At 38.9% G+C, this 288,358-nt stretch overlaps 4 protein-coding genes and 1 long non-coding RNA gene across 7 annotated transcripts; 4 read left to right on the forward strand and 1 right to left on the reverse strand.

Moving 5' to 3' along the window:
• Positions 1–653: 653 nt before the first annotated feature.
• Positions 654–167,782, forward strand: gak (cyclin G associated kinase). Its single transcript, XM_061931789.1, has 29 exons — positions 654–1,024; positions 4,208–4,269; positions 9,556–9,615; positions 9,692–9,806; positions 29,293–29,435; positions 34,475–34,600; positions 48,776–48,865; positions 48,955–49,090; positions 60,124–60,236; positions 74,998–75,076; positions 80,729–80,846; positions 98,022–98,071; positions 98,143–98,291; positions 103,102–103,224; positions 103,299–103,432; positions 103,491–103,685; positions 103,775–103,892; positions 114,716–114,795; positions 114,858–115,051; positions 117,892–118,056; positions 118,123–118,289; positions 118,356–118,551; positions 124,201–124,395; positions 124,468–124,611; positions 130,765–130,851; positions 130,911–131,180; positions 136,128–136,276; positions 137,139–137,315; positions 167,309–167,782. The coding sequence occupies exons 1-29, from the start codon at positions 883–885 to the stop codon at positions 167,408–167,410; spliced, it is 3,879 nt and encodes a 1,292-aa protein (XP_061787773.1). The 5' UTR covers positions 654–882; the 3' UTR covers positions 167,411–167,782.
• Positions 160,397–165,057, forward strand: LOC133577744 (uncharacterized). Its single transcript, XR_009811758.1, has 2 exons — positions 160,397–163,573; positions 164,111–165,057. It is a non-coding gene; the product is annotated as an uncharacterized lncRNA (long non-coding RNA).
• Positions 167,783–182,817: 15,035 nt separating the features above from the next.
• Positions 182,818–245,802, reverse strand: LOC133577749 (uncharacterized). Of its 3 annotated transcripts, XM_061931749.1 has the most exons (6): positions 245,693–245,802; positions 216,800–217,009; positions 187,369–188,307; positions 187,223–187,291; positions 187,025–187,109; positions 182,818–183,360 (listed from the first exon to the last, which is right to left on the reverse strand). In XM_061931749.1, exons 1-5 carry the CDS (start codon positions 245,735–245,737, stop codon positions 187,047–187,049), a joined length of 1,326 nt encoding a protein of 441 aa, XP_061787733.1. In that variant the 5' UTR covers positions 245,738–245,802; the 3' UTR covers positions 182,818–183,360; positions 187,025–187,046. The 3 variants fall into 3 exon arrangements, with proteins under 3 accessions (XP_061787733.1, XP_061787750.1, XP_061787741.1); XM_061931766.1 differs by lacking the exon at positions 216,800–217,009; XM_061931757.1 differs by lacking the exons at positions 216,800–217,009; positions 245,693–245,802 and adding an exon at positions 196,503–196,643.
• On the forward strand, positions 216,930–269,329 carry selenoe (selenoprotein e). The gene is made up of 5 exons (XM_061931777.1): positions 216,930–217,058; positions 251,648–251,902; positions 252,004–252,080; positions 254,724–254,802; positions 269,037–269,329. The coding sequence occupies exons 2-5, from the start codon at positions 251,810–251,812 to the stop codon at positions 269,178–269,180; spliced, it is 393 nt and encodes a 130-aa protein (XP_061787761.1). The 5' UTR covers positions 216,930–217,058; positions 251,648–251,809; the 3' UTR covers positions 269,181–269,329.
• Positions 269,330–275,593: 6,264 nt separating this feature from the next.
• LOC133575133 (transmembrane protein 17A) lies at positions 275,594–287,162 on the forward strand. Its single transcript, XM_061927643.1, has 4 exons — positions 275,594–275,752; positions 285,989–286,095; positions 286,165–286,278; positions 286,342–287,162. Exons 1-4 carry the CDS (start codon positions 275,629–275,631, stop codon positions 286,657–286,659), a joined length of 663 nt encoding a protein of 220 aa, XP_061783627.1. The 5' UTR covers positions 275,594–275,628; the 3' UTR covers positions 286,660–287,162.
• The last annotated feature ends 1,196 nt before the right edge of the window (positions 287,163–288,358 follow it).

The raw sequence follows: 288,358 nt of genomic DNA on the forward strand, positions 1-288,358 counted from the left end.
AGCCCCCTCCACAATATTAACCCGACGTTAAAACAGAATTAGCAATTGCCGAATCATGTAACATTAGCTTAATGCTAAAAAGCCAGGTTACTATCACATTCTGTAACAGACAAATAATTTCATGGAGGCTAACGTTACCTACCTGCTACCTCTTGTCTTTTTCTCGTTTCTCCTCCTCTTCTTTTCTCTTTTTTCTTCCCTGGGCACCTGACAGTTTTGGCCGTTTTGCCATCTTGTGTTGATTTTTTGATGTGGTGACGTCCAAAAAGAGTCATGATACGGGAAGGGAGGGGGCGCACCGTGCGAAGGGGGGGGGGCGCCCTTAGCATTTGCCTATACGGTCTATGCCACGGGCCGGCCCTGCACTCATCACATGACTGGCACTCCCGTCAAATGTGGGATTTTCAAAATAAAACACTGTCAAAAACAACGCAGGTAACAGGACTGTGCGGGGATTCAAACCCTCAGTCATCATTGCAATATGGCACATATGCAAAAAAATAACTTTTATTCTTGTAAATGATGCAGCTTCCTGTGGACCATGTGACATATTTCACAGGGGGGGGGGAGGGGCTGAGTGGATGTTTTTTTTTTCTAGACCCTCACGTGATTTAGCCGTGCGGTGACGTCAGCATCCATCCCGGAAGTGTCGGCCGGTGATGGCGGCCTCGTCAGCTTGTGTTTGAGAAGACAGCCCAAAGTTGTGTGAGCGACGCCCGCACACACCCTCACACACCCTCGCACACCCTCCACTTCACTCTGCCGGAGACGCTGCGGACTCACACCGGCTCTCCTCCCGCCTGCCGGCGCCTGCTTCCCCCCCCCCGGTGGTCTTTGTGAGCCCCCCCCCCCCGCAGTAAGTTAGCTTAGCAGGCTAGCAGGATGTCGCTCTTCCAGTCTGCGCTCGATTTCCTCGCCGGGCCCGGCTCTGTCGGAGCGGCCAGCCGGGACCAGAACGACTTTGTGGGGCAGCTGGTGGAGCTGGGCGACATGAAGCTCCGGATCAAGCGGGTGATCGCCGAAGGTAAGACGAGCAAGTTTTGTTGCTGTGCTAACTATGCTAGCCCGCTAGTTAGCATTGTGGAAGCTAGTCTGCGAAACATCCATCCATTTTTCTACCGCTTGTCTCTTTCGGGGTCGCGGGGGGGTGCTGGAGCCTATCCCAGCTGCATTCGAGCGGAAGGCGGCGTACACCCTGGACAAGTCGCCATCTCATCGCAGGGCCAACACAGATAGACAACATTCACACACTATCCATCCATTCATTTTCTACCGCTTGTCCAGTTTGGGGTCGCGGGGAGGGTCGCTGGAGCCTATCCCAGCTGCATTCGAGCGGAAGGCGGGGTACACCCTGGACAAGTCGCCACCTCATCACAGGGCCAACACAGATAGACAACATTCACACTCAATTTCACACACTATCCATGCATCCATTTCCTACCGCATGTCCCTTTCGGGGTCGCTGGGGCCTATCCCAGCTGCATTCGGGCGAAAGGCGGGGTACACCCTGGACAAGTCGCCACCTCATCGCAGGGCCAACACAGATAGACGACATTCCCACACTATCCATCCATTCATTTCCTACCGCTTGTCCCTTTCGGGGTCGCTGGGGCCTATCCTAGCTGCATTCGGGCGGGAGGAGGGGTACACCCTGGACAAGTCGCCATCTCATCACAGGGCCAACACAGATAGACAACATTCACACTCAATTTCACACACTATCCATCCATCCATTTTCTACCGCTTGTCCCTTTTGAGATCGCGGCGGGGGTTGTCGCTGGAGCCTATCCCAGCTGCATGCGAGCAGAAGGCGGGGTACTCCCCGGACAAGTCGCCACCTCATCACAGGGCCAACACAGACAACATTCACACACTATCCATCCATCCATTTTCTACCGCATGTCCCTTTTGAGGTCGCGGGGGGGGGGTCGTTGGAGCCTATCCCAGCTGCATTCGAGCGGAAGGCGGTGTACACCCTGGACAAGTCGCCACCTCATCGCAGGGCCAACACAGACAACATTCACACTCACATTCACACACTATCCATCCATCCATTTTCTACCGCTTGTCCCTTTTGAGGTCGCGGGGGGGTCGCTGAAGCCTATCCCAGCTGCATTTGAGCGGAAGGCGGGGTACACCCCAGACAAGTCGCCACCTCATCACAGGGCCAACACAGACAACACTCATATTTACACACTATCCATCCATCCATTTTCTACCGCTTGTCTCTCCTGGGGTAGCAGGGGTGCTGGAGCTTATGACAGCTGCACTCGGGCGGAAGGCGGTGTACACCCTGGACAAGTCGCCACCTCATCACAGGGCCAACACAGACAACATTCACACTCGCATTCACACACTATCCATCCATTTTCTACCGCTTGTCCCTTTTGAGGTTGCGCGGGGGGGGGGTCGTTGGAGCCTATCCCAGCTGCATTCGAGCGGAAGGCGGTGTACACCCTGGACAAGTCGCCACCTCATCGCAGGGCCAACACAGATAGACGACATTCACACACTATCCATCCATTCATTTTCTACCGCTTGTCCAGTTTGGGGTCGCGGGGAGGGTCGCTGGAGCCTATCCTAGCTGCATTCGGGCGGGAGGCGGGGTACACCCTGGACAAGTCGCCACCTCATCACAGGTCCAACACAGATAGACAACATTCCATCCATCCATATTCTACCGCTTATTCCCTTTGGGGTCACGGGGGGTGCTGGAGCCTATCCCAGCTGCATTCGAGCGAAAGGCGAAGTACACCCTGGACAAGTCGCCACCTCATCGCAGGGCCAACACAGATAGACAACATTCACACTCAATTTCACACACTATCCATCCATCCATTTCCTACCGCTTGTCCCTTTCGGGGTCGCTGGGGCCTATCCCAGCTGCATTCGGGCGGAAGGCGAAGTACACCCTGGACAAGTCGCCATCTCATCGCAGGGCCAACACAGATAGACAACATTCACACAGTATCCATCCATTCATTTTTCTACCGCTTGTCCAGTTTGGGGTCGCTGGAGCCTATCCCAGCTGCATTCGGCCGGGAGGAGGGGTACACCCTGGACAAGTCGCCACCTCATCGCAGGGCCAACACAGATAGACGACATTCACACACTATCCATCCATTCATTTTCTACCGCTTGTCCAGTTTGGGGTCGCCGGAGCCTATCCCTGCTGCATTCGAGCGGAAGGCGGGGTACACCCTGGACAAGTCGCCACCTCATCGCAGGTCCAACACAGATAGACAACATTCACACACTATCCATCCATCCATTTTCTACCGCTTGTCCCTCTTGCGGCCACGGGGGGGTCGCTGGAGCCTATCCCAGCCAACACAGATAGACAACATTCACACTCAATTTCACACACTATCCATCCATCCATTTTCTACCGCATGTCCCTTTTGAGGTCGCGGGGGGGGGGGGTCGTTGGAGCCTATCCCAGCTTCATTCGGGCGGAAGGTGAAGTACACCCTGGACAAGTCGCCATCTCATCGCAGGGCCAACACAGATAGACGACATTCACACACTATCCATCCATCCATTTTCTACCGCTTGTCCCTCTTGCGGTCACGGGGGGGTCGCTGGAGCCTATCCCAGCCAACACAGATAGACAACATTCACACTAAATTTCACACACTATCCATCCATTTTCTACCGCTTGTCCCTTTTGAGGTCGCGGCGGGGGTTGTCGCTGGAGCCTATCCCAGCTGCATTCGAGCGGAAGGCGATGTACACCCTGGACAAGTCGCTACCTCATCACAGGGCCAATACAGACAACATTCACATTCACACACTATCCATCCATCCATTTTCTACCGCTTGTCCCTTTTGCGGTCGTGGGGGGGGGTCGCAGGAGCCTATCCTAGCTGCATTTGAGCGGAAGGTGGTGTACACCCTGGACAAGTCGATACCTCATCACAGGGCCAACACAGACAACATTCACACTCACATTCACACACTATCCATCCATCCATTTTCTACCGCTTGTCCCTTTTGAGGTCGCGGGGGTCGGGGGGTCGCTGGAGCCTATCCCAGCTGCATTAAGAAACCATATCGGTCCGTCTGTCAACAATATGTCAATTATTTGCAAATAAAGGTGCGTGACATTATAATGTCACAACATCCCTTGAAGGGATTTTAGTGATATTTGACACTTTATTTGAAGAACATGTGACTAAACCACTTCACTCTGTTTCATTTTGCCCAGGCGGCTTTGCGTTTGTGTACGAAGCCCAGGACACAGGAAGTGGCAAAGACTACGCTCTGAAGGTGAGAAGAAAACCGTATGTGCCAAATTGATGTATTGTTCATCCTTGTATGATTACAAACCCCGTTTCCATATGAGTTGGGAAATTGTGTAAGATGTAAATATAAACGGAATACAATGATCATTTTCAACCCATATTCAATTGAATATGCTACAAAGACAACATATTTGATGTTGTTTTTTTGCAAATAATCATTAACTTTAGAATTTGATGCCAGCAACACGTGACAAAGGTGGCAATAAATACTGATAAAGTTGAGGAATGCTCATCAAACACTTATTTGGAACATCCCACAGGTGAACAGGCTAATTGGGAACAGGTGGGTGCCATGATTGGGTATAAAAGTAGATTCCATGAAATGCTCAGTCATTCACAAACAAGGATGGGGCGAGGGTCACCACTTTGTCAACAAATGCCTGAGAAAATTGTTGAACAGTTTAAGAAAAACATTTATTGCAAGGAATTTAGGGATTTCACCATCTACGCTCCGTAATATCATCAAAAGGTTCAGAGAATCTGGAGAAATCACTGCACGTAAGCAGCTAAGCCCGTGACCTTCCATCCCTCAGGCTGTACTGCATCAACAAGCCACATCAGTGTGTAAAGGATATCACCACATGGGCTCAGGAACACTTCAGAAACCCAATGTCAATAACTACAGTTATCGCTACATCTGTAAGTGCAAGTTAAAACTCTCCTATGCAAGGCGAAAACCGTTTATCAACAACACCCAGAAACGCCGTCGGCTTCGCTGGGCCTGAGCTCATCTAAGATGGACTGATACAAAGTGGAAAAAGTGTTCTGTGGTCTGACGAGTCCACATTTCAAATTGTTTTTGGAAACTGTGGACGTCGTGTCCTCCGGACCAAAGAGGAAAAGAACCATCCGGATTGTTATAGGCGCAAAGTGGAAAAGGCAGCATGGGGGTGCCTGACATGTCCACAACACACCCAGCAAAGTCGCACTGTGAGTGGGGGAAAAAGTTGGAAAAGTGAAGAAAATCCCCGAAAAAGTTCAAAAATCACACCCAGGTTCGAGTCCCACAAGTCCCGCCGCGTCCCGGCAGTGTCCGGGGGTGCCTGACATGTCCACAACACACCCAGCAAAGTCGCACTGTGAGTGGGGGCAAAAGTTGGAAAAGTGAAGAAAAGTCCGGAAAATGATCAAAAATCACACCCAGGTTCGAGCTCCACAAGTCCCGCCGCGTCCCGGCAGTGTCCGGGGGTGCCTGACATGTCCACAACACACCCAGCAAAGTCGCACTGTGAGTGGGGGAAAAAGTTGGAAAAGTGAAGAAAATCCCCGAAAAAGTTCAAAAATCACACCCAGGTTCGAGTCCCACAAGTCCCGCCGCGTCCCGGCAGTGTCCGGGGGTGCCTGACATGTCCACAACGCACCCAGCAAAGGCGCACTGTGAGTGGGGAAGAAAAGTTGGAAAAGTGAAGAAAAGTTCAAAAATCACACCCAGGTTCGAGCCCCACAAGTCCTGCCGCGTCCCGGCAGTGTCCGGGGGTGCCTGACATGTCCACAACGCACCCAGCAAAGGCGCACTGTGAGTGGGGGAAAAAGATGGAAAAGTGAAGAAAATCCCCGAAAAAGTTCAAAAATCACACCCAGGTTCGAGTCCCACAAGTCCCGCCGCGTCCCGGCAGTGTCCGGGGGTGCCTATAATGTCCACAATGCACCCAGCAAAGTCGCACTGTGAGTGGGGGAAAAAGTTGGAAAAGTGAAGAAAATTCCCGAAAAAGTTCAAAAATCACACCCAGGTTCGAGCTCCACAAGTCCCGCCGCGTCCCGGCAGTGTCCGGGGGTGCCTGACATGTCCACAACGCACCCAGCAAAGTCGCACTGTGAGTGGGGGAAAAAGTTGGAAAAGTGAAGAAAAGTCCGGAAAATGATCAAAAATCATACCCAGGTTAGAGTACCACAAGTCCCGCCGCGTTCCACCAGCGTCCGGGGGTGCCTGACATGTCCACAACGCACCCAGCAAAGGCGCACTGTGAGTGGGGAAGAAAAGTTGGAAAAGTGAAGAAAAGTCCCGAAAAAGTTCAAAAATCACACCCAGGTTCGAGCTCCACAAGTCCCGCCGCGTCCCGGCAGTGTCCGGGGGTGCCTGACATGTCCACAACACACCCAGCAAAGTCGCACTGTGAGTGGGGAAGAAAAGTTGGAAAAGTGAAGAAAAGTCCCGAAAAAGTTCAAAAATCACACCCAGGTTCGAGCTCCACAAGTCCCGCCGCGTCCCGGCAGTGTCCGGGGGTGCCTATAATGTCCACAACGCACCCAGCAAAGTCGCACTGTGAGTGGGGGAAAAAGTTGGAAAAGTGAAGAAAATCCCCGAAAAAGTTCAAAAATCACACCCAGGTTCGAGCCCAACAAGTCCCGCCGCGTCCTGGTATGGCGGTGTATTAGTGCCCAAGACATGGGTAACTTACACATCTGTGAAGGCACCATTAATGCTGAAAGGTACATACAGCTTTTGGAGCAACATATGTTGCCATCCAAGCAACGTTACCATGGACGCCCCTGCTTATTTCAGCAAGACAATGCCAAGCCACGTGTTACATCAACGTGGCTTCATAGTAAAAGAGTGCGGGTACTAGACTGGCCCGCCTGCAGTCCAGACCTGTCTCCCATTGAAAATGTGAAGCCTAAAATAGCACAACGGAGACCCCCGGACTGTTGAACAACTTAAGCTGTACATCAAGCAAGAATGGCAAAGAATTCCTCCTGAGAAGCTTCAAAAATGTGTCTCCTCAGTTCCCAAACCTTTACTGAGTGTTGTTAAAAGGAAAGGCCATGTAACTAGGGCTGAAACGACGCGTCGACATAGTCGACGTCATCGGTTACGTAAATACGTCGACGTCGTTTTTATGCGTCGACGCGTCGCATATTTACGTCACACTGCCGTCATGGCGGAGCGCAAAGCCAAAAGTCGTCAAAAGTGTGGGAGTATTTCAATAAACAAATGTATATAATTCGGCATTATTTCGGCCAGTCGGCTTATAAAATCAGAGCCGATCAGTTTACGTTCGCGCGCAGGTATAACGCGGCGCGCTCCCGTCTCATCTGCTGGTGCGCGAGCCCGGTAATTAGACCGCTGTGTCAAATCAAGGAGTACAAAAGACGCCGAGCGCAGAGTGGAAAAAGGTTTAGTTCGTTACAGATAACCAAGAGTTGTGACAAAAGTATGTAAGATTTAATATTTCTCTTCGTGGGTGTGGCGCACCTGTTGCGCTGGTGAGATGGGGGGGGGGGGGGTTGTGTGCATGTAGCGTGCTTAGTCTGGAGGCTAAATACACACAGTGTGTTATGTAACTGTTGTTTAGTGTTGATATTCTTTGCTTAGTTTGATAAATGTTGGAGCAGTTTGCTTCATCAGGAGGGTGAAGTCGCTCAATTTAAAGTGTTGGATTTAACTGTGTTGGTGAGGGCGTAGAAAAAGGGGCATTTTTCTACCAGTAGACAGCGTTTAAGATTGAGTGTTTCACTGCTAAATTAATAATATATTTATATTGAATATGGATTTTAAATATGTATCTAAATAGGTGGTTAATTGGTTAGGTATTTATGTATTTGCATATTGGGTTTTCTGCTGCATTTATCTATTGTGTTTCTGGTGTTAAATGTATTTTATATGTATCTTGGTGCATTTATGTTGAGACAATTTATTTAAAATCTGTTTTAACTTAAAGGGAAAAGATGTGTCCATTTTCTTGCACTTGTTTAATGGTTAAAAGTTTGATAGCTAATTAATAGTTGTAAATTATGGGATTGATAATTGATTAATTTTTTACAGCATGTTAATCTTGTGGTGTTTTGTCCTTAAAGGTTTTTCACCTACTAAAGAAGCTAAAGGCTACTAAAGGCTACTAAAGACAGCTAATGACAGCTAAAGAAACTAAAGTCTATTAACACTGCTAAAGACTGCTAAAAAGACTAAAGAAGAAAAAAGAAGCTGTTTCTTGGTTGGAAAAACTGTTGCAAACTAAAGGAAAACAAAAGGAAAAAGTAACTACGGTCTGGTCTTTTGAGTGAAATCCAGAAGCCACATTCAGCATTGGTACATCCCTTCAAGTGTGGGATAAGCACAGCGAAAAAAGCAAAACACTTGACAGTTGTTGTATGCACACTGTGTCAAGCGGAAATGGCCTATCATAGCAGCACAACGGCTATGAAGGAACATTTGAAAAGAAAACACCCGACAGCGTTCTTGCCATCACCATCAACTAGTCAATCGTCCGCGTGAGTATACGTTGTCATCATTACACAAAATCATGAATGTGTCATTTGTATCTGCGTTGTAAATTCATAAACTAAAACACCGTTTCGCTCTGAGAGGCGTGTTTGGCGTGCCTGTTCAGTGTTTACAAAGACGCTAACGTTAATTAGTTGTGCAAATACCTTTTACAACATTAACAGTTACATATACTATGTACAAACCAACAATTAACTTTCACTTTAATCATACTATCATTGTTGTGTTATTAAGCAAAATAAGCAATACTTTTACTTTTGTTGAAATGTTTACACTTGTTACAGAATATTTCGTTTTGCACTTTTTTGTATTGGATGTTTATCTTTATTTTTGCACATTTTAAAGCAAAATAAGCAATACTTTTACTTTAGAAATGCTTATACTATTGCAGAATATTAAGATTTGCACTGGATGTTTACTTTTATATTTGCACATTAAAAAGCAAATAAGCTACTTTTAATTTTGTTAAATGTTAAAAGTTTTAAATGTTTACATTGTTACAGAATATTTTGTCATGTTGTTGTCAATGTTGACTGAGTGGCCATACTTTTTTTTTTGTAAATAAAAGCCATGCCTTTTGAAAAAACTGGCCTACATTTATTTTTTCATCTTCATTTTAAATAAATAAAAAAAATCGGTAAAAGGAAAAATAATCTATAGATTAATCGAAAAAAAAATATCTATAGATTAACCGATTAATCGAAAAAATAATCTATAGATTAATCGATAGAAAAATAATCGTTAGCTGCAGCCTTACATGTAACACAGTGGTGAACATGCCCTTTCCCAACTACTTTGTCACGTGTTGCAGCCATGAAATTCTAAGTTTATGAGTTTGAACATCAAATATGTTGTCTTTGTAGCATATTCAACTGAATATGGCTTGAAATGGATTTGCAAATCATTGTATTCCGTTTATATTTACATCTAGCACAATTTCCCAACTCATATGGAAACGGGGTTTGTAGAATGTGTTTAGCAAGAAGTCACCTGATTGGAGCAAAATCAAATGTTTACGTCTTGTTTCAGCGACTCTTGTCCAACGAAGATGAGAAGAGCAAGGAAATCATCCAAGAAGTTTGCTTTATGGTATGGCAGCTGAACAGGCTCCATGACTTATAAATAAATGAGCGTGGTTTCATGTTCTGGACCTTGTTCCTCCTAGAAAAAGCTATCGGGACACCCCAACGTGGTCCAGTTCTGCTCGGCCGCCTCCATCAGCAAGGAGGAGTCCGACACCGGACAGGCCGAGTTCCTGATCCTCACTGAGCTGTGCAAAGGTGAACGCTTACTTTTTTCTTGTTCGGACATACCGTCCTGGTCAAAAGTGTACATACACGTGTAAAGAACATCATGTCATGGCTGTTTTGACTTAACAATCATTTCTACAACTCTTATTTTGTTGTGATGTAGTGATTGGAGCACATACTTGTTGCTCACAAAAAACATTCATCAAGTTTGCTTCTTTTATGAATTTATTATGGCTCTACTGAAAATGTGAGGGTCAAAAGTAGGGATGTCCCGATCCGATATTTGGATCGGATCGGCTGCCGATATTTGCCAAAAATTGCGTATCGGAGTTACCTCGGAGTTACTATTACAAAGAATTTTAAAGACCTCTTCAGGCAAAACTTTGGGAAGTTGTTTACACAAACCAAGCAAGATCTGGCTAATTGGACTCCCCTTTTCATTTCACTTATAGGCAGAGTCAATGCAATTAAGATGACTGTGCTTCCAAAATATTTGTATCTTTTTCAATGTTTACCTGTATTTATCCCTGGTACATTTTTCAAAAAATTAGACTCAATAATCTCATTTTATATTTGGAATGGCAAACAGCCACGTCTGCGCAAGGAGTTTTTACAAAGAGCAAAACATGATGGAGGTATGGCCCTTCCAAATTTCTGCATGTATTACTGGGCCACCAACTTGCATTGCATGTCATACTGGACATATTACCATCTACATAAGGAAAGTAGGGCTGCAGCTAACGATTATTTTTCTATCGATTAATCTATAGATTATTTTTTTTCGATTAATCGGTTAATCTATAGATTATTTTTTTCGATTAATCTATAGATTATTTTTCTTTTTACCGATTTTTTTTTTTATTTAAAATGAAGAGGAAAAAATAAATGTAGGCCAGTTTTTTCAAAAGGCATGGCTTTTATTTACAAAAAAAAAAGTATGGCCACTCAGTCAACATTGACAACAACATGACAAAATATTCTGTAACAATGTAAACATTTAAAACTTTTAACATTTAACAAAATTAAAAGTAGCTTATTTGCTTTTTAATGTGCAAATATAAAAGTAAACATCCAGTGCAAATCTTAATATTCTGTAATAGTATAAGCATTTCAAAAGTAAAAGTATTGCTTATTTTGCTTTAAAATGTGCTAAAATAAAGATAAACATCCAATACAAAAAAGTGCAAAACGGAAATATTCTGTAACAAGTGTAAACATTTCAACAAAAGTAAAAGTATTGCTTATTTTGCTTAATAACACAACAATGATAGTATGATTAAAGTGAAAGTTAATTGTTGGTTTGTACATAGTATATGTAACTGTTAATGTTGTAAAAGGTATTTGCACAACTAATTAACGTTAGCGTTTGTGACACGTCTTGTGCCGTGGGGTTCTTTCAGGACCGACAGACTGAACGCCAGACGGCTTTGCCAGGTTTACAATCTTTTAATTTTACACAAAGTCTTTTCTCTTCCAACTCTTTTCTCTTTCTTTCCTCGCTTTTCAGCTCCTCTTCCTCGCTCGCTCGTCGTCCCCTGTCTCTTGCGGCGTCGCTCCCGGCGCGCCCCGCCTCGCCGCTCGCTGGCCGCCGCCGCCTCTCCACAGCGTTAAAGAGGAGCGCGTCTTTGTAAACACTGAACAGGCACGCCAAACGCGCCTCTCAGAGCAAACGGTGCTTTAGTTTATGAATTTACAACGCAGATACAAATGACACATTCATGTTTTTGTGTAATAATGACAACGTATACGCACGATTGACTTGTTGATGGTGATGGCAAGAACGCTGTCGGGGGTTTTCTTTTCAAATGTCCGTTCATAGCCGTTGTGCTGCTATGATAGGCCATTTCCGCTCGACACAGTGTGCATTCAACAACATTATTAGGCCGTTTATTGAAATACTCCCACACTTTTGACGACTTTTGGCGTGCTTTTTTCCCCTCGCTCGCATCGTCTGCTTTGCGCTCCGCCATGACAGTAGTGTGACGTAAATATGCAACGCGCCGACGCACAAAAACGGCGTCGACGTATTTACGTAACCGATGACGTCGACTACGTCGACGCGTCGTTTCAGCCTTAAAGGAAAGTCCTACATGGGTGAAGCTGGAGACAATCTTGTGGTTCTGCTTCTTTAGCAGCCCTAATGGGTGCAGCTTTGCCTCTATCAGTGAAGACAATTAATATTAATCCTGTAGTAAGTCACTCGCTCAAAATATACTGTCAATTTCGAAAACATTTTAACCTGCAAGGAATGAGCCTTTTCAGTCCAGTAGCATCAAATCACTGCTTTCCGCCTTCAACACTTGACACAGCTTTTAATATGTAGCATCAAAGGGGTTTGAAATGCTTCAATGATCTTTTTATAGACAATATATTCGCCTCTTTTACGGAGTTGTCCAAGAAATTTAATCTACCCAGTTCCCATATATTTAGATATTTCCAGATAAGGGATTATGTTAAAACAGTTCTTCCGCAGTTCCCTAACAAACCCTCTAAATCAACTACAGATGAAATGATGTCTTTAAATCCAATAAAGAAGATGGCAATCTCACATATACTTAATTTACTCTCAGGATTAGAATGCACTTCCATGCTAAGAATCAGAACAGCATGGGAACAAGACCTCCAAACATCAATAGATGACGTAACCTGGGCAAAAATTGAGAAAAGGGTTCACTCATCTTCAATGTGCGCATGACACTCACTGGTCCAATTTAAAGTGATACACCGGGTGCACTTCTCAAAAGCAAAATTAGCAAAAATATTTCCCCATATTAACCCATTATGTGATAGATGTAAACTAGATAACGCAACATTAATACACATGTTTTGGCTTTGTCCGAAGCTAAAGGGGTACTGGAAGTCCATCTTCGAAGCACTCTCCACGGTTTTAACAATTCAAATCGATCCAAACCCTTTAATTTCTGTATTTGGAATCATTCCTGAAGGGATGGAGCTACCTGTCGGGGGTCACAAAATAGTTGCCTTCACCACCCTCCTCGCACGCCGCCTGATATTGTTGAAGTGGAAGGAGGCTGTCCCGCCCTTAGTCTCCCACTGGATAAGGGACGTACTAGCAAACCTGAAGCTGGAGAAAATAAGATACACATTACGGGGCTCTGAAAACAAGTTTTTTAAAGTGTGGAGACCTTTTTTGACTTTTTTTTTACCAATCTTCTACACAAGTGCAGGAAGAGCCTTAGATATGTACCTAAATATGGCCTTGTCATGCTGCGTCTACATTATGTTTCAGTTTTCAATTACTGTGTTTTAAGTGCCTTGTACTGAACTTTATCTATTTATTTTTTTTATTCCGGGTACTTTTGTACTCTTACTTTTGTTTTTTGTTTTTGTTTTGAGTGACAGCAGGGGTAGGGGATGAAGAGGGTTTGAATATGTTGTTAATGTGAATGTGAAATCAATAAAAAGAACTATGAAAGAAAAATTGCGTATCGGCAAGGCATGGGAAAATGCCGATCCAGATCCAGTTTAAAAAAAAACTCCGGTCCGTGTTTTCCAACGCACCGATTTAAATAATACATTCCACTTTTCTGCTGCTCCGTAATTTCCGTTCCGCATTTTCCAGCACACCTTCAACACATCCACAATTCTCACACAGTTGCTTTTAGCTGCTGGCATTAAACGACAGGCTCTTCTCACTCTTTCCTGTGTCTCCCTCTCACAGACAGCAAGTGCACCTTCTTACACACGTCACATACTCTCACGTCATACGTCACATACTGTCACGTCACACAGGCCCGGCCCTAACCAATCTGGCGCCCTAGGCAAGATTTTAGGTGGCGCCCCCCCCACATCGGCAGTGAAGTGTATATACTCACAAGAAACCGAATAGCTTTGTCTTTGACCTTTTTTTTACTTAAAGAAAGCAAATTAACAATCAGAATAGTTAACAAGATAAAAAAAATATGAATAAATAAATGAATGCAAAAAATAAAAAATTAATATATGAAATACAATATTTTTTACATACATATTGCTTAATTTACATTAATGATGTGCACTTTAACAACTAGGCTTACAACTATACCTAATATATAAAGGGGTGGAAAAGTGACTATTACCTGCAGGGCAAACATTAGCTAACCAGAAGGCAATAACAATGTAAACAAAAAACACCTGCTTAAAAGATCTAATACAAATGTCCCTGAGGAATGTAAGGTGGGAGTACTGTAATTACCTAACGTTACATTATTATTTTCCATAACAATTTAGCCCCCTCCACAATATTAACCCGACGTTAAAACAGAACTAGCTATTTATTGATTAGCAATTGCCGAATCATGTAACATTAGCTTAATGCTAAAAAGCCAGGTTACTATCACATTCTGTAACAGACAAATAATTTCATGTAGGCTAACGTTACCTACCTGCTACCTCTTGTCTTTTTCTCGTTTCTCCTCCTCTTCTTTTCTCTTTTTTCTTCCCTGGGCACCTGACAGTTTTGGCCGTTTTGACATCTTGTGTTGATTTTTTGATGTGGTGACGTCCAAAAAGAGTCATGATACGGGAAGGGAGGGGGCGCACCGTGCGGGGGGGGGGGGGGGGGGGCGTAATGTTGTAACAAATAATATTTCCATTATATAGGCTTTACTTTGCATTTTAATTAACGTTGGATTATTTTTTGTATTTAGAAATAATAGTACCAACTTTTTTTTTTTTTTTTCTCCAACATTTGTGGCACTGGCGTGGCGCCCCCTGATGGACGGCGCCCTTAGCATTTGCCTATACGGCCTATGCCACGGGCCGGCCCTGACGTCACACGTCACATACGTATACGTCCTCCCCCGAGCAGAGAGGTAGCAGCATGGCTAACGTTAGCTGTGATGCTAGCGCAGCCGTGCGAGCAACGCTCCCTCTAAGGTGCTCGCCTGTGCAATTGCGCACTGTTTAAGCGTCCTCTGCGCATAGCAAATCTACGCCACGCACAAAATCTAATAAAATTAAAGCTGCAAGCAGCGTTGGTCGGGCCCGCGTATTTGGCAGGTGCTAGTCCTAAGTGTCCCAATACTTTTGTCCAGTTTTAGTCCCAAGTGTCCCAATACTTTTGGCAAGTTGTAGTCCTAAGTGTCCCAATACTTTTGTCAAGTTGTAGTCCCAAGTGTCCCAATACTTTTGTCCAGTTTTCGGCCTAAGTGTCCCAATACTTTTGTCCAGTGCTAGTCCTAAGTGTCCCAATACTTTTGTCTACTTTTAGTCTGAAGTGTCCCAAGACTTTTGTCTAGTGTACCTACCTTGTCTGCATTGTGTGGGCATGCTGGTGCTTCCTGCTTTTAAGCAGCCATCTTGAGAAAACAGCAGCGCAGCAGCATCAGCACAGCGGTTCTTTGAAGGCTCATAAAATCAAAACCGGAGCAGTTAGAAAAATTATTTCGATAACTTTTATTTGGAAGGGTTCAATTTCTCTCCTGTGTTAGTTTGAAGCTGAAACGACAAACGCGCTCAGAGGAGATAATGTTTGAAGAAAGGTGACCGGTTTTTACAACAATTTTGTTTTGAAGGGGAAATTGCAAACTTCCTGTTAATTTTTGCTGAGGGTTGTCAATCTATGAAATGTAGGTCTAAGTGAGACCTACATAGAGGTTTTTGTTTCATGTCTCTCCGACTTTCCCAGTGGGAGTTACAGGCAGTTTTGTCATTATTTTCTTCCAAGGAGCAGTTTTTTGTGCGTTTTATTCAAAAATTGCGCTAGAGCGCAATTTTGAGATTTGGGGTTAGGTTTTTTTATTAGATTTTGCCAGTCCTGATGTGTGTGTTCAGTTTGGTGAGTTTTGAAGCGTGTTAAGGGGGTCAAATTACAGCTCAAAGAGGCAAAAGTTACTGTTTTTAGTACTTTTTTGTCTTGAAGGGAGAATAGCCAACTTCCTGTTGATTTTTGCCCGAGAATATACTATTATGAAATCTAGGTCTAAGTCAGACCTACATAAAGGTTTTTGTTTCATGTCTCTCCGGCCTTCCTAGTGGGAGTTACAGGCAGTCTAGTTTTGTTTTTTTCCTAGGGGGCGCTAGAGCGCAATTTTGAGTTTTGGGGTTTGGTTTTTTGATAAAAAGTTTTGCCGTTTATTACTGATGTGTGTGTAAAATTTGGTGAGTTTTGAAGCATGCTAAGGGGGTCAAATTACAGCGCAAAGTTGCGGAATAATAATAATTAAAGCTGCAAGCAGCGTTGGTCGGGCCCGCGTATTTGGCAGGTGCTAGTCCTAAGTGTCCCAATACTTTTGTCCAGTTTTAGTCCCAAGTGTCCCAATACTTTTGGCAAGTTGTAGTCCTAAGTGTCCCAATACTTTTGGCAAGTTGTAGTCCCAAGTGTCCCAATAATTTTGTCCAGTTTTCGGCCTAAGTGTCCCAATACTTTTGTCCAGTTTTCGGCCTAAGTGTCCCAATACTTTTGTCCAGTGGTAGTCATAAGTGTCCCAAGACTTTTGTCAAGTGTACCTACCTTGTCTGCATTGTGTGGGCACGTTGGTGCTTCCTGCTTTTAAGCAGCCATCTTAAAAAAACAGCAGCGCAGCGGGTCTTTGAAGGGTCATAACATCAAAACCGGAGCAGGTATTAAAACGCTGTTCTGTTATTTTATACACAAGGGTTTAATCTCTCTCCTGTGTTAGTTTGAAGCCTAAACGACAAACGCGCTCAGAGGAGATAGATTTTGAAGGAAGGTGACCGGTTTTTACAAAAATGTTGTTTTGAAGGGGGAATAGCAAACTTCCTGTTGATTTTTGCTGGGGGTTGTCAATTTATGAAATGTAGGTCTAAGTGAGACCTACATAGAGGTTTTTGTTTCATGTCTCTCCGACTTTCCCAGTGGGAGTTACAGGCAGTTTTGTCATTATTTTCTTCCAAGGAGCAGTTTTTTGTGCGTTTTATTCAAAAATTGCGCTAGAGCGCAATTTTTGCCAGTCCTGATGTGTGCGTTCAGTTTGGTGAGTTTTGAAGCATGTTAAGGGGGTCAAATTACAGCTCAAAGAGGCAAAAGTTACTGTTTTTAGTACTTTTTTGTCTTGAAGGGAGAATAGCCAACTTCCTGTTGATTTTTGCCCGAGAATATACAATTATGAAATCTAGGTCTAAGTCAGACCTACATAAAGGTTTTTGTTTCATGTCTCTCCGACCTTCCTAGTGGGAGTTACAGGCAGTCTAGTTTTTTTTTTTCCTAGGGGGCGCTAGAACGCAATTTTGAGTTTTGGGGTTTGGTTTTTTGATAAAAAGTTTTGCCGTTTATTACTGATGTGTGTGTAAAATTTGGTGAGTTTTGAAGCATGCTAAGGGGGTCAAATTACAGCGCAAAGTTGCGGAATAATAATAATTAAAGCTGCAAGCAGCGTTGGTCGGGCCCGCGTATTTGGCAGGTGCTAGTCCTAAGTGTCCCAATACTTTTGTCCAGTTTTAGTCCCAAGTGTCCCAATACTTTTGGCAAGTTTTAGTCCCAAGTGTCCCAATACTTTTGGCAAGTTGTAGTCCCAAGTGTCCCAATACTTTTGTCAAGTTTTCGGCCTAAGTGTCCCAATACTTTTGTCTACTTTTAGTCATAAGTGTCCCAATACTTTTGTCTAGTGTACCTACCTTGTCTGCATTGTGTGGGCACATTGGTGCTTCCTGCTTTTAAGCAGCCATCTTAAAAAAACAGCAGCGCAGCGGGTCTTTGAAGGGTCATAACATCAAAACCGGAGCAGGTATTAAAACGCTGTTCTGTTATTTTATACACAAGGGTTTAATCTCTCTCCTGTGTTAGTTTGAAGCCTAAACGACAAACGCGCTCAGAGGAGATAGATTTTGAAGGAAGGTGACCGGTTTTTACAAAAATGTTGTTTTGAAGGGGGAATAGCAAACTTCCTGTTGATTTTTGCTGGGGGTTGTCAATTTATGAAATGTAGGTCTAAGTGAGACCTACATAGAGGTTTTTGTTTCATGTCTCTCCGACTTTCCCAGTGGGAGTTACAGGCAGTTTTGTCATTATTTTCTTCCAAGGAGCAGTTTTTTGTGCGTTTTATTCAAAAATTGCGCTAGAGCGCAATTTTTGCCAGTCCTGATGTGTGCGTTCAGTTTGGTGAGTTTTGAAGCATGTTAAGGGGGTCAAATTACAGCTCAAAGAGGCAAAAGTTACTGTTTTTAGTACTTTTTTGTCTTGAAGGGAGAATAGCCAACTTCCTGTTGATTTTTGCCCGAGAATATACAATTATGAAATCTAGGTCTAAGTCAGACCTACATAAAGGTTTTTGTTTCATGTCTCTCCGACCTTCCTAGTGGGAGTTACAGGCAGTCTAGTTTTTTTTTTTCCTAGGGGGCGCTAGAACGCAATTTTGAGTTTTGGGGTTTGGTCTTTTGATAAAAAGTTTTGCCGTTTATTACTGATGTGTGTGTAAAATTTGGTGAGTTTTGAAGCATGCTAAGGGGGTCAAATTACAGCGCAAAGTTGCGGAATAATAATAATTAAAGCTGCAAGCAGCGTTGGTCGGGCCCGCGTATTTGGCAGGTGCTAGTCCTAAGTGTCCCAATACTTTTGTCCAGTTTTAGTCCCAAGTGTCCCAATACTTTTGGCAAGTTTTAGTCCCAAGTGTCCCAATACTTTTGGCAAGTTGTAGTCCCAAGTGTCCCAATACTTTTGTCAAGTTTTCGGCCTAAGTGTCCCAATACTTTTGTCTACTTTTAGTCATAAGTGTCCCAATACTTTTGTCTAGTGTACCTACCTTGTCTGCATTGTGTGGGCACATTGGTGCTTCCTGCTTTTAAGCAGCCATCTTAAAAAAACAGCAGCGCAGCGGGTCTTTGAAGGGTCATAACATCAAAACCGGAGCAGGTATTAAAACGCTGTTCTGTTATTTTATACACAAGGGTTTAATCTCTCTCCTGTGTTAGTTTGAAGCCTAAACGACAAACGCGCTCAGAGGAGATAGATTTTGAAGGAAGGTGACCGGTTTTTACAAAAATGTTGTTTTGAAGGGGGAATAGCAAACTTCCTGTTGATTTTTGCTGGGGGTTGTCAATTTATGAAATGTAGGTCTAAGTGAGACCTACATAGAGGTTTTTGTTTCATGTCTCTCCGACTTTCCCAGTGGGAGTTACAGGCAGTTTTGTCATTATTTTCTTCCAAGGAGCAGTTTTTTGTGCGTTTTATTCAAAAATTGCGCTAGAGCGCAATTTTTGCCAGTCCTGATGTGTGCGTTCAGTTTGGTGAGTTTTGAAGCATGTTAAGGGGGTCAAATTACAGCTCAAAGAGGCAAAAGTTACTGTTTTTAGTACTTTTTTGTCTTGAAGGGAGAATAGCCAACTTCCTGTTGATTTTTGCCCGAGAATATACAATTATGAAATCTAGGTCTAAGTCAGACCTACATAAAGGTTTTTGTTTCATGTCTCTCCGACCTTCCTAGTGGGAGTTACAGGCAGTCTAGTTTTTTTTTTTCCTAGGGGGCGCTAGAACGCAATTTTGAGTTTTGGGGTTTGGTCTTTTGATAAAAAGTTTTGCCGTTTATTACTGATGTGTGTGTAAAATTTGGTGAGTTTTGAAGCATGCTAAGGGGGTCAAATTACAGCGCAAAGTTGCGGAATAATAATAATTAAAGCTGCAAGCAGCGTTGGTCGGGCCCGCGTATTTGGCAGGTGCTAGTCCTAAGTGTCCCAATACTTTTGTCCAGTTTTAGTCCCAAGTGTCCCAATACTTTTGGCAAGTTTTAGTCCCAAGTGTCCCAATACTTTTGGCAAGTTGTAGTCCCAAGTGTCCCAATACTTTTGTCAAGTTTTCGGCCTAAGTGTCCCAATACTTTTGTCTACTTTTAGTCATAAGTGTCCCAATACTTTTGTCTAGTGTACCTACCTTGTCTGCATTGTGTGGGCACATTGGTGCTTCCTGCTTTTAAGCAGCCATCTTAAAAAAACAGCAGCGCAGCGGGTCTTTGAAGGGTCATAACATCAAAACCGGAGCAGGTATTAAAACGCTGTTCTGTTATTTTATACACAAGGGTTTAATCTCTCTCCTGTGTTAGTTTGAAGCCTAAACGACAAACGCGCTCAGAGGAGATAGATTTTGAAGGAAGGTGACCGGTTTTTACAAAAATGTTGTTTTGAAGGGGGAATAGCAAACTTCCTGTTGATTTTTGCTGGGGGTTGTCAATTTATGAAATGTAGGTCTAAGTGAGACCTACATAGAGGTTTCATGTCTCTCCGACCTTCCCAGTGGGAGTTACAGGCAGTTTTGTCATTATTTTCTTCCAAGGAGCAGTTTTTTGTGCGTTTTATTCAAAAATTGCGCTAGAGTGCAATTTTGAGATTTGGGGTTAGGTTTTTTTATTAGATCGCAATTTTTGCCAGTCCTGATGTGTGTGTTAAGTTTGGTGAGTTTTGAAGCATGTTAAGGGGGTCAAATTACAGCTCAAAGAGGCAAAAGTGACTGTTTTTAGTACTTTTTTGTCTTGAAGGGAGAATAGCCAACTTCCTGTTGATTTTTGCCTGAGAATATACTATTTTGAAATGTAGGTCTAAGTCAGACCTACATAAAGGTTTTTGTTTCATGTCTCTCCGACCTTCCTAGTGGGAGTTACAGGCAGTCTAGTTTTTTTTTTTCCTAGGGGGCGCTAGAGCGCAATTTTGAGTTTTGGGGTTTGGTTTTTTGATAAAAAGTTTTTCCGTTTATTACTGATGTGTGTGTAAAATTTGGTGAGTTTTGAAGCATGCTAAGGGGGTCAAATTACAGCGCAAAGTTGCGGAAGAATAATAATAATAAAACCTTACAAATTCAATAGGTCCTTATGTCCCATTGCATAAGGACTCCCTGTGGGAGTCCTTATGCAATGGGCCATGCGGGCCCTAAAAATAAGCGCATAACAATTTTCGACACACGGACACGACAGAGAAAACTGTTTTCGTCATCATTGTTCAAATATTGTAACGTCTGTCGAGACGCTTATCTCCATTCGGTGCCACACGTCCACACCATCAAAATGCTGAGGCAAAAATTTCCACATCAACACCGTATGAAAAAATTAGTGATTTTTTTTTTAGTTGTGATTTCCTTCTCTGCATGAAAGTTTAAAAGTAGCATATATTAATGCAGTATGAAGAAGAATGTTTTAATGTAGACATGCAAGCCTTGAAAGAAAATGTTTCAAATCAAGACTACATTTCCTGCAAATGGGTGCATTTCTACCCTATATTTTAACTTTAGATTTATTCTCATATCAAACTCTTTTGGCTGTCTTTTTGACACTTACATCCACACCCTGGATTATAAATAATGTAAATAATTCAATGTGATTATCTTGTGTGATGACTGTATTATGATGATAGTATATATCTGATAGTATATATCTGTATCATGAATCAATTTAACTTAAACAAGTTGAAAAACCTATTGGGGTGTTACCATTTAGTGGTCAATTGTACGGAATATGTACTTCACTGTGCAACCTACTAATAAAAGTCTCAATCAATCAATCAAAACACATAGAATCATCATACTGCTGTGATTATATGCATCAAGTGTTCATTCAAGGATATATATTGTGTATCGCATTTTCCAATGCCTTGCCGATACGCATTTTTTGGCAAATATCGGCGGCCGATCCGATCCAAAATTTCCCTTTTTCCCTCATTCATTATTAAAAAATTCTGGGCTAACCAAGCCTTGACGGGGCATAGACAGTTGGGGGGCCAACTGCGCCCAAGACCCAACCTCCAGGTTGATGATTTGAGCTTGTCCTGAAGAATTTGGAGCTAATCCTCTTTTTACTCTCTGTAAAGCACCAGTTCCATTGGCAGCAAAACAGGCCCAGAGCATAATACGACCACCACCATGCTTGATGGTATGCATGGTGTTCCTGGGATTAAAGGCCTCACCTTTCCCCCTCCAAACATATTGCTGGGTATTGTGGCCAAACAGCTCCATTTGTGTTTCATCTGACATCACATGGACAAAGATAAGACCTTCTGGAGGAAAGTTCCGTGGTCTTTTGACCACAACTGTATTTACTGCCGAGTCAGCGCCGCACGCGTTCTACTTCGGTGGAAGTCGGCGGTGATGAAACGCTTTCCCGTTTGCGGCCTCTGTGACCCGTGATCCACTTCCTGTCTGCTCACTCAGGCTGTTCACTGAGGAAGAGTTCATTAGACTTTCAAGCAATTCAAGCTCCGTCTTAAGTAACTCTGAATTAGTGTTGTCCCGATACCAATATTTTGGTACCTTCCATCCATCCATCCATCCATCTTCTTCCGCTTATCCGAGGTCGGGTCGCGGGGGCAGCAGCTTAAGCAGGGAAGCTCAGACTTCCCTCTCCCCAGCCACTTCGTCCAGCTCCTCCCGGGGGACGAGGCGTTCCCAGGCCAGAGAGATAGTCTTCCCAGCGTGTCCTGGGTCTTCCCCGTGGCCTCCTACCGGTCGGACGTGCCCGAAACACCTTCCTAGGGAGGCGTTCGGGTGGCATCCTGACCAGATGCCCGAACCACCTCATCTGGCTCCTCTCCATGTGGAGGAGCAGCGGCTTTACTTTGAGCTCCCCCCGGATGACAGAGCTTCTCACCCTATCTCTAAGGGAGAGACCCGCCACTCAGCGGAGGAAACTCATTTCGGCCGCTTGTACCCGTGATCTTGTCCTTTCGGTCATGACCCAAAGCTCATGACCATAGGTGAGGATGGGAACGTAGATCGACCGGTAAATCGAGAGCTTTGCCTTCCGGCTCAGCTCCTTCTTCACCACAACGGATCGATACAGCGTCCGCATTACTGAAGACGCCGCACCGATCCGCCTGTCGATCTCACCATCCACTCTCCCCCCACTCGTGAACAAGACTCCCAGGTACTTGAACTCCTCCACTTGGGGCAAGATCTCCTCCCCAACCCGGAGATGGCACTCCACCCTTTTCCGGGAGAGAACCATGGACTCGGACTTGGAGGTGCTGATTCTCATCCCAGTCGCTTCACACTCGGCTGCGAACCGATCCAGTGAGAGCTGAAGATCTTGGCCGGAGGAAGCCATCAGGACCACATCATCTGCAAATAGCAGTGACCTAATCCTGCAGCCACCAAACCAGATCCCCTCAACGCCTTGACTGCGTCTAGAAATTCTGTCCATAAAGGTTATGAACAGAATGGGTGACAAAGGGCAGCCTTGGCGGAGTCCAACCCTCACTGGAAACGTGTCCGACTTACTGCCGGCAATGCGGACCAAGCTCTGACACTGATCATACAGGGAGCGAACTGCCACAATAAGACAGTCCGTTACCCCATACTCTCTGAGCACTCCCCACAGGACTTCCCGGGGTACACGGTCGAATGCCTTCTCCAAGTCCACAAAGCACATGTAGACTGGTTGGGCAAACTCCCATGCACCCTCAAGGACCCTGCCGAGAGTATAGAGGTGGTCCACAGTTCCACGACCAGGACGAAAACCACACTGTTCCTCCTGAATCCGAGGTTCGACTATCCGGCGTAGCCTCCTCTCCAGTACACCTGAATAGACCTTACCGGGAAGGCTGAGGAGTGTGATCCCACGATAGTTGGAACACACCCTCCGGTTCCCCTTCTTAAAGAGAGGAACCACCACCCCGGTCTGCCAATCCAGAGGTACCGCCCCCGATGTCCACGCGATGTTGCAGAGTCTTGTCAACCAAGACAGCCCCACAGCATCCAGAGCCTTAAGGAACTCCGGGCGGATCATCTCATCCACCCCCAGGGCCTTGCCCCGGGGGTGGATGAGATTATTTTGGTACCAAAATGTATTTCGATTCTTTTCGATACCTTTCGATACTTTTCTAAATAAAGGGGACCACAAAACATTTCATTATTGGCTTTATTTTAGCGAAAAATGTTAGGGTACGTGAAACATATGTTTATTATTGTAATTTAGTCCTTAAATAAAATAGTGAACATACTAGACAACTTGTCTTTTAGTAGTAAGTAAAGAAACAAAGACTCCTAATTAGTCTATGCAGTAACATATTGTGTCATTTATACACCTATTATTTTGTCAAATTTATGAGGGACAAACTGTAAAAATTGATTATTAATCTACTTGTTCATTTACTGTTAATATCTGCTTATTTTCTGTTTGAACATGTTCTATCTACACTTCTGTTCAAATGTAATAATCACTTATTCTTCTCTTCTTTCATACTTGACATTAGTTTTGGATGATACCACACATTTAGGTATCGATCCGATACCAAGTAGTTACAGGATCATACATTGGTCATATTCAAAGTCCTCATGTGTCCAGGGACGTATTTACTGACTTTATAAACATAATAGGAATTTTAAAAAAAGGAAAAAAGATTTTGTGATGATTAAAAAATATCGATGTAATCATAGTTATATCGACTAGATACGCTTTTGTACGGATGTCAAGTGTAGATCCACCCATGGCGTTTGTTTACATTGTGACGGCGGTGAGCTATTGTATCCTCCTACGGTGTGTAGCGAAGCATGTCTAGCTATTCCTCGTCCTGCAGTGATAATGATACTTGTAAGAAACATACTTTTTTCGTCACCATGGAGGCCAGGATTAGTGATTTAGAAGTAGCTCAAACACTGCGGATGGACGTTAGCCGCTAACTAGCGTTTTGGACCAGTTGTTCCTCCCAGGGAATTCAAGTCTCAATTCGCTCCCAAGTTCTTTCCGACACTTAAAGCTGAGTTGAAAAACCACCAGAGACAGAATAGGTATTTTGTTGTATATTCTCAAAGCTTTGCCAATATACATTGATTGAGACCAGTCTAACCCTAGAACATTCTATCGCGCCTCCCAAAATGGTCTGTCTTCCCGATCCCACCACCCTCTCTCGCGTCCCATCTCTGTAGACAAAACAAATGCTAGTCAAAACACATTCCAAAGAACTCAAGGTTAACACACACAGTATACTTGCTGACAGAGCATCAAGAGAAGAAATGGAAAACACGAGCTGTTTTCAAATATGACAAAGAAATGGAAGAAGTACAACTTAAATTCGGATATATGTAAATATCTGCCTCCGACACTAGCCATGTGTTAAAGCACCTCTTCCTGAGGGTGTTTCAGTGTTATAACTTTACCTTTATCTTTACTTTTTACACCAAAATGCGTCCATTCTCCCTTTTCTGTCTACACACTGTGTCTGCTTGTAAGTACTCCGTGTGTGTCCGCTGCCGAACATGCTCCTCTGCTAGTAAACCCAGCAATGTCACCATGTGACGACGCGCTGGTACTTTTCAAACAGAGTATACCGTATTTTCCGCACCATAAGCCGCCCTGGGTTATAAGCCGCGCCTTCAATGAACGGCATATTTCAAAACTTTGTCCACCTATAAGCCGCCCCGTGTTATAAGCCGCATCTAACTGCGCTAAAGGAATGTCAAAAAAACAGTCAGATAGGTCAGTCAAACTTTAATAATATATTAAAAACCAGCGTGATGTTGGCGCGCCTTGGAGTCGTATATCAACATGGACGGAGCTGCGTGAAAAAAGCCACCCGGCCTCTTCGCGTAAACTTCCCTTAACCACTCGCTCATCTTTTCTTCATCCATCCATCCCTTCGAGTTAGCTTTTATGATGACGCCGGCTGGAAAGGTCTCTTTTGGCAAGGTCTTCCTTTTGAATATCACCATGGGTGGAAGTTTCTGGCCATTAGCATGGCAAGCTAGAACCACAGTGAAGGATGACTTCTCATTCCCTGTGGTGCGAATATTCACCGTACGTGCTCCCGTTGTATCCACAGTGCGGTTCACAGGAATATCAAAAGTCAGTGGAACCTCGTCCATGTTGATAATGTTCTCTGGCCGGATCTTTTTTTCAGCTATCTTGTTTTTACAATATGCACGGAAAGTAGCCAGCTTTTCTTGAAAGTCTTTAGGCAGTTGCTGTGAAATAGTAGTCCGTGTGCGGATGGAGAGATTGCGTCTTTTCATGAACCGGAAACCTGTCGCTTAGTAGGAGCCATTTTGTGGTCTTTACAGATGTAAACACACAAAGGAAATGAAACGTAATATCCGCGCGCTTCTTCTTCTTCTACGCGGGCGGGTGGTTGCTTACAGTAGAAGAAGAAGCGCTTCCTGTTCTATGGGGGCGGGTGCTTACCTTGGCGGTTGCTTGCGTAGAAGAAGAAGCACTTCCTCTTCTACGGGGAAAAAAGATGGCGGCTGTTTACCGTAGTTGCGAGACCGAAACTTTATGAAAATGAATCTTAATATTAATCCATATATAAAGCGCACCGGGTTATAAGCCGCACTGTCAGCTTTTGAGTAAATTTGTGGTTTTTAGGTGCGGCTAATAGTGCGGAAAATACGGTAGTACCATTTTTGATTCATTAGTACAGTGGTTCTCAAATGGGGGTACTTGAAGGTATGGCAAGTTGTACGTGGGATTTTTTTTTTAATATTCTAAAAATAGCAACAATTCAAAAATCCTTTATAAATATATTTATTGAATAATACTTCAACAAAATATGAATGTAAGTTCATAAACTGAACATCGAATCAAGTAGGCTATTCCATTCATTACAATGCAACAATGCAATATTCAGTGTTGACAGCTAGATTTTTTTGTTCCATTTCTTTTTTTGTGCAGAAATGTTTAGAATTAAGTTGATGAATCCAGATGGATCTCTATTACAATCCCCAAAGAGGGCACTTTAAGTTGATGATTACTTCTATGTGGAGAAATCTTTATTTATAATTGAATCACTTGTTTATTTTTCAACAAGTTTTTAGTTATTTTTATATCTTCTATTCCAAATAGTTCAAGAAAGACCACTAAGGTTTGGAATTGGGGGTTAAATCACCAAAATGATTCCCGGGCGCAGCCACCGCTGCTGCTCACTGCTCCCCTCACCTCCCAGGGAGTGATCAAGGGTGATGGGTCAATTGCAGATAATAATTTCGCCACACCTAGTGTGTGTGTGACAATCATTGGCACTTTAACTTAACACATGATGACCAAGAAGAACGCGGAGTTGGAATATAATTACAACATTTTATGTACATATTTATATACAGATTTGAACAATTAGTGATTCACTGAAATATATTTATTAATTGTGGTTCTTACAAAAAATATATCTTATAAAATATAAAGGCTAAAATGTCTCTTAAAGCTCTGCCCCTTTAATTAGTGAATACTAAATAATTTAACTTTAGCCTACTACTACAACCATATTATTTACCAGCAACATGAAGTGAAACAGAGGCAGAGGTGTCCTGCCACAGTCAGTCAACCTCCTCCTCCTCCTCCTGCTGAACAGGTCGCACCTGTGGTCCGGACTGTAGGCCTACCTCCTCTCCAAGTCCAGCCCTTTTCGGCCGTTGAAAATATTTTTCTATACTCATCTGTGTGAAGGAGTGAACATCCAACATTAGAATTTATTACTAACGAGCAGAAGCGCTCTATGTACAGTGCCGTCTAACCAGCAGCTCAACACATGCAGGGTTCAACGTTAAGGTTTTTTTCTACTTGCCCGACTTCTCAAATCTACTTGCCCCAATATTTTTACTTGTCCTGCCTAGGTTTTTTTCTGGCTGTGTAGTGCTCATGGCTTATATCTTACTAGAATCCTTCCCGTTGACTATTTACAACACTACACAGTATTTATTATTATTATTATTATCTATAATTACATTTAAATGGCATTGCATACATGTAAAATTAAATGCTATTTCACATTATTTGACCAGTAGCAGTTACACCCATCTGAACAGGTCAGCCACCTGTTTAAAGCCCAATCACAGTTGAAATCTTGAAATGAAGGGCCTTTAATGGCCAAAACATTAACCTGGACAACATTTTAACAGCTGGTTGGCTCAGATTTTATTCTTTTCATTGCATTCACATGCTGCAGTGGACAGTGGACAATTTAGCTTCAGTCCATGTGTGTTTATTGACAACAGGGTTATAACCTGGACACGTTAGCTCGTCGGTATGAAAACAGGTGACCGAGTCAAACAGCGTCAGGCGAAACCGTCAGTGAAACGCTCGGTGAAATCGCGGATTAACATTAAATATATGACGAGCCGCGAGCGATGCAGCTATGACCTATCTACCTATAACACCTGTAAAAATGAAGCAATGCTACCACGCTAGCAAGCGTTAGCTAGCCGGCTATGAGCCACCAAGCTGCTAACTATCGCCAAAAGGCACCATTTAAGTTTTTTTCCCCCATGGCATCCTGGATCAAGGCTTTCAGCAGCTTTTGGACATTTGAGGTAGAAACGTAGGCAGCGCCATCATTATGAAAAGTAGTCGGCGAGTATTTTGGTCCCGTCCGTCCGTCCCTCTTCTTCTTCTTCTTCTTCTGGCCCACCAGGTGAATGAAGTGCTATTGGCGGAGTTACAATGCATACCGCCACCTACTGCACCGGAGGTGTAACTACAAGCAACATTCACAGACAGTCCCATTGCTTTTATGAGCGGTCGAGCGAGTTAAAAGCCGAAAAATCCATTTGTGGCGGACATAATTCTTTTGTGGCGGGCCGCCACAAATAAATGAATGTGTGGGAAACACTGCGGTCAGTATCGGTATCGGATCGGAAATGCAAAAACAATATCGGTATCGGATCGGAAGTGCAAAAACCTGGATCGGGACATCCCTAGCCAACACCCAAACAAAAGTCCCTTCGGTGCCCTCAAAAACGATCAGAAATCACAAAAGTCTTAATGGTTAACCATAATGCAACAATAATAAACATTTAAAAAAGTAAAATCCACTTACATTTATATCGGCGTGGAGGTGATGAAGAAAAAAAAAGTCTGCTTTGGATCATTTTTTCCAAATAAGTTGCTGGGTATTGTGGCCAAACAGCTACATTTTTGTTTGATCTGACCACAGAAATTTCTTCCAGAAGGTCTTATCTTTGTCCATGTGACGTCTATATATGTGTAAGTATAATAGTTTTAGCATGTTTACCAGATGTTCCACATTTTATACAACTCTGCATTAGATTTGGAAAAAGAAGTCACGTGTTGAGGCAGTTGTACTGCAGTCCTGTCAGTGGAAGTATTGCCTTCTTTTGATAGCAGCGTCTATATATGTGTAAGTATGATAGTTTTAGCATGTTTACCAGATGTTCCACATTTTATAAACCCTGTATTAGATTTGAAAAAAGAAGTGACGTGTTGAGGCAGTTCTACTGCAGTCCTGTCAGTGGAAGTATTGCCTTCTTTTGATAGCAGCGTCTATATATGTGTAAGTATAATAGTTTTAGCATGTTTACCAGATGTTCCACATTTTATACAACCCTGCATTAGATTTGGAAAAAGAAGTCACGTGTTGAGGCAGTTGTACTGCAGTCCTGTCAGTGTAAGTATTGCCTTCTTTTGATAGCAGCACCATCTACTGGAACTGGCGGGTCACTGCTCGACTTGGCCTTTAAAGGAGAGCGAGTGAATTAGATTCCTCAAGCCGCACCTTTATCTCTGCATGTATACTTTTGGCGTTAACCTGAGCCACCTTTGCTCCCATCAATGTACTGCAGGTGATAAAGAGAAGGCCAAGACGTTTCACACCTGACATTAATTGCTGTCCCTGTTCCGCTCATGTCCCGCCTCAGGTCAGCTGGTGGACTTCCTGCGGCGAGTGGAGCAGCGGGCGCACGTGTCATGTGACACCGTGCTGAAAGTCTTCTACCAGGCGTGCCGCGCCGTGCAGCACTTGCACAAGCAGAAGCCCGCCATCATACACCGAGACCTCAAGGTGCGTCTGCCCCCCCGTCGCTGAATGAGTCGACGCCGTTGACAGGGAAGAATGACGTGAATGGAAAAACACCTGTTGGTGTAAATAAATAACTAAAATAAATAATAAAATTAAATTAAATTAAATAAATAATAAATAAATAAATAAATAATAATAATAATAATAATAAATAAATAATAATATATAATATAATATATATAATATAATATAATATATAATATAATATATTATATATATTATATTATATATATTATATAATATATAATATAATATATATATAATATGTAATATAATATAATAATAAATAAATAAAATAAATAATAAATAAATAACCTCAAGGTGCGTCTGCCCTCCCGTCGCTGAATGAGTCAACGCCATCGACAGGGAAGAATGACGTGAATGGAAAAACACCTGTTGGTGTAAATAAATAACTAAAATAAATAATAAAATAAAATAAAATAAATAAATAATAAATAAATAAATAATAATAATAATAAATAAATAATAATATATAATATAATATATATAATATAATATATAATATAATATATTATATATATTATATTATATTATATTATATATATTATATATTATATAATATATAATGTAATATATATATAATATAATATAATAATAAATAAAATAAATAATAAATAAATAACCTCAAGGTGCGTCTGCCCTCACGTCGCTGAATGAGTCAATGCCATTGACAGGGAAGAATGACGTGAATGGAAAAACACCTGTTGGTGTAAATAAATAACTAAAATAAATAATAAAATAAATAAATAAATAATAAATAAATAAATAATAATAAATAAATAATAATATATAATATAATATATATAATATAATATAATATATTATATATATTATATTATATATATTATATATTATATAATATATAATATAATATATATATAATATATAATATAATATAATAATAAATAAATAATAAATAAATAAATAAATTATATTATATTATATTATATAATATATAATATATATAATATAATATAATATAATATATATAATATATATAATATATTATATGTATTATATTATATTATATTATATATATTATATATTATATAATATATAATATAATATAATAAATAAATAATAATAAATAATAATAATAATAATACATAAATAATAATATATAATATAATATATATAATATAATATATAATATAATATATTATATATATTATATTATATTATATTATATATATTATATATTATATAATATAATATAATATATAATATAATATAATAATAAATAAATACAATAAATAATAAATAAATAACCTCAAGGTGCGTCTGCCCTCACGTCGCTGAATGAGTCAATGCCATTGACAGGGAAGAATGACGTGAATGGAAAAACACCTGTTGGTGTAAATAAATAAATAAAATAAAATAAAATAAAATAAATAAAATAAAATAAATAAATAATAAATAAATAATAATATATAATATAATATATATAATATAATATATAATATAATATATATTATATATATTATATTATATTATATTATATATATTATATAATATATAATAATAAATAAATAATAAATATATAATAAATAAATAACCTCAAGGTGCGTCTGCCCTCACGTCGCTGAATGAGTCGACGCCATTGACAGGGAAGAATGACGTGAATGGAAAAACACCTGTTGGTGTAAATAAATATTTTTGACAAATGTTTGGAACAAGATTTGGGGGCTGGTTATAAATACTAAAATTTCATAATAGTTACACCAAAAATGTTTGTAGTACAAAAGAATATTTTAATATTTGCAATGTTAAGTGGGGCCAAACTCACGCAGGTAAAAAAAACAATATATTTTATGTTCTGTTTAACCGCTAATGCTAACAACATAAATGGCACATGTATGTTGTTAGCATATGTTGTTTATGTCAGGTTCAAACTAGGGATGTCCCGATCCAGGTTTTTGCACTTCCGATCCGATACCGATATTGTTTTTGCATTTCCGATCCGATACTGGCCTATCCGAGCATGTATTAAAGTTTAAAGTTATTTAGCCTACTTAGTTGTCAGAATCATGTTGAAAAGGGTTTTAGTACTCTTGATAACAACTAGCCAGCTGAATTAGGGGAGTTTGAATAATACACAATGGTTGGTAACAAGAAACTGACCTGTTTATTCAAGGATAAACACAAAATAGACAAAATTATACATGACAAACAGAAATGGCATCATTGAACTAGGGCTGGGCGATATGGCCTTTTTTTAATATTGCGATATTTTAAGGCCATATTGCGATACACGATATATATCTCGATATTTTGCCTTAGCCTTGAATGAACACTTGATGCATATAATCACAGCAGTATGATGATTCTATGTGTTTGGATTGATTGATTGAGACTTTTATTAGTAGGTTGCACAGTGAAGTACATATTCCGTACAATTGACCACTAAATGGTAACACCCCAATAAGCATTTACACTTGTTTAAGTTAAATTGATTCATGATACAGATATATACTATCAGATATATACTATCATCATAATACAGTCATCACACAAGATAATCACATTGAATTATTTACATTATTTATAATCCGGGGTGTGGATGTAAGTGTCAAAAAGACAGCCAAAAGAGTTTGATATGAGAATAAATCTAAAGTTAAAATATAGGGTAGAAATGCACCCATTTGCAGGAAATGTAGTCTTGATTTTCAAAATGTTCTTTCAAGGCTTGCATGTCTACATTAAAACATTCTTCTTCATACTGCATTAATATATGCTACTTTTAAACTTTCATGCAGAGAAGGAAATCACAACTAAAAAAAATCACAAATTTTTTCATACGGTGTTGATCTGGAAATTTTTGCCTCAGCATTTTGATGGTGTGGACGTGTGGCACCGAATGGAGATAAGCGTCTCGACAGACGTCACAATATTTGAACAATGATGACGAAAACTGTTGTCTCTGTCGTGTCCGTGCGTCGAAAATTGTTATGCGCTTATTTTTTTTATTTGAGTTTGTGCGTGGCATAGATTTGCCGTGCGCAGAGGACGCTTGAGCAGGCGCGCACCTTAGCGGCTGCGCGAGCATCACAGCTAACGTTAGCCATACCGCTACCTCGCTCTCTGCTGGGAGAGGACGTATACGTATGTGACGTATGACGTGACAGTATGTGACGTATGACGTGACAGTATGTGACGTGTGTAAGAAGGTGCGCTCGCTGTCTGTGAGAGGGAGACACAGGAAAGAGTGAGAAGAGCCTGTCGTGTAATGCCAGCAGCTAAAAGCAACTGCGTGAGAATTGTGGATGTGTTGAAGGTGTGCTGAAAATGCGGAACGGAAATTACGGAGCAGCAGAAAAGTGGAATGTATTATTTAAATCGGTGCGTTGGAAAACACGGACCGGAGTTTTTTTAAAAACTGGATCTGGATCGGCATTTTCCCATGCCTTGCCGATACGCAATTTTTGGCAAATATCAGCAGCCGATGCGATCCAAATATCGGATCGGGACATCCCTAGTTCAAACACTGATGACATCTATTAAACAAGACAAGAAGCAAAGAATTAAACAGAGACAGAATTAAATTTGGCTCAAATTGAGGAGAGACGCCTGGACACTGTACCCTTTGAACAGTGTCTCAGCACGCTCTGGCGAAAGATTGTACGCCTCCTCTTTTATTTGGACTTTCCCTGATTACATGGCAACCGCTGTTTCTAAGGGACAAGGGTCGTAAACAGCCATCGCCTTTGATTACAAAACAGTTCAAAAGAAAAGGTCGTAAAACAGTTCAAAGAAGCGGTGCCTGGAGGGGAGTCTGGTCCTGCTTCCTCTTCGCTTTTGTAGTTCTTGGGTCAGACAATCTCTTTCTGTTGATTACAATACATGAAAGAAACAGAACACCTTCGTGTTGCTTCCCATCCTACACAGTGGAGTTTTACAAGCCTTTTGAATTGGTAGGATTAAAGACAGCTTTTGTCCTCTCAAGTTTGATGATAAAGTGCAGTCTGATGGGTTTGATTTCCCCCCTTCAGCTATTTGCCTTGGCCAATAAATTGCAGGTAATTTATTATTATTTATGTAATTTATTTTTGTTTAAATAGAGATGACATACATATGTTATTGTATAATTTAAGTTTGTGCGCGTGATTGACAGCCTAAGGCTTATGAGGCACATTTTTTTAATTAATTTTTTTATTTCAACTTAAAAACGTATGAGCCTATGCCTATGCCTAGAACATAGGCTATGTGTTTATCTTTATTTTCCTGCCTGTCGTTGACAATGGAGATTGTCTGATATTTTGTCATGGCTGCAGATCAATCAATAAAAGGTTCATCTTTGTCGCGAAATTGTTCACTGTTTCACTGTGCACCCCGCCCTCGTCCCTATTTGAGCATTATAACGTTAACAAGTTAATATTCATTGAAATACATTCAGAACATTTTTTTTACCTAGCGAAAATATAGGCCTAGTCTTTCTAAAACATTTTTTTAACTTCTTAAAAGCCTCGTTCTGCTTGCTGCAACTGCGCACACAACGTGTGAGGAACGCACTCCTGATCTGAGGGCATTGGCAACAATAGTCAACACTTTCTTAATGGAAATGACAATAATATTATAATAATGATAAATAATATTATCACGCATTAATATCTCTTAGCCACGAATGCGTGGCAAAGAGATGCGTGGCACGCACTGAATGTCTCTGCTGCATTGGATCAGTCTCCTTTCTTTAACAGGCAAAAGCTTTCTAACCTCACTAATGCCTTGCATCGTCTAGATTAGATGTATAACAACGGGCGGGTGTGGTTTTGATAAAATGTTGGTTCGGGTGGATGGCGGATGGTTGACGACTTTTGTGATGCGGTTGCGGATGAAATAATTGCCTATCCGCGCATCTCTATCTTAGATACAATTATTCTAACAGTTTATGTCAATAAACATAAATAATAAGCGAGCTTGTTGGTTTCAAACATGTAACTTTGAGCACTAAATAGTGCTTGTGACTGACTGGCATTCATATCAACCCTTTTCCTTGTCTGCAGATTGAGAACCTGTTGATTAGCAACCAAGGCACCGTCAAGCTGTGCGACTTTGGCAGCGCCACCACGGTCTCGCATTACCCGGACTACAGCTGGTCGGCACAGAGGCGCTCCATGGTGGAGGACGAGGTGCGTGCACACTAAAAGACTGTAAATGTCTTATGTAAGCGATGTTAGCACATGCTCAACGAGATGAGCGGATCATGTAGCAGAAATGTCATGGCGCTGGCTGACAAACACCAGAAGCCATTGATTGAATCAGGAAGTCAGCCGGGAAGTCTGCACAGGTTTGTCACGGCTGACCTCCGGGAGATGGACTCGCAGATTGTGTTTTTAAACGTATTAGCGTGCCCCGCTCGTCATGGAAATGATGTGAAGAGAAGAACGAGGCTCTAGATCGCAGGTGTCGAGGCTTTTTCCGAGGAGGAACAATCGAAAACCAGTATTATATAGATTGTTTTTTCATCTTTAGTGTTTGGTCCTGGAAAGTCATAGTCATATTTTGTTATTATTTTTTATATACCGTATTTTCCGCACCATAAGGCGCCCTGGGTTATAAGCCGCGCCTTCAATGAACGGCATATTTCAAAACGTTGTCCACCTATAAGCCGCCCCGTGTTGTAAGCCGCATCTAACTGCGCTAAAGGAATGTCAAAAAAACAGTCAAATAGGTCAGTCAAACTTTAATAATATATTAAAAACCAGCGTGATGTGGGCGCGCATGGAGTCGTATATCAACATGGACGAAGCTCCGTGAAAAAAGCCACCCGGCCTCTTCGCGTAAACTTAAACTTACCTTAACCACTCGCTCATCTTTTCTTCATCCATCCCTTCGAGTTAGCTTTTATGATGACGCCGGCTGGAAAGGTCTCTTTTGGCAAGGTCTTCCTTTTGAATATCACCATGGGTGGAAGTTTCTGGCCATTAGCATGGCAAGCTAGAACCACAGTGAAGGATGACTTCTCATTCCCTGTGGTGCGAATATTCACCGTACGTGCTCCCGTTGTATCCACAGTGCGGTTCACAGGAATATCAGTTGCTGTGAAATAGTAGTCCGTGTGCGGATGGAGAGATTGCGTCTTTTCATGAACCGGATCCCTGTCGTTTAGTAGGAGCCATTTTGTGGTCTTTACAGATGTAAACACACAAAGGAAATGAAACGTACGGTATCCGCGCGCTTTTTCTTCTTCTACGCGGGCGGGTGGTTGCTTACAGTAGAAGAAGAAGCGCTTCCTGTTCTATGGGGGCGGGTGCTTACCTTGGCGGTTGCTTGCGTAGAAGAAGAAGCGCTTCCTGTTCTACGGGGAAAAAAGATGGCGGCTGTTTACCGTAGTTACGAGACCGAAACTTTATGAAAATGAATCTTAATATTTATCCATATATAAAGCGCACCGGGTTATAAGGCGCACTGTCAGCTTTTGAGAAAATGTGTGGTTTTTAGGTGCGCCTTATAGTGCGGAAAATACGGTACATATATATATCAACTTCTGTCGATATAACGTTTTTTTGTTGTTGTCTTTTTTAATGTTTTCGTCAAAACACTGTTTTATGGCAAAAACACAAAATATGCAATATCCCCCCCGAACCCCTAAAAACTCATAAATGACTTTAAAAAAAGGTCATAAATGTATTTATTTTTTTTAATTTTTGAGATCCACTTTAGATTTATGCGTTGATTATAAGTTTGTAATATTGTCTCATGCACAAAAACTTATTTTTTTTATGACAAGCACACAAAATATGCAATATTCCCCCCACCCACCCCCAAAAAAGTGGAATATTTGATAGAATAGAATAGAAAGTACTTTATTGATCCCTGGGGGAAATTCAGCACCAAAGTTCGCTCACAATAGACAATAAACATTAAGGTATTTTTACATGTGAATAACATAAATACAGTGTATTATACAGCATTATTCACATGTGAATAACATAAATACAGTCTATTATACAGCATTATTCACATGTGAATAACATAAATACAGTCTATTATACAGCATTATTCACATGTGAATAATATAAATACAGTCTATTATACAGCATTATTCACATGTGAATAATGTTGTATAATAGACTGTATTTATGTTATTATTTGTTATCCACATGTGAATAATGCTGTATATTAGACTGTATTTATATTATTCACATGTGAATAATATAAATACAGTCTATTACACAGCATTATTCACATGTGAATAAAATAAATAGTCTATTATACAGCATTATTCACATGTGAATAATATAAATACAGTCTATTATACAGCATTATTCACATGTGAATAATGTTGTATAATAGACTGTATTTATGTTATTTGTTATTCACATGTGAATAATGCTGTATATTAGACTGTATTTATATTATTCACATGTGAATAATATAAATACAGTCTATTATACAGCATTATTCACATGTGAATAACAAATAATAACATAAATACAGTCTATTATACAACATAATTCACATGTGAATAATGTAAATACAGTCTATTATACAGCATTATTCACATGTGAATAACATAGTCTATTTTACAGCATTATTCACATGTGAATAACATAAATACAGTCTATTATACAGCATTATTCCCATGTGAATAACATAAATACGGTCTATTATACAGCATTATTCACATGTGAATAACATAAATACAGTCTATTATACAGCATTATTCACATGTGAATAATATAAATACAGTCTATTATACAGCATTATTCACATGTGAATAAAATGAATACAGTCTATTATACAGCATTATTCACATGTGAATAAAATAAATACAGTCTATTATACAGCATTATTCACACTTGAATAATATAAATACAGTCTATTATACAGCATTATTCACATGTGAATAATGTTGTATAATAGACTGTATTTATGTTATTTGTTATTCACATGTGAATAATGCTGTATATTAGACTGTATTTATATTATTCACATGTGAATAATATAAATACAGTCTATTATACAGCATTATTCACATGTGAATAACATAAATACAGTCTATTATACAGCATTATTCACATGTGAATAATATAAATACAGTCTATTATACAGCATTATTCACATCTGAATAACATAAATACAGTCTATTATACAGCATTAGTCACATGTGAATAATATTAATAAAGTCTATTATACAGCATTATTCACATGTGAATAATATAAATACAGTCTATTATACAGCATTAGTCACATGTGAATAATATAAATACAGTCTATTATACAACATTATTCACATGTGAATAACATAAATACAGTCTATTATACAGCATTATTCACATGTGAATAATATAAATACAGTCTATTATACAGCATTATTCACATGTGAATAATGTTGTATAATAGACTGTATTTATGTTATTATTTGTTATTCACATGTGAATAATGCTGTATATTAGACTGTATTTATATTATTCACATGTGAATAATATAAATACAGTCTATTATACAGCATTATTCACATGTGAATAATATAAATACAGTCTATTATACAGCATTATTCACATGTGAATAATGTAAATACAGTCTATTATACAGCATTATTCACATGTGAATAACATAAATAGTCTATTTTACAGCATTATTCACATGTGAATAACATAAATACAGTCTATTATACAGCATTATTCACATGTGAATAATATAAATACAGTCTATTATACATTTAAGTACAGTCAAAAAGGAACATATGCATTATACAGTCTGCTGGCTGTCGGTATGAAGGACTTCATGTGTCGTTCCGTGAAGTAATTGGATCCTTAAATAAATCAATAATTCAACATTGATTTTACTTCATTATTATTTTTTAAGCAATGACAGTTAAAAAAGTGCCAGTAAAATTTTGGGGGATCCAAAAGGGCCACACTCATAAAATGTTTTTTAAAAAAGTCATAAATGTATTTATTTTTTTACTTTTAGCGCTTAAGTCTCTAGATCCACTTAAGATCTCTGCATTGATTTTAAGTTTTTATAATTGTTTTTTTGCACAAAAACTTAGTTTTTTTCTATGACAAGCCCACAAAATATGCAATATTTTCCCCACAAAATAATTCAAAGTGGGATATTTGATGTGAAGTAATTGGATCAATAATTCATAACATTTATTTTATTACTCTCTTCTTTTTTTTTTGTTTAACAATGACAGTTCATAAAAATTTCATAAATGTGTTAATTTTTTAAGTCTTGAGATCCACTTTAGATCCATGCGTTTATTATACTTTTATATTATTATTGTTTGATGCACAAAAACATAGTTTTTTACATTGTAAACACACAAAATATGCAATATTTCCCCCCCAAAAAATGTCAAAGTGGAATATTTGATGTGAAGTAATTGGATCCTTTAATCAATCAATCAATCAATGTTTATTTATATAGCCCTAAATCACAAGTGTCTCAAAGGGCTGCACAAGCCACAACAACATCCTCGGTACAGAGCCCACATAAGGGCAAGGAAAAACTCACCCCAGTGGGACGTCGATGTGAATGACTATGAGAAACCTTGGAGAGGACCTGCATATGTGGGTAACCCCCCCTCTAGGGGAGACCGAATGCAATGGATGTCGAGTGGGTCTGACATAATATTGTGAGAGTCCAGTCCATAGTGGATCTAACATACCGGTAATAGTGTGAGAGTCCAGTCCATAGTGGATCTAACATAATAGTGTGGGAGTCCAGTCCATAGTGGATCTAATATGATAGTGAGAGTCCAGTCCATAGTGGATCTAACATAATAGTGAGAGTCCAGTCCATAGTGGATCTAACATAATAGTGTGAGAGTCCAGTCCATAGTGGATCTAACATAATAGTGAGAGTCCAGTCCATAGTGGATCTAACATAATAGTGTGAGAGTCCAGTCCATAGTGGATCTAACATAATAGTGAGAGTCCAGTCCATAGTGGATCTAACATAATAGAGTGAGAGTCCAGTCCATAGTGGATCTAACATAATAGTGTGAGAGTCCAGTCCATAGTGGATCTAACATAATAGTGTGAGAGTCCAGTCCATAGTGGATCTAACATAATAGTGTGAGAGTCCAGTCCATAGTGGATCTAACATAATAGTGAGAGTCCAGTCCATAGTGGATCTAACATAATAGTGAGAGTCCAGTCCATAGTGAATCTAACATAATAGTGAGAGTCCAGTCCATAGTGGATCTAACATAATAGTAAGAGTCCAGTCCATAGTGGATCTAACATAATAGTGAGAGTCCAGTCCATAGTGGATCTAACATAATAGTAAGAGTCCAGTCCATAGTGGATCTAACATAATAGTGTGAGAGTCCAGTCCATAGTGGATCTAACATAATAGTGTGAGAGTCCAGTCCATAGTGGATCTAACATAATATTGTGAGAGTCCAGTCCATAGTGGATCTAACATAATAGTGTGAGAGTCCAGTCCATAGTGGATCTAACATAATAGTGTGAGAGTCCAGTCCATAGTGGATCTAACATAATATTGTGAGAGTCCAGTCCATAGTGGATCTAACATAATAGTGTGAGAGTCCAGTCCATAGTGGATCTAACATAATAGTGTGAGAGTCCAGTCCATAGTGGATCTAACATAATAGTGTGAGAGTCCAGTCCATAGTGAATCTAACATAATAGTGTGAGAGTCCAGTCCATATTGGATCCAACATAATAGTAAGAGTCCAGTCCATAGTGGATCTAACATAATAGTGTGAGAGTCCAGTCCATAGTGGATCTAACATAATAGTGAGAGTCCAGTCCATAGTGGATCTAACATAATAGTGTGAGAGTCCAGTCCATAGTGGATCTAACATAATAGTGTGAGAGTCCAGTCCATAGTGGATCTAACATAATAGTGAGAGTCCAGTCCATAGTGGATCTAACATAATAGTGTGAGAGTCCAGTCCATAGTGGATCCAACATACCGGTAATAGTGTGAGAGTCCAGTCCATAGTGGATCTAACATAATAGTGTGGGAGTCCAGTCCATAGTGGATCTAATATGATAGTGAGAGTCCAGTCCATAGTGGATCTAACATAATAGTGAGAGTCCAGTCCATAGTGGATCTAACATAATAGTGTGAGAGTCCAGTCCATAGTGGATCTAACATAATAGTGAGAGTCCAGTCCATAGTGGATCTAACATAATAGTGTGAGAGTCCAGTCCATAGTGGATCTAACAAAATATTGTGAGAGTCCAGTCCATAGTGGATCTAACATAATATTGTGAGAGTCCAGTCCATAGTGGATCTAACATAATAGTGAGAGTCCAGTCCATAGTGGATCTAACATAATAGTGTGAGAGTCCAGTCCATAGTGGATCTAACATAATAGTGTGAGAGTCCAGTCCATAGTGGATCTAACATAATAGTGTGAGAGTCCAGTCCATAGTGGATCTAACATAATAGTGTGAGAGTCCAGTCCATAGTGGATCTAACATAATAGTGTGAGAGTCCAGTCCATAGTGGATCTAACATAATAGTAAGAGTCCAGTCCATAGTGGATCTAACATAATAGTGTGAGAGTCCAGTCCATAGTGGATCTAACATAATAGTAAGAGTCCAGTCCATAGTGGATCTAACATAATAGTGTGAGAGTCCAGTCCATATTGGATCCAACATAATAGTAAGAGTCCAGTCCATAGTGGATCTAACATAATAGTGTGAGAGTCCAGTCCATAGTGGATCTAACAAAATATTGTGAGAGTCCAGTCCATAGTGGATCTAACATAATATTGTGAGAGTCCAGTCCATAGTGGATCTAACATAATAGTGAGAGTCCAGTCCATAGTGGATCTAACATAATAGTGTGAGAGTCCAGTCCATAGTGGATCTAACATAATAGTGTGAGAGTCCAGTCCATAGTGGATCTAACATAATAGTGTGAGAGTCCAGTCCATAGTGGATCTAACATAATAGTGTGAGAGTCCAGTCCATAGTGGATCTAACATAATAGTGAGAGTCCAGTCCATAGTGGATCTAACATAATAGTGTGGGAGTCCAGTCCATAGTGGATCTAACATAATATTGTGAGAGTCCAGTCCATAGTGGATCTAACATAATATTGTGAGAGTCCAGTCCATAGTGGATCTAACATAATAGTGAGAGTCCAGTCCATAGTGGATCTAACATAATAGTGTGAGAGTCCAGTCCATAGTGGATCTAACATAATAGTGTGAGAGTCCAGTCCATAGTGGATCTAACATAATAGTGTGAGAGTCCAGTCCATAGTGGATCTAACATAATAGTGTGAGAGTCCAGTCCATAGTGGATCTAACATAATAGTGTGAGAGTCCAGTCCATAGTGAATCTAACATAATAGTGTGAGAGTCCAGTCCATAGTGAATCTAACATAATAGTGTGAGAGTCCAGTCCATAGTGGATCTAACATAATAGTGTGAGAGTCCAGTCCATAGTGGATCTAACATAATAGTGAGAGTCCAGTCCATAGTGGATCTAACATAATAGTGTGAGAGTCCAGTCCATAGTGGATCTAACATAATAGTGTGGGAGTCCAGTCCATAGTGGATCTAATATGATAGTGAGAGTCCAGTCCATAGTGGATCTAACATAATAGTGAGAGTCCAGTCCATAGTGGATCTAACATAATAGTGTGAGAGTCCAGTCCATAGTGGATCTAACATAATAGTGTGAGAGTCCAGTCCATAGTGGATCTAACATAATAGTGAGAGTCCAGTCCATAGTGGATCTAACATAATAGTGTGAGAGTCCAGTCCATAGTGGATCTAACATAATAGTGTGAGAGTCCTGTCCATAGTGGATCTAACATAATAATGTGAGAGTCCAGTCCATAGTGGATCTAACATAATATTGTGAGAGTCCAGTCCATAGTGGATCTAACATAATAGTGTGAGAGTCCAGTCCATAGTGAATCTAACATAATAGTGTGAGAGTCCAGTCCATAGTGGATCTAACATAATAGTAAGAGTCCAGTCCATAGTGGATCTAACATAATAGTGAGAGTCCAGTCCATAGTGGATCTAACATAATAGTGTGAGAGTCCAGTCCATAGTGGATCTAACATAATAGTGTGAGAGTCCAGTCCATAGTGGATCTAACATAATAGTGTGAGAGTCCAGTCCATAGTGGATCTAACATAATAGTGAGAGTCCAGTCCATAGTGGATCTAACATAATAGTGTGAGAGTCCAGTCCATAGTGGATCTAACATAATAGTGAGAGTCCAGTCCATAGTGGATCTAACATAATAGTGTGAGAGTCCAGTCCATAGTGGATCTAACATAATATTGTGAGAGTCCAGTCCATAGTGGATCTAACATAATAGTGTGAGAGTCCAGTCCATAGTGGATATAACATAATAGTGTGAGAGTCCAGTCCATAGTGGATCTAACATAATATTGTGAGAGTCCAGTCCATAGTGGATCTAACATAATAGTGTGAGAGTCCAGTCCATAGTGGATCTAACATAATAGTGAGAGTCCAGTCCATAGTGGATCTAACATAATAGTGAGAGTCCAGTCCATAGTGGATCTAACATAATAGTGTGAGAGTCCAGTCCATAGTGGATCTAACATAATAGTGTGAGAGTCCAGTCCATATTGGATCCAACATAATAGTAAGAGTCCAGTCCATAGTGGATCAATAATTCATAGCAAAATTAATTTTACTTTTTTTTTTTTTTTTTGAACAATGTTTAAAAAAAAAAAAAAAAAAAAAGCCAATAAAATTATTGGGGATTCAAAATGTTAAAAAAAAAGGTCATACATATATATTTTATTTTTTTTTATTTTTTTTTTTTTAACGCTTAAGTCTTGAGATCAACTTTAGATCTATGCATGGATTTTAAGTTTGTATTATTGTTTTATGCACGAAAACTTTTATATGACAAGCACACACACAATGCAATATTTCCCCCCAAAAAATGTCAAAGTGGAATATTTGATGTGAAGTAATTGGATCCTTAAATAAATCAATAATTGATTTTACTTCATCATTATTTTTTGAGCAATGATCAGTAAAACCTTGGGGATCCAAAAGGGCCACACTCATAAAATGTTTCAAAAAAAGTCATAAATGTATTTATTTCATTACTTTTAGCGCTTAAATCTTGAGATCAACTTTAGATCTATGTATTGATTTTAAGTTTTTATTACTGTTTTTTTGCACAAAAACCTTGTTTTTCTATGACAAGCACACAAAATATGCAATATTTTCCCCACAAAATAATTCAAAGTGGGATATTTGATGTGAAGTAATTGGATCAATAATTCATAACATTTATTTTATTACTCTCTTCTTCTTTTTTTTAACAATGACAGTTCATAAATATTTCATAAATGTATTAATTTTTTAAGTCCTGAGATCCACTTTAGATCTATGCGTTGATTATACTTTTTTATTATTATTGTTTGATGCACAAAAACATAGTTTTTTATATTGTAAACACACAAAATATGCAATATTTCCCCCCCAAAAATGTCAAAGTGGAATATTTGATGTGAAGTAATTGGATCCTTTAATAAATCAATAATTCATAGCAACATTGATTTTACTTTTTTTTAATTTTTTTTTTAAATGTTTAAAAAAAAAAAGAGCCAATAAAATTATTGGGGATTCAAAATGTTAAAGAAAAAAAAGGTCATACTTTTTTCTTTTTTTTCTTCTTTTTTTTTTAACGCTTAAGTCTTGAGATCAACTTTAGATCTATGCATTGATTATAAGTTTGTATTATTGTTTTATGCACAAAAACTTTGTTTATTTTATATGACAAGCACACACATATTATCCAATATTTCCCCCCCAAAAATGTCAAAGTGGAATATTTGATGTGAAGTAATTGGATCCTTAAATAAATCAATAATTGATTTTACTTCATCATTATTTTTTGAGCAATGAGCAGTAAAACTTTGGGGATCCAAAAGGGCCACACTCATAAAATGTTTCAAAAAAAGTCATAAATGTATTTATTTCATTACTTTTAGCGCTTAAATCTTGAGATCAACTTTAGATCTATGTATTGATTTTAAGTTTTTATTGTTTTTTTGCACAAAAACCTGGTTTTTCATATGGCAAGCACACAAAATATGCAATATTTTCCCCACAAAATAATTCAAAGTGGGATATTTGATGTGAAGTAATTGGATCAATAATTCATAACATTTATTTTATTACTCTCTTCTTTTTTTTTTTGTTTAACAATGACAGTTCATAAAAATTTCATAAATGTGTTAATTTTTTAAGTCTTGAGATCCACTTTAGATCTATGCGTTTATTATACTTTTATATTATTATTGTTTGATGCACAAAAACATAGTTTTTTATATTGTAAACACACAAAATATGCAATATTTCCCCCCCAAAAATGTCAAAGTGGAATATTTGATGTGAAGTAATTGGATCCTTTAATAAATCAATAATTCATAGCAAAATTGATTTTACTTTCTTTTTTTTTTTGAACAATGTTTAAAAAAAAAAAAAAAGAGCCAATAAAATTATTGGGGATTCAAAATGTTAAAAAAAAAGAAGGTCATACATTTTTATTTTTTTTATTTTTTTTAACGCTTAAGTCTTGAGATCAACTTTAGATCCATGCATTGATTATAAGTTTGTATTATTGTTTTATGCTCAAAAACTTTGTTTTTTTTATATGACAAGCACACATTATCCAATATTTCCCCCCAAAAAATGTCAAAGTGGAATATTTGATGTGAAGTAATTGGATCCTTAAATAAATCAATAATTGATTTTACTTCATCATTATTTTTGAGCAATGAGCAGTAAAACTTTGGGGATCCAAAAGGGCCACACTCATAAAATGTTTCAAAAAAAGTCATAAATGTATTTATTTCATTAATTTTAGCGCTTAAATCTTGAGATCAACTTTATTTGATGTGAAGTAATTGGAGCCTAGATAGGGAGATAATTCATAACATTGATTTTACCGTATTTTCCGCACCATAAGGCGCCCTGGGTTATAAGCCGCGCCTTCAATGAACGGCATATTTCAAAACTTTGTCCACCTATAAGCCGCCCCGTGTTGTAAGCCGCATCTAACTGCGCTAAAGGAATGTCAAAAAAACAGTCAAATAGGTCAGTCAAACTTTAATAATATATTAAAACTAGCGTGATGTGGGCGCGCATGGAGTCGTATATCAACATGGACAGAGCTGCGTGAAAAAAGCCACCCGGCCTCTTCGCGTAAACTTAAACTTACCTTAACCACTCGCTCATCTTTTCTTCATCCATCCCTTCGAGTTAGCTTTTATGATGACGCCGGCTGGAAAGGTCTCTTTTGGCAAGGTCTTCCTTTTGAATATCACCATGGGTGGAAGTTTCTGGCCATTAGCATGGCAAGCTAGAACCACAGTGAAGGATGACTTCTCATTCCCTGTGGTGCGAATATTCACCGTACGTGCTCCCGTTGTATCCACAGTGCGGTTCACAGGAATATCAGTTGCTGTGAAATAGTAATCCGTGTGCGGATGGAAAGATTGCGTCTTTTCATGAACCGGATCCCTGTCGTTTAGTAGGAGCCATTTTGTGATCTTTACAGATGTAAACACACAAAGGAAATGAAACGTACGGTAATATCCGCGCGCTTTTTCTTCTTCTACGCGGGCGGGTGGTTGCTTACAGTAGAAGAAGAAGGGCTTCCTGTTCTATGGGGGCGGGTGCTTACCTTGGCGGTTGCTTGCGTAGAAGAAGAAGCGCTTCCTGTGTTCTACCGGGAAAAAAGATGGCGGCTGTTTACCGTAGTTACGAGACCGAAACTTTATGAAAATGAATGTTAATATTTATCCATATATAAAGCGCACCGGGTTAAAAGGCGCACTGTCAGCTTTTGAGAAAATTTGTGGTTTTTAGGTGCGCCTTATAGTGCGGAAAATACGGTACTTATTATTATATTTTGGTTCAAAGCTTTGCGTTATTAGTGTCATCTTGGCAAGTTTTTTGGTTATATTTCGCCTATTTGCTCTTTTATTCCATTTTGTATGTATATTTGTATGTATTTTTTGAAAAAAATGTTTGATAGTACTTGTATAGAATGTGCATACCTGCCAACTACTCCGGTTTTCCCGTAATTAGTACGGTTTTCATCGACCTATTCCGGGTTACGGTTGCAGTGATAAAAAATATGGTTTTTCATTAATTAAATAATTTTTTTAAGTTTTATTCACGAAATCGCGTAACAACAATGACAATCGACACTGCTTCCTGTAACTTCCTATCGAGCCATTCCGAATGCCATGCGCGAGGCTATTTATAGCACCGCTGCCAAGCACGAGGCACCTGTTGCCCATTGTTTCCAAACGAGCGAACGATCATGGAATCAGCCGGAGAAAAATCGCAAACGAGTCTTAAACCGAAAAGAAAACTGCAGTCATTCCGTGAAGAATATTCAAAAGCCTATCCGGGAATAATTTTCCGTTCCAAAAAGGGTGAAAACTACGCGAATTGCACCTTGTGCAGACAAGATTTTTCGTTCGGACACGGAGGAATTAGCGATGTAAAAGACCACGTTGGGACAAAAAAACACAAGTCTAATGCCGTTGCTAGCGATACAAGTGGAAAACTTTCAACGTTTTTCGTCGCCCTTATCATAAAGTTACCATATCATTTTTGCAGTATGATCAATCTGATAGAATACATTTGGATTTTAGCCAGAAAAAGGTAATGACACCAATGTTATCTATTGGAATTGTTTAGTACTGTTATACTGTTAAAAGTGTTTATACTATTTATGCTTTCAAGTCCAAGGTGAAGAAATCTTGTTAAATGTTGACAGCATAACTACCAAAATACAGAAGTATGTCCTTAATATTTTTGCAGTGCTATTTCTGTTGAAAAGTTCAAATGATTACATTAGAGATGTGATGTGCCACTTTTCAAGTGTCTGATGGCTTCAATTAATTTTCATTAATTTTTCATATTTTGAATTCTTTTGAAAGGCTTACAAAAAAACTACATTTGAATTGTAATTCCATGCTATTGACAGGACTATTAATTTTAATGAAGTTAGCTTACCATGTTTACAGTATGATCATTGTGATAGAAATGTGAATTTTAGGCACAGAATATTTTTTACAATTGAACAAGGCAAATCAAATCAAATCAAATCAACTTTATTTATAGAGCACATTTAAAATTTACCACAGGGGTAGCCAAAGTGCTGTACAATGAACAGGTTAAAAGATAAAACGAGTACCGAGCAAACACAACACAACACAAACAGAACACGATAAAAAATAAATAATTAAAATAGAATTAATAAAAACATAAAAACATAAAAACAGGATCACAGCAGGTGTATTATGGGGCGCCATTGCAGGATGGATATCACTCAGTGTTAAAAGCCATGGAATAAAAGTATGTTTTTAAGAGAGATTTAAAAACAGGAAGAGAGGAGGCTTGTCTAACACTCAGGGGTAGGTCGTTCCAGAGCTTGGGAGCAGCAACGGCGAAAGCTCTGTCACCTCTAAGCTTCAGCCTTGTGTCAGGGACCGTCAACAGCAGCTGATCGGCTGATCTTAAGGATCGGGTGGGGCAGTAAGGCTGAAGGAGGTCGGAGAGATAGGTTGGCGCGAGGTTATTTAGACATTTAAAAACAAATAAAAGGAGTTTAAAATGTATTCGGTAACGCACAGGGAGCCAGTGAAGGGACGCTAAAATAGGGGTGATGTGATCAAGGCAGTAGATTATACAAGCTTGGACAGAAAGTTAATAATGACACCAATTTTTTTTTTTAATGGAATTGTTTAGTACTGTTTTACCATTTGTTTACTGTAAAAAGTGTTTATACTTTCAATGAACAAATTGAAGTCTTGTGAAAGGTTGACAGGATAACTGGCATTAACTGTCAAAATAATTTCAAACTATTGAAGTTAGCTTACAGAATAAACATGTCAATCAACCCATATGATTTTTGCTGTAATATTTTTGTTTTGAAAAGTCACTGTGACTGATAGAAAAGTGATGGTTTTAGCAACATTTTAACCTGTCTGAATGCTAATAATCATTTTGCGTCGGGGGGTGAACCCCCCACCAGGACTTTGTCTTGGACCTATCGGGGCCTGCGGCCCCTGGACACTGGCTACTAGGTTTTTCTGATTTCAAAAGTTGGCAGGTATGAATGTGGCATAGGCAATTAAAAAAATGAGCTGCGGGCCACACTTTGGACACCCCTGGTTTAAATGCATCACAAGGATTAACGAGGTGAGGAAATGTTCTCTGGTGTCAGTCTTTTCTGTGTGAAAAGAGGAAGATTCCATCTGGAGACCTGCTGTGTGACCCCCGAGACACACTGTGTGACACAGTGTGTGTGTGTGTGTGTGTGTGTGTGTGTGTGTGTATATATAGATCACGCGGAACACCACTCCTGCGTACCGGACTCCGGAAATGATTGACCTGTATTCCAACTACCCCATCAACGAGAAACAAGACATCTGGGTCAGACTCTTTCTTTCACCTATTTGTACTGATTGGATTAGTGTGTTGTACCGGTAATGATTGTGTATTGTGACTTTGTGGCAAGGCAGGCCCTGGGCTGCATCCTCTACCTGCTGTGTTTCAAGCAGCACCCTTTTGAGGAGGGCGCCAAGCTGCAAATTGTCAACGGGAAGTACTCCATCCCGCAGAACCACGCCAAGTACGCCGTGTATCACGACCTCATACGTACGTACCACCTATGTTGGCGTGTGCGCCATTTAATAGGGCTGTCAAAAAAATGGATCGTCAAATTAATTGCGATTCCTGTTCGTAATGATTCTTAATTGATTTTAAAAATCAATGACAAAATATATATATATATATATATATATATATATATATTGTTGCGTTTTGGACCAGTTGTTCCTCCCAGGGAATTCAAGTCACAATTCGCTCCCAAGCTCTTTACGACACTTAAAGCTGAGTTGAAAAACCACCAGAGACAGAATAGGTATTTTGTTGTATATTTTCAAAGCTTTGCCAATATACATTTTGAGACCAGTCTTACCCTAGAACATTCTATTGCCCCTCCCAAAATGGTCTTGTCTTCCCAACGCCAAAAACCCCTCTTTCCTTCCCCCTCCCTAGCCATAATACAAGCACAACGTCTCCCTAGTCATAATACATTCCAAAGAACTCAAGGTTAACACACACAGTTTACTTGCTGACAGAGAAGAGAAGAAATGGAAAACACGAGCTGTTTTCAAATATGACTAAGAAATGAAAGAAGTACAACTTAAATTCGGATATATGTAAATATCTGCCTCCGACAATATATATTAGGGCTGAAACAACTAATCGATTAAAATCGATTATAAAAATAATTGGTGAATAATTTAGTCATCGATTCGTTGGATCTATGCTATGCTATGCGCAGAGGCAATTTTTTTTAATTTTTTTGTATTTTTTTATAAACCTTTATTTATAAACTGCAACATGTACAAACAGCTGAGAAACAATAATCAAAATAAGTAGGGTGCCAGTATGCTGTTTTTTTCTCCAATAAAATACTGTAAAGGATAGAAATGTAGTTTGTCTCTTTTATCCGATTATTAATCGATTAATCGAAGTAATAATCGACAGATTAATCGATTATTAAATTAATCGTTAGTTGCAGCCCTAATATATATATATATATATATATATATATATATATATATATATAATGTGTGTGTATATATATATATATATATTAGGGCTGAAACAACTAGTCGATAAAAATCGATTATAAAAATAATTGGCGATTAATTTAGTCATCGATTCGTTGGATCTATGTTATGCGCATGCGCAGAGGCAATTTTTAAAAAAATTTTAAATTTTTTTATAAACCTTTATTTATAAACTGCAATATGTACAAACAGCTGAGAAACAATAATCAAAATAAGTATGGTGCCAGTATGCTGTTTTTTTCTCCAATAAAATACTGGAAAGGATAGAAATGTGGTTTGTCTCTTTTATCCGATTATTAATTGATTAATCGAAGTAATAATCGACAGATTAATCGATTATTAAATTAATCGTTAGTTGCAGCCCTTATATACCGTGTATATATATATATATATATATATATTAGGGCTGAAACAACTAATCGATTAAAATCGATTATAAAAATAATTGGCGATTAATTTAGTCATCGATTCGTTGGATCTATGCTATGCGCATGCGCAGAGGCAATTTTTTGTATTTTTTATTTTTTTTTGTATTTATTTTTATAAACCTTTATTTATAAACTGCAACATGTACAAGCAGCTGAGAAACAATAATCAAAATAAGTATGGTGCCAGTATGCTGTTTTTTGCCAATAAAATACTGGAAAGGATAGAAATGTAGTTTGTCTCTTTTATCCGATTATTAATCGAAGTAATAATCGACAGATTAATCGATTATTAAATTAATCGTTAGTTGCAGCCCTAATATATATATATATATATATATATATATATATATATATATATATATATATATATATATATATATATATATATATATATATAATCTGTCCTGTCCAGACAAATCATATTGTTGATGAAGATGTACTTTAAAAAAGAGAAGTGTTGGACACTTCTCTTGTTGCCTTATTTGTATTTGACTTTATTAAATGTTTGGGTACGATTTTAATACACAAAACCAGTTTTTATTGTGTGACTGTCCAAGCATTCACACATATAAGATTCTACACCACAAAATGATCTATTTATTATTATTGTTATTATTTGTATTATTATTACTATTGTGTGAATGTCCAAACACTCACACATTTAAGATTCTACACCAAAAAACGATCTATTTATTTTTATTGTTATTATTTGTATTATTATTATTATTATTATATGTGTGAATGTCCAAGCACTCACACATGTAAGATTCTACACCAAAAAACGATCTATTTATTATTATTATTTTTGTGTGAATGTCCACATACAAAATTCTACACCAAAAAGCGATCTATTTATTGTTAGTAATATTATTGTTATTTGTATTATTATTATTATTATTACTATTGTGTGAATGTCCAAACATTCACACATAAAATTCGATACCAAAAAATCATTTATTCATTATTATTATTATTATTAATGTGTGAATGTCCAAGTATTCACACATAAGATTCTATACCAAAAAAGTATTTATTCATTATTAGGGCCCGCATGGCCCATTGTATAAGGACTCCCAAAGGGAGTCCTTATGCAATGGGACATAAGGACCTATTGAATTTGTAAGGTTTTATTATTATTATTCTTCCGCAACTTTGCGCTGTAATTTGACCCCCTTAGAATGCTTCAAAACTCACCAAATTTTACACACACATCAGTAATATACGGCAAAACTTTTTATCAAAAAACCAAACCCCAAAACTCAAAATTGCGCTCTAGCGCCCCCTAGAAAGAAAACTGCTTATAACTCCCAGTACGAATGTTGTAGAGACATGAAACAAAAACCTCTATGTAGGTCTTACTTAGACCTACTTTTCATTAATCAATTTCCTCGGGCAAAAATCCAACAGGAAGTTGGCAATTCCCCCTTCAAGACAAAAAAGTACTAAAAACAGTAACTTTTGCCTCTTTGAGCTGTATTTTCACCCTCTTAACATGCTTCAAAACTCACCAAACTGAACACACACATCAGGACTGGCAAAAATTGCGATCTAATAAAAAAACCTAACACCAAATCTCAAAATTGCGCTCTAGCGCAATTTTTGAATAAAACGCAGAAAAAACTGCTCCTCGGAAGAAGAAAAAATGACAAAACTGCCTGTAACTCCCACTGGAAAGGTCGGAGAGACATGAAACAAAAACCTCTATGTAGGTCTCACTTAGGCCTACATTTCATATATTGACAACCCCCAGCAAAAATCAACAGGAAGTTTGCAATTTCCCCTTCAAAACAATTTTTTTTATAAACCGGTCACTTCTCTTCAAACATTATCTCCTCTGAGCGCGTTTGTCGTATCAGCTTCAAAATAACACAGGAGAGAGATTGAACCCTTCCAAATAAAAGTTATCGAAAGAATTGTTCTAACTGCTCCGGTTTTCATTTTATGAGCCTTCAAAGAACCTCTGCGCTGCTGTTTTTTTAAGATGGCTGCTTAAAAGCAGGAAGCACCAACGTGCCCACACAATGCAGACAAGGTAGGTACACTAGACAAAAGTCTTGGGACACTTGGGACTAAAACTTGACAAAAGTATTGGGACACTTAGGACTAGCACCTGCCAAATACGCGGGCCCGACCAATGCTGCTTGCAGCTTTAATTATTATTAATGAATGTCCAAGTATGCCCACATAAGGTTCAACACCAAAAAAAAATCATTTATTCATTATCATTAATATTATTATTATGCTCCGGTTTTGATTTGATGAGCCTTCAAAGAACCGCTGCGCTGATGCTGCTGCGCTGCTGTTTTTTTAAGATGGCTGCTTAAAAGCAGGAAGCACCAACGTGCCCACACAATGCAGACAAGGTAGGTACACTAGACAAAAGTCTTGGGACACTTCAGACTAAAAGTAGACAAAAGTATTGGGACACTTAGGACTAGCACCTGCCAAATACGCGGGCCCGACCAACGCTGCTTGCAGCTTTAATTTATTCTTTATTATTCTTCCGCACCCACAATAAACTGTAATTTGACCCACTTAACATGCTTCAAAACTCACCATATTTTATCCACACATCAGGACCTGCGAAAATTGCAATTTAAAAAAAAAAACGAACCCCAAAACTCAAAATTGCGCTCTAGCGCCCCCTTGGAGAAAAAAAAAATTGACGGCCCGTAACTCCCACTAGGAAGGTCGGAGAGACATGAAACAAAAACCTCTATGTAGGTCTGACGTAGACCTACATTTCATTAATGGTATATTCTCGGGCCAAAATCAACAGGAAGTTGGCAATTCCCCCTTCAAGACAAAAAAGTACTAAAAACAGTCACTTTTGCCTCTTTCAGCTGTAATTTGACCCCCTTAACATGCTTCAAAACTCACCAAACTGAACACACACATCAGGACTGGCTAAAACTGTGATCTAATGAAAAAACCTTACCCCAAATCTAAAAATTGTGCTCTACAGCAATTTTTTAATAAAACGCACAAAAAACTGCTCCTCGGATGAAAAATCTGACAAAACTGCCTGTAACTCCCACTGGGAGAGACATGAAACAAAAACCTCTATGTAGGTCTTACTTAGACCTACATTTCATAAATTGACAACCCCCAGCAAAAATCAACAGGAAATTTGCTATTCCCCCTTCAAAACAATTTTTTTGTAAAAACCGGTCACCTTCCTTCAAAAACTATCTCCTCTGAGCGCGTTTGTCGTTTCGGCTTCAAACTAACACAGGAGAGAGATTAAACCCTTGTGTATAAAATAACAGAACAGTTTTTTAATACCTGCTCCGGTTTTGATTTTATGACCCTTCAAAGACCCGCCGCGCTGATGATGCTGCGCTGCTGTTTTTTTTAAGATGGCTGCTTAAAAGCAGGAAGCACCAACGTGCCCACACAATGCAGACAAGGTAGGTACACTAGACAAAAGTCTTGGGACACTTCAGACTAAAAGTAGACAAAAGTATTGGGACACTTAGGACTAGCACCTGCCAAATACGCGGGCCCGACCAACGCTGCTTGCAGCTTTAATTTATTCTTTATTATTCTTCCGCACCCACAATAAACTGTAATTTGACCCACTTAACATGCTTCAAAACTCACCATATTTTATCCACACATCAGGACCTGCGAAAATTGCAATTTAAAAAAAAACCCGAACCCCAAAACTCAAAATTGCGCTCTAGCGCCCCCTTGGAAAAAAAAAATTGACGGCCCGTAACTCCCACTAGGAAGGTCGGAGAGACATGAAACAAAAACCTCTATGTAGGTCTGACGTAGACCTACATTTCATTAATGGTATATTCTCGGGCCAAAATCAACAGGAAGTTGGCAATTCCCCCTTCAAGACAAAAAAGTACTAAAAACAGTCACTTTTGCCTCTTTCAGCTGTAATTTGACCCCCTTAACATGCTTCAAAACTCACCAAACTGAACACACACATCAGGACTGGCTAAAACTGTGATCTAATGAAAAAACCTTACCCCAAATCTAAAAATTGTGCTCTGCAGCAATTTTTTAATAAAACGCACAAAAAACTGCTCCTCGGATGAAAAAACTGACAAAACTGCCTGTAACTCCCACTGGGAGAGACATGAAACAAAAACCTCTATGTAGGTCTCACTTAGACCTACATTTCATAAATTGACAACCCCCAGCAAAAATCAACAGGAAGTTTGCTATTCCCCCTTCAAAACAAATTTTTTGTAAAAACCGGTCACCTTCCTTCAAAATCTATCTCCTCTGAGCGCGTTTGTCGTTTCGGCTTCAAACTAACACAGGAGAGAGATTAAACCCTTGTGTATAAAATAACAGAACAGTTTTTTAATACCTGCTCCGGTTTTGATTTTATGACCCTTCAAAGACCCGCCGCGCTGATGCTGCTGCGCTGCTGTTTTTTTAAGATGGCTGCTTAAAAGCAGGAAGCACCAACGTGCCCACACAATGCAGACAAGGTAGGTACACTAGACAAAAGTCTTGGGACACTTCAGACTAAAAGTAGACAAAAGTATTGGGACACTTGGGACTAAAACTTGACACAAGTATTGGGACACTTAGGACTAGCACCTGCCAAATACGCGGGCCCGACCAATGCTGCTTGCAGCTTTAATTAGGGCCCGCAATGGCCCATTGCAAAAGGGTCCTTATGCAATGGGACATAAGGACCTATTGTTATTCTAAGGTTTTATTATTATTATTATACCGGCCGCCTCTTTGAGCACTAATTTGACCCACTATGTGGGCTTTGTACCGAGGATGTCGTTGTGGCTTGTGCAGCCCTTTGAGACACTTGTGATTTAGGGCTATATAAATAAAGATTGATTGATTGATTGACTTAGCATGCTTCAAAACTCACCATATTTGACCCACATGTCAGGACCTGCGAAAATTGCCTTTTGATAAAAAAACCAAACCCCAAAAATAAAAATTGCGCTCTAGCGCCCCCTAGAAAAAAAAAAAAACTAGACTGCCTGTAACTCCCACTAGGAAGGTCGGAAAAACATGAAACAAAATCCTCTATGTAGGTCTGACTTAGACCTAGTTCTCATAATTGTACATGCTCGGGCAAAAATCAACAGGAAGTTGGCAATTCCCCCTTCAAGACAAAAAAGCACGAAAAACAGTCACTTTTGCCTCTTTGCGCTGTAATTTGACCCCCTTAACATGCTTCAAAACTCACCAAACTGAACACACACATCAGGACTGACAAAAAGTGTGATCTAATAAAAAAAACTAACCTCAAATTCAAAAATTGCGCTCTACAGCAATTTTTGAATAAAACGCACAAAAAACTGCTCCTCGGATGAAAAAACTGACAAAACTGCCTGTAACTCCCACTGGGAGAGACATGAAACAAAAACCTCTATGTAGGTCTTACTTAGACCTACATTTCATAAATTGACAACCCCCAGCAAAAATCAACAGGAAATTTGCTATTCCCCCTTCAAAACAATTTTTTTGTAAAAACCGGTCACCTTCCTTCAAAATCTATCTCCTCTGAGCGCGTTTGTCGTTTCGGCTTCAAACTAACACAGGAGAGAGATTACACCCTTGTGTATAAAATAACAGAACAGTTTTTTAATACCTGCTCCGGTTTTGATTTTATGACCCTTCAAAGACCCGCTGCGCTGATGCTGCTGCGCTACTGTTTTTTTAAGATGGCTGCTTAAAAGCAGGAAGCACCAACGTGCCCACACAATGCAGACAAGGTAGGTACACCAGACAAAAGTCTTGGGACACTTCAGACTAAAAGTAGACAAAAGTATTGGGACACTTGGGACTAAAACTTGACAAAAGTATTGGGACACTTAGGACTAGCACCTGCCAAATACGCGGGCCCGACCAATGCTGCTTGCAGCTTTAATTAGGGCCCGCAATGGCCCATTGCAAAAGGACTCCCTTCGGGAGTCCTTATGCAATGGGACATAAGGACCTATTGTTATTCTAAGGTTTTATTATTATTATTATACCGGCCGCCTCTTTGAGCACTAATTTGACCCACTTAGCCTGCTTCAAAACTCACCATATTTGACCCACATGTCAGGACCTACGAAAATTGCCTTTTGATAAAAAAACCAAACCCCAAAAATAAAAATTGCGCTCTAGCGCCCCCTAGAAAAAAAAAAAACTAGACTGCCTGTAACTCCCACTAGGAAGGTCGGAAAAACATGAAACAAAATCCTCTATGTAGGTCTGACTTAGACCTAGTTCTCATAATTGTACATGCTCGGGCAAAAATCAACAGGAAGTTGGCAATTCCCCCTTCAAGACAAAAAAGTACTAAAAACAGTCACTTTTGCCTCTTTGCGCTGTAATTTGACCCCCTTAACATGCTTCAAAACTCACCAAACTGAACACACACATCAGGACTGACAAAAAGTGTGATCTAATAAAAAAACCTAACCTCAAATTCAAAAATTGCGCTCTACAGCAATTTTTGAATAAAACGCACAAAAAACTGCTCCTCGGATGAAAAAACTGACAAAACTGCCTGTAACTCCCACTGGGAGAGACATGAAACAAAAACCTCTATGTAGGTCTTACTTAGACCTACATTTCATAAATTGACAACCCCCAGCAAAAATCAACAGGAAATTTGCTATTCCCCCTTCAAAACAATTTTTTTGTAAAAACCGGTCACCTTCCTTCAAAATCTATCTCCTCTGAGCGCGTTTGTCGTTTCGGCTTCAAACTAACACAGGAGAGAGATTAAACCCTTGTGTATAAAATAACAGAACAGTTTTTTAATACCTGCTCCGGTTTTGATTTTATGACCCTTCAAAGACCCGCTGCGCTGATGCTGCTGCGCTGCTGTTTTTTTAAGATGGCTGCTTAAAAGCAGGAAGCACCAACGTGCCCACACAATGCAGACAAGGTAGGTACACTAGACAAAAGTCTTGGGACACTTCAGACTAAAAGTAGACAAAAGTATTGGGACACTTGGGACTAAAACTTGACAAAAGTATTGGGACACTTAGGACTAGCACCGACCAATGCTGCTTGCAGCTTTAATTAGGGCCCGCATGGCCCATTGTATAAGGACTCCCAAAGGGAGTCCTTATACAATGGGCCATAAGGACCTATTGAATTTGTAAGGTTTTATTCTTTATTCTTTATTCTTCCGCCGCCACATTAAACTGTAATTTGACCCACTTAACATGCTTCAAAACTCACCATATTTGACCCACACATCAGGACCTGCGAAAATTATCTTTTTAAAAAAAAAACGAACCCCAAAACTCAAAATTGCGCTCTAGCGCCCCCTAGGAAAAAAAAAACTAGACTGCCTATATCTCCCACTAGGAAGATCGGAGAGACATGAAACAAAAACCTGTATGTAGGTCTGACTTAGACCTAGTTTTCATAACTGTATATCATCGGGCAGAAATCAACAGGAAGTTGGCAATTCCCCCTTCAAGACAAAAAAGTACTAAAAACAGTCACTTTTGCCTCTTTGAGCTTTAATTTGACCCCCTTAACATGCTTCAAAACTCACCGAACTCAACACACACATCAGGACTGGCAAAAATTGCGATCTAATAAAAAAACCTAACCCCAAATCTCAAAATTGTGCTCTAGCGCAATTTTTTAATGAAACGCACAAAAAACTGCTCCTCGGATGAAAAAACTGACAAAACTGCCTGTAACTCCCACTGGGAAGGTCGGAGAGACATGAAACAAAAACCTCTATGTAGGTCTCACTTAGACCTACATTTCATAAATTGACAACCCCCAGCAAAAATCAACAGGAAATTTGCTATTCCCCCTTCAAAACAATTTTTTTGTAAAAACCGGTCACCTTCCTTCAAAATCTATCTCCTCTGAGCGCGTTTGTCGTTTCGGCTTCAAACTAACACAGGAGAGAGATTGAACCCTTGTGAATACAACAACAGAAGCGCTTTTTTTTATAACTGCTCCGGTTTTGATTTTATGAGCCTTCAAAGACCCGCTGCGCTGATGATGCTGTGCTGCTGTTTTTTTTAAGATGGCTGCTTAAAAGCAGGAAGCACCAACGTGCCCACACAATGCAGACAAGGTAGGTACACTAGACAAAAGTCTTGGGACACTTCAGACTAAAAGTAGACAAAAGTATTGGGACACTTAGGACTAGCACCTGCCAAATACGCGGGCCCGACCAACGCTGCTTGCAGCTTTAATTTATTCTTTATTATTCTTCCGCACCCACAATAAACTGTAATTTGACCCACTTAACATGCTTCAAAACTCACCATATTTTATCCACACATCAGGACCTGCGAAAATTGCAATTAAAAAAAAAACCGAACCCCAAAACTCAAAATTGCGCTCTAGCACCCCCTTGGAAAAAAAAATTGACGGCCCGTAACTCCCACTAGGAAGGTCGGAGAGACATGAAACAAAAACCTCTATGTAGGTCTGACGTAGACCTACATTTCATTAATGGTATATTCTCGGGCCAAAATCAACAGGAAGTTGGCAATTCCCCCTTCAAGACAAAAAAGTACTAAAAACAGTCACTTTTGCCTCTTTCAGCTGTAATTTGACCCCCTTAACATGCTTCAAAACTCACCAAACTGAACACACACATCAGGACTGGCTAAAACTGTGATCTAATGAAAAAACCTTACCCCAAATCTAAAAATTGTGCTCTACAGCAATTTTTAAATAAAACGCACAAAAAACTGCTCCTCGGATGAAAAAACTGACAAAACTGCCTGTAACTCCCACTGGGAAGGTCGGAGAGACATGAAACAAAAACCTCTATGTAGGTCTCACTTAGACCTACATTTCATAAATTGACAACCCCCAGCAAAAATCAACAGGAAGTTTGCTATTCCCCCTTCAAAACACATTTTTTGTAAAAACCGGTCACCTTCCTTCAAAATCTATCTCCTCTGAGCGCGTTTGTCGTTTCGGCTTCAAACTAACACAGGAGAGAGATTGAACCCTTGTGAATACAACAACAGAAGCGCTTTTTTTATAACTGCTCCGGTTTTGATTTTATGAGCCTTCAAAGACCCGCTGCGCTGCTGTTTTTTTAAGATGGCTGCTTAAAAGCAGGAAGCACCAACGTGCCCACACAATGCAGACAAGGTAGGTACACTAGACAAAAGTCTTGGGACACTTCAGACTAAAAGTAGACAAAAGTATTGGGACACTTAGGACTAGCACCTGCCAAATACGCGGGCCCGACCAACGCTGCTTGCAGCTTTAATTATTATTATTATTAATGTGTGAATGTCCAAGTATGCCCACATAAGGTTCAACACCAAAAAAAAATCATTTATTCATTATCATTAATATTATTATTAATGTGTGAATGTCCAAACATTCACACATATAATATTTGACACCAACAAATGATCTGTTTATTATTATTCCGCCGCAAAACTTTGGTGCGCTCCACAGTCCAGTTTTCATCCGATCCGAACCGATAAGTGAGCTCCCCAACATCTTGGACTTGCAACTTGAATTGTAATCTGCAAAAAAAAAGATGCTAAAAGAAGATATGACGACTGTCGTAAAGGAAAAGTGTGCTAAGTGGAGTTGTCAAACAGAATACTTTTACAAAAAGGTCTGACTTTGTTCTGTGTTTGGAACCTTGTTGTAAGGATGTTCTACCGTTCCCTTCCTTGCTGCCTAGGCTCCATGTTGAAAGTGCACCCGGAGGAGCGTCTCTCAATTACGGAGTTAGTCAACCAGCTCCAGGAAATAGCAGCAGCACGCAACGTCAACCCCAAGTCCCCCATCACGGAGGTAGGCCACGCCAAATTGGCCTTTTCCTTATCAAGCACATTGTTTTCACTTCCTGTTTCAGCTCATTTAGGCAGCAAACTGATTTAATCCCTCATGACTTCCACTTACTGACATGAATTACAAATGTTTTATTATCCAAAATCCATCAGTCACTTTATTGTCCCTGCTAAAAAAGACTTGATGGGCTAAACAAAGCTTTGTCTCGCTGGGAGGATGTTTGTTGGCCTGCTAAGGCTTTTATTTTCTTATGAAACGCCAGGCTGCCCCCCGTAGTGCAAGCTGGGGTGTAAACGTTTATCACAACATGGAAGTTAAAGCGGTTAGAGAATGGATGTCAAACTCAAGGCCCGGGGGCCAGATCTGGCCCGCCACAATGGCCCGTGAAAGCCTGGAAATAATATGCATCAATAAAAGTAGTTTATCTTTCTCTTTTTTTATTTTGACAGGAAAAAAAGACATGTACTGCATGCAATTATATACATTTTAAACTATCTACATTTGTTATGTACACTTTGGACATGACTATGCATATGCTGACTCCAAGAGTGTGTACACTATAACCACATATAAATATATATAGACTATAACCACATATAAATATATATACACTATAACCACATATAAATATATATACACTATAACCACATATAAATATATATACACTATAATCACATATAAATATATATACACTATAGCCACATATAAATATATATACACTATAACCACATATAAATATACATACACTATAACCACATATAAATATATATACACTATAGCCACATATAAATATATATACACTATAACCACATGTAAATATATATAGACTATAACCACTTATAAATATATATAACCACATATAAATATATATACACTATAACCACTTATAAATGTATATACACTATAACCACATATAAATATATATAACCACATGTAAATTTATATACACTATAACCACATATAAATATATATAACCACATGTAAATTTATATACACTATAACCACATATAAATATATATAACCACATGTAAATATATATACACTACAACCACATATAAATATATATACATTACAACCACATATAAATATATATAACCACATATAAATATATATAAACCATATACAAATATATAACCACATATAAATATATATACACTATAACCACATATAAATATATATAAACCACATATAAATATATAACCACATATAAATATATACAACCACATGTAAATATATATATATACACTATAACCACATATAAATATATATAGACTATAACCACATATATAAATATAGACTATAACCACACATATAAATATATATAGACTTTAACCACACATATAAATATATATAAACCACATATAAATATATAACCACATATAAATATATATAGACTATAACCACATATAAATATATATACCGTATTTTCCGCATCATAAGGCGCCCTGGGTTAAAAGCCGCGCCTTCAATGAACGGCATATTTCAAAACTTTGTCCACCAATAAGCCGCCCCGTGTTGTAAGCCGCATCTAACTGCGCTAAAGGAATGTCAAAAAAACAGTCAGATAGGTCAGTCAAACTTTAATAATATATTAAAAACCAGCGTTCTAACAACTCTGTTCACTCCCAAAATGTACGCAAATGTGCAATCACAAACATACGTATATCAACATGGACAGTGCTGCGTGAAAAAAGCCACCCGGCCTCTTCGCGTAAACTTAAACTTCCCTTAACCACTCGCTCATCTTTTCTTCATCCATCCCTTCGAGTTAGCTTTTATGATGACGCCGGCTGGAAAGGTCTCTTTTGGCAAGGTCTTCCTTTTGAATATCACCATGGGTGGAAGTTTCTGGCCATTAGCATGGCAAGCTAGAACCACAGTGAAGGATGACTTCTCATTCCCTGTGGTGCGAATATTCACCGTACGTGCTCCCGTTGTATCCACAGTGCGGTTCACAGGAATATCAGTTGCTGTGAAATACGGTAATAATCCGTGTGCGGATGGAGAGATTGCGTCTTTTCATGAACCGGGTCCTTGTCGCTTAGTAGGAGCCATTTTGTGGTCTTTACAGATGTAAACAGGAAATGAAACGTACGGTGATATCCGCGCGTTTTTTCTTCTTCTTCCGGGGGCGGGTGGTTGCTTACAGTAGAAGAAGAAGCGCTTCCTGTTCTATGGGGGCGGGTGCTTACCTTGGCGGTTGCTTGCGTAGAAGAAGAAGCGCTTCCTGTTCTACCGGGACAAAAGATGGCGGCTGTTTACCTAAGTTGCGAGATCGAAACTTTATGAAAATGAATCTTAATATTTATCCATATATAAAGCGCACCGGGTTATAAGGCACTGTCAGCTTTTGAGTAAATTTGTGGTTTTTAGGTGCGCCTTATAGTGCGGAAAATACGGTAACCACATGTAAATATATATACACTACAACCACATATACTGTAAATATATATACACTATAACCACATATATAAATATATATAACCACATATAAATATATATAACCACATATAAATATATATAGACTATAACCACACATATAAATATATATAGACTATAACCACATATATAAATATATATAGACTATAACCATATATATAAATATATATAGACTATAACCACATATATAAATATATATAGACTATAACCACACACATAAATATATATAGACTATAACCACATATATAAATATATATTTAGACTATAACCACATATATAAATATATATTTAGACTATAACCACATATATAAATATATATAGACTATAACCACATATATAAATATATATAGACTAACCACACATATAAATATATATATATATAGACTTTACCACATATATAAATATATATAGACTATAACCACATATATAAATATATATAGACTATAACCATATATATAAATATATATAGACTATAACCACACACATAAATATATATAGACTATAACCACATATATAAATATATATTTAGACTATAACCACATATATAGATATATATAGACTATAACCACACATATAAATATATATAGACTTTACCACATATATAAATATATATAGATTATAACCACATATATAAATCTATATAGACTATAACCACATATATAAATATATGTAGACTATAACCACATATATAAATATATATAGACTATAACCACACATATAAATATATATATATATATATATATATATATATATATATATAGACTTTACCACATATATAAATATATATAGACTATAACCATATATATAAATATATATAGACTATAACCACATATATAAATATATATAGACTATAACCATACATATAAATATATATAGACTATAACCACACACATAAATATATATAGACTATAACCACATATATAAATATATATTTAGACTATAACCACATATATAAATATATATAGACTATAACCACACATATAAATATATATATAGACTTTACCACATATATAAATATATATAGACTATAACCACATATATAAATATATATAGACTATAACCACACATATAAATATATATAGACTTTACCACATATATAAATATATATAGACTATAACCACATATAAATATATATAGACTATAACCACATATATATATATATACATTATAACCACATATAAATATACAGTATATACATTATAACCACATATAAATATATATAAACCACATATAAATATATATAGACTATAACCATATATAAATATATATATAGACTATAACCACATATATAAATATATATATAGACTATAACCACATATATAAATATATATACACTATAACCACACATATAAATATATATAGACTATAACCACATATATAAATATACATAAACCACATATACATTTATATAGACTATAACCACATATAAATATATATAACCACATGTAAATATATATACACTATAACCACACATATAAATATATATAGACTATAACCACATACCGGTATATAAATATACATAAACCACATATACATTTATATAGACTATAACCACATATAAATATATATAACCACATGTAAATATATATACACTATAACCACATATATAAATATAACCACATATAAATATATATAGACTTTAACCACATATATAAATATATATAGACTATAACCATATATATAAATATATATAGACTATAACCACATAAATATATATAGACTATAACCACACATATAAATATATATAGACTATAACCACATATATAAATATATATAGACTATAACCACACATATAAATATATTTAGACTATAACCACATATATAAATATATATTTAGACTATAACCACATATATAAATATATATAGACTATAACCACATATATAAATATATATAGACTATAACTACACATATAAATATATATATATATATATAGACTTTACCACATATATAAATATATATAGACTATAACCACATATATAAATATATATAGACTTTACCACATATATAAATATATATAGATTATAACCACATATATAAATATATATAGATTATAACCACATATATAAATCTATATAGACTATAACCACATATATAAATATATGTAGACTATAACCACATATATAAATATATGTAGACTATAACCACATATATAAATATATATAGACTATAACCACACATATAAATATATTTAGACTATACCCACATATATAAATATATATTTAGACTATAACCACATATATAAATATATATAGACTATAACCACACATATAAATATATGTAGACTATAACCACATATATAAATATATATAGACTATAACCACACATATAAATATATTTAGACTATACCCACATATATAAATATATATTTAGACTATAACCACATATATAAATATATATAGACTATAACCACATATATAAATATATATAGACTATAACCACATATATAAATATATATAGACTATAACCACACATATAAATATATATAGACTTTACCACATATATAAATATATATAGATTATAACCACATATATAAATCTATATAGACTATAACCACATATATAAATATATATAGACTATAACCACATATATAAATATATATAGACTATAACCACACATATAAATATATATAGACTATAACCACACATATAAATATATATAGACTATAACCACATATATAAATATATATTTAGACTATAACCACATATATAAATATATATTTAGACTATAACCACATATATAAATATATATAGACTATAACCACATATATATATATATATAGACTAACCACACATATAAATATATATATATATATATATATATATATATATAAATATATATAGACTTTACCACATATATAAATATATATAGACTATAACCGCATATATAAATATATATAGACTATAACCACACATATAAATATATATAGACTTTACCACACATATAAATATATATAGACGTTACCACATATATAAATATATATAGACTATAACCACACATATAAATATATATATACTTTACCACATATATAAATATATATAGACTATAAATGTATGGAATGGCCTCAATCTCGTTACCTTGCGTAATGACAATAAAGCTGATTCTGATTCTGATTCTGATTCTAACCACATATATAAATATATATAGACTATAACCACATATATAAATATATATAGACTATAACCACATATAAAGCTGTTTGATGCTTTGGAAAGTTGCTGGGGATCAATTTAGGTTGAGATCAGGTAGAAGTTGAGCTGAGCCATGAATAAGCGGTAGAAAATGGATGGATGGAAGTTGAAATTTGAAGGTGTGTAGGTAGTGCATACCACTGTGTGCTGGCAAAATAGTAGAATGCATTTTTTCTCATGAGAGTCTTGAATTTGGGGGGGGGGGCCAGGTCTGGGGAACTCCCTCTGGTGTAGTACCTGTGTGACAAACAATAACACACCATGATAACTATTTGCATTGTGGCGGTTAGCCAAGTAAAATCCATACATTAGCGTGCACCGTTTGATAAGCCGCAGAGTTAAAGTGTTTGGAAAAAAGTAGCTGCTTATAGTCCGGCATTTATGGTATTTTCAGAAACATCTTCTCAGACAACCTGAACAGTCTTGTAGTAATGGATTCAGTGCCCTCCCTTCATCCCCGTCTCACGTTCACCAGCTCAGCCGCTCACCATTTTGCCCACAAATCCACAAATCCTGCCACTAATAACCAAAATCCTGCAGCAAAGTTGTGACTTATTTAAAGCTGGCTTATATAGTTTATCTGATGAGTCCATTTGTAAGCTGCCAACAAACTGCATATGCTTCTTTTTTCCCCCCTCAGCATTAACAGGTGAGCTGTGACTGTTCAAATCATGGTTGTTTTTCCAAATGAATGAGAGCATGTATTGTCTGTGTTATGATGTAAAGGAGGGGTGGTTGTAATGTACAGGTAAAAGCCAGTAAATTAGAATATTTTGAAAAACTTGATTTATTTCAGTAATTGCATTCAAAAGGTGTAACTTGTACATTATATTTATTCATTGCACACAGACTGATGCATTCAAATGTTTATTTCATTTAATTTTGATGATTTGAAGTGGCAACAAATGAAAATCCAAAATTCCGTGTGTCACAAAATTAGAATATTACTTAAGGCTAATACAAAAAGGGGATTTTTAGAAATGTTGGCCAACTGAAAAGTATGAAAATGAAAAATATGAGCATGTACAATACTCAATACTTGGTTGGAGCTCCCTTTGCCTCAATTACTGCGTTAATGCGGCGTGGCATGGAGTCGATGAGTTTCTGGCACTGCTCAGGTGTTATGAGAGCCCAGGTTGCTCTGATAGTGGCCTTCAACTCTTCTGCGTTTTTGGGTCTGGCATTCTGCATCTTCCTTTTCACAATACCCCACAGATTTTCTATGGGGCTAAGGTCAGGGGAGTTGGCGGGCCAATTTAGAACAGAAATACCATGGTCCGTAAACCAGGCACGGGTAGATTTTGCGCTGTGTGCAGGCGCCAAGTCCTGTTGGAACTTGAAATCTCCATCTCCATAGAGCAGGTCAGCAGCAGGAAGCATGAAGTGCTCTAAAACTTGCTGGTAGACGGCTGCGTTGACCCTGGATCTCAGGAAACAGAGTGGACCGACACCAGCAAAAGGCATGGCACCCCAAACCATCACCCAACCATGCAAATTTTGCATTTCCTTTGGAAATCGAGGTCCCAGAGTCTGGAGGAAGACAGGAGAGGCACAGGATCCACGTTGCCTGAAGTCTACTGTAAAGTTTCCACCATCAGTGATGGTTTGGGGTGCCATGTCATCTGCTGGTGTCGGTCCACTCTGTTTCCTGAGATCCAGGGTCAACGCAGCCGTCTACCAGCAAGTTTTAGAGCACTTCATGCTTCCTGCTGCTGACCTGCTCTATGGAGATGGAGATTTCAAGTTCCAACAGGACTTGGCGCCTGCACACAGCGCAAAATCTACCCGTGCCTGGTTTACGGACCATGGTATTTCTGTTCTAAATTGGCCCGCCAACTCCCCTGACCTTAGCCCCATAGAAAATCTGTGGGGTATTGTGAAAAGGAAGATGCAGAATGCCAGACCCAAAAACGCAGAAGAGTTGAAGGCCACTATCAGAGCAACCTGGGCTCTCATAACACCTGAGCAGTGCCAGAAACTCATCGACTCCATGCCACGCCGCATTAACGCAGTAATTGAGGCAAAAGGAGCTCCAACCAAGTATTGAGTATTGTACATGCTCATATTTTTCATTTTCATACTTTTCAGTTGGCCAACATTTCTAAAAATCCCTTTTTTGTATTAGCCTTAAGTAATATTCTAATTTTGTGACCCACGGAATTTTGGATTTTCATTTGTTGCCACTTCAAATCATCAAAATTAAATGAAATAAACATTTGAATGCATCAGTCTGTGTGCAATGAATAAATATAATGTACAAGTTACACCTTTTGAATGCAATTACTGAAATAAATCAAGTTTTTCAAAATATTCTAATTTACTGGCTTTTACCTGTATAAGTACGTGTCAATGAAAGGGCATTTTATGACTTTTCTTCATTTGATTACGTGCTATAGTATACATTTATTGCAAATAGCTATTTAGCTATAATCTGCTGCAGAACATATCTGTCTTTGAGCTTAATGTGTGTGCATTGTCCCTTCACATAAAGACAAGGTTCAAGGTTCAAGGTTCAACTTTATTGTCCCCGCGGGGAAATTTGTCTTGGGCACAGTGCATCATTGCTTTCTTAACAAACCCAAAAACAACAGAACAAAAAACACAAGCACAGACACAACCACAACCATACAACTACCGTATTTTCCGCACCATAAGCCGCCCCGTGTTATAAGCCGCGCCTTCAACGAACGGCATATTTCAAAACTTTGTCCACCTATAAGCCGCTCCGTGTTATAAGCCGCATCTAACTGCGCTACAGGGAATGTCAAAAAAACAGTCAGATAGGTCAGTTAAACTTTAATAATATATTAAAAACCAGCGTTCTAACAACTCTGTTCACTCCCAAAATGTACGGTAATGTGCAAATGTGCAATCACAAACATAATAAAATTCAAAATAGTGCAGAGCTTAATGTTGCTCGAACGTTAATGTCACAACACACAAAATAAACATAACACTCACTTTCTGAAGTTATTCTTCATTCATAAATCCCTCGAATTCTTCTCCTACGGTGTCCGAATTAAAAAGTTGGGCGAATACGGGATCCAAAATGGCCAGCTCCGTCTCGTCGAAGTTCTTCGGCGTGACTTATTGCCTTAAGTTTAAATTCTGCGTTATACGCGTGTCGCTTAGTAGGAGCCATTTTGTGGTCTTTACAGATGTAAACACACAAAGGAAATGAAACGTAATACCCGCGCGCTTCTTCTTCTACGGGGGCGGGTGGTTGCTTACCATAGAAGAAGAAGCGCTTCCTCTTCTACGGGGAAAAAAGATGGCGGCTGTTTACCGTAGTTGCGAGACCGAAACTTTATGAAAATGAATCTTAATATTAATCCTTATATAAGGCGCACCGGGTTATAAGGCGCACTGTCAGCTTTTGTGAAAATTTGTGGTTTTTAGGTGCGGCTTATAGTGCGGAAAATACGGTAACATTTAAACATCAGAACATGGAGCTTGATAGACATAGGTGGCACTTTGATGTAGGCATAAAATCTACAGTATGGAGATAAAGATAAAGTACCAATGTGCATTGCACTAGAGCTCATGGATAAAGTGCTGTGTGCTAAAGTGCTTAGTTCTAAAGTGCTATGTGCTAAAAAAAGTGCTAACCTACCGTATTTTCCGCACTATAAGCCGCCCCGGGTTATTAGCCGCACCTTCAATGAATGGCATATTTCAAAACTTTGTCCACCTATAAGCCGCCCCGGACTATAAGCCGCGCCTACGCTGCGCTAAAGGGAATGTCAAAAAAACAGTCAGATAGGTCAGTCAAACTTTAATAATATATTAAAAACCAGCGTTCTAGCAACTCTGTCCCAAAATGTGCGCAAATGTGCAATCACAAACATAGTAAAATTCAAAATATTGCAGAGCAATAGCAACATAATGTTGCTCGAACGTTAATGTCACAACACACAAAATAAACATAACGCTCACTTTCTGAAGTTATTCTTCATTCGTAAATCCTTCGAATTCTTCGTCTTCGGTGTCCGAATTGAAAAGTTGGGCAAATGTGGGATCCAAAATGGCCGGTTCCGTCTCGCCGAAGTCATCGGAGTCAGTGTCGCTGTTGTTGTCCAGCAGTTCTGTGAATCCTGCCTTCCGGAAAGCTCGGACCACAGTTGTGACCGAAATATCCGCCCAGGCATTTACGATCCACTGGCAGATGTTGGCATATGTCGTCCGGCGCTGTCTCCCTGTCTTAGTGAAGGTGTGTTGGCCTTCGGTCATCCATTGTTCCCACGCCGTTCGCAGTCGTGATTTGAATGCCCTGTTGACACCAATATCCAGCGGTTGGAGTTCTTTGGTTAATCCACCCGGAATGACGGCGAGTGTTGTATTTGTGTGCTTCACTTGTTTTTTGACACCATCTGTGATGTGGGCGCGCATGGAGTCGTATATCAACATGGACGGAGCTGCGTGAAAAAAGCCACCCGGCCTCTTCGCGTAAACTTACCTTAACCACTCGCTCATCTTTTCTTCATCCATCCATCCCTTCGAGTTAGCTTTTATGATGACGCCGGCTGGAAAGGTCTCTTTTGGCAAGGTCTTCCTTTTGAATATCACCATGGGTGGAAGTTTCTGGCCATTAGCATGGCAAGCTAGAACCACAGTGAAGGATGACTTCTCATTCCCTGTGGTGCGAATATTCACCGTACGTGCTCCCGTTGTATCCACAGTGCGGTTCACAGGAATATCAAAAGTCAGTGGAACCTCGTCCATGTTGATAATGTTCTCTGGCCGGATCTTTTTTTCAGCTATCTTGTTTTTACAATATGCACGGAAAGTAGCCAGCTTTTCTTGAAAGTCTTTAGGCAGTTGCTGTGAAATAGTAGTCCGTGTGCGGATGGAGAGATTGCGTCTTTTCATCAACCGGAAACCTGTCGCTTAGTAGGAGCCATTTTGTGGTCTTTACAGATGTAAACACACAAAGGAAATGAAACGTAATATCCGCGCCCTTCTTCTTCTTCTACGGGGGCGGGTGGTTGCTTACAGTAGAAGAAGAAGCGCTTCCTCTTCTATGGGGGCCGGTGCTTACCTTGGCGGTTGCTTGCGTAGAAGAAGAAGCACTTCCTCTTCTACGGGGAAAAAAGATGGCGGCTGTTTACCGTAGTTGCGAGACCGAAACTTTATGAAAATGAATCTTAATATTAATCCATATATAAAGCGCACCGGGTTATAAGCCGCACTGTCAGCTTTTGAGTAAATTTGTGGTTTTTAGGTGCGGCTAATAGTGCGGAAAATACGGTACGTGTCAATGAAAGGGCATTTTATGACTTTTCTTCATTTGATTACGTGCTATAGTATACATTTATTGCAAATAGCTATTTAGCTATAATCTGCTGCAGAACATATCTGTCTTTGAGCTAAATGTGTGTGCATTGTCCCTTCACATAAAGACAAGGTTCAAGGTTCAAGGTTCAACTTTATTGTCCCCGCGGGGAAATTTGTCTTGGGCACAGTGCATCATTGCTTTCTTAACATACCCAAAAACAACAGAACAAAAACACAAGCACAGACACAACCACAACCATACAACTACCGTATTTTCCGCACCATAAGCCGCCCCGTGTTATAAGCCGCGCCTTCAATGAACGGCATATTTCAAAACTTTGTCCACCTATAAGCCGCCCCGTGTTATAAGCCGCATCTAACTGCGCTAAAGGAATGTCAAAAAAACAGTCAGATAGGTCAGTCAAACTTTAATAATATATTAAAAACCAGCGTTCTAACAACTCTGTTCACTCCCAAAATGTACGGTAATGTGCAAATGTGCAATCACAAACATAATAAAATTCAAAATAGTGCAGATCTTAATGTTGCTCGAACGTTAATGTCACAACACACAAAATAAACATAACACTCACTTTCTGAAGTTATTCTTCATTCATAAATCCCTCGAATTCTTCTCCTACGGTGTCCGAATTAAAAAGTTGGGCGAATACGGGATCCAAAATGGCCGGCTCCGTCTCGTCGAAGTTCTTCGGCGTGACTTATTGCCTTAAGTTTAAATTCTGCGTTATACGCGTGTCGCTTAGTAGGAGCCATTTTGTGGTCTTTACAGATGTAAACACACAAAGGAAATGAAACGTAATACCCGCGCGATTCTTCTTCTACGGGGGCGGGTGGTTGCTTACCATAGAAGAAGAAGCACTTCCTCTTCTACGGGGAAAAAAGATGGCGGCTGTTTACCGTAGTTGCGAGACCGAAACTTTATGAAAATGAATCTTAATATTAATCCATATATAAAGCGCACCGGGTTATAAGCCGCACTGTCAGCTTTTGAGTAAATTTGTGGTTTTTAGGTGCGGCTTATAGTGCGGAAAATACGGTAACATTTAAACATCAGAACATGGAGCTTGATAGACATAGGTGGCACTTTGATGTAGGCATAAAATCTACAGTATGGAGATAAAGATAAAGTACCAATGTGCATTGCACTAGAGCTCATGGATAAAGTGCTGTGTGCTAAAGTGCTTAGTTCTAAAGTGCTATGTGCTAAAAAAGTGCTAACCTACCGTATTTTCCGCACTATAAGCCGCCCCGGGTTATTAGCCGCACCTTCAATGAATGGCATATTTCAAAACTTTGTCCACCTATAAGCCGCCCCGGACTATAAGCCGCGCCTACGCTGCGCTAAAGGGAATGTCAAAAAAACAGTCAGATAGGTCAGTCAAACTTTAATAATATATTAAAAACCAGCGTTCTAACAACTCTGTCCCAAAATGTACGCAAATGTGCAATCACAAACATAGTAAAATTCAAAATATTGCAGAGCAATAGCAACATAATGTTGCTCGAACGTTAATGTCACAACACACAAAATAAACATAACGCTCACTTTCTGAAGTTATTCTTCATTCGTAAATCCCTCAAATTCTTCGTCTTCGGTGTCCGAATTGAAAAGTTGGGCAAATGTGGGATCCAAAATGGCCGGTTCCGTCTCGTCGAAGTCATCGGAGTCAGTGTCGCTGTTGTCCAGCAGTTCTGTGAATCCTGCCTTCCGGAAAGCTCGGACCACAGTTGTGACCGAAATATCTGCCCAGGCATTTACGATCCACTGGCAGATGTTGGCGTATGTCGTCCGGCGCTGTCTGCCCGTCTTAGTGAAGGTGTGTTCGCCTTCGGTCATCCATTGTTCCCACGCCGTTCGCAGTCGTGATTTGAATGCCCTGTTGACACCAATATCCAGCGGTTGGAGTTCTTTGGTTAATCCACCCGGAATGACGGCGAGTGTTGTATTTGTGTGCCTCACTTGTTTTTTGACACCATCTGTGATGTGGGCGCGCATGGAGTCGTATATCAACATGGACGAAGCTGTGTGAAAAAAGCCACCCGGCCTCTTCGCGTAAACTTCCCTTAACCACTCGCTCATCTTTTCTTCATCCATCCATCCCTTCGAGTTAGCTTTTATGATGACGCCGGCTGGAAAGGTCTCTTTTGGCAAGGTCTTCCTTTTGAATATCACCATGGGTGGAAGTTTCTGGCCATTAGCATGGCAAGCTAGAACCACAGTGAAGGATGACTTCTCATTCCCTGTGGTGCGAATATTCACCGTACGTGCTCCCGTTGTATCCACAGTGCGGTTCACAGGAATATCAAAAGTCAGTGGAACCTCGTCCATGTTGATAATGTTCTCTGGCCGGATCTTTTTTTCAGCTATCTTGTTTTTACAATATGCACAGAAAGTAGCCAGCTTTTCTTGAAAGTCTTTAGGCAGTTGCTGTGAAATAGTGGTCCGTGTGCGGATGGAGAGATTGCGTCTTTTCATGAACCGGAAACACCAAGAAGCACCACCTTTAAAATCATCCAGGTGAAGTTCGCTTGCTAGCGCTGTTGCCTTCATTGGAATAGTGATGGTGCTGACACTTCTGCTTGCTGCTCTCTGCTCAACAACCCACTGTTCGAGTTTGTCCTCCAACAGTAGCCATCTTGCTTTGTTCCCTCGGAAACTCAGTTTTGTCTTCTTTACCTGGCGCAGGTCATCTTCTTGCTTCCTCCACCTACGCACCATTGATTCATTTATGTTATATTCTCTTGCTGCTGCTCTATTTCCGTGTTCTTCGGCATGACTTATTGCCTTAAGTTTAAATTCTGCGTTATACGCGTGTCGCTTAGTAGGAGCCATTTTGTGGTCTGGTCTTTACAGATGTAAACACACAAAGGAAATGAAACGAAAATCCGCGCGCTTCTTCTTCTTCCGGGGGCGGGTGGTTGCTTACAGTAGAAGAAGAAGCGCTTCCTGTTCTATGGGGGCGGGTGCTTACCTTGGCGGTTGCTTGCGTAGAAGAAGAAGCGCTTCCTGTTCTACCGGGAAAAAAGATGGCGGCTGTTTACCGTAGTTTGCGAGATCGAAACTTTATGAAAATGAAACGTAATATTAATCCATATATAAAGCGCACCGGGTTAAAAGCCGCACTGTCCGCTTTTGAGTAAATTTGTGGTTTTTGGGTGCGGCTAATAGTGCGGAAAATACGGTATGTATTAAAATTCTATTGCACATTGTTGGTCAGCTTAATGGAGGCTGGGACAAATGATAATTTAAGGCGGTTAGATTTGCATAGTGGGACCCGGAGTCTTCTCCCTGATGGCAGGGTTCCATATTCAGGAAAGAGTGGGTGTTGTGAGTTGGAAATAATTTTCTTAGCTTTTTTCCTAACTGCCTGCTCATAGATGCTCTGTATAGGCTCATATTCTTTCCTCCCTACGATTTTCATTGCCGTTTCATGCATGCCGGCCAGTTTGCTTTTTAGCTTAACGGTTAGGTTGCCAAAAAACTAAACTAACAGTCTGGTGATCATGATTCTCTCCGACGGAAGTGAATAGGGTGTAGAGTGTGTGTGTGTAGAGCGAAGCAGGCTAATCTGATTAGTTTTAAGAAGGGGTTTCCCATAAGGAGATTATTGCCCGCCTCCAGACGTGTTGAGAGCTCCACTCTTGTCTGACCAGCGAGGGATGGCAAGACCGGACAATATCCCAGTTTATCTTCCGAAAGGATTGTTTTTTTTGATATGTTGCACTGAGAAAGCAACGTGTTGTCATTGACAGCCATTATTAGGACTTAGTGAGATTAGTTGCCATGTTGACTGCCTACTACTGTTGGCGGCCCACCTATGACGGCTATGAATGTCTGCAGCTGCTGGAGCAAAACGGAGGATTCGGCAACAACGGATCTCCGGCGCCTCCGCAGATCCACGCTGTCCACGGCAACCCAGGTGAGTGCAGAGGTGGGTAGAGTAGCCAGAATTTGTACTCAAGTAAGAGTACTGTTACTTTAGAGATTTAATACTCAAGTAAAAGTAAGGAGTAGTCACCTAAATATTTACTTGAGTAAAAGTAAAAAGTATGTTGTGAAAAAACTACTCAAGTACTGAGTAACTAATGAGTAACATACACACACATATCATATATATATATATATATATATACATACATTGATATATACAGTATATAATTTATATTTATTTATTTTGCCGTTTTTGTTTACATGTTAAAGGTGTTTTAATGAATATACATGCATGTTTAACACATATAGATTCCTTTCTTTCATGAAGACAAGAATATAAGTTGCTGTATTACCTGATTCTGATGACTTGCATTGATTGGAATCAGACAGTAGTGATGATAACATCCACATTTTCGAATGGAAGAGAAAAAAAGTTCCTCCTTTCTGTCCAATACCACATGAAAGTGGTTGGTTTTTGGCATCTTATTTGTCCAGCTTCCATATTCGTTTTTACACACTTTACAAGAAATACATTGGCGGCAAACTCCGTGGCTTGCTAGCTTGTTTGCGCTGGCTTTCGGAGACTCTTTTTTTGAAAGCGCAAGCGCGATGGAGCGGCACTTTTATTGTGAAGACAGGAACTGTGCAGTCAGTCTTTAGGCTTTTGACGGGATGTACGGTTGAAATAAAAAATTGTCTTTTTTCCTTCACACTTTTGATTGATTGATTGAAACTTGTATTAGTAGATTGCACAGTACAGTAAATATTCCGTACAATTGACCACTAAATGGTAACACCCGAATACGTTTTTCAACTTGTTTAAGTCAGGTCATGTGACCGCCTGGCTCTGTTTGATTGGTCCAACGTCACCAGTGACTGCATCTGATTGGTGGAACGGAGTGAACGTCACCAGTGACTGTATTTGTTGAAACGCAGGCACTATGAAGGTCTGTCTGACAGACCAAAACAAACAAAGCGTGCATTAACAGATGGATAAAAATTAGTAGCGAGTAGCGAGCTGAATGTAGATAAAAGTAGCGGAGTAAAAGTAGCGTTTCTTCTCTATAAATATACTCAAGTAAAAGTAAAAGTATGTTGCATTAAAACTACTCTTAGAAGTACAATTTATCCCAAAAGTTACTCAAGTAGATGTAACGGAGTAAATGTAGCGCGTTACTACCCACCTCTGGGTGAGTGTCGTGTGGAGCGTGCTTAAAGGTCAAAGTTGATTGGGTGGCGTGAAGTTAGCACTGCAAATATTACATCAACACCACCATTATGTTGCGCTAAGTTTGTGCCCTTATTGTTTTGAAGTTATTCTGAAATACATGTTCTGGCGAGGCCCTCACCTCGTCAAAATCTCCACACACGTGTCCCATTTGTATTGTCTAAATCAGGGGTGCTCATTACGTCGATCGCGAGCTACCGGTTCGATCTCGGAGGGTGTGTCAGTCGATCACCAGCCAGGCATTAAAAAAATTAGTCCTAAAAATGAGCGATCATAAATCGAAAAAAACTTGATTGACATTCACGGCACCCGACGGTCTTCTGAGATGACGCCGGCTGCTGCCAGCTCATTAAAATTACCGACAGGAAGGCGAGAAACACTTTATTTCAACAGACTCTGGCGCCGTACCTGTCGTCAAAACTTCCAAAGACCGTCTGCACAGTTGCACAGTTGTGCTAGCAAAATAAGAGTCTCAGAAAGCTGGCGTGCACAAGCTAGCAAGCGACGGAGTTTGCCGACAATGTATTTCTTGTAAAGTGTATACAAAGGAGTACGGAAGCTGGACAAATAAGATGCCAAAAACCAACCACTTTCATGTGGTATTGGACAGAAAGGAGGACTTTTTTTCTCCTCCATTCGAAAATGCGGACGTTATCATCACCACTGTCTGATTACAATCAATGCAAGTCATCACAATCAGGTAATACACCAACTTATATTCTTGTCTTCATGAAAGAAAGGAATCTATATGTGTTAAACATGCTTGTATTATCTTTAAACACCTTTAACTTGTTAACAATATTAACTATATGTGTTAAACATGCTTGTATTATCATTAAACACCTTTAATTTTTTAACAATATTAACTATATGTGTTAAACATGCTTGCATTATCTTTAAACACCTTTAACTTGTTAACAATATTAACTATATGTGTTAAACATGCTTGCATTATCTTTAAACACCTTTAACTTGTTAACAATATTAACTATATGTATTAAACATACTTGTATTATCATTAAACACCTTTAATTTTTTAACAATATTAACTATATGTGTTAAACATGCTTGCATTATCTTTAAACACCTTTTACTTGTTAACAATATTAACTGTATGTATTAAACATACTTGTATTATCATTAAACACCTTTATTTTTTTAACAATATTAACTATATGTGTCAAACATGCTTGTATTATCTTTAAACACCTTTAACTTATTAACAATATTAACTGTGTCAAACATGCTTGTATTATCTTTAAACACCTTTAATTTTTTAACAATATTAACTATGTGTTAAACATGCTTGTATTATCATTAAACACTTTTAACTTGTTAACAATATTAACTATATGTATGCAACTACATGCTTGTATTATCATTAAACACATTTAATTTTTTAACAATATTAACTATATGTGTTAAACATGCTTGTATTATCTTTAAACACCTTTTACTTGTTAACAATATTAACTATATGTATTAAACATACTTGTATTATCATTAAACACCTTTAATTTTTTAACAATATTAACTATATGTGTTAAACATGCTTGCATTATCATTAAACACCTTTAACTTGTTAACAAAAACATATATTTCATAAATAAGTAAATATAAATGATATATATGAATGAGGTAGATCCCCACGACTTGATCAATTGAAAAGTAGCTCGCCTGCAGAAAAAGTGTGAGCACCCCTGGTCTAAATATTATAGTTTTTATGTTATTAAAATATTATTATTCATAATCATCCCCCACCTTGTCAAAATCTCCACAAACGTGTCCCATTTGTTTTATGTTGCAATTTGTATTGTCTAAATATTATAGTTTTTATGTAATTAACATATTATTATTCATAAATCTCCCCAAACTTTGTCCAATTTGTTTTATGTTGCAATTATATTTGTCTAAATATAATTTTTTTTTTTTTATGTTAACATATTATTATTCATAATCAGCCCCCACCTTATCAAATTTTCCCCAAACTTTGTCCCATTTGTTTGTGCTGCACTTTTTTGGTCTAAATCTTATATTTGTTTGTTATTAACATATTATTATTCATAATCACCTCCCACCTTCATCCACAAACGTGTCCCATTTGTTTTATGCTGCATTTTTTTTGTCTAAATATTGTAGTTTTTGTGTTATTAATATATTATTCATAATCAGCCCCCACCTTGTCAAAATCTCCACACATGTGTCCCATTTGTTTGTGCTACAATTTTTATTGTCTAAATATTACAGGTAAAAGCCAGTAAATTAGAATATTTTGGAAAAACTTGATTTATTTCAGTAATTGCATTCAAAAGGTGTAACTTGTACATTATATTTATTCATTGCACACAGACTGATGCATTCAAATGTTTATTTCATTTAATTTTGATGATTTGAAGTGGCAACAAATGAAAATCCAAAATTCCGTGTGTCACAAAATTAGAATATTACTTAAGGCTAATACAAAAAAGGGATTTTTAGAAATGTTGGCCAACTGAAAAGTATGAAAATGAAAAATATGAGCATGTACAATACTCAATACTTGGTTGGAACTCCTTTTGCCTCAATTACTGCGTTAATGCGGCGTGGCATGGAGTCGATGAGTTTCTGGCACTGCTCAGGTGTTATGAGAGCCCAGGTTGCTCTGATAGTGGCCTTCAACTCTTCTGCGTTTTTGGGTCTGGCATTCTGCATCTTCCTTTTCACAATACCCCACAGATTTTCTATGGGGCTAAGGTCAGGGGAGTTGGCGGGCCAATTTAGAACAGAAATACCATGGTCCGTAAACCAGGCACGGGTAGATTTTGCGCTGTGTGCAGGCGCCAAGTCCTGTTGGAACTTGAAATCTCCATCTCCATAGAGCAGGTCAGCAGCAGGAAGCATGAAGTGCTCTAAAACTTGCTGGTAGACGGCTGCGTTGACCCTGGATCTCAGGAAACAGAGTGGACCGACACCAGCAGATGACATGGCACCCCAAACCATCACTGATGGTGGAAACTTTACACTAGACTTCAGGCAACGTGGATCCTGTGCCTCTCCTGTCTTCCTCCAGACACTGGGACCTCGATTTCCAAAGGAAATGCAAAATTTGCATGGTTGGGTGATGGTTTGGGGTGCCATGTCATCTGCTGGTGTCGGTCCACTCTGTTTCCTGAGATCCAGGGTCAACGCAGCCATCTACCAGCAAGTTTTAGAGCACTTCATGCTTCCTGCTGCTGACCTGCTCTATGGAGATGGAGATTTCAAGTTCCAACAGGACTTGGCGCCTGCACACAGCGCAAAATCTACCCGTGCCTGGTTTACGGACCATGGTATTTCTGTTCTAAATTGGCCCGCCAACTCCCCTGACCTTAGCCCCATAGAAAATCTGTGGGGTATTGTGAAAAGGAAGATGCAGAATGCCAGACCCAAAAACGCAGAAGAGTTGAAGGCCACTATCAGAGCAACCTGGGCTCTCATAACACCTGAGCAGTGCCAGAAACTCATCGACTCCATGCCACGCCGCATTAACGCAGTAATTGAGGCAAAAGGAGCTCCAACCAAGTATTGAGTATTGTACATGCTCATATTTTTCATTTTCATACTTTTCAGTTGGCCAACATTTCTAAAAATCCCTTTTTTGTATTAGCCTTAAGTAATATTCTAATTTTGTGACCCACGGAATTTTGGATTTTCATTTGTTGCCACTTCAAATCATCAAAATTAAATGAAATAAACATTTGAATGCATCAGTCTGTGTGCAATGAATAAATATAATGTACAAGTTACACCTTTTGAATGCAATTACTGAAATAAATCAAGTTTTTCAAAATATTCTAATTTACTGGCTTTTACCTGTATATATGTAATAAAATGTATATATTGCTAGAATTCACTGAAAGTCAAGTATTTCTTATATATATATATATCTTAACCACGCCCCCCGCCCCCCACCCCCCACCTCCCGAAATCGGAGGTCTCAAGGTTGGCAAGTATGTCTTAGGGGCACTCACCTTTTGTTTATTTTTGGTTTAAGCATTAGACACTTTTTTTTACCTGCACGCTGCCTCCCGCTCTACAAAACAATTAGCTACCTGCTGCCCCCTACTGATATGGAAGAGTATTACACGGTTACTCTGCCGACACTCAACAACAACACATCATTTGCAGACTATAATTACTGCTTTGGAAAAAATATTTTTAACCCAAATAGGTGTAATTAGATACACCAGACTGTATCTCACGGCACACTAGTGGTTGGCTTAAGTAAGTAAAAAAAAAAATCAATGATTATCGATATTGATCAATATAAAAAACATGTATCGTGATACATGTTTTCAGCCATATCGCCCAGCCCTCGTGTGTGTATAGTGTTGTAACTCCGGATCCATTCTGTCGTATTTAACATGTTGAAGGTTTTTCTTCTCGGTCCTAAAGGCATCTATGATCCAGATCAGTCCGGCAGCGGCTTCCTGGACATCCTCAAGGGAGGAACGGAACGCTTCCTGACCAACATCAAGGACACCTCCTCCAAAGTTATCCAGTCAGTCGCCAGGTAAGACGCCGCGTCCTTCGCCGTCGTTGAGCTACATCTTCGACGTACAACGGCGATAACCTGTTCCCCCAAGTGCCAAGACTGGAGAGGGAGAGTGCCTGCTTGGTCTTAAAAGAACGGAAATCCAGTCATTTGAATTTGAGACCTTCAAATGCCCTCAAAATCTCGTCAAATGTTGTCGGCCTCGTTCTCACTGCAGGTCCATTCACATTTGTTTAGCCCATATGCCACCCATTTCTGATTTTTTTTTCATGTCCGTTCGAACAGTGCAAATCCGAATTTTTCATATCCGACCCAGGCCTTTTTCGCATGTGGATATGAATCGTATTTATATGCGATGCGTCCTCAACTCCCGCACTCAGGTCGCGTTTATCCTTCGCAAATGCATACCTGCCAACTACTCCGGTTTTCCCGTAATTAGTACGGTTCCTCTCTTTAAGAAGGGGAACCGGAGGGTGTGTTCTAACTATCGTGGGATCACACTCCTCAGCCTTCCCGGTAAGGTCTATTCAGGTGTACTGGAGAGGAGGCTACGCCGGATAGTCCAACCTCGGATCCAGGAGGAACAGTGTGGTTTTCGTCCTGGTCGTGGAACTGTGGACCAGCTCTATACTCTGGGCAGGGTCCTTGAGGGTGCATGGGAGTTTGCCCAACCAGTCTACATGTGTTTTGTGGACTTGGAGAAGGCATTCGACCGTGTCCCTCGGGAAGTCCTGTGGGGAGTGCTCAGGGAGTATGGGGTATCGGACTGTCTGATTGTGGCAGTCCGCTCCCTGTATGATCAGTGCCAGAGCTTGGTCCGCATTGCCGGTAGTAAGTCGGACACGTTTCCAGTGAGGGTTGGACTCCGCCAAGGCTGCCCTTTGTCACCGATTCTGTTCATAACCTTTATGGACAGAATTTCTAGGCGCAGTCAAGGCGTTGAGGGGATCTGGTTTGGTGGCTGCAGGATTAGGTCTCTGCTTTTTGCAGATGATGTGGTCCTGATGGCTTCATCTGGCCAGGATCTTCAGCTCTCGCTGGATCGGTTCGCAGCCGAGTGTGAAGCGACTGGGATGAGAATCAGCACCTCCAAGTCCGAGTCCATGGTTCTCGCCCGGAAAAGGGTGGAGTGCCATCTCCGGGTTGGGTGAGGAGATCTTGCCCCAAGTGGAGGAGTTCAAGTACCTCGGAGTCTTGTTCACGAGTGAGGGAAGAGTGGATCGTGAGATCGACAGGCGGATCGGCGCGGCGTCTTCAGTAATGCGGACGCTGTATCGATCCGTTGTGGTGAAGAAGGAGCTGAGCTGGAAGGCAAAGCTCTCAATTTACCGGTCGGTCTACGTTCCCATCCTCACCTATGGTCATGAGCTTTGGGTTATGACCGAAAGGACAAGATCACGGGTACAAGCGGCCGAAATGAGTTTCCTCCGCCGGGTGGCGGGGCTCTCCCTTAGAGATAGGGTGAGAAGCTCTGTCATCCGGGAGGAGCTCAAAGTAAAGCCGCTGCTCCTCCACATGGAGAGGAGCCAGATGAGGTGGTTCGGGCATCTGGTCAGGATGCCACCCGAACGCCTCCCTAGGGAGGTGTTTAGGGCACGTCCGACCGGTAGGAGGCCGCGGGGAAGACCCAGGACACGTTGGGAAGACTATGTCTCCCGGCTGGCCTGGGAACGCCTCGGGATCCCCCGGGAGGAGCTGGATGAAGTGGCTGGGGAGAGGGAAGTCTGGGCTTCCCTGCTTAGGCTGCTGCCCCTGCGACCCGACCTCGGATAAGCGGAAGAAGATGGATGGATGGATGGATGCATAGTACGGTTTTCATCAACCTATTCCGGGTTATGGTTGCAGTGATAAAAAATACGTTTTTTCATTAATTACAATTTTTTTTTAAGTTTTATTTACGAAATCGCGTAACAACAATGACAATCGACACTGCTTCCCGTAACTTCCTATCGAGCCATTCCGAATGCCATGCGCAAGGCTATTTATAGCACCGCTGCCAAGCACGAGGCACCAGTTGCCATTGTTTCCAAACGAGCGAACGATCATGGAATCAGCCGGAGAAAATTTGCAAACGAGTCTTAAACCGAAAAGAAGACTGCAGTCATTCCGTGAAGAATATTCAAAAGCCTATCCGGGAATAATTATCCGTTCCAAAAAGGGTGAAAACTACGCGAATTGCACCTTGTGCAAACAAGATTTTTCGATCGGACACGGAGGAATTAGCGATGTAAAAGACCACGTTGGGACAAAAAAACACAAGTCTAATGCCGTTGCTAGCGATACAAGTGGAAAACTTTCAACGTTTTTCGTCGCCCAAACAGTGATGGTTTTAGCAACATTTTAACCTGTCTGAATGCTAATAATCATTTTGCGTCGGGGGGCGAAGGAACCCCCCACCAGGACTTTATCCTGGACCTACCGGGGCCTGCGGCCCCTGGACCCTGGCTACTAGGTTTTTCTGATTTCAAAAGTTGGCAGGTATGATATATGATCAAACAGTCATTTTAAATAGAAATAAATACTAATAATGTTTTCAAAGCAAGTTGTCCATCAAATAGTGTAATAGATTTCATGGTCAAATTGTGAATTTTACTGTGATTTTGACAGCATTTTTCTGTAAATGGAAAAAAACAACACTATTTTTACTGTCATAAACTGTGGTGCCGTTTTGGCATTTACAGTAATACACCGAAAAATCTGCACTTGTTGATTTGGGGCAATAAAAACATAAAAATAAATGGCAGCTCAGATGCCAAAATGTTACTCTAAAATGTAAATTTTACAGTAAAATTCTGGCAACTGAGTGGCCTTTTTTTTTTTTTTCTACCATAAAAACAGCAGTACTGTTTTTCCATTTACATTACCGTATTTTCCGCACCATAAGGCGCCCTGGGTTATAAGCCGCGCCTTCAATGAACGGCATATTTCAAAACTTTGTCCACCTATAAGCCGCCCCGTGTTATAAGCCGCATCTAACTGCGCTAAAGGAATGTCAAAAAAACAGTCAGATAGGTCAGTCAAACTTTAATAATATATTAAAAACCAGCGTTCTAACAACTCTGTTCACTCCCAAAATGTACGCAAATGTGCAATCACAAACATACGTATATCAACATGGACAGAGCTGCGTGAAAAAAGCCACCCGGCCTCTTCGCGTAAACTTAAACTTCCCTTAACCACTCGCTCATCTTTTCTTCATCCATCCCTTCGAGTTAGCTTTTATGATGACGCCGGCTGGAAAGGTCTCTTTTGGCAAGGTCTTCCTTTTGAATATCACCATGGGTGGAAGTTTCTGGCCATTAGCATGGCAAGCTAGAACCACAGTGAAGGATGACTTCTCATTCCCTGTGGTGCGAATATTCACCGTACGTGCTCCCGTTGTATCCACAGTGCGGTTCACAGGAATATCAGTTGCTGTGAAATAGTAATCCGTGTGCGGATGGAGAGATTGCGTCTTTTCATGAACCGGATCCTTGTCGCTTAGTAGGAGCCATTTTGTGGTCTTTACAGATGTAAACACACAAAGGAAATGAAACGTACGGTGATATCCGCGCGCTTTTTCTTCTCCTACGCGGGCGGGTGGTTGCTTACAGTAGAAGGAGAAGCGCTTCCTGTTCTATGGGGGCGGGTGCTTACCTTGGCGGTTGCTTGCGTAGAAGAAGAAGCGCTTCCTGTTCTACCGGGAAAAAAGATGGCGGCTGTTTACCGAAGTTGCGGGACCGAAACTTTATGAAAATGAATCTTAATATTAATCCATATATAAAGCGCACCGGGTTATAAGGCGCACTGTCAGCTTTTGAGAAAATTTGTGGTTTTTAGGTGCGCCTTATAGTGCGGAAAATACGGTATACGTGTATGCAGTACTCACATTATTATGGGCACTTATCGCTAAAATAGATACTTAAAATGGGAGGCGGAAGGAAAAGTAGTCCCTCCCAACACAATGTCAATAAGCCTTTTTTTTTATATTAATGTAGAAGTATCCACACAATAAAGCTAACATTAGATCAGTCTCAGCAAAATGTCGATACTGGAACTTGAGAATCAACAGTTTACCGGCATCGACGTAAGCGTATCCACGCCCTCGTGTGCTCGGAATCGTGAGTAATTAGCCTGCTCGCTAACAAACAAGTGAACAAAACATCCACTGGTGACTTTTTCACAGTATTTATTTATTTTGTTGTCAATACTGCGGGAGTATTTTGCCAAAGAGTCGTTTTATTTTTGGATGTTTTTGTACGTGGGGTGTCACGCATTTAAGGGAACACTTTGCAGTACTTTTACGAAGAGAGCCTCTTTTTGTGTTTGGAAGCACTTTATTAGCAACCTCGTCGACTACCACACCCAAAAAAACGAAGGAAAAAAAAAGCCACAAATATGCCAAAGTTTGTATGTCGCAATAATGGAAAAAAAGTACTTTTTAAGTGCTTTTTCTTCTTCTACGCGGGCGGGTGGTTGCTTACAGTAGAAGAAGAAGCGCTTCCTGTTCTATGGGGGCGGGTGCTTACCTTGGCGGTTGCTTGCGTAGAAGAAGAAGCGCTTCCTGTTCTACCGGGAAAAAAGATGGCGGCCGTTTACCGAAGTTGCGAGACCGAAACTTTATGAAAATGAATCTTAATATTTATCCATATATAAAGCGCACCGGGTTATAAGGCGCACTGTCAGCTTTTGAGAAAATTTGTGGTTTTTAGGTGCGCCTTATAGTGCGGAAAATACGGTATACGTGTATGCAGTACTCACATTATTATGGGCACTTATCGCTAAAATAGATACTTAAAATGGGAGGCGGAAGGAAAAGTAGTCCCTCCCAACACAATGTCAATAAGCCTTTTTTTTAATATTAATGTAGAAGTATCCACACAATAAAGCTAACATTAGATCAGTCTCAGCAAAATGTCGATACTGGAACTCGAGAATCAACAGTTTACCGGCATCGACGTAAGCGTATCCACGCCCTCGTGTGCTCGGAATCGTGAGTAATTAGCCTGCTCGCTAACAAACAAGTGAACAAAACATCCACTGGTGACTTTTGCACAGTATTTATTTATTTTTTTGTCAATACTGCGGGAGTATTTTGCCAAAGAGTCGTTTTATTTTTGGATGTTTTTGTACGTGGGGTGTCACGCATTTAAGGGAACACTTTGCAGTACTTTTACGAAGAGAGCCTCTTTTTGTGTTTGGAAGCACTTTATTAGCAACCTCGTCGACTACCACACCCAAAAAAACGAAGAAAAAAAAAAGCCACAAATATGCCAAAGTTTGTATGTCGCAATAATGGAAAAAAAGTACTTTTTAAGTGCTTTTTCTTCTTCTACGCGGGCGGGTGGTTGCTTACAGTAGAAGAAGAAGAAGCGCTTCCTGTTCTATGGGGGCGGGTGCTTACCTTGGCGGTTGCTTGCGTAGAAGAAGAAGCGCTTCCTGTTCTACCGGGAAAAAAGATGGCGGCTGTTTACCGAAGTTGCGAGACCGAAACTTTATGAAAATGAATCTTAATATTAATCCATATATAAAGCGCACCGGGTTAAAAGCCGCACTGTCAGCTTTTGAGTAAATTTGTGGTTTTTAGGTGCGCCTTATAGTGCGGAAAATACGGTATACGTGTATGCAGTACTCACATTATTATGGGCACTTATCGCTAAAATAGATACTTAAAATGGGAGGCGGAAGGAAAAGTAGTCCCTCCCAACACAATGTCAATAAGCCTTTTTTTTAATATTAATGTAGAAGTATCCACACAATAAAGCTAACATTAGATCAGTCTCAGCAAAATGTCGATACTGGAACTCGAGAATCAACAGTTTACCGGCATCGACGTAAGCGTATCCACGCCCTCGTGTGCTCGGAATCGTGAGTAATTAGCCTGCTCGCTAACAAACAAGTGAACAAAACATCCACTGGTGACTTTTGCACAGTATTTATTTTTTTTTGTTGTCAATACTGCGGGAGTATTTTGCCAAAGAGTCGTTTTATTTTTGGATGTTTTTGTACGTGGGGTGTCACGCATTTAAGGGAACACTTTGCAGTACTTTTACGAAGAGAGCCTCTTTTTGTGTTTGGAAGCACTTTATTAGCAACCTCGTCGACTACCACACCCAAAAAAACGAAGAAAAAAAAAGCCACAAATATGCCAAAGTTTGTATGTCGCAATAATGGAAAAAAAAGTACTTTTTAAGTGCTTTTTCTTCTTCTACGCGGGCGGGTGGTTGCTTACAGTAGAAGAAGAAGAAGCGCTTCCTGTTCTATGGGGGCGGGTGCTTACCTTGGCGGTTGCTCGCGTAGAAGAAGAAGCGCTTCCTGTTCTACCGGGAAAAAAGATGGCGGCTGTTTACCGAAGTTGCGAGACCGAAACTTTATGAAAATGAATCTTAATATTAATCCATATATAAAGCGCACCGGGTTATAAGCCGCACTGTCAGCTTTTGAGTAAATTTGTGGTTTTTAGGTGCGGCTAATAGTGCGGAAAATATGGTAGATGTAACGGAGTAAATGTAGCGCGTTACTACCCACCTCTGCTGAAATGCGATTTTCTTATTTAAACGGGGATAGCAGGTCCATTCTATGTGTCGTACTTGATCATTTCGCGATATTGCCATATTTCTGCTGAAAGGATTTAGTAGAGAACGTCGACGATAAAGTTCGCAACTTTATGTCTCTGATAAAAAACGCCTTGCCTGTACCGGGAGTAGCGTGACGTCACAGGTACAATCATGGCCACCAGCAGCGAGAGCGATTCGGACCGAGAAAGCGACGATTTCCCCATTAATTTGAGCGAGGATGAAAGATTTGTGGATGAGGAAAGTGAGAGTGAAGGACTAGAGGGCAGTGGGAGCGATTCAGATAGGGAAGATGCTGTGAGAGGCGGGTGGGACCTGACTAAAACAGTAAATAAACACAAGACATATATATACTCTATTAGCCACAACACAACCAGGCTTATATTTAATATGCCACAAATTAATCCCGCATAACAAACACCTCCCCCCTCCCGTCCATATAACCCGCCAATACAACTGCACAACACACTCAATCCCACAGCCCAAAGTACCGTTCACATCCCCAAAGTTCATACAGCACATATATTTCCCCAAAGTCCCCAACGTTACGTACGTGACATGCACATAGCGGGCAAGCGATCAAATGTTTGGAAGCGTACTCACGGTACCGCGTCTGCGCATCCAACTCAAAGTCCTCCTGGTAAGAGTCTCTGTTGTCCCAGTTCTCCACAGGCCAATGGCAAAGCTTGACTGTCATCTTCCGGGAATGTAAACAATGAAACACCGGCCGTGTTTGTGTTGCTGCCTCTTCGCGTAAACTTAAACTTCCCTTAACCACTCGCTCATCTTTTCTTCATCCATCCATCCCTTCGAGTTAGCTTTTATGATGACGCCGACTGGAAAGGTCTCTTTTGGCAAGGTCTTCCTTTTGAATATCACCATGGGTGGAAGTTTCTGGCCATTAGCATGGCAAGCTAGAACCACAGTGAAGGATGACTTCTCATTCCCTGTGGTGCGAATATTCATCGTACGTGCTCCCGTTGTATCCACAGTGCGGTTCACAGGAATATCAGTTGCTGTGAAATAGTAATCCGTGTGCGGATGGAGAGATTGCGTCTTTTCATGAACCGGATCCCTGTCGCTTAGTAGGAGCCATTTTGTGGTCTTTACAGATGTAAACACACAAAGGAAATGAAACGTACGGTGATATCCGCGCGCTTTTTCTTCTTCTACGCGGGCGGGTGGTTGCTTACAGTAGAAGAAGAAGCGCTTCCTGTTCTATGGGGGCGGACGCTTACCTTGGCGGTTGCTCGCGTAGAAGAAGAAGCACTTCCTGTTCTACCGGGAAAAAAGATGGCGGCTGTTTACCGAAGTTGCGGGACCGAAACTTTATGAAAATGAATCTTAATATTTATCCATATATAAAGCGCACCGGGTTATAAGGCGCACTGTCAGCTTTTGAGAAAATTTGTGGTTTTTAGGTGCGCCTTATAGTGCGGAAAATACGGTATACGTGTATGCAGTACTCACATTATTATGGGCACTTATCGCTAAAATAGATACTTAAAATGGGAGGCGGAAGGAAAAGTAGTCCCTCCCAACACAATGTCAATAAGCCTTTTTTTTAATATTAATGTAGAAGTATCCACACAATAAAGCTAACATTAGATCAGTCTCAGCAAAATGTCGATACTGGAACTCGAGAATCAACAGTTTACCGGCATCGACGTAAGCGTATCCACGCCCTCGTGTGCTCGGAATCGTGAGTAATTAGCCTGCTCGCTAACAAACAAGTGAACAAAACATCCACTGGTGACTTTTGCACAGTATTTTTTTTTTTTTTTTTTTGTCAATACTGCGGGAGTATTTTGCCAAAGAGTCGTTTTATTTTTGGATGTTTTTGTACGTGGGGTGTCACGCATTTAAGGGAACACTTTGCAGTACTTTTACGAAGAGAGCCTCTTTTTGTGTTTGGAAGCACTTTATTAGCAACCTCGTCGACTACCACACCCAAAAAAACGAAGGAAAAAAAAAGCCACAAATATGCCAAAGTTTGTATGTCGCAATAATGGAAAAAAAAGTACTTTTTAAGTGCTTTTTCTTCTTCTACGCGGGCGGGTGGTTGCTTACAGTAGAAGAAGAAGCGCTTCCTGTTCTATGGGGGCGGGTGCTTACCTTGGCGGTTGCTCGCGTAGAAGAAGAAGCGCTTCCTGTTCTACCGGGAAAAAAGATGGCGGCTGTTTACCGAAGTTGCGAGACCGAAACTTTATGAAAATGAATCTTAATATTTATCCATATATAAAGCGCACCGGGTTATAAGGCGCACTGTCAGCTTTTGAGAAAATTTGTGGTTTTTAGGTGCGCCTTATAGTGCGGAAAATACGGTATACGTGTATGCAGTACTCACATTATTATGGGCACTTATCGCTAAAATAGATACTTAAAATGGGAGGCGGAAGGAAAAGTAGTCCCTCCCAACACAATGTCAATAAGCCTTTTTTTTAATATTAATGTAGAAGTATCCACACAATAAAGCTAACATTAGATCAGTCTCAGCAAAATGTCGATACTGGAACTTGAGAATCAACAGTTTACCGGCATCGACGTAAGCGTATCCACGCCCTCGTGTGCTCGGAATCGTGAGTAATTAGCCTGCTCGCTAACAAACAAGTGAACAAAACATCCACTGGTGACTTTTGCACAGTATTTATTTATTTTTTTGTCAATACTGCGGGAGTATTTTGCCAAAGAGTCGTTTTATTTTTGGATGTTTTTGTACGTGGGGTGTCACGCATTTAAGGGAACACTTTGCAGTACTTTTACGAAGAGAGCCTCTTTTTGTGTTTGGAAGCACTTTATTAGCAACCTCGTCGACTACCACACCCAAAAAAACGAAGAAAAAAAAAGCCACAAATATGCCAAAGTTTGTATGTCGCAATAATGGAAAAAAAGTACTTTTTACGTGCTTTTTCTTCTTCTACGCGGGCGGGTGGTTGCTTACAGTAGAAGAAGAAGAAGCGCTTCCTGTTCTATGGGGGCGGGTGCTTACCTTGGCGGTTGCTCGCGTAGAAGAAGAAGCGCTTCCTGTTCTACCGGGAAAAAAGATGGCGGCTGTTTACCGAAGTTGCGAGACCGAAACTTTATGAAAATGAATCTTAATATTAATCCATATATAAAGCGCACCGGGTTAAAAGCCGCACTGTCAGCTTTTGAGAAAATTTGTGGTTTTTAGGTGCGCCTTATAGTGCGGAAAATACGGTAATACACTACATTTTGAGGTAGAAATATAGCAACTTACCATATTTTTTTTACATTTAAAAAAAAATCTACTAATAAAATGCATTAAAAAAATGGTGTGATAATAATAGAATTCATTGTTAGAAGCGGCCCTCTGGGGCCAAACATAAGTGAAAACCACTTTGACACATCTGTTCTAGACATGTTTTTTTTATTTATTTCCTCCCTACTCTCATTTGGCTGTTCATTTTATTTCTTTTGTTTTTCCTCTGTGTCCAATCCCGCACGTGTCTCCATCGCCTAGCAACCCAAGGTAAATAAAGGGCTCAGCGAGGCGCGACGCTCTGTGTGTGTGTGTGTGTGTGTGTGTGTGTGTGTGTGTGTGTGTGTGTGCTCCCATAGTTTGTGTTTCATTTAGAAACTCCACTAAGCTGTCTGTTGTGTGTGCAATCACAGCTTCCTGGCGCTAACACTGCACCTTTTAAAGGGGAACTGCATTATATACCATCCTTGTGTGAGACCAGAACCCGACTTTGTCTTTTCTTTGCTGTTTAGATAGTGAAAAACTGCTAGCAAGAGACGACTAACAATGTATGACATGCATATTAACCACATTGTTATAGTACGAGCTAACACAGAGGAACTACTTTTCTGGCAATACAGGACAACCATATCAGTGTTTGCCATTCGGGGCATGGTCACCGTGACGTCATTGAGTATTTTGCAAAATTTGCTATATTTGTTTCTTTAAAAAAGTATACATCTGTTATTTTTAATTAGTATTAACGTATACATTTGATCGTTTTGACATATTTTCAATTGTTGCTGCTTATTGTACGATGTACTTTGTTGAGATTTTTTCAAGTGTCTAGAGACTTTTAAATATTTTATTTTTATTAAAAACAACTAGCAAAAAATGTAACATCTTTTTATGGTGTTATTATAAAATGTAGTGGTGTTTAAAGACTACTTCTGTCCCTGATGAAAGAGGCGAGCTGCAGCGACCATGACGTCACACTTGCTTGGTGCTGTTGCTCCACTGTCCTCTCAATATTTTCACATTTCGTAGATGGCCGTCCACGAGTATATCTGGGATATATTACAATGACGTTTATATCACAGACATGCTGACAGCGCTCTGGACAATGGCGTGCGTTTTGTTTGCATCCGGTTTCGGCGGCGCAGTCAGGTTACCGATTAGAGAAGCTCCTTTTAGTTGCATTGATATGGCCTAAAAATATATTTAAAAAAAGTGATTCTAATTTAAAAAAAGACACAAATATATATATATATATATATATATATATATATATATATATATATATATACTGTATGTATATATATATATATATATATATATATATACATATATATAAAATGTGATTTAAAAAAGTGATTCTAATAAAAGAGACACAAATATATATATATAAATATATATAAAATGTGTTTTAAAAAAGTGATTCTAATAAAAGAGACACAAATATACATATATATATATATATATATTATATATGTGTCTCTTTTATTAGAATCACTTTTTTAAAACACATTTTATTTATTAGAATCACTTTTTTAAAGCACATTATATATATATATATATATATATATATATATATATATATACATACATATATATCTATACATACACACATATATATATATATATACAAATACAAAAATTTATTTTAAAAACGTGATTATAATTAAAAAAAGACACAAATATGTTATATATATATATATATATATATATATATATATATATATATAAAATGTGTTTTAAAAAAGTGATTCTAATAAAAAAGACACAAATATGTTATATATATATATATATATATATATATATATATACCTATATATAAAATGTGTTTTAAAAACGTGATTCTAATAAAAGAGACACAAATATATATATATATATTTGTGTCTCTTTTATTAGAATCACTTTTTTAAAACACATTATATATACATATATATATATATATATATATCTATACATACACACATATATATATATATACAAATACAAAAATTTATTTTAAAAACGTGATTCTAATTAAAAAAAGACACAAAAATGTTATATATATATATATATATATATATATATATATATATATATATATAAAATGTGTTTTAAAAACGTGATTCTAATTAAAAAAAGACACAAATATGTTATATATATATATATATATATATATATACCTATATATAAAATGTGTTTTAAAAAAGTGATTCTAATAAAAGAGACACAAATATATATATATATATATATATATATATATATAAAATGTGTTTTAAAAAAGTGATTCTAATTAAAAAAAGACACAAATATGTTATATATATATATATATATATATATATAACATATTTGTGTCTTTTTTTAATTAGAATCACGTTTTTAAAATACATTTTTGTATATATATGTGTATGTATAGATATATATGTATGTACATATATATGTGTATGTATATATATATATATATATATATATATATATATATATATATATATATATATATATATATAAAAAAAAACATTTTTTAAATACATCTTTGAAAATTAGGAATCCGCCATTTAGAATTACTTAAAAAAAATTATGACACAAAAAGTACACGCTATGATGGTGAAATAAGTGTAAAGGGTAAAAAACTGGAAAAACTGAAATTGCTGTTATTTTCATTTATTATTGTTACTGTTATTTTACCTGTTTACTGTTACTAAGTTATATCCATTTCAAACCATATTTAAAGTCGAGTTTTTGTGGTACAATAAATACTTGTGTTTTCAAATGAATGAATAAGCGTGTTATTAATTGTGATAAATAACATTAATACATCGTGATTATCATGTTTGCCAACTGTTTAGGAAATATAGGTCAACCCCCATTACACGTGTTATAACATTAGCCGCCTCTTGCTGTTAGTTGTTCACTATTTAGAAGGCAGAGAACAGAGGATGGTCTCACACAGGGATGGTGACAAAGAAAAGTGCAGTTCCTATTTGTGTGGAGCATGGGGTGGGGAGGGGCAGAACAATCACAAGAATGATGATTTTGATAAATTGGTCAAACAGGAAATGTCATCTCACCATCACTTTTACTTAACAGCGTGTCATTGCATGAATGATTGCAAACTAAACCGCTATTTGTCCCTAATGTCACGTCCCTGTACGTCGCCCAAAATGTTCACGCAGGACCATCCTGTTCTGAATGTAGCATTTGTTTTTGTGTTAGCATCACAGACCACTTTTTGGAGCAGCTCTCCTCTCCCAGACTTATGTCAAGCATCTTAACTGCATCCTTTAATATTTCAGTCTTAGTGGAACAAGTTTGGATAAAACAGTTGGCGTTCACTGCCCAGCGACGAATTTGATTGACAGTACAATGAAACATTGCTCCCCATAAGTAACCCATGCCAAAGTACATAAGACTTCTAGCCACAGGCTAATTTGAAAGAGAAGTGAAAAACACATACAAAAAGATTAAGTACAAAATAAAAATACATCAAAAATTAAAGCTGCAAGCAGCGTTGGTCGGGCCCGCATATTTGGCAGGTGCTAGTCCTAAATGTCCCAATACTTTTGTCCAGTGGTAGTCATAAGTGTCCCAATACTTTTGTCTACTTTTAGTCTGAAGTGTCCCAAGACTTTTGTCTAGTGTACCTACCTTGTCTGCATTGTGTGGGCACGTTGGTGCTTCCTGCTTTTAAGCAGCCATCTTAAAAGAGCAGCAGCGCAGCGTGTCTTTGAAGGGTCATAAAATCAAAACCGGAGCAGTTAGAAAAAATCCCATCTATACTTTTAATCACAAGGGTTTAATCTCTCTCCTGTGTTAGTTTGAAGCCGAAACGACAAACGCGCTCAGAGGAGATAGATTTTGAAGGAAGGTGACCGGTTTTTACAAAAAATTTGTTTTGAAGGGGGAATAGCAAACTTCCTGTTGATTTTTGCTGAGGGTTGTCAATCTATGAAATGTAGGTCTAAGTGAGACCTATATAGAGGTTTTTGTTTCATGTCTCTCCGACCTTCCCAGTGGGAGTTACAGGCAGTTGTGTCATTTTTTTCATCCGAGGAGTAGTTTTTTGTGCGTTTTATTAAAAAATTGCTGTAGAGCACAATTTTTAGATTTGGGGTTAGGTTTTTTCATTAGATCACAGTTTTAGCCAGTCCTGATGTGTGTGTTCAGTTCGGTGAGTTTTGAAGCATGTTAAGGGGGTCAAATTAGAGCTCAAAGAGGCAAAAGTGACTGTTTTTAGTACTTTTTTTGTCTTGAAGGGGGAATTGCCAACTTCCTGTTGATTTTTGCCCGAGGATGTACCATTATGAAATGTAGGTCTAAGTCAGACCTACATAGAGGTTTTTTTTTCATGTCTCTCCGACCTTCCTAGTGGGAGTTACAGGCAGTCTAGTTTTTTTTTCCCTAGGGGGCGCTAGAGCGCAATGTTGAGTTTTGTGGTTCGGTTTTTTTTAAAAAAGGCAATTTTCGCAGGTCCTGATGTGTGGGTCAAATATGGTGAGTTTTGAAGCATGTTAAGGGGGTCAAATTACAGCTCAAAGAGGCAAAAGTGACTGTTTTTAGTACTTTTTTTGTCTTGAAGGGGGAATTGCCAACTTCCTGTTGATTTTTGCCCGAGGATGTACAATTATGAAAGGTAGGTCGGTAAGTCAGACCTACATAGAGGTTTTTGTTTCATGTCTCTCCGACCTTCCTAGTGGGAGTTACAGGCAGTCTAGTTTTTTTTTCCTAGGGGGCGCTAGAGCGCAATGTTGAGTTTAGTGGTTCGGTTTTGTTTTTTAAAAAGGCAATTTTCGCAGGTCCTGATGTGTGGGTAAAATATGGTGAGTTTTGAAGCATGTTAAGGGGGTCAAATTAGAGCTCAAAGAGGCAAAAGTGACTGTTTTTAGTACTTTTTTGTCTTGAAGGGGGAATTGCCAACTTCCTGTTGATTTTAGCCCGAGAATGTACTATTATGAAATGTAGGTCTAAGTCAGACCTACATAGAGGTTTTTGTTTCATGTCTCTCCGACCTTCCTAGTGGGAGTTACAGGCAGTCTAGTTTTTTTTTCCTAGGGGGCGCTAGAGCGCAATGTTGAGTTTTGTGGTTCGTTTTTTTTTTTAAAGGCAATTTTCGCAGGTCCTGATGTGTGGGTAAAATATGGTGAGTTTTGAAGCATGTTAAGGGGGTCAAATTAGAGCTCAAAGAGGCAAAAGTGACTGTTTTTAGTACTTTTTTTGTCTTGAAGGGGGAATTGCCAACTTCCTGTTGATTTTAGCCCGAGAATGTACTATTATGAAATGTAGGTCTAAGTCAGACCTACATAGAGGTTTTTGTTTCATGTCTCTCCGACCTTCCTAGTGGGAGTTACAGGCAGTCTAGTTTTTTTTTTTCTAGGGGGCGCTTGAGCGCAATGTTGAGTTTTGTGGTTCGTTTTTTTTTTTTTAAAGGCAATTTTCGCAGGTCCTGATGTGTGGGTCAAATATGGTGAGTTTTGAAGCATGTTAAGGGGGTCAAATTAGAGCTCAAAGAGGCAAAAGTGACTGTTTTTAGTACTTTTTTTGTCTTGAAGGGGGAATTGCCAACTTCCTGTTGATTTTTGCACGAGGATGTACAATTATGAAAGGTAGGTCGGTAAGTCAGACCTACATAGAGGTTTTTGTTTCATGTCTCTCCGACCTTCCTAGTGGGAGTTACAGGCAGTCTAGTTTTTTTTTTCCTAGGGGGCGCTTGAGCGCAATGTTGAGTTTTGTGGTTCGTTTTTTTTTTTTTTAAAGGCAATTTTCGCAGGTCCTGATGTGTGGGTCAAATATGGTGAGTTTTGAAGCATGTTAAGGGGGTCAAATTACAGTTTATTGTGGGTGCGGAAGAATAATAAAGAATAATTAAAGCTGCAAGCAGCGTTGGTCGGGCCCGCGTATTTGGCAGGTGCTAGTCCTAAGTGTCCCAATACTTTTGTCTACTTTTAGTCTGAAGTGTCCCAAGACTTTTGTCTAGTGTACCTACCTTGTCTGCATTGTGTGGGCACGTTGGTGCTTCCTGCTTTTAAGCAGCCATCTTAAAAGAGCAGCAGCGCAGCGTGTCTTTGAAGAGTCATAAAATCAAAACCGGAGCAGTTAGAAAAAATCCCATCTATACTTTTAATCACAAGGGTTTAATCTCTCTCCTGTGTTAGTTTGAAGCCGAAACGACAAATGCGCTCAGAGGAGATAGATTTTGAAGGAAGGTGACCGGTTTTTACAAAAATTTTGTTTTGAAGGGGGAATAGCAAACTTCCTGTTGATTTTTGCTGGGGGTTGTCAATTTATGAAATGTAGGTCTAAGTGAGACCTACGGAGAGGTTTTTGTTTCATGTCTCTCCGACCTTCCCAGTGGGAGTTACAGGCAGTTTTGTCATTTTTTTCTTCCGAGGAGCAGTTTTTTGTGTGTTTTATTAAAAAATTGCTGTAGAGCACAATTTTTAGATTTGGGGTTAAGTTTTTTCATTAGATCACAGTTTTAGCCAGTCCTGATGTTTGTGTTCAGTTTGGTGAGTTTTGAAGCATGTTAAGGGGGTCAAATTAGAGCTCAAAGAGGCAAAAGTGACTGTTTTTAGTACTTTTTTTGTCTTGAAGGGGGAATTGCCAACTTCCTGTTGATTTTAGCCCGAGAATGTACAATTATGAAATGTAGGTTTAAGTCAGACCTACATAGAGGGTTTTTTTTCACAGGCAGTCTAGTTTTTTTTTTCCTAGGGGGCGCTTGAGCGCAATGTTGAGTTTTGTGGTTCGGTTTTTTAAAAAAAAGGCAATTTCCGCAGGTCCTGATGTGTGGGTAAAATATGGTGAGTTTTGAAGCATGTTAAGTGGGTCAAATTACAGTTTAATGTGGCGGCGGAAGAATAAAGAATAAAACCTTACAAATTCAATAGGTCCTTATGTCCCATTGCATAAGGACTCCCTGTGGGAGTCCTTATGCAATGGGCCATGCGGGCCCTAATAATAATAAAAAACCTTAGAAATTCAATAGGTCCTTATGTCCCATTGCATAAGGACTCCCCCTTATACAATGGGCCATGCGGGCCCTAATAAAACCTTACAAATACAATAGGTCCTTATGACCCATTGCATAAGGATTCCCTTTGGGAGTCCTTTTGCAATGGGCCATGCGGGCCCTAATAATTGGCCACATTTGTGCATCTACGCCCTGTTCTAGTGCGCACACTTCTGATGTTCCTTAAGACACTTTTTCAGTTTTGTGGAGGAAAGTTTTGACTTTAACTCCAGTGCAAACATTTTTTGCTCTGAACAAAAATAGTGAGGAAAAAAGGTGTAATTAATGTAAGTGGAAAAAGTTGTTAGTGGATGCTAATACGGACACGGTGCAGTGTAGCTAGTTGTTTCTATAAATGTGTAGAACTTGAAGGTTTGGACCCCCCTGTCATGCAACATGTGTGTGGTGTTTGTTGCCCCCTGAGAGTGTCGCCTGTCTTGCAGCTACGCCAAAGGTGACCTGGACATCTCCTACATCACCTCCAGAATAGCAGGTGAGCATCAAATCCACAACACCAGCATGTTTTGGTTTTTTACCTGAGGGGGGGGGTGTGCGTGTGTGCAGTCATGTCGTTCCCGGCCGAGGGGGTGGAGTCTGCCATAAAGAACAACATCGAGGACGTGCGACTCTTCCTGGATTCACGCCACGCTGGCCACTACGCCGTCTACAACCTCTCCAAGCGCTCCTACAGGTCGTCTCGCTTCCACAACAGGGTACGAGAAAGAAAGATGTCTGTTCGTAGTCAAAAATACACTATATTGCCAAAAGTTTGGTGGCCAGCAGAGGTGGGTAGAGTAGCCAGAAATTGTACTCAAGTAAGAGTACTGTTACTTTAGAGATTTATTACTCAGGTAAAAGTAACGAGTAGTCACCCAAATATTTACTTGAGTAAAAGTAAAAAGTATGTTGTGAAAAAACTACTAAAGTACTGAGTAACTGATGAGTAACATACACACACATATCATATACATATATATATATATATATATATGTATATATATATATGTATATATATATATATATATATATATATATATACAACTTCCTTGACGTCACTTTCAACCTGAGAAATAACAGCTACCAACCATTCACGAAACCCAACACAACACTCCAATACGTGCACCATGACAGCAACCACCCACCCACCACCACGAAAAGAATAACCTACCGGAATCAATAAAAGGCTATCGATGCTGTCATCTAGCAAAGCTGAATTTGACCAAGCAACCCCCCCCCGTACCAAAAAGCCCTTGATGAAAGCGGATACAATTTCACCCTCACCTATGAACCCACGCCAGGAAACCAGCCAAAAAAGAACAGAAAACGGAACGACATCATCTGGTACAACCCCCCATACAGCAAAAACGTCTCAACTAACATTGGACACAAATTCCTCAATCTGATTGACAAACACTTTCCCAAAGACAACATCCTAAGAAAAGTATTCAACAAGAACAACATTAAATTGAGCTACAGCTGCATGAACAATATACGACAAATCATCTCAAACCACAACAAAACAATTGCAAATGAGCCGTCGGCCCTCAGACAGAACGACTCCAAAACCAACAAAGGATGTAATTGTCGAAAGAAACCTGATTGCCCTCTCAACGGGGGGTGCTTACAAACATCAGTTGTCTACCAATCTAAGGTAATACGCAAGGACATTAACACATCCGACACATATGTAGGATTAACCGAGGGAGAATTCAAAACCAGATGGAACAACCACAAGGCTTCTTTCAGGAACAAAAACCTGCGAAATACCACAGAACTCAGCAAACACATTTGGGACCTCAAAGACAATAATGTTGAATATTCAATAACATGGCAAATTCTTGCATCCAGCACACCTTACAATAGTGGTAATAAAAGATGCAACCTATGCTTGAAAGAGAAACTGTTTATTATTTACCGTCCAGACCTGTCATCCCTCAACAAGCGCAGCGAGATTGTAACAGCATGCCGCCATAGACGGAAACACCTCCTAGGTAACACATGAGCCAATCACCACGCCCCTACGCCAGCCTGTACCCACCCACTCTGTGCCCTATATAAACCATGGTATGCGAATGCTCCCATTAAAATCTCCTGACGATTGAGGGTACCCCCCCTCATGAAACAGGCCTGTAGAGATGAAATAGTCTTGTGATTTTTTCCCACACATACATATATATATATATATATATATACATATATATATACATATATATATATATATATCCCGTATTTTTCGGAGTATAAGTTGCACCTGCCGAAAATGCATAATAAATAAGCAAAAAAACATATATAAGTCGCACTGGAGTATAAGTCGCATTTTTTTGGGGAAATGTATTTGATAAAAGCCAACAGCAAGAATAGACATTTGAAAGGCAATTTAAAATAAATGAAGAATAGTGAACAACAGGCTGAATAAGTGTACGTTATATGAGGCATAAATAACCAACTGGTATGTTAACGTAGCATATTATGGTAAGAGTCATTCAAATAACTATAACATATAAAACATGCTATACGTTTACCAAACAATCTGTCACTCCTAATCGCTAAATCCCATGAAATCTTATACGTCTAGTCTCTTACGTGAATGAGATCAATAATATTATAATGTGTTCATCATTTCACACATAAGTCGCTCCTCAGTATAAGTCGCACCCCCGGCCAAACTATGAAAAAAAACTGCAACTTATAGTCCGAAAAATACGGTACATTAGTTGATATATACAGTACATAATTTATATTTATTTATTATACCGTTTTTGTTCACATGTTAAAAGTGTAGCAGTTTGGTGGTAGCAGAGGTGTATAATGTAGCCCGGAAGAGTCAGGGCTGCATGGGATTCTGGGTGTTTGTTCTGTTGTGTTTATGTTGTGTTACGGTGCAGATGTTCTCCCGAAATGTGTTTGTCATTCTTGTTTGGTTTTGGTTCAAAGTGTGGCGCATTATTAGTAAGAGTGTTAAAGTTGTTTTATATGGCCACCGTCAGTGTAACCTGTGTGGCTGTTGACCGAGTATGCCTTGCTGTCACGTACGTGTGCAAGCAGAAGATGTATATTGTATAACAAGCGTTGAGCTGGCACTGTTAATACAGATTGTAGAGGGCGCCAAACCTTGTACCGTCATGGCACGCCCTTATTATAGATGTAAGGGTGATAATCGGTGAATATCAATCACTGAAATCCGGAAGTCTCACGGGAAAATTGGGGGGTTCAGCAAGTAAGCTGCTGAGCCGCATCAGAGTGATCAAAGAGCCGCATGCGGCTCCGGAGCCGCGGGTTGCCGACCCCTGGACTAGTCTCTTACGTGAATGAGATAAATAATATTATTTGATATTTTATGCTCATGTGTTAATCATTTCACACATAAGTCGCTCCTGAGTATAAGAACTGCGACTTATAGTCGGAAAAATACGGTAAAGATATTAATAAAAGGCCATATCGCCCAGCCCTAATTAGGGCCCGCATGGCCCATTGCATAAGGACTCCCTTATGCAATGGGACATAAGGACCTATTGAATTTGTAAGGTTTTATTCTTTATTCTTTATTCTTCCACCGCCACATTAAACTGTAATTTGACCCACTTAACATGCTTCAAAACTCACCATATTTGACCTGCGAAAATTGCCTTTTTTTTAAAAAACCGAACCACAAAACTCAAAATTGCGCTCTAGCGCCCCCTAGGAAAAAAAAGAAAACTAGACTGCCTGTAACTCCCACTAGGAAGGTCGGAGAGACATGAAACAAAAACCTCTATGTAGGTCTGACTTAGACCTACATTTCATAATAGTACATTCTCGGGCTAAAATCAACAGGAAGTTGGCAATTCCCCCTTCAAGACAAAAAAAGTACTAAAAACAGTCACTTTTGCCTCTTTGAGCTGTAATTTGACCCCCTTAACATGCGTCAAAACTCACCAAACTGAACACACACATCAGGACTGGCGAAAATTGCGATCTAATAAAAAAAACCTAACCCCAAATCTCAAAATTGTGCTCTAGCGCAATTTTTTAATAAAACGCACAAAAAACTGCTCCTCGGATGGAAAAAACTGACAAAACTGCCTGTAACTCCCACTGGGAAGGTCGGAGAGACATGAAACAAAAACCTCTATGTAGGTCTCACTTAGACCTACATTTCATAAATTGACAACCCCCAGCAAAAAATCAACAGGAAGTTTGCTATTCCCCCTTCAAAACAAATTTTTTGTAAAAAACGGTCACCTTCCTTCAAAAACTATCTCCTCTGAGCGCGTTTGTCGTTTCGGCTTCAAACTAACACAGGAAAGAGATTAAACCCTTGTGTATAAAATAACAGAACGGCGTTTTAATACCTGCTCCGGTTTTGATTTTATGACCCTTCAAAGACCCGCTGCGCCGATGCTGCTGTTTTTTTAAGATGGCTGCTTAAAAGCAGGAAGCACCAGCGTGCCCACACAATGCAGGTACACTAGACAAAAGTATTGGGACACTTATGACTACCACCGGACAAAAGTATTGGGACACTTAGGCCGAAAACTGGACAAAAGTATTGGGACACTTGGGACTACAACTTGACAAAAGTATTGGGACACTTAGGACTACAACTTGACAAAAGTATTGGGACACTTGGGACTACAACTTGCCAAAAGTATTGGGACACTTGGGACTAAAACTGGACAAAAGTATTGGGACACTTAGGACTACAACTTGCCAAAAGTATTGGGACACTTGGGACTACAACTGGACAAAAGTATTGGGACACTTGGGACTACAACTTGACAAAAGTATTGGGACACTTAGGACTACAACTTGACAAAAGTATTGGGACACTTGGGACTACAACTTGCCAAAAGTATTGGGACACTTGGGACTAAAACTGGACAAAAGTATTGGGACACTTACGACTACAACTTGCCAAAAGTATTGGGACGCTTGGGACTAAAACTGGACAAAAGTATTGGGACACTTGGGACTACAACTTGACAAAAGTATTGGGACACTTAGGACTACAACTTGACAAAAGTATTGGGACACTTGGGACTAAAACTGGACAAAAGTATTGGGACACTTGGGACTACAACTTGACAAAAGTATTGGGACACTTGGGACTACATCTTGCCAAAAGTATTGGGACGCTTGGGACTAAAACTGGACAAAAGTATTGGGACACTTGGGACTACAACTTGACAAAAGTATTGGGACACTTAGGACTACATCTTGCCAAAAGTATTGGGACGCTTGGGACTAAAACTGGACAAAAGTATTGGGACACTTGGGACTACAACTTGACAAAAGTATTGGGACACTTAGGACTACAACTTGACAAAAGTATTGGGACACTTGGGACTAAAACTGGACAAAAGTATTGGGACACTTAGGACTAGCACCTGCCAAATACGCGGGCCCGACCAACGCTGCTTGCCGCTTTAATTATAACTGATCTTTTTAGTAACACAATTAGCATCCTTTTAAAAGCAACTCCAGTCAAATTCCACATGATCAGCAAAAACGACAAAGCGTTTGAAAGTGTCTCTTTTTGTGCAGGTCTCTGAGTGCAACTGGCAGGTGCGCCGCTGCCCCAACCTGCGCAGTCTTTACAGCGTGTGCAAGAACATGCATCAGTGGCTCAAGCAGGACCAGAGGAACATCTGCGTGGTCCACTGCCTGGTAGGAAGGGTCTTCTTGATGATGATGATGACGCAAAGACTGTGACGGTTTCCTGTTGATGGTTCCCCCCGCAGGACGGCAGAGCGGCGTCGGCGGTGGCCGTGTGCTCCTTCCTGTGCTTCTGTCGTCTCTTCACCACGGCCGAGGCGGCCGTCTACATGTTCTCCATGAAGCGATGCCCGCCCGGCATCGCCCCCTCGCACAAGAGGTGCCGCACCGTCCTAAACCTAAACAGTTTTTGGTGTAAAATGCCGTGTGATTGGCAGGTACATCGAGTACATGTGTGACATGATGGCGGAGGAGCCCATCATCCCCCACTGCAAGCCCATGGTCATACGCTCCATCGCCATGACGCCCGTGCCCCTCTTCAACAAGCAGCGCAACGGCTGCCGGCCCTTCTGCGAGGTTTACGTCGGCGACGAGAGGGTCCTCACTACCTCACAGGAGTACGACAGGATGAAGTAGGCTTTTTTGTTGTTGTTGTTGTCTTTGTCCCCGTCAGATGGTTTTATGGCTAAAGTCGTAGGGAGAAAATGTTGCTCCTGTCCAGGGATTTTAAGAGCGAGGACGGAAGAGCCGAGATCCCCTTGAATGTGAGCGTCCAAGGAGACGTGCTGGTGGTCATCTACCACGCCAGGTCCACGCTGGGAGGACGTCTGCAGGCCAAGGTCCGTCTGGAGATTCTGCTGTGTGCAACATTGTTCTATTCTTAACCCTTGTGCAACGTTCTTATTGCTGTTACTTTGTGGCCATTGTTGCATTTTGTGGCTTTTAATGCCTCACAATCAAACACTTTTATGTTAAAACACTGAACAGATGTTTACCTTATCCCAACGAACATCTGTTCAGTATTTTAACATAAAAGTGTTTGATTGATTCTAAATAAATTAATATTAGTAATGATCAGAGGTGGGACCAAGTCATTGTTTTGCAAGTCACAAGTAAGTCTCAAGTCTTTGCCCTCAAGTCCGAGTCAAGTCCCGAGTCAAGACAGGCAAGCCCCGAGTCAAGTCCAAAGTCAAGACTGGAAAGTCTCAAGTCAAGTCCTAAGTCCTGCATTTTGAGTTTCGAGTCCTTTCAAGTCCTTTTAACCACAGACTAATATATTAACACAGATTGTGTATGCTTTTCAAACGCTGTATTTATTTATTAAAACAAGTGCATTTGAAATTGCAGGAAAGAAAATTGTGCTGACATTGCACTTTATAATAGCACTATTAACCAGTCATTTTAAACATTAACTCATTCCTTTACAGAACAAACACATTGAAAAATAAAGTGCAAATGTACTTATTTGTACAAAAGTGTTAACATTGAAAAAACATGACATATACGTGAACATAACAAAAAAAGTTGTACTTTTTATATGTCAGGGCCCTATGCTGCATTGCATTTGCAAAAGACCAAATTAGCCAAGAGTCTGTCAGTCATTTGTGCACGATGGGGGCGTAGTATGATGCCACCATGGCTGAAAACTCGCTCCACTGGAGCACTGGAGGCAGGCACTGCCAAGACTCTCATGGCCACTCGGAACAGTGAAGGAAGAGTCTTCATGTTCAATGCCCAGAACAAAAGGGGGAGAGAGTTGTTTTGGGTTGGTGCACTACTTGTAAGTGTATCTTGTGTTTTTTATGTTGATTTAATAAAAAAAATTAAAAAAAATATTTCTTGTGCGGCCCGATACCAATCGATCCACGGACCAGTATCGGGCCGCGGCCCGGTGGTTGGGGACCACTGAGGTAAACAACCAACAGTATGTCAGAAAGCTAGCTAAAACGGTACACATATTCATAATATAGTATACATTTTAACTGACCTTTATTTGACTATTTTTGTCTTTTTTTAGGTGGCTAAAATACGCGGTGCTGCTGACCGCCGTCTAACGTTACGTGTGATATGTTGACTAACGTAACCCTGCTTAAAAAAAATCACTGAACAAAAAGTATGAATAAGGTAGTGAACTGCAACAGATTCCCGTGTTTGCAATAACGTTATAACGTTAGCAGTGAGTTTACAGCCTCACTGATTTAACTACACAGCAAATAAAAGTCACGTTACTTAGCCAATAAACGTTATCTTACATTCAAAACTTACCGTTCTTTGTGCAACTTCAAATGCCGGACGAAGTTGGAAGTTGTTGCCCCTCCATCAGTAATTTTGGAACCGCATGTGTTGCATACTGCAAACCGTTTTGTGTTGACCACCTCGTAATTTTTATACCCAAACGAAATTATTTTAGGTATCATTTTTTGTTCACTGGCGTGTGGTTTGGACATGTCTTCTTCGTTGGTTGTCCTGCAATTTGATTGGATGAATGCTGTGTGATGAAAACAAAGTAGATGTAATTTGATTGGCTGTTGTACTGAGAGCACACCAGCTGACACACGCAACGCTGATAGACAAGTACACAATGAAAAATACGGAGCGCTCCCGAATAACTTTTTCATCTTTGGGTTTTGGGGAAAGTAGCAAGTCATGTCAAGTCATGTCAATTCAAAAGGCTCAAGTCCAAGTGAAGTCACAAGTCATTGATGTTAAAGTCTAAGTCGAGTTGCAAGTCTTTTTACATTTTGTCAAGTCGAGTCTAAAGTCATCAAATTCATGATGACTCGAGTCCAAGTCATGTGACTCGAGTCCACACCTCTGGTAATGATAAATGTTAACGTTAGCTGTGGTGCTAGCCAGAGGTGTGGACACGAGTCACATGACTTGGACTCGAGTCATGAATTTGATGACTTTAGACTCGACTTGACAAAATGTAAAAAGACTTGCAACTCGACTTAGACTTTAACATCAATGACTTGTGACTTCACTTGGACTTGAGCCTTTTGAATTGACATGACTTGACATGACTTGCTACTTTCCCCAAAACCCAAAGATGAAAAAGTTATTCGGGAGCGCTCCGTATTTTTCATTGTGTACTTGTCTATCAGCGTTGCGTGTGTCAGCTGGTGTGCTCTCAGTACAACAGCCAATCAAATTACATCTACTTTGTTTTCATCACACAGCATTCATCCAATCAAATTGCAGGACAACCAACGAAGAAGACATGTCCAAACCACACGCCAGTGAACAAAAAATGATACCTAAAATAATTTCGTTTGGGTATAAAAATTACGAGGTGGTCAACACAAAACGGTTTGCAGTATGCAACACATGCGGTTCCAAAATGACTGATGGAGAGGCAACAACTTCCAACTTCGTCCGGCATTTGAAGTTGCACAAAGAACGGTAAGTTTTGAATGTAAGATAACGTTTATTGGCTAAGTAACGTGACTTTTATTTGCTGTGTAGTTAAATCAGTGAGGCTGTAAACTCACTGCTAACGTTATAACGTTATTGCAAACACGGGAATCTGTTGCAGTTCACTACCTTATTCATACTTTTTGTTCAGTGATTTTTTTCAAGCAGGGTTACGTTAGTCAATATATCACACGTAACGTTAGACGGCGGTCAGCAGCACCGCGTATTTTAGCCACCTAAAAAAAGACAAAAATAGTAAAATAAAGGTCAGTTAAAATGTATACTATATTATGAATATGTGTACCGTTTTAGCTAGCTTTCTGACATACTGTTGGTTGTTTACCTCAGTGGTCCCCAACCAGCAGGCCGCGGCCCGGTACTGGTCCGTGGATCGATTGGTATCGGGCCGCACAAGAATTTTTCTTTTTCTTTTCTTTTTTTTAATTAAATCAACATAAAAAACACAAGATACACTTACAAGTAGTGCACCAACCCAAAACAACTCTCTCCCCCCTTTTGTTCTGGGCATTGAACATGAAGACTCTTCCTTCACTGTTCCGAGTGGCCATGAGAGTCTTGGCAGTGCCTGCCTCCAGTGCTCCAGTGGAGGGAGTTTTCAGCCATGGTGGCATCATACTACGCCCCCATCGTGCACAAATGACTGACAGACTCTTGGCTAATTTGGTCTTTTGCAAATGCAATGCAGCATAGGGCCCTGACATATAAAAAGTACAACTTTTTTTGTTATGTTCACGTATATGTCATGTTTTTTCAACGTTAACACTTTTGTACAAATAAGTACATTTGCACTTTATTTTTCAATGTGTTTGTTCTGTAAAGGAATGAGTTAATGTTTAAAATGACTGGTTAATAGTGCTATTATAAAGTGCAATGTCAGCACTATTTTCTTTCCCGCAATTTAAAATGCACTTGTTTTAATAAATAAATACAGCGTTTGAAAAGCATACACAATCTGTGTTAATATATTAGTCTGTGGTTAAAAGGACTTGAAAGGACTCGAAACTCAAAATGCAGGACTTGGGACTTGACTTGAGACTTTCCAGTCTTGACTTTGGACTTGACTCGGGGCTTGCCTGTCTTGACTCGGGACTTGACTCGGACTTGAGGGCAAAGACTTGAGACTTACTTGTGACTTGCAAAACAATGACTTGGTCCCACCTCTGGTGCTAGCGGAGTGGTAATACGAGGGAAAGAAGGTGCGAAATCTGGTAACAAATGAAGGAACAAGAATTAATTTCCAAGAAAAACAGCAGGGCGGTCCATCGTCTGGCGAGGGTTTGGCTTCAAGCGGGAAGATGTTGAACAGACAACAGTAATATGTCAAGTATGCGGCAAAAGCGTTGCTACAAAAAGTAGCATTACTGCTAATATGTACCGTATTTTCCGCACCATAAGGCGCCCTGGGTTATAAGCCGCGCCTTCAATGAACGGCATATTTCAAAACTTTGTCCACCTATAAGCCGCCCCGTGTTATAAGCCGCATCTAACTGCGCTAAAGGAATGTCAAAAAAACAGTCAGATAGGTCAGTCAAACTTTAATAATATATTAAAAACCAGCGTGATGTGGGCGCGCATGGAGTCGTATATCAACATGGACGGAGCTGCGTGAAAAAAGCCACCCGGCCTCTTCGCGTAAACTTACCTTAACCACTCGCTCATCTTTTCTTCATCCATCCCTTCGAGTTAGCTTTTATGATGACGCCGGCTGGAAAGGTCTCTTTTGGCAAGGTCTTCCTTTTGAATATCACCATGGGTGGAAGTTTCTGGCCATTAGCATGGCAAGCTAGAACCACAGTGAAGGATGACTTCTCATTCCCTGTGGTGCGAATATTCACCGTACGTGCTCCCGTTGTATCCACAGTGCGGTTCACAGGAATATCAAAAGTCAGTGGAACCTCGTCCATGTTGATAATGTTCTCTGGCCGGATCTTTTTTTCAGCTATCTTGTTTTTACAATATGCACGGAAAGTAGCCAGCTTTTCTTGAAAGTCTTTAGGCAGTTGCTGTGAAATAGTAGTCCGTGTGCGGATGGAGAGATTGCGTCTTTTCATGAACCGGAAACCTGTCGCTTAGTAGGAGCCATTTTGTGGTCTTTACAGATGTAAACACACAAAGGAAATGAAACGTACGGTAATATCCGCGCGCTTCTTCTTCTTCTACGGGGGCGGGTGGTTGCTTACAGTAGAAGAAGAAGCGCTTCCTGTTCTATGGGGGCGGGTGCTTACCTTGGCGGTTGCTTGCGTAGAAGAAGAAGCACTTCCTCTTCTATGGGGAAAAAAGATGGCGGCTGTTTACCGAAGTTGCGAGACCTAAACTTTATGAAAATGAATCTTAATATTAATCCATATATAAAGCGCACCGGGTTATAAGCCGCACTGTCAGCTTTTGAGTAAATTTGTGGTTTTTAGGTGCGGCTAATAGTGCGGAAAATACGGAAATGTTAACGTTAGCTGTGGTGCTAGCTGAGTGGTAATACAAGAGAAAGAAGGTGCGAAATCTGGTAACAAATGAAGGAACAAGAATTAGTTTCCAAGAAAAACAGCAGGGGGTCCATCGTCTGGCGAGGGTTTGGCTTCAAGCGGGAAGATGTTGAACAGACAACAGTAATATGTCAAGTATGCGGCAAAAGCGTTGCTACTAGAGATGCGCGGTTTGCGGACACAACCAAGATAGAACGCAGCTGCCTGCAGCAGTTTGAGTGGCGCGAGCGCGCTTGGAGGTGCGCTCAGCGCGGCTCCCAGATGATTGCGCACTGGTGTGCGTCTGGGCCGTGACAGCGTGGCACGCATTGAATGTCTCTGCTGCATTGGATCAGTCTCCTTTCTTTAACAGGCAAAAGCTTTATAACCTCACTAATGCCTTGCATCGTCTATATTAGATATATAACAACGGGCGGGTGCGGTTTTGATAAAATGTTAGCTCGGTTGGATGGCGGATGGGTGACGACTTTTGTGATGCGGTTGCGGATGAAATAATGGCCTATCCGCGCATCTCTAGTTGCTACAAAAAGTAGCATTACTGCTAATATGTAGCATCATTTGAAAAGTCACCCGCTAGAGAATGAGCAGTGCTTGAAAATCCGCATGTCAACATCTCCGTTGGGTGCCACACCCACAAAATGCCCAAGCAATCATTTCCACATCAACACCGTATGAAAAAACAACAGAAGGAGATAATGTCCGCAGGAACCTACCACATAGGGAAGGACATACACTATTTGATTTCCTATTATGCAGCTCATTTTTATTTGACACTTATTGAAATATCTCGTGTGACATCATGCACAAAAGTGCACTTTATTTGTTTTAAACTATTGTAGTGGCGTTCTGTACAAAAAAGTGCACTTTAATTGAGTGTTGTTTTGATATGTCATCTTCGTGACATCATGCACAAAAGTGATGTAGGAAATCTGCTAACGTTTTTGACTATGAACAGACAACTTTCAATAATGTTCAAGTGCAAATGAAAATCTGGTCTTGCCCATGCTGAAACGCAAAAGTCTGTTTTAAAATGCAGCTTTTGCTGTGTGCAACATTGTCCTATTTTTAAACCTGATTTAACGACAGAACGGGAAGTTACCATCGCAGGTGGACTCCAAAACATTCATATTTCCTACCTACTATTGAAAACTTCGGACTATAAGCCGCTACTTTTCTTATTTTTTTCCTAGGCTTTGAACCCTGCGGCTTATAAAAACGGATATAGGGATATTTCTTTGCTAACGGCCATAATGAAAATAGATTAAACAAAAAAAAAATATTTGGGCATTTCTTGATTACATAGCTGCAGCTGCTTCTAAGGGGAGGGGGTCATAAACTGCTGCTGCACTGGGTCATAAACAGTTCAAACAAAAAGGTGCTTGGAGCAGTGTCAGGTTTGCCCCCCTCTCTGCTTGTAGATTCCGGGTCCTTCCTGTGGCAGTTCAATAGGTCAAAGAAACCGACACCTCCACGGCGCATTCCATCGCACGCAGTGGAGGTTTACAAGCCGTCCGCCTTTTGCTTGATAAGATCAAAGACAGCTTTTGTCTTCACCTGAACTCATAGCAAACAAGTTGTGTGATAACTTATGTACAATTATTCCGACAGTATGTGTCATTGATAAAACTTTCGGCGGAATTAAAATTTACGATCAATCAATCAATCAATCAATCAATGTTATTTACATAGCCCTAAATCACAAGTGTCTCAAAGGGCTGCACAAGCCACAACGACATCCTCGGTACAAAGCCCACATAAGGGCAAGGAAAAACTCACCCCAGTGGGACGTCGATGTGAATGACTATGAGAAACCTTGGAAGGACTGCATATGTGGGTAACCCCCCCCCCTCTAGGGGAGACCGAATGCAATGGATGTCGAGTGGGTCTGACATAATATTGTGAGAGTCCAGTCCATAGTGGATCTAACATAATAGTGAGAGTCCAGTCCATAGTGGATCTAACATAATAGTGAGAGTCCAGTCCATAGTGGATCTAACATAATAGTAAGAGTCCAGTCCATAGTGGATCTAACATAATAGTGAGAGTCCAGTCCATAGTGGATCTAACATAATAGTGAGAGTCCAGTCCATAGTGGATTTAACATAATAGTGAGAGTCCAGTCCATAGTGGATTTAACATAATAGTGTGAGAGTCCAGTCCATAGTGGATCTAACATAATAGTGAGAGTCCAGTCCATAGTGGATCTAACATAATAGTGTGAGAGTCCAGTCCATAGTGGATCTAACATAATAGTGTGAGAGTCCAGTCCATAGTGGATCTAACATAATAGTGAGAGTCCAGTCCATAGTGGATCTAACATAATAGTGAGAGTCCAGTCCATAGTGGATCTAACATAATAGTGAGAGTCCAGTCCATAGTGGATCTAACATAATAGTGTGAGAGTCCAGTCCATAGTGGATCTAACATAATAGTAAGAGTCCAGTCCATAGTGGATCTAACATAATAGTGAGAGTCCAGTCCATAGTGGATCTAACATAATAGTGTGAGAGTCCAGTCCATAGTGGATCTAACATAATAGTGAGAGTCCAGTCCATAGTGGATCTAACATTGTCATGACTTGGACTGTGGCTTGGTTTGTTCTCCCGTGGTGCAAATGAACTGGACTGGTCAAGGCTTGAAGGTGGCTACATGATTTATTTAAACTATCAAAAAAGGAATAAACGAAAAGCGCGCACAGGGGCGGAGGTACAAAACTAGACTTTAAACACAAAACTTGCACATTGACAGAAACTATGAACAATTAAACAAAACACTAACTGTGGCTTAACAAACAAAAACTTACTTGGCATAGAACCGGCATGAAAAAAAGAGTAGCAAGGGTCATCAGGGTGTGGAGAGTGTGCAGGAGCATAAATGCGAGGATGTCGTCAGGACGAACAACAGAAAATGAATGAACTTAAATACTATGGACATGATTAGTGAAAGCAGGTGCGTGACTCAAAACGTGAAACAGGTGCGTGACGTGACAGGTGAAAACTAATGGTTGCTATGGTGACAAGAGTGCACAATGAGTCCAAACGTGGAACAGGTGCGTGACGTGACAGGTGAAACTAATGGTTGCTATGGTGACAAAACAAAACAAAAGTGCACAAAAAGTCCAAAATTTAAACCGAACATTACTAAAACAAAACATGATCACACAGACATGACAAACATAATAGTGTGAGAGTCCAGTCCATAGTGGATCTAACATAATAGTGAGAGTCCAGTCCATAGTGGATCTAACATAATAGTGTGAGAGTCTAGTCCATAGTGGATCTAACATAATAGTGTGAGAGTCCAGTCCATAGTGGATCCAACATAATAGTAAGAGTCTAGTCCATTGTGGATCTAACCTAATAGTGAGAGTCCAGTCCATAGTGGATCTAACATAATAGTGAGAGTCCAGTCCATAGTGGATCTAACATAATAGTGTGAGAGTCCAGTCCATAGTGGATCTAACATAATAGTGTGAGAGTCCAGTCCATAGTGGATCTAACATAATAGTGAGAGTCCAGTCCATAGTGGATTTAACATAATAGTGAGAGTCCAGTCCATAGTGGATCTAACATAATAGTGTGAGAGTCCAGTCCATAGTGGATCTAACATAATAGTGAGAGTCCAGTCCATAGTGGATCTAACATAATAGTGTGAGAGTCCAGTCCATAGTGGATCTAACATAATAGTGTCAGAGTCCAGTCCATAGTGGATCTAACATAATAGTGTGAGAGTCCAGTCCATAGTGGATCTAACATAATAGTGAGAGTCCAGTCCATAGTGGATCTAACATAATAGTGTGAGAGTCCAGTCCATAGTGGATCTAACATAATAGTGAGAGTCCAGTCCATAGTGGATCTAACATAATAGTGTGAGAGTCCAGTCCATAGTGGATCTAACATAATAGTGTGAGAGTCCAGTCCATAGTGGATCCAACATAATAGTGAGAGTCCAGTCCATAGTGGATCTAACATAATAGTGAGAGTCCAGTCCATAGTGGATCTAACATAATAGTGAGAGTCCAGTCCATAGTGGATCTAACATAATAGTGTGAGAGTCCAGTCCATAGTGGATCTAACATAATAGTGTGTGTGAGAATCCAGTCCATAGTGGATCTAACATAATAGTGTGAGTCCAGTCCATAGTGGATCTAACATAATAGTGAGAGTCCAGTCCATAGTGGATCTAACATAATAGTGTGAGAGTCCAGTCCATAGTGGATCTAACATAATAGTGTGAGAGTCCAGTCCATAGTGGATCTAACATAATAGTGAGAGTCCAGTCCATAATGGATCTAACATAATAGTGAGAGTCCAGTCCATGGTGGATCTAACATAATAGTGAGAGAGTCCAGTCCATGGTGGATCTAACATAATAGTGTGAGAGTCCAGTCCATAGTGGATCCAACATAATAGTGAGAGTCCAGTCCATAGTGGATCTAACATAATAGTAAGAGTCCAGTCCATAGTGGATCTAACATTGTCATGACTTGGACTGTGGCTTGGTTTGTTCTCCCGTGGTGCAAATGAACTGGACTGGTCAAGGCTTGAAGGTGGCTACATGATTTATTTAAACTATCAAAAAAGGAATAAACGAAAAGCGCGCACAGGGGCGGAGGTACAAAACTAGACTTTAAACACAAAACTTGCACATTGACAGAAACTATGAACAATTAAACAAAACACTAACTGTGGCTTAACAAACAAAAACTTACTTGGCATAGAACCGGCATGAAAAAAAGAGTAGCAAGGGTCATCAGGGTGTGGAGAGTGTGCAGGAGCATAAATGCGAGGATGTCGTCAGGACGAACAACAGAAAATGAATGAACTTAAATACTATGGACATGATTAGTGAAAGCAGGTGCGTGACTCAAAACGTGAAACAGGTGCGTGACGTGACAGGTGAAAACTAATGGTTGCTATGGTGACAAGAGTGCACAATGAGTCCAAACGTGGAACAGGTGCGTGACGTGACAGGTGAAACTAATGGTTGCTATGGTGACAAAACAAAACAAAAGTGCACAAAAAGTCCAAAATTTAAACCGAACATTACTAAAACAAAACATGATCACACAGACATGACAAACATAATAGTGTGAGAGTCCAGTCCATAGTGGATCTAACATAATAGTGTGAGAGTCCAGTCCATAGTGGATCTAACATAATAGTGAGAGTCCAGTCCATAGTGGATCTAACATAATAGTGAGAGTCCAGTCCATAGTGGATCTAACATAAAAGTAAGAGTCCAGTCCATAGTGGATCTAACATAATAGTGTGAGAGTCCAGTCCATAGTGGATCTAACATAATAGTGTGAGAGTCCAGTCCATAGTGGATCTAACATAATAGTGAGAGTCCAGTCCATAGTGGATCTAACATAATAGTAAGAGTCCAGTCCATAGTGGGGCCAGCAGGACACCATCCCAATAAAAATGCAATAAACGGGGACAGAAATTTGATCTGGCAAATATAAACAAAACAAAACACCGACGGAAAGCGATAATCGATCCAATAAAAAAAAAAAAGCAAACCGGGCAGTGAAAATTTTTTTTTTTTTATTCCGCGGGCTTCTGGAATTGCGTGTCCTTTTTGATTTCAATGCGTAAAAAGACACAAAAAGTGCAATAACGCCAACACTGATGCCCCCCCATGAAGGCAATAGACGCTTTAACATGTTTAATCAATGAGAAGAAAGTCGCTGGTTGTGAACAAATGTACGGTGAGGGTGACTTATGTATTCTTTACTGTTTCAGATGGCCTCCATGAAAATGTTTCAAATCCAGTTCCACACAGGCTTTGTCCCCAGAAACGCCACCACTGTGAAGTTTGCCAAGTAGGTTTCTGAAACGGAGCTGAATAACGTCCCTGGTGTTGACGCGCGCGCTCTGCTCACAGGTACGACCTGGACGCCTGTGACATCCAGGAGAAGTATCCGGACTTGTTCCAGGTCAACCTGGACATCGAAGTGGAGCCCAGAGAGAGGCCCAGCGCCAAGACCCCGCCATGGGACGGCTACCAGACCAAGGGCCTTAACCCCAAAATCCTCTTCTCCTCTCGCGATGAGCAGCAGGAGATCCTCAGCAAGTTTGGTAGGTAGCGGAAAAGTTGGGTCCTGAGGTCTAACAGATTAAGAACCCCTGCTGTGTACAAGGACCCTGCAGATGGAAATGACCCTTTGGCTACAATCTGCCATATTAACATTTTATATGTGCATTAAAGGCCTACTGAGATGCAGAGGTGGGTAGAGTAGCCAGAATTTGTACTCAAGTAAGAGTACTGTTACTTTAGAGATTTATTACTCAAGTAAAAGTAAGGAGTAGTCACCCAAATATTTACTTGAGTAAAAGTAAAAAGTATGTTGTGAAAAAACTACTCAAGTACTGAGTAACTAATGAGTAACATACACACACATATCATATATATATGTATATATATATACTAGAGATGCGCGGATAGGCAATTATTTCATCCGCAACCGCAACAGAAAGTCGTCAACCATCCGCCATCCACCCGATGTAACATTTGATCAGAACCGCACCCGCCCGCCACCCGCCCGTTGTCATATATCTAATATAGACGATGCAAGGCATTAGTGAGGTTATAAAGCTTTTGCCTGTTAAAGAAAGGAGACTGATCCAATGCAGCACAGACATTCGCATGCCACGCTGTCACGACCCAGACGCACACCAGTGCGCAATCATATGGGAGCCGCGCTGAGCGCACCTCCAAGCGCGTCTCGCTGCCGGCGACGGCCGGGTATATGGGCCCGACGCTCCAGCGCCATCCATTTTCAGGGCTAGTTGATTCGGCAGGTGGGTTGTTACACACTCCTTAGCGGGTTCCGACTTCCATGGCCACCGTCCTGCTGTCTATATCAACCAGGGTGAGCCCCAACCATTTCGTGAGCGCACTGCGCGCGGAGTGACCCCTGTTAAGCGCCCCCGGCAACAGGGGTGGCGGGCAGGTAAGCTGCGCGGGCGGAGCGCGCGGAGTGACCCCTGTTACGAGCCCCCGGCCACGGGGGTGGCGGGCAGGTAAGCTGCTTACCTGCTGCGCGTGACGCCGGCTGCAGCGAAGGCGGACGAGGCGGGGTGTCGGTGCCGTGGGCGCGGTGGTGACCCTGGACGTGCGTCGGGCCCTTCTCGCGGATCGCCTCAGCTACGGCTCCCGGTGGGGCCCTCTCGGGGGAAGGGGCCTCGGTCCCGGACCCCGGCGAGGCGTCCCTTCTCCGCTCCGTAAAAGTGTCCATCTCTTTTCTTTTTTTCTTCTGTTGTGGCATATGCTGCAGGTGCCTGCTCGTTTTTCGTATGTGGGTAACAACATTTAACTATGTATATATATTTACCAATTGGTTTAACTGCCACCCGCCTGAATCTATTTAAAATCTAATTTTTTTTTATTTCAACCGCCCGACCCGACCCGGGTTGTGCCCGCAAACCACGCATCTCTAATATACAGGTAAATTAGAATATTTTGAAAAACTTGATTTATTTCAGTAATTGCATTCAAAAGGTGTAACTTGTACATTATATTTATTCATTGCACACAGACTGATGCATTCAAATGTTTATTTCATTTAATTTTGATGATTTGAAGTGGCAACAAATGAAAATCCAAAATTCCGTGTGTCACAAAATTAGAATATTACTTAAGGCTAATACAAAAAAGGGATTTTTAGAAATGTTGGCCAACTGAAAAGTATGAAAATGAAAAATATGAGCATGTACAATACTCAATACTTGGTTGGAGCTCCTTTTGCCTCAATTACTGCGTTAATGCGGCGTGGCATGGAGTCGATGAGTTTCTGGCACTGCTCACCAGCAGATGACATGGCACCCCAAACCATCACTGATGGTGGAAACTTTACACTAGACTTCAGGCAACGTGGATCCTGTGCCTCTCCTGTCTTCCTCCAGACTCTGGGACCTCGATTTCCAAAGGAAATGCAAAATTTGCATGGTTGGGTGATGGTTTGGGGTGCCATGTCATCTGCTGGTGTCGGTCCACTCTGTTTCCTGAGATCCAGGGTCAACGCAGCCGTCTACCAGCAAGTTTTAGAGCACTTCATGCTTCCTGCTGCTGACCTGCTCTATGGAGATGGAGATTTCAAGTTCCAACAGGACTTGGCGCCTGCACACAGCGCAAAATCTACCCGTGCCTGGTTTACGGACCATGGTATTTCTGTTCTAAATTGGCCCGCCAACTCCCCTGACCTTAGCCCCATAGAAAATCTGTGGGGTATTGTGAAAAGGAAGATGCAGAATGCCAGACCCAAAAACGCAGAAGAGTTGAAGGCCACTATCAGAGCAACCTGGGCTCTCATAACACCTGAGCAGTGCCAGAAACTCATCGACTCCATGCCACGCCGCATTAACGCAGTAATTGAGGCAAAAGGAGCTCCAACCAAGTATTGAGTATTGTACATGCTCATATTTTTCATTTTCATACTTTTCAGTTGGCCAACATTTCTAAAAATCCCTTTTTTGTTTTAGCCTTAAGTAATATTCTAATTTTGTGACACACGGAATTTTGGATTTTCATTTGTTGCCACTTCGAATCATCAAAATTAAATGAAATAAACATTTGAATGCATCAGTCTGTGTGCAATGAATAAATATAATGTACAAGTTACACCTTTTGAATGCAATTACTGAAATAAATCAAGTTTTTTAAAATATTCTAATTTACTGGCTTTTACCTGTATAAGTGAAGGGAACAGCTATAAAATCAACAATTTCTTTGATCAGAGAAAAGTCCAAGTCACAGCAGTCTGTTGACTTCTTGTTTTTCTGAGAATTTACAATTTCTGTGACTTCACTTTCATAAACTGAATTTGTGGCTGCACCAGAGCAGCGAGTGTCCTGGTATCATGATTCTGAATAGGTCGAAGCACCGCCTTTGATCCCGACATGTATGGTCTCAACTGCAGGTAAACCAGAACTGCCTCGTCAGCCGGGGTCCTCGGCCTTCTATGACTCCAGTTTGCCACCGGAGCCTGCGCAGACCCCGGAAAGCTCTACCGCAACCGAAGCGGAATCTTCTGAGAGCCCGGACGCCAACGCCAACAACTTCTTCCAGACTTTGGACTGGGAAGGTATTCTTTCGAGAGTCCAAACGTTCACTTGTTGCAGGCCTGACCATCACGCGGTCTGTGTGTTAGATGTCGGCGCCCCCCAGGAGGCCTCGGATAGTCAAGGAGGCGGATCCGTGAACGACCAGGAAGATCTGAGCGATCAGTCAGAAGGAGAGTCCTACTCCTACTCTGCTCCCAGTGGGGGGGGTCTGTCACGGGACACCAGCGAGCCCCTGTTTGACGCAGACTTCCAGGTACAAAAACTCTTCCACGGCCCTTGGGACTTTGGTTTTGAAAGCCTCCCTTTTGTCTTCCGTCAGACTCCTTCCCCTGGAGCCGAGGACTCGCCCGCCAACGACACGGCCGATCTCTTAGGTTTGAACTCTGACCCCGCGCCTCCTCAGGTGGGCCTGAAAGCCTCCTCCAGCCAAAGTGACCTCCTCAACGACCTGTTTGCGCCCCCGGCTGCAGTGCAGGAAGACTTGTTCTTTGGCGGAGAAGCCGGCGGCTCCAAACGTGAGCGTCCAGCATTTATAGAGAAATAGTAGGGGTGTAACGGTACACAAAAATTTCGGTTCGGTACGTACCTCGGTTTAGAGGTCACGGTTCGGTTTATTTTCGGTACAGTAAGAAAACAACAAAATATACATTTTTTGGTTATTTATTTACCAAATTTGTAAACAATGGCATAACATACATTATTATTATTATTGGCGGTCACTCGAACGAGTATGACGATCCTCCTGGTAGGGGTGTATCCTAGAGATGCGCGGATAGGCAATTATTTCATCCGCAACCGCATCAGAAAGTCGTCAACCATCCGCCATCCACCCGATGTAACATTTGATCAGAACCGCACCCGCCCGCCATCCGCCCACACCCGCCCGTTGTTATATATCTAATATAGACTATGCAAGGCATTAGTGAGGTTATAAAGCTTTTGCCTGTTAAAGAAAGGAGACTGATCCAATGCAGCACAGACATTCGCGTGCCACGCTGTCACGACCCAGACGCACACCAGTGCGCAATCATATGGGAGCCGCGCTGAGCGCACCTCCAAGCGCGTCTCGCTGCAGGCGACGGCCGGGTATATGGGCCCGACGCTCCAGCGCCATCCATTTTCAGGGCTAGTTGATTCGGCAGGTGGGTTGTTACACACTCCTTAGCGGGTTCCAACTTCCATGGCCACCGTCCTAGCTGCTGTCTATATCAACCAGGGTGAGCCCCACCCCTTTCGTGAGCGCACTGCGCGCGGAGTGACCCCTGTTACGCGCCCCCGGCAACAGGGGTGGCGGGCAGGTAAGCTGCGCGGGCGGAGCGCGCGGAGTGACCCCTGTTACGAGCTCCCGGCCACGGGGGTGGCGGGCAGGTAAGCTGCTTACCTGCTGCGCGTGACGCCGGCCGCGGCGAAGGCGGACGAGGCGGGGTGTCGGTGCGGTGGCCGCGGTGGTGACCCCGGACGTGCGTCGGGCCCTTCTCGCGGATCGCCTCAGCTACGGCTCCCGGTGGGGCCCTCTCGGGGGAAGGGGCCTCGGTCCCGGACCCCGGCGAGGCGTCCCTTCTCCGCTCCGTAAAAGTGTCCATCTCTTTTTTTTCTTCTTCTGTTGTGGCATATGCAGCAGGTGCCTGCTCGTTTTTCGTATGTGGGTAACAACATTTAACTATGTATATATATTTACCAATTGGTTTAACTGCCACCCGCCTGAATCTATTTAAAATCTAATTTTTTTTTATTTCAACCGCCCGACCCGACCCGACCCGACCCGACCCGCGGATAAAATCTAATTTTTTTAAATTTCATCCGCCCGATCCGCGGATAATCCGGGGACTCCGCGGTTGTGCCCGCAAACCGCGCATCTCTAGTGTATCCCTTTATGGAGGATGCCTGTGCGTGACTTTGTTTTACGTGGGGAGACTGGTGCACAGACAGTCACCACACGGTCCTTGACAGAATGTGGTCAGGGTCCAGTGGCATGGAGTCCAAGACAACTGGGGACCCTTTTCTGCTGCAGCCTTCTTCCGCCATCGCAGCCGTTGTGGTAGTTCTTAAATTTACCGTCTTCCGCCTGCTCCGCCGTTGAGGTCTTCACCGTATCCCTGGCTAGCGGGCAGTCAGGTACTAGGCCTTTGCCAAGGACACACACAGGGTCCATTGCCAGGGTTACCGTATTTTTCGGAGTATAAGTCGCACCGGCCGAAAATGCATAATAAAGAAGGAAAAAAGCATATATAAGTCGCACTGGAGTATAAGTCGCATTTTTGGGGGGAAATGTATTTGATAAAAGCCAACAGCAAGAATAGACATTTGAAAGGCAATTTAAAATTAAAGCTGCAAGCAGCATTGGTCGGGCCCGCGTATTTGGCAGGTGCTAGTCCTAAGTGTCCCAATACTTTTGTCTACTTTTAGTCTGAAGTGTCCCAAGACTTTTGTCTAGTGTACCTACCTTGTCTGCATTGTGTGGGCACGTTGGTGCTTCCTGCTTTTAAGCAGCCATCTTAAAAAAACAGCAGCGCAGCGGGTCTTTGAAGGGTCATAAAATCAAAACCGGAGCAGTTAGAAAAACGCTGTTCTGTTATTTTATACACAAGGGTTCAATCTCTCTCCTGTGTTAGTTTGAAGCCGAAACGACAAACGCGCTCAGAGGAGATAGTTTTTGAAGGAAGGTGACCGGTTTTTACAAAAATGTTGTTTTGAAGGGGGAATAGCAAACTTCCTGTTGATTTTTTCTGGGGGTTGTCAATTTATGAAATGTAGGTCTAAGTGAGACCTACATAGAGGTTCTTGTTTCATGTCTCTCCGATTTTCCCAGTGGGAGTTAGAGGCAGTTTTGTCATTTTTTTCTTCCGAGGAGCAGTTTTTTCTGCGTTTTATTCAAAAAGAGCGCAATTTTGAGATTTGGGGTTAGGTTTTTTTATTAGATCGCAATTTTTGCCAGTCCTGATGTGTGTGTTCAGTTTGGTGAGTTTTGAAGCATGTTAAGAGGGTGAAAATACAGCTCAAAGAGGCAAAAGTTACTGTTTTTAGTACTGTTTTGTCTTGAAGGGGGAATTGCCAACTTCCTGTTGATTTTTGCCCGAGAATATACCATTATGAAATCTAGGTCTAAGTCACACCTACATAAAGGTTTTTGTTTCATGTCTCTCCGACCTTCCTAGTGGGAGTTACAGGCAGTCTAGTTTTTCTTTTTCGTAGGGGGCGCTAGAGCGCAATTTTGAGTTTTGAGGTTTGGTTTTTTTGATAAAAAGTTTTGCCGTATATTACTGATGTGTGAGTTTTGAAGTATGTTAAGGGGGTCAAATTACAGCGCAAAGTTGCGGAAGAATAATAATAATAAAGAATAAAACCTTACAAATTCAATAGGTCCTTATGTCCCATTGTATAAGGACTCCCTTTGGGAGTCCTTATACAATGGGCCATGCGGGCCCTAATAAACCCCTGACTGGAAGGATAGACAGAATATCAACAATACTATTAAACCATGGACCTGTAACCACACGGTTAATGCTTTCCAGCCTGGCGAAGCTTAACAATGCTGTTGCTAACGACACCATTGAATCTTAACTTAGCTACGGACCTCGACAGAGCTATGCTAAAAACATTAGCTCTCCACCTACGCCAACTCTCATCTGCTCATCAACACCGAAGCTCACCTGCGTTCCAGCGATCGACGGCACGACGAAGGACTTCACCCGATCATCGGTGCGGTCGGCGGCTAGCGTCGGATAGCGCGTCTGCTATCCAAGTCAGACACTAATGCACTGACCGCATCTACAGCTTTCTTCTTTGAAGTCTCCATTGTTCATTAAACAAATTGCAAAAGATTCACCAACACAGATGTCCAGAATGCTGCGGAATTTTGCGATGAAAACTGAGCTTTTTGTATCGGATACAATGGCGTCTCAATACTTCCGTTCCAACCATCGACGTCACGCGCATACGTCGTCATACCTAGACGTTTTCAACCGGAAGTTTCGCAGGAAATTTAAAATTGCACTTTATAAGTTAACCTGGCTCGGATTCAGGAGGAACAGAATGTGGTTTTCGTCCTGGTCGTGGAACTGTGGACCAGCTCTATACTCTGGGCAGGGTCCTTGAGGGTGCATGGGAGTTTGCCCAACCAGTCTACATGTGCTTTGTGGACTTGGAGAAGGCACTGAAGTCCTGTGGGGAGTGCTCAGAGAGTATGGGGTATCGGACTGTCTGATTGTGGCAGTTCGCTCCCTGTATGATCAGTGCCAGAGCTTGGTCCGCATTGCCGGCAGTAAGTCGGACACGTTTCCAGTGAGGGTTGGACTCCGCCAAGGCTGCCCTTTGTCACCCATTCTGTTCATAACCTTTATGGACAGAATTTCTAGGCGCAGTCAGGGCGTTGAGGGTATCTGGTTTGGTGGCTGCAGGATTAGGTCTCTGCTATTTGCAGATGATGTGGTCCTGATGGCTTCATCTGGCCAGGATCTTCAGCTCTCACTGGATCGGTTCGCAGCCGAGTGTGAAGCGACTGGGATGAGAATCAGCACCTCCAAGTCCGAGTCTATGGTTCTCGCCCGGAAAAGGGTGGAGTGCCATATCCGGGTTGGGGAGGAGATCTTGCCCCAAGTGGAGGAGTTCAAGTAATTCGGAGTCTTGTTCACGAGTGAGGGAAGAGTGGATCGTGAGATCGACAGGCGGATCGGTGCGTCGTCTTCAGTGAGGGTTGGACTCCGCCAAGGCTGCCCTTTGTCACCCATTCTGTTCATAACTTTTATGGACAGAATTTCTAGGCGCAGTCAAGGCGTTGAGGGGATCTGGTTTGGTGGCTGCAGGATTAGGTCTCTGCTTTTTGCAGATGATGTGGTCCTGATGGCTTCCTCTGGCCAAGATCTTCAGCTCTCACTGGATCGGTTCGCAGCCGAGTGTGAAGCACCTCCAAGTCCGAGTCTATGGTTCTCGCCCGGAAAAGGGTGGAGTGCCATCTCCGGGTTGGGGAGGAGACCCTGCCCCAAGTGGAGGAGTTCAAGTACCTGGGAGTCTTGTTCACGAGTGAGGGAAGAGTGGATGGTGAGATCTACAGGCGGATCGGTGCGGCGTCTTCAGTAATGCGGACGCTGTATCGATCCGTTGTGGTGAAGAAGGAGCTGAGCCGGAAGGCAAAGCTCTCGATTTACCGGTCGATCTACGTTCCCATCCTCACCTATGGTCATGAGCTTTGGGTCATGAGCGAAAGGACAAGATCACGGGTACAAGCGGCCCAAATGAGTTTCCTCCGCCCAGTGGCGGGTCTCTCCCTTAGAGATAGGGTGAGAAGCTCTGTCATCCGGGGGGAGCTCAAAGTAAAGCCGCTGCTCCTCCACATGGAGAGGAGCCAGATGAGGTGGTTCGGGCATCTGGTCAGGATGCCACCCGAACGCCTCCCTAGGAAGGTGTTTAGGGCACGTCCGACCGGTAGGAGGCCACGGGGAAGACCCAGGACACGCTGGGAAGACTATGTCTCCCGACTGGCCTGGGAACGCCTCGGGATCCCCCGGGAGGAGCTGGACGAAGTGGCTGGGGAGAGGGAAGTCTGGGCTTCACCTGCTTAAGCTGCTGCCCCCGCGACCCGACCTCGGATAAGCGGAAGAAGATGGATGGATGGAAGTTAACAATGTTGCAATGTTAAGATTTCATCATTGATATATAAACTATCAGACTGCGTGGTCGGTAGTAGTGGCTTTCAGTCGGCCTTTAAACAGTTTCAAGTCAACTCCGCCTCAGATTAACAGCCCCCAGCTTGGCTAACTTGGCAGTAAGAGTTGGGAGCTGTTTGCTTGTCTTTATCTTTGTTGAAGCGATGTTCACTTGGGGGCGGTGCCGCTTTGTTTGACGTGTCGGCAGAAGCATGCCTTACCGCTGCTGAGCAAACCTCCGTCCCAGCCAAAGTGTTCCCAAACGGGAGATCTTAACGAGGCAGGAGGGTCTTCCAGCTCTGGCTTTTACATGTTGTCCTAGCATGCCGTGTGTTGTGCATTGTTTACACAACGTGCGTTACGCTACTTAATATGTCCGTGTGGAAACTCGTTCGGTACACCTCCGAACCGAACCGAAACCCCCGTACCGAAACGGTTCAATACAAATACACGTACCGTTACACCCCTAATATATAGTAATTCTGCATGACGTGAAATATACACTATGTGTCCGTACTGTAGCCATGAGCGACCTGTTTGACCCCTTCGGCATGGGCTCCAGCTCCGGGGTGGGCTCCAGCGTGGGCTCCTCTCGGCAGGCCTCCGGCGCCGACCTGTTTGGGGACTTGTTAAGCTCGGACGGTTCCGCCGGCAGCAACTTCAGCGCAGCCCGGAGCAACCCCGCCCCCGTCTCCAACGCCAGCCTCTTCGACCTGGGTGAGTTGACCAGGGTGGAGTCGTCCGCCGCCGGCCGCGCGACTAATCCTCCTTTTTTTTACCTCCCCACAGATAAGTTGGTCAAGGACACTCCCAAGATGACGTCGTCCGCCAGCCACCCTGACCTCCTGCGGGGGTGGGACAGCTGGGCGGCGAGCACGAGCACGTCCGCCAGCGTGAGCTCCACTGCCAGCAGGCCCGCCTACACCAGCACAGGTGGGTGGTCTAACTAATCACAGTACAAGAATCAAACTTTTTTGGCGTTCAACGTAAAAAGTAGTTGTCAGTACAACCCGTCCAAGAACACACCGTTACAGGGGTTTACAGAACAGCTCGCGGTACCATATTTTTCAGACTATAAGTCGCAGTTTTTTTTCATAGTTTGGCGACTTATACTCAGGAGCGACTTATGTGTGAAATGATTAACACATTATAATATTATTTATCTCATTCACGTAAGAGACTAGACCAGGGGTGCTCATTACGTCGATCGCGATCTACCGGTCAATCTCGGAGGGTGTGTCAGTCGATCACCAGATTGACATTCACGGCACCCGAGGGTCTTCTGAGATGACGCCGGCTGCTGCCAGCTCATTAAAATGACCGACTGGAAGGCGAGAAACACTTTATTTCAACAGACTCTGGCGCCGTACCTGTCGTCAAAACTCCAAAGACCGACTGCACAGTTGCACAATAAAAGCTCTGCTTCGTCCCGCCTGCGCTACCAAAATAAGAGTCTCAGAAAGCTGGCGTGCACAAGCTAGCAAGCTACGGAGTTTGCCGACAATGTATTTCTTGTAAAGTGTATACAAAGGAGTACGGAAGCTGGACAAATAAGATGCCAAAAACCAACCACTTTCATGTGGTATTGGACAGAAAGGAGGACTTTTTTTCCTCCTCCATTCGAAAATGCGGACGTTATCATCACCACTGTCTGATTCCTATCAATGCAAGTCATCACAATCAGGTAATACACCAACTTATATTCTTGTCTTCATGAAAGAAAGGAATCTATATGTGTTAAACATGCATGTATTATCTTTAAACACCTTTAACTTGTTAACAATATTAACTATATGTGTTAAACATGCTTGTATTATCTTTAAACACCTTTAACTTGTTAACAATATTAACTATATGTGTTAAACATGCTTGTTTTATCTTTAACCACCTTTAACTTGTTAACAATATTAACTATATGTGGTTAACATGCTTGTATTATCTTTAAACACATTTAACTTGTTAACAATATTAACTATATGTGTTAAACATGCTTGTATTATCTTTAAACACCTTTAACTTATTAACAATATTAACTATATGTGTTAAACATGCTTGTATTATCTTTAAACACCTTTAAGTTGTTAACAATATTAACTATATGTGTTAAACATGCTTGTATTATTTTTAACCACCTTTAACTTGTTAACAATATTAACTACCGTATTTTCCGCACCATAAGGCGCCCTGGGTTATAAGCCGCGCCTTCAATGAACGGCATATTTCAAAACTTTGTCCACCTATAAGCCGCCCCGTGTTGTAAGCCGCATCTAACTGCGCTAAAGGAATGTCAAAAAAACAGTCAAATAGGTCAGTCAAACTTTAATAATATATTAAAAACCAGCGTGATGTGGGCGCGCATGGAGTCGTATATCAACATGGACGGAGCTGCGTGAAAAAAGCCACCCGGCCTCTTCGCGTAAACTTAAACTTACCTTAACCACTCGCTCATCTTTTCTTCATCCATCCCTTCGAGTTAGCTTTTATGATGACGCCGGCTGGAAAGGTCTCTTTTGGCAAGGTCTTCCTTTTGAATATCACCATGGGTGGAAGTTTCTGGCCATTAGCATGGCAAGCTAGAACCACAGTGAAGGACGACTTCTCATTCTCTGTGGTGCGAATATTCACCGTACGTGCTCCCGTTGTATCCACAGTGCGGTTCACAGGAATATCAAAAGTCAGTGGAACCTCGTCCATGTTGATAATGTTCTCTGGCCGGATCTTTTTTTCAGCTGTCTTGTTTTTACAATATGCACGGAAAGTAGCCAGCTTTTCTTGAAAGTCTTTAGGCAGTTGCTGTGAAATAGTAGTCCGTGTGCGGATGGAGAGATTGCGTCTTTTCATGAACCGGAAACCTGTCGCTTAGTAGGAGCCATTTTGTGGTCTTTACAGATGTAAACACACAAAGGAAATGAAACATAATATCCGCGCGCTTCTTCTTCTTCTACGCGGGCGGGTGGTTGCTTACAGTAGAAGAAGAAGCGCTTCCTGTTCTATGGGGGCGGGTGCTTACCTTGGCAATTGCTTGCGTAGAAGAAGAAGCACTTCCTCTTCTACGGGGAAAAAAGATGGCGGCTGTTTACCGTAGTTGCGAGACCGAAACTTTATGAAAATGAATCTTAATATTAATCCATATATAAAGCGCACCGGGTTATAAGCCGCACTGTCAGCTTTTGAGTAAATTTGTGGTTTTTAGGTGCGGCTAATAGTGCGGAAAATACGGTATTATGCTCAGGGCCTGTTTTGCTGCCAATGGAACTGGAGCTTTACAGAGAGTAAATGGGACAATGAAAAAGAAGGATTAGCTCCAAATTCTTCAGGACAAGCTAAAATCATCAGCCTGTAGGTTGGGTCTTGGGCGCAGTTGGGTGTTCCAACAGGACAATGACGTCAAAAGTGGTAAAGGAATGGCTAAATCAGGCTAGAATGAAGGTTTTAGAATGGCCTTCTCAAAGTCCTGACTTAAAGGTGTGGACAATGCTGAAGAAACAAGTCCATGTCAGAAAACCAACACATTTAGCTGAACTGCACCAGTTTTGTCAAGAGGAGTGGTCAAAAATTGAAGCAGAAGCTTGTGGATGGCTACCAAAAGCGCCTTATTGCAGGTAAACTTGCCAAGGGACATGTAAGCAAATATTAACATTGCTGTATGTATACTTTTGACTAGGGATGTCCCGATCCGATATTTGGATCGGATCGGCCGCCGATATTTGCCAAAAAATGCGTATCGGCAAAGCACGGGAAAATGCCGATCCAGATCCAGTTTGAAAAAAAAACTCCGGTCCGTGTTTTCCAACGCACAGATTTAAATAATACATTCCACTTTTCTGCTGCTCCCTAATTTCCGTTCCGCATTTTCCAGCACACCTTCAACACATCCACACGTCTGTGGATTCTCACGCAGTTGCTTTTAGCTGCTGGCATTACACGACAGGCTCTTCCCACTCCTTCTTCTGTCTCCCTCTCACAGACAGCAAGCGCAACTTCTTACACACGTCACATACTGTCACGTCATACGTCACATACTGTCACGTCATACGTCACATACGTATACGTCCTCTCCCAGCAGAGAGGTAGCGGCATGGCTAACGTTAGCTGTGATGCTAGCGCAGCCGCTAAGGTGCGCGCGCCTGCTCAAACGTCCTCTGCGCACGTCAAATCTATGCCACGCACAAAATCAAATAAAAAAATAAGCGCATAACAATTTTCGACACACGGACACGACAGAGAAAACAGTTTTCGTCATCATTGTTCAAATATTGTAATGTCTGTCGAGACGCTTATCTCCATTCGGTGCCACACGTCCACACCATCAAAATGCCGAGGCAAAAATTTCCACATCAACACCGTATGAAAAAAATAGTGATTTTTTTAGTTGTGATTTCCTTCTCTGCATGAAAGTTTAAAAGTAGCATATATTAATGCAGTATGAAGAAGAATGTTTTAATGTAGACATGCAAGCCTTGAAAGAACATTTTGAAAATCAAGACTACATTTCCTGCAAATGGGTGCATTTCTATTTTAACTTTAGATTTATTCTCATATCAAACTCTTTTGGCTGTCTTTTTGACACTTACATCCACACCCTGGATTATAAATAATGTAAATAATTCAATGTGATTATCTTGTGTGATGACTGTATTATGATGATAGTATATATCTGATAGTATATATCTGTATCATGAATCGATTTAAGTGGACCCCGACTTAAACAAGTGTAAAAACTTATTGGGGTGTTACCATTTAGTGGTCAATTGTACGGAATATGTACTTCACTGTGCAACCTACTAATAAAAGTCTCAATCAATCAATCAAAACACATAGAATCATCATACTGCTGTGATTATATGCATCAAGTGTTCATTCAAGGCTAAGGCAAAATATCCAGATATATATCGTGTATCGCAATATGGCCTTAAAATATCGCAATATTAAAAAAAGGCCATATCGCCCAGCCCTAGTTCAATGATGCCATTTCTGTTTGTCATGTATAATTTTGTCTATTTTGTGTTTATCCTTGAATAAACAGGTCAGTTTCTTGTTACCAACCATTGTGTATTATTCAAACTCCCCTAATTCAGCTGGCTAGTTGTTATCAAGAGTACTAAAACCCTTTTCAACATGATTCTGACAACTAAGTAGGCTAAATAACTTTAAACTTTTAATACATGCTCGGATAGGCCAGTATCGGTCAGTATCGGTATCGGATCGGAAGTGCAAAAACCTGGATCGGGACATCCCTACTTTTGACCCAGCACATTTGCTCACATTTTCAGTAGAGCCATAATAAATTCATAAAAGAATGCTTTTTTGTGACCAACAAGTATGTGCTCCAATCACTACATCACAAAAAACAAGAGTTGTAGTGTGTGTGTGTGTGTGTGTGTGTGTGTGTGTGTGTGTGTGTGTGTGTGTGTGTGTGTGTGTGTGTGTGTGTGTGTGTGTGTGTGTGTGTGTGTGTGTGTGTGTATTTATTAGTTTTGTTTGCAAAGTAGTTGGGCTCAATTTAAGACCCAAAAATAAATCTCAGGCAACAATAAGCCCACTGAGCACATATTACTGACAAGGGCCGTACTGATACCAATACTTTGGTACCGGATTGTACCGCACATTGTACTAAACATTGTACTAAACATTGTACTGCACATTGTACTAAACATTGTACCTGACATTGTACTGCAAATTGTACCGCACATTGTACCGTACATTGTACTAAACATTGTACCGCACATTGTACCGCACATTGTACTAAACATTGTACCGCACATTGTACTAAACATTGTACTAAACATTGTACCGCACGTTGTACCGCACGTTGTACCGCACGTTGTACCGCACGTTGTACCGCACATTGTACCGCACATTGTACCGCACATTGTACCGCACATTGTACCGCACATTGTACCGCACATTGTACTAAACATTGTACTAAACATTGTACTGCACGTTGTACCGCACGTTGTACCGCACGTTGTACCGCACATTGTACCGCACATTGTACTAAACATTGTACCGCACATTGTACTAAACATTGTACTAAACATTGTACTGCACGTTGTACCGCACGTTGTACCGCACATTGTACCGCACATTGTACCGTACATTGTACTAAACATTGTACTAAACATTGTACTAAACATTGTACCGCACATTGTACCGCACATTGTACTAAACATTGTACCGCACATTGTACTAAACATTGTACTAAACATTGTACTGCACGTTGTACCGCACATTGTACCGCACGTTGTACCGCACGTTGTACTAAACATTGTACCGCACATTGTACTAAACATTGTACCGAACGTTGTACCGCACGTTGTACCGCACGTTGTACCGCACGTTGTACCGCACATTGTACCGCACATTGTACCGCACATTGTACTAAACATTGTACCGCACATTGTACTAAACATTGTACCGCACATTGTACTAAACATTGTACCGCACGTTGTACCGCACGTTGTACCGCACGTTGTACCGCACATTGTACTGCACATTGTACTGCACATTGTACCGCACATTGTACTAAACATTGTACCGCACATTGTACCGCACATTGCAGCAAAACCAAAAAGTTGACAAAGCACTTTTTAGTTCTTCATCTGAGACAGAAGGTGTCTCTAGTGACTTGTGTTGGTTTATGCAACCAAGAGCATTTTCTTACTTGGGGTCGTACCTTAGGCATGTAGTTGTGCTACGATCGTTCCTGCATAAATTAAAAATGTCGGACTCGCGATAAGCCCTCTGGGTAAACCTTTACCATATGTGGAGATATCCGCAGACGCCACAATCTCAAACAGCTTGTTTGGAAGACGTATGAAAGAAGGTAAGATTATTTTATAAATATCTCCACCATGCTTTCATGGTTTGAGTTGACATTGTCAGGACTTATGCAGATCCCAAATACACAACAGCAGGTACCATTGGGAAAGAAAAGTTGGGTCCCCTATTAAGATGTGAGTGTTCTGAGTTAGGAGCTTAGTCATAATTCAGAGTTTTGTGCCTTCTTCAAATGTCTGATGGGTGGTGTTAAAGTGCCACGAGAGGTCCTTATTGAGTTTTGTTTGCATATTTCTGTGTTTGTAGCTTCTAGTCTGGCGTCACTGTCAAAGGCCAAATCTCAGACCTTTGATCCTTTTGCTGACTTGGGAAACCTCGGCTCCAAACTATCAAGTAAGTCTAACAGTTTTATTGACGCACTGAATTCAACTGACCAAGCTTGTCTCGTCCAGATTCAACCAACAGTACCATGTCCGGCACAAAAGTACCTTCGTCTTCCTCCTCCTCCTCTTCGTCCTCTGCCGCCAAGCCTCAAGCCCAGTCCTGGCAGGCCGGTAGAGCTGCTTCCAGTCAAAACAAACAATGGCAGTCTGGGTCTGCGCCCAAGGAGGCGTCGGCCCCGCAGCCTTCCGGCGCGCAGACCGCCAAGCCCAACTACAACCTCAACTTCTCCAGCGTCATCGGAGGCCGGGAGGAGCGAGGCGTTCGAACTGCGGGATTTGGTACGCACCTGAAAATAGTCATCATGGATTAGATTTATATAGCGCTTTTGTACACGCTTAAAGTGAGAAGTGAGAGCCATGATGGTGGTAAGCTACATTTGTAGCCACAGCGGCCCTGGGGTAGACTGGCGGAAGCTGGAATTGAACCCGGAACCCTCAAGTTGCTGGCACGGCCGCTCTACTAATCAGAGCCACGCCGTTCATTGCATTCAAAGTTTCTGGTTTTGTTTTATATATATATATATATATATATATATATATATATATATATATATATATATATATATATATATATATAAAATACAATTATATTAAAAGTGAGAAATTAATTAATTTAGATAGATAGAGATAGATCAGATAGGTCTTTTATGTCAGGAGGGAGGGAGGTCAAAAGCGTCCATCATTGAGGTGTCCTCGGGGGTGTTTTTCAGAACAGCCTGGTCCTGTTTTTACAGCGTCAAGGCCATTCGAGGGAGTCAAATCGTAGATTAGGATGTTTGTTTTCCGCGAGCAGACAAAACAATGACTTGTCTTTTCAATTCGTCCATGCTGGGTTATATATTAATTAAACTAAAAAAGAGGTACAATTTAAATAATAAGAACGATATGAGGCAATTACTGAAGGAATGACATGGTGCAAATGCTCCAATGCTGAAGTCGAACTGAAATGCTGACAGAATGTAGTATGAATGTAAGAATAGTTGGAATGTTGAACTTGGGAAAGTGTTAGTTTGAATGTCCAGGATGATTGGAATGGTTTCGAATCAGTTGAAAAATGTAGAAATGGTGGAAGTTTGAAAAATGGCCAATTCATTTCAATGGGAACTTCCTGGAAATTTTGGGAAAAGCGGTATTTTTTGAAAATGATTAGGAGCATTAATGTCCTGAATGAGCTGAATTGGTTGGTGTTGGAATTGTTTAAATCGGGCAAGAAATGTTGAAGTAGTAACACTTTTTATTGAGAAATTGTATTATGGAATTTCCCAAAAAAAACGGTAATTTTTCAATTTCTTAAACAAACTTGTTTTTTTGTCCTGACTAAGAGGAATGTTTTGACAGTGGAACAATTGAAATGGGTTGAAAAATGTGAAAGGAGTCATCGCAGTAAAAAAGGTTGGAAATAAGGTTAGAAAAAAACAGGAATTCCTGGAAATGTGTTGAAGGTGGAAAAATGGTTATTTGAATTTCCAGGATGAATTGAATGTGTTGAAGGTAGAATGGTTTAATTCGGTTAAAACATTTGGGAATTGTGGAAGTTTGAAAATTGGATAATTCATTTTGAATGGAGAAAATGTCCCTAAAAACTGGGAATTCTAGAATATCCGGGGGGGGGGGGGGGGGGGGGGGGGGGTTTGAATTATTTTTTAATTCCTGAAAAGGCTGAATATTTTGAAGTTGGAAGGGTTTGAATCGGATAAAAATGTGGGGGGTTGTGGAACTTTGAAAAATGTCCCATTCATTTCAAAGGGAATTTCGGGAAAAGCGGGAATTTTTTTGAAAATGCTAAAACATTTGAATGTTCTGAATGGTTGGTGTTGGCATTTTTCAAATCGGTCAAGAAATGTTGAAGTAGTAACATTTTTAATTGAGAAATGGTATTACGGAATTTCGGGAAAACCGGGAATTCCTGGAAATGTTTTGAACGTGGAAAAATGATAGTTGAATGTCCAGGATGGGTTGAATGTGGTGAGGGTGAAATGGTTTAAAATCGGTTGAAAAATGTTGAAATGGTGGAAGTTTGAAAAATGGCCAATTCATTTCAATGGGAACTTCCTGGAAATTTTGGGAAAAGCGGTATTTTTTGAAAATGATTAGGAGCATTAATGTCCTGAATGAGCTGAATTGGTTGGTGTTGGAAATGTTTAAATCGGGCAAGAAATGTTGAAGTAGTAACACTTTTTATTGAGAAATTTTATTATGGAATTTCCAAAAAAAAACGGGAATTTTTCAATTTCTTAAACCAACTTGTTTTTTTGTCCTGACTAAGAGGAATGTTTTGACAGTGGAACAATTGAAATGGGTTGAAAAATGTGAAAGGAGTCATCGCAGTAAAAAAGGTTAGAAATAAGGTTAGAAAAAAACAGGAATTCCTGGAAATTTGTTGAAGGTGGAAAAATGGTTATTTGAATTTCCAGGATGAATTGAATGTTTTGAAGGTGGAATAGTTTGATTCGGTTAAAACATTTGGGAATTGTGGAAGTTTGAAAATTGGATAATTCATTTTGAATGGAGAAAATGTCCCTAAAAACTGGGAATTCTAGAATATCCGGGGGGGGGGGGGTTTGAATTATTTTTTAATTCCTGAAAAGGCTGAATATTTTGAAGTTGGAAGGGTTTGAATCGGATAAAAATGTGGGGGGTTGTGGAACTTTGAAAAATGTCCCATTCATTTCAAAGGGAATTTCGGGAAAAGCGGGAATTTTTTTGAAAATGCTAAAACATTTGAATGTTCTGAATGGTTGGTGTTGGCATTTTTCAAATCGGTCAAGAAATGTTGAAGTAGTAACATTTTTAATTGAGAAATGGTATTACGGAATTTCGGGAAAACCGGGAATTCCTGGAAATGTTTTGAACGTGGAAAAATGATAGTTGAATGTCCAGGATGGGTTGAATGTGGTGAGGGTGAAATGGTTTAAAATCGGTTGAAAAATGTTGAAATGGTGGAAGTTTGAAAAATGGCCAATTCATTTCAATGGGAACTTCCTGGAAATTTTGGGAAAAGCGGTATTTTTTGAAAATGATTAGGAGCATTAATGTCCTGAATGAGCTGAATTGGTTGATGTTGGAATTGTTTAAATCAGGCAATAAATGTTGAAGTAGTAACACTTTTTATTGAGAAATTGTATTATGGAATTAAAAAAAAAACGGGAATTTTTCAATTTCTTAAACCAACTTGTTTTTCTGTCCTGACTAAGAGGAATGTTTTGACAGTGGAACAATTGAAATGGGTTGAAAAATGTGAAAGGAGTCATCGCAGTAAAAAAGGTTGGAAATAAGGTTAGAAAAAAAAACAGGAATTCCTGGAAATTTGTTGAAGGTGGAAAAATGGTTATTTGAATTTCCAGGATGAATTGAATGTTTTGAAGGTGGAATAGTTTGATTCGGTTACAAACTTTGGGAATTGTGGAAGTTTGAAAATTGGATAATTCATTTTGAATGGAGAAAATGTCCCTAAAAACTGGGAATTCTAGAAAATCCGGGGGGGGGGTTTGAATTATTTTTTTAATTCCTGAAAAGGCTGAATATTTTGAAGTTGGAAGGGTTTGAATTGGATAAAAATGTGGGGGGTTGTGGAACTTTGAAAAATGTCCCATTCATTTCAAAGGGAATTTCGGGAAAAGCTGGAATTTTTTTGAAAATGCTAAAACATTTGAATGTTCTGAATGGTTGGTGTTGGCATTTTTCAAATCGGTCGAGAAATGTTGAAGTAGTAACATTTTTAATTGAGAAATTATATTACGGAATTTTGGGAAAACCGGGAATTCCTGGAAAATGTTTTGAATGTGTAAAAATGATAGTTGAATGTCCAGGATGGGTTGAATGTGGTGAGGGTGAAATGGTTTAAAATCGGTTGAAAAATGTAGAAATGGTGGAAGTTTGAAAAATGGCCAATTCATTTCAATGGGAACTTCCTGGAAATTTTGGGAAAAGCGGTATTTTTTGAAAATGATTAGGAGCATTAATGTCCTGAATGAGCTGAATTAGTTGATGTTGGAATTGTTTAAATCGGGCAAGAAATGTTGAAGTAGTAACACTTTTTATTGAGAAATTGTATTATGGAATTTCCAAAAAAAAACGGTAATTTTTCAATTTCTTAAACCAACTTGCTTTTTTGTCCTGACTAAGAGGAATGTTTTGACAGTGGAACAATTGAAATGGGTTGAAAATGTGAAAGGAGCCATCGCAGTTAAAAAGGTTGGAAATAAGGTTAGAAAAAAAACAGGAATTCCTGGAAATTTGTTGAAGGTGGAAAAATGGTTATTTGAATTTCCAGGATGAATTGAATGTGTTGAAGGTGGAATGGTTTGATTCGGTTAAAACATTTGGGAATTGTGGAAGTTTGAAAATTGGATAATTGATTTTGAATGGGGAAATATCCCTAAAAACTGGGAATTCTAGGAAATCCTGGTTTTTTTTAAATTATGTTTTAATTTCTGAAAAGGCTGAATATTTTCAAGTTGAAAGTTAGAAGGGTTTGAATCGGATAAAAATATAGTGGGTTGTACAACTTTGAAAAATGTCCCATTCATTTCAAAGGGAATTTCGGGAAAAGCGGGAATTTTTTGGAAAATGCTGAAACATTTGAATGTTCTGAATGGTTGGTGTTGGAATTTTTCAAATCGAGAAATGTTGAAGTAGTAACATTTTTAATTGAGAAATGGCATTACGGAATTTCGGGAAAACCGGGAATTCCTGGAAATGTTTTGAACGTGGGAAAAATGATAGTTTGAATGTCCAGGATGGGTTGAATGTGGTGAGGGTGAAATGGTTTGAATAGGTTGAAAAATTTTGAAATTGTGGAAGTTTGAAAAATTGACAATTCATTTCGAATGGGGAAAATGGAAAAAAAAATAATAGGAAATTGGGGAAATCCGGGAATTTTTTTTTATTTTGAAAAAAGGGTAGTTTGAATTTCCAGAATGGTGGAATAGTTTGATTTGGTTGAAAAATGTGGAAAGTTTGAAAATTGGCCAATTCATTTTAAAATAGGGAAATCGTCCTGGAAATCTGGGATTTTTTTATTTTTTTAAGGGAAAGTCCGCGATTCTTAAATAGGTTGAACAGTTTGAAGTTGGAACGGTTTGAATGGGATGAGAATATTAAATAGATAAATGTTGGTGTAGTAAAGCATGTGTGAATGTTTTAGAGCATTCACTCAATAAATACATTTCATTAGAAAACTGATTTTGCGTTCTAATAAAATCCTCCTGTCCTGACGTGACCCAGGCCCCAAGCCCAAAGTAAAGGAGGAGGACTTCGGAGACTTGCTGTCCACTCAGGGTTTCTCCTCCAAGTTCGACAGAAAAGGGCCGAGGACCATCGCTGAAATGAGGAGGGAGGAGCTCACAAGAGAAATGGATCCTCTCAAATTACAGGTAACATGCATTTTTTCTTATATTGGCTCTTTTCTTCAAATACATTTGTCACGTTCAAACACTGAGGACATCTATTAAACAAGACAAAAGGCAAGGAATCAAACAGAGGCAGAATTCAATTTTGGACTCAATATTGAGGAGAGACATGGCCACTGCACCACGCTCTGACGAAGAAGGTTTTCGTCTCCTCATTTATTCAGATGTTCAATGTTCATGCACCAACACATGTCACAGCAGGAATGGGAAGTATGTAAAACAGTCATTGTTTTCGGTCGCTTTGAAGACCAAGAAGAGGATTTCTCGGGCTTGGGCTCTTCCTGGATCCAGCTAGGGCAGGTGTTGGAGGACAATGGATAACCCCTCCCGTCTCCTGACCACAGCAACTTCCAGAGGGCAGCGGGTCGTAAATAGCGTTAACCTCGGTTACCAAATAGTTGGAAGAGAGTTTGTGAAATACTTCAGAGAGAGTTTGTTAAACACTTCAAAGAGAGTTCCTCTGGAAGTTGAGCAGATCCTGCCATCTATCCGTGTTGAAATCACAGTGGCGTTTCACGAGCCTTCTTCCTCTTGTTAGGCCTCGAAAGACAGCATTCATAATACAACGTTTCTTTTGTGATAACTTACAAACAATTATTCCAACAACATTCATTGACTTTTTACACCACGGGTGTCAAAACGATTTGAATGTTTTTAGTGAGCAACAAGTATGTGCTCCAATCACTACATCACAAAAAAATAAGAGTTGTAGAAATGATTGTAAAGTCAAGACAGTTCTTTACACGTGTACGTAAACTTTTGACGGCGACCGTATAAGGTTGTCATCATATTGGAGATGCGTTCAAGTGCGTCGGTCCTTTCCTAGATCCTGGACTGGATCGAGGGCAAGGAGAGGAACATCCGAGCGCTGCTGTCCACGCTGCACACCGTGCTGTGGGAGGGCGAGACCCGCTGGAAGCCCGTGGGTATGGCCGACCTGGTGACGCCCGAGCAGGTGAAGAAGTTCTACAGGAAGGCCGTGCTGGTGGTCCATCCTGATAAGGTGCGGTATGAGGCTCATCACACGTAGACCTAGGCACGCTTGTGTTTTTGGATAGTGCCCGGAAAAATGAAGTGTATGACTCGGCTGAAGGAGACCCGGCTCCACCCGTCCTGATGTACCCTATTTTCCCCGAATATGGAAGTAGGGTTAGCCGCACCCACGGAAAAACAGTTCTTTCATATATTAGTGAAATTAGACATTTACATAGAAATATGTTGTACATCAGGGGTGCTCATTACGTCGATCGCGATCTACCGGTCGATCTCGGAGGGTGTGTCAGTCGATCACCAGCCAGGCATTAAAAAAATAGTCCTAATTAAAGCTGCAAGCAGCATTGGTCGGGCCCGCATATTTGGCAGGTGCTAGTCCTAAGTGTCCCAATACTATTGTCCAGTTTTAGTCCTAAGTGTCCCAATACTTTTGTCAAGTTGTAGTCCTAAGTGTCCCAATACTTTTGGCCAGTGTAGGTGTCCCAATACTTTTGTCCAGTGGTAGTCCTAAGTGTCCCAATACTTTTGGCCAGTGTAGGTGTCCCAATACTTTTGTCCAGTGGTAGTCCTTAGTGTCCCAATACTTTTGTCCAGTTGTAGACCTAAGTGTCCCAATACTTTTGTCCAGTTGTAGTCCTAAGTGTCTCAATACTTTTGTGAAGTTGTAGTCCTAAGTGTCCCAATACTTTTGGCCAGTGGTAGTCCTAAGTGTCCCAATACTTTTGTCCAGTTGTAGTCCTAAGTGTCCCAATACTTTTGGCCAGTGTAGGTGTCCCAATACTTTTGTCCAGTGGTAGTCCTAAGTGTCCCAATACTTTTGTCCAGTGGTAGTCCTAAGTGTCCCAATACTTTTGTCCAGTTGTAGTCCTAAGTGTCCCAATACTTTTGTGAAGTTGTAGTCCTAAGTGTCCCAATACTTTTGGCCAGTGTAGGTGTCCCAATACTTTTGTCCAGTGGTAGTCCTAAGTGTCCCAATACTTTTGGCCAGTGTAGGTGTCCCAATACTTTTGTCCAGTGGTAGTCCTTAGTGTCCCAATACTTTTGTCCAGTTGTAGACCTAAGTGTCCCAATACTTTTGTCCAGTTGTAGTCCTAAGTGTCTCAATACTTTTGTGAAGTTGTAGTCCTAAGTGTCCCAATACTTTTGTCCAGTGGTAGTCCTAAGTGTCCCAATACTTTTGTCCAGTTGTAGTCCTAAGTGTCCCAATACTTTTGGCCAGTGTAGGTGTCCCAATACTTTTGTCCAGTGGTAGTCCTAAGTGTCCCAATACTTTTGTCCAGTGGTAGTCCTAAGTGTCCCAATACTTTTGTCCAGTTGTAGTCCTAAGTGTCCCAATACTTTTGTGAAGTTGTAGTCCTAAGTGTCCCAATACTTTTGGCCAGTGTAGGTGTCCCAATACTTTTGTCCAGTGGTAGTCCTAAGTGTCCCAATACTTTTGTCCAGTTGTAGTCCTAAGTGTCCCAATACTTTTGTCAAGTTGTAGTCCTAAGTGTCCCAATACTTTTGTCCAGTGTATGTGTCCCAATACCTTTGTCCAGTGGTAGTCCTAAGTGTCCCAATACTTTTGTCAAGTTGTAGTCCTAAGTGTCCCAATACTTTTGTCAAGTTGTAGTCCTAAGTGTCCCAATACTTTTGGCCAGTGTAGGTGTCCCAATACTTTTGTCCAGTGGTAGTCCTTAGTGTCCCAATACTTTTGTCCAGTTGTAGTCCTAAGTGTCCCAATACTTTTGGCCAGTGTAGGTGTCCCAATACTTTTGTCCAGTGGTAGTCCTAAGTGTCCCAATACTTTTGTCCAGTTGTAGTCCTAAGTGTCCCAATACTTTTGTCAAGTTGTAGTCCTAAGTGTCCCAATACTTTTGGCCAGTGTAGGTGTCCCAATACTTTTGTCCAGTGGTAGTCCTTAGTGTCCCAATACTTTTGTCCAGTTGTAGTCCTAAGTGTCCCAATACTTTTGTCAAGTTGTAGTCCTAAGTGTCCCAATACTTTTGTCAAGTTGTAGTCCTAAGTGTTCCAATACTTTTGGCCAGTGTAGGTGTCCCAATACTTTTGTCCAGTGGTAGTCCTAATTGTCCCAATACTTTTGTCCAGTTGTAGTCCTAAGTATCCCAATACTTTTGTCCAGTGTATGTGTCCCAATACTTTTGTCCAGTGGTAGTCCTAAGTGTCCCAATACTTTTGTCAAGTTGTAGTCCTAAGTGTCCCAATACTTTTGTCAAGTTGTAGTCCTAAGTGTCCCAATACTTTTGGCCAGTGTAGGTGTCCCAATACTTTTGTCCAGTGGTAGTCCTTAGTGTCCCAATACTTTTGTCCAGTTGTAGACCTAAGTGTCCCAATACTTTTGGCCAGTGTAAGTGTCCCAATACTTTTGTCCAGTGGTAGTCCTAAGTGTCCCAATACTTTTGTCCAGTTGTAGTCCTAAGTGTCCCAATACTTTTGTCCAGTGTAAGTGTCCCAATACTTTTGTCTACGTTTAGTCCGAAGTGTCCCAATACTTTTGTTCAGTGGTATTCCTAAGTGTCCCAATACTTTTGTGCAGTGTAAGTGTCCCAATACTTTTGTCCAATTTTCGTCATAAGTGTCCCAATACTTTTGTCCAGTGGTAGTCCTTAGTGTCCCAATACTTTTGTCCAGTTGTAGACCTAAGTGTCCCAATACTTTTGTCCAGTTGTAGTCCTAAGTGTCCCAATACTTTTGTGAAGTTGTAGTCCTAAGTGTCCCAATACTTTTGGCCAGTGTAGGTGTCCCAATACTTTTGTCCAGTGGTAGTCCTAAGTGTCCCAATACTTTTGTCCAGTTGTAGTCCTAAGTGTCCCAATACTTTTGGCCAGTGTAGGTGTCCCAATACTTTTGTCCAGTGGTAGTCCTAAGTGTCCCAATACTTTTGTCCAGTGGTAGTCCTAAGTGTCCCAATACTTTTGTCCAGTTGTAGTCCTAAGTGTCCCAATACTTTTGTGAAGTTGTAGTCCTAAGTGTCCCAATACTTTTGGCCAGTGTAGGTGTCCCAATACTTTTGTCCAGTGGTAGTCCTAAGTGTCCCAATACTTTTGTCCAGTTGTAGTCCTAAGTGTCCCAATACTTTTGTCAAGTTGTAGTCCTAAGTGTCCCAATACTTTTGTCCAGTGTATGTGTCCCAATACCTTTGTCCAGTGGTAGTCCTAAGTGTCCCAATACTTTTGTCAAGTTGTAGTCCTAAGTGTCCCAATACTTTTGTCAAGTTGTAGTCCTAAGTGTCCCAATACTTTTGGCCAGTGTAGGTGTCCCAATACTTTTGTCCAGTGGTAGTCCTTAGTGTCCCAATACTTTTGTCCAGTTGTAGTCCTAAGTGTCCCAATACTTTTGGCCAGTGTAGGTGTCCCAATACTTTTGTCCAGTGGTAGTCCTAAGTGTCCCAATACTTTTGTCCAGTTGTAGTCCTAAGTGTCCCAATACTTTTGTCAAGTTGTAGTCCTAAGTGTCCCAATACTTTTGGCCAGTGTAGGTGTCCCAATACTTTTGTCCAGTGGTAGTCCTTAGTGTCCCAATACTTTTGTCCAGTTGTAGTCCTAAGTGTCCCAATACTTTTGTCAAGTTGTAGTCCTAAGTGTCCCAATACTTTTGTCAAGTTGTAGTCCTAAGTGTTCCAATACTTTTGGCCAGTGTAGGTGTCCCAATACTTTTGTCCAGTGGTAGTCCTAATTGTCCCAATACTTTTGTCCAGTTGTAGTCCTAAGTATCCCAATACTTTTGTCCAGTGTATGTGTCCCAATACTTTTGTCCAGTGGTAGTCCTAAGTGTGCCAATACTTTTGTCAAGTTGTAGTCCTAAGTGTCCCAATACTTTTGTCAAGTTGTAGTCCTAAGTGTCCCAATACTTTTGGCCAGTGTAGGTGTCCCAATACTTTTGTCCAGTGGTAGTCCTTAGTGTCCCAATACTTTTGTCCAGTTGTAGACCTAAGTGTCCCAATACTTTTGGCCAGTGTAAGTGTCCCAATACTTTTGTCCAGTGGTAGTCCTAAGTGTCCCAATACTTTTGTCCAGTTGTAGTCCTAAGTGTCCCAATACTTTTGTCCAGTGTAAGTGTCCCAATACTTTTGTCTACGTTTAGTCCGAAGTGTCCCAATACTTTTGTGCAGTGTAAGTGTCCCAATACTTTTGTCCAATTTTCGTCATAAGTGTCCCAATACTTTTGTCCAGTGGTAGTCATAAGTGTCCCAATACTTTTGTTCAGTGGTATTCCTAAGTGTCCCAATACTTTTGTTCAGTGGTATTCCTAAGTGTCCCAATACTTTTGTCAAGTTGTAGTCCTAAGTGTCCCAATACTTTTGTCAAGTTGTAGTCCTAAGTGTCCCAATACTTTTGGCCAGTGTAGGTGTCCCAATACTTTTGTCCAGTGGTAGTCCTTAGTGTCCCAATACTTTTGTCAAGTTGTAGTCCTAAGTGTCCCAATACTTTTGTCAAGTTGTAGTCCTAAGTGTCCCAATACTTTTGTCAAGTTGTAGTCCTAAGTGTTCCAATACTTTTGGCCAGTGTAGGTGTCCCAATACTTTTGTCCAGTGGTAGTCGTAAGTGTCCCAATACTTTTGTCCAGTTGTAGTCCTAAGTGTCCCAATACTTTTGTCCAGTTGTAGTCCTAAGTGTCCCAATACTTTTGTCCAGTGTATGTGTCCCAATATTTTTGTCCAGTGGTAGTCCTAAGTGTCCCAATACTTTTGTCAAGTTGTAGTCCTAAGTGTCCCAATACTTTTGTCAAGTTGTAGTCCTAAGTGTCCCAATACTTTTGTCAAGTTGTAGTCCTAAGTGTCCCAATACTTTTGGCCAGTGTAGGTGTCCCAATACTTTTGTCCAGTGGTAGTCCTTAGTGTCCCAATACTTTTGTCCAGTTGTAGTCCTAAGTGTCCCAATACTTTTGTCAAGTTGTAGTCCTAAGTGTTCCAATACTTTTGGCCAGTGTAGGTGTCCCAATACTTTTGTCCAGTGGTAGTCCTAAGTGTCCCAATACTTTTGTCCAGTTGTAGTCCTAAGTGTCCCAATACTTTTGTCAAGTTGTAGTCCTAAGTGTCCCAATACTTTTGGCCAGTGTAGGTGTCCCAATACTTTTGTCCAGTGGTAGTCCTTAGTGTCCCAATACTTTTGTCCAGTTGTAGTCCTAAGTGTCCCAATACTTTTGTCAAGTTGTAATCCTAAGTGTCCCAATACTTTTGTCAAGTTGTAGTCCTAAGTGTTCCAATACTTTTGGCCAGTGTAGGTGTCCCAATACTTTTGTCCAGTGGTAGTCCTAAGTGTCCCAATACTTTTGTCAAGTTGTAGTCCTAAGTGTCCCAATACTTTTGGCCAGTGTAGGTGTCCCAATACTTTTGTCCATTGGTAGTCCTTGGTGTCCCAATACTTTTGTCCAGTTGTAGACCTAAGTGTCCCAATACTTTTGTCCAATTTTCGTCATAAGTGTCCCAATACTTTTGTCCAGTGGTAGTCATAAGTGTCCCAATACTTTTGTCAAGTTGTAGTCCCAAGTGTCCCAATACTTTTGTCTAGTGTATGTGTCCCAATACTTTTGTCCAGTGGTAGTCCTAAGTGTCCCAATACTTTTGTCAAGTTGTAGTCCTAAGTGTCCCAATACTTTTGTCAAGTTGTAGTCCTAAGTGTCCCAATACTTTTGGCCAGTGTAGGTGTCCCAATACTTTTGTCCAGTGGTAGTCCTTAGTGTCCCAATACTTTTGTCCAGTTGTAGACCTAAGTGTCCCAATACTTTTGGCCAGTGTAGGTGTCCCAATACTTTTGTCCAGTTGTAGTCCTAAGTGTCCCAATACTTTTGTCAAGTTGTAATCCTAAGTGTCCCAATACTTTTGTCAAGTTGTAGTCCTAAGTGTTCCAATACTTTTGGCCAGTGTAGGTGTCCCAATACTTTTGTCCAGTGGTAGTCCTAAGTGTCCCAATACTTTTGTCAAGTTGTAGTCCTAAGTGTCCCAATACTTTTGGCCAGTGTAGGTGTCCCAATACTTTTGTCCAGTGGTAGTCCTTGGTGTCCCAATACTTTTGTCCAGTTGTAGTCCTAAGTGTCCCAATACTTTTGTCCAATTTTCGTCATAAGTGTCCCAATACTTTTGTCCAGTTGTAGACCTAAGTGTCCCAATACTTTTGTCCAATTTTCGTCATAAGTGTCCCAATGCTTTTGTCCAGTGGTAGTCATAAGTGTCCCAATACTTTTGTCAAATTGTAGTCCCAAGTGTCCCAATACTTTTGTCCAGTGTATGTGTCCCAATACTTTTGTCCAGTGGTAGTCCTAAGTGTCCCAATACTTTTGTCCAGAGGTAGTCCTAAGTGTCCCAATACTTTTGTCAAGTTGTAGTCCTAAGTGTCCCAATACTTTTGTCAAGTTGTAGTCCTAAGTGTCCCAATACTTTTGGCCAGTGTAGGTGTCCCAATACTTGTGTCCATTGGTAGTCCTTGGTGTCCCAATACTTTTGTCCAGTTGTAGACCTAAGTGTCCCAATACTTTTGTCCAATTTTCGTCATAAGTGTCCCAATACTTTTGTCCAGTGGTAGTCATAAGTGTCCCAATACTTTTGTCAAGTTGTAGTCCCAAGTGTCCCAATACTTTTGTCCAGTGTATGTGTCCCAATACTTTTGTCCAGTGGTAGTCATAAGTGTCCCAATTCTTTTGTCAAGTTGTAATCCTAAGTGTCCCAATACTTTTGGCCAGTGTAGGTGTCCCAATACTTTTGTCCAGTGGTAGTCCTTAGTGTCCCAATACTTTTGTCAAGTTGTAGTCCTAAGTGTCCCAATACTTTTGTCAAGTTGTAGTCCTAAGTGTCCCAATACTTTTGTCAAGTTGTAGTCCTAAGTGTCCCAATACTTTTGTCAAGTTGTAGTCCTAAGTGTTCCAATACTTTTGGCCAGTGTAGGTGTCCCAATACTTTTGTCCAGTGGTAGTCCTAAGTGTCCCAATACTTTTGTGAAGTTGTAGTCCTAAGTATCCCAATACTTTTGTCCAGTGTATGTGTCCCAATACTTTTGTCCAGTGGTAGTCCTTAGTGTCCCAATACTTTTGTCCAGTTGTAGTCCTAAGTGTCCCAATACTTTTGTCAAGTTGTAGACCTAAGTGTTCCAATACTTTTGGCCAGTGTAGGTGTCCCAATACTTTTGTCCAGTGGTAGTCCTAAGTGTCCCAATACTTTTGTGAAGTTGTAGTCCTAAGTATCCCAATACTTTTGTCCAGTGTATGTGTCCCAATACTTTTGTCCAGTGGTAGTCCTTAGTGTCCCAATACTTTTGTCCAGTTGTAGTCCTAAGTGTCCCAATACTTTTGTCAAGTTGTAGTCCTAAGTGTTCCAATACTTTTGGCCAGTGTAGGTGTCCCAATACTTTTGTCCAGTGGTAGTCCTAAGTGTCCCAATACTTTTGTCCAGTTGTAGTCCTAAGTGTCCCAATACTTTTGTCAAGTTGTAGTCCTAAGTGTCCCAATACTTTTGGCCAGTGTAGGTGTCCCAATACTTTTGTCCAGTGGTAGTCCTAAGTGTCCCAATACTTTTGTCCAGTTGTAGTCCTAAGTGTCCCAATACTTTTGTCAAGTTGTAGTCCTAAGTGTCCCAATACTTTTGGCCAGTGTAGGTGTCCCAATACTTTTGTCCAGTTGTAGTCCTAAGTGTCCCAATACTTTTGTCAAGTTGTAATCCTAAGTGTCCCAATACTTTTGTCAAGTTGTAGTCCTAAGTGTTCCAATACTTTTGGCCAGTGTAGGTGTCCCAATACTTTTGTCCAGTGGTAGTCCTAAGTGTCCCAATACTTTTGTCAAGTTGTAGTCCTAAGTGTCCCAATACTTTTGGCCAGTGTAGGTGTCCCAATACTTTTGTCCATTGGTAGTCCTTGGTGTCCCAATACTTTTGTCCAGTTGTAGACCTAAGTGTCCCAATACTTTTGTCCAATTTTCGTCATAAGTGTCCCAATACTTTTGTCCAGTGGTAGTCATAAGTGTCCCAATACTTTTGTCAAGTTGTAGTCCCAAGTGTCCCAATACTTTTGTCTAGTGTATGTGTCCCAATACTTTTGTCCAGTGGTAGTCCTAAGTGTCCCAATACTTTTGTCAAGTTGTAGTCCTAAGTGTCCCAATACTTTTGTCAAGTTGTAGTCCTAAGTGTCCCAATACTTTTGGCCAGTGTAGGTGTCCCAATACTTTTGTCCAGTGGTAGTCCTTAGTGTCCCAATACTTTTGTCCAGTTGTAGACCTAAGTGTCCCAATACTTTTGGCCAGTGTAGGTGTCCCAATACTTTTGTCCAGTGGTAGTCCTTAGTGTCCCAATACTTTTGTCCAGTTGTAGTCCTAAGTGTCCCAATACTTTTGTCAAGTTGTAATCCTAAGTGTCCCAATACTTTTGTCAAGTTGTAGTCCTAAGTGTTCCAATACTTTTGGCCAGTGTAGGTGTCCCAATACTTTTGTCCAGTGGTAGTCCTAAGTGTCCCAATACTTTTGTCAAGTTGTAGTCCTAAGTGTCCCAATACTTTTGGCCAGTGTAGGTGTCCCAATACTTTTGTCCAGTGGTAGTCCTTGGTGTCCCAATACTTTTGTCCAGTTGTAGTCCTAAGTGTCCCAATACTTTTGTCCAATTTTCGTCATAAGTGTCCCAATACTTTTGTCCAGTTGTAGACCTAAGTGTCCCAATACTTTTGTCCAATTTTCGTCATAAGTGTCCCAATACTTTTGTCCAGTTGTAGACCTAAGTGTCCCAATACTTTTGTCCAATTTTCGTCATAAGTGTCCCAATACTTTTGTCCAGTTGTAGACCTAAGTGTCCCAATACTTTTGTCCAATTTTCGTCATAAGTGTCCCAATGCTTTTGTCCAGTGGTAGTCATAAGTGTCCCAATACTTTTGTCAAATTGTAGTCCCAAGTGTCCCAATACTTTTGTCCAGTGTATGTGTCCCAATACTTTTGTCCAGTGGTAGTCCTAAGTGTCCCAATACTTTTGTCCAGTGGTAGTCCTAAGTGTCCCAATACTTTTGTCAAGTTGTAGTCCTAAGTGTCCCAATACTTTTGTCAAGTTGTAGTCCTAAGTGTCCCAATACTTTTGGCCAGTGTAGGTGTCCCAATACTTGTGTCCATTGGTAGTCCTTGGTGTCCCAATACTTTTGTCCAGTTGTAGACCTAAGTGTCCCAATACTTTTGTCCAATTTTCGTCATAAGTGTCCCAATACTTTTGTCCAGTGGTAGTCATAAGTGTCCCAATACTTTTGTCAAGTTGTAGTCCCAAGTGTCCCAATACTTTTGTCCAGTGTATGTGTCCCAATACTTTTGTCCAGTGGTAGTCATAAGTGTCCCAATTCTTTTGTCAAGTTGTAATCCTAAGTGTCCCAATACTTTTGGCCAGTGTAGGTGTCCCAATACTTTTGTCCAGTGGTAGTCCTTAGTGTCCCAATACTTTTGTCAAGTTGTAGTCCTAAGTGTCCCAATACTTTTGTCAAGTTGTAGTCCTAAGTGTCCCAATACTTTTGTCAAGTTGTAGTCCTAAGTGTCCCAATACTTTTGTCAAGTTGTAGTCCTAAGTGTTCCAATACTTTTGGCCAGTGTAGGTGTCCCAATACTTTTGTCCAGTGGTAGTCCTAAGTGTCCCAATACTTTTGTGAAGTTGTAGTCCTAAGTATCCCAATACTTTTGTCCAGTGTATGTGTCCCAATACTTTTGTCCAGTGGTAGTCCTTAGTGTCCCAATACTTTTGTCCAGTTGTAGTCCTAAGTGTCCCAATACTTTTGTCAAGTTGTAGTCCTAAGTGTTCCAATACTTTTGGCCAGTGTAGGTGTCCCAATACTTTTGTCCAGTGGTAGTCCTAAGTGTCCCAATACTTTTGTCCAGTGGTAGTCCTAAGTGTCCCAATACTTTTGTCCAGTGGTAGTCATAAGTGTCCCAATACTTTTGTCAAGTTGTAGTCCTAAGTGTCCCAATACTTTTGTCAAGTTGTAGTCCTAAGTGTCCCAATACTTTTGGCCAGTGTAGGTGTCCCAATACTTTTGTCCAGTGGTAGTCCTAAGTGTCCCAATACTTTTGTCAAGTTGTAGTCCTAAGTGTCCCAATACTTTTGGCCAGTGTAGGTGTCCCAATACTTTTGTCCAGTGGTAGTCCTAAGTGTCCCAATACTTTTGTCAAGTTGTAGTCCTAAGTGTCCCAATACTTTTGTCAAGTTGTAGTCCTAAGTGTCCCAATACTTTTGTCAAGTTGTAGTCCTAAGTGTCCCAATACTTTTGGCCAGTGTAGGTGTCCCAATACTTTTGTCCAGTGGTAGTCCTTAGTGTCCCAATACTTTTGTCCAGTTGTAGTCCTAAGTGTCCCAATACTTTTGTCAAGTTGTAGTCCTAAGTGTCCCAATACTTTTGTCAAGTTGTAGTCCTAAGTGTTCCAATACTTTTGGCCAGTGTAGGTGTCCCAATACTTTTGTCCAGTGGTAGTCCTAAGTGTCCCAATACTTTTGTCCAGTTGTAGTCCTAAGTGTCCCAATACTTTTGTCAAGTTGTAGTCCTAAGTGTCCCAATACTTTTGTCAAGTTGTAGTCCTAAGTGTCCCAATACTTTTGTGCAGTGTAAGTGTCCCAATACTTTTGTCCAATTTTCGTCATAAGTGTCCCAATACTTTTGTCCAGTGGTAGTCATAAGTGTCCCAATACTTTTGTCAAGTTGTAGTCCCAAGTGTCCCAATACTTTTGTCCAGTTTTCGTGCTATTTGTCCCAATACTTTTGTCCGGTGGTAGTCATAAGTGTCCCAATACTTTTGTCTACTTTTAGTCATAAGTGTCCCAAGACTTTTGTCTAGTGTACGTACTTTGTCTGCATTGTGTGGGCACGTTGGTGCTCCCTGCTTTTAAGCAGCCATCTTAAAAAAAACAGCAGCGCAGCGGGTCTTTGAAGGGTCATAAAATCAAAACCGGAGCAGTTAGAACGCGCTTCTGTAGTTTTAATCACAAGGGTGCAATCACTCTCCTGTGTTAGTTTGAAGGCAAAACGACTAAACGCGCTCAGAGGAGATAGATTTTGAAGGAAGGTGACCGGTTTTTACAAAAAAATTGTTTTGAAGGGGGAATAGCAAACTTCCTGTTGATTTTTGAAATGTAGGTCTAAGTGAGACCTACATAGAGGTTTTTGTTTCATGTCTCTCCGACCTTCCCAGTGGGAGTTACAGGCAGTTTTGTCATTTTTTTCTTCCGAGGAGCAGTTTTTTTTTTGCGTTTTATTAAAAAATTGCAGTAGAGCGCAATTTTGAGATTTGGGGTTAGGTTTTTTTTTTTAAATCGCAATGTTTGCCAGTCCTGATGTGTGTGTTCAGTTTGGTGAGTTTTGAAGCATGTTAAGGGGGTCAAAATACAGCTCAAAGAGGCAAAAGTTACTGTTTTTAGTACTTTTTTTGTCTTGAAGGGGGAATTGCCAACTTCCTGTAGATTTTTGCCCGAGGAAATTAATTCATAAAAAGTAGGTCTAAGTGAGACCTACATAGAGGTTTTTGTTTCATGTCTCTCCGACCTTCCCAGTGGGAGTTACAGGCAGTTTTGTCATTTTTTTCTTCCGAGGAGCAGGTTTTTTTTTGCGTTTTATTAAAAAATTGCAGTAGAGCGCAATTTTGAGATTTGGGGTTAGGTTTTTTTTTTTGGATCGCAATGTTTGCCAGTCTTGATATGTGCGTTCAGTTTGGTGAGTTTTGAAGCATGTTAAGGGGGTCAAATTACAGCTCAAAGAGGCAAAAGTTACTGTTTTTAGTACTTTTTTGTCTTGAAGGGGGAATTGCCAACTTCCTGTAGATTTTTGCATGAGGAAATTAATTAATAAAAAGTAGGTCTAAGTGAGACCTACATAGAGGTTTTTGTTTCATGTCTCTATGACATTGCTACTGGGAGTTAGAGGCAGTTTTCTTCCTAGGGGGCGCTAGAGCGCAATTTTGATTTTTGAGGTTCGTTTTTTTTTAATTAAAAGGCAATTTTTGGAAGTCCTGATGTGTGTGTTAAATTTGGTGAGTTTTGAAGCATGTTAAGGGGGTCAAAATACAGCTCAAAGAGGCAAAAGTTACTGTTTTTAGTACTTTTTTGTCTTGAAGGGGGAATTGCCAACTTCCTGTAGATTTTTGCCCGAGGAAATTAATTAATAAAAAGTAGGTCTAAGTGAGACCTACATAGAGGTTTTTGTTTCATGTCTCTCCGACCTTCCCAGTGGGAGTTACAGGCAGTTTTGTCATTTTTTTCTTCCGAGGAGCAGGGTTTTTTTGCGTTTTATTAAAAAATTGCAGTAGAGCGCAATTTTGAGATTTGGGGTTAGGTTTTTTTTTTAGATCGCAATGTTAGCCAGTCCTGATGTGTGTGTTCAGTTTGGTGAGTTTTGAAGCATGTTAAAAGGGTCAAAATACAGCTCAAAGAGGCAAAAGTTACTGTTTTTAGTACTTTTTTGTCTTGAAGGGGGAATTGCCAACTTCCTGTATATTTTTGCCCGAGGAAATTAATTAATAAAAAGTAGGTCTAAGTCAGACCTACATAGAGGTTTTTGTTTCATGTCTTTCCGACCTTCCCAGTGGGAGTTACAGGCAGTTTTGTCATTTTTTTCTTCCGAGGAGCAGTTTGTTTTGCGTTTTATTAAAAAATTGCAGTAGAGCGCAATTTTGAGATTTGGGGTTAGGTTGTTTTTTTTAGATCGCAATGTTTGCCAGTCCTGATGTGTGTGTTCAGTTTGGTGAGTTTTGAAGCATGTTAAGGGGGTCAAAATACAGCTCAAAGAGGCAAAAGTTACTGTTTTTAGTACTTTTTTTGTCTTGAAGGGGGAATTGCCAACTTCCTGTAGATTTTTGCCCGAGGAAATTAATTCATAAAAAGTAGGTCTAAGTGAGACCTACATAGAGGTTTTTGTTTCATGTCTCTCCGACCTTCCCAGTGGGAGTTACAGGCAGTTTTGTCATTTTTTTCTTCCGAGGAGCAGGTTTTTTTTTGCGTTTTATTAAAAAATTGCAGTAGAGCGCAATTTTGAGATTTGGGGTTAGGTTTTTTTTTTTGGATCGCAATGTTTGCCAGTCTTGATATGTGCGTTCAGTTTGGTGAGTTTTGAAGCATGTTAAGGGGGTCAAATTACAGCTCAAAGAGGCAAAAGTTACTGTTTTTAGTACTTTTTTGTCTTGAAGGGGGAATTGCCAACTTCCTGTAGATTTTTGCATGAGGAAATTAATTAATAAAAAGTAGGTCTAAGTGAGACCTACATAGAGGTTTTTGTTTCATGTCTCTATGACATTGCTACTGGGAGTTAGAGGCAGTTTTCTTCCTAGGGGGCGCTAGAGCGCAATTTTGATTTTTGAGGTTCGTTTTTTTTTAATTAAAAGGCAATTTTTGGAAGTCCTGATGTGTGTGTTAAATTTGGTGAGTTTTGAAGCATGTTAAGGGGGTCAAAATACAGCTCAAAGAGGCAAAAGTTACTGTTTTTAGTACTTTTTTGTCTTGAAGGGGGAATTGCCAACTTCCTGTAGATTTTTGCCCGAGGAAATTAATTAATAAAAAGTAGGTCTAAGTGAGACCTACATAGAGGTTTTTGTTTCATGTCTCTCCGACCTTCCCAGTGGGAGTTACAGGCAGTTTTGTCATTTTTTTCTTCCGAGGAGCAGGGTTTTTTTGCGTTTTATTAAAAAATTGCAGTAGAGCGCAATTTTGAGATTTGGGGTTAGGTTTTTTTTTTAGATCGCAATGTTAGCCAGTCCTGATGTGTGTGTTCAGTTTGGTGAGTTTTGAAGCATGTTAAAAGGGTCAAAATACAGCTCAAAGAGGCAAAAGTTACTGTTTTTAGTACTTTTTTGTCTTGAAGGGGGAATTGCCAACTTCCTGTATATTTTTGCCCGAGGAAATTAATTAATAAAAAGTAGGTCTAAGTCAGACCTACATAGAGGTTTTTGTTTCATGTCTTTCCGACCTTCCCAGTGGGAGTTACAGGCAGTTTTGTCATTTTTTTCTTCCGAGGAGCAGTTTGTTTTGCGTTTTATTAAAAAATTGCAGTAGAGCGCAATTTTGAGATTTGGGGTTAGGTTGTTTTTTTTAGATCGCAATGTTTGCCAGTCCTGATGTGTGCGTTCAGTTTGGTGAGTTTTGAAGCGTGTTAAGGGGGTCAAAATACAGCTCAAAGAGGCAAAAGTTACTGTTTTTAGTACTTTTTTGTCTTGAAGGGGGAATTGCCAACTTCCTGTAGATTTTTGCCCGAGGAAATTAATTAATAATTAAAGCTGCAAGCAGCATTGGTCGGGCCCGCGTATTTGGCAGGTGCTAGTCCTAAGTGTCCCAATACTTTTGTCTACTTTTAGTCTGAAGTGTCCCAAGACTTTTGTCTAGTGTACCTACCTTGTCTGCATTGTGTGGGCACGTTGGTGCTTCCTGCTTTTAAGCAGCCATCTTAAAAAAAACAGCAGCGCAGCAGCATCAGCGTAGCGGGTCTTTGAAGGGTCATAAAATCAAAACCGGAGCAGTTAGAACGCGCTTCTGTAGTTTTAATCACAAGGGTGCAATCACTCTCCTGTGTTAGTTTGAAGGCAAAACGACAAACGCGCTCAGAGGAGATAGATTTTGAAGGATGGTGACCGGTTTTTACAAAAAATTGTTTTGAAGGGGGAATAGCAAACTTCCTGTTGATTTTTGAAAAGTAGGTCTAAGTGAGACCTACATAGAGGTTTTTGTTTCATGTCTCTCCGACCTTCCCAGTGGGAGTTACAGGCAGTTTTGTCATTGTTTTCTTCCGAGGAGCAGTTTTTTTTGCGTTTTATTAAAAAATTGCAGTTGAGCGCAATTTTGAGATTTGGGGTTAGGTTTTTTTTTTTTAGATCGCAATGTTTGCCAGTCCTGATGTGTGTGTTCAGTTTGGTGAGTTTTGAAGCATGTTAAGGGGGTCAAAATACAGCTCAAAGAGGCAAAAGTGACTGTTTTTAGTACTTTTTTTGTCTTGAAGGGGGAATTGCCAACTTCCTGTAGATTTTTGCATGAGGAAATTAATTAATGAAAAGTAGGTCTAAGTGAGACCTACATAGAGGTTTTTGTTTCATGTCTCTCCGACCTTCCCAGTGGGAGTTACAGGCAGTTTTGTCATTTTTTTCTTCCGAGGAGCAGTTTTTTTTGCGTTTTATTAAAAAATTGCAGTTGAGCGCAATTTTGAGATTTGGGGTTAGGTTTTTTTTTTTTTAGATCGCAATGTTTGCCAGTCCTGATGTGTGCGTTCAGTTTGGTGAGTTTTGAAGCATGTTAAGGGGGTCAAAATACAGCTCAAAGAGGCAAAAGTTACTGTTTTTAGTACTTTTTTGTCTTGAAGGGGGAATTGCCAACTTCCTGTAGATTTTTGCCCGAGGAAATTAATTCATAAAAAGTAGGTCTAAGTGAGACCTACATAGAGATTTTTGTTTCATGTCTCTATGACATTCCTACTGGGAGTTAGAGGCAGTTTTCTTCCTAGGAGGCGCTAGAGCGCAATTTTGATTTTTGAGGTTCCTTTTTTTTTATTAAAAGGCAATTTTTGGAAGTCCTGATGTGTGTGTTAAATTTGGTGAGTTTTGAAGTATGTTAAGGGGGTCAAATTACAGCGCAAAGCTGCAAAGTGCGGAAGAATAATAATAAAGAATAAAACCTTACAAATTCAATAGGTCCTTATGTCCCATTGCATAAGGACTCCCTTTGGGAGTCCTTATGCAATGGGCCATGCGGGCCCTAAAAATGAGCGATCATAAATCTTCACTATGACGTCACTTTCGTCACTTGATTGACATTCACGGCACCCGAGGGTCTTCTGAGATGACGCCGGCTGCTGCCAGCTCATTAAAATGACCGACTGGAAGGCGAGAAACACTTTATTTCAACAGACTCTGGCGCCGTACCTGTCGTCAAAACTCCAAAGACCGACTGCACAGTTGCACAATAAAAGCTCTGCTTCGTCCTGCCTGCGCTACCAAAATAAGAGTCTCAGAAAGCTGGCGTGCACAAGCTAGCAAGCTACGGAGTTTGCCGACAATGTATTTCTTGTAAAGTGTATACAAAGGAGTACGGAAGCTGGACAAATAAGATGCCAAAAACCAACCACTTTCATGTGGTATTGGACAGAAAGGAGGACTTTTTTTCTCCTCCATTAGAAAATGCGGACATTATCATCACTACTGTCTTATTCCAATCAATGCAAGTCATCAGAATCAGGTAATACACCAACTTATATTCTTGTCTTCATGAAAGAAAGGAATCTATATGTGTTAAACATGCTTGTATTATCTTTAAACACCTTTAACTTGTTAACAATATTAACTATATGTGTTAAACATGCTTGTATTATCTTTAAACACCTTTAACTTATTAACAATATTAACTATATGTGTTAAACATGCTTGTATTATCTTTAAACACCTTTAACTTATTAACAATATTAACTATATGTGTTAAACATGCTTGTATTATCTTTAAACACCTTTAACTTATTAACAATATTAACTATATGTATTAAACATACTTGTATTATCATTAAACACCTTTAATGTATTAACAATATTGACTATATGTGTTAAACATGCTTGCATTATCTTTAAACACCTTTAACTTGTTAACAATATTAACTATATGTATTAAACATACTTGTATTATCATTAAACACCTTTAATGTATTAACAATATTAACTATATGTGTTAAACATGCTTGTATTATCTTTAACCACTTTTAAGTTGTTAACAATATTAACTATAACATGCTTGTATTATCTTTAACCACCTTTAACTTGTTAACAATATTAACTATATGTGTTAAACATGCTTGTTTTATCTTTAACCACCTTTAACTTGTTAACAATATTAACTATTTGTGTTAAACATGCTTGTATTATTTTTAACCACCTTTAACTTATTAACAATATTAACTATATGTGTTAAACATGCTTGTATTATTTTTAACCACCTTTAACAATATTAACTATGTGTTAAACATGCTTGCATTATCTTTAAACACCTTTAATGTATTAACAATATTAACTATATGTATTAAACATACTTGTATTATTAAACACCTTTAATGTATTAACAATATTAACTATATGTGTTAAACATGCTTGCATTATCATTAAACACCTTTAACTTGTTAACAAAAACATATATTTCATAAATAAGTAAATATAAATGATATATATGAATGAGGTAGATCCCCACGACTTGATCAATTGAAAAGTAGCCCGCCTGCAGAAAAAGTGTGAGCACCCCTGTTGTACATGTTTATCACATAGTTTAATTGTTTCCAAATGGCAGTAAAACGGCTGATCAAACAAAACAGAAGTCATCGCCATGGACACACTCGTTGCAGAAACAGACTTCATACGTTTTTTGTACATTTACGGAACTGAAACAATACAAAAAGAATGCCATTGTATGTTAACAATACTAACAAAACCTTTTAGCATATTAGCTCATGCCAACGACGCTTGCTTGATGACATAACGATAGCAGTATAATTATGCAGGAAAACACCCCTGCAGACACCTCAGAACGGTTTAGTGAGTAAGAATTGTTTTAGGTATATTGTAAAACTTACAAACGTTGCTTGGAGTGATAAATGAAGAATCCATTTGAGTAGAAACGTCATGGATGGCTAAAAGACCAAACGGCACTTATGAAAAAAGTAATTTTTGATATGTTGGCCACGCCGGACTATAAGGGAAATGAGATATTTACACAGAAATGTCCTGAATGAGCTGAATTGGTTGGTGTTGGAATTGTTTAAATCGGGCAAGAAATGTTGAAGTAGTAACATTTTTTATTACGGAATTTCCAAAAAAACGGGAATTTTTCAATTTCTTAAACCAACTTGCTTTTTTGTCCTGACTAAGAGGAATGTTTTGACAGTGGAACAATTGAAATGGGTTGAAAAATGTGAAAGGAGTCATCGCAGTAAAAAAGGTTGGAAATAAAGGAATTCCTGGAAATTTGTTGAAGGTGGAAAAATGGTTGTTTGAATTTCCAGGATGAATTGAATGTGTTGAAGGTGGAATGGTTTGATTCGATTAAAACATTTGGGAATTGTGGAAGTTTGAAAATTGGATAATTCATTTTGAATGAAGAAAATGTCCCTAAAAACTGGGAATTCTAGGAAATCCAGGTTGTTTTTTTTAAATTATTTTTTAATTCCTGAAAAGGAATATTTTGCTAACAATTTGAATCGGATACAAATGTGGGCGGTTGTGGAACTTTGAAAAATGTCCCATTCATTTCAAAGGGAATTTCAGGAAAAGCGGGAATTTTTTTTGAAAATGCTAAAACATTTGATTGTTCTGAATGGTTGGTGTTGGCATTTTTCAAATCGGTCGAGAAATGTTGAAGTAGTAACACTTTTTATTGAGAAATTGTATTACAGAATTTCCCAAAAAACGGGAATTTTTCAATTTCATAAACCACCTTGTTTTTTTGTCCTGACTAAGAGGAATGTTTTGATAGTGGAACAATTGAAATGGGTTGAAAAATGTGAAAGGAGTCATCGCAGTAAAAAAGGTTGGAAATAAGGTTAGAAAAAAACAGGAATTCCTGGAAATTTGTTGAAGGTGGAAAAATGGTTGTTTGAATTTCCAAGATGAATTGAATGTGTTGAAGGTGGAATGGTTTGATTCGATTAAAACATTTGGTAATTGTGGAAGTTTGAAAATTGGATAATTCATTTTGAATGGAGAAAATGTCCCTAAAAACTGGGAATTCTAGGAAATCCGTTTTGTTTTTTTTAAATTATTTTTTAATTCCTGAAAAGGAATATTTTGGTAACAGTTTGAATCGGATACAAATGTGGGCGGTTGTGGAACTTTGAAAAATGTCCCATTCATTTCAAAGGGAATTTCAGGTAAAGCGGGAATTTTTTTTGAAAATGCTAAAACATTTGATTGTTCTGAATGGTTGGTGTTGGAATTTTTCAAATCGGTCGAGAAATGTTGAAGTAGTAACACTTTTTATTGAGAAATTGTATTACGGAATTTCCCAAAAAACGGGAATTTTTCAATTTCTTAAACCACCTTGCTTTTTTGTCCTGACTAAGAGGAATGTTTTGACAGTGGAACAATTGAAATGGGTTGAAAATGTGAAAGGAGTCATCGCAGTAAAAAAGGTTGGAAATAAGGTTAGAAAAAAACAGGAATTCCTGGAAATTTGTTGAAGGTGGAAAAATGGTTGTTTGAATTTCCAGGATGAATTGAATGTATTGAAGGTGGAATGGTTTGATTCGATTAAAACATTTGGGAATTGAAGTTTGAAAATTGGATAATTCATTTTGAATGGAGAAAATGTCCCTAAAAACTGGGAATTCTAGGAAATCCGGGTTTGTTTTTTTTTGTTTTTTTTTAATTCCTGAAAAGGAATATTTTGGTAACAGTTTGAATCGGATACAAATGTGGAGGGTTGTGGAACTTTGAAAAATGTCCCATTCATTTCAAAGGGAATTTCAGGAAAAGCGGGAATTTTTTTTGAAAATGCTAAAACATTTGATTGTTCTGAATGGTTGGTGTTGGAATTTTTCAAATCGGTCGAGAAATGTTGAAGTAGTAACATTTTTAATTGAGAAATGGTATTACGGAATTTCGGGAAAACCGGGAATTCCTGGAAATTTTTTTGAACGTGGAAAAATGATAGTTTGAATGTCCGGGATGGGTTGAATGTGGTGAGGGTGAAATGGTTTAAAATCGGTTGAAACATTTTGAAATTGTGTAAGTTTGAAAAATGGACAATTCATTTTGAATGGGGAAAATGGGTAGAAAAAAATAGGAATTTGGGTAAATCCGGGGAAAAAAAATTTAACTTGAAAAAAGGGTAGTTTGAATTTCCAGCCTGGTGGAATAGTTTGAACGGGTTGAAAAATGTGGAAATGGGGAAGGTTTGAAAATTGGTCAATTCATTTTAAATGGGAAAATCATCCTGGAAATTTGGGAATTGTTTTAATTTGTCAAGGGAAAGCCCGCCATTCCCGAATAGGCTGAACAGTTTGAAGTTGGAATGGTTTGAAGCGGAATTTTTTTTGAAAATGCTAAAACATTTGATTGTTCTGAATGGTTGGTGTTGGAATTTTTCAAATCGGTCGAGAAATGTTGAAGTAGTAACATTTTTAATTGAGAAATGGTATTACGGAATTTCGGGAAAACCGGGAATTCCTGGAAAAAATTTTGAACGTGGAAAAATGATAGTTTGGGTTGAATGTGGTGAGGGTGAAATGGTTTAAAATCGGTTGAAACATTTTGAAATTGTGTAAGTTTGAAAAATGGACAATTCATTTTGAATGGGGAAAATGAAAAAAAAAAAAATAGGAATTTGGGGAAATCCGGGAATTTTTTTTTTAACTTGAAAAAAGGGTAGTTTGAATTTCCAGCATGGTGGAATAGTTTGAACGGGTTGAAAATGTGGAAATGGGGAAGGTTTGAAAGTTGGTCAATTCATTTTAAATGGGAAAATCGTCCTGGAAATTTGGGAATTGTTTTAACTTGTCAAGGGAAAGTCCGCCATTCCCGAATAGGCTGAACAGTTTGAAGTTGGAATGGTTTGAAGCGGGAATTTTTTTGAAAATGCTAAAACATTTGATTGTTCCGAATGGTTGGTGTTGGAATTTTTCAAATCGGTCGAGAAATGTTGAAGTAGTAACATTTTTAATTGAGAAATGGTATTACGGAATTTCGGGAAAGCCGGGAATTCCTGGAAATTTTTTTGAACGTGGAAAAATGATAGTTTGGGTTGAATGTGGTGAGGGTGAAATGGTTTAAAATCGGTTGAAACATTTTGAAATTGTGTAAGTTTGAAAAATGGACAATTCATTTTGAATGGGGAAAATGAAAAAAAAAAAAAATAGGAATTTGGGGAAATCCGGGAATTTTTTTTTTAACTTGAAAAAAAGGGTACTTTGAATTTCCAGCATGGTGGAATAGTTTGAACGGGTTGAAAAATGTGGAAATGGGGAAGGTTTGAAAGTTGGTCAATTCATTTTAAATGGGAAAATCGTCCTGGAAATTTGGGAATTGTTTTAATTTGTCAAGGGAAAGTCCGCCATTCCCGAATAGGCTGAACAGTTTGAAGTTGGAATGGTTTGAAGCGGGAATTTTTTTGAAAATGCTAAAACATTTGATTGTTCTGAATGGTTGGTGTTGGAATTTTTCAAATCGGTCGAGAAATGTTGAAGTAGTAACATTTTTAATTGAGAAATGGTATTACGGAATTTCGGGAAAACCGGGAATTCCTGGAAATTTTTTTGAACGTGGAAAAATGATAGTTTGGGTTGAATGTGGTGAGGGTGAAATGGTTTAAAATCGGTTGAAACATTTTGAAATTGTGTAAGTTTGAAAAATGGACAATTCATTTTGAATGGGGAAAATGAAAAAAAAAAAAAATAGGAATTTGGGGAAATCCGGGAATTTTTTTTTTAACTTGAAAAAAGGGTAGTTTGAATTTCCAGCATGGTGGAATAGTTTGAACGGGTTAAAAAATTTGGAAATGGGGAAGGTTTGAAAATTGGTCAATTCATTTTAAATGGGAAAATCGTCCTGGAAATTTGGGAATTGTTTTAATTTGTCAAGGGAAAGTCCGCCATTCCCGAATAGGCTGAACAGTTTGAAGTTGGAATGGTTTGAAGCGGGAATTTTTTTGAAAATGCTAAAACATTTGATTGTTCTGAATGGTTGGTGTTGGAATTTTTCAAATCGGTCGAGAAATGTTGAAGTAGTAACATTTTTAATTGAGAAATGGTATTACGGAATTTCGGGAAAACCGGGAATTCCTGGACATTTTTTGAACGTGGAAAAATGATAGTTTGGGTTGAATGTGGTGAGGGTGAAATGGTTTAAAATCGGTCGAAACATTTTGAAATTGTGTAAGTTTGAAAAATGGACAATTCATTTTGAATGGGGAAAATGGGTAGAAAAAAATAGGAATTTGGGTAAATCCGGGAAAAAAAAATTTAACTTGAAAAAAGGGTAGTTTGAATTTCCAGCCTGGTGGAATAGTTTGAACGGGTTGAAAAATGTGGAAATGGGGAAGGTTTGAAAATTGGTCAATTCATTTTAAATGGGAAAATCATCCTGGAAATTTGGGAATTGTTTTAATTTGTCAAGGGAAAGTCCGCCATTCCCGAATAGGCTGAACAGTTTGACGTTGGAATGGTTTGAAGCGGGAATTTTTTTGAAAATGCTAAAACATTTGATTGTTCTGAATGGTTGGTGTTGGAATTTTTCAAATCGGTCGAGAAATGTTGAAGTAGTAACACTTTTTATTGAGAAATTGTATTACGGAATTTCGGGAAAACCGGGAATTCCTGGAAATTTTTTTGAACGTGGAAAAATGATAGTTTGGGTTGAATGTGGTGAGGGTGAAATGGTTTAAAATCGGTCGAAACATTTTGAAATTGTGTAAGTTTGAAAAATGGACAATTCATTTTGAATGGGGAAAATGGGTAGAAAAAAATAGGAATTTGGGTAAATCCGGGGAAAAAAAATTTAACTTGAAAAAAGGGTAGTTTGAATTTCCAGCCTGGTGGAATAGTTTAAACGGGTTGAAAAATGTGGAAATGGGGAAGGTTTGAAAATTGGTCAATTCATTTTAAATGGGAAAATCATCCTGGAAATTTGGGAATTGTTTTAATTTGTCAAGGGAAAGTCCGCCATTCCCGAATAGGCTGAACAGTTTGAAGTTGGAATGGTTTGAAGCGGGAATTTTTTTGAAAATGCTAAAACATTTGATTGTTCTGAATGGTTGGTGTTGGAATTTTTCAAATCGGTCGAGAAATGTTGAAGTAGTAACATTTTTAATTGAGAAATGGTATTACGGAATTTCGGGAAAACCGGGAATTCCTGGAAGATTTTTTGAACGTGGAAAAATGATAGTTTGGGTTGAATGTGGTGAGGGTGAAATGGTTTAAAATCGGTTGAAACATTTTGAAATTGTGTAAGTTTGAAAAATGGACAATTCATTTTGAATGGGGAAAATGAAAAAAAAAAAAATAGGAATTTGGGGAAATCCGGGAATTTTTTTTTTAACTTGAAAAAAGGGTAGTTTGAATTTCCAGCATGGTGGAATAGTTTGAACGGGTTGAAAAATGTGGAAATGGGGAAGGTTTGAAAGTTGGTCAATTCATTTTAAATGGGAAAGTCGTCCTGGAAATTTGGGAATTGTTTTAACTTGTCAAGGGAAAGTCCGCCATTCCCGAATAGGCTGAACAGTTTGAAGTTGGAATGGTTTGAAGCGGGAATTTTTTTGAAAATGCTAAAACATTTGATTGTTCTGAATGGTTGGTGTTGGAATTTTTCAAATCGGTCGAGAAATGTTGAAGTAGTAACATTTTTAACTGAGAAATGGTATTACGGAATTTCGGGAAAACCGGGAATTCCTGGAAATTTTTTGAATGTGGAAAAATGATAGTTTGGGTTGAATGTGGTGAGGGTGAAATGGTTTAAAATCGGTCGAAACATTTTGAAATTGTGTAAGTTTGAAAAATGGACAATTCATTTTGAATGGGGAAAATGAAAAAAAAAAAAATAGGAATTTGGGGAAATCCGGGAATTTTTTTTTTAACTTGAAAAAAGGGTAGTTTGAATTTCCAGCATGGTGGAATAGTTTGAACGGGTTGAAAAATGTGGAAATGGGGAAGGTTTGTAAGTTGGTCAATTCATTTTAAATGGGAAAATCGTCCTGGAAATTTGGGAATTGTTTTAACTTGTCAAGGGAAAGTCCGCCATTCCCGAATAGGCTGAACAGTTTGAAGTTGGAATGGTTTGAAGCGGGAATTTTTTTGAAAATGCTAAAACATTTGATTGTTCTGAATGGTTGGTGTTGGAATTTTTCAAATCGGTCGAGAAATGTTGAAGTAGTAACATTTTTAATTGAGAAATGGTATTACGGAATTTCGGGAAAACCGGGAATTCCTGGAAATTTTTTTGAACGTGGAAAAATGATAGTTTGGGTTGAATGTGGTGAGGGTGAAATGGTTTAAAATCGGTTGAAACATTTTGAAATTGTGTAAGTTTGAAAAATGGACAATTCATTTTGAATGGGGAAAATGGGTAGAAAAAAATAGGAATTTGGGTAAATCCGGGAAAAAAAAATTTAACTTGAAAAAAGGGTAGTTTGAATTTCCAGCCTGGTGGAATAGTTTGAACGGGTTGAAAAATGTGGAAATGGGGAAGGTTTGAAAATTGGTCAATTCATTTTAAATGGGAAAATCATCCTGGAAATTTGGGAATTGTTTTAATTTGTCAAGGGAAAGTCCGCCATTCCCGAATAGGCTGAACAGTTTGAAGTTGGAATGGTTTGAAGCGGGAATTTTTTTGAAAATGCTAAAACATTTGATTGTTCTGAATGGTTGGTGTTGGAATTTTTCAAATCGGTCGAGAAATGTTGAAGTAGTAACATTTTTAATTGAGAAATGGTATTACGGAATTTCGGGAAAACCGGGAATTCCTGGAAATTTTTTTGAACGTGGAAAAATGATAGTTTGGGTTGAATGTGGTGAGGGTGAAATGGTTTAAAATCGGTTGAAACATTTTGAAATTGTGTAAGTTTGAAAAATGGACAATTCATTTTGAATGGGGAAAATGGGTAGAAAAAAATAGGAATTTGGGTAAATCCGGGAAAAAAAAATTTAACTTGAAAAAAGGGTAGTTTGAATTTCCAGCCTGGTGGAATAGTTTGAACGGGTTGAAAAATGTGGAAATGGGGAAGGTTTGAAAATTGGTCAATTCATTTTAAATGGGAAAATCATCCTGGAAATTTGGGAATTGTTTTAATTTGTCAAGGGAAAGTCCGCCATTCCCGAATAGGCTGAACAGTTTGAAGTTGGAATGGTTTGAAGCGGGAATTTTTTTGAAAATGCTAAAACATTTGATTGTTCTGAATGGTTGGTGTTGGAATTTTTCAAATCGGTCGAGAAATGTTGAAGTAGTAACATTTTTAATTGAGAAATGGTATTACGGAATTTCGGGAAAACCGGGAATTCCTGGAAATTTTTTTGAACGTGGAAAAATGATAGTTTGGGTTGAATGTGGTGAGGGTGAAATGGTTTAAAATCGGTTGAAACATTTTGAAATTGTGTAAGTTTGAAAAATGGACAATTCATTTTGAATGGGGAAAATGGGTAGAAAAAAATAGGAATTTGGGTAAATCCGGGAAAAAAAAATTTAACTTGAAAAAAGGGTAGTTTGAATTTCCAGCCTGGTGGAATAGTTTGAACGGGTTGAAAAATGTGGAAATGGGGAAGGTTTGAAAATTGGTCAATTCATTTTAAATGGGAAAATCATCCTGGAAATTTGGGAATTGTTTTAATTTGTCAAGGGAAAGTCCGCCATTCCCGAATAGGCTGAACAGTTTGAAGTTGGAATGGTTTGAAGCGGGAATTTTTTTGAAAATGCTAAAACATTTGATTGTTCTGAATGGTTGGTGTTGGAATTTTTCAAATCGGTCGAGAAATGTTGAAGTAGTAACATTTTTAACTGAGAAATGGTATTACGGAATTTCGGGAAAACCGGGAATTCCTGGAAAATTTTTTGAACGTGGAAAAATGATAGTTTGGGTTGAATGTGGTGAGGGTGAAATGGTTTAAAATCGGTTGAAACATTTTGAAATTGTGTAAGTTTGAAAAATGGACAATTCATTTTGAATGGGGAAAATGAAAAAAAAAAAAATAGGAATTTGGGGAAATCCGGGAATTTTTTTTTTAACTTGAAAAAAAGGGTACTTTGAATTTCCAGCATGGTGGAATAGTTTGAACGGGTTGAAAAATGTGGAAATGGGGAAGGTTTGAAAGTTGGTCAATTCATTTTAAATGGGAAAATCGTCCTGGAAATTTGGGAATTGTTTTAACTTGTCAAGGGAAAGTCCGCCATTCCCGAATAGGCTGAACAGTTTGAAGTTGGAATGGTTTGAAGCGGGAATTTTTTTGAAAATGCTAAAACATTTGATTGTTCTGAATGGTTGGTGTTGGAATTTTTCAAATCGGTCGAGAAATGTTGAAGTAGTAACATTTTTAACTGAGAAATGGTATTACGGAATTTCGGTAAAACTGGGAATTCCTGGAAATTTTTTGAACGTGGAAAAATGATAGTTTGAATGTCCGGGATGGGTTGAATGTGGTGAGGGTGAAATGGTTTAAAATCGGTTGAAACATTTTGAAATTGTGTAAGTTTGAAAAATGGACAATTCATTTTGAATGGGGAAAATGGGTAGAAAAAAATAGGAATTTGGGTAAATCCGGGAAAAAAAAATTTAACTTGAAAAAAGGGTAGTTTGAATTTCCAGCCTGGTGGAATAGTTTGAACGGGTTGAAAAATGTGGAAATGGGGAAGGTTTGAAAATTGGTCAATTCATTTTAAATGGGAAAATCATCCTGGAAATTTGGGAATTGTTTTAATTTGTCAAGGGAAAGTCCGCCATTCCCAAATAGGCTGAACAGTTTGAAGTTGGAATGGTTTGAAGCGGGAATTTTTTTGAAAATGCTAAAACATTTGATTGTTCTGAATGGTTGGTGTTGGAATTTTTCAAATCGGTCGAGAAATGTTGAAGTAGTAACATTTTTAATTGAGAAATGGTATTACGGAATTTCGGGAAAACCGGGAATTCCTGGAAATTTTTTTGAACGTGGAAAAATTATAGTTTGGGTTGAATGTGGTGAGGGTGAAATGGTTTAAAATCGGTCGAAACATTTTGAAATTGTGTAAGTTTGAAAAATGGACAATTCATTTTGAATGGGGAAAATGAAAAAAAAAAAAATAGGAATTTGGGGAAATCCGGGAATTTTTTTTTTAACTTGAAAAAAAGGGTACTTTGAATTTCCAGCATGGTGGAATAGTTTGAACGGGTTGAAAAATGTGGAAATGGGGAAGGTTTGAAAGTTGGTCAATTCATTTTAAATGGGAAAATCGTCCTGGAAATTTGGGAATTGTTTTAACTTGTCAAGGGAAAGTCCGCCATTCCCGAATAGGCTGAACAGTTTGAAGTTGGAATGGTTTGAAGCGGGAATTTTTTTGAAAATGCTAAAACATTTGATTGTTCTGAATGGTTGGTGTTGGAATTTTTCAAATCGGTCGAGAAATGTTGAAGTAGTAACATTTTTAATTGAGAAATGGTATTACGGAATTTCGGGAAAACCGGGAATTCCTGGAAAATTTTTTGAACGTGGAAAAATGATAGTTTGGGTTGAATGTGGTGAGGGTGAAATGGTTTAAAATCGGTCGAAACATTTTGAAATTGTGTAAGTTTGAAAAATGGACAATTCATTTTGAATGGGGAAAATGAAAAAAAAAAAAATAGGAATTTGGGGAAATCCGGGAATTTTTTTTTTAACTTGAAAAAAGGGTAGTTTGAATTTCCAGCATGGTGGAATAGTTTGAACGGGTTGAAAAATGTGGAAATGGGGAAGGTTTGAAAGTTGGTCAATTCATTTTAAATGGGAAAATCGTCCTGGAAATTTGGGAATTGTTTTAACTTGTCAAGGGAAAGTCCGCCATTCCCGAATAGGCTGAACAGTTTGAAGTTGGAATGGTTTGAAGCGGGAATTTTTTTGAAAATGCTAAAACATTTGATTGTTCTGAATGGTTGGTGTTGGAATTTTTCAAATCGGTCGAGAAATGTTGAAGTAGTAACATTTTTAATTGAGAAATGGTATTACGGAATTTCGGGAAAACCGGGAATTCCTGGAAATTTTTTTGAACGTGGAAAAATGATAGTTTGGGTTGAATGTGGTGAGGGTGAAATGGTTTAAAATCGGTTGAAACATTTTGAAATTGTGTAAGTTTGAAAAATGGACAATTCATTTTGAATGGGGAAAATGTGGAGAGAAAAAAATAGGAATTTGGGGAAATCCGGGAATTTTTTTTTTAACTTGAAAAAAGGGTAGTTTGAATTTCCAGCATGGTGGAATAGTTTGAACGTGTTGAAAAATGTGGAAGGTTTGAAAGTTGGTCAATTCATTTTAAATTGGAAAATCGTCCTGGAAATTTGGGAATTGTTTTAATTTGTCAAGGGAAAGTCCGCCATTCCCGAATAGGCTGAACAGTTTGAAGTTGGAATGGTTTGAAGCGGGAATTTTTTTGAAAATGCTAAAACATTTGATTGTTCTGAATGGTTGGTGTTGGAATTTTTCAAATCGGTCGAGAAATGTTGAAGTAGTAACATTTTTAATTGAGAAATGGTATTACGGAATTTCGGGGAAACCGGGAATTCCTGGAAATTTTTTTGAACGTGGAAAAATGATAGTTTGGGTTGAATGTGGTGAGGGTGAAATGGTTTAAAATCGGTCGAAACATTTTGAAATTGTGTAAGTTTGAAAAATGGACAATTCATTTTGAATGGGGAAAATGAAAAAAAAAAAAAAAAGGAATTTGGGGAAATCCGGGAATTTTTTTTTTTACTTGAAAAAAGGGTAGTTTGAATTTCCAGCATGGTGGAATAGTTTGAACGGGTTGAAAAATGTGGAAATGGGGAAGGTTTGAAAGTTGGTCAATTCATTTTAAATGGGAAAATCGTCCTGGAAATTTGGGAATTGTTTTAACTTGTCAAGGGAAAGTCCGCCATTCCCGAATAGGCTGAACAGTTTGAAGTTGGAATGGTTTGAAGCGGGAATTTTTTTGAAAATGCTAAAACATTTGATTGTTCTGAATGGTTGGTGTTGGAATTTTTCAAATCGGTCGAGAAATGTTGAAGTAGTAACATTTTTAATTGAGAAATGGTATTACGGAATTTCGGGAAAACCGGGAATTCCTGGAAATGTTTTTTTTAACGTGGAAAAATGATAGTTTGGGTTGAATGTGGTGAGGGTGAAATGGTTTAAAATCGGTCGAAACATTTTGAAATTGTGTAAGTTTGAAAAATGGACAATTCATTTTGAATGGGGAAAATGAAAAAAAAAAAAAATAGGAATTTGGGGAAATCCGGGAATTTTTTTTTTTACTTGAAAAAAGGGTAGTTTGAATTTCCAGCATGGTGGAATAGTTTGAACGGGTTGAAAAATGTGGAAATGGGGAAGGTTTGAAAGTTGGTCAATTCATTTTAAATGGGAAAATCGTCCTGGAAATTTGGGAATTGTTTTAACTTGTCAAGGGAAAGTCCGCCATTCCCGAATTTTTTTGAAAATGCTAAAACATTTGATTGTTCTGAATGGTTGGTGTTGGAATTTTTCAAATCGGTCGAGAAATGTTGAAGTAGTAACATTTTTAATTGAGAAATGGTATTACGGAATTTCGGGAAAACCGGGAATTCCTGGAAAAAAATTTTGAACGTGGAAAAATGATAGTTTGGGTTGAATGTGGTGAGGGTGAAATGGTTTAAAATCGGTCGAAACATTTTGAAATTGTGTAAGTTTGAAAAATGGACAATTCATTTTGAATGGGGAAAATGAAAAAAAAAAAAAATAGGAATTTGGGGAAATCCGGGAATTTTTTTTTTAACTTGAAAAAAGGGTAGTTTGAATTTCCAGCATGGTGGAATAGTTTGAACGGGTTGAAAAATGTGGAAATGGGGAAGGTTTGAAAGTTGGTCAATTCATTTTAAATGGGAAAATCGTCCTGGAAATTTGGGAATTGTTTTAACTTTTAACTTAGGAATTTGGGGAAATCCGGGAATTTTTTTTTTAACTTGAAAGACTATAAGTGAAATGAGATATTTACCGTATTTTTCGGAGTATAAGTCGCACCGGAGTATAAGTCGCACCTGCCAAAAATGCATAATAAAAAAGGAAAAAAACATAAGTCGTACTATGAAAAAAACTGTGACTTATAGTCCGAAAAATATGGTACACAGAAATATGTTGTACATGTTTATTCACATACCTTAATTGTTTTCAAACGGGCAGTAAAATGGCTGATCAAACAAAACAGAAGGACACTCTCGCTGCTATATTGTAAAACTTACAAACGTTGAAGAATCCATTTGAGTAGAAAAAAGTACTGTTTGCATTATGGTCGTCAGCGAAGGAAAAAAAATCTCACAAATTAGCCGCACCATTTTATTAGCCGCGTGGTTCAAAGCGTAGGGGAAAAAAAAGTAACCCCCGGAATTCCCCGCTGCCTGTCTTGTCCATGCAGGCGACGGATCAGCCGTACGAGCAGTACGCCAAGATGATCTTCATGGAACTGAACGACGCCTGGTCAGAGTTTGAGAACCAGGGATCCAAAGCGCTCTTTTGAAAACCTCCACGCCCCGCCCCCCGCCGGTCCGGGTCGAGCCAGATCCGGACCGGGTCGAGCTGGACCGGATTTGGCCTTTTTTTGAAGAAAAAAAACCCCCACCCGAAACGGATTTATCCTGGGTCGGTTTGGACTGGACTGAGCCCACATTGGGCCTTCTTTGTTCTTCTTGTCGTACCTTCGCCACCGGGTGGTGGTGCTGGTAGTGGTGGTCCGCACTCGCAAACCAGGAGTGACAATCACATGACCAACACTTCACTTCAAACTGTCAACAAAAACAGCGGATTGTGTCGCTAACAAGCAAAATGGAGACTTTGTGGCTGTCTAAGTATTATTATATTATTATTATTATTATTATTATTATTATTATTACTACTAACTGACACTTGCAGGTTTGCTCTTAAAAAGTGCTCTTTTGTTTTTGTTTTTAGCCTGGATGTTCATGTTAGGCTCTTATGGAAAAAGGTGGAGGATGGTCCTGCTCTCATGCTGCATTCAGGCAACTGGGACATCAGAACACTTTCTCTCCCCCCCCACTGAAAGCAGTATGTATCTGTTAGTTCTACTATTTAGATTTAGGTTGCTACATGAGCTCCACGCTACACTGTGATGCTAACTGTATGTACGCCAATAACGAGGCTCTTAACGATGGAGGGAGCGCATACAGTTAGCTACATAGCATAGCATGTCGCTAACTGTATGCACGCCAATAACGAGGCTCTTAATGTTGGAGGGAGCGCATACAGTTAGCTACATAGCGTAGCATGTCGCTAACTGTATCCACGCCAATAACGAGGCTCTTAACGATGGAGGGAGCGCATACAGTTAGCTACATAGCATAGCATGTCGCTAACTGTATGCACGCCAATAACGAGGCTCTTAACGATGGAGGGAGCGCATACAGTTAGCTACATAACGTAGCATGTCGCTAACTGTATGCACGCCAATAACGAGGCTCTTAACGTTGGAGGGAGCGCATACAGTTAGCGACATAGCGTAGCATGTCGCTAACTGTATGCACGCCAATAACGAGGCTCTTAACGTTGGAGGGAGCGCATGCAGTTAGCTACATAGCGTAGCATGTCGCTAACTGTATGCACGCCAATAACGAGGCTCTTAATGTTGGAGGGAGCGCATACAGTTAGCGACATAGCGTAGCATGTCGCTAACTGTATGCACGCCAATAACGAGGCTCTTAATGTTGGAGGGAGCGCATACAGTTAGCGACATAGCGTAGCATGTCGCTAACTGTATGCACGCCAATAACGAGGCTCTTAATGTTGGAGGGAGCGCATACAGTTAGCTACATAGCATAGCATGTCGCTAACTGTATGCACGCCAATAACGAGGCTCTTAATGTTGGAGGGAGCGCATACAGTTAGCGACATAGCGTAGCATGTCGCTAACTGTATGCACGCCAATAACGAGGCTCTTAACGTTGGAGGGAGCGCATACAGTTAGCTACATAGCGTGGCATGTCGCTAACTGTATGCACGCCAATAACGAGGCTCTTAATGTTGGAGGGAGCGCATACAGTTAGCTACATAGCATAGCATGTCGCTAACTGTATGCACGCCAATAACGAGGCTCTTAATGTTGGAGGGAGCGCATACAGTTAGCTACACAGCGTAGCATGTCGCTAACCGTATGCACGCCAATAACGAGGCTCTTAATGTTGGAGGGAGCGCATACAGTTAGCTACATAGCGTAGCATGTCGCTAACTGTATGCACGCCAATAACGAGGCTCTTAACGATGGAGGGAGCGCATACAGTTAGCGACATAGCGTAGCATGTCGCTAACTGTATGCACGCCAATAACGAGGCTCTTAATGTTGGAGGGAGCGCATACAGTTAGCTACGTAGCATAGCATGTCGCTAACTGTATGCACGCCAATAACGAGGCTCTTAACGTTGGAGGGAGCGCATACAGTTAGCTACATAGCGTAGCATGTCGCTAACTGTATGCACGCCAATAACGAGGCTCTTAATGTTGGAGGGAGCGCATACAGTTAGCTACATAGCGTAGCATGTCGCTAACTGTATGCACGCCAATAACGAGGCTCTTAATGTTGGAGGGAGCGCATGCAGTTAGCTACATAGCGTAGCATGTCGCTAACTGTATGCACGCCAATAACGAGGCTCTTAATGTTGGAGGGAGCGCATACAGTTAGCTACATAGCATAGCATGTCGCTAACTATGCACGCCAATAACGAGGCTCTTAATGTTGGAGGGAGCGCATACAGTTAGCTACATAGCATAGCATGTCGCTAACTGTATGCACGCCAATAACGAGGCTCTTAATGATGGAGGGAGCGCATACAGTTAGCGACATAACGTAGCATGTCGCTAACTGTATGCACGCCAATAACGAGGCTCTTAACGATGGAGGGAGCGCATACAGTTAGCTACATAGCGTAGCATGTCGCTAACTGTATGCACGCCAATAACGAGGCTCTTAATGTTGGAGGGAGCGCATACAGTTAGCTACATAGCGTAGCATGTCGCTAACTGTATGCACGCCAATAACGAGGCTCTTAATGTTGGAGGGAGCGCATACAGTTAGCTACATAACGTAGCATGTCGCTAACTGTATGCACGCCAATAACGAGGCTCTTAATGTTGGAGGGAGCGCATACAGTTAGCTACATAGCGTAGCATGTCGCTAACTGTATGCACACCAATAACGAGGCTCTTAATGTTTGGAGGGAGCGCATACAGTTAGCTACATAGCATAGCATGTCGCTAACTGTATGCACGCCAATAACGAGGCTCTTAATGTTGGAGGGAGCGCATACAGTTAGCTACATAGCATAGCATGTCGCTAACTGTATGCACGCCAATAACGAGGCTCTTAATGTTGGGGGGAGCGCATACAGTTAGCTACATAGCGTAGCATGTCGCTAACTGTATGCACGCCAATAACGAGGCTCTTAACGATGGAGGGAGCGCATACAGTTAGCTACATAACGTAGCATGTCGCTAACTGTATGCACGCCAATAACGAGGATCTTAATGTTGGAGGGAGCGCATACAGTTAGCTACATAGCGTAGCATGTCGCTAACTGTATGCACGCCAATAACGAGGCTCTTAATGTTGGAGGGAGCGCATACAGTTAGCTACATAGCGTAGCATGTCGCTAACTGTATGCACGCCAATAACGAGGCTCTTAATGTTGGAGGGAGCGCATACAGTTAGCTACATAGCGTAGCATGTCGCTAACTGTATGCACGCCAATAACGAGGCTCTTAATGTTGGAGGGAGCGCATACAGTTAGCGACATAGCGTAGCATGTCGCTAACTGTATGCACGCCAATAACGAGGCTCTTAACGATGGAGGGAGCGCATACAGTTAGCTACATAGCATAGCATGTCGCTAACTGTATGCACGCCAATAACGAGGCTCTTAATGTTGGAGGGAGCGCATACAGTTAGCGACATAGCGTAGCATGTCGCTAACTGTATCCACGCCAATAACGAGGCTCTTAACGATGGAGGGAGCGCATACAGTTAGCGACATAACGTAGCATGTCGCTAACTGTATGCACGCCAATAACGAGGCTCTTAACGTTGGAGGGAGCGCATACAGTTAGCGACATAGCGTAGCATGTCGCTAACTGTATGCACGCCAATAACGAGGCTCTTAATGTTGGAGGGAGCGCATACAGTTAGCGACATAGCGTAGCATGTCGCTAACTGTATGCACGCCAATAACGAGGCTCTTAACGTTGGAGGGAGCGCATACAGTTAGCTACATAGCATAGCATGTCGCTAACTGTATGCACGCCAATAACGAGGCTCTTAACGTTGCAGGGAGCGCATACAGTTAGCTACATAGCGTAGCATGTCGCTAACTGTATGCACGCCAATAACGAGGCTCTTAACGTTGGAGGGAGCGCATACAGTTAGCTACATAGCGTAGCATGTCGCTAACTGTATGCACGCCAATAACGAGGCTCTTAATGTTGGAGGGAGCGCATACAGTTAGCTACATAGCATAGCATGTCGCTAACTGTATGCACGGCAATAACGAGGCTCTTAATGTTGGAGGGAGCGCATACAGTTAGCTACATAGCGTAGCATGTCGCTAACTGTATGCACGCCAATAACGAGGCTCTTAACGATGGAGGGAGCGCATACAGTTAGCTACATAGCATAGCATGTCGCTAACTGTATGCACACCAATAATGAGGCTCTTAATGTTGGAGGGAGCGCATACAGTTAGCTACATAGCGTAGCATGTCGCTGACTGTATGCACGCCAATAACGAGGCTCTTAACGATGGAGGGAGCGCATACAGTTAGCTACATAGCGTAGCATCTCGCTAACTGTATGCACGCCAATAACGAGGCTCTTAACGTTGGAGGGAGCGCATACAGTTAGCTACATAGCGTAGCATGTCGCTAACTGTATGCACGCCAATAACGAGGCTCTTAACGTTGGAGGGAGCGCATACAGTTAGCTACATAGCGTAGCATGTCGCTAACTGTATGCACGCCAATAACGAGGCTCTTAATGTTGGAGGGAGCGCATACAGTTAGCGACATAGCGTAGCATGTCGCTAACTGTATGCACGCCAATAACGAGGCTCTTAATGTTGGAGGGAGCGCATACAGTTAGCTACATAGCGTAGCATGTCGCTAACTGTATGCACGCCAATAACGAGGCTCTTAACGTTGGAGGGAGCGCATACAGTTAGCGACATAGCATGTCGCTAACTGTATGCACGCCAATAACGAGGCTCTTAACGTTGGAGGGAGCGCATACAGTTAGCTACATAGCGTAGCATGTCGCTAACCGTATGCACGCCAATAACGAGGCTCTTAATGTTGGAGGGAGCGCATACAGTTAGCTACATAGCGTAGCATGTCGCTAACTGTATGCACGCCAATAACGAGGCTCTTAATGTTGGAGGGAGCGCATACAGTTAGCTACATAGCGTAGCATGTCGCTAACTGTATGCACGCCAATAACGAGGCTCTTAACGATGGAGGGAGCGCATACAGTTAGCTACATAGCATAGCATGTCGCTAACTGTATGCACGCCAATAACGAGGCTCTTAATGTTGGAGGGAGCGCATACAGTTAGCTACATAGCATAGCATGTCGCTAACTGTATGCACGCCAATAACGAGAGGTAGCACGTAGCCAGGATCATGCTACGCTGGGTAGCTAACTGCCGCGCACCAAAAAACGAGGCTCTTAATGATGGAGGGAGAGCATACAGTTAGCAGGATGGTATGTTATGTCGCTAACTGTACACTCCTCCATGATAAAATATGATATAGCGCATACGGTTAGCTTCATGCTATGCTATTTAGCTCACCATATATACCTGCATGATGTTTTATATGATAAGGGAGTGCATACAGTTAGCATCATGCTATGTTATGTAGCTAAGGGAGTGCATACAGTTAGCATCATGCTATGTTATGTAGCTTAATACATATGATGGAGGGAGTGTACACTGTTAGCATCATGCTATGTTAATAATGTAGCTTATTAATTATGATATATGATAAGGGAGTGCATACAGTTAGCACCATGCTATGTAATGTAGCTTATTAATTATGATATATGATAAGGGAGTGCATACAGTTAGCACCATGCTATGTTAATAATGTAGCTTATTAATTATGATATATGATAAGGGAGTGCATACAGTTAGCATCATGCTATGTTAATAATGTATCTTATTAATTATGATATATGATAAGGGAGTGCATACAGTTAGCATCATCCTATGTTATGTAGCTTATTAATTATGATATATGATGGAGTGTACACTGTTAGCATCATGCTATGTTAATAATGTAGCTTATTAATTATGATATATGATAAGGGAGTGCATACAGTTAGCATCATGCTATGTTAATAATGTAGCTTATTAATTATGATATATGATAAGGGAGTGCATACAGTTAGCATCATGCTATGTAATGTAGCTTATAAATTATGATACATGATAAGGGAGTGCATACAGTTAGCATCATGCTATGTTAATAATGTAGCTTATTAATTATGATATATGATAAGGGAGTGCATACAGTTAGCATCATGCTATGTAATGTAGCTTATAAATTATGATACATGATAAGGGAGTGCATACAGTTAGCATCATGCTATGTTAATAATGTAGCTTATTAATTATGATACATGATAAGGGAGTGCATACAGTTAGCATCATGCTATGTTAATAATGTAGCTTATTAATTATGATACATGATAAGGGAGTGCATACAGTTAGCATCATGCTATGTTAATAATGTAGCTTATTAATTATGATATATGATAAGGGAGTGCATACAGTTAGCACCATGCTATGTTAATAATGTAGCTTATTAATTATGATATATGATAAGGGAGTGCATACAGTTAGCATCATCCTATGTTATGTAGCTTATTAATTATGATATATGATGGAGTGTACACTGTTAGCATCATGCTATGTTAATAATGTAGCTTATTAATTATGATATATGATAAGGGAGTGCATACAGTTAGCATCATGCTATGTAATGTAGCTTATAAATTATGATACATGATGGAGGGAGTGCATACACGCACACTTATTGTCAATTTGGAAAAAAAACAAAAACGCATACAGTTGACCAAGTAGCCTAAGTTTGATTGACAGCTGTCACAACAAGTGAAGAGGGTGATTGAATGTGGTCTTTGGGGGTCCATGGTGTGTTTTTGTACCAGCGATCATTGTAAATATGAAACATTATGAAGAATATTATCATCACTCTTTTTTGCTCATTTGACTTTTGTTTCACCTCACGGACCAAACGTCACTTTCTTATTTATTCTTCTTTCTCGTTAGGACTTTTGTTGATATTCTAATATATAGAACCTTGATTTCATTCCAGAGTAAATAATACCAATGTGATGTTTCACCATACATCCTCTCTTTATGCTTTCTTCTACTTGCCTTTTGGACGATGTCCGTCATGTGGTCATGTGACACGTTGAAGTCATGTGACACGTTGAAGTCATGTGACACAATTTGCAGCATCAGCGAAACAAAGCGATGATGTGCGACTAATACCATGAATGTAGATTTCAATCATTAAAAGATCCCAGGAGAATATTTCCACATTTTGTCTATTTTTTTTGTTTCTTTTTTTTGCCTTTTGCTTTTACTGTCAGACACTCGTCATATTGACTAACTTCATAGCAGACTCAGAAACCCTCATCACATATTACTATAGAGTCCTTTTAACGAATGAGTTTGATGGTTTATCACAAACCTTAAATGAAAGAAGTCCTTTGTTCTCCTGCACCATGCATGCGCTTTGGCCTTGCTTCGTGTTTGGTGCGCAATCCTGTCGGCTGTATTTCACAGCACGTCTTTGACAACTTGAAGTGGCATAAAACATTTAAAACAAAGGGGTTATAGGAACAATCACTTTCAGTGTTTTATGCCACTTCAAGTTGTCAAAGACGGTATGCTGGTGCCCGACTGCCACAAATGGAACAAACATTTGAAATGGCACCATTCCCAAATTATGTCGGCTCTATTGATAACCTCACTAACAACTTTGACAATGCCCTGCGCAAAACCATTGATAGTATAGCACGGCTAAAACAAAAAAGGGCCCCTAAAAGGCGCACCCCATGGTTTACAGAGGAAACCAGAGCTCATAAATTATCATGTAGAAAGTTGGAACGCAAATGGCGCGCGACCAAGCTTGAGGTTTTCCATCAAGCATGGAGTGATAGTTTAATATCGTATAAACGCATGCTTACCTTAGCTAAAGCTAAATATTACTCAAATCTCATCCGCCTCAACAAAAACGACCCTAAATTTTTGTTTAGTACAGTAGCATCGCTAACCCAACAAGGGACTCCTCCCAATAGCTCCACCCACTCGGCAGATGACTTTATGAATTTCTTTAATAAGAAAATTGAACTCATTAGAAAGGAGATTAAAGACAACGCATCCCAGCTACAACTGGGTTCTATGAACACAGATACAACTGTATCTACGACGGATACTGCAATACAAAATAGTCTCTCTCTTTTTGATGAAATAACATTAGAGGAACTATTACGGCATGTAAGTGGGATAAAACAAACAACATGTTTACTCGACCCACTTCCTGGGAAACTTATCAAGGAACTTTTTGTATTATTAGGTCCATCAGTGCTAAATATTATAAACGTATCACTTTCCTCTGGCACTGTTCCCCTAGCATTCAAGAAAGCGGTTATTCATCCTCTGCTCAAAAGACCTAACCTTGATCCTGACCTCATGGTAAACCACCTTCCCTTTATTTCGAAAATCCTCGAAAAAAATTGTCGCACAGCAGCTAAATGAACACTTAATGTCTAACAATCTCTGTGAACCTTTTCAATCCGGTTTCAGGGCAAATCACTCTACGGAGACGGCCCTCGCAAAAATGACTAATGATCTACTGCTAACGATGGATTCTGATGCGTCATCTATGTTGCTGCTTCTTGATCTTAGCGCTGCTTTTCGATACCGTCGATCATAATATTTTATTAGAGCGTATCAAAACACGTATTGGTATGTCAGACTTAGCTTTGTCGTGGTTTAACTCTTATCTTATTGACAGGATGCAATGCGTCTCCCATGCGTCTCCGGCTTATTAGTGATTTCCAGAGCCCCAAAAAAGTCTGCGGGCTATAGAGCGTTTTCTATTGGGGCTCCAGTACTATGGAATGCCCTCCCGGTAACAATTAGAGATGCTACCTCAGTAGAAGCATTTAAGTCCCATCTTAAAACTCATTTGTATACTCTAGCCTTTGAATAGCCCCCCTTTTTGTAGACCAGTTGATCTGCCGTTTCTTTTCTTTTCTCCTCTGCTCCCCCCTATCCCTTGTGGAAGGGGAGACACACAGATCCGGTGGCCATGGATGAAGTGCTGGCTGTCCGGGGTCGGGACCCGGGGTGGACCGCTCGCCTGTATATCGGTTGGGAACATCTCTGCGCTGCTGACCCGTCTCCGCTCGGGATGGTTTCCTGCTGACCCCACTGTGGACTGAACTCTTACTATTATGTTGGATCCACTATGGACTGGACTCTCACACTATTATGTTAGATCCACTATGGACTGGACTCTCACACTATTATGTTAGATCCACTATGGACTGGACTCTCACACTATTATGTTAGATCCACTGTGGACTGGACTCTCACTATTATGTTAGATCCACTATGGACTGGACTCTCACACTATTATGTTAGATCCACTATGGACTGGACTCTCACACTATTATGTTAGATCCACTGTGGACTGGACTCTTACTATTATGTTAGATCCACTATGGACTGGACTCTTACTATTATGTTAGATCCACTATGGACTGGACTCTCACTATTATGTTAGATCCACTATGGACTGGACTCTTACTATTATGTTGGATCCACTATGGACTGGACTCTCACACTATTATGTTAGATCCACTATGGACTGGACTCTCACACTATTATGTTAGATCCACTGTGGACTGGACTCTCACTATTATGTTAGATCCACTATGGACTGGACTCTCACACTATTATGTTAGATCCACTATGGACTGGACTCTCACACTATTATGTTAGATCCACTGTGGACTGGACTCTTACTATTATGTTAGATCCACTATGGACTGGACTCTTACTATTATGTTAGATCCACTATGGACTGGACTCTCACTATTATGTTAGATCCACTATGGACTGGACTCTTACTATTATGTTGGATCCACTATGGACTGGACTCTTACTATTATGTTAGATCCACTATGGACTGGACTCTTACTATTATGTTAGATCCACTATGGACTGGACTCTTACTATTATGTTAGATCCACTATGGACTGGACTCTCACACTATTATGTTAGATCCACTATGGACTGGACTCTTACTATTATGTTAGATCCACTATGGACTGGACTCTTACTATTATGTTAGATCCACTATGGACTGGACTCTTACTATTATGTTAGATCCACTATGGACTGGACTCTTACTATTATGTTAGATCCACTATGGACTGGACTCTCACACTATTATGTTAGATCCACTATGGACTGGACTCTCACTATTATGTTAGATCCACTCTGGACTGGACTCTTACTATTATGTTGGATCCACTATGGACTGGACTCTCACTATTATGTTAGATCCACTATGGACTGGACTCACACTATTATGTTAGATCCACTATGGACTGGACTCTCACACTATTATGTTAAATCCACTATGGACTGGACTCTCACACTATTATGTTGGATCCACTATGGACTGGACTCTCACAATATTATGTTAGATCCACTATGGACTGGACTCTCACTATAGTATTATGTTAGATCCACTATGGACTGGACCCTCACTATTATGTTAGATCCACTATGGACTGGACTCTCGCTATTATGTTGGATCCACTATGGACTGGACTCTCACACTATTATGTTAGATCCACTATGGACTGGACTCTCACACTATTATGTTAGATCCACTATGGACTGGACTCTTACTATTATGTTGGATCCACTATGGACTGGACTCTTACTATTATGTTGGATCCGCTATGGACTGGACTCTTACTATGATGTTGGATCCACTATGGACTGGACTCTTACTATTATGTTGGATCCACTATGGACTGGACTCTTACTATTATGTTAGATCCACTATGGACTGGACTCTCACTATTATGTTGGATCCACTATGTACTGGACTCTTACTATTATGTTGGATCCACTATGGACTGGACTCTTACTATTATGTTGGATCCACTAGGGACTGGACTCTTACTATTATGTTGGATCCACTATGGACTGGACTCTTACTATTATGTTGGATCCACTATGGACTGGACTCTTACTATTATGTTAGATCCACTATGGACTGGACTCTCACACTATTATGTTGGATCCACTATGGACTGGACTCTCACAATATTATGTCAGACCCACTCGACATCCATTGCATTCGGTCTCCCCTAGAGGGGGGGGGGGGGGGGGGTTACCCACATATGCGGTCCTCTCCAAGGTTTCTCATAGTCATTCACATCGACGTCCCACTGGGGTGAGTTTTTCCTTGCCCTTATGTGGGCTTTGTACCGAGGATGTCGTTGTGGCTTGTGCAGCCCTTTGAGACACTTGTGATTTAGGGCTATATAAATAAACATTGATTGATTGATTGATTGAAGGAATATAACATAACTTGGCTTCTGAGAGCTTCAAAATGTAATGAATAAAATGCTAAAGTTGTTGATAAACAAGCAATTATTTTAATAATTAAATATGGTCATTTTAAATGAATTATTATGATAATTTAAAATCAATCATTTCAAATATGTTTATTTTAATGTATAATTATATGGCTGGATGTAATAAGGAGTCAGGAAAAAATACAAATAAAAATACAATTAATTTCGATGTTTTTAGCAAAATATAGTAAAAATTTATTTAGTTTTTTTTTTTTTTTTCTAAATTAATAAATATATTTATTTTTAGGTAAGATAAACATAATAATACAATTTATCTCTCGTCTGGATGATTTAGTTCTTGTCACCCTGTTGTCCTCCCGTCATGAAAAAAGGCTGTCCTCACTCAGGTCCGCATGGAGCTGGAGGGGGCGTGGCCTCCAGCTCCGGCTGAAAATCAGGAGATTTTCGGGAGAATATTTGTCCCGGGAGGTTTTCGGGAGACGCGCTGAATTTCGGGAGTCTCCCGGAAAATTCGGGAGGGTTGGCAAGTATGATCTATATATAAAAAAAGTCTTTTTTTTTTTTCTTTTTCTTTTTTTTAAAAAGGGTTTTTAAGCCTTTTTTAAAAGCATCCACAGTCTGTGGTACCCTCAGGTGGTCAGGGAGAGCGTTCCACAGACTGGGAGCGGCGGAGCATTGTTCGTAGCTTTGTCCTCGGAGGTTGGAGGAGGTTAGCCTGTCCGGAGCGGATTTGGGGGTGAGTAGTTCTTTGAGGTAGAGGGGGGGCATTTCCATGGAGGCACTGGTTTATTTAAGGTCTTAAAAAGTCTTGAATTCTATCAAAACCTGGTAAGAAGTCTTAAGTGGAACTTTTTTGGCGGAATTCACACTCCTTTTGAAGACAAGAACACGTTTTTAGTTGTTTTTTTTGTGCATTCTAACAAGTAAACTTTGGCAATTAAGAGGTGGCTAACGATGCAGCTAAATGAGAGTACAGCACTATAAAAATGGGACCACCCTTGATACTCAGCATCAAGGGTTAGAATTGGGGGTTAAATCACCAAAAAATGATTCCCGGGCGCGGCCACTGCTGCTGCTCACTGCTCCCCTCACCTCCCAGGGGGTGAACAAGGGTGATGGGTCAAATGCAGAGGACAAATTTCACCACACCTGTTTGTTGGAATAATTGTTTGTAAGTTATCACAAAAGAAACGTATTATGAATGCTGTCTTTTGAGGCCTAACAAGAGGAAGAAGGCTCGTGAAACGCCACTGTGATTTCAACACGGACAGATGGCAGGATCTGCTCAACTTCCAGAGGAACTCTCTTTGAAGTGTTAAACGAACTCTCTCTGAAGTATTTCACAAACTCTCTTCCAACTATTTGGTAACCGAGGTCAACGCTATTTACGACCCGCTGCCCTCTTGAAGTTGCCGTGGTCAGGAGACGGGAGGGGTTATCCATTGTCCTCCAACACCTGCCCCAGCTGGATCCAGGAAGAGCCCAAGCCCGAGAAATCCTCTTCTTGGTCTTCAAAGCGACCGAAAACAATGACTGTTTTACATACTTCCCATTCCTGCTGTGACATGTGTTGGTGCGTGAACATTGAACATCTGAATAAAAGAGGAGACGAAAACCTTCTTCGTCAGAGCGTGGTGCAGGACTGTACAGAGAGTGCAGTGGCCATGTCTCTCCTCAATATTGAGTCCAAATTGAATTCTGTCTCTGTTTGATTCCTTGCCTTTTGTCTTGTTTAATAGATGTCCTCAGTGTTTGAACGTGACACTGTTTTATAGGCGGAATAGAGCGACTCTCATTGGCTCCATTATTAGCTGACTTACTATTAGGATTATTTTTGCTCTGCTGTATTACTCAATGAAAACACGTCCAAAGACTGAATCACCGACTCGTTGGGAGCTCGATTTTGAAAAATCATACTGGGCTGTCCAAAGTCCGGAGCCTCCTCGAAAAATAGTCGCCCTCCTTCTTCTCGCTATAGTAACTTCTAAAATGTTCCTCTAACGAGACATTAAGAATAATCAAATGTGCAAATAAAGCCCTTCACTGTAATAAATGCCTTATTTTAAAACACAATACTGTCTGCATTGAAGACAATTTGTCATGGAAAAATTAATATTTCAGCATACTTGCCAACCTTGAGACCTCCGATTTTGGGAGGTGGGGTTGTGGGGGGGGTGGTTAAGAGGGGAGGAGTATATTGACAGCTAGAATTCACCAAGTCAAGCATTCCATACACACATATATATATATATATATATATATATATATATATATATATATATATATATATATATATATATATATATATATATACAGGTAAAAAGCCAGTAAATTAGAATATTTTGAAAAACTTGATTTATTTCAGTAATTGCATTCAAAAGGTGTAACTTGTACATTATATTTATTCATTGCACACAGACTGATGCATTCAAATGTTTATTTCATTTAATTTTGATGATTTGAAGTGGCAACAAATGAAAATCCAAAATTCCGTCTGTCACAAAATTAGAATATTACTTAAGGCTAATACAAAAAAGGGATTTTTAAAAATGTTGGCCAACTGAAAAGTATGAAAATGAAAAATATGAGCATGTACAATACTCAATACTTGGTTGGAGCTCCTTTTGCCTCAATTACTGCGTTAATGCGGCGTGGCATGGAGTCGATGAGTTTCTGGCACTGCTCAGGTGTTATGAGAGCCCAGGTTGCTCTGATAGTGGCCTTCAACTCTTCTGCGTTTTTGGGTCTGGCATTCTGCATCTTCCTTTTCACAATACCCCACAGATTTTCTATGGGGCTAAGGTCAGGGGAGTTGGCGGGCCAATTTAGAACAGAAATACCATGGTCCGTAAACCAGGCACGGGTAGGTTTTGCGCTGTGTGCAGGCGCCAAGTCCTGTTGGAACTTGAAATCTCCATCTCCATAGAGCAGGTCAGCAGCAGGAAGCATGAAGTGCTGTAAAACTTGCTGGTAGACGGCTGCGTTGACCCTGGATCTCAGGAAACAGAGTGGACCGACACCAGCAGATGACATGGCACCCCAAACCATCACTGATGGTGGAAACTTTACACTAGACTTCAGGCAACGTGGATCCTGTGCCTCTCCTGTCTTCCTCCAGACTCTGGGACCTCGATTTCCAAAGGAAACGCAAAATTTGCATGGTTGGGTGATGGTTTGGGGTGCCATGTCATCTGCTGGTGTCGGTCCACTCTGTTTCCTGAGATCCAGGGTCAACGCAGCCGTCTACCAGCAAGTTTTAGAGCACTTCATGCTTCCTGCTGCTGACCTGCTCTATGGAGATGGAGATTTCAAGTTCCAACAGGACTTGGCGCCTGCACACAGCGCAAAATCTACCCGTGCCTGGTTTACGGACCATGGTATTTCTGTTCTAAATTGGCCCGCCAACTCCCCTGACCTTAGCCCCATAGAAAATCTGTGGGGTATTGTGAAAAGGAAGATGCAGAATGCCAGACCCAAAAACGCAGAAGAGTTGAAGGCCACTATCAGAGCAACCTGGGCTCTCATAACACCTGAGCAGTGCCAGAAACTCATCGACTCCATGCCACGCCGCATTAACGCAGTAATTGAGGCAAAAGGAGCTCCAACCAAGTATTGAGTATTGTACATGCTCATATTTTTCATTTTCATACTTTTCAGTTGGCCAACATTTCTAAAAATCCCTTTTTTGTATTAGCCTTAAGTAATATTCTAATTTTGTGACACACGGAATTTTGGATTTTCATTTGTTGCCACTTCAAATCATCAAAATTAAATGAAATAAACATTTGAATGCATCAGTCTGTGTGCAATGAATAAATATAATGTACAAGTTACACCTTTTGAATGCAATTACTGAAATAAATCAAGTTTTTCAAAATATTCTAATTTACTGGCTTTTACCTGTGTGTGTGTGTATATATATATATATATATATCTTAACCACGCCCCCAACCAAGCCCCCCACCGTCCACCTCCCGAAATCGGAGGTCTCAAGGTTGGCAAGTATGCCCAGGAGACAGGACATTCCGCCCAAACCCTGCCCTCCTCTCTCATTCCCAAAAGTAGTTCTGGAAGACTTCTTTGTCTCGCTCTCTCTCTCTCTCTCGCTTCTATTTCCTCTCCTTCTTTCTTTCAGTAGCAGCGTAAAACCTTCCTCCTTTGTAATCTAAATAGCTTAGTGGAGACAAACACAAACGCCATCGTTTTGATGAGTTGGAAGTTTTATTTCAAAGGTGAAGCCACCTGAAAATAAATCATAGCTCGTCCAAAAAAAAAAGGCTGAATTGCTTCTGTCCTAAAAAAGTGACATTGTTGTGCATGGCGTGGTCCATTCAACAGAAAGGAGAAGAACACAAAAGTAGAAGACGAGAATGTGTCAGTTGAAAACTTGCCAGTGCTAGTAAGCTAACGTGTGATAAACATTGGTCATACTTTGAAATCTTAACACGATTCTGTGATAGGTTGCCTATTTTAGGATGCCTTTACGCAGGAAAAACAAATCTTAATTTCTGTGTTTTTGCTCTTTAGTTGAAAGCGGACATTCCGAAGAAAATACGTCAAGTCTCGCCTCGTCCACTGCTCATGCTTTCACTTCGGTCTTTGCCCCAGGATGTTTGGTTGCACAGAAACGGGGCGGAAAGGCACTTGAAAATGTGGACGCCCCTTTTAATTTCCTCTTCTAAGTCCTAAATATGAAGAACGAATGTCATCTGGTTGACTCCTTCCGGCACAGAACGTCTTCAAGTCGACCAACGTGGTCTCTGAAAGAGAGGCGGAGACGGGTTAGCATGGTTTGTTCTTTAGGAGCTCAAAAAGGAACGGAAAATGGAAATCAGAATCAGAAATACTAAGATTTTCAGCACAATCCCATTCAAGATCAGACAAATATGACAGGGAGACAGAACAGGATCACTGATGGGTCTGCCAACTTCCGGCACCCCTTACAAAAAGGTGAGAAACAGGTCAACTCTGGGGGGGGTCAGAAAAATAAATATTCAGTCTTAAGCCTGGGCCCCTGGAGAAGGGGTCCAGACTGAGGCCAAGGAGAAGAATCAAAGGACATTAAAGATATTAAAAGAGCAGAGCTGATGCAACCAGCCACTTCTACACACAGCCACAAAAGTAAAACCCATCCATCCATCTTCTTCCGCTTATCTGAGGGCGGGTCGCAGGGGCAGCAGCCTAAGCAGAGAAGCCCAGACTTCCCTCTCCCCAGCCACTTCGTCCAGCTCCTCCCGGGGGATCCCGAGGCGTTCCCAGGCCAGCCGGGAGACATAGTCTTCCCAGCGTGTCCTGGGTCTTCCCCGTGGCCTCCTACCGGTCGGACGTGCCCTAAACACGTCCCCGAGGGAGGCGATCGAGTGGCATCCTGACCAGATGCCCGAACCACCTCATCTGGCTCCTCTCCATGTGGAGGAGCAGCGGCTTTACTTTGAGCTCCCCCCGAATGACAGAGCTTCTCACCTTATCTCTAAGGGAGAGACCCGCCACCCGGCGGAGGAAACTCATTTCGGCCGCTTGTCCCCGTGATCTTGTCCTTTCGGTCATAACCCAAAGCTCATGACCATAGGTGAGGATGGGAACGTAGATCGACCGGTAAATTGAGAGCTTTGCCTTCCTGTTCAGCTCCTTCTTCACCACAACGGATCGATACAGCGTCCGCATTACTGAAGATGCCGCACCGATCCGCCTGTCGATCTCACCATCCACTCTTCCCTCACTCGTGAACAAGACTCCGAGGTACTTGAACTCCTCCACTTGGGGCAAGATCTCCTCCCCAACCCGGAGATGGCACTCCACCCTTTTCCGGGCGAGAACCATGGACTCGGACTTGGAGGTGCTGATTCTCATCCCAGTAGCTTCACAAAAGTAAAACAACAAAACAAAAAAAACATGCACTGCGGTGGCCTTTGCGGTGTTCCACGCTATCGTCTGCTGGGGCGGGGGGAGCATGGCCAGAGACAGGAGCAGACCCAACAAAGCAACCAAGAGAGTCGACTCCACCCTCGGCCGCCCACCAACTCTCGGCCAGTGTCCAGTCCGCATGGATGAGCGAGGATGAGTCCAAGGAGACCGAGGTGTCCGATACCGGCTCATTCAGCCAAGACACTGTGAAGCTTGTCCAGCTCCGCGGCCCTGTCTCTTCATCCGCATCTCCTCCAGTCTCTCCAAGCGGACTCTGGTGTGGCAGAGCTGGTCTCCACGGCCAAAAGGCTCCCGGGAGGCAGATCCGGAAGTTCACAAAAAAGCACCGCAGAAGTCACGAAAATGCCACCCCTTTTCGCACAGTCCCAAAGGGTCCCCAACCAAAAAAACAAAAACCACATGAAAACAAGAGGGAAACATCAGGAACACTGGAGAGGGGGTCCAGACTGAGGCCAAGGAGAAAAATCAAAGAACACAAAGGACATTAAAGATATTAAAAGAGTAGAGCTGATGCAACCAGCCACTTCTACACACAGCCACAAAAGTAAAACAAAAAACACATGCACTGCGGTGGCCTTTGCGGTGTTCCACGCCATCGTCTGCTGGGGCGGGGGGAGCATGGCCAGAGACAGGAGCAGACCCAACAAAGCAACCAAGAGAGCCGACTCCACCCTCGGCCGCCCACCAACTCTCGGCCAGTGTCCAGTCCGCATGGATGAGCGAGGATGCGTCCAAGGAGACCGAGGTGTCCGATACCGGCTCATTCAGCCAAGACACTGTGAAGCTTGTCCAGCTCCGCGGCCCTGTCTCTTCATCCGCATCTCCTCCAGTCTCTCCAAGCGGACTCTGGTGTGGCAGAGCTGGTCTCCATGGCCAAAAGGCTCCCGGTAGCCAGATCCGGAAGTTTCACAAAAAAGCACCGCAGAAGTCAGGAAAATGCCACCCCTTGTCGCACAGTCCCAAAGGGTCCCCAACCAAAAAAACAAAAACCACATGAAAACAAGCGGGAAACATCAGGAACACTGAAGAGGGGGTCCAGACTGAGGCCAAGGAGAAAAATCAAAGAACACAAAGGACATTAAAGATATTAAAAGAGTAGAGCTGATGCAACCAGCCACTTCTACACACAGCCACAAAAGTAAAACAAAAAACACATGCACTGCGGTGGCCTTTGCGGTGTTCCACGCCATCGGCTGCTGGGGCGGGGGGAGCATGCCCAGAGACAGGAGCAGACCCAACAAAGCAACCAAGAGAGCCGACTCCACCCTCGGCCGCCCACCAACTCTCGGCCAGTGTCCAGTCCGCATGGATGAGCGAGGATGCGTCCAAGGAGACCGAGGTGTCCGATACCGGCTCATTCAGCCAAGACACTGTGAAGCGCCATCGTCATCGTCTGCTGGGGCGGGGGGAGCATGGTCCGAGACAGGAGCAGACCCAACAAAGCAACCAAGAGAGCCGACTCCACCCTCGGCCGCCCACCAACTCTCGGCCAGTGTCCAGTCCGCATGGATGAGCGAGGATGCGTCCAAGGAGACCGAGGTGTCCGATACCGGCTCATTCAGCCAAGACACTGTGAAGCTTGTCCAGCTCCGCGGCCCTGTCTCTTCATCCGCATCTCCTCCAGTCTCTCCAAGCGGACTCTGGTGTGGCAGAGCTGGTCTCCATGGCCAAAAGGCTCCCGGGAGGCAGATCCGGAAGTTCACAAAAAAGCACCGCAGAAGTCACGAAAATGCCACCCCTTTTCGCACAGTCCCAAAGGGTCCCCAACCAAAAAACAAAAACCACATGAAAACAAGAGGGAAACATCAGGAAAACTGGAGAGGGGGTCCAGACTGAGGCCAAGGAGAAAAATCAAAGAACACAAAGGACATTAAAGATATTAAAAGAGTAGAGCTGATGCAACCAGCCACTTCTACACACAGCCACAAAAGTAAAACAAAAAACACATGCACTGCGGTGGCCTTTACGGTGTTCCACGCCATCGTCTGCTGGGGCGGGGGGAGCACGGCCAGAGACAGGAGCAGACCCAACAAAGCAACCAAGAGAGCCGACTCCACCCTCGGCTGCCCACCAACTCTCGGCCAGTGTCCAGTCCGCATGGATGAGCGAGGATACGTCCAAGGAGACCGAGGTGTCCGATACCGGCTCATTCAGCCAAGACACTGTGAAGCTTGTCCAGCTCCGCAGCCCTGTCTCTTCATCCGCATCTCCTCCAGTCTCTCCAAACGGACTCTGGTGTGGCAGAGCTGGTCTCCATGGCCAAAGGGTTCCCGGTAGGCAGATCCGGAAGTTCACAAAAAAGCACCGCAGAAGTCACGAAAATGCCAACCCTTGTCGCACAGTCCCAAAGGGTCCCCAACCAAAAAAACAAAAACCACATGAAAACAAGAGGGAAACATCGGGAACACTTCAGGATGACACAAGAGCACAGAGACTTGTTCCAACAACTTTTGGAGAGAAAAAATGAAGTGAATATAGAAAAGGAATATGTCAACTCACCAGGACAAAAAAGTTGTAGGTTCTAGTCCTTGGTGGAGACCTCCGAAGTCACGTGACCATTCAGCACCGCCTCCACTGACTTCTCCTGAAAGAGAAAAACACAACAAATCTTTAGCTTGCACATCAATTCCTTGCAGTTTTGATGTAAAAAACTGTGCAGTCCGACCAAGTTCTACGTGAAACAAAAGTGTTCCTCACCATCGGACATGAAGGTACGCTGCTATCTTCACAGAGCACATCCACACTTTTCAGATTGGTAGCAGCATCCTGTAAGCCGGGAAGAAGCAGAGAAGTTAGCTTTCATCCAGCAATCAGCATCCATTGATGGGAAGTCCGGCAAGCACCTCTTTCATTTCTGCAGGGACTTCTTTATTCAGCACCTCCACCTTTGCTTTGTCCTTCTCAGTTGGAGCTGCTTCAGCCACCCTTTCTGGTTCTGCTACTCTGGCAACAACTTCTGCTTCTGTGTCCGACTTAATAGCAGAGAGTTCTGCTTCCGCCAATTGGGTGACAACCGGTTCTGTTTCGGCTGTGACGATGACGACATCTTCCGCCTTCGCTTCCGCGTCAGCCACTCGTTCTGGTTTTGGTTCTGGTACATTAGCAACAACCTCTTCAACGACTTCTGCTTCTTTCTTAACAGCAGGTTCTGCTTCAGCCACTCGTTTTGGTTCTGGTACGTTAGCGACAACCTTCTCAATTGCTTCTGCTTCTTCTGTAACAGCAGGTTCTGGTTCTGGTACAATGGAGACAGCCTGCCCTAGGGATTCTGCCTCTGCCTTAACGGCGGTTTGTACTTCAACTACTAGTTCTGGGTCAGGGGTGCAACAAACAGGGACTTGTTCCAACAAATTTTGGAGAACAGGTTCTTTCTCAACCACTTGTTTTGGCTCAGGTACGCTTGGGGAAAACTTAGCCACGGATTCTCTTTCGACTTTAACAACAGGCTCTGCTTCAACTACTAGTTCTGGATCAGGGATGCAACAGACTATCGGTTCTTCCACCTTTTTAACATCGGGTTCCGGTATGCCAGCAACAACCTGTTCAACAGATTTGGGTTCCTCTTTTGCGGTTTTAGCTTCAGCTACTTGTTCTGGTTCCAGTCCCTTAGCTGCTGCTGTTTCAGCTGCTTGTGTTGGTTCAGGTGTGCTGGTGACAACTTGCTTCACAGCTTCTTCCGCTACCGTTTCAGCCGACACGCTTGCTCCCACCGCCGGTGCCTTGGCCTCTTCTGGTTCCGGTTCCGATGTACAAATTACCTCGGACTTGCGACCATGCTCCGTCTGTAAGAGGGAGAGAAGGAGGTTAAGTTAGAACCGTCATGCCGCATCAGAGAGGATATTGTGGTTGTGGTTGCAAGGAACAAAATGTCCTCTCTGCCGATGCCTGGCAGCCAAGTGTTTCACGCTGCATGAATATTGCAAGTCCTCCGAAGCCGGACATTAAATTATTCAGCCATTTTGCTAGCATCCATCTTTAATCCATGCCACAATAATATGAAGCCACAAAGGACTTGACGGAAGTGACAATGCAGCAAGTTTTTATGTGTATGACAGCGTTTTACTTGTCTGTTCGGTAATATCATTTGTCAGTTGTTTAGGTACGAGTGTTTCAGTAGTGTGTATGAAAGTGTTTCATTTGTGCATATAAGAACGTTTTATTTGTGTGTATGACAGCATTTCACTTGTATGTGTGAGAGCGTTTCAGTAGTGTGTATAAATGCGTTTCACTTTTGTGTATGACAGCGTTTTACTTGTCTGTGTGAGAGCGTTTCAGTAGTATGTGTGAGTATATTTTTTTCAGTTCAGGTGCGAGTGTTTCAGTTGTGTGTATAACAGCGTTTCATTTGTGTGTATGAGAGCATTTTACTTGTCTGTGTAATATGTGAGAATAATTTTTCAGTTGTTTATGTGGGCTATACCGAGGATGTCGTTGTGGCTTGTGCAGCCCTTTGAGACACTTGTGATTTAGGGCTATATAAATAAACATTGATTGATTGATTTAGGTGCGAGTGTTTCAGTAGTGTGTATAAAAGTGTTTCATTTGTGTGTATGAGACCGTTTCACTTGTCTGTGTAAGAGCGTTTCAGTAGTTTGTATGAGAGCGTGTTAGTAGTATGTGTGAGAATATTTTTAGATGTTTAGGTGCGAGTGTTTCAGTAGTGTGTATAAAAGTGTTTCATTTGTGCATATGAGAACGTTTTATTTGTGTGTATGACAGCATTTCACTTGTGTGTATGACAGTGTTTCACTTGTCTGTGTAAGAGCGTTTCAGTAGTGTGTATAAAAGCGTTTCACTTGTGTGTATGACAGTGTTTCACTTGTCTGTGTGAGAGCGTTTCAGTAGTATGTGTGAGTATATATTTTTTTTCAGTTCAGGTGCGAGTGTTTCAGTAGTGTGTATAACAGCGTTTCATTTGTGTGTATGAGACCGTTTCACTTGTCTGTGTAAGAGCGTTTCAGTAGTTTGTATGAGAGCGTGTTAGTAGTATGTGTGAGAATATTTTTAGATGTTTAGGTGCGAGTGTTTCAGTAGTGTGTATAAAAGTGTTTCATTTGTGCATATGAGAACGTTTTATTTGTGTGTATGACAGCATTTCACTTGTGTGTATGACAGTGTTTCACTTGTCCGTGTGAGAGCGTTTCAGTAGTGTGTATAAAAGCGGTTCACTTGTGTGTATGACAGCGTTTCACTTGTCTGTGTGAGAGCGTTTCAGTAGTATGTGTGAGTATATATTTGTTTTCAGTTTAGGTGTGAGTGTTTCAGTTGTGTGTATAACAGCGTTTCATTTGTGTGTATGAGACCGTTTCACTTGTCTGTGTAAGAGCGTTTCAGTAGTTTGTATGAGAGCGTGTTAGTAGTATGTGTGAGAATATTTTTAGATGTTTAGGTGCGAGTGTTTCAGTAGTGTGTATGAAAGTGTTTCATTTGTGCATATGAGAACGTTTTATTTGTGTGTATGACAGCATTTCACTTGTGTGTATGACAGTGTTTCACTTGTCTGTGTGAGAGTGTTTCAGTAAGGTGTATAAAAGCGGTTCACTTGTGTGTATAACAGTGTTTCACTTGTCTGTGTGAGAGCGTTTCAGTAGTATGTGTGAGTATATATTTGTTTTCAGTTTAGGTGTGAGTGTTTCAGTTGTGTGTATAACAGCGTTTCATTTGTGTGTATGAGAGCATTTCACCTGTTTGTGTAATATGTGAGAATCATTTTTCAGTTGTTTAGGTGCGAGTGTTTCAGTAGTGTGTATAAAAGTGTTTCCCTTGTGTGTATGAGAGTGGTTCACTTGTGTGTATGACAGCGTTTCACTTGTCTGTGTAAGAGCGTTTCAGTAGTGTGTATAAAAGCATTTCACTTGTGTGTATGACAGTGTTTCACTTGTCCGTGTGAGAGCGTTTCAGTAGTGTGTATAAAAGCGGTTCACTTGTGTGTATGACAGCTTTTCACTTGTCTGTGTGAGAGCGTTTCAGTAGTATGTGTGAGTATATATTTTTTTCAGTTCAGGTGCGAGTGTTTCAGTAGTGTGTATAACAGCGTTTCATTTGTGTGTATGAGACCGTTTCACTTGTCTGTGTGAGAGCGTTTCAGTAGTATGTGTGAGTATATATTTGTTTTCAGTTTAGGTGTGAGTGTTTCAGTTGTGTGTATAACAGCGTTTCATTTGTGTGTATGAGAGCATTTCACCTGTTTGTGTAATATGTGAGAATCATTTTTCAGTTGTTTAGGTGCGAGTGTTTCAGTAGTGTGTATAAAAGTGTTTCCCTTGTGTGTATGAGAGTGGTTCACTTGTGTGTATGACAGCGTTTCACTTGTCTGTGTAAGAGCGTTTCAGTAGTGTGTATAAAAGCATTTCACTTGTGTGTATGACAGTGTTTCACTTGTCCGTGTGAGAGCGTTTCAGTAGTGTGTATAAAAGCGGTTCACTTGTGTGTATGACAGCTTTTCACTTGTCTGTGTGAGAGCGTTTCAGTAGTATGTGTGAGTATATATTTTTTTCAGTTCAGGTGCGAGTGTTTCAGTAGTGTGTATAACAGCGTTTCATTTGTGTGTATGAGACCGTTTCACTTGTCTGTGTAAGAGCGTTTCAGTAGTTTGTATGAGAGCGTGTTAGTAGTATGTGTGAGAATATTTTTAGATGTTTAGGTGCGAGTGTTTCAGTAGTGTGTATAAAAGTGTTTCATTTGTGCATATGAGAACGTTTTATTTGTGTGTATGACAGCATTTCACTTGTGTGTATGACAGTGTTTCACTTGTCTGTGTGAGAGCGTTTCAGTAGTGTGTATAAAAGCGTTTCACTTGTGTGTATAACAGTGTTTCACTTGTCTGTGTGAGAGCGTTTCAGTAGTATGTGTGAGTATATATTTGTTTTCAGTTTAGGTGTGAGTGTTTCAGTTGTGTGTATAACAGCGTTTCATTTGTGTGTATGAGAGCATTTCACTTGTCTGTGTAATATGTGAGAATCATTTTTCAGTTGTTTAGGTGCGAGTGTTTCAGTAGTGTGTATAAAAGTGTTTCCCTTGTGTGTATGAGAGTGTTTCACTTGTGTGTATGACAGCGTTTTACTTGTCTGTGTGAGAGCGTTTCAGTAGTGTGTATAAAAGCATTTCACTTGTGTGTATGACAGTGTTTCACTTGTCTGTGTGAGAGCGTTTCAGTAGTGTGTATAAAAGCGTTTCACTTGTGTGTATAACAGTGTTTCACTTGTCTGTGTGAGAGCGTTTCAGTAGTATGTGTGAGTATATATTTGTTTTCAGTTTAGGTGTGAGTGTTTCAGTTGTGTGTATAACAGCGTTTCATTTGTGTGTATGAGAGCATTTCACTTGTCTGTGTAATATGTGAGAATCATTTTTCAGTTGTTTAGGTGCGAGTGTTTCAGTAGTGTGTATAAAAGTGTTTCCCTTGTGTGTATGAGAGTGGTTCACTTGTGTGTATGACAGTGTTTCACTTGTCCGTGTGAGAGCGTTTCAGTAGTGTGTATAAAAGCATTTCACTTGTGTGTATGACAGTGTTTCACTTGTCCGTGTGAGAGCGTTTCAGTAGTGTGTATAAAAGCGGTTCACTTGTGTGTATGACAGCGTTTCACTTGTCTGTGTGAGAGCGTTTCAGTAGTATGTGTGAGTATATATTTTTTCAGTTCAGGTGCGAGTGTTTCAGTAGTGTGTATAACAGCGTTTCATTTGTGTGTATGAGACCGTTTCACTTGTCTGTGTAAGAGCGTTTCAGTAGTTTGTATGAGAGCGTGTTAGTAGTATGTGTGAGAATATTTTTAGATGTTTAGGTGCGAGTGTTTCAGTAGTGTGTATAAAAGTGTTTCATTTGTGTATATGAGAACGTTTTATTTGTGTGTATGACAGCATTTCACTTGTGTGTATGACAGTGTTTCACTTGTCTGTGTGAGAGCGTTTCAGTAGTGTGTATAAAAGCGTTTCACTTGTGTGTATGACAGTGTTTCACTTGTCTGTGTGAGAGCGTTTCAGTAGTATGTGTGAGTATATTTTTTTCCAGTTCAGGTGCGAGTGTTTCAGTAGTGTGTATAACAGCGTTTCATTTGTGTGTATGAGAGCATTTTACTTGTCTGTGTAATATGTGAGAATAATTTTTCAGTTGTTTAGGTGCGAGTGTTTCAGTAGTGTGTATAAAAGTGTTTCCCTTGTGTGTATGAGAGTGGTTCACTTGTGTGTATGACAGCGTTTCACTTGTCTGTGTAAGAGCGTTTCAGTAGTTTGTATGAGAGCGTTTCAGTAGTATGTGTGAGAATATTTTTAGATGTTTAAGTGCGAGTGTTTCAGTGTTGTATAACAGCGTTTTGTTTGTGTGAATGAAAGCATTTAACTTGTCTGTGTGAGAGTGTTTCAGTAGTATGTGTGAGAATGATTTTTCAGTTTAGGTACGGGTGTTTCAGTAGTGTGTATAAAAGCGTTTCACTTGTGTGTATGAGAATGTTTTATTTGCGTAGGACAGCATTTCACTTGTCTGTGTGAGAGTATTTCAGTAGTATGTGTGGGAATAATTTTTCAGTTGTTTAGGTGCGAGTGTTTCAGTAGTGTGTATAAAAGCGTTTCAATTGTGTGTATGACAGCGTTTCACTTGTCTGTGTGAGAGCGTTTCAGTAGTGTGTATGAGAGCGTTTCAGTAGTATGTGTGAGAATAATTTTAAATGTTTAGGTGCGAGTGTTTCAGTGTTGTATAACAGCGTTTTGTTTGTGTGAATGAAAGAATTTAACTTGTCTGTGTGAGAGTGTTTCAGTAGTATGTGTGAGAATGATTTTTCAGTTTAGGTGCGGGTGTTTCAGTAGTGTGTATAAAAGCGTTTCACTTGTGTGTATGAGAATGTTTTATTTGCGTAGGACAGCATTTCACTTGTCTGTGTGAGAGTATTTCAGTAGTATGTGTGAGAATAATTTTTCAGTTGTTTAGGTGCGAATGTTTCAGTAGTGTGTATAAAAGCGTTTCAATTGTGTGTGTGAGAGTGTTTCACTTGTGTGTATGACAGCGTTTCACTTGTGTGTATAACAGCGTTTCACTTGTCTGTGTGAGAGCGTTTCAGTTGTGTGTATGACAGCGTTTCAGTAGTATGTGTGCGAATAATTTTTCAGTTTAAGTGCGAGTGTTTCAGTAATGTGTATAACAGCGTTTCACTTGTGTGTAGGAGAGTGTTTCACTTGTGTGTATGAAAGCATTTCACTGGTATGTGTGAGAAGGTTTCAGTACTTTGTGTGGGAATATTTTTTCAGTTGTTTAGGTGCGAGTGTTTCAGTCGTGTGTATGAGAGCGTTTCACTTGTCCGTGTGAGAGCGTTTCAGTAGTGTGTATAAAAGCATTTCACTTGTCTGTATGACAGGGTTTCACTTGTCTGTCTGAGAACATTTCAGTAGTATGTGTGAGAATAATTTTTCAGTTGTTTAGGTGAGAGTGTTTCAGTAGTGTGTATAAAAGAGTTTCAATTGTGTGTATGAGAGCATTTCACTGGTCTGTGTGAGAACATTTCAGTAGTATGTGTGGAAATATTTTTTCAGTTGTTTAGGTGCGAGTGTTTCAGTAGTGTGTATAAAAGCGTTTCACTTCTATGTATGAGAGCGTTTCACTTGGGTGTATGACAGCGTTTCAGTAGTGTGTATGAGAGTGTTTCACTTGTGCGTATGAGAGCATTGCACTGGTTTGTGTGAGAGCGTTTCAGTAGTATGTGTGGGAATAATTGTTCAGTTGTTTAGGTGCAAGTGTTTCAGTAGTGTGTGTAAAATCGTTACACTTGTGTGTATGAGAGCGTTTCACTTGTGTGTTGGACAGAGTTTTATTTGTGTGTATGAGAGCATTTCACGTGTCCGTGTGAAAGCGTTTCAGTAGTATGTGTGGAAATAATTTTTCAGTTGTTTCGGTGAGAGTGTTTCAGTAGTGTGTATAAAAGCATTTCACTTGTCTGTATGACAGCGTTTCACTTGTCTGTGTGAGTGTTTCAGTAGTATGTATAAAAGCGTTTCACTTGTCTGCGTGTGAGTGTTTCAGTAGTGTGTATAAAAGCGTTTCACTTGTCTGTGTGAGAGTGTTTCAGTAGTATGTATAAAAGCGTTTTACTTGTCTGTGTGAGTGTTTCAGTAGTATGTATAAAAGCGTTTCACTTGTCTGTGTGAGTGTTTAAGTAGTATGTATAAAAGCGTTTCACTTGTCTGTGAGAGTGTTTCAGTAGTGTGTATGAGAGTGTTTCAGTAGTGTGTATGAGAGTGTTTCAGTAGTGTGTATGACAGTGTTTCAGTAGTGTGTATGAGAGCATTTCACTTGTGCGTATGAGAGCATTGCACTGGTTTGTGTGAGAGCGTTTCAGTAGTATGTGTGGGAATAACTGTTCAGTTGTTTAGGTGCGAGTGTTTCAGTAGTGTGTATAAAATCGTTACACTTGTGTATATGAGAGTGTTTCACTTGGGTGTATGACAGCGTTTCAGTAGTGTGCTTGAGAGCGTTTCACTTGTGTGTTGGACAGAGTTTTATTTGTGTGTATGAGAGCATTTCACGTGTCTGTGTGAAAGCGTTTCAGTAGTATGTGTGGAAATAATTTTTCAGTTGTTTCGGTGCGAGTGTTCCAGTAGTGTGTATAAAAGCATTTCACTTGTCTGTATGACAGCGTTTCACTTGTCTGTGTGTGTTTCAGTAGTATGTATAAAAGCATTTCACTTGTCTGCGTGTGAGTGTTTCTGTAGTATGTATAAAAGCGTTTCACTTGTCTGTGTGAGAGTGTTTCAGTAGTATGTATAAAAGTGTTTCACTTGTCTGTGAGAGTGTTTCAGTAGAATGTAAAAGCGTTTCACTTGTCTGTGTGAGAGTGTTTCAGTAGTATGTATAAAAGCGTTTCACTTGTCTGTGAGAGAGTGTTTCAGTAGTATGTATAAAAGCGTTTCACTTGTCTGTGTGAGAGTGTTTCAGTAGTATGTATAAAAGCGTTTCACTTGTCTGTGAGTGTTTCAGTAGAATGTAAAAGCGATTCACTTGTCTGTGAGAGTGTTTCAGTAGTGTGTATGACAGCATTTCAGTAGTGTGTATGAGAGTGTTTCAGTAGTGTGTATAAAAACGTTTCACTTGTCTGTGTGAGAGTGTTTCAGTAGTATGTATAAAAGCGTTTCACTTGTCTGTGTGAGTGTTTCAGTAGTATGTATAAAAGCGTTTCACTTGTCTGTGAGAGTGTTTCAGTAGAATGTAAAAGCGATTCACTTGTCTGTGAGAGTGTTTCAGTAGTGTGTATGACAGCATTTCAGTAGTGTGTATGAGAGTGTTTCAGTAGTGTGTATAAAAACGTTTCACTTGTCTGTGTGAGAGTGTTTCAGTAGTATGTATAAAAGCGTTTCACTTGTCTGTGTGAGAGTGTTTCAGTAGTATGTATAAAAGCGTTTCACTTGTCTGTGAGAGTGTTTCGGTAGAATGTAAAAGCGATTCACTTGTCTGTGGGAGTGTTTCAGTAGTGTGTATGACAGCATTTCAGTAGTGTGTATGAGAGTGTTTCAGTAGTGTGTATGACAGCGTTTCAGTAGTATGTGTGAGAATATTTTTTACTGGAAACGTCCTAATACTGCCTTGGAGACTTTGTGTGCAGAAACGTGCGACTATGATTTGTTTGATACTTGCTTATATTGACGCCGATATCATTCAGTCAACGGGCAGTCATCGCGCACGTTTAGCTTGTGTGCTACAGTGTGCTTAGCTGCTGTGTAGCTGCCAGTCGCTTTCGCCTACCACCTTTACCTTTTGTCAGTTATTTCACTAAAGTACGAAAAAAAGACCAAGTCATGCACACGCACACACACACACGCACACACACACACACACGCGCACACACACACACACACACACACACACACACACACACACACACACACACACACACACCAGGCAAAGGGGAGGAGGAGGGCGAGAAAGATGACTGAGACTTGCAGGAAAGTTCTAGAACAAAATGTCCCAGCTCCTCTCCACACGCTCACAACTGCCACTCACCTGAGTGCTGGGGGGCGTGGCCTCTCCCCTGTGACCCCACAACCAGCTGAACATGACCCCCATCCCTGACTGACTGACTGACACAAGCGAGTCCTCCCAAGCAGCTCAAATCTAACTCTGCTCCCGGAGTCTCGCTGAAGTGGTCTGCTGCTCCAGCAGGCAGGGAGGGAGGGAGGGGGCGGGGCATACGGCACAAGGACACGCCCCTTATGGGCCAGCCTGCCGCTATAGTGGGCCGCTTGTTTGTGATAGTTAATATTAGGAACTGAATGTTTGTGATAGTTAATAATAGGAACTGAATGTTTGTGATGATTAATAGGAACTGAATGATTTGTGATAGTTAATAATAGGAACTGAATGTTTGTGATGGTTAACAATAGGAACTCAATCGATTCCATTCAGAATTGATTCTCGATTCAATGCGATTCGTTTTCAAAACAAGATTAGAAACTTTTTCTGGTTGTGTGGAGATGGCCTAAACGTCTTTTTAAAAAGTGATTCTTATTTAAAAATATATATATATTATGTATATTTGTATGTGTATGTCTATATATGTATGCATATATCTGTAAATATGTATGTATATATGTATATGTCTATATGTATACATATATCTACATATATGTATATATGTATATTTCTATATGTATATGAATGTATATATATATATATATATATATATATATATATATATATGAATGTATATATTTATATTTATATATATATATACAGTATATATATATAGATGTATATATATACACACAGTATATATATATATATATATATATATATATATATATATATATATATATATATATATATATATATAGATGTGTGTGTATATATATATATATATATATATATATACACACAGTATATATATACACACAGTATATATACACATATATATATACACTTTCATATATATTAATATAAATAAAATATATATAATATATAAAAAATATACATATGCACATATATGTAGATATATGTATATATTAGAGATGCGCCGATAGGCAATTATTTCATCCGCAACCGCATCAGAAAATCGTCAACCATCCGCAATCCACCCGATCTAACATTTGATCAGAACCGCATCCGCCCACCATCCGCCCGCATGCGCCCGTTGTTATAAATCTAATATAGACGATGCAAGGCATTAGTGAGGTTATAAAGCTTTTGCCTGTTAAAGAAAGGAGACTGATCCAATGCAGCACAGACATTCGCGTGCCACGCTGTCACGACCCAGACGCACACCAGTGCGCAATCATATGGGAGCCGCGCTGAGCGCACCTCCAAGCGCGTCTCGCTGCCGGCGACGGCCGGGTATATGGGCCCGACGCTCCAGCGCCATCCATTTTCAGGGCTAGTTGATTCGGCAGGTGGGTTGTTACACACTCCTTAGCGGGTTCCGACTTCCATGGCCACCGTCCTGCTGTCTATATCAACCAGGGTGAGCCCCAACCCTTTCGTGAGCGCACTGCGCGCGGAGTGACCCCTGTTACGAGCCCCCGGCCATGGGGGTGGCGGGCAGGTAAACTGCTTACCTGCTGCGCGTGACGCCGGCCGCGGCGAAGGCGGACGAGGCGGGGTGTCGGTGCGGTGGGCGCGGTGGTGACCCTGGACGTGCGTCGGGCCCTTCTCGCGGATCGCCTCAGCTACGGCTCCCGGTGGGGCCCTCTCGGGGGAAGGGGCCTCGGTCCCGGACCCCGGCGAGGCGTCCCTTCTCCGCTCCGTAAAAGTGTCCATCTCTTTTTTTTTTTCTTCTTCTGTTGTGGCATATGCTGCAGGTGCCTGCTCGTTTTTCGTATGTGGGTAACAACATTTAACTATGTATATATATTTACCAATTGGTTTAACTGCCACCCGCCTGAATCTATTTAAAATCTAATTTTTTTTTATTTCATCCGCCCGATCCGCGGATAATCCGCGGACTCCGCGGTTGTTCCCGCAAACCGCGCATCTCTAATACATATGCACATATATGTATACATATATATGTGCATATGTATATATATATATATATATATATATATATATAGACCATGTTCCACACGGGCCGTTTCACTCTCTGATGCCAGCTCGCATGGACGTGTGGCCCCGGCAGCCGGAATGCCACAAACGCTCGCCATTCTTGTCACTCGGCATGAAGCACTTGCCACATACACACACACACACACACACACACACTATATTATATTATATAATATATAGTTTGTTTTATTTTGACACATGTTCAATCTAATGACATCCAATACAAAAGTTAATTTGAACAAAATGCTGCGTTGTGTTAATGTTTGTAGTATTTCCACCCTCTTGCTATTTTAGGAATGTGTGTGTGTGTGTGTGTGTGTGTGTGTGTGTGTGTGTGTGTGTGTGTGTGTGTGTGTGTGTGTACTTGTCTCACCATCCTTGTGTGGACATACACTTGACAAACCACCCTTTCTGTGAGAACCTTTTGACTTGTAAGGACCTTTGCCTGGTCCTCACAACTACAGAAGTAAAATATTTGTTTTACTTTGTGTGTTTTGCATTCTGAAGTGAGGTTGCAACTCTCTACTCCCATCTAGTGCTAGATTTTTTTTTTTTTTTTTTTTTCATCATTCTAGCTATAGTGGAAAGGGGGGCCCTCACAACCTACTAACCCAGGGGTCGGCAACCCAAAATGTTGAATGAGCCATAGTGGACCAAAATTTAAAAAAAAAAATCTGTCTGGAGCCGCAAAAAATTAAAAGCCATATTACATACAGATAGTGTGTCATGACATATAAATTGAATTAAGAGGACTTAAAGGAAACTAAATGAGCTCAAATATAGCTACAAATGAGGCATTATGATGCCCATCCATCCATCCATTTTCTACCGCTTATTCCCTTCGGGGTTGCGGGGGTACTGGAGCCTATCTTAGCTACAATCGGGCGGAAGGCGGCGTACACCCTGGACAAGTCGCCATCTCATCACAGGGCGCATTATGATGCAATATGTACATATAGGTAGCCTAAATAGCATGTTAGCATCGATTAGCTTGCAGTCATGCAGTGACCAAATATGTCTGATTAGCACTCCACACAAGTCAATAACATCAACAAAACTCACCTTTCATGCACAACCTTAAAAGTTTGGTGAGACAGAAAAAGAAGTGGCATAAAACACGTCCTAGAAAGTTATAAATGTAAACAAACTACGGTGAGTTCAAGGACCGCCAAAATTAGTAGGACAAAACGGCGCTCGCCAAATACTCGAATCAGTGAAGCATGTTTAATATAAACTGTGCTTTATAACAATTAGGGAGGTTTGTGTCATGTTTGTCCTCCTACAGAAACCATATTAAAACAAAAAATAGACTGTTTTCCCCTCATCTTTTTCCATTTTTCATACATTTCTGAAAAAGCTCCAGAGAGCCACTAGGGCGGCGCTAAACGCGGGTTGCCGACCTCTGTACTAACCAAACGTGGGTCCACACAAAGTAGGCAAGACATGTGTGTGTGTGTGTGTGTGTGTGTGTGTGTGTGTGTGTGTGTGTGTGTGTAAATAATGTATAAGGAGCAGTAAAAAGTCTCTCGCAGGCTTTCCACCTCCTTGCTAAATGGAACAGAGTGTTCCCACTCTTGCACAAGCCCCCATAATGTACACAATGTACAGTAACACCCCTCCCCCTCCCCCCTCCCCCACGCCACAGAGTGTTCTGTGTGGACCAAAAAATATTTTCTTTTCCTCCGTCAACCGCTGAGTCAACTTGAAGGTCCCGTGCAAAATACAACGCTGCATGTCGTTAAAGACTATGTTGCTAAAGGGTTGTCCAACGTCCCTTGAAAAACTCCATTTAGAGACAAAAGTAGGCATTCTGTGTTGAGCTGTCAAGTTTGTTTTTGGGTATTTTTCTTATTTCAAATCAAAACAGAGGTTTTAGTTATAAAGCCAGAGGGAGAAACCTTTACCAGAACTACAAGATGTTAAACCAACACCAGCTATAGAAAAAATCTGCGCGTGATTTTTGACTCCGAGCTGACTTTATAGACTTAGACAAACTTTAATGATCCACAAGGAAAATTGTTCCACACAGTAGCTCAGTTACAAAGGATGGAAGGTGTAAGGATGGAAAGGATAATGCAGGTATAAAGTAGACTGAAAATGTACCGTAGTAGCAATATAAAATATAACATACCGTATTTTCCGCACTATAAGGCGCACCTAAAAACCACAAATTTTCTCAAAAGCTGACAGTGCGGCTTATAACCCGGTGCGCTTTATATATGGATTAATATTAAGATTCATTTTCATAAAGTTTTGGTTTCGCAACTACGGTAAACAGCCGCCATCTTTTTTCCCCGTAGAAGAGGAAGTGCTTCTTCTTCTACGCAAGCAACCGCCAAGGTAAGCACCCGCCCCCATAGAACAGGAAGCGCTTCTTCTTCTACTGTAAGCAACCACCCGCCCGCGTAGAAGAAGAAGAAGCGCGCAGATATTACGTTTCATTTCCTTTGTGTGTTTACATCTGTAAAGACCACAAAATGGCTCCTACTAAACGACAGGGATCCGGTTCATGAAAAGACGCAATCTCTCCATCCGCACACGGACTACTATTTCACAGCAACTGCCTAAAGACTTTCAAGAAAAGCTGGCTACTTTCCGTGCATATTGTAAAAACAAGATAGCTGAAAAAAAGATCCGGCCAGAGAACATTATCAACATGGACGAGGTTCCACTGACTTTTGATATTCCTGTGAACCGCACTGTGGATACAACGGGAGCACGTACGGTGAATATTCGCACCACAGGGAATGAGAAGTCATCCTTCACTGTGGTTCTAGCTTGCCATGCTAATGGCCAGAAACTTCCACCCATGGTGATATTCAAAAGGAAGACCTTGCCAAAAGAGACCTTTCCAGCCGGCGTCATCATAAAAGCTAACTCGAAGGGATGGATGGATGAAGAAAAGATGAGCGAGTGGTTAAGGTAAGTTTACGCGAAGAGGCCGGGTGGCTTTTTTCACGCAGCTCCGTCCATGTTGATATACGACTCCATGCGCGCCCACATCACGCTGGTTTTTAATATATTATTAAAGTTTGACTGACCTATCTGACTGTTTTTTTGACATTCCTTTAGCGCAGTTAGATGCGGCTTATAACACGGGGCGGCTTATAGGTGGACAAAGTTTTGAAATATGCCGTTCATTGAAGGCACGGCTTATAACCCAGGGCGGCTTATGGTGCGGAAAATACGGTATATTTAATATTTACATATTGTATATACAGCAGGGGTGCTCATTACGTCGATCACGAGCTACCGGTCGATCTCGGAGGGTGTGTCAGTCGATCACCAGCCAGGCATTAAAAAAATAGTCCTAAAAATGAGCGATCATAAATCTTCACTATGACGTCACTTCCGTCACTTGATTGACATTCACGGCACCCGAGGGTCTTCTGAGATGACGCTGGCTGCTGCCAGCTCATTAAAATGACCGACTGGAAGGCGAGAAACACTTTATTTCAACAGACTCTGGCGCCGTACCTGTCGTCAAAACTCCAAAGACCGACTGCACAGTTGCACAGTTGCGCTAACAAAACAAGAGTCTCAGAAAGCCGGCGTGCACAAGCTAGCAAGCTACGGAGTTTGCCGACAATGTATTTCTTGTAAAGTGTATACAAAGGAGTACGGAAGCTGGACAAATAAGATGCCAAAAACCAACCACTTTCATGTGGTATTGGACAGAAAGGAGGACTTTTTTTCTCCTCCATTCGAAAATGCGGACGTTATCATCACCACTGTCTGATTCCAATCAATGCAAGTCATCAGAATCAGGTAATACACCAACTTATATTCTCGTCTTCATGAAAGAAAGGAATCTATATGTGTTAAACATGCTTGTATTATCTTTAACCACCTTTAACTTGTTAACAATATTAACTATATGTGTTAAACATGCTTGTATTATCTTTAAACACCTTTAACTTATTAACAATATTAACTATATGTGTTAAACATGCTTGTATTATCTTTAAACACCTTTAACAATATTAACTATATGTATTAAACATACTTGTATTATCATTAAACACCTTTAACTTGTTAACAATATTAACTATATGTGTTAAACATGCTTGTATTATCTTTAAACACCTTTAACTTATTAACAATATTAACTATATGTGTTAAACATGCTTGTATTATTTTTAATCACCTTTAACTTGTTAACAATATTAACTATATGTGTTAAACATGCTTGTATTATCTTTAAACACCTTTAACAATATTAACTATATGTATTAAACATACTTGTATTATCTTTAAACACCTTTAACTTGTTAACAATATTAACAATATGTGTTAAACATACTTGCATTATCTTTAAACACCTTTAACAATATTAACTATATGTATTAAACATACTTGTATTATCATTAAACACCTTTAACTTATTAACAATATTAACTATATGTGTTAAACATGCTTGTATTATCTTTAAACACCTTTAACTTATTAACAATATTAACTATATGTGTTAAACATGCTTGTATTATCTTTAACCACCTTTAACTTGTTAACAATATTAACTATATGTGTTAAACATGCTTGTATTATCTTTAACCACCTTTAAGTTGTTAACAATATTAACTATATGTGTTAAACATGCTTGTATTATCTTTAAACACCTTTAACTTATTAACAATATTAACTATATGTGTTAAACATGCTTGTATTATTTTTAATCACCTTTAACTTGTTAACAATATTAACTATATGTGTTAAACATGCTTGTATTATCTTTAAACACCTTTAACTTATTAACAATATTAACTATATGTGTTAAACATGCTTGTATTATCTTTAAACACCTTTAACTTGTTAACAATATTAACAATATGTGTTAAACATACTTGCATTATCTTTAAACACCTTTAACAATATTAACTATATGTATTAAACATACTTGTATTATCTTTAAACACCTTTAAGTTGTTAACAATATTAACTATATGTGTTAAACATGCTTGTATTATCTTTAAACACCTTTAACTTGTTAACAATATTAACTATATGTGTTAAACATACTTGTATTATCATTAAACACCTTTAATGTATTAACAATATTAACTATATGTGTTAAACATGCTTGCATTATCATTAAACACCTTTAACTTGTTAACAAAAACATATAGTTCATAAATAAGTAAATATAAATGATATATATGAATGAGGTAGATCCCCACGACTTGATCAATTGAAAAGTAGCTCGCCTGCAGAAAAAGTGTGAGCACCCCTGATATACAGTATATGATATATACTGATATATTATGTAATATATACAATATGCAGCTGAGATAGGCTCCAGCACCCCCCGCGGCCCCAAAAGGGACAAGCGGTAGAAAATGGATGGATGGATATACAATATGTAACAATTACCATGTGCCATGTACATTATCCCACATATTACAAAAAAAAAAACTCTTGTCTTTTTAAATCATCTTAAGAACATAATAATGCTCTCCGGTCTTCCCAAAAAGAACATCCAGAAGTCTACGATCGTTACAAAACTCAGCAGCACGGGAGCACATTACACCAGTTTTAAAGTGGCTGCATTGGCTTCAGGCTGGATTTGAAAAGTTCTATTATTTAAATGTCTTAATGGCTTTGCGCCTTCTTATCTATCTAACTCTTTGCCACTGGAGTTAAAGTCACAGTCGGAAATTAAAACTTTCCTCCACAAAACTGAAAAAGTGTCTTAAGGAAGATCAGAAGTGTGAGCACTAAAAGGGGGTGTAGTAATGGACTAATGGGGACAATTATTTCTGATGTATTGGTATCTTCTGTACTGTTCCACATGTTTTTTCACCATGCTTTCTGTAACCAACCGGACTAAACTCACACGCATTACAAACATAGCAGCTAAAATCATCGGCCTACCCACACCCAACATTTCAGACATAAACCACAGGTCCATCACCCGACTGGCAAAAACAATAGTCCAGGATATCACTCACCCACTACACCAATACATCATCCCACTACCATCAGGGCGCAGGTACAGAACAATCAAATTCCGGAGGGCCCGCCTCAGGAAAAGCCTGATCCCTGCAGCTATAGCCGCCCTTAACAGCAGGCCCGGCCGACCTGTCTGACAAGCCTGTAAATGTGTGTTAGTCATGTATGATGTCTTTTTGTTATTTTTTTTTTGTGTGATGTGTAATGTCTAGTGTTTAAATGTACGACAGTGACAATGAATTTCCCCAAGGGGACCAATAAATCTAATCTTTTGTACTTAATCATTTTGTATGTGTTTTTCACTTTTCTCAACTTTTCTTTCAAAGCCTAACCAGGGACGAGGCTTGCAAATGAGCCGTATCAACCCTTCTTAAAGGGGAACATTATCACAATTTCAGAAGGGTTAAAACCATTAAAAATCAGTTCCCAGTGGCTTATTTTATTTTTCGAAGTTTTTTTCAAAATTTTACCCATCACGCAATATCCCTAAAAAAAAGCTTCAAAGTGCCTGATTTTAACCATCGTTTCTCAACACCCGTCCATTTTCCTGTGACGTCACATAGTGATGCCAACACAAACATCGGAAAGAACAGCAAGCTATAGCGACATTAGCTCGGATTCAGACTCGGATTTCAGCGGCTTAAGCGATTCAACAGATTACGCATGTATTGAAACGGATGGTTGTAGTGTGGAGGCAGGTAGCGAAAACCAAATTGAAGAAGAAACTGAAGCTATTGAGCCATATCGGTTTGAACCGTATGCAAGCGAAACCGAGGAAAACGACACGACAGCCAGCGACACGGGAGAAAGCGAGGACGAATTCGGCGATCGCCTTCTAACCAACGATTGGTATGTGTTTGTTTGGCATTAAAGGAAACTAACAACTATGAACTAGGTCAGGGGTCGGCAACCCGCGGCTCTAGAGTCGCATGCGGCTCTTTAGCGCCGCCCTAGTGGCTCTCTGGAGCTTTTTCAAAAATGTATGAAAAATGGAAAAAGATGAGGGGGAAAAAATATATTTCTTGTTTTAATATGGTTTCTGTAGGAGGACAAACATGACACAAACCTCCCTAATTGTTATAAAGCACACTGTTTGTATTAAACATGCGTCACTGATTCCAGTATTTGGCGAGCGCCGTTTTGTCCTACTAATTTTGGCGGTCCTTGAACTCACCGTAGTTTGTTTACAGCATATGAAATACATTTGGCAACAACATGCACTTTGAGAGTGCAGACAGCCCAATTTCAGGCGCGCTAAGAACATATATTTTTCCACGATTTCAGCACTCAGGTTAACCCAGTGGTTCTCAAACTTTTTTTGTCATCCCCCACTTTGGACAAGGGGGAGTTTTCAAGCCCCACCTGCCCCCATCGCCCCAACAGAGCGCTAATGCCAAGCTTTAACATTTTCAAATTTATTAAACATCAAGTTGTATACATTCAATCTCAATAACATAAAATAACATCAAGTTCAATAATAAATAAAATAACTGTGCAGCTGTGGTATAACTTGCATCAAGTTCAATAATAAATCAAATAACTTCCATCAAGTTCAATAATAAATAAAACAAAAGTGTTATAATTTGCATCACGTTCAATAATAAAAAATAAAAAAAAGCGTTATAACTTGCATCAAGTTCAATAATAAATCAAATAACTTCCATCAAGTTCAATAATAAATAAAACAAAAGTGTTATAACTTGCATCACGTTCAATAATAAATCCCCCAAAAAAGTGTTATAACTTGCATCAAGTTCAATAATAAATCAAAAAAAGTGTTATAACTTGCATCACGTTCAATAATAAATCAAAAAAAGTGTTATAACTTGAATCAAGTTCAATAATAAATCAAACAAAAGTGTTATAACTTGCATCAAGTTCAATAATAAATCAAAAAAGTGTTATAACTTGCATCACGTTCAATAATAAATCAAAAAAAGTGTTATAACTTGCATCAAGTTCAATAATAAATAAAACAAAAGTGTTATAACTTGCATCAAGTTCAATAATAAATCAAAAAAAGTGTTATAATTTGCATCAAGTTCAATAATAAATCAAATTTTTTTTAATGAAATATTAATAAAAATACAATGTAAAGACAATGTGAGTATTTTGGTTCACGTTCAATAATAAAAAATAAAAAAAAGCGTTATAACTTGCATCAAGTTCAATAATAAATCAAATAACTTCCATCAAGTTCAATAATAAATAAAACAAAAGTGTTATAACTTGCATCACGTTCAATAATAAATCCCCCAAAAAAGTGTTATAACTTGCATCAAGTTCAATAATAAATCAAAAAAAGTGTTATAACTTGCATCACGTTCAATAATAAATCAAAAAAAGTGTTATAACTTGCATCAAGTTCAATAATAAATCAAATAAAAGTGTTATAACTTGCATCAAGTTCAATAATAAATCAAATAACTTGCATCAAGTTCAATAATAAATCAAAAAAAGTGTTATAACTTGCATCAAGTTCAATAATAAATAAAACAAAAGTGTTATAACTTGCATCAAGTTCAATAATAAATCAAAAAAAGTGTTATAATTTGCATCAAGTTCAATAATAAATCAAATTTTTTTTAATGAAATATTAATAAAAATACAATGTAAAGACAATGTGAGTATTTTGGTTTCTGTCCAAATTTTAACAAGCCCAGGAAGGTTTAAGATATAAGTAAGCTAGAAGCTAGCAAGGTTGCGAGCTAAACGTAATATGACGACCATGGCGAATATAATATGTTAATTGCACAGTTTTCAACTTCCACCCTTAGAAAGTCGGTCCATCAGGGAAACTTCCGTTTTGTGCGTTGGATCTTTTGGGGCTTAAAGTTGTGTTGCTGATTTACATTATTGTGTTGTGGCGTTTGTATTTCTTGTGGCTTTTGCAGTCGTGCCGTAGCTGAAAGTTGTTGTGTTTTGGCTTTCTGATATTGTCTTGTAGCGTTTACATTTGCTGTGACCTTTCTCGGCCACCGCAGGTATACGCCTTTCTTGTTTTGATGACTGATGGTGATGACGGGCAGACAGACTTGAGTAGTGTTTACCCTTATCACTAAAATATGTAAGCGAGGTTGCAAGGCCAGAGGACGAACGTGGCAAAAGTTAACTGGAAGTCGGATGTTACGAAAATTGATGCGGGAGTTAAAAATCCCTGGCGCCGGTCTTGTCTGGAAAAAAAACTGTTGATAAAATACAAGTCGACTTGTGTTTAAGATTGATAAACCTGGCTTTGCGAAATTCCCAGATTTTCTGCAAGAATATAAATAATAGCACTTGAGGATAATGTTACTGGATCAAAGCACAAGGAACTGGTTCACATTCAGAAAACAAACAATACTCAGTAAAGTGATAATAATTTCATGAAATAGCCTATGCATGTTAATTTGATATTTATAATAGATATGAACTCAAACTTGAACTGCAAAATAAAGATGAACAGTTTGTCTTTTTGTGTATTTTCTGAACGATTTTTTTACCGGTTGTATGTATCGGCTTTAATAAAATATTTTAAATATGAAAACGATAAAGATTATAATAAATCTAAAGGTAAAATATAGTGTAGAAATGCACCCAATTACAGGAAATGCAGTCCTGATTTAAAAAATAAATAAATAAAATTTGGGGTTTGCGTGGCAGCACTTATGGGGCGGTATAGCTCGGTTGGTGGAGCGGCCGTGCCAGCAACTTGAGAGTTGCAGGTTCGATCCCCGCTTCCGCCATCCTAGTCACTGCCGTTGTGTCCTTGGGCAAGACACTTCACCCACCTGCTCCCAGTGCCACCCACACTGCTTTGAATGTAACTTAGATATTGGCTTTCACAATGTAAAGCGCTTTGAGTCACTTGAGAAAAAGCACTATATAAATATAATTCACTTCACTTCACTTCACTTCAAATAAAAGTGCCAGTTTGCAATCTTTGCAAAAAAAAAGGAGGAGCTATGCATTTGGCAAGACAGGGCAAGTGACAGCACTTTCCCCCAGGAGAGCCACCTTGCTTCACTGTGAAACAGCACGGCTGTATGATCAGCTCCCATTTCCTCACACAGTGCAGAGAACAGTCGCGCTTTCAGTGGTCGTGTTTTGATCAAATTGACCGCGCTCACAACATCTGTTAAAACCTCATTGAGTTCGGGGCTGAGCTGCCTTGACGCGAGTGCTTCCCGGTGAATGACACAGTGTGTGCCCGTCACATTTTTGTTTCTCTGCAGGCGCTGGCTCTGGCTCGACGACCTTTGAGGTGCGAGTCACAAATGTATATATTTGTGTAATTGTGGTCCACACATTAGCCTGCTACCCATCCGCGTGAAAGTTTGTTCCGCTTAGCCCCGCCCCCATTAGTTACTGTTGCTATGTCTGTCAAACTTTCGCTCCTACCGAGAAATTTAAAGCCTACAGTAAAAATAAGTACCGGTAATTTCCATTTATTTATATAGTGGATTTCACAGACAGAATCACAAAGTGATTTACAGTGTGTATAGAAAATGAAAGCATAGTAAAAAAAAATCTAAGAATATAATAATAAAAAAAAAATTTTAAGTGAAGTTTTCTCCCGTTCATCGCGCCCCACCTGTCATGTCTCTATTCCCCACCAGTGGGGCGCGCCCCACACTTTGAGAAACGCTGGGTTAACCATACCTAAATAGACACAAAATACTGCATTACACAAGACTACCCGAATGTACTCGAATGATTGGAAAAAAATAAATGTTTTTAAGCTAAATTATTGGTAAACACAGTTTATGTATAATAATTTACGTAAAACCGCGAGTAATGAATAAAGTTTTCATCAATTAATATATTCTGTAGACATACCCTCATCCGCTCTCTTTTCCTGAAAGCTGATCTGTCCAGTCCAGTTGGAAATGCATCTGCTTTGAGTGTCGCAGGATATCCACACATTCTTGCCATCTCTGTCGTAGCATAGCTTTCGTCGGTAAAGTGTGCGGAACAAACGACTGACCATTTCGTCGGCTTTCCCCCACAGCCTCGTATTTTGAACAAATTTCGTCCAATTTCTTGCCACTTTGGCATCTTTGGGCCACTGGTGCAACTTGAATCCGTCCCTGTTCGTGTTGTTACACCCTCCGACAACACACCGACGAAAGTGAGAAAATGGCACGTGACGTCATCGCTCCGAGAGCGAATAATAGAAAGGCGTTTAATTCGCCAAAATTCACCCATTTAGAGTTAGGAAATTGGCTAAAAAAATATATGGTCTTTTTTCTGCAACATCAAGGTATATATTGACGCTTACATAGGTCTGGTGATAATGTTCCCCTTTAAATCTTCTGGCACCAAACTTTTATCTTGACCAAATACTAGCACAAAGACCCACAGTGAGCCGGCATGTAGCCACCATGGCCCACGCCTGTGGAACATTCTGCCAGAGAACCCCAGGACTGCAGAGAACCTTAATACAAGTTTTTTAATCAGGCTTTTTACTGATTTTAAACTCTTATCTTTTTTATTATATTTTTATTGTGTTGTTTTCTATTTTATTTATCATTATAATACTATTATTCTCTCAATATTTTGTTTTATTCATTTATTTATGTATTATTCATATTTTATTTTTTACATGTTTTATAATGTTACATACTATTTTTATTTTTTTTCTTGAGATGGCGTTAATTTGAGTTCTTCTCCTCAAAGGTGGCATTTTTACTCAATTTTCAGTGCCATGTTTTGTTTTGGTCGTGTGTGTGTGTGTGTGTGTGTGTGTGTGTGTGTGTGTGTGTGTGTGTGTGTGTGTGTGTGTTGCCCTAGCACGAGTAAAGAGCTACTTCCTGTTACTCGCACAAGTAAATAACTACTTCCTGTTCCTAGCACTAGTAAATAACTACTTCCTGTTCCTAGCACTACTAAAGAGCTACTTCCTGTTCCTTGCACTACCAAAGAGCTACTTCCTGTTTATTGCACCTATAAAGAGATACTTCCTGCTTCTTGCAACAATAAAGAGCTACTTCCTGTTTCTTGCAACAATAAAGAGCTACTTCCTGTTTCTTGCAACAATGAAAGGCTACTTCCTGTTTCTTACACCAATAAAGAGATACTTCCGGTTTCTTCCACCTATAAAGGGCTACTTCCTGTTTCTTACACCAATAAAGAGATACTTCCTGTTTCTTACATCGATAAAGAGCTACTTCCTTCTTGCACGAGTCAAGAGCTACTTCCTGTTTCTTGCAACAATGAAGGGCTACTTCCTGTTTCTTTCACCAATAAAGAGATACTTCCGGTTTCTTCCACCTATAAAGGGCTACTTCCTGTTTCTTGCAACAATAAAGGGCTACTTCCTGTTTCTTACACCAATAAAGAGATACTTGCTGTTTCTTACATCGATAAAGAGCTACTTGCTTCTTCTTGCACGAGTCAAGAGCTACTTTCTGTTTCTTGCAACAATGAAGGGCTACTTCCTGTTTCTTACACCAATAAAGAGATACTTCCGGTTTCTTCCACCTATAAAGAGCTACTTCCTGTTTCTTCCACCTATAAAGAGCTACTTCCTGTTTCTTGCATCGATAAAGAGCTACTTCCTGCTTCTTGCACGAGTAAAGAGCTACTTCCTGTTTCTTGCACCTATAAAGAAATACTTCCTGTTTATTGCACCAATAAAGAGGTACTTCCTGTTTCTTGCACTAATGAGAGCTACTTCCTGTTTCTTGCACCAATAAAAAGGTACTTCCTGCTTCTTGCACAAGCAAAGAGCTACTTCCTGTTTCTTGCCCCAATAAAGAGCTACTTCCTGTTTCTTGCACCAATAAAGAGCTACTTCCTGCTTCTTGCACCAATAAAGAGCTACTTTCTGTTTCTTACAACAATAAAGGGCTACTTCCTGATTCTTGCACCAACAAAAAGCTACTTCCTGCTTCTTGCACGAGTCAAGAGCTACTTCCTGCTTCTTGCACGAGTAAAGAGCTACTTCCTGTTTCTTGCACCTATAAAGAGCTACTTCCTGTTTCTTGCACCTATAAAGAGCTACTTCCTGTTTCTTGCACCTATAAAGAGATACTTCCTGTTTCTTGCACCTATAAAGAGCTACTTCTTGTTTCTTACACCTATAAATTGATACTTCCTGGTTCTTGCACTAATGACAGCTACTTCCTGCTTCTTGCAACAATATAGGGCTACTTCCTGCTTCTTGCACCAATAAATACCTACTTCCTGTTTCTTGCACAAGCAAATAGCTACTTCCTGTTTGTTGCACCAATAAAGAGCTACTTCCTGTTTATTGCACCAATAAAGAGCTACTTCTTGCACAAGCAAAGAGCTACTTCCTGTTTCTTTCACCTATAAAGAGATACTTCCTGTTTCTTGCATCGATAAAGAGCTACTTCCTGCTTCTTGCACGAGTAAGTTTCTTGCAACAATAAAGGGCTACTTCCTGTTTCTTACACCAATAAAGAGATACTTCCGGTTTCTTCCACCTATAAAGAGCTACTTCCTGTTTCTTGCATCGATAAAGAGCTACTTCCTGCTTCTTGCACGAGTAAAGAGCTACTTCCTGTTTCTTGCACCTATAAAGAAATACTTCCTGTTTATTGCACCAATAAAGAGGTACTTCCTGTTTCTTGCACTAATGAGAGCTACTTCCTGTTTCCTGCTGCACCAATAAAAAGGTACTTCCTGCTTCTTGCACAAGCAAAGAGCTACTTCCTGTTTCTTGCCCCAATAAAGAGCTACTTCCTGTTTCTTGCACCAATAAAGAGCTACTTCCTGCTTCTTGCACCAATAAAGAGCTACTTTCTGTTTCTTGCAACAATAAAGGGCTACTTCCTGTTTCTTACACCAATAAAGAGATACTTCCGGTTTCTTCCACCTATAAAGAGCTACTTCCTGTTTCTTGCATCGATAAAGAGCTACTTCCTGCTTCTTGCACGAGTAAAGAGCTACTTCCTGTTTCTTGCACCTATAAAGAAATACTTCCTGTTTATTGCACCAATAAAGAGGTACTTCCTGTTTCTTGCACTAATGAGAGCTACTTCCTGTTTCTTGCACCAATAAAAAGGTACTTCCTGCTTCTTGCACAAGCAAAGAGCTACTTCCTGTTTCTTGCCCCAATAAAGAGCTACTTCCTGTTTCTTGCACCAATAAAGAGCTACTTCCTGCTTCTTGCACCAATAAAGAGCTACTTTCTGTTTCTTGCAACAATAAAGGGCTACTTCCTGATTCTTGCACCAATAAAGAGCTACTTCCTGCTTCTTGCACCAACAAAAAGCTACTTCCTGCTTCTTGCACGAGTCAAGAGCTACTTCCTGTTTCTTGCATCGATAAAGAACTACTTCCTGCTTCTTGCACGAGTAAAGAGCTACTTCCTGTTTCTTGCACCTATAAAGAGCTACTTCCTGTTTCTTGCACCTATAAAGAGATACTTCCTGTTTCTTGCACCTATAAAGAGATACTTCCTGTTTCTTGCACCTATAAAGAGCTACTTCTTGTTTCTTACACCTATAAATTGATACTTCCTGGTTCTTGCACTAATGACAGCTACTTCCTGCTTCTTGCAACAATATAGGGCTACTTCCTGCTTCTTGCACCAATAAATACCTACTTCCTGTTTCTTGCACAAGCAAATAGCTACTTCCTGTTTGTTGCACCAATAAAGAGCTACTTCCTGTTTATTGCACCAATAAAGAGCTACTACTTGCACAAGCAAAGAGCTACTTCCTGTTTCTTTCACCTATAAAGAGATACTTCCTGTTTCTTGCATCGATAAAGAGCTACTTCCTGCTTCTTGCACGAGTAAGTTTCTTGCAACAATAAAGGGCTACTTCCTGTTTCTTACACCAATAAAGAGATACTTCCGGTTTCTTCCACCTATAAAGAGCTACTTCCTGTTTCTTGCATCGATAAAGAGCTACTTCCTGCTTCTTGCACGAGTAAAGAGCTACTTCCTGTTTCTTGCACCTATAAAGAAATACTTCCTGTTTATTGCACCAATAAAGAGGTACTTCCTGTTTCTTGCACTAATGCAAGCTACTTCCTGTTTCTTGCACCAATAAAAAGGTACTTCCTGCTTCTTGCACAAGCAAAGAGCTACTTCCTGTTTCTTGCCCCAATAAAGAGCTACTTCCTGTTTCTTGCACCAATAAAGAGCTACTTCCTGCTTCTTGCACCAATAAAGAGCTACTTTCTGTTTCTTGCAACAATAAAGGGCTACTTCCTGATTCTTGCACCAATAAAGAGCTACTTCCTGCTTCTTGCACCAACAAAAAGCTACTTCCTGCTTCTTGCACGAGTCAAGAGCTACTTCCTGTTTCTTGCACGAGTAAAGAGCTACTTCCTGTTTCTTGCACCTATAAAGAGCTACTTCCTGTTTCTTGCACCTATAAAGAGATACTTCCTGTTTCTTGCACCTATAAAGAGCTACTTCTTGTTTCTTACACCTATAAATTGATACTTCCTGGTTCTTGCACTAATGACAGCTACTTCCTGCTTCTTGCAACAATAAAGGGCTACTTCCTGCTTCTTGCACCAATAAATACCTACTTCCTGTTTCTTGCACAAGCAAATAGCTACTTCCTGTTTGTTGCACCAATAAAGAGCTACTTCCTGTTTATTGCACCAATAAAGAGCTACTTCTTGCACAAGCAAAGAGCTACTTCCTGTTTCTTTCACCTATAAAGAGATACTTCCTGTTTCTTGCATCGATAAAGAGCTACTTCCTGCTTCTTGCACGAGTAAGTTTCTTGCAACAATAAAGGGCTACTTCCTGTTTCTTACACCAATAAAGAGATACTTCCGGTTTCTTCCACCTATAAAGAGCTACTTCCTGTTTCTTGCATCGATAAAGAGCTACTTCCTGCTTCTTGCACGAGTAAAGAGCTACTTCCTGTTTCTTGCACCTATAAAGAAATACTTCCTGTTTATTGCACCAATAAAGAGGTACTTCCTGTTTCTTGCACTAATGAGAGCTACTTCCTGTTTCTTGCACCAATAAAAAGGTACTTCCTGCTTCTTGCACAAGCAAAGAGCTACTTCCTGTTTCTTGCCCCAATAAAGAGCTACTTCCTGTTTCTTGCACCAATAAAGAGCTACTTCCTGTTTCTTGCACAAGCAAAGTGCTACTTCCTGTTTCTTGCACCAATAAAAAGGTACTTCCTGCTTCTTGCACAAGCAAAGAGCTACTTCCTGTTTCTTGCCCCAATAAAGAGCTACTTCCTGTTTCTTGCACCAATAAAGAGCTACTTCCTGTTTCTTGCACAAGCAAAGAGCTACTTCCTGTTTCTTGCACCAATAAAGAGCTACTTTCTGCTTCTTGCAACAATAAAGGGCTACTTCCTGCTTCTTGCACCAATAAAGAGCTACTTCCTGCTTCTTGCACAAGCAAAGAGCTACTTCCTGTTTCTCGCACCTATAAATAGTTACTTCCTGTTTCTTGCACCAACAAAGAGCTACTTCCTGCTTCTTGCACGAGTAAAGAGCTACTTCCTGTTTCTTGCACCTATAAAGAGATACTTCCTGTTTCTTGCACCAATAAAGAGGTACTTCCTGTTTCTTGCATCTATAAAGAGATACTTCCTGTTTATTGCACCAATAAAGAGGTACTTCCTGTTTCTTGCATCTATAAAGAGATACGTCCTGTTTCTTGGACCAATAAGAGCTACTTCCTGCTTCTTGCACAAGCAAAGAGCTACTTCCTGTTTCTTACACCTATAAAGAGATACTTCATGTTTCTTGCACCAATAAAGAGCTACTTCCTGTTTCTTGCACCAATAAGGAACTACTTCCTGCTTCTTGCAACAATAAAGGGCTACTTCCTGCTTCTTGCACCAATAAAGAGCTACTTCCTGCTTCTTGCACGAGTCAAGAGCTACTTCCTGTTTCTTGCATCGATAAAGAACTACTTCCTGCTTCTTGCACGAGTAAAGAGCTACTTCCTGTTTCTTGCACCAATAAGAGCTACTTCCTGTTTATTGCACCAATAAAGAGCTACTTCTTGTTTCTTACACCTATAAATTGATACTTCCTGGTTCTTGCACTAATGACAGCTACTTCCTGCTTCTTGCAACAATAAAGGGCTACTTCCTGCTTCTTGCACCAATAAATACCTACTTCCTGTTTCTTGCACAAGCAAATAGCTACTTCCTGTTTGTTGCACCAATAAAGAGCTACTTCCTGTTTATTGCACCAATAAAGAGCTACTTCTTGCACAAGCAAAGAGCTACTTCCTGTTTCTTTCACCTATAAAGAGATACTTCCTGTTTCTTGCACTAATGAGAGCTACTTCCTGTTTCTTGCAGTAATAAGGAACTACTTCCTGCTTCTTGCAACAATAAAGGGCTACTGCCTGCTTCTTGCACCAATAAATACCTACTTCCTGTTTCTTGCACGAGCAAAGAGTTACTTCCGGTTTGTTGCACCAATAAAGAGCTACTTCCTGTTTATTGCACCAATAAAGAGCTACTTCTTGTTTCTTACACCTATAAATTGATACTTCCTGGTTCTTGCACTAATGACAGCTACTTCCTGCTTCTTGCAACAATAAAGGGCTACTTCCTGCTTCTTGCACCAATAAATACCTACTTCCTGTTTCTTGCACAAACAAATAGCTACGTCCTGTTTGTTGCACCAATAAAGAGCTACTTCCTGTTTATTGCACCAATAAAGAGCTACTTCTTGCACAAGCAAAGAGCTACTTCCTGTTTCTTTCACCTATAAAGAGATACTTCCTGTTTCTTGCACTAATGAGAGCTACTTCCTGCTTCTTGCAACAATAAAGGGCTACTTCCTGCTTCTTGCACCAATAAAGACCTACTTCCTGTTTCTTGCACAAGCAAAGAGCTACTTCCTGTTTGTTGCACCAATAAAGAGCTCCTTCCTGTTTATTGCACCTATAAAGAGATACTTCCTGCTTCTTGCACCTATAAAGAGCTACTTTCTGTTTATTGCGCCAATAAAGAGCTACTTCCTGCTTCTTGCACAAGCAAAGAGCTACTTCCTGTTTCTTGCACCTTTAAAGAGCTACTTCCTGTTTCTTGCACCAATAAAGAGCTACTTCCTGTTTTTTGCACCAATAAAGAGCTACTTCCTGTTTCTTGCACCAATAAGGAACTACTTCCTGCTTCTTGCAACAATAAAGGGCTACTTCCTGCTTCTTGCACCAATAAAGACCTACTACCTGTTTCTTGCACAAGCAAAGAGCTACTTCCTGATTGTTGCACCAATAAAGAGCTACTTCCTGTTTATTGCACCTATAAAGAGCTACTTCCTGTTTATTGCACCTATAAAGAGATACTTCCTGCTTCTTGCAACAATAAAGAGCTACTTCCTGCTTCAGCCTCTGAAGAATCTCTCCAAGTGCTTCTTACCTCACTGACTGCTTCTGTTGTTGTCCCAGCTAGCAGGACCGGTTCAAGGTCCACCTTTGGGTCCTTCACCCCCTCAGGCTCTGTCCTGTCTTGAGTGGCCTTCTTCTTCAGGTTCTTTGGGTCCGTGACGGCGAGCGTCTTGCTAGTGGGCGTGGCTTTGACAGGCGAGCTGGACTCTCGCTGCTCCTCCAGGATTCTTCTCTGGGTGTGCTGCAGGACCACAAGAACCTTCTTCAGCATTCTGCACACTTAGACTAAGGTAAGAGTCATGTCGGGGGCATTCTTGGATGGGAAGGACTTAGTCCAGGGTTCTAACCACAGGGTCCAACCCTCAAAGAGATGTGGCCTTAGTTTCCCTCTTTCAGTGAGGGAGACGAGGTGAGAGTTGTGGCAGGGCAACTAATAGCGTAGAACACATTTTACAGATTTCACACAACTTCAAATCAAGTGTCAGCTCATGGAGGAAAGTCTGTTCCAATCCCAGCATGATAACATAAAAATAAAGACAACTTCTTTCTTCTACTTTGGCCAGAAATAATCTGCTTGACAAAACACCTCAGATTGGCAACTTGAAAAATGAGACTTTGTCTCAAAGTTTCTACAAAAACATGAAACCTAACAAATAATAAACGGATTAAAAAGTTGTCAACCAAGCAGACAAACGGAGGTAGAAACTGTTGACTCACACTCCGAACAAGCGCAAGACGTAAAAACGGCAGGTTTCATTTGGGTGGAGGGGGCGGAGCCACGGCCAGGCGCTATGGAAGGTTACCCGGGTAAATAAGGTTCCCCCTTTGTTGCCACCTGAAACTAACCGGGTAGATTTAGTTCCACAGGGACAATGGATCTAAATCTAGTTGGGACTTTCTAAAGGTTCCAGGAACTTTAGAGTGTTTGTTGTCGACTGCTGATTGGTTGAACACCATTGGGGGCGTTCCTAAAAACTTAGTATTTGAACACAAATGCGACACTAATGTTTTAAGTCTTATTTCTTGTGTTCAGTGAGCAGGTTGTGTTATGTTTGACTATTTGTGTTGACGTCTTGTGTTAGTCGCATTTTTTTTTTTCGCTGTAAGAAAAGGTTGTTTGCATTGGGTCGTACAAGTACATGCTGTGCTTCACTCCCTTCAAAGCACTGCATGGTCATTGACATGTTGTCCACAGGATGGCGGCATATTTGAATTTGCGTCAGATGCCTGAAACTAAACTGGAAACAGTTTAATGCGATTAATCTCGATTTATTTACAATTTAGCTATGAACAAAATGCAATTAATCATGTTTATATACAAGTTAACTGTAGACAATGCGATTAATCATGATTAACTACAAGTTAACCTAACTAATTGCAACTAGATATGGACAAAATGCAACAATCAAGATTAATTACAAGTTAACTGTTGTCTAATTGTGATTAATTTTGATCAATGACAAGTTAATTATGGACAAAATGCGATCAAGCCTGATTTGGTAACAGGAAGCTGATCAGGCAGAAGCAGAACCGTCCTGACGGCTGTGAAAACTGTGCCAGTCAGCAGTAACCATGGCAACCAACTAATCGCATCATCTTCCAGTTCCAAACACTCCCCCAAATATGCTTTTGTTAGGGCATTGTGTGTGTGTGTGTGTGTGTGTGTGTGTGTGTGTGTGTGTGTGTGTGTGTGTGTGTGTGTGTGTGTGTGTGTGTGTGCTCGCTAGCATAACTCGCTAACAAAACAAACTCTCCCGCCCCCCAGTCCACTAAAAGTGGTTCAAACGATTCAGAGGGATTTCAGGCTATAACATGACTGATATCACGACGATCCAGAGTGACTTCAGGTGATATCACAACGATCCTGAGGGATTTCAGGTGCTAACATGACTAACATCATGATGATCTAGACTGACTTCAGGTGATAACATGACTGATGTCATGACGATCCAGAATGACTTCAAGTGATAACACGACTGATATCACGAGGATCCAGAGTGACTTCAGGTGATAATACGACTGATATCACGACGATCTGGAGTGACTTCGGGTGACATCACGACAATCCAGAGGGACTTCAGGTGATAACACGAATAATATCATGACGATCCAAAGTGACTTCAGGTGATAACACGACTGATATCATGATGATCCAGAGTGACTTCAGGTGATAACACGACTGATATCACGAGGATCCAGAGTGGCTTCAGGTGATAACACGACTGATATCATGAGGAACCAGAGTGACTTCAGGAGATACCACGACTGATATCACGACGATCCGGAGTGACTTCGGGTGACATCACGACAATCCAGAGTGACTTCAGGGTGAAAACACGAATGATATCATGACGATCCAAAGTGACTTCAGGTGATAACACGACTGATATCATGACGATCCAGAATGACTTCAAGTGATAACACGACTGATATCACGAGGATCCAGAGTGACTTCAGGTGATAACACGACTGATATCATGAGGATCCAGAGTGACTTCAGGCGATACCACAACTGATATCACGACGATCCAGAGTGACTTCGAGTGACATCACGACAATCCAGAGGGACTTCAGGTGATAACACGAATGATATCATGATGATCCAAAGTGACTTCAGGTGATAACACGACTGATATCACGCCGATCCAGAGTGACTTAGGTGATAACACGACGATCCAGTGTGACGTAAAGCGATAACACGACTGCTATCACGACGATCCAGAGGGACTTCAGGCGATAATACGACTGATATCATGATGATCCAGAGTGACTTCAGGTGATAACACGACTGATATCACGACGATCCACAGTGACTTCAGGTGATAATACGACTGATATCATGATGATACAGAGTGACTTCAGACGATACCATGACTGATATCATGACGATCCGGAGTGACTTCGGGGGACATCACGACTGATATCACGACAATCCAGAGTGACTTCAGGTGATAACACGACGATCCAGTGTGACGTAAAGCGATAACACGACTGCTATCACGACGATCCAGAGGGACTTCAGGCGATAACACGACTGATATCACGACGATCCAGAGGGACTTCAGGTGATAACACGACTGATATCACGACGATCCAGAGTGACTTCAGGTGATAATACGACTGATATCATGAGGATCCAGAGTGACTTCAGACGATACCACGACTGATATCACGACGATCCGGAGTGACTTCGGGGGACATCACGACTGATATCACGACAATCCAGAGTGACTTCAGGTGATAACACGACGATCCAGTGTGACGTAAAGCGATAACACGACTGCTATCACGACGATCCAGAGGGACTTCAGGCGATAACACGACTGATATCACGACGATCCAGAGGGACTTCAGGTGATAACACGACTGATATCACGACGATCCAGAGTGACTTCAGGTGATAATACGACTGATATCATGAGGATCCAGAGTGACTTCAGACGATACCACGACTGATATCACGACGATCCGGAGTGACTTTGGGGGACATCACGACAATCCAGAGGGACTTCAGGTGATAACACGAATGATATCATGACAATCCAAAGTGACTTCAGGTGATATCACGACAATCCAGAGTAACTTCAGGTAATAACACGACGATCCAGTGTGACGTAAAGCGATAACACGACTGCTATCACGACGATCCAGAGGGACTTCAGGCGATAACACGACTGATATCACGACGATCCACAGTGACTTCAGGTGATAACACGACTGATATCACGACGATCCAGAGGGACTTCAGACGATACCACGACTGATATCACGACGATCCGGAGTGACTTTGGGGGACATCACGACAATCCAGAGGGACTTCAGGTGATAACACGAATGATATCATGACGATCCAAAGTGACTTCAGGTGATATCACGACAATCCAGAGTGACTTCAGGTGATAAGACGACGATCCAGTGTGACGTAAAGCGATAACACGACTGCTATCACGACGATCCAGAGGGACTTCAGGCGATAACACGACTGATATCACGACGATCCACAGTGACTTCAGGTGATAACACGACTGACATCACGACGATCCAGGGGGACTTCAGACGATACCACGACTGATATCACGACGATCCGGAGTGACTTTGGGGGACATCACGACAATCCAGAGGGACTTCAGGTGATAACACGAATGATATCATGACGATCCAAAGTTACTTCAGGTGATATCACGACGATCCAGTGTGACGTAAAGCGATAACACGACTGCTATCACGACGATCCAGAGGGACTTCAGGCGATAACACGACTGATATCATGATGATCCAGAGTGACTTCAGGTGATAACACGACTGATATCATGAGGATCCAGAGTGACTTCAGGTGATAACACGACTGATATCACGACAATCCAGAGTGACTTTAGGTGATAACATGACGATCCAGAGTGACTACAGGTGATAACGTGACTGATATCACGATGATCCAGAGTGACTTCAGGTGATAATACGACTGATATCATGAGGATCCAGAGTGACTTCAGACGATACCACGACTGATATCACGACGATCCGGAGTGACTTTGGGGGACATCACGACAATCCAGAGGGACTTCAGGTGATAACACGAATGATATCATGACGATCCAAAGTGACTTCAGGTGATATCACGACAATCCAGAGTGACTTCAGGTGATAAGACGACGATCCAGTGTGACGTAAAGCGATAACACGACTGCTATCACGACGATCCAGAGGGACTTCAGGCGATAACACGACTGATATCACGACGATCCACAGTGACTTCAGGTGATAACACGACTGACATCACGACGATCCAGGGGGACTTCAGACGATACCACGACTGATATCACGACGATCCGGAGTGACTTTGGGGGACATCACGACAATCCAGAGGGACTTCAGGTGATAACACGAATGATATCATGACGATCCAAAGTTACTTCAGGTGATATCACGACGATCCAGTGTGACGTAAAGCGATAACACGACTGCTATCACGACGATCCAGAGGGACTTCAGGCGATAACACGACTGATATCATGATGATCCAGAGTGACTTCAGGTGATAACACGACTGATATCATGAGGATCCAGAGTGACTTCAGGTGATAACACGACTGATATCACGACAATCCAGAGTGACTTTAGGTGATAACATGACGATCCAGAGTGACTACAGGTGATAACGTGACTGATATCACGATGATCCAGAGTGACTTCAGGTGATAATACGACTGATATCATGAGGATCCAGAGTGACTTCAGACGATACCACGACTGATATCACGACGATCCGGAGTGACTTTGGGGGACATCACGACAATCCAGAGGGACTTCAGGTGATAACACGAATGATATCATGACGATCCAAAGTGACTTCAGGTGATAACACGACTGATATCACGACAATCCAGAGTGACTTTAGGTGATAACATGACGATCCAGAGTGACTACAGGTGATAACGTGACGATCCAGAGTGACGTAAAGCGATAACACGACTGCTATCACGACGATCCAGAGGGACTTCAGGCGATAACACGATTGATATCATGATGATCCAGAGTGACTTCAGGTGATAACACGACTGATATCATGAGGATCCAGAGTGACTTCAGGTGATAACACGACTGATATCACGACAATCCAGAGTGACTTTAGGTGATAACATGACGATCCAGAGTGACTACAGGTGATAACGTGACGATCCAGAGTGACTTAAGGTTATAACACAAATGATACCACAACAATCCAGAGTGACTTCAGGTGATAACGTGACTGATATCATGACGATCCAGAGGGATTTCAGATAACACGACTGATATCACAATGCTCCAGAGGGATTTCAGGTGATAACACGACGATCCCGTGTGACGTAAAGCGATAACACGACTGCTGTCACGACGATCCAGAGGGACTTCAGGCGATAACACGACTGATATCATGAGGATCCAGAGTGACTTCAGGTGATAGCATGAATGATATCATGACGATCCAAAGTGACTTCAGGTGATAACACGACTGATATCACGAAGATCCAGAGTGACTTCAGGCGATAACATGACTGATATCATGACAATCCAGAGTGACTTCAGGCGATACCACGACTGATATCACGACGATCCGGAGTGACTTCGGGTGACATCACGACAATCCAGAGGAACTTCAGGTGATAACACGAATGATATCATGACGATCCAAAGTGACTTTAGGTGATAACACGACTGATATCACGACAATCCAGAGTGACTTCAGGTGATAACACGACGATCCAGTGTGACGTAAAGCGATAACACGACTGCTATCACGACGATCCAGAGGGACTTCAGGCGATAACACGACTGATATCACGACGATCCAGAGGGACTTCAGGTGATAACACGACTGATATCACGACGATCCAGAGTGACTTCAGGTGATAATACGACTGATATCATGAGGATCCAGAGTGACTTCAGACGATACCACGACTGATATGACGACGATCCGGAGTGACTTTGGGGGACATCACGACAATCCAGAGGGACTTCAGGTGATAACACGAATGATATCATGACGACCCAAAGTGACTTCAGGTGATATCACGACAATCCAGAGTGACTTCAGGTGATAAGACGACGATCCAGTGTGACGTAAAGCGATAACACGACTGCTATCACGACGATCCAGAGGGACTTCAGGCGATAACACGACTGATATCATGATGATCCAGAGTGACTTCAGGTGATAACACGACTGATATCATGAGGATCCAGAGTGACTTCAGGTGATAACACGACTGACATCACGACAATCCAGAGTGACTTTAGGTGATAACATGACGATCCAGAGTGACTACAGGTGATAACGTGACTGATATCACGACGATCCAGAGTGACTTCAGGTGATAATACGACTGATATCATGAGGATCCAGAGTGACTTCAGACGATAGCACGACTGATATCACGACGATCCGGAGTGACTTTGGGGGACATCACGACAATCCAGAGGGACTTCAGGTGATAACACGAATGATATCATGACGACCCAAAGTGACTTCAGGTGATATCACGACAATCCAGAGTGACTTCAGGTGATAAGACGACGATCCAGTGTGACGTAAAGCGATAACACGACTGCTATCACGACAATCCAGAGGGACTTCAGGCGATAACACGACTGATATCATGATGATCCAGAGTGACTTCAGGTGATAACACGACTGATATCATGAGGATCCAGAGTGACTTCAGGTGATAACACGACTGACATCACGACAATCCAGAGTGACTTTAGGTGATAACATGACGATCCAGAGTGACTACAGGTGATAACGTGACTGATATCACGACGATCCAGAGTGACTTCAGGTGATAATACGACTGATATCATGAGGATCCAGAGTGACTTCAGACGATACCACGACTGATATCACGACGATCCGGAGTGACTTTGGGGGACATCACGACAATCCAGAGGGACTTCAGGTGATAACACGAATGATATCATGACGACCCAAAGTGTCTTCAGGTGATATCACGACAATCCAGAGTGACTTCAGGTGATAAGACGACGATCCAGTGTGACGTAAAGCGATAACACGACTGCTATCACGACGATCCAGAGGGACTTCAGGCGATAACACGACTGATATCATGATGATCCAGAGTGACTTCAGGTGATAACACGACTGATATCATGAGGATCCAGAGTGACTTCAGGTGATAACATGACTGACATCACGACAATCCAGAGTGACTTTAGGTGATAACATGACGATCCAGAGTGACTACAGGTGATAACGTGACTGATATCACGACGATCCAGAGTGACTTCAGGTGATAATACGACTGATATCATGAGGATCCAGAGTGACTTCAGACGATAGCACGACTGATATCACGACGATCCGGAGTGACTTTGGGGGACATCACGACAATCCAGAGGGACTTCAGGTGATAACACGAATGATATCATGACGATCCAAAGTGACTTCAGGTGATATCACGACAATCCAGAGTGACTTCAGGTGATAAGACGACGATCCAGTGTGACGTAAAGCGATAACACGACTGCTATCACGACAATCCAGAGGGACTTCAGGCGATAACACGACTGATATCATGATGATCCAGAGTGACTTCAGGTGATAACACGACTGATATCATGAGGATCCAGAGTGACTTCAGGTGATAACACGACTGATATCACGACAATCCAGAGTGACTTTAGGTGATAACATGACGATCCAGAGTGACTACAGGTGATAACGTGACTGATATCACGACGATCCAGAGTGACTTCAGGTGATAATACGACTGATATCATGAGGATCCAGAGTGACTTCAGACGATACCACGACTGATATGACGACGATCCGGAGTGACTTCGGGGGACATCACGACAATCCAGAGGGACTTCAGGTGATAACACGAATGATATCATGACGATCCAAAGTGACTTCAGGTGATATCACGACAATCCAGAGTGACTTCAGGTGATAAGACGACGATCCAGTGTGACGTAAAGCGATAACACGACTGCTATCACGACGATCCAGAGGGACTTCAGGCGATAACACGACTGATATCATGATGATCCAGAGTGACTTCAGGTGATAACACGACTGATATCATGAGGATCCAGAGTGACTTCAGGTGATAACACGACTGATATCACGACAATCCAGAGTGACTTCAGATGATAACACGAATGATATCATGACGATCCAAAGTGACTTCAGGTGATAACACGACTGATATCACAAAGATCCAGAGTGACTTCAGGTGATAACACGACTGATATCATGACAATCCAGAGTGACTTCAGGTGATAACACGACTGATATCATGAGGATCCAGAGTGACTTCAGGCGATACCACGACTGATATCACGACGATCCGGAGTGACTTCGGGTGACATCACGACAATCCAGAGGGACTTCAGGTGATAACACGAATGATATCATGACGATCCAAAGTGACTTCAGGTGATAACACGACTGATATCATGACGATCCAGAGGGATTTCAGGCTATAACATGACTGATATCACGACGATCCAGAGTGACTTCAGGTGATAACACAACGATCCAGACTGACTTCAGGTGATAACACGACTGATATCACGACAATCCAGAGTGACTGTCGGTGATAACACAACGATCCAGAGTGACTACAGGTGATAACGTGACGATCCAGAGTGACTTAAGGTTATAACACAAATGATACCACAACAATCCAGAGTGACTTCAGGTGATAACGTGACTGATATCACGACGATCCAGAGTGACTTCAGGTGATAATACGACTGATATCATGAGGATCCAGAGTGACTTCAGACGATACCACGACTGATATCACGACGATCCGGAGTGACTTTGGGGGACATCACGACAATCCAGAGGGACTTCAGGTGATAACACGAATGATATCATGACGATCCAAAGTGACTTCAGGTGATATCACGACAATCCAGAGGGACTTCAGGCGATAACACGACTGATATCATGATGATCCAGAGTGACTTCAGGTGATAACACGACTGATATCATGAGGATCCAGAGTGACTTCAGGTGATAACACGACTGATATCACGACAATCCAGAGTGACTTTAGGTGATAACATGACGATCCAGAGTGACTACAGGTGATAACGTGACTGATATCACGACGATCCAGAGTGACTTCAGGTGATAATACGACTGATATCATGAGGATCCAGAGTGACTTCAGACGATAGCACGACTGATATCACGACGATCCGGAGTGACTTTGGGGGACATCACGACAATCCAGAGGGACTTCAGGTGATAACACGAATGATATCATGACGATCCAAAGTGACTTCAGGTGATATCATGACAATCCAGAGTGACTTCAGGTGATAAGACGACGATCCAGTGTGACGTAAAGCGATAACACGACTGCTATCACGACGATCCAGAGGGACTTCAGGCGATAACACGACTGATATCATGATGATCCAGAGTGACTTCAGGTGATAACACGACTGATATCACGAGGATCCAGAGTGACTTCAGGTGATAACACGACTGATATCACGACAATCCAGAGTGACTTTAGGTGATAACATGACGATCCAGAGTGACTACAGGTGATAACGTGACGATCCAGAGTGACTTAAGGTTATAACACAAATGATACCACAACAATCCAGAGTGACTTCAGGTGATAACGTGACTGATATCATGACGATCCAGAGGGATTTCAGATAACACGACTGATATCACAATGCTCCAGAGGGATTTCAGGTGATAACACGACGATCCGGTGTGACGTAAAGCAATAACACGACTGCTATCACGACGATCCAGAGGGACTTCAGGCGATAACACGACTGATATCATGATGATCCAGAGTGACTTCAGGTGATAACACGACTGATATCACGACAATCCAGAGTGACTTTAGGTGATAACATGACGATCCAGAGTGACTTCAGGTGATAACACGACTGATATCACGACAATCCAGAGTGACTTTAGGTGATAACATGACGATCCAGAGTGACTACAGGTGATAACGTGACGATCCAGAGTGACTTAAGGTGATAACACAAATGATACCACAACAATCCAGAGTGACTTCAGGTGATAACGTGACTGATATCATGACAATCCAGAGAAATTTCAGATAACACGACTGATATCACAATGCTCCAGAGGGATTTCAGGTGATAACACGACGATCCAATGTGACGTAAAGCGATAACACGACTGCTATCACGACGATCCAGAGGGACTTCAGGCGATAACACGACTGATATCATGATGATCCAGAGTGACTTCAGGTGATAACACGACTGATATTACGACGATCCAGAGTGACTTCAGGTGATAACACGACTGATATCATGAGGATCCAGAGTGACTTCAGGTGAAAACACAAATGATATCATGATGATCCAAAGTGACTTCAGGTGATAACATGACTGATATCACGACAATCCAGAGTGACTTTAGGTGATAACATGACGATCCAGAGTGACTACAGGTGATAACAGCTCAGCTGCCAGAATTTTACACAAACATTTTTTTTTCTGTTAATTTAAAAATGCTTTTTTACAGTAAAAATCTTGTTTTTTTTTACAGTGAAAACAACAACGAATTTTACCGTGTGTTACCGTAAATGGCCTAGTGGCTAGAATGTCCGCCCTGAGATCGGTAGGTTGTGAGTTCAAACCCCGGCCGAGTCATACCAAAGACTATAAAAATGGGACCCATTACCTCCCTGCTTGGCACTCAGCATCAAGGGTTGGAATTGGGGGTTAAATCACCAAAATGATTCCCGGGCGCGGCCACCGCTGCTGCCCACTGCTCCCCTCACCTCCCAGGGGGTGATCAAGGGTGATGGGTCAAATGCAGAGAATAATCTCGCCACACCTAGTGTGTGTGTGACAATCATTGGTACTTTAACTTTTTAACTTTAAAACAGTACCAGAGTTTTTTATAGTCAAAAACTGCCAGCTCAGTTGTCCAAATTTTACCGTAAAATTTGCAGTCGTTTTTTCCAGTTTATTTTGTAAATGGAAAAACAGTACCGCTGTTTTTTTATGGTAAAAAAAAACTGGCAGCTCAGTTGCCAGAATTTTACACAAAAAATTATTTAGTTTTTTTTTTCTGTTAATAGAAAACTGCTTTTTTACAGTAAAAAAATGTTTGTTTGTTTTTACCATAAAAACAACTGATTTTACGGTGATACCATAAATGGCAAAACGGCTTTTACAGTAAAAAAATTTACCGTAAAATTTGCGGCCGTTTTTCCAGTTCATTTTGTAAATGGAAAAACAGCTCACTTTTTTTCTGTTAATATAAAAATGTTTTTTTTACAGTAAAACGCTTGTTTTTTTTTACAGTGAAAACAACAACGAATTTTACCGTTTGTTACCGTAAATGGCAAAACAGTACCAGAGTTTTTTATAGTCAAAAACTGCCAGCTCAGTTGCTCAAATTTTACCGTAAAATTTGCGGTCGTTTTTCCAGTTTATTTTGTAAATGGAAAAACAGTATCGCTGTTTTTTTATGGTAAAAAAAAACTGGCAGCTCAGTTGCCAGAATTTTACACAAAAAATGATTTAGTTTTTTTTTCTGTTAACAGAAAACTGCTTTTTTACAGTAAAAAAATGTTTGTTTGTTTTTACCATAAAAACAACTGATTTTACAGTAAAACCATAAATGGCAAAATGGCTTTTACAGTAAAAACAATTTACCGTAAAATTTGCGGCCGTTTTTCCAGTTCATTTTGTAAATGGAAAAACAGTACCGCTGTTTTTTTATGGTAAAAAACTGGCAGCTCAGCTGCCAGAATTTTACACAAACATTTTTTTTTCTGTTAATTTAAAAATGCTTATTTACAGTAAAAATCTTGTTTTTTTTTACAGTGAAAACAACAACGAATTTTACCGTTTGTTACCGTAAATGGCAAAACAGTACCAGAGTTTTTTATAGTCAAAAACTGCCAGCTCAGTTGCCCAAATTTTACCGTAAAATTTGCGGTCGTTTTTCCAGTTTATTTTGTGAATGGAAAAACAGTACCGCTGTTTTTTTATGGTAAAAAAAACTGGCAGCTCAGTTGCCAGAATTTTACACAAAAAATTATTTCGTTTTTTTTTTTCTGTTAATAGAAAACTGCTTTTTTACAGTAAAAAAAAATGTTTGTTTGTTTTTACCATAAAAACAACTGATTTTACGGTAAAACCATAAATGGCAAAATGGCTTTTACAGTAAAAAAAATTTACCGTAAAATTTGCGGCCGTTTTTCCAGTTCATTTTGTAAATGGAAAAACTACCACTGTTTTTTTATGGTAAAAAACACTGCCAGAATTTTACACAAACATTTTTTTTTCTGTTAATTTAAAAATGCTTTTTTACAGTAAAAATCTTGTTTTTTTTTACAGTGAAAACAACAACGAATTTTACCGTGTGTTACCGTAAATGGCAAAACAGTACCAGAGATTTTTAAAGTCAAAAACTGCCAGCTCAGTTGCTCAAATTTTACCGTAAAATTTGCGGTCGTTTTTCCAGTTTATTTTGTAAATGGAAAAACAGTATCGCTGTTTTTTTATGGTAAAAAAACTGTCAGCTCAGTTGCCAGAATTTTACACAAAAAATTATTTAGTTTTTTTTTCTGTTAATAGAAAACTACTTTTTTACAGTAAAATGCTTGGTTTTTTTTTTTACAGTGAAAAAAACAACGGATTTTACGGTGCGTTACCGTAAATGGCAAAACAATACCAGAGTTTTTTATAGTCAAAAACTGCCAGCTCAGTTGCCCAAATTTTACCGTAAAATTTGCCGTCGTTTTTCCAGTTTATTTTGTGAATGGAAAAACAGTACCGCTGTTTTTTTATGGTAAAAAAAACTGGCAGCTCAGTTGCCAGAATTTTACACAAAAAATTATTTCCTTTTTTTTTCTGTTAATAGAAAACTGCTTTTTTACAGTAAAAAAAATGTTTGTTTGTTTTTACCATAAAAACAACTGATTTTACGGTGATACCATAAATGGCAAAACGGCTTTTACAGTAAAAAAATTTACCGTAAAATTTGCGGTCATTTTTCCAGTTTATTTTGTAAATGGAAAAACAGTATCGCTGTTTTTTATGGTAAAAAAAACTGGCAGCTCAGTTGCCAGAATTTTACACAAAAAAATGTTTTAGTTTTTTTTCTGTTAATAGAAAACTGTTTTTTTACAGTAAAAAAATGTTTGTTTGTTTTTACCATAAAAACAACTGATTTTACGGTAAAACCATAAATGGCAAAATGGCTTTTACAGTAAAAAAAATTTACCGTAAAATTTGCGGCCGTTTTTCCAGTTCATTTTGTAAATGGAAAAACAGTACCACTGTTTTTTTATGGTAAAAAAAACTGGCAGCTCAGCTGCCAGAATTTTACACAAACATTTTTTTTTCTGTTAATTTAAAAATGCTTTTTTACAGTAAAAATCTTGGTTTTTTTTACAGTGAAAACAACAACGAATTTTACCGTGTGTTACCGTAAATGGTAAAACAGTACCAGAGTTTTTTATAGTCAAAAACTGCCAGCTCAGTTGCTCAAATTTTACCGTAAAATTTGCGGACGTTTTTCCAGTTTATTTTGTAAATGGAAAAACAGTACCGCTGTTTTTTTTATGGTAAAAAAAACTGGCAGCTCAGTTGCCAGAATTTTGCACAAAAAATTATTTAGTTTTTTTTCCTGTTAATAGAAAACTGCTTTTTTACAGTAAAAAAAAAATGTTTGTTTGTTTTTACCATAAAAACAACTGATTTTACGGTGATACCATAAATGGCAAAACGGCTTTTACAGTAAAAAAAAATTTACCGTAAAATTTGCGTCCGTTTTTCCAGTTCATTTTGTAAATGGAAAAACAGTACCGCTGTTTTTTTATGGTAAAAAACTGGCAGCTCAGTTACCAGAATTGTACACAAAAAATGATTTAGTTTTTTTTTCTGTTAATAGAAAGCTGCTTTTTTACAGTAAAAAAATGTTTGTTTGTTTTTACCATAAAAACAACAGATTTTACGGTAAAACCATAAATGGCAAAATGGCTTTTACAGTAGTTTGTTGTTGGGTTTTTTTACCATAAAAATAACTGATTTGACTGATTTCGCTTATGTGTAGCAAAAACGGCCCCTCTCGCCCAGGAAGGAGCGCTGCTGCTCCTTCAAAACAGATAAGGAACTGGCCAAAACAGACAAACAGGAGCCCTTAAGACAAAACAAAGAGTTTACTAGCGGATATAAGATAAAAGCAGGAGAAGACATGGGAAAATACTAGCTGCTTTAAACATGACTATGGATTAAGAAAGAAAAATGTAAAATGTCTCATTCTCACAGGAGATTTTGTCAAGGTGGGCGGAGCTTGTTATGAATAATAACATTAAAACTTGAAGTTGAAACAGGCTTTGTGCTATATGGTTGGACTAGTGACCCCACTGACCCGAGTAGGCACCAAATTGACACCCTTTGGAACGCCCGTATCCGCGGCCTCTTCGACATCCCGCCGACACCATGATAGTGTATCCCGGACGAGCCCCCAAATTGTTGCACGTGGCCAATCTACCTCTAATGGAACAAAATACGCTGGTCGATCCCAACTTCTTTTGTATGACATATATGTTGAGTAAAGAGGACCCCAAAGACAGAATGGTACAATACCAAGTTTTCCTAAAGCTTCAACGCGACATTAGCATCGGCAAGCGAGGTCTAAGTCCAAACAAAAAGAGTCCGCTTATGTAGAGCAAAAACGGCCCCTCGAGCCCAGGAAGGAGCGCTGCTGCTCCTTCAAAACAGATAAGGAACTGGCCAAAATAGCTCTGTAAGCCGACAAACAAGAGCCCTCAAGACAAAACAAAGAGTTTAGTAGCGGACATAAGATAAAAGCAAGGAGGTCAGGAGAAGACATGGAAAAATACTAGCCCGGGGCCCCTGAGGGACTGTAAAGGTGGTCCATCCGTCACCACCAGTGCATTGTGGGTATCTGGTTTGGCGGCAGGAATGCGAGCTGTGGATTTACAACACAAATATTCCCAAATCCCGACCCTCCGACCCCCCGCCTTCTCTCCCCCTGTCCTAAATGTCAGGCTATTTTCACCACGCTTAGCTTAACTTAACTTAACTTAACTTAACTTAACTTAACTTAACTTAACTTAACTCCACCTAATCCATCCGCAGCAGCCGGCCGGTGAAAAGATGGCGTCTGACATGAAACGCCATAAGAGAGTATGTTGATGCTTTTGACTTGCTACTGTACATATACAGTATATATTGCTACTGTATGTACACAAATACAGTATATATTGCTACTGTACGTACACAAATACAGTACTACTACTTGCTACTGTACTTACACAAATACAGCATATATTGCTACTGTATGTACTTAAATACAGTATATATTGCTACTGTATGTACACAAATACAGTATATATTGCTACTGTACGTACACAAATACAATACTATTACTTGCTACTGTACGTACACAAATACAGTACTACTAATTGCTACTGTACATACACAAATACAGCATATATTGCTACTGTACATGCACAAATACAGTATATATTGCTACTGTACGTACACAAATACAATACTATTACTTGCTACTGTACGTACACAAATACAGTACTACTAATTGCTACTGTATGTACACAAATACAGTATATATTGCTACTGTACGTACACAAATACAGTACTACTACTTGCTACTGTACGTACACAAATACAGTACTCCTACTGTACGTACACAAATACAGTATATATTGCTACTGTATGTACACAAATACAGCGTATATTGCTACTGTACGTACACAAATACAGTATATATTGCTACTGTACGTACACAAATACAGTACTACTACTTGCTACTGTACGTACACAAATACAGTACTCCTACTTGCTACTGTACGTATACAAATACAGTATATATTGCTACTGTACGTACACAAATACAGTATATATTGCTACTGTATGTACACAAATACAGTACTAGTACTTGCTACTGTACGCACACAAATACAGTATATATTGCTACTTACTTGCTACTGTACGTACACAAATACAATACTAATACTTGGTACTGTACGTACACAAATACAATATATATTGCTACTTACTTGCTACTGTACGTGCACAAATACAGTATATATTGCTACTTACTTGCTACTGTATGTACACAAATATAGTACTACTACTTGCTACTGTACGTACACAAATACAGTATATATTGCTATTGTACGTGCACAAATACAGTATATATTGCTACTTACTTGCTGCTGTACGTACACAAATACAATACTAATACTTGCTACTGTACGTACACAAATACAGTACTACTACTTCCTACTGTATGTACACAAATACAGTATATATTGCTACTGTACGTGCACAAGTACAGTACTACTACTTCTTACTGTACGTACACAAATGTAGTATATATTGCTACTGTATGTACACAAATACAGTAAATATTGCTACTGTACGTACACAAATACAGTATATATTGCTACTGTACATGCACAAATACAGTATATATTGCTACTGTACGTACACAAATACAGTATAGACACAAATACTAGGGGCACACAAAAGAATCGATTCACATCCGAATTGTGAGTCCAGACTCTGAATTGATTCACCATTTGAGTCATATAACTTCCTATTTGACACTTGTTAGCGGCTAGCATGCTAATGCTAGTATGTTAGCATTAGCATGCTAGCATAGCCTCCACCTTACAGTCATATGTGTCACATGCTAACTGACTGCATGCTAACATTAGCTTTTTTACTACTTCAACATTTCTTGACCCATTTGAAAAATTCCAACACCAACCATTTCAACTCATGCAGAACATTCAAGGTTTTTTTTGACATTTTCCCAAAAATTCCTGCATTTCACAAAATTCCCAAATTTCCATGAAATTCCCATTGAAATGAATGTTACATTCTTCAAACTTCCACCGTTTACACATTTTGCAACAAAGTCAAACCATTCCACTTTCAACACATTTCACTCATCCTGGATATTCAAACTATCATTTTTACAAGTTCCTAAAAATTCCAGGAATTCACAGAATTCCCGTTTTTTCAAACCATTTTTTCTAACCATTTTTGAACCATTTTTTTCATGCTCTTAATCATTAAAAAAAATAAAATCCTGTTATTCCCAAATTTCCAGGAAGTTCCCATTGAAATGAATTGGAAATTTTCCAACTTGCACACACTCATCCTGGAAATTCAAACTATCATTTTTCCAAGTAAAAAAAAAAATTCCACGAATTCTCAGAAATCCCATTTTTTCAAACGCTTCTTTTCAATCCTTCAACATTTTTCAACCCACTTCAACCGTCAAAACGTTCCTCTTAATCAGGACAAAAAACAAAGTTGTTTTTTGAACTGGAAAAATTCCCGGTTTTCCCGAAATTCCTGGAATGCTTTAATCCAATTTCTCAATTAAAAATGTTACAAACTTCCACATTTCTTGACCAATTTGAAAAAAATCCAACACCAACCGATTCAAACCATTCCAACATCAACATAATCTACTCATCCTGGAAATTCAAATTATCATTTTTCCAAGTTAAAAAAAAATTCCAGGAATTCTCAGAAATCCCGTTTTTTCAAACCCTTTTTTCTATCGACTACTCCTTCAACATTTTTCAACCCACTTCAACCGTCAAAACATTCCTCTTAATCAGGACAAAAAACAAAATTGTTTTTTGAACTGGAAAAATTCCCGGTTTTCCCAAAATTTCTGGAATGCTTTAATCCAATTTTTCAATTAAAAATGTTACAAACTTCCACATTTCTTGACCAATTTGAAGAAATCCAACACCAACCGACTAAAACCATTCCAACATCAACATATTCTACTCATCCTGGAAATTCAAACTATCATTTTTCCAAGTTAAAATTTTTTTCCAGGAATTCTCAGAAATCCCGTTTTTTTCAAACCCTTTTTTCTATCGACTACTCCTTCAACATTTTTCAACCCACTTCAACAGTCAAAACGTTCCTCTTAATCAGGACAAAAAACAAAGTTGTTTTTTGAACTGGAAAAATTCCCGGTTTTCCCGAAATTCCTGGAATGTCTTAATCCAAATTCTCAATTAAAAATGTTACTACTTCCACATTTCTTGACCAATTTGAAAAAATCCAACACCAACCGACTGAAACCATTCCAACATCAACATATTCTACTTATCCTGGAAATTCGAACCATCATTTTTCCAAGTTAAAATTTTTTTCCAAGAATTCTCAGAAATCCCGTTTTTTACAAACCCTTTTTTCTATCGACTACTCCTTCAACATTTTTCGACCCACTTCAACCGTCAAAACATTCCTCTTAATCAGGACAAAAAACAAAATTGTTTTTTGAACTGGAAAAATTCCCGGTTTTCCCGAAATTCCTGGAATGCTTTAATCCAATTTCTCAATTAAAAATGTTACTACTTCCACATTACTTGACCAATTTGAAAAATTCCAACATCAACATATTCTACTCATCCTGGAAATTCAAACTATCATTTTTCCAATTAAAAAAAAATTCCAGGAATTCTCAGAAATCCCGTTTTTTCAAACCCTTTTTTCTATCGACTACTCCTTCAACATTTTTCGACCCACTTCAACCGTCAAAACATTCCTCTTAATCAGGACAAAGAACGAAATAGTTTTTTGAACTGGAACAATTCCAGGAATTCCATAATACAATTTTTCAATTAAAAATGTTACTACTACAACATTTCTTCAAAGTTCCACAACTTCCACATTTTTCATCTGATTCAACTGTTCCAACTTCTAAATATTCAGCCTCTTCAGGAATTCTGTGTTTACTTCAATAATTCTAAAAAAAAAATTCCCGGATTTCCCATAATTCCTTTTTTATTTAATTTTTTTGCATTTTCCCCATTCAAAATGAATTGGCCATTTTTCAAACTTCCACAATTCCCCACATTCTTCAACCCATTCAAACCATTCCACCTTTGACACATTCCACTATTCTGGAAATTCAAACTACCCGTTTTCCAAGTTCAAAAAAATTCCAAATTTTCCCGAAATTCCCTATTACTATTTACTACTTCAACATTTCTTGACCGATTTGAAAAATTCCAACACCAACCAATTCAGCTCATTCAGGACATTCATGCTCTTAATAAAAAAAAATAAAAAATCCTGTTATTCCCAAATTTCCAGGAAGTTCCCATTGAAATGAATGGAACATTTTCCAAGTTGCACAATTCCCACATTTTTCAAGCTATTCAAAGCATTCCAACATCAACACATTCCACTCATCCTGGAAATTCAAACTATCATTTTTCCAAGTTAAAAAAAAATTCCACGAATTCTCAGAAATCCCATTTTTTCAAACCCTTCTTTTCAATCCTTCAACATTTTTCAACCCACTTCAACAGTCAAAATATTCCTCTTAATCAGGACAAAAAACAAAGTTGTTTTTTGAACTGGAAAAATTCCCGGTTTTCCCGAAATTCCTGGAATGTCTTAATCCAAATTCTCAATTAAAAATGTTACAAACTTCCACATTTCTTGACCAATTTGAAAAAATCCAACATCAACCGACTGAAACCATTCCAACATCAACATATTCTACTCATCCTGGAAATTCAAACTATCATTTTTCCAAGTTAAAAAAAAAATTCCACGAATTCTCAGAAATCCCGTTTTTCAAACCCTTCTTTTCAATCCTTCAACATTTTTCGACCCACTTCAACCGTCAAAACATTCCTCTTAATCAGGACAAAAAACAAAATTGTTTTTTGAACTGGAAAAATTCCCGGTTTTCCCGAAATTCCTGGAATGCCTTAATCCAAATTCTCAATTAAAAATGTTACTACTTCCACATTTCTTGACCAATTTGAAAAAATCCAACACCAACCGACTGAAACCATTCCAACATCAACATATTCTACTTATCCTGGAAATTCAAACTATTATTTTTCCAATTAAAAAAAAAAATTCCAGGAATTCTCAGAAATCCCGTTTTTTCAAACCCTTTTTTCTATCGACTACTCCTTCAACATTTTTCAACCCACTTCAACCGTCAAAACATTCCTCTTAATCAGGACAAAAAACAAAATTGTTTTTTGAACTGGAAAAATTCCGGTTTTCCCAAAATTCCTGGAATGCTTTAATCCAATTTCTCAATTAAAAATGTTACTACTTCCACATTTCTTGACCAATTTGAAAAAATCCAACACCAACCAATTCAAACCATTCCAACATCAACATATTCTACTCATCCTGGAAATTCAAACTATCATTTTTCCAATTAAAAAAAAATTCCAGGAATTCTCAGAAATCCCGTTTTTTCAAACCCTTTTTTCTATCGACTACTCCTTCAACATTTTTTGACCCACTTCAACCGTCAAAACATTCCTCTTAATCAGGACAAAAAACAAAATTGTTTTTTGAACTGGAAAAATTCCCGGTTTTCCCGAAATTCCTGGAATGCTTTAATCCAATTTCTCAATTAAAAATGTTACTACTTCCACATTACTTGACCAATTTGAAAAATTCCAACATCAACATATTCTACTCATCCTGGAAATTCAAACTATCATTTTTCCAATTAAAAAAAAATTCCAGGAATTCTCAGAAATCCCTTTTTTTCAAACCCTTTTTTCTATCGACTACTCCTTCAATATTTTTCAACCCACTTCAACCGTCAAATCATTCCTCTTAATCAGGACAAAAAACAAAATTGTTTTTTGAACTGGCAAAATTCCCGGTTTTCCAGAAATTCCTGGAATGCTTTGATACAATTTCTCAATTAAAAATGTTACTACTTCCACATTTCTTGACCAATTTGAAAAAATCCAACACCAACCGACTGAAACCATTCCAACATCAACATATTCTACTTATCCTGGAAATTCGAACCATCATTTTTCCAAGTTAAAAAAAAATTCCAGGAATTCTCAGAAATCCATTTTTTTCAAACCCTTTTTTCTATCGACTACTCCTTCAACATTTTTCAACCCACTTCAACCGTCAAAATATTCCTCTTAATCAGGACAAAAAACAAAGTTGTTTTTTGAACTGGAAAAATTCCCGGTTTTCCCAAAATTTCTGGAATGCTTTAATCCAATTTCTCAATTAAAAATGTTACAAACTTCCACATTTCTTGACCAATTTGAAAAAAATCCAACACCAACCGATTCAAACCATTCCAACATCAACATAATCTACTCATCCTGGAAATTCAAATTATCATTTTTCCAAGTTAAAAAAAAATTCCAGGAATTCTCAGAAATCCCGTTTTTTCAAACCCTTTTTTCTATCGACTACTCCTTCAACATTTTTCAACCCACTTCAACCGTCAAAATGTTCCTCTTAATCAGGACAAAAAACAAAGTTGTTTTTGAACTGGAAAAATTCCCGGTTTTCCCAAAATTTCTGGAATGCTTTAATCCAATTTCTCAATTAAAAATGTTACAAACTTCCACATTTCTTGACCAATTTGAAAAAATCCAACACCAACCGACTGAAACCATTCCAACATCAACACATTCTACTCATCCTGGAAATTCAAACTATCATTTTTCCAAGTTAAAAAAAAAAATTCCACGAATTCTCAGAAATCCCGTTTTTCAAACCCTTACTTTTCAATCCTTCAACATTTTTCAACCCACTTCAACCGTCAAAACATTCCTCTTAATCAGGACAAAAAAACAAAGTTGTTTTTTGAACTGGAAAAATTCCCGGTTTTCCCGAAATTCCTGGAATGTCTTAATCCAAATTCTCAATTAAAAATGTTACTACTTCCACATTTCTTGACCAATTTAAAAAAAAATCCAACACCAACCGACTGAAACCATTCCAACATCAACATATTCTACTCATCCTGGAAATTCAAACTATAATTTTTCCAAGTTAAAAAAAAAATTCCACGAATTCTCAGAAATCCCGTTTTTCAAACCTTTACTTTTCAATCCTTCAACATTTTTCAACCCACTTCAACCGTCAAAACATTCCTCTTAATCAGGACAAAAAACAAAGTTTTTTTTTTAACTGGAAAAATTCCCGGTTTTCCCGAAATTCCTGGAATGTCTTAATCCAAATTCTCAATTAAAAATGTTACAAACTTCCACATTTCTTGACCAATTTGAAAAAAGCCAACACCAACCGATTCAAACCATTCCAACATCAATATAATCTACTCATCCTGGAAATTCAAACTATCATTTTTCCAAGTTAAAAAAAAAATTCCACGAATTCTCAGAAATCCCATTTTTCAAACCCTTACTTTTCAATCCTTCAACATTTTTCAACCCACTTCAACCGTCAAAATATTCCTCTTAATCAGGACAAAAAACAAAGTTATTTTTTGAACTGGAAAAATTCCCGGTTTTCCCGAAATTCCTGGAATGCCTTAATCCAAATTTTCAATTAAAAATGTTAGTACTTCCACATTTCTTGACAAATTTGAAAAAATCCAACACCAACCGAATGAAACCATTCCAACAACAACATATTCTACTCATCCTGGAAATTCAAACTATCATTTTTCCAATTAAAAAAGAATTCCAGGAATTCTCAGAAATCCCGTTTTTTCAAACCCTTTTTTTCTATCGACTACTCCTTCAACATTTTTCAACCCACTTCAACCGTCAAAACATTCCTCTTAATCAGGACAAAAAACTAAATTGTTTTTTGAACTGGAAAAATTCCCGGTTTTCCCGAAATTCCTGGAATGCCTTAATCCAAATTTTCAATTAAAAATGTTAGTACTTCCACATTTCTTGACCAATTTGAAAAATTCCAACACCAACCGATTCAAACCATTCCAACATCAACATATTCTACTCATCCTGGAAATTCGAACTATCATTTTTCCAAGTTAAAAAAAAATTCCAGGAATTCTCAGAAATCCCGTTTTTTCAAACCCTTTTTTCTATCGACATTTTTCGACCCACTTCAACCATCAAAACATTCCTCTAATCAGGACAAAGAACGAAATAGTTTTTTGAACTGGAACAATTCCAGGAATTCCATAATGCAATTTTTCAATTAAAAATGTTACTACTACAACATTTCTCGACCGAATTGAAGAATTCCAACACCAACCAATTCAGCTCATTCAGGACATTCATGCTCTTAATCAAAAAAAAAAAAAAAATCCTGTTATTCCCAAATTTCCAGGAAGTTCCCATTGAAATGAATGGAACATTTTCCAAGTTGCACAATTCCCACATTTTTCAAGCTATTCAAACCATTCCAACATCAACACATTCCACTCATCCTGGAAATTCAAACTATCATTTTTCCAAGTTAAAAAAAAAATTCCAGGAATTCTCAGAAATCCCATATTTTCAAACTCTTTTTTTCAATCAACTACTCCTTCAACATTTTTCAATCCACTTCAACCGTCAAAACGTTCCTCTTAATCAGGACAAAAAACAAAGTTGTTTTTTGAACTGGAAAAATTCCCGGTTTTCCCAAAATTTCTGGAATGCTTTAATCCAATTTCTCAATTAAAAATGTTACAAACTTCCACATTTCTTGACCAATTTGAAAAAAGCCAACACCAATCGATTCAAACCATTCCAACATCAACATATTCTACTCATCCTGGAAATTCAAACTATCATTTTTCCAAGTTAAAAAAAAAATTCCACGAATTCTCAGAAATCCCGTTTTTCAATCCTTCAACATTTTTCAACCCACTTCAACCGTCAAAACATTCCTCTTAATCAGGACAAAAAACTAAATTGTTTTTTGAACTGGAAAAATTCCCGGTTTTCCCAAAATTCCTGGAATGCTTTGATCCAATTTCTCAATTAAAAATGTTACTACTTCCACATTTCTTGACCAAATTGAAAAATTCCAACACCAACCGTTTCAAACCATTCCAACATCAACATATTCTACTCATCCTGGAAATTCGAACTATCATTTTTCCAAGTTAAAAAAAAATTCCAGGAATTCTCAGAAATCCCGTTTTTTCATACCCTTTTTTTCTATCGACTACTCCTTCAACATTTTTCAACCCACTTAAACCGTCAAAATATTCCTCTTAATCAGGACAAAAAACAAAGTTATTTTTTGAACTGGAAAAATTCCCGGTTTTCCCGAAATTCCTGGAATGCCTTAATCCAAATTCTCAATTAAAAATGTTACTACTTTCACATTTCTTGACCAATTTGAAAAAATCCAACACCAACCGACTGAAACCATTCCAACATCAACATATTCTACTCATCCTGGAAATTCGAACTATCATTTTTCCAAGTTAAAAAAAAATTCCTGGAATTCTCAGAAATCCCGTTTTTTCAAACCCTTTTTTCTATCGACTACTCCTTCAACATTTATCGACCCACTTCAACCGTCAAAACATTCCTCTTAATCAGGACAAAAAACAAAATTGTTTTTTGAACTGGAAAAATTCCCGGTTTTCCCGAAATTCCTGGAATGCTTTAATCCAATTTCTCAATTAAAAATGTTACTACTTCCACATTACTTGACCAATTTGAAAAATTCCAACATCAACATATTCTACTCATCCTGGAAATTCAAACTATCATTTTTCCAATTAAAAAAAAATTCCAGGAATTCTCAGAAATCCCGTTTTTTCAAACCCTTTTTTCTATCGACTACTCCTTCAACATTTTTCGACCCACTTCAACCGTCAAAACATTCCTCTTAATCAGGACAAAGAACGAAATAGTTTTTTGAACTGGAACAATTCCAGGAATTCCATAATACAATTTTTCAATTAAAAATGTTACTACTACAACATTTCTTCAAAGTTCCACAACTTCCACATTTTTCATCTGATTCAACTGTTCCAACTTCTAAATATTCAGCCTCTTCAGGAATTCTGTGTTTACTTAAAAAATTCTAAAAAAAAAAATCCCGGATTTCCCATAATTCCTTTTTTATTTAATTTTTTTGCATTTTCCCCATTCAAAATGAATTGGCCATTTTTCAAACTTCCACAATTCCCCACATTCTTCAACCCATTCAAACCATTCCACCTTTGACACATTCCACTATTCTGGAAATTCAAACTACCCGTTTTCCAAGTTAAAATTTTTTCCAAATTTTCCCGAAATTCCCTATTACTATTTACTACTTCAACATTTCTTGACCGATTTGAAAAATTCCAACACCAACCAATTCAGCTCATTCAGGACATTCATGCTCTTAATCAAATTAAAAAAAAAAAATCCTCTTATTCCCAAATTTCCAGGAAGTTCCCATTGAAATTAATGGAACATTTTCCAAGTTGCACAATTCCCACGTTTTTCAAGCTATTCAAAGCATTCCAACACCAACACATTCCACTCATCCTGGAAATTCAAACTATCATTTTTCTAAGTAAAAAAAAATTCCACGAATTCTCAGAAATCCCGTTTTTCAAACCCTTCTTTTCAATCCTTCAACATTTTTCAACCCACTTCAACCGTCAAAACATTCCTCTTAATCAGGACAAAAAACAAAGTTGTTTTTTGAACTGGAAAAATTCCCGGTTTTCCCGAAATTCCTGGAATGCTTTAATCCAATTTCTCAATTAAAAATGTTACTTCCACATTTCTTGACCAATTTGAAAAAAATCCAACACCAACCGACTGAAACCATTCCAACTTCAACATATTCTACTCATCCTGGAAATTCAAACCATCATTTTTCCAAGTTAAAAATTTTTTTCCAGGAATTCTCAGAAATCCCGTTTTTCAAACCCTTACTTTTCAATCCTTCAACATTTTTCAACCCACTTCAACCGTCAAAATATTCCTCTTAATCAGGACAAAAAACAAAGTTATTTTTTGAACTGGAAAAATTCCCGGTTTTCCCAAAATTCCTGGAATGTCTTAATCCAAATTCTCAATTAAAAATGTTACTACTTCCACATTTCTTGACCAATTTAAAAAAAAATCCAACACCAACCGACTGAAACTATTCCAACATCAACATATTCTACTCATCCTGGAAATTCAAACTATCATTTTTCCAATTAAAAAAGAATTACAGGAATTCTCAGAAATCCCGTTTTTTCAAACCCTTTTTTCTATCGACTACTCCTTCAACATTTTTCAACCCACTTCAACCGTCAAAACATTCCTCTTAATCAGGACAAAAAACTAAATTGTTTTTTGAACTGGAAAAATTCCCGGTTTTCCCGAAATTCCTGGAATGCTTTGATCCAATTTCTCAATTAAAAATGTTACTACTTCCACATTTCTTGACCAATTTGAAAAATTCCAACACCAACCGATTCAAACCATTCCAACATCAACATATTCTACTCATCCTGGAAATACATACTATCATTTTTCCAATTAAAAAAAATTCCAGGAATTCTCAGAAATCCCGTTTTTTCAAACCCTTTTTTCTATCGACTACTCCTTCAACATTTTTCGACCCACTTCAACCGTCAAAACATTCCTCTTAATCAGGACAAAGAACGAAATAGTTTTTTGAACTGGAACAATTCCAGGAATTCCATAATACAATTTTTCAATTAAAAATGTTACTACTACAACATTTCTCGACCGAATTGAAGAATTCCAACACCAACCAATTCAGCTCATTCAGGACATTCATGCCCTTAATCAAATCAAAAAAAAAAATCCTGTTATTCCCAAATTTCCAGGAAGTTCCCATTGAAATGAATGGAACATTTTCCAAGTTGCACAATTCCCACATTTTTCAAGCTATTCAAAGCATTCCAACATCAACACATTCCACTCATCCTGGAAATTCAAACTATCATTTTTCCAAGTTAAAAAAAAAATTCCAGGAATTCTCAGAAATCCCATATTTTCAAACTCTTTTTTTCAATCAACTACTCCTTCAACATTTTTCAATCCACTTCAACCGTCAAAACGTTCCTCTTAATCAGGACAAAAAACAAAGTTGTTTTTTGAACTGGAAAAATTCCCGGTTTTCCCAAAATTTCTGGAATGCTTTAATCCAATTTCTCAATTAAAAATGTTACAAACTTCCACATTTCTTGACCAATTTGAAAAAAGCCAACACCAATCGATTCAAACCATTCCAACATCAATATAATCTACTCATCCTGGAAATTCAAACTATCATTTTTCCAAGTTAAAAAAAAAATTCCACGAATTCTCAGAAATCCCGTTTTTCAATCCTTCAACATTTTTCAACCCACTTCAACCGTCAAAACGTTCCTCTTAATCAGGACAAAAAACAAAGTTGTTTTTTGAACTGGAAAAATTCCCGGTTTTCCCGAAATTCCTGGAATGCTTTGATCCAATTTCTCAATTAAAAATGTTACTACTTCCACATTTCTTGACCAATTTGAAAAATTCCAACACCAACCGTTTCAAACCATTCCAACATCAACATATTCTACTCATCCTGGAAATTCGAACTATCATTTTTCCAAGTTAAAAAAAAATTCCAGGAATTCTCAGAAATCCCGTTTTTTCATACCCTTTTTTCTATCGACTACTCCTTCAACATTTTTCAACCCACTTCAACCGTCAAATCATTCCTCTTAATCAGGACAAAAAACAAAATTGTTTTTTGAACTGGCAAAATTCCCGGTTTTCCCGAAATTCCTGGAATGCCTTAATCCAAATTCTCAATTAAAAATGTTACTACTTTCACATTTCTTGACCAATTTGAAAAAATCCAACACCAACCGACTGAAACCATTCCAACATCAACATATTCTACTCATCCTGGAAATTCGAACTATCATTTTTCCAAGTTAAAAAAAAATTCCAGGAATTCTCAGAAATCCCGTTTTTTCAAACCCTTTTTTCTATCGACTACTCCTTCAACATTTTTCAACCCACTTATTATTAACATTCCTCTTAATCAGGACAAAGAACGAAATAGTTTTTTGAACTGGAACAATTCCAGGAATTCCATAATACAATTTTTCATTTAAAAATGTTACTACTACAACATTTCTCGACCGAATTGAAGAATTCCAACACCAACCAATTCAGCTCATTCAGGACATTCATGCCCTTAATCAAATAAAAAAAAAAAATCCTGTTATTCCCAAATTTCCAGGAAGTTCCCATTGAAATGAATGGAACATTTTCCAAGTTGCACAATTCCCACATTTTTCAAGCTATTCAAAGCATTCCAACATCAACACATTTCACTCATCCTGGACATTCAAACTAACACTTTCCCAAGTTCCAAACCAAATTCCGGTTTTCCTGGAAATTCAAACTCTTCAACATTCAAACTGTTCTTGCATTCTTACTACATTGTGTCAGCATTTCACTTCAACTTCAGCATTCTAGTAAAATAATACATTGTGAGAATCGGTTGGACTCGGAGAATCGATTGTGAATGGAATCGTCACCCCAGGAGTCGGATGGAAAGGTGAGGCAGCCCAAATATTCACAACCCCCAAGAAAGTACTTCATTCGCAAATAGTGCGTTGACAAATAGTGCGTACAAAAAGGTGTCGGTCAAAAGTATTGGGACAGGTTGTGACATGACTCACCGCCCTCCTCAAGCGACGCTGGTTCTTCTTCTTCTTGCTGGGCATGTTGACGCTCACGGAGGATGAAGGAGGAGGATGACGGAGGAGCGTTAAAGGAGCAGTGAAGAAGGAGCAGTGAAAACAGGAGGCAGAGCCTTATAAAAGCCCACCCCCCCTCCCAGCCCCCACCACCGACACTCCCCCGCCATCCCCCACTGACATTCCCCTCGCACATTCTCTCGGAAATAAGTTTGGACTCATTTATTTCCTTCACGCTTCCACAAAATACGACAGCATTAGCGAGTTAGCTTTAGAAGCTAAATTGTCTCCAGGGTGTTGCTGGTTAGCTCGATGGACCTGCCATTTATTTGATGCTCACAAAAAAAAACATTTGTGAAGAATGTTGGATTAAAAAAAATAAGTTTTGACGGTAACTGGAAAAAAAAAGTACCACCCGTTAAAATCTCCTAATTGTGCTGCTTTATTGTTTTTGTCTAACGTTGTAGTTTTTATGTTATTAATGTTTGTGTTAATCATCCGTTATGCAAGTTATTTTAGTAAAAATGAAGTCAAATAAATACAAAGCAACAATAAACAAAACAATATGATGTGAGAACAAACTAGAGCCGATTTTACATTAAAAAAATCTGGTTTTTGGTCGCAACGTCCAACAGTCAGACAGTCGTCCTCTCAGTGAATTAAGAAATCATGAGTCAGGTGGTTTATTTCATCTGGAAATAACAATATATCAATAATACACGTCAATGTTTATGTGTAAATAACAATATATCAATAATACATGTTAGTGTTTATCTGGAAATAACAATATATCAATAATACATGTTAGTGTTTATCTGTAAATAACAATATATCAATAATACATGTTAGTGTTTATCTGGAAATAACAATATATCAATAATACATGTCTGTGTTTATCTGTAAATAACAATATATCAATAATACACGTCAGTGTTTATGTGTAAATAACAATATATCAATAATACATGTCAGTGTTTATCTGTAAATAACAATATATAATCAATAAATGTCAGTGTTTATCTGTAAATAACAATATATCAATAATACATGTCAGTGTTTATCTGTAAATAACAATATATCAATAATATATGTCAGCGTTTATCTGTAAATAACTACATATAATTAATAAATGTCAGTGTTTATCTGTAAATAACAATATATAAATAATACATGTCAGTGTTTATCTGTAAATAACAATATATCAATAATAAATGTCAGTGTTTATCTGTAAATAACAATATATCAATAATACATGTCAGTGTTTATCTGTAAATAACAATATATCAATAATAAATGTCAGTGTGTATATGTAAATAACAATATATGATTAATAAATGTTAGTGTTTATTTGTAATTAACAACATATAAATAATAAATGTCAGTGTGTGTATATGTAAATAACAATATATCAATAATACATGTCAGTGTTTATCTGTAAATAACAACATATGAATAATAAATGTCAGTTTTTATCTGTAAATAACAATATATCAATAATATATGTCAGCGTTTATCTGTAAATAACTACATATAATTAATAAATGTCAGTGTTTATCTGTAAATAAAAAATATATAAAGAAAACAATGTCAGTGTTTATCTGTAAATAACAATATATCAATAATACATGTCAGTGTTTATCTGTAAATAACAATACAAAAATAATAAATGTCAGTGTTTATCTGTAAATAACAATATATCAATAATACATGTCAGTGTTTATCTGTAAATAACAATATATCAATAATACATGTCAGTGTTTATCTGTAAATAACAATATATCAATAATACACGTCAGTGTTTGTGTAAATAACAATATATCAATAATAGATGTCAGTGTTTATCTGTAAATAACAATATATCAATAATACATGTCTGTGTTTATCTGTAAATAACAATATATCAATAATACACGTCAGTGTTTGTGTAAATAACAATATATCAATAATACATGTCAGTGTTTATCTGTAAATAACAATATATCAATAATACATGTCAGTGTTTATCTGTAAATAACAATATATCAATAATACATGTCAGTGTTTATCTGTAAATAACAATATATCAATAATACATGTCTGTGTTTATCTGTAAATAACAATATATACATAAAACATGTCAGTGTTTATCTGTAAATAGCAATATATCAATAATACATGTCAGTGTGTATCTGTAAATAACAATATATCAATAATACATGTCAGTGTTTATCTGTAAATAACAATATATCAATAATACACGTCAGTGTTTGTGTAAATAACAATATATCAATAATAGATGTCAGTGTTTATCTGTAAATAACAATATATCAATAATACACGTCAATGTTTATGTGTAAATAACAATATATCAATAATACATGTTAGTGTTTATCTGTAAATAACAATATATCAATAATACACGTCAGTGTTTGTGTAAATAACAATATATCAATAATACATGTCAGTGTTTATCTGTAAATAACAATATATCAATAATACATGTCTGTGTTTATCTGTAAATAACAATATATCAATAATACATGTTAGTGTTTATCTGTAAATAACAATATATCAATAATACACGTCAGTGTTTGTGTAAATAACAATATATCAATAATACATGTCAGTGTTTATCTGTAAATAACAATATATCAATAATACATGTCAGTGTTTATCTGTAAATAACAATATATCAATAATACATGTCAGTGTTTATCTGTAAATAACAATATATCAATAATACATGTCTGTGTTTATCTGTAAATAACAATATATACATAAAAAATGTCAGTGTTTATCTGTAAATAGCAATATATCAATAATACATGTCAGTGTGTATCTGTAAATAACAATACATCAATAATACATGACAGTGTTTATCTGTAAATAAAAATATATCAATAATACATGTCAGTGTTTATCTGTAAATAACAATATATCAATAATACATGTCAGTGTTTATCTGTAAATAACAATATATCAATAATACATGTCAATGTTGATCTGTAAATAACAATATATCAATAATACATGTCAGTGTTTATCTGTAAATAACAATATATCAATAATACATGTCAGTGTTTATCTGTAAATAACAATATATCAATAATACATGTCTGTGTTTATCTGTAAATAACAATATATACATAAAAAATGTCAGTGTTTATCTGTAAATAGCAATATATCAATAATACATGTCAGTGTGTATCTGTAAATAACAATACATCAATAATACATGACAGTGTTTATCTGTAAATAAAAATATATCAATAATACATGTCAGTGTTTATCTGTAAATAACAACATATGAATAATACATGTCAGTGTTTATTTGTAAATAACTATATATATATATATATATATATATATATATATATATATATAATAAATGTTAGTGTTTATTTGTAATTAACAACATATAAATAATAAATGTCAGTGCTTATCTGTAAATAACAATATATGAATAATAAATGTCATTGTTTACCTCTAAATAACATTACATAAATAATAGATGTCAGTGTTTATCTGTAAATAACAATATATCAATAATACATGTCAGTGTTTATCTGTAAATAACAATATATCAATAATACATGTCAGTGTTTATCTGTAAATAACAACATATGAATAATAAATGTCAGTGTTTATTTTTAAATAACAACATATAAATAATAAATGTCAGTGTTTTCTGTAAATAACAATATATAAATAATAAATGTCATTGTTTATCTGTAAATAACAATATATCAATAATACATGTCAGTGTTTATCCGTAAATAACTATATATAATTAATGTCAGTGTTTATCTGTAAATAACAATATATCAATAATAAATGTCAGTGTTTATCTGTAAATAACAATATATAATTAATAAATGTCAGTGTTTATCCGTAAATAAAAAATATATAAATAAAACAATGTCAGTGTTTATCTGTAAATAACAATATATAAATAATACATGTCAGTATTTATCTGTAAATAACATATCAATAATAAATGTCAGTGCTTATCTGTAAATAACAATATATCAATAATACATGTCAGTGTTTATCTGTAAATAACAATATATCAATAATAAATGTCAGTGTTTATCTGTAAATAACAATATATCAATAATACATGTCAGTGTTGATCTGTAAATAACAATATATCAATAATACATGTCAGTGTTTATCTGTAAATAACAACATATGAATAATACATGTCAGTGTTTATCTGTAAATAACAATATATCAATAATGCATGTCAGTGTTTATCTGCAAATAAAAATATATCAATAATAAATGTCAGTGTTTATCTGTAAATAACAACATATGAATAATAAATGTCAGTGTTTATTTGTAAATAACAATATATATACATAATAAATGTTAGTGTTTATTTGTAATTAACAACATATAAATAATAAATGTCAGTTTTTATCTTTAAATAACAATATATAAATAATACATGTCAGTGTTTATTTGTAAATAACAATATATCAATAATACATGTCTGTGTTTATCTGTAAATAACAACATATGAATAATACATGTCAGTGTTTATTTTTAAATAACAACATATAAATAATAAATGTCAGTGTTTTCTGTAAATAACAATATATAAATAATACATGTCATTGTTTTTCTGTAAATAACAATATATCAATAATGCATGTCAGTGTTTATCTGTAAATAACTATATATAATTAATAAATGTCAGTGTTTATCCGTAAATAAAAAATATATAAATAAAACAATGTCAGTGTTTATCTGTAAATAACAATATATAAATAATACATGTCAGTATTTATCTGTAAATAACATATCGATAATATATGTCAGTGTTTATCTGTAAATAACAATATATCAATAATACATGTCAGTGTTTATCTGTAAATAACAATATATCAATAATACATGTCAGTGTTTATCTGTAAATAACAATATATCAATAATACATGTCAGTGTTTATCTGTAAATAACAATATATAAATAATAAATATCAGTGTTTAACGGCAACAACATAAAAGCATCAGATTTAGTGTTAGCATGTTAGCATTAGCATTGGGTTCACTGAAGTTAAAACGAAACAACTATGGGAACTTTCCCCTGTTACCCGGGTAAATAAGGTTCCCCCTTTGTTGCCACCTGAAACTAACCGGGTAGATATAGTTCCACAGGGACAATGGATCTAAATCTAGTTGGGACTTTCTAAAGGTTCCAGGAACTTTAGAGTGTTTGTTGTCGACTGCTGATTGGTTGAACACCATTGGGGGCGTTCCTAAAAACGTAGTATTTGAACACAAATGCGACACTAATGTTTTAAGTCTTATTTCTTGTGTTCAGTAAGCAGGTTGTGTTATGTTTGACTATTTGTGTTGACGTCTTGTGTTAGTCGCATTTTTCTCGCTGTAGGAAAAGGTTGTTTGCATTGGGTCGTACAAGTACATGCTGTGCTTCACTCCCTTCAAAGCACTGCATGGTCATTGACATGTTGTCCAAAGGATGCCGGCATATTTGAATTTGCGTCAGATACCTGAAATTAAACTGGAAACAGTTTAATGCGATTAATCTCGATTATTTACAATTTAGCTATGAACAAAATGCAATGAATCATGTTTATATACAAGTTAACTGTAGACAATGCGATGAATCATGATTAACTACACGTTAACTTAACTAAATACAACTACATATGGACAAAATGGACTCCCGGATGAAGTTTTGCCTCAATTCCTGTGAGAATCCTGCGTGTGACTGAAGCATTAAGTAGTGGGGGCTGGTTAGCTTAGCTGCAGGTAGCATCCGTGGGCAGATAATACTGTATCATCCCTTTCCTTTTCGACCTTAACAGGTGTTCACGTCGAAGAAATGCCATTGATCACGCATTCTTTCTTCAAATGAGGGATTAGGCAAAAACGTTTGCAAATTGTCCTGGAACACTTTTTGTTGGACTCTTAAAATGTGGACTTATAGGTGCGTGTGTGACGTGGAGCAGGTGTCGCTCCCCCCGGCGTGGGAAAAGACGATAAGGGCGCAGGTGTGAGCCGTGACGTCATCAGACCTGCACAAAACCAGCGAGCGCTATGGTCCTGCGCGGGAGTCCTCCAGGTGGAGCCGATCAGACCGCTCGGAGACATGTGGGCCTTAGTGGCGCTCGCCCTCGTGGCGGCGGTGGCGGCGGCGTCAGAAGTGAACCAGGAGACGGTCATCGCGAGAGGGAAACTTTTGGTGAGTCTATTTTGGGGATTGGGCTTCCATGTCGTGCCATCAGGTGACTGTGGGTCTGGTCTGATCTGGTCTGGTCTGGTCTGGTCTGATCTGGTCTGCAGGCCCCCAGCGTGGTCGGGTGAGGCATCAAGAAGATGCCCGAGCTGCATCACTTCCTGATGGAGCGCTGGGCGCTGTAGTATCCTTCCTCACCAGCACGAATGAGCTCAGGAAATCATTTCTTCACTTGTTGCTAGGCAGATTTCACCCATAGTCACGTATTGCATGTTTTGCTGCAGAAAGTACATTATTTGAAACATAGAAATGTGAAAAAAAAGTGACATCATGGTGGAAAAAGTGACACCATGGTGAAAAAAGTGACATCATGGTGAAAAAAGTGACATCATGGTGAAAAAAGTGACATTATGGTGAAAAAAGGGACATCATGGTAGAAAAAGTGACATAATGGTGAAAAAAGGGACATCATGGAAGAAAAAGTGACATAATGGTGGAAAAAGTTAAATCATGGTGAAAAAAGTGACATCATGGTGGAAAAAGTTAAATCGTGGTGAAAAAAGTGACATAATGGTGAAAAAAGGGACATCATGGTAGAAAAAGTGACATAATGGTGGAAAAAGTTAAATCATGGTGAAAAAAGTGACATCATGGTGGAAAAAGTGACATCATGGTGGAAAAAGTTAAATCATGGTGAAAAAAGTGACATAATGGTGAAAAAAGGGACATCATGGTGAAAAAAGTGACATCATGGTGGAAAAAAGTGACATCATGGTGAAAAAAGTGACATCATGGTGAAAAAAGGGACGTCATGGTAGAAAAAGTGACATAATGGTGGAAAAAGTTAAATCATGGTGAAAAAAGTGACATCATGGTGGAAAAAGTGACATCATGGTGGAAAAAGTTAAATCATGGTGAAAAAAGTGACATAATGGTGAAAAAAGGGACATCATGGTGAAAAAAGTGACATCATGGTGGAAAAAAGTGACATCATGGTGAAAAAAGTGACATCATGGTGAAAAAAGGGACGTCATGGTAGAAAAAGTGACATAATGGTGGAAAAAGTTAAATCATGGTGAAAAAAGTGACATCATGGTGGAAAAAGTGACATCATGGTGGAAAAAGTTAAATCATGGTGAAAAAAGGGACATCATGGTAGAAAAAGTGACATAATGGTGAAAAAAGGGACATCATGGTAGAAAAAGTGACCTAATGGTGGAAAAAGTTAAATCATGGTGAAAAAAGTGACATCAAGGTGGAAAAAGTGACATCATGGTGGAAAAAGTTAAATCATGGTGAAAAAAGTGACATAATGGTGAAAAAAGGGACATCATGGTAGAAAAAGTGACATAATGGTGGAAAAAGTGACATCATGGTGGGAAAAAGTGACATCATGGTGAAAAAAGTGACATCATGGTGGAAAAAGTGACATAATGGTGAAAAAAGGGACATCATGGTACAAAAAGTGACATAATGGTGGAAAAAGTTAAATCATGGTGAAAAAAGGGACATCATGGTAGAAAAAGTGACATCATGGTGAAAAAGGGGACATCATGGTAGAAAAAGTGACATAATGGTGAAAAAAGGGACATCATGGTAGAAAAAGTGACATAATGGTGGAAAAAGTTAAATCATGGTAGAAAAAGTGACATCAAGGTGGAAAAAGTGACATCATGGTGGAAAAAGTTAAATCATGGTGAAAAAAGTGACATAATGGTGAAAAAAGGGACATCATGGTAGAAAAAGTGACATAATGGTGGAAAAAGTTAAATCATGGTGAAAAAAGTGACATCATGGTGAAAAAAGGGACATCATGGTAGAAAAAGTGACATAATGGTGAAAAAAGGGACATCATGGTAGAAAAAGTGACATAATGGTGGAAAAAGTTAAATCATGGTGGAAAAAGTGACATCATGGTAAATATTAAAATACCATTTGTTGTTCGTGTTGCAAAATATCTTTGTCAAACTGTGATAGTTTTTATGTTATTAAGGTGTTGTTTCTCATAACCTTGTTCAAATCTCCCCTAACTTGTGCTGCAAAATGTTGTGTCCAACTATTGTTCTATGCATTTGTATTTAGTCTGACTACTATACTTTTATAGTTCTTATGTTACTCACTGGATGATGTCACTGATCAGAAAATGTCATTTAGAATAACTTCAAAACTGTAACGGCACACTTAGTGGTAGTACTTAGTAGTAGTGTTGTATTTAGTGGTAGTACTTAGTAGTAGTGGTGTAATTAGTGGTAGTACTTAGTTGTAGTGGTGTAGGTAGTGGTAGTACTTAGTAGTAGTGTTGTACTTAGTAGTAGTACTTAGTAGTGGTAGTACTTAGTGGTAGTGGTGTATTTAGTGATAGTATTTAGTAGTAGTGGTGTACTTGGTGATAGTACTTAGTAGTAGTGATGTACTTAGTAAACAAACAGACTTATGACCAATGTGCATTAGTCAACAAACAGACTTATGACCAATGTGCATTAGTCAACAAACAGACTTATGACCAATGTGCATTAGTCAACAAACAGATTTATGACCAATGTGCATTAGTCAACAAACAGACTTATGACCAATGTGCATTAGTCAACAAACAGATTTATGACCAATGTGCATTAGTCAACAAATAGACTTATGACCAATGTGCATTAGTCAACAAACAGACTTATGACCAATGTGCATTAGTCAACAAACAGACTTATGACCAATGTGCATTAGTCAACAAACAGACTTATGACCAATGTGCATTAGTCAACAAACAGCGCCCTCTAGTGGTTTAGTCTCCTTCCAACACTGTTATTACTTTCCTTGATCCTGTTTCCCCTCACAGTCACAACCTGGAATACGACTCCTCGGAGGAGACCAATCCCAGGTTGATGTTTTATAACGAGAAGGACGAGATGGTGAAGGTAAGTCCTGAATGTGAGGAGATAATACGTGAATATTACGTTTGGATTTATTGATTCTTCTTCTTCTGTTGATTATTGGCTGTTTGATGCAGGGGTGTCCTAACTTTCTCCACTGAGGCTCGGAGTGACTTACACTTGCATCACGTCTCATAAGCTTGACAACACAATAGAATATAATAAATATATATATATATTTAGGAACATTTTTGTTGTAAGGATCAATTATTAATTAAAGCTGCAAGCAGCGTTGGTCGGGCCCGCGTATTTGGCAGGTGTTAGTCCTAAGTGTCCCAATATTTACGTCAAGCTTTAGTCCCAAGTGTCCCAAAACTTTTGTCAAGTTGTAGTCCCAAGTGTCCCATTACTTTTGTCAAGTTTTAGTCCCAAGTGGCCCAATACTTTTGTCAAGTTTTAGTCTTAAGTGTCCCAATACTTTTGTCCAGTATTAGTCCTAAGTGTCCCAAAAATTTTGTCCAGGTTTTAGTCCGAAGTGTCCCAATACTTTTGTCAAGTTGTAGTCCGAAGTGTCCCAATACTTTTGTCTACTTTTAGTCCGAAGTGTTTAGTGTAAGTGTCCCAATACTTTTGTCCAGTGTAAATGTCCCAATACTTTTGTCCAGTTTTCGTCATAAGTTACCCAATACTTTTGTCCATTTGTAGTCATAAGTGTCCCAATACTTTTGTCAAGTTGTAGTCCCAAGTGTCCCAGTACTTTTGTCCAGTTTTCGTCCTAAGTGTCCCAATACTTTTGTCCAGTGGTAGTCATAAGTGTCCCAATACTTTTGTCTACTTTTAGTCCGAAGTGTCCCAATACTTTTGTCTAGTGTACCTACCTTGTCTGCATTGTGTGGGCACGTTGGTGCTTCCTGATTTTAAGCAGCCATCTTTAAAAAAACAGCAGCACAGCAGCATCAGCGCAGCGGTTATTTGAAGGGTCATAAAATCAAAACCGGAGCCGGTATCAAAACTGTTTCGCCAACTTTTAATCAGAAGGGTTCAATCTCTCTCCTGTGTTAGTTTGAAGCCGAAACGACAAACGCGCTCAGAGGAGATAATGTTTGAAGAAAGGTGACCGTTTTTTACAAAACTGTTGTGTTGAAGGGGGAATAGCAAACTTCCTGTTGATTGTTGCTGGGGGTTGTCAATTTATGAAATGTAGGTCTAAGTGAGACCTACATAGAAGTTTTTGTTTCATGTCTCTCCGACCTTTCCAGTGGGAGTTACAGGCAGTTTTGTCATTTTTTTCTTCTTCCGAGGAGCATTTTTTTCTGCGTTTTATTCAAAAATTGCGCTAGAGCGCAATTTTGAGATTTGGGGTTAGGTTTTTTTATTAGATCGCAATTTTTGCCGGTCCTGATGTGTGTGTTCAGTTCGGTGAGTTTTGAAGCATGTTTAGAGGGTCAAATTACAGCTCAAAGAGGCAAAAGTGACTGTTTTTAGTACATTTTTGTCTTGAAGGGGGAATTGCCAACTTCCTGTTGATTTTTGCCCAAGCATACACAATTATGAAAGGTAGGTGTAAGTCAGACCTACATAGAGGTTTTTGTTTCATGTCTCTCCGACCTTTCTAGTGGGAGTTACAGGCAGTCTAGTTTTTTTTTCCCTAGAGGGCGCTAGAGCGCAAAATTGATTTTTGGGGTTTGGTTTTTTCATCAAAGGGCAATTTTCGCCAGCCCTGATGTGTGCGTCAAATATGGTGAGTTTTGAAGCATGTTAAGTGGGTCAAATTGCAGCTCAAAGAGGCGGCCGGTATAATAATAATAATAAAACCTTAGAAATTCAATAGGTCCTTATGTCCCATTCTATAAGGACTCCCTGTGGGAGTCCTTATACAATGGGCCATGCGGGCCCTAATTAAAGCTGCAAGCAGCATTGGTCGGGCCCGCGTATTTGGCAGGTGCTAGTCCTAAGTGTCCCAATACTATTGTCCAGTTTTAGTCCTAAGTGTCCCAATACTTTTGTCAAGTTGTAGTCCTAAGTGTCCCAATACTTTTGGCCAGTGTAGGTGTCCCAATACTTTTGTCCAGTGGTAGTCCTAAGGGACCTACGGAGAGGTTTTTGTTTCATGTCTCTCCGACCTTCCCGGTGGGAGTTACAGGCAGTTTTGTCATTTTTTTCTTCCGAGGAGCAGTTTTTTCTGCGTTTTATTCAAAAATTGCGCTAGAGCACAATTTTGAGATTTGGGGTTAGGTTTTTTTTATTAGATCGCAATTTTTGCCAGTCCTGATGTGTGCGTTCAGTTCGGTGAGTTTTGAAGCATGTTAAGGGGGTCAAATTACAGCTCAAAGAGGCAAACGTGACTGTTTTTAGTACATTTTTGTCTTGAAGGGGGAATTGCCAACTTCCTGTTGATTTTTTCTGGGGGTTGTCAATTTATGAAATGTAGGTCTAAGTGAGACCTACATAGAGGTTTTTGTTTCATGTCTCTCCGACCTTCCCAGTGGGAGTTACAGGCAGTTTTGTCATTTTTCTTCTTCCGAGGAGCAGTTTTTTCTGTGTTTTATTCAAAAATTGAGATTTGGGGTTAGGTTTTTTTTATTAGATCGCAATTTTTGCCAGTCCTGATGTGTGTGTTCAGTTCGGTGAGTTTTGAAGCATGTTAAGGGGGTCAAATTACAGCTCAAAGAGGCAAAAGTGACTGTTTTTAGTAAATTTTTGTCTTGAAGGGGGAATTGCCAACTTCCTGTTGATTTTTGCTGAAGGTTGTCAATTTATGAAATGTAGGTCTAAGTGAGACCTACATAGAGGTTTTTGTTTCATGTCTCTCCGACCTTTCCAGTGGGAGTTACGGGCAGTTTTGTAATTTTTTTCTTCCGAGGAGCAGTTTTTTCTGCGTTTTATTCAAAAATTGCGCTAGAGCGCAATTTTGAGATTTGGGGTTAGGTTTTTTTATTAGATCGCAATTTTTGCCAGTCCTGATGTGTGTGTTCAGTTCGGTGAGTTTTGAAGCATGTTAAGGGGGTCAAATTACAGCTCAAAGAGGCAAACGTGACTGTTTTTAGTACATTTTTGTCTTGAAGGGGGAATTGCCAACTTCCTGTTGATTTTTGCTGGAAGTTGTCAATTTATCAAATGTAGGTCTAAGTGAGACCTACATAGAGGTTTTTGTTTCATGTCTCTCCGACCTTTCCAGTGGGAGTTACAGGCAGTTTTGTCATTTTTTTCTTCCGAGGAGCAGTTTTTTCTGCGTTTTATTCAAAAATTGCGCTAGAGCGCAATTTTGAGATTTGGGGTTAGGTTTTTTTATTAGATCGCAATTTTTGCCAGTCCTGATGTGTGTGTTCAGTTCGGTGAGTTTTGAAGCATGTTAAGGGGGTCAAATTACAGCTCAAAGAGGCAAAAGTGACTGTTTTTAGTACATTTTTGTCTTGAAGGGGGAATTTCCAACTTTCTGTTAATTTTTGCTGGGGGTTGTCAATTTATGAAATGTAGGCTTAAGTGAGACCTACATAGAGGTTTTTGTTTCATGTCTCTCCGACCTTCCCAGTGGGAGTTACAGGCAGTTTTGTCATTTTTTTCTTCCGAGGAGCAGTTTTTTCTGCGTTCTATTCAAAAATTGCGCTAGAGCGCAATTTTGAGATTTGGGGTTAGGTTTTTTTATTAGATCGCAATTTTTGCCAGTCCTGATGTGTGTGTTCAGTTCGGTGAGTTTTGAAGCATGTTAAGGGGGTCAAATTACAGCTCAAAGAGGCAAATGTGACTGTTTTTAGTACATTTTTGTCTTGAAGGGGGAATTGCCAACTTCCTGTTGATTTTTACTGGGGGTTGTCAATTTATGAAATGTAGGTCTAAGTGAGACCTACATAGAGGTTTTTGTTTCATGTCTCTCCGACTTTCCCAGTGGGAGTTACAGGCAGTTTTGTCATTTCTTCTTCTTCCGAGGAGCAGTTTTTTCTGTGTTTTATTCAAAAATTGCGCTAGAGCGCAATTTTGAGATTTGGGGTTAGGTTTTTTTATTAGATCGCAATTTTTGCCGGTCCTGATGTGTGTGTTCAGTTCGGTGAGTTTTGAAGCATGTTAAGGGGGTCAAATTACTGCTCAAAGAAGCAAACGTGACTGTTTTTAGTACATTTTTGTCTTGAAGGGGGAATTGCCAACTTCCTGTTGATTTTTGCTGGGGGTTGTCAACTTATGAAATGTAGGTCTAAGTAAGACCTACATAGAGGTTTTTGTTTCATGTCTCTCCGACCTTCCCAGTGGGAGTTACAGGCAGTTTTGTCATTTTTTTCTTCCGAGGAGCAGTTTTTTCTGCGTTTTATTCAAAAATTGCGCTACAGCGCAATTTTGAGATTTGGGGTTAGGTTTTTTTATTAGATCGCAATTTTTGCCAGTCCTGATGTGTGTGTTCAGTTCGGTGAGTTTTGAAGCATGTTAAGGGGGTCAAATTACAGCTCAAAGAGGCAAAAGTGACTGTTTTTAGTACATTTTTGTCTTGAAGGGGGAATTGCCAACTTTCTGTTGATTTTTGCTGGGGGTTGTCAATTTATCAAATGTAGGTCTAAGTAAGACCTACATAGAGGTTTTTGTTTCATGTCTCTCCGACCTTTCCAGTGGGAGTTACAGGCAGTTTTGTCATTTTTTTCTTCCGAGGAGCAGTTTTTTCTGCGTTTTATTCAAAAATTGCGCTAGAGCGCAATTTTGAGATTTGGGGTTAGGTTTTTTTTATTAGATCGCAATTTTTACCGGTCCTGATGTGTGTGTTCAGTTCGGTGAGTTTTGAAGCATGTTAAGGGGGTCAAATTACAGCTCAAAGAGGCAAAAGTGACTGTTTTTAGTACATTTTTGTCTTGAAGGGGGAATTGCCAACTTCCTGTTGATTTTTGCTGGGGGTTGTCAATTTATCAAATGTAGGTCTAAGTGAGACCTACATAGAGGTTTTTGTTTCATGTCTCTCCGACCTTTCCAGTGGGAGTTACAGGCAGTTTTGTCATTTTTTTCTTCCGAGGAGCAGTTTTTTCTGCGTTTTATTCAAAAATTTTGAGATTTGGGGTTAGGTTTTTTTATTTAGATCGCAATTTTTGCCGGTCCTGATGTGTGTGTTCAGTTCGGTAAGTTTTGAAGCATGTTAAGGGGGTCAAATTACAGCTCAAATAGGCAAAAGTGACTGTTTTTAGTACATTTTTGTCTTGAAGGGGGAATAGAAAACTTCCTGTTGATTGTTGCTGGGGGTTGTCGGTTTATGAAATGTAGGTCTAAGTGAGACCTACATAGAGGTTTTTGTTTCATGTCTCTCCGACCTTTCCAGTGGGAGTTACAGGCAGTTTTGTCATTTTTTTCTTCCGAGGAGCAGTTTTTTCGGCGTTTTATTCAAAAATTGCGCTAGAGCGCAATTTTGAGATTTGGGGTTAGGTTTTTTTTATTAGATCGCAATTTTTGCCAGTCCTGATATGTGCGTTCAGTTCGGTGAGTTTTGAAGCATGTTAAGGGGGTCAAATTACAGCTCAAAGAGGCAAAAGTGACTGTTTTTAGTACATTTTTGTCTTGAAGGGGGAATTGCCAACTTCCTGTTGATTTTTGCTGGTGGTTGTCAATTTATGAAATGTAGGTCTAAGTGAGCCCTACATAGAGGTTTTTGTTTCATGTCTCTCCGACCTTCCCAGTGGGAGTTACAGGCAGTTTTGTCTTTTTTTTTCATCCGAGGAGCAGTTTTTTCTGCGTTTTATTCAAAAATTGTGCTAGAGCGCAATTTTGAGATTTGGGGTTAGGTTTTTTTATTAGATCGCAATTTTTGCCAGTCCTGATGTGTGTGTTCAGTTCGGTGAGTTTTGAAGCATGTTAAGGGGGTCAAATTACAGCTAAAAGAGGCAAAAGTGACTGTTTTTAGTACATTTTTGTCTTGAAGGGGGAATTGCCAACTTCCTGTTGATTTTTTCTGGGGGTTGTCAATTTATCAAATGTAGGTCTAAGTGAGACCTACATAGAGGTTTTTGTTTCATGTCTCTCCGACCTTCCCAGTGGGAGTTACAGGCAGTTTTGTCATTTGTTTCTTCCGAGGAGCATTTTGTTTCTGCGTTTTATTCAAAAATTGCGCTAGAGCGCAATTTTGAGATTTGGGGTTAGGTTTTTTTATTAGATCGCAATGTTTGCCAGTCCTGATGTGTGTGTTCAGTTCGGTGAGTTTTGAAGCATGTTAAGGGGGTCAAATTACAGCTCAAAGAGGCAAAAGTGACTGTTTTTAGTACTTTTTTGTCTTGAAGGGGGAATTGCCAACTTCCTGTTGATTTTTGCCCGAGGAAATTAATTAATGAAAAGTAGGACTAAGTGAGCCCTACATAGAGGTTTTTGTTTCATATCTCTCCAACCTTCCCAGTGGGAGTTACAGGCAGTTTTGTTATTTTTTTCTTCCGAGGAGCAGTTTTTTCTGCGTTTTATTCAAAAATTGCGAGCGCAATTTTTGAGATTTGGGGTTAGGTTTTTTTATTAGACCGCAATTTTTTCCAGTCCTGATGTGTGTGTTCAGTTCGGTGAGTTTTGAAGCATGTTAAGGGGGTCAAATTACAGCTCAAAGAGGCAAAAGTGACTGTTTTTAGTACATTTTTGTCTTGAAGGGGGAATAGCAAACTTTCTGTTGATTGTTGCTGGGGGTTGTCAATTTATGAAATGTAGGTCTAAGTGAGACCTACATAGAGGTTTTTGTTTCATGTCTCTCCGACCTTCCCAGTGGGAGTTACAGGCAGTTTTGTCATTTTTTTCTTCCGAGGAGCAGTTTTTTCTGCGTTTTATTCAAAAATTGCGCTAGAGCGCAATTTTGAGATTTGGGGTTAGGTTTTTTTATTAGATCGCAATTTTTGCCAGTCCTGATGTGTGTGTTCAGTTCGGTGAGTTTTGAAGCATGTTAAGGGGGTCAAATTACAGCTCAAAGAGGCAAAAGTGACTGTTTTTAGTACATTTTTGTCTTGAAGGGGGAATTGCCAACTTCCTGTTGATTGTTGCTGGGGGTTGTCAAATTATGAAATGTAGGTCTAAGTGAGACCTACATAGAGGTTTTTGTTTCATGTCTCTCCGACCTTCCCAGTGGGAGTTACAGGCAGTTTTGTCATTTTTTTCTTCCGAGGAGCAGTTTTTTCTGCGTTTTATTCAAAAATTGCGCTAGAGCGCAATTTTGAGATTTGGGGTTAGGTTTTTTTATTAGATCGCAATTTTTTCCAGTCCTGATGTGTGTGTTCAGTACGGTGAGTTTTGAAGCATGTTAAGGTGGTCAAATTACAGCTCAAAGAGGCAAAAGTGACTGTTTTTAGTACATTTTTGTCTTGAAGGGGGAATTGCCAACTTCCTGTTGATTTTTGCTGGGGGTTGTCAATTTATCAAATGTAGGTCTAAGTGAGACCTACATAGAGGTTTTTGTTTCATGTCTCTCCGACCTTTCCAGTGGGAGTTACAGGCAGTTTTGTCATTTTTTCTTCTTCCGAGGAGCAGTTTTTTCTGCGTTTTATTCAAAAATTGCGCTAGAGCACAATTTTGAGATTTGGGGTTAGGTTTTTTTATTAGATCGCAATTTTTGCCAGTCCTGATGTGTGTGTTCAGTTCGGTGAGTTTTGAAGCATGTTAAGGGGGTCAAATTACAGCTCAAAGAGGCAAACGTGACTCTTTTTAGTACATTTTTGTCTTGAAGGGGGAATTGCCAACTTCCTGTTGATTTTTGCTGGGGGTTGTCAATTCATCAAATGTAGGTCTAAGTGAGACCTACATAGAGGTTTTTGTTTCATGTCTCTCCGACCTTCCCAGTGGGAGTTACAGGCAGTTTTGTCATTTTTTTCTTCCGAGGAGCAGTTTTTTCTGCGTTTTATTCAAAAATTGCGCTACAGCGCAATTTTGAGATTTGGGGTTAGGTTTTTTTATTAGATCGCAATGTTTGCCAGTCCTGATGTGTGTGTTCAGTTCGGTGAGTTTTGAAGCATGTTAAGGGGGTCAAATTACAGCTCAAAGAGGCAAAAGTGACTGTTTTTAGTACATTTTTGTCTTGAAGGGGGAATTGCCAACCTCCTGTTGGTTTTTGCTGGGGGTTGTCAATTTATGAAATGTAGGTCTAAGTGAGACCTACATAGAGGTTTTTGTTTCATGTCTCTCCGACCTTCCCAGTGGGAGTTACAGGCAGTTTTGTCATTTTTTTCTTCCGAGGAGCAGTTTTTTCTGCGTTTTATTCAAAAATTGCGCTAGAGCGCAATTTTGAGATTTGGGGTTAGGTTTTTTTATTAGATCGCAATTTTTGCCAGTCCTGATGTGTGTGTTCAGTTCGGTGAGTTTTGAAGCATGTTAAGGGGGTCAAATTACAGCTCAAAGAGGCAAAAGTGACTGTTTTTAGTACATTTTTGTCTTGAAGGGGGAATTGCCAACTTCCTGTTGATTTTTGCTGGGGGTTGTCAATTTATCAAATGTAGGTCTAAGTGAGACCTACATAGAGGTTTTTGTTTCATGTCTTTCCGACCTTTCCAGTGGGAGTTACAGGCAGTTTTGTCATTTTTTTCTTCCGAGGAGCAGTTTTTTCTGCGTTTTATTCAAAAACTGCGCTAGAGCGCAATTTTGAGATTTGGGGTTAGGTTTTTTTTATTAGATCGTAATTTTTGCGAGTCCTGATGTGTGTGTTCAGTTCGGTGAGTTTTGAAGCATGTTAAGGGGGTCAAATTACAGCTCAAAGAGGCAAACGTGACTCTTTTTAGTACATTTTTGTCTTGAAGGGGGAATTGCCAACTTCCTGTTGATTTTTGCTGGGGGTTGTCAATTCATCAAATGTAGGTCTAAGTGAGACCTACATAGAGGTTTTTGTTTCATGTCTCTCCGACCTTTCCAGTGGGAGTTACAGGCAGTTTTGTCATTTTTTTCTTCCGAGGAGCAGTTTTTTCTCCGTTTTATTCAAAAATTGCGCTAGAGCGCAATTTTGAGATTTGGGGTTAGGTTTTTTATTAGATCGCAATTTTTGCCAGTCCTGATGTGTGTGTTCAGTTTGGTGAGTTTTGAAGCATGTTAAGGGGGTCAAATTACAGCTCAAAGAGGCAAAAGTGACTGTTTTTAGTACATTTTTGTCTTGAAGGGGGAATAGAAAACTTCCTGTTGATTGTTGCTGGGGGTTGTCAGTTTATGAAATGTAGGTCTAAGTGAGACCTACATAGAGGTTTTTGTTTCATGTCTCTCCGACCTTCCCAGTGGGAGTTACAGGCAGTTTTGTCATTTTTTCTTCTTCCGAGGAGCAGTTTTTTCTGCGTTTTATTCAAAAATTGCGCTAGAGCGCAATTTTGAGATTTGGGGTTAGGTTCTTTTATTAGATCGCAATTTTTGCCGGTCCTGATGTGTGTGTTCAGTTCGGTGAGTTTTGAAGCATGTTAAGGGGGTCAAATTACAGCTCAAAGAGGCAAACGTGACTGTTTTTAGTACATTTTTGTCTTGAAGGGGGAATTGCCAACTTCCTGTTGATTTTTGCTGGGGGTTGTTAATTTATGAAATGTAGGTCTAAGTGAGACCTACATAGAGGTATTTGTTTCATGTCTCTCCGACCTTCCCAGTGGGAGTTACAGGCAGTTTTGTCATTTTTTCTTCTTCCGAGGAGCAGTTTTTTCTGCGTTTTATTCAAAAATTGCGCTAGAGCGCAATTTTGAGATTTGGGGTTAGGTTCTTTTATTAGATCGCAATTTTTGCCGGTCCTGATGTGTGTGTTCAGTTCGGTGAGTTTTGAAGCATGTTAAGGGGGTCAAATTACAGCTCAAAGAGGCAAAAGTGACTGTTTTTAGTACATTTTTGTCTTGAAGGGGGAATTGCCAACTTCCTGTTGATTTTTGCTGGGGGTTGTCAATTTATGAAATGTAGGTCTAAGTGAGACCTACATAGAGGTTTTTGTTCCATGTCTCTCCGACCTTCCCAGTGGGAGTTACAGGCAGTTTTTTTTTTTAGATCGCAATGTTTGCCAGTCCTGATGTGTGTGTTCAGTTTGGTGAGTTTTGAAGCATGTTAAGGGGGTCAAATTACAGCTCAAAGAGGTAAAAGTGACTGTTTTTAGTACATTTTTGTCTTGAAGGGGGAATTGCCAACTTCCTGTTGATTTTTGCTGGGGGTTGTCAATTTATCAAATGTAGGTCTAAGTGAGACCTACATGGAGGTTTTTGTTTCATGTCTCTCCAACCTTCCCAGTGGGAGTTACAGGCAGTTTGGTCATTTCTTTTCTTCCGAGGAGCAGTTTTTTCTGCGTTTTATTCAAAAATTGCGCTAGAGCGCAATTTTGAGATTTGGGGTTAGGTTTTTTTATTAGATCGCAATTTTTGCCAGTCCTGATGTGTGTGTTCAGTTCGGTGAGTTTTGAAGCATGTTAAGGGGGTCAAATTACAGCTCAAAGAGGCAAAAGTGACTGTTTTTAGTACATTTTTGTCTTGAAGGGGGAATTGCCAACTTCCTGTTGATTTTTGCTGGGGGTTGTCAATTATGAAATGTAGATCTAAGTGAGACCTACATAGAGGTTTTTGTTTCATGTCTCTCCGACCTTCCCAGTGGGAGTTACAGGCAGTTTTGTAATTTTTTTCTTCCGAGGAGCAGTTTTTTCTGCGTTTTGAGATTTGGGGTTAGGTTTTTTTATTAGATCGCAATTTTTGCCAGTCCTGATATGTGCGTTCAGTTCGGTGAGTTTTGAAGCATGTTAAGGGGGTCAAATTACAGCTCAAAGAGGCAAAAGTGACTGTTTTTAGTACATTTTTGTCTTGAAGGGGGAATTGCCAACCTCCTGTTGATTTTTGCTGGGGGTTGTCAATTTATGAAATGTAGGTCTAAGTGAGACCTACATAGAGGTTTTTGTTTCATGTCTCTCCGACATTCCCAGTGGGAGTTACAGGCAGTTTTGTAATTTTTTTCTTCCGAGGAGCAGTTTTTTCTGCGTTTTATTCAAAAATTGCGCTAGAGCGCAATTTTGAGATTTGGGGTTAGGTTTTTTTATTAGATCGCAATTTTTGCCAGTCCTGATGTGTGTGTTCAGTTCGGTGAGTTTTGAAGCATGTTAAGGGGGTCAAATTACAGCTCAAAGAGGCAAAAGTGACTGTTTTTAGTACATTTTTGTCTTGAAGGGGGAATTGCCAACTTCCTGTTGATTTTTGCTGGGGGTTGTCAATTTATCAAATGTAGGTCTAAGTGAGACCTACATAGAGGTTTTTGTTTCATGTCTTTCCGACCTTTCCAGTGGGAGTTACAGGCAGTTTTGTCTTTTTTTTCTTCCGAGGAGCAGTTTTTTCTGCGTTTTATTCAAAAACTGCGCTAGAGCGCAATTTTGAGATTTGGGGTTAGGTTTTTTTTATTAGATCGTAATTTTTGCGAGTCCTGATGTGTGTGTTCAGTTCGGTGAGTTTTGAAGCATGTTAAGGGGGTCAAATTACAGCTCAAAGAGGCAAACGTGACTGTTTTTAGTACATTTTTGTCTTGAAGGGGGAATTGCCAACTTCCTGTTGATTTTTGCTGGGGGTTGTCAATTTATCAAATGTAGGTCTAAGTGAGACCTACATAGAGGTTTTTGTTTCATGTCTCTCCGACCTTCCCAGTGGGAGTTACAGGCAGTTTTGTCATTTTTTTCTTCCGAGGAGCAGTTTTTTCTGCGTTTTATTCAAAAACTGCGCTAGAGCGCAATTTTGAGATTTGGGGTTAGGTTTTTTTTATTAGATCGTAATTTTTGCGAGTCCTGATGTGTGTGTTCAGTTCGGTGAGTTTTGAAGCATGTTAAGGGGGTCAAATTACAGCTCAAAGAGGCAAAAGTGACTGTTTTTAGTACTTTTTTGTCTTGAAGGGGGAATTGCCAACTTCCTGTTGATTTTTGCTGGGGGTTGTTAATTTATGAAATGTAGGTCTAAGTGAGACCTACATAGAGGTTTTTGTTTCATGTCTCTCCGACCTTTCCAGTGGGAGTTACAGGCAGTTTTGTCATTTTTTTCTTCCGAGGAGCAGTTTTTTTCTGCGTTTTATTCAAAAATTGCGCTAGAGCGCAATTTTTGAATAGAGCGCAATTTTGAGATTTGGGGTTAGGTTTTTTTATTATATCGCAATTTTTGCCAGTCCTGATGTGTGTGTTCAGTTCGGTGAGTTTTGAAGCATGTTAAGGGGGTCAAATTACAGCTCAAAGAGGCAAAAGTGACTGTTTTTAGTAAATTTTTGTCTTGAAGGGGGAATTGCCAACTTCCTGTTGATTTTTGCTGGGGGTTTATGAAATGTAGGTCTAAGTGAGACCTACATAGAGGTTTTTGTTTCATGTCTCTCCGACCTTCCCAGTGGGAGTTACAGGCAGTTTTGTCATTTTTTTCTTCCGAGGAGCAGTTTTTTTCTGCGTTTTATTCAAAAATTGCGCTAGAGCGCAATTTTGAGATTTGGGGTTAGGTTTTTTTATTATATCGCAATTTTTGCCAGTCCTGATGTGTGTGTTCAGTTCGGTGAGTTTTGAAGCATGTTAAGGGGGTCAAATTACAGCTCAAAGAGGCAAAAGTGACTGTTTTTAGTACATTTTTGTCTTGAAGGGGGAATTGCCAACTTCCTGTTGATGTTTGCTGGGGGTTGTCAAATTATGAAATGTAGGTCTAAGTGAGACCTACATAGAGGTTTTTGTTTCATGTCTCTCCGACCTTCCCAGTGGGAGTTACGGGCAGTTTTGTAATTTTTTTCTTCCGAGGAGCGTTTTTTTCGGGGTTTTATTGGGGTTAGGTTTTTTTATTAGATCGCAATTTTTGCCAGTCCTGGTGTGTGTGTTCAGTTCGGTGAGTTTTGAAGCATGTTAAGGGGCTCAAATTACAGCTCAAATAGGCAAAAGTGACTGTTTTTAGTACATTTTTGTCTTGAAGGGGGAATTGCCAACTTCCTGTTGATTTTTGCTGGGGGTTGTCAATTTATCAAATGTAGGTCTAAGTGAGACCTACATAGAGGTTTTTGTTTCATGTCTTTCCGACCTTTCCAGTGGGAGTTACAGGCAGTTTTGTCATTTTTTTCTTCCGAGGAGCAGTTTTTTCTGCGTTTTATTCAAAAATTGCGCTAGAGCGCAATTTTTAGATTTGGGGTTAGGTTTTTTTTATTAGATCGCAATTTTCGCCAGCCCTGATGTGTGCGTCAAATATGGTGAGTTTTGAAGCATGTTAAGTGGGTCAAATTGCAGCTCAAAGAGGCGGCCGGTATAATAATAATAATAAAACCTTAGAAATTCAATAGGTCCTTATGTCCCATTGTATAAGGACTCCCTGTGGGAGTCCTTATACAATGGGCCATGCGGGCCCTAATTAAAGCTGCAAGCAGCATTGGTCGGGCCCGCGTATTTGGCAGGTGCTAGTCCTAAGTGTCCCAATACTATTGTCCAGTTTTAGTCCTAAGTGTCCCAATACTTTTGTCAAGTTGTAGTCCTAAGTGTCCCAATACTTTTGGCCAGTGTAGGTGTCCCAATACTTTTGTCCAGTGGTAGTCCTAAGAGCCCTACGGAGAGGTTTTTGTTTCATGTCTCTCCGACCTTCCCGGTGGGAGTTACAGGCAGTTTTGTCATTGTTTTCTTCCGAGGAGCAGTTTTTTCTCCGTTTTATTCAAAAATTGCTCTAGAACGCAATTTTTAAATTTGGGGTTAGGTTTTTTTATTAGATCGCAATTTTTGCCAGTCCTGATGTGTGTGTTCAGTTCGGTGAGTTTTGAAGCATGTTAAGGGGGTCAAATTACAGCTCAAAGAGGTACATTTTTGTCTTGAAGGGGGAATTGCCAACTTCCTGTTGATTTTTGCCTGAGGAAATTAATTAATGAAAAGTAGGGCTAAGTGAGCCCTACATAGAGGTTTTTGTTTCATGTCTCTACAATATTTGTACTGGGAGTTGTAAGCAGTTTTCTTTCTAGGGGGCGCTAGAGCGCAATTTTGAGTTTTGGGGTTCGGTTTTTTTTATTAAAAGACAATTTTTGCAGGTTCTGATGTGTGGGTCAAATATGGTGAGTTTTGAAGTATCTTAAGTGGGTCAAATTAGTGCTCAAAGAGGCGGCCGGTATAATAATAATAATAAAACCTTAGAAAAACAATAGGTCCTTATGTCCCATTGTAAAAGGACTCCCGTTGGGATTCCTTTTACAATGGGCCATGCGGGCCCTAATAAGATGTTTGATGCCTCTCTGTGCACCAGAAGTTTCCAACCTGGTTTGAACCAGATGGTACATTGGTTTGAATCAAAAATGGGTTCTGAATGGAATGGTCACCCCAGGAATCAGATTGGGTTCCAATGGTTAGGTCCCCAAATAGTCAGATCTCCATGTTTGTGTGTCAGAGTGTTCCCGTGAAGGACATGACGGCGGACGACATGAGCCGCCTGCTGGACTCTCTGGGCTTCTACAAGCGGACCCAGAAGGGGGAGGAAGTCCCGGACCAGTTCCAGCACTTGCCCCTGCTAGTCCCCAGGGACGAGCTGTGACCCGGACAAACGCTCGCGAGCGCGTCCCGCCCTCAGCATTCATGACGGATGAGACCTCAAGGCTCCCAAAAAGACCCGGTCCTGTTCCGAAGACCCGCTGGGCCCGATGCACTTTTGCCGCGTTGAAATGTCCGCGTTCTGAATATAAATGTTACACAACAACCAGACTGTGCTTTGTGCTGGCATTCACACATGTGCTTTTATACACCTAAATTCATATATTCTTCTTCTTCTTCTCCAGGTTTTCCTTGACAAATACCAAAAACTCCCAGATTTCCCTGAATTCCAGGTTTTCCGGGACATTCTTCCCCATTCAAAATGAATTGGCCATTTTTCAAACTTCCATTATTTCCACATTTTTCAAGCTGTTCAAACCGTTCCACCTTCAACACATTCCACCATCCTGGAAATTTAAACTTCTTTTTTTTCCAAGTTAAAAAAAATTATAGGATTTTCCAGAATTCCTGGTTTTCCAAAGCCGTATTTCCACCCTTTTTTCTGGCAACTACTCCTTCCGCATTTTTCAACGCATTTCCACCGTCAAAACGTTCCTTTTAATCAGGACAAAAAAACAAAGTTGTTTTTTGAACTGGAAAAAATTCCCTGTTTTCCCGAAATTCCAGGAATTCCGTAATACCATTTCTCAATTCAACATGTTACTACTTCTACATTTCTCCACCGATTTGAAAAATGTAAACACAAACCATTTCAACTCATTCAGCCCATTCAATTTTTTTATTTTTTTATTTTTTTTTACCATTTTCAATACAATTCCCGCTTTTCCCGAAATTCCCAATTTTTCCTGAAATTCCCATTGAAATCAATAGGACATTCTTCAAAGTTCCACAACTTCTACATTTTGTCATCTGATTCAAACTGTTCCAACTTGTAAATATTCAGCCTCTTCAGGAATTCTGTGTTTACTTCAATAATTATAAAAAAAAAATTCCCGGATTTCCCATAATTCCTTTTTTATTTAATTTTTTGCATTTTCCCCATTCAAAATGAATTGGCCATTTTTCAAACTTCCACAATTCCCCAAATTCTTCAACCCATTCAAACCATTCCACCTTTGACACATTCCACTATTTTGGAAATTCAAACTACCCGTTTTCCAAGTTCAAAAAAATTCCAAATTTTCCCGAAATTCCCTATTACCATTTACTACTTCAACATTTCTTGCCCGATTTAAACAATTCCAACACCAACCAATTCAGTTCATTCAGGACATTCATAGTCCTAATCATTTTCCAAAAATCCTGCTTTTCCGCAAATTCCCAAATTTCCAGGAAGTTCCCATTGAAATGAATGTGACATTTTTCCAAGTTGCACAATTCCCACATTTTTCAACCTGTTCAAACCGTTCCACCTTCAACACATTCCACCATCCTGGAAATTTAAACTAATTTTTTTCCAAGTTAAAAAAAATTATAGGATTTTCCAGAATTCCTGGTTTTCCAAAGCCGTATCTCCACCCTTTTTTCTGGCAACTACTCCTTCCACATTTTTCAACGCATTTCAACCGTTCCACCGTCAAAACATTCCTTTTAATCAGGTTGTTTTTTGAACTGGAAAAAATTCCCTGTTTTCCCGAAATTCCAGGAATTCCGTAATACAATTTTTCAATTCAACATGTTGCTACTTCTACATTTCTCCACCGATTTGAAAAATGTAAACACAAACCATTTCAACTCATTCAGCCCATTCAAGTTTTTTTTTGTTTTTTTTTTACCATTTTCAATAAAATTCCCGCTTTTCCCGAAATTCCCAATTTTTTCTGAAATTCCCATTGAAATCAATGGGACATTCTTCAAAGTTCCACAACTTCCACATTTTTCATCTGATTCAACTGTTCCAATTTCTAAATATTCAGCCTCTTCAAGAATTCTGTGTTTACTTCAACAATTCTAAAAAAAAAATTCCCGGATTTCCCATAATTCCTTTTTTATTTAATTTTTTGCATTTTCCCCATTCAAAATGAATTGGCCATTTTTCAAACTTCCACATTTCCCCACATTCTTCAACCCATTCAAACCATTCCACCTTTGACACATTCCACTATTTAGGAAATTCAAACTACCCGTTTTCCAAGTTCAAAAAAATTCCAAATTTTCCCGAAATTCCCTATTACCATTTACTACTTCAACATTTCTTGCCCGATTTAAACAATTCCAACACCAACCAATTCAGTTCATTCAGGACATTCATAGTCCTAATCATTTTCCAAAAATCCTGCTTTTCCCCAAATTCCCAAATTTCCATAAAGTTCCCATTGAAATGAATGACATTTTTCCAAGTTGCACAATTCCCACATTTTTCAACCTGTTCAAACCGTTCCACCTTCAACACATTCCACCATCCTGGAAATTTAAACTAATTTTTTTCCAAGTTAAAAAAAATTATAGGATTTTCCAGAATTCCTGGTTTTCCAAAGCCGTATCTCCACCCTTTTTTCTGGCAACTACTCCTTCCACATTTTTCAACGCATTTCAACCGTTCCACCGTCAAAACATTCCTTTTAATCAGGTTGTTTTTTGAACTGGAAAAAATTCCCTGTTTTCCCGAAATTCCAGGAATTCCGTAATACAATTTTTCAATTCAACATGTTGCTACTTCTACATTTCTCCACCGATTTGAAAAATGTAAACACAAACCATTTCAACTCATTCAGCCCATTCAAGTTTTTTTTTGTTTTTTTTTTACCATTTTCAATAAAATTCCCGCTTTTCCCGAAATTCCCAATTTTTTCTGAAATTCCCATTGAAATCAATGGGACATTCTTCAAAGTTCCACAACTTCCACATTTTTCATCTGATTCAACTGTTCCAATTTCTAAATATTCAGCCTCTTCAAGAATTCTGTGTTTACTTCAACAATTCTAAAAAAAAAATTCCCGGATTTCCCATAATTCCTTTTTTATTTAATTTTTTGCATTTTCCCCATTCAAAATGAATTGGCCATTTTTCAAACTTCCACATTTCCCCACATTCTTCAACCCATTCAAACCATTCCACCTTTGACACATTCCACTATTTAGGAAATTCAAACTACCCGTTTTCCAAGTTCAAAAAAATTCCAAATTTTCCCGAAATTCCCTATTACCATTTACTACTTCAACATTTCTTGCCCGATTTAAACAATTCCAACACCAACCAATTCAGTTCATTCAGGACATTCATAGTCCTAATCATTTTCCAAAAATCCTGCTTTTCCCCAAATTCCCAAATTTCCATAAAGTTCCCATTGAAATGAATGACATTTTTCCAAGTTGCACAATTCCCACATTTTTCAACCTGTTCAAACCGTTCCACCTTCAACACATTCCACCATCCTGGAAATTTAAACTTCTTTTTTTCCAAGTTAAAAAAAATTATAGGATTTTCCAGAATTCCTGGTTTTCCAAAGCCGTATTTCCACCCTTTTTTCTGGCAACCACTCCTTCCACATTTTTCAACGCATTTCAACCGTTCCACCGTCAAAAACATTCCTTTTAATCAGGTTGTTTTTTGAACTGGAAAAAATTCCCTGTTTTCCCGAAATTCCAGGAATTCCATAATACCATTTCTCAATTCAACATGTTGCTACTTCTACATTTCTCCACCGATTTGAAAAATTCAAGTTTTTTTTTTTGTTTTTTTTTACCATTTTCAATAAAATTCCCGCTTTTCCCGAAATTCCCATTTTTTCTGAAATTCCCATTGAAATCAATGGGACATTCTTCAAAGTTCCACAACTTCCACATTTTTCATCTGATTCAACTGTTCCAACTTCTAAATATTCAGCCTCTTCAGGAATTCTGTGTTTACTTCAACAATTCTAAAAATAAAAAAATTCCCGGATTTCCCATAATTCCTTTTTTATTTAATTTTTTGCATTTTCCCCATTCAAAAAGAATTGGCCATTTTTCAAACTTCCACAATTCCCCACATTCTTCAACCCATTCAAACCATTCCACCTTTGACACATTCCACTATTCAGGAAATTCAAACTACCCGTTTTCCAAGTTCAAAAAAATTCCAAATTTTCCCGAAATTCCCTATTACCATTTACTACTTCAACATTTCTTGCCCGATTTAAACAATTCCAACACCAACCAATTCAGTTCATTCAGGACATTCATAGTCCTAATCATTTTCCAAAAATCCTGCTTTTCACAAAATTCCCAAATTTCCAGGAAGTTCCCATTGAAATGAATGTGACATTTTTCCAAGTTGCACAATTCCCACATTTTTCAAGCTGTTCAAACCGTTCCACCTTCAACACATTCCACCATCCTGGAAATTTAAACTTCTTTTTTTCCAAGTTAAAAAAAATTATAGGATTTTCCAGAATTCCTGGTTTTCCAAAGCCGTATTTCCACCTTTTTTTCTGGCAACCACTCCTTCCACATTTTTCAACGCATTTCAACCGTTCCACCGTCAAAACATTCCTTTTAATCAGGTTGTTTTTTGAACTGGAAAAAATTCCCTGTTTTCCCGAAATTCCAGGAATTCCGTAATACCATTTCTCAATTCAACATGTTGCTACTTCTACATTTCTCCACCGATTTGAAAAATTCAAGTTTTTTTTTTTTTTTACCATTTTCAATAAAATTCCCGCTTTTCCCGAAATTCCCAATTTTTTTCTGAAATTCCCATTGAAATCAATGGGACATTCTTCAAAGTTCCACAACTTCCACATTTTTCATCTGATTCAAACTGTTCCAACTTCTAAATATTCAGCCTCTTCAAGAATTCTGTGTTTACTTCAACAATTCTAAAAAAAAAAATCCCGGATTTCCCATAATTCCTTTTTTATTAAATTTTTTGCATTTTCCCCATTCAAAATGAATTGGCCATTTTTCAAACTTCCACAATTCCCCACATTCTTCAACCCATTCAAACCATTCCACCTTTGACACATTCCACTATTCTGGAAATTCAAACTACCCGTTTTCCAAGTTCAAAAAAATTCCAGATTTTCCCGAAATTCCCTATTACCATTTACTACTTCAACATTTCTTGCCCGATTTAAACAATTCCAACACCAACCAATTCAGTTCATTCAGGACATTCATAGTCCTAATCATTTTCCAAAAATCCTGCTTTTCCAAAAATTCCCAAATTTCCAGGAAGTTCCCATTGAAATGAATGTGACATTTTTCCAAGTTGCACAATTCCCACATTTTTCAAGCTGTTCAAACCGTTCCACCTTCAACACATTCCACCATCCTGGAAATTTAAACTTATTTTTTTCCAAGTTAAAAAAAATTATAGGATTTTCCAGAATTCCTGGTTTTCCAAAGCCCTATTTCCACCCCTTTTTTCTGGCAACTACTCCTTCCACATTTTTCAACGCATTTCAACCGTTCCACCGTCAAAACATTCCTTTTAATCAGGTTGTTTTTTGAACTGGAAAAAATTCCCTGTTTTCCCGAAATTCCAGGAATTTCGTAATACCATTTCTCAATTCAACATGCTACTACTTCTACATTTCTCCACCGATTTGAAAAATGTAAACACAAACCATTTCAACTCATTCAGCCCATTCAAGTTTTTTTTTTAAATTTTTTTTTTTTTACCATTTTCAATAAAATTCCCGCTTTTCCCGAAATTCCCAATTTTTTCTGAAATTCCCATTGAAATCAATGGGACATTCTTCAAAGTTCCACAACTTCCACATTTTTCATCTGATTCAAACTGTTCCAACTTCTAAATATTCAGCCTCTTCAGGAATTCTGTGTTTACTTCAACAATTCTAAAAAAAAAAAATAATTCCCTTTTTATTTAATTTTTTGCATTTTCCCCATTCAAAATGAATTGGCCATTTTTCAAACTTCCACAATTCCCCACATTCTTCAACCCATTCAAACCATTCCACCTTTGACACATTCCACTAGTCTGGAAATTCAAACTACCCTTTTTCCAAGTTCAAAACAATTCCAAATTTCCCGAAATTCCCTATTACCATTTACTACTTCAACATTTCTTGCCCGATTTAAACAATTCCAACACCAAACAATTCAGCTCATTCAGGACATTCATAGTCCTAATCATTTTCCAAAAATCCTGCTTTTCCCAAAATTCCCAAATTTCCAGGAAGTTCCCATTGAAATGAATGGGACATTTTTCCAAGTTGCACAATTCCCACATTTTTTAAGCTATTCAAACCAATCCAACATCAACACATTCCACTCATCCTGGACATTCAAACTAACACTTTCCCAAGTTCCAAACCAAATTCCAGTTTTCCTGGAAATTCAAACTCTTCCACATTCAAACCATTCCACTATTCAAACTAATCTTACATTCATACTACATTCTGTCAGTATTTCAGTTCAACTTCAGCATTGGAGCGTTAGCATTGTCTTTGTTGACTCACTTTAATCCCGCGTGAGCCTCCTGGTTCGCTAATCCGATTAGCGGCCTGCTTGTTGTCTTCACGCTCGTCCTGGTCTTGGTCTTCCACCATGCCGGTCTTCTACTCGCCTCTGTCAGAAAACCTGCGCGTCGGCCTGGCCCACGTGGGGAGTTCTGTTTGGACCAGCAACAGGACGGCGGAACACCTGGGCAAAGACCACGATGACCACTCTGGTAGGTTCTGTTGTTTGCCTCCACACCATAAAACACTCACCCTGCAGTTTGTGTTTTCTGCTACCAATCAAAGAAATGCGAGAGAAAAATTGATTGTAAAATAGATAAAAAAATTGGTGAGAAAATGTTTAAAATGTTACATATTTCAGAGAGAACCTGTATATTAAAAAAACATTAAAAAGTTGCATATTTTCACATTCAAACCAATACGGTACCAATTCCCGGGATACCTGGGATTGGATACCAGTACTCAACGATACCAATTTTTGGTGAACATTCTATTTTTTAACCTAACATTTAAAAACTATGATTACCATCCTCCATTTGAGTCTCATCTGCAATGCAGTTGCACTTCCAAACCATTAGATGGCAGTACTGTATTGTCCATCTGAGCTAGTAATTAGCTTTTTCCAGGACGCTGAATGTGTCATGTGGAGTCCTAAAAAGTGTTTATACTGTAAGTAGTGTGCGTATCACACAACTGTTTAAACGTACCAGTCATCTTCTTTGTAGTTCTCATTACCAAATGTTGCCATGTCAAATCGCTAATGCTAATTGTAGCCTGTCTACGGCAAATGCGAGAGAAAAATAGATTATAAAATAGATCAAATATATGTTTTCAAAAAAAAAAAATTGGTGAGGAAAACACATTTATATCATCAAAAATGTTGCATAGTTCAGAGAAAAAAAACAATACTTGTTTATTAAAAAAAACATTTAAAAAGATGTATATTTTCACATTTAAATCAATAGGGTACCATTTACCTGGGAATGGATACCAGGACTCAACCATAATTTTAAAAAATTTAATTTTTTTTAAGCAATTTTAACAATTAATATTTTTTTTTAGGGTTAGGGTTAGGGTTAGGGTTAGGATTAGGGTAAGGGTTAGGGTTAGGATTAGGGTTAGGGTTAAGGTTAAGGTTAGGGTTAGGGTTAGGGTTAAGATTAGGGTTAGGGTTAAGATTAGGGTTAGGGTTAGGGTTAGGGTTAGGGTTAGGGTTAAGATTAGGGTTAGGGTTAAGATTAGGGTTAGGGTTAGGGTTAGGGTTAGGGTTAAGATTAGGGTTAGGGTAAAACAAATTTAAAAAAAAGTTAAAACAAAGTTAAAAAAAGTTTTAAAAAAGTTTAAAAAAGTTTAAAAAAGTTTAAAAAAGTTTAAAAAAGTTTAAAAAAGTTTAAAAAAGTTTAAAAAAGTTTAAAAACTTAAAAAATATTTAAAATGTTTTAAAAATATTTTTAAAAAATTAAAAAATTAGGGTTAAGGTTAGGGTTAGGGTTAGGGTTAGGGTAAGGGTTAGGGTTAGGGTTAGGATTAGGGTTAGGGTTAGGGTTAGGGTTAAGATTAGGGTTAGGGTTAGGGTTAGGGTAAATTTAAAAAAAAAAAAGTTAAAACAAGTTATAAAAAAAGTTTTAAAAAGTTTAAAAATTAAAAAATATTTAACTTTTTTTTTAAATATTAAAAAAATATTTTAAAAATTAAATTTTTTAAAAAAAATTTAAAGACATTTAAATTGTTTTAAGAAAATGTAGAAAAATTTAAAAAAAATTAAAAAAAATTTAAAAAAAATTTAAAAAAAATTTAAAAAAAATTTAAAAAAAATTTAAAAAATTAAATAAAAATTAAAACAAATTAAAAAAATTAGGGTTAAGATTAGGGTTAGGGTTAGGGTTAGGGTTAGGGTTAGGGTTAAGATTAGGGTTAGGGTTAAGATTAGGGTTGAGTTAGGGTTAGGGTTAGGGTTAGGGTTAGGGTTAGGGTTAAGATTAGGGTTAGGGTAAAAAAAAAATTGTTTTAAGTTAAAACAAAGTTAAAAAAAAGTTTAAAAAGTTTAAAAAAGTTTAAAAAAGTTTAAAAAAATTTAAAAAAGTTTAAAAAAGTTTAAAAAAGTTTAAAAAAGTTTAAAAAAGTTTAAAAAATTAAAAAATATTTAAAATGTTTTAGAAATATTTTTAAAAAATTAAAAAATTAGGGTTAGGGTTAAGGTTAAGGTTAGGGTAAGGGTTAGGGTTAGGATTAGGGTTAGGGTTAAGATTAGGGTTAGGGTTAGGGTTAGGGTAAATAAAAAAAAAAAAAAGTTAAAACAAGTTAAAAAAAAAGTTAAAAAAAAGTTTAAAAAATTAAAAAATATTTAACATTTTTTTAAAATATTAAAAAAAAATTTAAAAATTAAATTTTTTTAAAAAAATTTAAAGAAATTTAAATTTTTTTAAGAAAATGTAGAAAAATTTAAAAAAAATTTAAAATTTTTTTAAAACAATTAAAAAAATTAAATAAAAATTAAAACAAATTTAAAAAATTAAAAAAAAATTTAAAAATTTTTTAAAAAATTAAAAAAAAAATTAAAAATTTTAAAAATTTTAAAAAAATTAAAACAATTTTTAAATTTTTTTTTTTTTTAAATAATAAAAAAATTACAAAAAAATTTTGAAAAAATTGAAAAAATTATAAAAAAATTAAAAGAAATTTAAAAATTTTACAAAAATTAAAAAAAATTAAAAAATTTTAAAAAATTAAATAAATTTAAAAAATTGGAAAAAAAAGTTAAGTTAAAACATGATTTTCAAGGTAAAAAAAAGATTTTCAAGGTAAAAAAAATTTTTGAAGGTAAATTTTTTTTTCAAGGTTAAAAATGATTTTCAAGGTAAACAAATGATTTTCAAGGTAAAAAACATTTTCAAGGTAAAATGTTTTTTTCAAGGTGAAATGTTTTTTTCAAGGTTAAAAATGATTTCAGAGAGAAAAAGAATACCTGTATATTAAAAAAAACATTAAAAAGTTGCATATTTTCACATTTAAACCAATACGGTACCAATTCCCGGGATACCTGGGATTGAATACCGGTACTCAATGATACCAATTTTTGGTGAAAATTCTATTTTTTAACCTAACATTTAAAAACTATGATTACCATCTTCCATTTGAGTCTCATCTGCAATGCAGTTGCACTTCCAGACCATTAGATGGCAGTACTGTATAGTCCATCTGAGCTAGTAATTAGCTTTTTCCAGGACGCTGAATGTGTCATGTGGAGTCCTAAAAAGTGTTTATACTGTAAGTAGTGTGCGTATCACACAACTGTTTAAACGTACCAGTCATCTTCTTTGTAGTTCTCGTTACCAAATGTTGCCATGTCAAATCGCTAATGCTAATTGTAGCCTGTCTACGGCAAATGCAAGAGAAAAATAGATTATAAAATAGATCAAATATATGTTTTCAAAAAAAAAAATTGGTGAGGAAAACACATTTATGTCATCAAAAATGTTGCATAGTTCAGAGAAAAAAAACAATACTTGTTTATTAAAAAAACATTTAAAAAGATGTATATTTTCACATTTAAATCAATAGGGTACCATTTACCTGGGAATGGATACCAGGACTCAACCATAATTTTAAAAAATTAAATTTTTTTTAAGCAATTTTAACAATTAATATTTTTTTTTAGGGTTAGGGTTAGGGTTAGGGTTAGGATTAGGGTAAGGGTTAGGGTTAGGATTAGGGTTAGGGTTAAGGTTAAGGTTAGGGTTAGGGTTAGGGTTAAGATTAGGGTTAGGGTTAAGATTAGGGTTAGGGTTAGGGTTAGGGTTAGGGTTAGGGTTAAGATTAGGGTTAGGGTTAAGATTAGGGTTAGGGTTAGGGTTAGGGTTAGGGTTAAGATTAGGGTTAGGGTAAAACAAATTTTAAAAAAAGTTAAAACAAAGTTAAAAAAAGTTTTAAAAAAGTTTTAAAAAGTTTAAAAAAGTTTAAAAAAGTTTTAAAAAGTTTAAAAAAGTTTAAAAAAGTTTAAAAAAGTTTAAAAAAGTTTAAAAAAGTTTAAAAACTTAAAAAATATTTAAAATGTTTTTAAAAATATTTTAAAAAAATTAAAAAATTAGGGTTAAGGTTAGGGTTAGGGTTAGGGTAAGGGTTAGGGTTAGGGTTAGGATTAGGGTTAGGGTTAGGGTTAGGGTTAAGATTAGGGTTAGGGTTAGGGTTAGGGTAAATTAAAAAAAAAAAAGTTAAAACAAGTTATAAAAAAAGTTTTAAAAAGTTTAAAAATTAAAAAATATTTAACATTTTTTTTAAATATTAAAAAAAAAATTTAAAAATTAAATTTTTAAAAAAAAATTTAAAGACATTTAAATTGTTTTAAGAAAATGTAGAAAAATTTAAAAAAAAATAAAAAAAATTAAAAAAAAATTTAAAAAATTAAATAAAAATTAAAACAAATTAAAAAAAATTAGGGTTAAGATTAGGGTTAGGGTTAGGGTTAGGGTTAGGGTTAGGGTTAAGATTAGGGTTAGGGTTAAGATTAGGGTTGAGTTAGGGTTAGGGTTAGGGTTAGGGTTAGGGTTAAGATTAGGGTTAGGGTAAAAAAAAAATTGTTTTAAGTTAAAACAAAGTTAAAAAAAGTTTAAAAAGTTTAAAAAAGTTTAAAAAAGTTTAAAAAAGTTTAAAAAAGTTTAAAAAAGTTTAAAAAAGTTTAAAAAATTAAAAAATATTTAAAATGTTTTAGAAATATTTTTAAAAAATTAAAAAATTAGGGTTAGGGTTAAGGTTAAGGTTAGGGTAAGGGTTAGGGTTAGGATTAGGGTTAGGGTTAGGGTTAGGGTTAGGGTTAAGATTAGGGTTAGGGTTAGGGTTAGGGTAAATAAAAAATAAAACAAGTTAAAACAAGTTAAAAAAAAAGTTAAAAAAAAGTTTAAAAAATTAAAAAATATTTAACATTTTTTTAAAATATTAAAAAAAAATTTAAAAATTAAATTTTTTTAAAAAAATTTAAAGAAATTTAAATTTTTTTAAGAAAATGTAGAAAAATTTAAAAAAAATTAAAAATTTTTTTAAAACAATTAAAAAAATTAAATAAAAATTAAAACAAATTAAAAAAATTTAAAAAAAATTTAATTTTTTTTTAATAAATTTAAAAAAAAATTAAAAATTTAAAAAATTTAAAAAAAATTAAAACAATTTTTAAATTTTTTTTTTTTTAAATAATAAAAAAATTACAAAAAAATTTTAAAAAAATTGAAAAAATTATAAAAAAATTAAAAGAAATTTAAAAATTTTACAAAAATTAAAAAAAATTAAAAAAATTAAAAAAATTAAATAAATTTAAAAAATTGAAAAAAAAAGTTAAGTTAAAACATGATTTTCAAGGTAAAAAAAAGATTTTCAAGGTAAAAAAAATTTTTGAAGGTAAATTTTTTTTTCAAGGTTAAAAATGATTTTCAAGGTAAACAAATGATTTTCAAGGTAAAAAACATTTTCAAGGTAAAATGTTTTTTTCAAGGTGAAATGTTTTTTTCAAGGTTAAAAATGATTTCAGAGAGAAAAAGAATACCTGTATATTAAAAAAAACATTAAAAAGTTGCATATTTTCACATTTAAACCAATACGGTACCAATTCCCGGGATACCTGGGATTGAATACCGGTACTCAATGATACCAATTTTTGGTGAAAATTCTATTTTTTAACCTAACATTTAAAAACTATGATTACCATCTTCCATTTGAGTCTCATCTGCAATGCAGTTGCACTTCCAGACCATTAGATGGCAGTACTGTATAGTCCATCTGAGCTAGTAATTAGCTTTTTCCAGGACGCTGAATGTGTCATGTGGAGTCCTAAAAAGTGTTTATACTGTAAGTAGTGTGCGTATCACACAACTGTTTAAACGTACCAGTCATCTTCTTTGTAGTTCTCGTTACCAAATGTTGCCATGTCAAATCGCTAATGCTAATTGTAGCCTGTCTACGGCAAATGCAAGAGAAAAATAGATTATAAAATAGATCAAATATATGTTTTCAAAAAAAAAAATTGGTGAGGAAAACACATTTATATCATCAAAAATGTTGCATAGTTCAGAGAAAAAAAACAATACTTGTTTATTAAAAAAAACATTTAAAAAGATGTATATTTTCACATTTAAATCAATAGGGTACCATTTACCTGGGAATGGATACCAGGACTCAACCATAATTTTAAAAAATTTAATTTTTTTTAAGCAATTTTAACAATTAATATTTTTTTTTAGGGTTAGGGTTAGGGTTAGGGTTAGGATTAGGGTAAGGGTTAGGGTTAGGATTAGGGTTAGGGTTAAGGTTAAGGTTAGGGTTAGGGTTAGGGTTAAGATTAGGGTTAGGGTTAAGATTAGGGTTAGGGTTAGGGTTAGGGTTAGGGTTAGGGTTAAGATTAGGGTTAGGGTTAAGATTAGGGTTAGGGTTAGGGTTAGGGTTAGGGTTAAGATTAGGGTTAGGGTAAAACAAATTTAAAAAAAAGTTAAAACAAAGTTAAAAAAAGTTTAAAAAAAGTTTAAAAAAGTTTAAAAAAGTTTAAAAAAGTTTAAAAAAGTTTTAAAAAGTTTAAAAAAGTTTAAAAAAGTTTAAAAAAGTTTAAAAAAGTTTAAAAACTTAAAAAATATTTAAAATGTTTTTAAAAATATTTTAAAAAAATTAAAAAATTAAAAAATTAAAAAATTAAAAAATTAGGGTTAAGGTTAGGGTTAGGGTTAGGGTTAGGGTAAGGGTTAGGGTTAGGGTTAGGATTAGGGTTAGGGTTAGGGTTAGGGTTAAAAGATTAGGGTTAGGGTTAGGGTTAGGGTAAATTAAAAAAAAAAAAGTTAAAACAAGTTATAAAAAAAGTTTTAAAAAGTTTAAAAATTAAAAAATATTTAACATTTTTTTTAAATATTAAATTTTTTTTTTTTAAATTAAATTTTTTTAAAAAAATTTAAAGACATTTAAATTGTTTTAAGAAAATGTAGAAAAATTTAAAAAAAATTTAAAAAAATTAAAAAAAAATTAAAAAAATTAAATAAAAATTAAAACAAATTAAAAAAAATTAAAAAAAATTTAAAAAAAATGTAAAAAATTTAAAAAAAATTAAAAAATTTAAAAAATTTAAAAAAAATTAAAACAATTTTTAAATTTTTTTTTTTTTTTAAATAATAAAACAATTACAAAAAAAATTTAAAAAAATTGAAAAAATTATAAAAAAATTAAAAGAAATTTAAAAATTTTACAAAAATAAAAAAAAATTAAAGAATTTTAAAAAATTAAATAAATTTAAAAAATTGAAAAAAAAAGTTAAGTTAAAACATGATTTTCAAGGTAAAAAAATGATTTTCAAGGTAAAAAAAATTTTTGAAGGTAAATTTTTTTTTCAAGGTTAAAAATGATTTTCAAGGTAAACAAATGATTTTCAAGGTAAAAAACATTTTCAAGGTAAAATGTTTTTTTCAAGGTGAAATGTTTTTTTCAAGGTTAAAAATGATTTTCAAGGTAAACAAATGATTTTCAAGGTAAAAAAACATTTTCAAGGTAAAAAAATTTTCAAGGTAAGGTTTTCGGTGAAAATTCAATTTTTTTTAATGTAACATTTAAAAATTAGCTGATTATGATAACTATCTTTGCAATGCAGTTGCACTTCCAAACCACTAGATGGCAGTACTGTATAGTCTATCTGAACTAGTAAGTAGCTTTTTCCAGTACGCTGAATGTGTCATGTGGAGTCCTAAAAGTGTTTATACTGTAAGTAGTGTGCGTATTACACAGCTGTTTAAACATACCAGTCATCTTCTTTGTAGTTCTCATTAGCAAATTTGGAGGTGTTGAATTTGCCATGTCAAATCGCTAATGCTAATTGTAGCCTGTCTAATATGTGACTTTTGATGCTTTTTACCAACTTTTTAAAAAGTTGAATATTTGAAGAAAAAAAGAACATGTGACTTTTGATGTTTTTTGCCAAATTTAAAAAAAGTTGAATATTTGAGGAAAAAAAGAATATGTGACTTTTGATGCCTTTTGCTAACTTTTTAAAAAGTTTAATAATTAGAAGAAAAAAAGAACATGTGACTTTTGATGCCTTTTGCCAACTTTTTAAAAAGTTGAATAAGTTGGAAAAAAAAGAATGTGACTTTTGATGCTTTTTGCCAACTTTTTAAAAAGTTGAATATTTGAAGAAAAAAATAATTTCTGACTTTTGATGCTTTTTGCCAACTTTTTAAAAAGTTGAATAATTTGATGAAAAAAACAATATGTGACTTTTGATGCTTTTTGACAACTTTTTACAAAGTTGAATAATTTGAAGTAAAAAAGAATATATGACTTTTGATGCTGTTTGCCAACTTTTTAAAAAGTTTAATAATTTGAAGTAAAAAAGAATGTGACTTTTGATGCTTCTGGACAACTTTTTAAAAAGTTGAATATTTGAAGAAAAAAATAATTTGTGACTTTTGATGCTTTTTGCCAACTTTTTAAAAAGTTTAACAATTAGAAGAAAAAAAGAATATATGACTTTTGATGCTTTTTGCCAACTTTTGAAAAAGTTGAATAATTTGAAGAAAAAAAAGAATATGTGACTTTTGATGCTTTTTGCCAACTTTTTAAAAAAATTAATAATTTGAAGAAAAAATAATATGTGACTTTTGATGCTTTTTGCCAACTTTTGAAAAAGTTGAATAATTTGAAGAAAAAAAAGAATGTGACTTTTTATGCTTTTTGCCAACTTTTTTTAAAAAGTTGAATATTTGAAGAAACAAATAATTTGTGACTTTTGATGCTTTGTGCCAACTTTTTAAAAAGTTGGATAATTTGAAGTAAAAAAGAATATATGACTTTTAATGCTGTTTGCCAACTTTTTAAAAAGTTTAATAATTTGAAGTAAAAAAGAATGTGACTTTTGATGCAATTTTGCAAACTTTTTTAAAAAGTTGAATATTTGAAGAAAAAAATAATTTGTGACTTTTGATGCTTTTTGCCAACTTTTTAAAAAGTTGAATAATTTGATGAAAAAAACAATATGTGACTTTTGATGTTTTTTGACAACTTTTTACAAAGTTGAATAATTTGAAGCAAAAAATAATATATGACTTTTGATGCTGTTTGCCAACTTTTGAAAAAGTTGAATAATTTGAAGAAAAAAAGAAAGCATATGACTTTTGATGCTTTTTGCCAACTTTTTAAAAAGTTGAATAATTTTAAGAAAAGAATATGTGACTTTTGATGCTTTTTGCCAACTTTTTAAAAAGTTTAATAATTTGAAGTCAAAAAGAATGTGACTTTTGGTGCTTTTTGACAACTTTTTAAAAAGTTGAATATTTGAAGAAAAAAATAATTTGTGACTTTTGATGCTTTTTGCCAACTTTTTAAAAAGTTTAAAAATTAGAAGAAAAAAATAATATATGACTTTTGATGCTTTTTGCCAACTTTTTACAAAGTTGAATAATTTGAAGTAAAAAAAGAATATATGACTTTTGATGCTTTTTGACAACTTTTTAAACATTTTAATAATTTGAAGAAAAAATAATATGTGACTTTTGATGCTTTTTGCCAACTTTTGAAAAAGTTGAATAATTTGAAGAAAAAAAGAAAACATATGACTTTTGATGCTTTTTGCCAACTTTTTAAAAAGTTTAATAATTTGAAGGAAAAAAATGTGACTTTTGATGCTTTTTGGCAACTTTTTTAAAAAGTTGAATATTTGAAGAAACTAATAATTTGTGACTTTTGATGCTTTTTGCCAACTTTTTGAAAAGTTTAATAATTTGAAGAAAAAAAAGAATATGTGACTTTTGATGCTTTTTGACAACTTTTTAAAAAGTTGAATATTTGAAGAAAAAAATAATTTGTGACTTTTGATGCTTTTTGCCAACTTTTTAAAAAGTTTAATAATTTGAAGTCAAAAAGAATGTGACTTTTGATGCTTTTTGACAACTTTTTAAAACGTTGAATATTTGAAGAAAAAAATAATTTGTGACTTTTGATGCTTTTTGCCAACTTTTTAAAAAGTTTAAAAATTAGAAGAAAAAAATTAATATATGACTTTTGATGCTTTTTGCCAACTTTTTACAAAGTTGAATAATTTGAAGTAAAAAAGAATATATGACTTTTGATGCTTTTTGACAACTTTTTAAACATTTTAATAATTTGAAGAAAAAATAATATGTGACTTTTGATGCTTTTTGCCAACTTTTTAAAGAGTTGAATAATTTGAAGAAAAAAAGAAAACATATGACTTTTGATGCTTTTTGCCAACTTTTTAAAAAGTTGAATAATTTGAAGAAAAAAAATGTGACTTTTGATGCTTTTTGGCAACTTTTTTAAAAAGTTGAATATTTGAAAAAACAAATAATTTGTGACTTTTGATGCTTTTTGCCAACTTTTAAAAAAGTTGAATAAATTGAAGAAAAAAGAATATGTGACTTTTGATGCTTTTTGCCAACTTTTTTCTCACGCGAGGGTCCTTGCGTTTGCAGGGGTCAACGAGCTGGTGTCTCACCTTCCTCTGCAGATGTTGCTCTACTTCAACATGTTCTACTTCCCCTGCTGGTGGTTCTCCTCCGTCTTCATGCTGCAGTTGAAGGTCAGCTCAGTAACTGCAGCACTTTGCTCCACTTTGAAGGATCGGTCCTGATCGGGTCTTGACTTCCAGTACCAGTACCTCCCGGCGTACTACCAGGGTCTTCTCATCACGGGCGTGGTCCTCCTGACGCTGGTGGAAGGGCTCAGACTCTACCTGGGTTACCTTGGCAACCTGCAAGAGAAGGTGAGTACTTCCACTGCCGCGCGTGAACGTTGTGTTGAAGTGGCGTCCGTCCTGACTCCTCAGGTCCCGGAGCTGTCGGCCTTTTGGCTGCTGACGTTCCTGTTCCAGCTGCCGGTGCTTCTCTTCTTCCTGACGGACGAGGAGATCCTCATCCTGCCTCTGGAGCGGGCCGTGCACGCCCTCTACCTGACCTTCCTGCTGGCCCAGATCCTGGCCGCCACCTTGGCGCTGCGTAGGATGACCCGGAAGCTCACCTTGCTCTTCCACCTGCGCCAGCTGAGTAAAGTGGACAGCTTGGGCCAGCGCTCCACGCCCGTGTGCGGCCTGACGTATCGCCGCAGCGTGTTGCCTGTGTCGCCCACCTGTGCCGCTTACCCCTGAACTATACTTTTTTTTTTTTAACGTACAACACAATTTCCACAGAGCCTGAGCAGCAAAAAGCTGCCAAGGCCCTACTATTGAAATGACTTTGTTTATTATTATTCTCCATTTTTGAGGGCAGTAACATGCACGGACCAGTACTTCATAAATTGGCTCTCTAGCGCCCCCCTTTAAAATGAAAAAAAAAAATCGAGCCCCTCGCCACAGAATCTTGTGTCATCAGGAAAACCTGCCGGTGGCGTCTATCGTGACAAGACTCACGTGATAGTCTCAAGAACCCACATCTGAAAACCAACAGGGAGTTGGCCGTCTTGGTTTCCTCAGGCCATGTTTAGGCCAAAAACAGGGGTCGTACTTTAACGAAATCATTTCAGGGAGTTTGACCGAATGAGTCGCGGTTAAAATAACGGACAATAGATGATGAATTATGAAGGAATTTTGGCTACGCCTTAGGACAGGCATTGGGCTGAAATAATTTGGTTGATATATATATACAGGTAAAAGCCAGTAAATTAGAATATTTTGAAAAACTTGATTTATTTCAGTAATTGCATTCAAAAGGTGTAACTTGTACATTATATTTATTCATTGCACACAGACTGATGCATTCAAATGTTTATTTCATTTAATTTTGATGATTTGAAGTGGCAACAAATGAAAATCCAAAATTCCGTGTGTCACTAAATTAGAATATTACTTAAGGCTAATACAAAAAAGGGATTTTTAGAAATGTTGGCCAACTGAAAAGTATGAAAATGAAAAATATGAGCATGTACAATACTCAATACTTGGTTGGAGCTCCTTTTGCCTCAATTACTGCGTTAATGCGGCGTGGCATGGAGTCGATGAGTTTCTGGCACTGCTCAGGTGTTATGAGAGCCCAGGTTGCTCTGATAGTGGCCTTCAACTCTTCTGCGTTTTTGGGTCTGGCATTCTGCATCTTCCTTTTCACAATACCCCACAGATTTTCTATGGGGCTAAGGTCAGGGGAGTTGGCGGGCCAATTTAGAACAGAAATACCATGGTCCGTAAACCAGGCATGGGTAGATTTTGCGCTGTGTGCAGGCGCCAAGTCCTGTTGGAACTTGAAATCTCCATCTCCATAGAGCAGGTCAGCAGCAGGAAGCATGAAGTGCTCTAAAACTTGCTGGTAGACGGCTGCGTTGACTCTAGATCTCAGGAAACAGAGTGGACCGACACCAGCAGATGACATGGCACCCCAAACCATCACCCAACCATGCAAATTTTGCATTTCCTTTGGAAATCGAGATCCCAGAGTCCGGAGGAAGACAGGAGAGGCACAGGATCCACGTTGCCTGAAGTCTAGTGTAAAGTTTCCACCATCAGTGATGGTTTGGGGTGCCATGTCATCTGCTGGTGTCGGTCCACTCTGTTTCCTGAGATCCAGGGTCAACGCAGCCGTCTACCAGCAAGTTTTAGAGCACTTCATGCTTCCTGCTGCTGACCTGCTCTATGGAGATGGAGATTTCAAGTTCCAACAGGACTTGGCGCCTGCACACAGCGCAAAATCTACCCGTGCCTGGTTTACGGACCATGGTATTTCTGTTCTAAATTGGCCCGCCAACTCCCCTGACCTTAGCCCCATAGAAAATCTGTGGGGTATTGTGAAAAGGAAGATGCAGAATGCCAGACCCAAAAACGCAGAAGAGTTGAAGGCCACTATCAGAGAAACCTGGGC

The sequence above is a fragment of the Nerophis lumbriciformis genome, linkage group LG03, assembly GCF_033978685.3.
Source record: "Nerophis lumbriciformis linkage group LG03, RoL_Nlum_v2.1, whole genome shotgun sequence".
NCBI classification, from domain to species: Eukaryota; Metazoa; Chordata; class Actinopteri; order Syngnathiformes; family Syngnathidae; genus Nerophis; species Nerophis lumbriciformis.

Excerpts from the sequence above, each read along its gene's own strand:
- gak (XM_061931789.1), top strand. The coding sequence starts at position 883 with ATGTCGCTCTTCCAGTCTGCGCTCGATTTCCTCGCCGGGCCCGGCTCT. Across the intron at positions 29,436-34,474 it reads TCATACACCGAGACCTCAAG|ATTGAGAACCTGTTGATTAG; the intron begins GTGCGTCTGCCC and ends CCTTGTCTGCAG. Across the intron at positions 137,316-167,308 it reads TGGTGGTCCATCCTGATAAG|GCGACGGATCAGCCGTACGA; the intron begins GTGCGGTATGAG and ends TTGTCCATGCAG.
- LOC133577749 (XM_061931749.1), bottom strand. The coding sequence starts at position 245,737 with ATGCCCAGCAAGAAGAAGAAGAACCAGCGTCGCTTGAGGAGGGCG. Across the intron at positions 217,010-245,692 it reads AGCGTCGCTTGAGGAGGGCG|CACACCCAGAGAAGAATCCT; the intron begins GTGAGTCATGTC and ends GTGGTCCTGCAG. Across the intron at positions 188,308-216,799 it reads CAACAGAAGCAGTCAGTGAG|ACGGAGCATGGTCGCAAGTC; the intron begins GTAAGAAGCACT and ends TCCCTCTTACAG.
- LOC133575133 (XM_061927643.1), top strand. The coding sequence starts at position 275,629 with ATGCCGGTCTTCTACTCGCCTCTGTCAGAAAACCTGCGCGTCGGCCTG. Across the intron at positions 275,753-285,988 it reads AGACCACGATGACCACTCTG|GGGTCAACGAGCTGGTGTCT; the intron begins GTAGGTTCTGTT and ends TTGCGTTTGCAG. Across the intron at positions 286,279-286,341 it reads TTGGCAACCTGCAAGAGAAG|GTCCCGGAGCTGTCGGCCTT; the intron begins GTGAGTACTTCC and ends CTGACTCCTCAG.